This window comes from Phascolarctos cinereus, unplaced genomic scaffold (assembly GCF_003287225.1).
Source record: "Phascolarctos cinereus isolate Bilbo 61053 unplaced genomic scaffold, phaCin_HiC Scaffold_726;HRSCAF=1367, whole genome shotgun sequence".
Classification (NCBI taxonomy): Eukaryota; Metazoa; Chordata; class Mammalia; order Diprotodontia; family Phascolarctidae; genus Phascolarctos; species Phascolarctos cinereus.
In genome coordinates this window covers 405798394-406070315 of record NW_027556098.1, presented here as the reverse complement: position 1 = coordinate 406070315, position 271922 = coordinate 405798394, and the positions used below count along the sequence as shown (strand labels likewise).

At 50.2% G+C, this 271922-nt stretch overlaps 5 protein-coding genes and 1 long non-coding RNA gene across 19 annotated transcripts; 3 read left to right on the top strand and 3 right to left on the bottom strand.

The window, feature by feature from the left end:
- Positions 1-19101: 19101 nt before the first annotated feature.
- ISG15 (ISG15 ubiquitin like modifier) lies at positions 19102-23285 on the top strand. 2 transcript variants are annotated; one of them, XM_020976766.2, is made up of 3 exons: positions 19102-19188; positions 19389-19634; positions 22513-23285. In XM_020976766.2, the coding sequence occupies exons 2-3, from the start codon at positions 19632-19634 to the stop codon at positions 22990-22992; spliced, it is 483 nt and encodes a 160-aa protein (XP_020832425.1). In that variant the 5' UTR covers positions 19102-19188; positions 19389-19631; the 3' UTR covers positions 22993-23285. The 2 variants fall into 2 exon arrangements, with proteins under 2 accessions (XP_020832425.1, XP_020832416.1); XM_020976757.2 differs by having other exon boundaries at positions 19107-19188; positions 19295-19634.
- An 8066-nt stretch (positions 23286-31351) lies between these two features.
- Positions 31352-119709, top strand: AGRN (agrin). Of its 3 annotated transcripts, XM_020976709.2 has the most exons (37): positions 31352-31848; positions 35529-35790; positions 70420-70467; positions 89051-89257; positions 89555-89779; positions 91192-91416; positions 92086-92292; positions 95212-95433; positions 95723-95917; positions 96786-96986; positions 99236-99381; positions 99533-99638; positions 99779-99892; positions 100218-100382; positions 101175-101318; positions 102195-102319; positions 102572-102677; positions 102970-103443; positions 103878-104015; positions 104884-105011; positions 105662-105776; positions 106001-106120; positions 106525-106860; positions 107004-107196; positions 107828-108043; positions 108138-108367; positions 108474-108608; positions 109209-109305; positions 109497-109661; positions 109805-109916; positions 111554-111670; positions 111773-111965; positions 112317-112404; positions 114264-114296; positions 114609-114833; positions 116074-116177; positions 117277-119709. In XM_020976709.2, exons 1-37 carry the CDS (start codon positions 31543-31545, stop codon positions 117432-117434), a joined length of 6381 nt encoding a protein of 2126 aa, XP_020832368.1. In that variant the 5' UTR covers positions 31352-31542; the 3' UTR covers positions 117435-119709. The 3 variants fall into 3 exon arrangements, with proteins under 3 accessions (XP_020832368.1, XP_020832383.1, XP_078001913.1); XM_020976724.2 differs by lacking the exon at positions 114264-114296; XM_078145787.1 differs by lacking the exons at positions 31352-31848; positions 35529-35790; positions 114264-114296 and adding an exon at positions 67808-69349.
- Positions 119710-120741: 1032 nt separating this feature from the next.
- Positions 120742-126284, bottom strand: LOC110201189 (uncharacterized). Of its 5 annotated transcripts, none has more exons than XR_013482573.1 (2): positions 125820-126284; positions 120742-125653 (listed from the first exon to the last, which is right to left on the bottom strand). It is a non-coding gene; the product is annotated as an uncharacterized LOC110201189 (long non-coding RNA). The 5 variants fall into 5 exon arrangements; XR_013482574.1 differs by having other exon boundaries at positions 120742-125559; XR_013482575.1 differs by having other exon boundaries at positions 120742-125243.
- LOC110201173 (tyrosine-protein phosphatase non-receptor type 11-like) lies at positions 124878-164499 on the top strand. 3 transcript variants are annotated; one of them, XM_020976683.2, is made up of 16 exons: positions 124879-124997; positions 143131-143253; positions 146186-146380; positions 153854-154049; positions 154134-154253; positions 156143-156256; positions 156693-156789; positions 157224-157303; positions 158263-158418; positions 158512-158643; positions 159313-159467; positions 159575-159642; positions 162317-162468; positions 162649-162746; positions 163219-163319; positions 163445-164499. In XM_020976683.2, exons 1-15 carry the CDS (start codon positions 124984-124986, stop codon positions 163301-163303), a joined length of 1785 nt encoding a protein of 594 aa, XP_020832342.1. In that variant the 5' UTR covers positions 124879-124983; the 3' UTR covers positions 163304-163319; positions 163445-164499. The 3 variants fall into 3 exon arrangements, with proteins under 3 accessions (XP_078001912.1, XP_020832342.1, XP_020832346.1); XM_020976687.2 differs by lacking the exon at positions 124879-124997 and adding an exon at positions 134499-134601; XM_078145786.1 differs by lacking the exon at positions 143131-143253 and having other exon boundaries at positions 124878-124997.
- A 2845-nt stretch (positions 164500-167344) lies between these two features.
- RNF223 (ring finger protein 223) lies at positions 167345-181296 on the bottom strand. The gene is made up of 2 exons (XM_020972321.2): positions 180978-181296; positions 167345-168349 (listed from the first exon to the last, which is right to left on the bottom strand). The coding sequence occupies exon 2, from the start codon at positions 168338-168340 to the stop codon at positions 167597-167599; it is 744 nt and encodes a 247-aa protein (XP_020827980.1). The 5' UTR covers positions 168341-168349; positions 180978-181296; the 3' UTR covers positions 167345-167596.
- A 36376-nt stretch (positions 181297-217672) lies between these two features.
- Positions 217673-250064, bottom strand: CUNH1orf159 (chromosome unknown C1orf159 homolog). 5 transcript variants are annotated; one of them, XM_078145782.1, is made up of 9 exons: positions 249982-250064; positions 234613-234773; positions 231327-231483; positions 228644-228745; positions 228005-228070; positions 225464-225598; positions 222546-222571; positions 222386-222416; positions 217673-220466 (listed from the first exon to the last, which is right to left on the bottom strand). In XM_078145782.1, exons 2-9 carry the CDS (start codon positions 234637-234639, stop codon positions 220369-220371), a joined length of 642 nt encoding a protein of 213 aa, XP_078001908.1. In that variant the 5' UTR covers positions 234640-234773; positions 249982-250064; the 3' UTR covers positions 217673-220368. The 5 variants fall into 5 exon arrangements, with proteins under 5 accessions (XP_078001908.1, XP_078001909.1, XP_020832323.1 ...); XM_078145783.1 differs by having other exon boundaries at positions 225500-225598; positions 249982-250061; XM_020976664.2 differs by having other exon boundaries at positions 231408-231483; positions 249982-250059.
- Positions 250065-271922: the final 21858 nt, after the last annotated feature.

Genomic DNA, 271922 nt, shown 5'->3' with positions numbered 1-271922 from the left:
TGAAAAAATGCTCAAAATCACTATTGATTAGAGAAATGCAAATCAAAACAACTCTGAGGTACCACATGACACCTATCAGACTGGCCAATGTGACAAAACAGGAAAATGACAAATGTTGGAGAAGATGTGGGAAAATTGGAACACTAATGCATTGTTGGTGGAGTTGTGGAATGATCCAACCATTTTGGAGAACAATTTGGAAGTATGCCCAAAGGGCTATAAAAATGTGCATACCCTTTGACCCAGCAATAGCATGTCTAGGGCTATATCCCAAACAAATCATACAAATGGGAAAAGGACCCACATGTACAAAAATATTTATACCAGCTCTTTTTGTGGTGGCAAAGAATTGGAAATTGAGAGGATGTCCATCAGTGGAGAAATGGCTGAACAAGTTGTGGTATACGAATGTAATGGAACACTATTGTGCTATAAGAGATGATGAGCAGGCTGGCTTCAGAAAAACCTGGAAAGACTCGTATGGTCTGATGCTGAGTGAAGTGAGCAGAACCAGGAGAACGTTATACACAGTAACAGTCACGTTGTGTGATGACTAATATTGATAAACTTAACCTTTCCCAGCAATACAAGGATCAAAGACATCTCCAAAGGCCTCATGACGGAAAATGCCATCCACATTCAAAGAAAGAACTATGGAAGTTGAATGCAGATTGAAGCAGACTAGTTGCTAATTTTTTTCTTCTGTTGAGTTTCGTTTCCTCTTTCTGCTGGTTCCTCCTATTGGTTCTAATTCTTTCTTACAACATCACTAATGTGAAAATATGTTTAATAGGAATATGTATGGATAGCCTGTATCAGATTGTGCACTGTCTTGGTGGGGAAGAAGGCGGAGAAAAATTTAAAACTCAAAAGCATACAGAAGTGATTGTTGATAAATCAAAATAAATTAATTTAAAAAAAAAGGAGGGAGTGTTAACTGAGGGGCCAAGGGTCCTTGTCCCTCCCTGTGGGAGTCTGTCTTCTTCCCCTCTCCAGGAGCCAACCAGGGAGCTTGGGGTTACAGTGGCCAGAGCAGTGTGGAAGAAGTATGTCGGCTTATCAGACTGGACATTGTCCCTTCTTCCTGTTCTCCCTCCTGGCAAATTCAGGCTTGTCACCTTCACCATACTGAACAAAGTGCACCGTCATCTGCTGCCAGGGTGGCTGACTTCCAGGTAGGCTGGAAGCAACTGCCACTGGGAATCGGCAGTGTTTGGTGGCTGACGTTGCCTTGCGAAAGCTGTTGTGGTTCTGCCAAGGGCTTTTGGCTCACCAAGCAGCTGCTGAGACCTGTGTTCCTGTCTGCGCTCTGCCCAGGCACCATGGCAAGAGATCTGGGTCACGGAGAAAATCTGAGTAGCCAACTGGGGACGAACATGTGGAGAGCCCACTCTAGACTAGGGGGACATCCAGAGTGGCTTCTGAAAACCTCAGCTGCTCTTGAGAAGACAATCCTCCTCTTTATATAGCACTTTAAATAGTACCCTATTTGATCCTCACAACACTATTGTTACCCCCATTTTACAGATGAGAAAACTGAAGCCCAGAAAGGTTAAGCAAACTTGGGTTATTGGGCTCATACGTGTCTAAGGTAGGAGTTGAATTCAGGTTTTCCTGACTCCAGGTCTAGGGGATTTGTATGTACCACCACCTAGTGGCCTCAGAGTGGGAGTGCTTGACAGCCTCTAATTTTTTTCCCCCCATTAACCTACTTGATTAGATTTTTTTTACCATTACATCAAAGTCAACTTATACCCACTCCCTCTATGCATACCCTTTTAACATTGTGCAGTAACAGTACAGTTCTCAAGAGTTACAAGTGTGTCTCTTTGTAATCTTAGTTATGATGAACGAAATCTGTGGTCCTTGAAAAGTTGATTGTCTATTACAATTATTAATCCAGGTGATTGAGATCGAGCTAGGACATTTCCCAGACAATGGGGAAGGGGGGTTGTGGAGCTATGCATTGCTCTATTTTAATAATCTTTAACAGTTTGGCATTATACCCTAGACTCTTCGAGAACCCCGGGAGTGAGCAAAGCTGAATTGGGATGCTTGCACACCTAATAAACGCAAACCATTGCGTGCATTGCAAAAGGGTTTGGATGGTACCGTAGCTGTGGTGGCTGGAGCAGGGCGCCACCTGCTGTTCAGCATATGAACAGCATTACCACTCCCTGGATAGCTCATGGCCAGGTTTTCTCAGCTTGTTTCCCCTGGCTGACAGAAGGCAGGGCTGCCCCAGGCTTAGCTTTTAGTGTTACTGCAGGACTCACCTCCAGAGACCCCGAGGGGTCAAGGGCAAAGGCTGACCCCTGTGTCACTTTACTCGGGACTGTCTGCTTGGAGCAGCATTTGCGCACGGCTATAAAGGGACCCGAAAGGCTAACCCCCTCATTTTACAGAGCAGGAAGCAGACATCCAGGCGAGCTAGTGACTTGTCCTGGGTCACAGATGGTATTGTAGATTTAGAGCGAAGTCCCTTCATTTTGTAGAAGACATGGCGGCTCAGAGGATTCAAATGACTTGTCTCAGATTACATGGAGCAGTGGGTAAAGCACAGGGCCTGGAATGAGGAAGACCTGAGTTCAAATCCAGCCTGCAACACTTACTAGTCGTGTGACCCTGGGCGAGTCACTTCACCCCGTTTGCCTCAGTTTCCTCATCTGTAAAATGAGCTGCAGAAGGAAATGGCAAACCACTCCAGTAACTCTGCCAAGAAAACCCCCAATGGGGTCATGAAGAGTTGGAAAGGACTAGACAGCAACAACAAGGGAGATTTGCACTGAGGTCCAGTACCAGCATCATTCCGGCAGGCTTGACTGGAGCAGAGTGGCGTCCCTCATCTACTCTGAGTAGGCAGTTCCGCCTTCCAATGTGTACAGCTGGCCTTGGTCAGAGTCCTGGACAAGCTGACCAAGCATGGGGAATTCAGATGGGTGAGAGGGGCAGAGAACTGTGATTTAGAAACTGTAGGTGACCTCTGGAGGAAATAAAGCAGGCCCCTTGACCCAAGGCCCCCTGGATTCTGGCCTCTATCAATGCAACTCGACTGAACAAATCACTAGGTGATGGAGAAATCTCTTGGTCTAATTAATCAACAAAAAACAAAGCAAAAATATTCTTTTTTTTTTTTTAGGCAATTGGTGTTACGTGACTTGCCCAGGGTCGCACAGCTAGTAAGTGTCAAGTGTTTGGTCTGAAGCCAGATTTGAACTCAGGTCCTCCTGACTTCAGGGCTGGTGCTCTATCCACTGTGCCACCCAGCTGCCCCAAAATGAAAATATTCTGAAAATCCTTCTGCTGGCCTTCCTCCCCCTGCCATGATGGGGCCAGTGCCTGCAGCCCAGGGAGCCTAGGTCCTCTAGTCCCTGCTAAGGTCATACTCATCTCCTCTGACATTCAGAGGGGTGTGCTCTTAGGATCACATGTTTGGGGTGAGAAGGACCTTTACAGGTAATTTAACCAAGCCTTCTCACTTTACTGAGGACCAGAGACATAGAGATTTGCCCAAAGGTCATGCAGGTACTAAGGGACAGAGTTGAGATTTGAACCCAGATCCTTTGACTTCAAACTCAGGTCTTTTTTCACTTCATGATGAACTTGCCTTGCTTTTGTGGTCTGGGTTTCCACCCCAGAGGCATCTGGTGCAATGAATCACTCAGAGCCTGAGGGTTTAGATAAACAATCCCTTTAATAAAAACATCCACTGAGCCCCAGGTAGAAGGTGGTCCACAAGACAGTAAACCGGAAAGTAAAATCAGGTAGAAACCTCAGGCAAGGAAATTAAAAGCAGAAGGCAAAGAGGTTCCCTGTAGACCCTGGAGCTTCTCAGCCAGAGTTCTGGAACGGTTTCATTTCTTTCCTGCACAAAGGGTCCCCAGCTGGGTCCCGGATCAATCAGCTGGGGGCAAAGTTAACTCTGTCTGCCCCAGGTCTGCTCCCCGGCATCATGGCTCACAGCAGCTGGGTTGGTGTCCAGGGAATGTGGGCCTCCCCAGTTCCAATAACATCCCAGCCTACGATTCCCATGCACTGGTGGTTTGACCTGGAAAGATTCAAGCAGGTTTTAAGGAAAGGCATGCACATCCGGTCTGGTTTTCTGACTGGTGTACCTCAGAGGTTGCTTGGCCTCCTAGGACTGGTTTAAGGGGAGTGGGGATGTGTAGCCTGGGGAAGAGAAGGCTGGGGTTATGAGTGGGACAAGGTAGCGTGAATGTCTGGCTGTCAGCAGAGGAAGAATTGATCTGTTTGGCACCAGAGGAACTGAGGATCAGGACAGAACCAGGTGGAATTTACCAAGGAGTCAGTTTAGGTTTGATTTCATGAAAAGCTTCCTGACAATGAAGGCTGTGTGTCCTAAAACAGAATGGCTCCTCTTTCTCGGGAGGTAGTGAGCTCTCCCTCCCTGGTAGTGTTCAAGCAAAGGCTGGATAATCACCTACCAGGGATATTATTTCAGGGATTCCTGTTCCCGCCTGGCTGCCGAGGTCCCTTCTGACTCTGCGAGTCTGCGATTCTGTGTTTAGGGACTGGAGGCTGCCCAGACTGAGAAGTAAGAATGGCCCTTCTGGGCATTAGATGGGCCCCAGGGTCGTCAGAGCAGGGCTCTACTTAGAGGGCTGGCTTCCCTCTTTGAGTGACCTCTCCAGTCCAAGTGCATTGGCCAGAGCACTCAGGAGTTCCAATACCAGGGGAGGCCTGTGTTCAGTCAGGCCGGGCCAGGCTCTCCAATCCTTAGAGTTGAATGGAATATGTGTGACATGTGGTTTGGCTGGCCCAAGTAGAGGAAAGTGGGGAGAAGTGTCCCTCAGTTTCTCTGAGTTGGCAGTTCCTACTAGTAACCCCACCCAAGGCCTGCCAATGGACATGGCCCAGCCATGATCAGGGCCTTAAACAAGCTGTGTCTTTGTCTCTGGGACAAACCTTTCCCTCTGCTGACCAGTCATGGGGAATGCAATGGGTAAGGAGCGTAGAGAACTGAGTTACAAACTCCATGTGACCTTCGAGGAGGCAGGCTCCCTAATGGAATCTAGCCTCTGTCTACACAATTCAACTCATTTCATTGCAATTCAACTTAACAAGTATTTATTAATTGCCTACTATGTACAAGGTACTGTTAGGTGATACTATCATTACTGACATCACCAATAAGCCTTTATTAAGAACCTGCTGTATGTCAGGCAGAACAGGGAGAATAATCTGAAAGGCTCTGGAATATGGTAATGATAAGCTATAAGTTCAGAAGAATGAAGATGAAATATTGAGGGTTTCATTATCGGGGTTTGGTTTTTTATTTGCTCAACTGCGGGGTAGTTAATTAATTTAATTTTAAAAATTAATTTAAAAATTAAATTAATTTAAAAAATTAATTTAAAAATTTAAAAAAAGAATAGTACCTGCCTGCAATCAATTAAACAATGAACAAGCATTTATTAAATACCTAATCTATGTTAAGCACTGTGCTAGGAGCTGGAAATATAAAGATGAAAGTGAGATAAGCCCTACCCTCAAGATGCATATAGTCTAACTAGAGGAGACAATATGTACGTATATATACATAGGTGTGTATACACCTCCACACACACACACACACACACCTCCACACACACACACACACACACACACACACACACACACACAAATTGTTCCTGTTCTGCTGTCTTAATGCCCTTTGCTAAAAGTAAATGGAGATCAACTGGCTGATAGTAAGGAGCACACTGGTGGGGGCTCAGCATCTATAGTACCAGAAATGCCAGACCCTTAGTATTACCTTTAGAACCCTGAGGGGAGAATAGTAATCATTGCTCTCTGAGGACCCTAGCCAGCCAATGTCAGCGTAGGTTAAAAAAGTGAGCCCAGAAGGAGTGCTGTGTATAAAAATTAGCTAATTTTGTAGAGAAGGAATTAGCAGCTGGGGATATCACAAAAAGCTTCCTGTAGGAGATGGCTCTTGATCTGAGCTTATATTCAATTAGGGGGAAATAATAAGGACACTGGTAAGTACTGGTAGTACAAGGCGATTTTAGGATGAGGAGGGTGCTCAGGATTGAGGAGGGAGCAGGGGTGGGGAAGGCTTTTTGTTTGGGGGCAGGAGGGAGCACCTTAAAGGGCCTTGAATGAAGATAGGGACCATAGGAGGACAAAGTGAGTCCATGTGCCACAGCAGACATGCTATTGGATTTGGAGTGAGAGGGACCTGGCTGACAACTGACCTTCTTATAGCTTTTTAAGGTTTTCAGATTGATTTACAATCATGTTATATGAAACTCATACAACCCTGTAAGGTCCACACACAATAAGGTTATATTATAGGAAACTGAAGATCAGAAAGGTAAAGTGATTTAGCCACTGATTCGCAGGATGTCAGCTCTGAAACTGCCTGTGTGGTCTTGGACAAGTCATTTAGTTTTCCTGGGCCTCAGTTTCTCCCTCTGTAAAATGAGGTGACTAACCTAGATTCTAGGCCTCTGAGGTTCCTTCCAGTCATAAATCTGTGATCTTCTACGATCCTTCTATTTTAGGTATGCAGGACAAGCAGTATAAAGGCACAGAGACGAGACAGGAGACGGGAGACTGAATGCCAAGTCTAGGGAACAGCTCACGTGGGTCAGTTCAGCTGGAACATAGTGTGCGTGAAGGGGAAGAATGTGACATCAGGCTAGAAAGGCTGGCTCGGGCCAGACGGTGAGGAGTTTCCAGCGTCTGTGACTCAAATGAAGCAGCTCCTACCAAGGTCACCTTAGAATCTCCCTCTTCCATCTCTTCCTTCTCCTCTTTTTCCTCTTCTTCCTGCTCTTCCTCTTTTCTTCCTCCTCTTCCTCTTTTCTTCCTCCTTTTCCTCCATCTCTTCCTCTTCTTCCTTCTCCTCTTTTCCCTCTTCTTCCTGCTCTTCCTCTTTTCTTTCTCTTCTTCCTTCTCCTCTTCCTCTTCTTCCTTCTCCATCTCTTCCTTATTTTCCTCTTCCTCCTCCTCTTCCTCCTTCTCTTCCTCCTCTTCCTCTTGGCCTGATCTGGTGGTCTTTTCTCATATCCTATCTCCTTCCACCCCTCTGCTCTCCCTGAAGCCTGCTGACCCTTCCTCCTTCCTAGAATTCTCAGCGTCAGAATCTCTGTGCTCTGCTCAGAGGGTATCCTGTCTAACTCAGAGTGGAATAGGAATTTCCCTGGCAAATGAGCTTAGCTTCCTCCCTTCCCTCGAACTCTGGCCATGCTGGGCTTCTAGCTGCCTTTCCCCAAACTCTTGGGCTTTCTTGCCTCTGGGTCTTTGCTAGTGGATGGAGGCTGGACTTGGGGTCAGGACAGCCCAGATTCACATCCTGCCTTTGACACCAGCTGTGGGCCTATGGCCAATGTGAGAAATGATTCATCAATAACTAATTATTGTATTAGGCCCAAGGATTTTTCCCTTTTCTACTTCCCCATCCAGAAACCAACCGGTGTGGGAAATCTCCCTTAAAGATTTGCCCAGGCCAAGATCTGATCAGACAGTAAAAGACATTCTAAGTTTGGGCTAATGGGTGCATTCCTGCTCATTGTGTTTGTTCAGACAGGTCTGGAGAAGTGTTGATTCTCCCCTTTGTCAGGCAGGTGATATGGAAATTGATGTCTCTTTGACCAAAGAGACCCTCACTGCAATATAGTCCACCTTGTCACTGCAATATTCATTTTCTCATTAGTTATTAATCAGAGTTAATTGCCATCCTTGGGAACACCTGCTCTTCCAACAGCATATAAAATGTGAGTCCACCACCATGGTCTAAAAGAGAGGGCCAAAAGACCCTCCTTGTATTAATAAACATGTTGGCTTTATTAATAAAATGATTGACTTTTGCTTCCGGGAGCCAAGATGGCAGAGTAAAAAGGTAGTTGCTCTCACTCCCCCCATCAACCTCTGAAAACCCAGAAAATATCACCCCAGAAAAAAACCCTGGAACAACTTGAACTAGAGGAAAGATGGGGAGCAGCCGTGCAGCAGTCCAGTAAATGGGTCTCCCAGTGCTCAGCAAAAATAAGGGAAGCAGCACTACAAAGACCCCAGGTGGATAAGCACTCATCTGCAGCATTCATCTGAAAGGAGCTGAAGAAAGCAACCTAAAGTCTTCCTAAAGCCCCAGTCTTGCTGATTCCAACCCAACACCAGGTAAGCTGTCAGAACCCTATAGCCTCCAACTGTCAACTAGGAAGAAATCCTGAAGCCCAGGTGGTAGAGCAGGTAAACACCAACACCTGGACCTCCGAGTGCCTCAGTGAGGGCGGGAGGAACCAGTGGAAACCAGCTCAGAAAACCACCAGGTGCCTCAGCACTCTACCTCAAAGGAATCTCCCAGTGCATTAGCAGAAACGAGGGAGGCAGCATTTCAAAGGGCCCCAGGCAGATAAACATCCTGTATCACCCATCTAAAAGGAGCTGAAGAAAGCTAAAGTAAGGGAAAAGCAGGCAACCTAGAATTACCTGAAAGTTTCAGCCTTGCTGATTCCAGCCCAACACGAGGTAAGCTGCCAGAGCCCTACAGCCTCCAATTGCCAACATAAGAGGCCCCAGCACACAAAGCCAGTGACCAAGACCTAGGCTCCCAACACAAGAAGCTTGGATCAGTGCCCTCTGTTCCCCAGCAGGAGAGCTCAATCTCTTTAAAGGCCAGGGAATATTAATAAGATGATTAAATTACCCAGAAACCATGTCTCTCAAACATTTTATTGTTTTTAAATTTTGTTAGTTTATTTTGATTTATCAAAAATCACTTCCATATGCTTTTGAATTGAAAATTTTTCTCCCCCTTCCTCCCCCCCACCCTCCCCAAGATGGCACACAATCTGATATAGGCTTTACATTTACATTCCCATTAAACATATTTTCACATTAGTGAAGTTGTAAGTAAAAATTAAAACCAATAGGAGGAACCGTCAGAAAGATGAAACAAAACTCAACAGAAGGTAAAAATAAGTGATAGAGATTCAACTTCCATAGTTCTTTCTTTGGATGCGGACAGCATTTTCCATCCCGAGGCCTCTGGAGATGTCTTAGATCCTCGCAATGCTGAGAAGGGTTCAGTTTAACATTCTTAGTCATTGCATAACGTAGCTGTTATTGTGTACAAAGTCCTCTTGGTTCTGCTCACTTCACTCAGCATCAGACCGTATAAGTCTTTCCAGGTTTTTCTGAAGTCAGTCTGTTCATCATTTCTTATAGCACAATAGTATTCCATTACATTCATATCCCACAACTTGCTCAGCTATTCCCCAATGGATGGGCATCCTCTCAATTTCCAATTCTTTGCCACCTCTCAAACATTTTAAATGCCACACCAAGTAATGTTACCTCTCTAACCCTCAGTTTCCTCTTCTATAAAATGGACATAAAATTATCTAGGGTCTATACTTCACTGGGGTTATTCTATCTTGTTGTTTCTGTTTCTTTGCCCCTCCCAGAAATGTGGCTTTAAATACTTCGCAGTAGGTGGAACTCTTCTTTTTGTCAATGACCACCTTGGGTAATGGGGGGCAGCTAGGTGGCAACAACCTTGGATTTCTATGCCTGGCAGTGGAATCTTTGCATCAAGGGGTATGGATGTTTTAGCTACTTTATTTACATAATTCTAAATAGCTTTCCAGAACAGTTGCACTAATTCGCAATTCCACCAATAATGTATAAGTATGCCTGCCACTCCACACTCTCTCCAACATTGACTTTTCCCATTTTTTGTCATCTTTGCCAATTTGCTGGGGATGAAGTGAAACCTCAAGATTGTTTTGATTTGCATTTTTCCTTATTATTAATGATCTGTAGTCTTCTTTCATGTTATTATTCAGTCGTTTCAGTCACGTCCAACTCTTTGTGACCCCATTTAGGGTTTTCTTGGCAGAGATACTGGAGTGGCTTGCCATTTCTTTCTCCAGCTCATTTTACAGGAGAGGAAACTGAGCCAAACAGGATTAAGTGACTTGCCCAGGGTCACATAGGTAGGAAGTATCTGGATCAGGGTTTGAACTCAGGGAAGATGAGTCTTCCTAACTTCAGGTGCAGCACTCTGTTAACTATGGCGCCACCTAGTGGTTCTTCTGTCAGGTGGTTGTTAATTTGCAATTCTTTTGACCACTTCTCTGTTGGGAAATGGCTCCAACAGCTGCTGACCTCTCTTCTGACTCTCCGGTTCTGTGGCTCTGTTAGACTTTTCCAGGCTCATTTCAGAGATAATTCATTGTTAGGCACTTGGTCCACACTGGGTAATTAGGGAGCTGTTCCCTGGGCTCAGTGTTCTAGTTCCTGCTTGTGACTGCTCTCTGTGTGTCCTGAAATACCTGTCTCCTCACTTCTGGCCCTTAGAACTCTTGTTCTTGTAGTAGCTCTGTGAGGTAGGTGCTTAACTATCATTTATCTATCCATCCATCCATCTACCTGCAACTGTGTCTACCTCCTATTTATCTTCCTGTCTCTGTCACCACACACACATATATGGCAGGGATTACATATATATATATATATATATATATATATATATATATATATATATAATGTAGGTATGCCTATGTAATTACTAATTCGTTATTTTCTTTGAATAGGGAACTGCCAGCAAAGAAACTCTTTTCACCAATGAGGCTTAAAAAGTGGGCTAGATGAATGAACTTAACAAGTCCACAACAATACCAGTGTGTATATGGTGGAGAGGAGTTTGAATTTATGTCATTATTATTATCACAATTTTTACAGATGAGAAAACTGAGCCTTAGAGAGGTTAAGTTGCTTGCCTGGGATCACTGGCCTGGTGAGGGACAGGCATTTTGGAACCTAGTTGATGATCAGTCAGTCAGTCCATAAACACTTATTAAACACCTACTGCATACCAGGCACCGTACTAAGCACCTAATTGCCCAGTGTGGCCTGAGAGTCTAACAATGAATCATCTGAAATGAGCCTGGAAAAGTCTAACAGAGCCATAGAACTAGACAAAAGATGAAAGATAATCCTTGCTTTCAGCTAGCTCACGGTCTACTCTGATACTGTGGGAAAAGCCCTGAATTTGGAGCCAGCTGACTTCTGGACTCCCTCAACCATTCTATCCCTCAGTTTCCTCATCTGTAAAATGAAGGGGCTGGGCTTGATGGCCTCCAAAGTCCCTTCCAATTCTAAATTTAGGGTCTTCTGGACCCTAAACCCAGCACTGTCTGCACTAGGGCAGGTTAAGGACTGGGAAGCTCCTGGGCTTTTCCCTGGGAGATACCTTTTAGGAAGATGAGAGGTGATTAATTTCTTTTGTAGCTGTTTTCTAGGAAAGGGCTTCAGGAGGAACTCTGGGGTAAGGAAGCCCCATTTTTGTGATCCCAACCTCAGAGCCTTGGGTCCAGAGCTCAGCTCAGACTAAAATGTCAAGCTCAGGTCCCTGAGTGCTGAGCCCAGGTCTCAGCCCCATAGCCAGGGGTTCAGGCTAGACCAGATCAGATTTCAGAGTCCTAAGCCCTCAGCTCCCTTCCTTTCCTCCATTCATTCAACTATCCCATAGCATTTATGTATCAGGCAAATATGGATGAACCTCTCCTTTCCTTGTAATAGTCTCTATTGTCAATTACATCATATGGGGGAAAATTTCCCAGGAACCTCAGGCCAGCTCCTTGTCCCTGCCCTTCCCTCTCTCTGGCCTGTGTTTTGCATTGGTTTGACCTCAAAACAATATGAGCTTGCCAGCCTTCCCTATACCAAGCTAAGTAGTTAAGGGCTGATTTGGGAAGCCCATGGCTTCTGGAAGGAAGAGCTCGTCCACAACTCCTTTTTCCTCTCCAGCTGCTCTGCTCCCCTGGAGCTCCTGAGTTGAAATTTGAGACTTGGCCCCAAAATCCACGTATCCTCAGGACCCAATGCTATTAACTTTTAATGAAAAATCTTGTTCATTTTTCATTCGTTTTGCCTAAATCTGAAAGGTGTACGTTGAGAATCCCAATTAAAATTTTTTTTACTGTCCATTTAACACATTGTAACTTATATTGATTGCTGAAAGGGTTAATAGCTGCTGGCCAGGAGCCCAGAAGGGAAAGGGAACAGCTGGGAGGGGGAGGGAAGGTTGACAGTGCCCCTCCCCCCAGGTGGCTGGTACTTTTTCCCACGGATGTCTCAGGGACTCTCTAATCTTCCGTCTCCAGATGTTGCTTAGGTCAGCTGGTCTAGTAAGTCCTCCCCTTCCAGATTCAGTGTTTGAAATTCCCAGGCCTAGGAACAGGTGTCTTCCAACTCTCTTCCCTGCCTCCAATTCCCATAGGAAGCCAGTGGTGAGAAAGGAAGCTGGAGAAAGGAGGAGGGGGTCCTGGTTCATCAGGAAGAGATGTATTGGGCAGCTAGCCATATTGCTCTGGCGGGCTGGTTCAGAGGCTTGGTTCCCAGAACCTGGGTAATCTCTGTGCTGCTGGCATCAGGCCTCTGGGAATGCCAAGGAAGAGCTCACTAAAGAGCAGAGACTGTGGCCCCTAGATCCTTCCATGGCCTCCTCATATTCCACCCCCATCTCTGCTGCTGTCCCGGTCTTCCAATGTATTTCCCATTCTCACTTACAGCCATGATCTCCTCCTTTTTTTAGTTACGGAACCATCAATTTAGGGTTAGAAGGACCATTGGAAGTCACTTAGCTTAACTTCTTCATTTGACTTCATTTAACATGTAGTACTTCCTCTGGGTTGCTTCACCAACTTGCACTCATAAGTTTGCAGGCTGGATTCCCAAGGAGGCAACTATCCTCAGATTAATAATAATAGCTCTAGGGAGAATTCTGTGGTGCTACTGCTATAGCTCACAAGCCCCTGCTGGTATACTTTTTTAAAAAAATCAATTTAATCACTTCCATATGCTTTTGAGTTTAAGATTTTTCTCCCCCTCCCTCCCCACCACCCTCCCCAAGATGGTGCACACTCTGATATAGGCTATACATATATATTCTTATTAAACATATTTTCACATTAGTGATGTTGTAAGTAAGAATTAGAACCAATAGGAGGAACCACCAGGAAGGGGAAAGAAAACTCAACAGATGAAAAAAAAATGACAAATATGCTTCTATCTGCACTCAAACTCCATAGTTCTTTCTTTGGATGTGGATAGCATTTTCCATCATGAGGCCTTTGGAGATGTCTTAAATCCTTGTATTGCTGTGAAGGGTTAAGTTTATCAACATTAGTCATTGCACAATGTGGCTGTTATTGTCAGTATACTTCTTATGAAAAATTATGTCAGTAGACACAATTAATTCTTATCAAAGGCATTTAATCAAATTGTATAGCAAAAAGAAACTGGGGCTCAGGGAGCTGAAAAAATAATCCTAAAGAATCAGTTAAACCCACATGTACAAAAATATTCATAGCAGCTCTTTTTCTGGTGGCCAAGAATTGAAAATTGAAGGGATGCCCATCAATTGGGGAATGGCTAAACAAATTGTGGTATATGAATGTAATGGAATACTATTGTGCTAAAAGAAATGATGAACAGGCTGACTTCAGAAATACCTGGAAAGACTTGTATGGTCTGATGCTGAGTGAAATGAGCAAAACCAGGAGAACATTATACACAGTAATAGCCACACTGTGTGATGACTGACTTTGATAGACTTGGCTTTTCTCAGCAATGCAAGGATCTTAGGCAACTCCAAAAGACTCATGGTGCTATCCACCTCCAGAGAAAGAGCTATGGAGTCTGAATGCATATGGAAGCATACTATTTGCTCTCCTTTTCTTTTGTTGTTTTGTTTTGTTTCTTCATTCTTGTGGTTCCTCCCATCAGTTCTAATTCTTCTTTACATCATGACTAATGGGAACATATGCTCAATATGAGTGTATAAGTAGAGCCTATATCAGATTACATGCTGTTCTGGGGAAGGGGGAGGGGAGGGGGGAGAAAATTTAAAACTCAAAATTTTATGGAAGTGAATGTCGAAAACTAAAAATAAATAAATTATTTTTTAAAAAAGAATTAATCTAACTTTAGAAACCTCAGTGGCTTTCTATTGCCTCTAGGATAAAATATTAATTCCTCTGTTTGGCATTGAAAGTTCTTAATAATCTGTCTCCAGCCTATCCTTCCTTTGTTTAAAAATTGCATTAATATATGAACTGATGCAAAGTGAAGTGAGCAGAACCAGAAGGACATTGCACACAGTATCAGCAACATTGTATAAAGATCAACTGTGAATGACTTAGCCGTTCACAGCAATGCAACGTTCCAAGACAATTCCAAAGGACTCATGATGAAAAATGCTATCCATATCCAGAGAGAACTGATGAACTTTGAGTGCAGATTGAAGCAGATTTTCTTTCTTTCTTTCTTTCTTTCTTTCTTTCTTTCTTTCTTTCTTTCTTTCTTTCTTTCTTTCTTTCTTTCTTTCTTTCTTTCTTTCTTTCTTTCTTTCTTTCTTTCTTTCCTTCCTTCCTTCCTTCCCTCCCTCCCTCCCTCCCTCCCTCCCTCCCTTCCTTCCTTCCTTCCTTCCTTCCTTCCTTCCTTCCTTCCTTCTTTCTTTCTTTCTTCTTTCTTTCTTTCTTTCTTTCTTTCTTCTTCTTTCTTTCTTCTTTTTCTTTTTTCTTTTTCTTTCTTTCTTTCTTTCTTTCTTTCTTCTTCTTCTTTCTTCTTTCCCTTCCTTCCTTCCTTTTCCTTCCTCCTTCCTTCCTTCCTTCCTTCCTTCCTTCCTCTCTCTCTCTCTCTCTCTCTCTCTCCTCTCTCTCTCTCTCTCTCTCTCTCCTCTCTCTCTCTATGTCTTTCTTTCTTCTCTGTGTTTTCTTTTGTAACATCACTAATATGGAAACATTTTGTATGATTGCACATGTATAATCTTTATCAAATTGCTTGCCTTCTCAAGGAAGGGAGAGGGAAGGGAGGAAGGGAGAGAATGTGGAACTCAAAAATTTTAAAAATGAATGTTAAAAATTGTTTTCATATGTAATTGAGAAAGAATAAATTTTTAAAAGTTTCATAAAAATTGCATTGATCTTTTGATTTTACAACACTTTAATTTCAGAATATGTCCTGTATGCACTCTCCTACCCAGTGAGCCATCCCTCATGCAAAAGATTTTTTCAAAAGAAAGAGGAGGAGGGGCAGCTAGATGGAGCAGTGGATAGAGCTCTGGTCTTGGAGTCAGGAGGACCTGAGTTCAAATCCAGTCTCAGACACGTAACTCTTACTGGCTGTGTGACCCTGGGCAAGTCACTTAACCCTGATTGCCTCACAAAAAAAAAAGCCAAAAAAAAAAAGAAAGAAGAGGGGAGGAAGGAAGTAGCAAAAGCAATCAACCTATCAGTGTTGTCTGACAGGTAATGGGGAGTCACATCCCCCTAGTCCTCCATCTGGGCAAAGAATGGAACCAAGTGTATTTTTTCAATTTTTCTTCAAGGTGAACTATTTTGGTCATTGTAATTATATAACATCCCATTTTATTTTGTGTTTTGTTCTATTTACATGTATATTATGCAATTTATCTTTCCAAAATGACTGTACATCACTTGCTGTCAAGTACTTAAGCTAAATTGTCCTTCTTGTATTCTCAAAACTGGACTTACTATTTGCGCACAGTCTATCCTCTCCTTCAGGCCGCTAGGTGACGTGGGGTGCTGGGCCTGGAATCAGGACTTGCCTTCTGAGTTCAAATCTGGTCTCAGACATTTAATTTAATTTATTTAATATAATACATATTATATATATATTTTATAAATATATTCAATAAATTTAATAAATATATATTTAATAAATAATATGCATTTAATATAATTTAATTTAAACCTTGTTTGCCTCAGTTTTCTCATTTGTAAAATGAGAAATGGCAAACTACTCTGGTATCTTTGCCAAAAAAACCCCAAATGGGGTCATGAAGAGTCAGACACAGCTGAAACAACTGACTGAAGGGACCAATGACCCTGCTATTTAAACCTTGCCCAGTCCGGCTGTAGTATACTTTCTCAGTCTGATTTCACATGCTTCCTCTTTCCTATATCTTCAAGTTGGCCAGAATGACCTAATTGTTGTTCCAAGAATGGACCGTTCCATTTTCCATGTCCCTCATGTCTGAAGTGCTCTTTGTCTTTCTCTACCTTCCATTGAGGCTTAACTCCATTGCCAGCTTCCACAGGAAACCTTACTAGATTCCCTCATGATTGTCCTTCCTTCTCTTAGCCCAGGGAACCTTTGGCCTTGAGACCATATGTGGCCCTCTAGGTCCTCAAGTGAAGCCCTCAAGGTTTTAGAAGGCCATGTATGGCCTGCTAGCCTATGTTGTATTCTCCCAGTAGAGTGTAAGCTCCTTGTGGACAGAGACTGGGCCACTTTCATATTTGTATACCCAGTGCCGGATATATAGTAGGGGCTTAAAAATGATTATCGATTGCTTGATTGTATAACCTGTCTTCCAGAGATGTCTCTAAGACAGGGGCGGCTAAGTGGCGCAGTGGATAGAGCACTGGCCCTGAAGTCAGGAGGACCTGAGTTCAAATCTGGTCTCAGACCAAACACTTGACACTCACTAGCTGTGTGACCCTGGGCAAGTCACTTAACCCCAGTTGCCTGAAATAAAACAAAAGCAAACAAACAGAAATGTCTCTAAGACAGAGGAGGAGAAACAGATAGCTATGTTTCTGGTTGCACCAGAAAGCCACCGGTCCCTCTGGTTACCAGTGGTGTTGACAGAGATTTCAGCAGAGAATCCAGGTGGCCCCAGGAGGAGATGGATGGAATGGCTAACCAGGAGGTGAGTGGAGTAATGACCAGCAAACTGCCTTTGGTTCAGACGAGAGGACTGTGGAGTGACCAACTGAGCTGAACAGAAAGAAGTAGATAGGTGGTGGCCAGAGGAATAGGAAGCAGATTGGATAGAAACCTCAGACAGCTGGCTGGTGAGGTCCATAGAAACTAATCATGGCCCTCTTTACATTCTCCCTCATTGCCTGGGGAAGCCAGGAGTCTTGATTCCTAAAGCCTGTCCAAGCACACCTCACTTCTGATTTCCCCTTTAGCAGGTAGGAGATGGTACATGAGTGGGAAAGCCATTCAGCCCACAGCTGTAACCAGCATGGCTAACATTTGGAAGCCAGGTGCCTGTTGAAATTCATTTCAGTTTCCGTGTTACTTGAAGCAGCTATGAAAGGTCATCTACCGTGATTCTGGGGGAATTCTGTCAGTATGTGGTTAGAAACTGAGAGAGGGGAACTTAATTCAAAGGGAAAATAGATTTTTCCTAGGAGGGTAGTTGGAATGTGTACAGGTAAGAGAGAGAGTTTCTGGAAATTTAGTCATATTTGTATTATGCCTAGATTAAACCTAGAGGTTTAACCAGGAAAGGAAGTGACTAGCACCTTTCACCAAATACTAAGATAAACTCCAAATGGATACATGGCCTAGATATAAAAGGCCTTATTGCTGTTTAGTCATTTTCAGTTGTGTCTGATTCTCTGGACCCATTTGAGGTTTCCTTTTTCTTTCTTTCTTTCTTGGCAATTGGGATTAAGTGACTTGCCCAGGGTCACACAGCTAGTAAGTGTCAAGTGTTTGGTCTGAGGTCAGATTTGAACTCAGGTCCTCCTGACTTCAGGGCTGGTGCTCTATCTACTGCACCACCTATCTGCCTCTCCCCCATTTGAGGTTTTCTTGGCAAAGACACTGGAGGAGTTTGTTGTTTCCTTCTCCAGCTCATTTTACAGATGAGGAAACTGAGGCAAATTGGGTGAAGTGACTTGCCCAGGGTCACACAACTAGTAAGTGTCTGAGTTCACATTTGAACTCCTGAAGATGAATCTTCCTGACTCCAGGCCCAGAATGCTATCCACTATAGCACCACCTAGAGGCCCATATAGGAGCAACGAAGAAAGCACTTTTCAGATCTATAGATAGTGGAAGAATTCATGCCCCATCAGGTGACAGAGAGGATTATGGGAAAAAAATTAATAATTTTGATTATATAAAATTTAAAAGTTTATATGTAGATTAATCCAATGTAGTAAAAATTAGAGGGGAAACAGGTAATTGGGGAAAAATCTTTGCAGCAATTTTCTCTAATAAAGGTCTTATATCCAAAATATATTACGAACTGATCCAAATTTTTAAGACTAGGAACTATTTCCAAATAAAGGTCAAAAGATATGAAGATGGGGGGGGCAGCTAGGTAGCACAGTGGATAGAGCACCAGCCCTGGAGTCAGGAGGACCTGAGTTCAAATCCAGCCTCAGACACTTGACTTGAACTAGCTGTGTGACCCTGGGCAGATCACTTAACCCCACTGCCTAGCAACAAACACAAACAAAACAAAAAGACATGAAGATGTAGTTTTTCAGTTGAAGAAACCCAACCTGTCATCAACTCAGTGAAAACAAATGCTCAAAATCTGAGGATCAGAGAATTGTGACCTGCCCAGTGTCAGGCAGGTAGAAAGAGGCAGGGGTGAGATTTGAACTCAGGTCTTCAGACTCTAAATCCAGCTCTTAGATTCTGGAAGGGGCCTTCACTTTAAAGTTGAGGAACAGAAAAGTCAAAGTGAATTGCCTAAGGTCTCACAGGTAGTGGCTCACCTAGAGGGCAGCTAAGTGGCTTTGTGGCTAGAGTGCTGAGACTGGAGCCTGGAAGCCTTGAATTCAAAATCTGGCTTCAGACACAAATCACTTAACCTCTGTTTACCTCAGTTTCCTCATCTGTAAAATGGGAGTGATAATAGCCCCTAGCTCCCAGGGTTGTTTTGAGGATCAAATGAGATCATATTTGTAAATCATTTAGCACAGTGCAAGCACCATACAAATGTCAGCTATTATTGTTATTATTATTTAGAAGTCATAAACGTAGTCATAGCCATGGTAGCAAGGGGCAAAGCTGGTATTTGAACTTCTATAGATCCACAGATTCAGAGTTGAAAGGTACTTCAGAGGGCATCTAGAATGACTTCTCCATTTAGGTGCTTCATCCCAAGGCACATACGTAATAAACTGCAAAGTTAGGACGGCATGGGGCTTGGTAACACAGTGCTAAGCAAATGCTTTTTCCTTTATTCATTCATCATAGGTTTAGAGCAGGAAAAGACCTTGGGGGAGGGGTCAGCTTCGTCATTTCACAGATGAAGAAACTGAGGCAGTGACTTCCTGTCTGGGGTCACACGGTTAGTAGCAGCAAGCAAGATTGCATTTGAATCCAGTTCCTCTTTCTTCAAATGCCACAGGAGGGGCCATGTAGGGCAGACCAGATGAGGTAAGCTCAGGGAAGGAGGTCCAAAGGAGAATGTAGGCATTTAGGGGTGGGTGGGGATGGGGATCGCGCCTCACTAGCCCCAGTCAAATCTCCTTTCTTCTCGCAGCCCCGCTGGAAACCCTGTCTACGGGGAGAAGTCTGACAGATGGGGCACTTCAGTGATTTCCAGTCTTACAGCTGAGTTTTGTTTCTGCCTCTAGCCTGGCCACAGATCAGAAGGGAAAATGAAACTGAAGAAATGTTCTATCGGCAAAGTAGAGTTTCAGTTTCCAGAGCTGTGTGTTTCTGGATCTGCCCCTTGTGTTATGCTAAGCCGGTTGGGGCATATAAAAGGAGCCAGTCATAGGCTGTCACAGAGCGAGTGACAGAGCTGTGAGAGAGAAAGCAGCCCTGAAAGCCAGAGCGGAGCCTGAGCAAACCTACCTTGCCTAAGACCTGCAGCCATGGTAAGATGGGAGCCCCCGGGGTACATCATCCCTCTGGGCCTCAGTTTCCCTTGCCCCCCATTTTAAGTTGTTTTTTTCCCTTCTCCTCTACATTACTCCCCTTTCCTAATGTGCACCTCCTCCCTTCTTCTTCTTCTTCTTTTTTTTTTTTGGCTAGGAAATGGGGTTAAGTGACTTGCCCAGGGTCACACAGCTAGTAAGTGTTATGTGTCTGAGGCTGGATTTGAACTCAGGTCCTCCTGACTCCAAGGCCAGTACTCTATCCACTGTGCCACCCAGCTGCCCCTACACCTCCTCCCTTCTAACAGGAATCAACAGGTAGGCAAAATAAACTGAAGGGGCGACTGAGTTGAAGAGGTGTACCGCCTCCTTCCCCAGCTCTGATCTCCCTCCCAAGAGTAGGGAGGTATGCTATTTATTTTATTCCTCTCCTGTTCTTCAGGGACCAGAGGGTTCATTGCAATCCATCCAAGTCCACTGTCCTCTCAGCTATATTCTCCTTGCCGTTGTTAAAGTCTGCTTTCTCCATCTGTAGCACTTTGCCCAAGTCTTCCTATGCTTTCCTGAATTTGAATTTTGGCTTTCTCATCAATAAAATGGGGATAAGAATGCTTGACCCAGACTTCCACTTGCTGGAGTAAGACATTGATGATCTGAGGGACCTTGGGCATGAGCCTCAGTTTCTTCATCTGGAAAATGGAATTAGACTCAGTGACTTCTGACATCCCTTCTATATTTAAATCTATGCTTTCCAACACAAGCAGTGTTGAGGCTCCTATCCAGATTTTGAGCTGCAAGGGACTTTAGAAGTCAACCACCTTATATTATAGCAGAGGAAACTCAGATCCAGACAAATTCTTACTTATATAAAGTCACAGAGGTACTAAGTGGTAAGGATGGGATTAGAACTCAAGATTTTTGACTCCAAAGCTAGCATTTTCCACTGCTGAGGAGTATATGGACAGGCATTGAGATTGCTTCTCTCATTTTCTTTCTCTCCTCTTTTTTTCTCTCCCTCCCTCTTCTCTCCTGTCTCTTTCCTTCTCTCTCTCGACCTTTCTTCCTCTTCCTCTCTCTCCCCTCTCCTTCTCTCTCTCTCCCCTCTGCCTCCTCCCCCCTCTTCAATCTCTCTCTCCTCCCCCCCTCCTCTCTCTCCTCCTCTCTCTCTTCCCATCTCTCTCTACTCCCCCTCCTCTTCTCTTCACCCTCCCTCCTTTCCCTTCCACTCTCTCTCCTGTCTCTGTCTCTGTCCCTTCCTCCCCCCTACACAAAATAGGATAGAATAAGTTAGGCTTAGCTAGCCTGGGCTGAGCTGGGCTGGGCTAGGATTCCATACGACACAATACTGCAGGTTACTATTGAGTGCCCTCCCAGACCTTCGACCCACCTAGTACAACCCCTTTATTTTACAGATGAGGAAAGGGTGACCCGTAGACCTGAAGTAATTTTAGCAAAGGCACACAGCTAGAAAGGTCTGGAAGTGGGGTTTGAACCTTGAGCCCTTTACTCCAAAACCAGCGCTCTTTTGAGGGGCTGTCGCTGAGGTGCTCTGTGCACAATCCCATGCACCACTTCCCCTGCCAATGTACTGTTCCCGAACTCACCGAAGGGAGAGGGGCCAGATAACTACAAGGCAAGATGTGGCAGGGGTGTGTGTGTGTGTGTGTGTGTGTGTGTGTGTGTGTGTGTGTGAGAGAGAGAGAGAGAGAGACAGAGACAGAGACAGAGACAGAAAAACAGAGAGACAGAGACAGAGAGACAGAGAGACAGAAAGATAAAGAAAAAGAAATGGAGAAAGACAGAGAGAGAGACAAAGACAGAGACAGAAAGCAAAGACACACAGAGAGACAGAGATAGGCAGAGAGAAGAGACAGACAGAGAGACAGGCAGAGACAGAGACAGAAAGACACAAACACACACACAGAGACAGAGACAGAGAGAGAGATAAAGAGAAAGAGATAGAGAAAGACAGAGATAGAGAGAGAGACAGACACAGAGAGATAAAGAAAAAGAGATAAAGAGAGACAGAGAGAGAAATCTAAGGTTGCTATGATTAATTCTCAAGGTTGGGGAGCAGCCTGATAAGGACTAGGTGACTTGCAGAGAAGCCTCAGTCTCCACTTCTGTTCGCACTTATCCCCAGTATGTGACGAGGGGATCCCAGGGTTTTAGGTGTGGGGCTAGACCATCTAGCCAAATCTTCCTTTTCTTTGGCAGTTTTTTTTTTTTTGCGAGGCAATCGGGGTTAAGTGACTTGCCCAGGGTCTCACAGCTAGTAAATGTCAAGTGTCTGAGGCTGGATTTGAACTCAGGTCCTCCTGACTCCAAAGCCAGAGCTCTGTCCACTGTGCTACCTAGCTGCCCCTGAATCTCTCTGTTTCGCAGAGGAGGTGGCCAAAGCCTAGAAAGGGTAAGGACTCCATAATAAGAACAGTAGCTCCCACTTACAGAATATGTCAAGGTTTACAAAGTACTTTACAAATGTCATTTCATTTTATCCTCACAACAACCTTGGTAGGTAGGTGCTATTATGACCTCCAGGTTACAGATGTGGAAACTGAGGCTGAGTCTCCCCTCCTCCAAGATCACACAGCTAAATTAGCCACTGAGGCTGGATTTGAACTCAAGTCTTTTGGCCTCTCTACCCACTGCCGCACCCAGTTGCCTAAATCACTTGGGATCACCCAGGTAGTAAGTGACAAAGGCAGGAAACTTATGTTACCTGACTCCAAATTCAGTGTTCTTTCCAAAGGAACTGGACTACTTCCTAAGCTGTTTATCTTCTCTAAGTCTCAGTTTCCTCCTCTGTAAAAGGGACGTACCCCCTCACAGGGCTGGAAGTGCTTGAGTCTCAAATGTTATCTGGCATCTCTTGCAGAGCCTGTGTCTGAAGGTGAAGATGATCACTGGAATGGAACACACAGTGAAGGCAGAAGGCCACATCACTGTCATGGAGCTGAAGAAACTGATTGCCCAGAAGACCGGTGTGCAGGCATACCTACAGCGGCTGGCCACAAAAGACGGGGAGCTGCTGTTAAACAGGAAACTCCTCTCCCAGCACAAGTTGAAGACTGGAGATGTGCTCCTGCTGTTGGTGGAGCAAGACCAGTCCATGGACATCCTGGTGCGGAAGGATGTCCACGCCAACTCCTACCACATCCAGCTGAGCCAGACTGTGGCCGAGCTCAAGAAGATGGTGCAGGAGAAGGAGCGGGTCAGTGTGAACCAGTTCTGGCTCCAATTTGAGGGGAAGCCCATGGACGACAATGACCACTTGGGAGACTATGACCTCAGCCCCTTGTGCACCATCCAGATGAACCTGCGGCTTCGCGGAGGGGGTGGAGGGAAAGGATACTAGTATGGTATGGAAGAGAATGTTATGTGCGTGTTGAGGGGCCTTGTCATTCTCTTGGCTCTTTGACTTTTTTGACTTTCCTCTGGCTCTTGGGTTGGGTTGGGATGATAAAGTGTTGGGCCTTGAGATTTGGTTTGGTGCTCCCCTATTGACCTGCCCTTCCACACTCCCCTGGGTCTTGATTTCTTTCCTAGGTCCTGACCCTTGCCCTGGCAAACTCCCTGTCTTAATTGTCTGGATCCAACTGTCAATAATGAATGTCAATAAAGGAGCAAACCTGCCTCTTGTACTCCAAAGTCTGTTTTCCCCTCCTTTCTTCCCCTAGAAGGGAAGGGAGGTAGGGGGCTCATTTTTCCTTTCTAATCTTAAGGGGCACCAGGTCCCTCCCCAACAATGGCATTTAATTTAATAAACAGCTAGGGTTCTGTGATGTGAAAGACTTCAGTTGGGTAGCTGGGATATCTCTCAGCTCCCATTTATCTTAAATCCTTTTACCTCAAGGCATTTGCCTTCTATGGGAGGATATAACAGTTACGCATAAGTAAATAGAAGATAATCTGAGGAAGGAGAAAGCGCTAAGAGCCGGGGAGATGAGGAAAGGCTTCCCTGTAGGAGGCGGCACCTGACCTGGGACCTCAGGGAAGCTAGACACTGAGAGATAGAACTGAGGACGATATACAAAAAGAGGCAAAAGACTGCCTGCACTCGAGGAGCTTCCAATCTAATGGCAGAGACAAGAAGCAAATAAATACATACAAAGCAACCTACAGATGGGTTAAATAGGAGGTAATTAATAAGGGAGAGAGAGCTTGAGGAGAATAGTCTCAAGCTTCTCTATAAAATACAAGGCAAGATTCTCAGCTGAGAGAGCGAGGGGAAGGGAGCCATGGGAGGTTTGAGGAAGGATAAGTTTTGTTAGAGCAACTGCAGAAAGGGGGAGAGCTGATAAGGGAGGATGGCCCAGCGGCAGTGAGGGCTCCGTTGAGATTCTGGAACATAAATTTATACTGGACCCAGTCAGAATGGTTGTGGGATTTTCTTCATCTTTGTTTAGCAGTATGTGTGTAGGAGCAAAGGTGATGAATGTGGGAGTGACCCAAAGCCGAAGCTTGGCTGGGTGTAACTGGGGATATGAGAAAGGGGCTAGAGATTCAAGAGAGGAGGGCAGTGGAGAGTTGAACTGGTTCAAATAGGGGTGAAGATGGGGAGAAGAGGAGAGAGTGGTTAGCAGAGGGGAGATGGCCTGGGAGAGAATTGAGGGGTCCAGGGATTGGTGGTTACAGTGAGGATGAAAAGCAGGGTATTGAAAGGGAAGGCAGAAGGGAGAGATGAAAAGTCCAGAAATTATGGCCAGATAAGTGGATTTCCAAATTCTTGAACATGGAACTGGCGCATTTGTGGGTGATGGTAAGATCTAAGGTATGACCATCTTTGGGTGTGGCTGAATGGGGTGGAGGAGCGGCTCACCAGAAAAGAATAGATCGAGGAACTGAGGGGTCAGGGGGTTTGAAAGAGAGTCGGTATTACGTTGAGGTCCCCTGGCAGGAGGGCAAGAGTTGGGGAGAAGAGAAACATTGTGAGCCACATATTGGAGTCATTGAAGAAGGAAACAGAGAGTGATCTGGAGAAGGGGAGGGTGGAGACCACAGCTACCAGGATTTTAATTGGGTGGTATTGCTGAATAGCACAGACCTCAAACAAGAAGAATGATTGAGGCAGCAGGAGAACCTGGAAGTGGCCGTGGGGAGCCAGGGAATGGGAGCAAACCACTCCCAACCTATTCTGTTGATATCTTGCTTATACTTTTTTGGCTTCATGTCTTCTGCTCGTGGCATGGTGCCTAGCACACGGTAGGCACTCAGCAATTACGCCCTTTCATATAGGGGGATGTTGCCTAATTCTGGTCTGCTCTGGAGGCCCTTCCACACTCCCATTGCCCTCTTCTGGACATGGCCCAACAGGGCATGCCATCCTAAATGGATCCCAATGCTCCAGTTGAGATCTTACCAAGCGCACTATAGGACAGTGTTACCTCCTTCTTCTTGGATACTATGTCCCTCTTTGTGTATTGTAAGATTGTATTTTTCTTTGGCTACTCCATTACACTGTTATCTCATAAGCTGTGTGGTCCACTAAAATCCCCAGATCTTTTTCAGACAAACTAATGCTTAAACCAAGCCTCCTTCATCTTGGATACGAAACCTGAAGTCAGAGGACCTAGGTTGAATCCCAGCTCTGCTTTTATTTTTCTCTTGGTCTGGATTTTTTTCAATTTAAGAGTAGGGAAGGCAGCAAATTGGCAAAGTGGATAGAATATTGGCTCTGGAGTCAGGAGGACCTGAGTTCAAATCCAGCTTCAGAAACTTACTAGCTGTGTGACCCTGAGCAAGTCACTTAACCCCAATTGCCTCCAAAACAGAGTAGGGAGATGAAAAAATTCAGAATTAACAAGCAATAAACTCCATAATTTCTTCCCAGTATATAGGGAGAGATCAGTCTAGCACCGCCACCCATACCCCCACCTCAGAATCATCTGTTGGATTCCTCATCTCTCTGGCCCCTCCTCTCCTTGCTGTACCTTGAGGCCCAGCTCCTCACTGACACTGCTGATCAGTGGCTGTGAGGGCCTGGGTCCTGAGGACCAGAGTCTCCCTGTTTCCCCAAACTCTGTTCTTGGCAGGTAGCTGGCTGGCCCTGGACTCAGGAAGATCTGGGTTTGAGCCCTGCCTTTGACCCAAACTTGTCCCCTTGGACATGTTGAATCCTTTTAATTCTGCAGATAACTCCTTAAGACTACAGAGCTTGGACCAATAAAACTTGTTTAGCTCTGGTTTGTAAACATCGACTGAGAAACAGGCCCTGATTCCAGCAAACTTACATTCTCCTGGGTAATAAAACATGCACCCAGAAAAGAAAATTTAAAAACTACAAAATAATGTATAAAAATTGCATAGAGAAGGTCAAATAAAGGGTCTTCACCCACTAGAGGGAAAAGCAGAAAACATTTCCTGGATGGGATAGTATTTGATTTAGGCTTTGAAAATGAAGGTAAGAATTGAAGAACAAGTTAAGAGAAGGGAAAGCTTTTCCAGACATGGGGCACAGCTCAGCCAAAGGCTTTGGGGTGGGGAAGTTTAAGATTCATTACAGGAGGTTAGGAAGACAAATGTCCCAAAAGCCATTGTGCAGTTTTAACTTTTGAGAACACCTAGAATTAGGAAATAAAACCAAAAATGTTTAAGACCAGTTCTTAAAAGACAGGATTGATGCTTTGCTTGATAGGCAATGGGGAGCCAGTAAAGACTGTTGAGCTGAGGAGCTCCATGACCAGATATATATAGAAGCAGGGCTAATCTGGTAGGACTACAAAAGAGCAATTGGGGGTAGGGTGGGGGGATCATCGAGGTAGGAGGAGCATTAGGAGGCATGAAAGGTTGTCCTAGGGTGGACACCATGGGAACAGAGGGGAAGGGATGGATGTGGGGAAGGTAGAATGGACAGACAGGGGCCTTGTTAGTGACTTAGGAAATGTTTGTAACCTCATCTTTCTCCCTCTGGAGCCTGCAGCAAGAAGAGGAAATGTATCCAAACCTTGGGCAGCCAGGGAAGAGGCTGGTGGGGAGGTAGGGAGGCTGGCTGGTTTGGGTCCCTGCCCTCAGGCTATGAGCCTGAGGCCCACTGCCCACACGTAGCCTTCAGGCTATAGCATGCAACCCCAGTTCAAGAACCTGTGTCTGGACCGGTATGTTCAGGAGAGGCAGGGCTGCCTTGGAAACCTTGCCTGATTCCCCCCACCCCCAGCTCAGGGCTCTCTGCTGGAGCTCCTGGGAAGCTGATTATAGGGAGTCTTTCCTACCCACCCTATCACCATCCAGCAGCAGGCCCAAGGTCAGACAGGGTCTGTCCCACTCTTGGGCTCTTGCTTGGGGCTTGACTATCTTTGGTAAGACAGCCCAGGGTGTGTGTGTGTGTGTGTGTGTATGTGGGGATGTGTGTGTGTGTGTGTGTGTGTGTGTGTGTGTGTGTGTGTGCCCTACTTCCGGTCAGCTCTAAGATGGCAATGAAGACACCAAGGACCTACCTTGCCTTTCCCCACCCTCTATGGTGGGAGTGTACTCCTCCCAGAGCCCTAGGGCTCCCCTTTCCCCCAAGGCTCCTTCCCTGCAGAAAGCTTTCCATTTGTCTGACCTGAAAACCTGAGATCCGCGTGGAGAGTGGGGGCTGCCTTCTCTTTGCTTCTCTGGCTGCACTTGGGTAGGGGAGATCTGCATGAATGGAGGCAGAGCTAGCCACATGTGGTTTGGGAAGGGGAATCATTGACCCAGATATTTGTTGGGGAGTCTGGGGAGGGGTAGAGGGGAGCTGTGCCCCCTCTTCCCCCAGGGCAGGCACAGCTGGATCTCATCCTCTACCCTCATCTGCACGGTCAGCTCTTGGCTGAGGCTCAGACCTCTCTAGCTAATTATGAGGCCGGTGTGAGTGGGCAGAAGTGGGTGCCAGGCTGCAGGGGTGCTCTTAGGCTGGGCTAGGGGGTGAGGGACAGAGGGAGGGAGGGACCAAGGCACATGGGGCCCTAGAAAGGGATGAGTTTCTTGAGCCCCAAATTGAATCCCTGGTCCTTGGGACTGGGGGGACACACCTGACGCCTCATCTCGCCGCCTGCTTTTCTTACAGAAGGGAGAAAGGACTCTCAGAGACCCTGCTGAGGGTCTCCCTTCTCCTGCCCACCTTCCTGCTTCTCCTCTCCATCCCTTTTCCTTTCAAACCAATTTCCCAAATGAGTTGGGGCGGGGGAGGAGGGACTGTCTATGTGCGTGTGCTCGAGGGGAGCCAGCTCCTGAGTCAGCATCTGTAAGGACCAGAGGCAGAGGGTGGGGGGAGAAGATTCACGGATCTGAGTGAAGCCTGCAATGCAGTGTGGGGAGCCCAAGCTTTGGCTTGGGGGCTCTGCTCCTTCCACCCCCAGGGAGTCCAGGTGGGGCAGCTTGCACTGGTCCAAAGAGATAATACTCTTTCTGAGTCTGTTTCCACAACTTTGAGTTACATGAGCACCCCCCCCTCAGTTGAAATGGATTATCCTCCTCCAACCCCTCTTCATGGCTAGAGATAGTCCAGCGCAGGAGCTGTTATCGCCAGGCCACCATATCCTGACCCCTCGCCCCCTTGGGACACAGGGTCTCACAGTGCCCTAACCAGAAGGGTATGGCAGATGGAAGGCGGTGAATAGTTCAGGGAGAAGGCCTGAGCTACACTCAGGGGTAAGGATAATTTCTTCCTCCAGCCTAGACAGGTCTGCTCTAGGGACCCTAGTAGGCTGTGGGTGCTATACAGAACTCTGTGTGGACCCTTCTCTATGTGTGTGGGAGAAAACCCTGCATGGGGAGAGGCACTGGCTTCGTGCCCAAGCTTTTTCTACACAAAAAGCATCTGCCAAGCTGCCTGGGGTCCATTCCAGGGAGACTTCTAACTCCCCCCCCCCCCCCCCCCCCCGATCGATACAAACCTGGATTAATTGGGAGACAGAATCACTTAGTGGTATAATACGTTTTCTCAGAGTTACCTCTGCTGTCGCTGGCTGCTCTAGGGGGAGAAATATAGAAGAAAGAGGCCCCAGAGGGCTATGGGGGTGGGGAAGGAGGCAGTGGCTGCTGTGCCTGCCCCTGGAAAAATGGATGGGGTGGGGGTGGGACCAGGGCCAAGACTGGTCCCTGAAGGACAAGCGGGTGTAGGCTGGCCTCCGTGAAATAGCCAAGGGGAAGCCAGTTCCGAAGGAGCCGGGGCCAGCTTCAAGCTAGGGGTCGGAGACATACACCCAGGTATCTCTTCCCACACTACCCCTCCCCCTTCCTAACTCATCCCAACTCCCTGGAGTTTAGGACTATAGAGTCATTCTCCTAGGATCGCCGTTGGGGGGGGCACATCGGGGAGCAGTGGCTGTGGCCCTGGACTTGGGGTGGAATCCCCATTCAGTTCAAAGTCCTATGATTCCCCCCAGCCCTGGGAGGGTCAAGGTTATGGAAGCTACCCTCCCCATTACGCTGTCTGGTGGGATTGGGTATTGCTGGACCAGGTACACCTGAGATGGAGGGGCAGTGATGGTGGTGCTTAGCACACAGCTGGCCTTTTAGAAATGTTTATTGCCTGGTTGATTGGTGGCACGTTATTACTCTGTTCCTGCAGGCTCTCAGGCTGGGAGATTTGGGTCCATAGCCCGAGTGCTCATCTCGATTCGTCGGGCTGTCCAGTGCCCGAAGAACGCGGCAGGGACCAACTACCTGTCAGCAAGCCATAGCTGTGCGGAAGGGGATGTAGTGGGTGGATGGTTTTCTAGTTGGGGGGAGGGAAACCTGGGTTCTTGAGTTTGCAGAACACCTGCAGCTGCAAGGGCAGCAGGTGGCGCCCTTCCCCCTAGGTTGGGAGCCTCAGCCCTCCACCTGGCTCTAGTGGTCCCCGGTAGAGGAACCACACCATTCTTCCTCCACCCCTACCCCCCATTTTCCTAGCCCGCCCTCCCCCTGGCCTAACCGTTGACCTCAGGTAACAGCCATGGAAACAATCCCAGTCTGTGTCGGCCTAGACTAGAGGCCAGACTTCCAGAACCCAGGGGGCGGGGCTCGCCCCAGGTGTGAAGAGAAATTAAAGCGGAGGGAGGTCCCTGTCCCCTTCTGCTGGTTCCCTCTCCTTCCCTTGAGCTCTCCGCCCAAAGCCAGGGAGAGCTTTGTAACCGCGGGGGGTGTGTGGGGGGGCGGTGTTTCTCTATCCTTGAGGGCTTAGGCTACGTCCCCTTCTATCCATTCACTGCGCCCTCTTCACATCAGTGAATTCATTCCCAGGACTGCAATGAAAGGCATCTCTCTCGCAACAGAAACCTGCCTGGAATCCGTGCCCTCCTCCCCGCTTTCTCCTGGCCTCCCAGGCTTCCTTCAAGTCCCAACTAACATCCCACTGTCTTCAGGACAATCCCTCTGAATTCTAGTGCCTTCCCTCTGTGATCTAGAATCGGGTGATTTCCAATTTATCTCATATCTTTCTTGTTTGTGCAGAGCTGTTTGCATCTCGTCTCCCCGTTAGAGTGTGAGCTCCTTGAGAGAAGAGGCTGTTTTGCCTGCCTGCCTGCCTTCCTTCCTTCCTTCCTTCCTTCCTTCCTTCCTTCCTTCCTTCCTTCCTTCCTTCCTTCCTTCCTTCCTTCCTTCCTTCCTTCCTTCCTTTCTCTCTCTCTCTCTCTCTCTCTCTCTCTCTCTCTCTCTCTCTCTCTCTCTCTCTCTCCGGGAAACATATTAGGTGCCTAATAATTGCTGATTTCCTCACTTCCCAATGACAGATGCATTTCAGGCTCTTGATAACAGATGTGACCCCCCAATGCCAGAGATAGACACCTCTCCTTACACCCAGACACCAATCCGTAAGGTGGGACGAGGGCCGGGGCCACCAGTCACAAAGCACTGACAAACCTCTCGATGTCTCTCTACCCCGCTTTCACCGGGACTCCACTCACAGATACTCCTCCCCCCTTCGCCCAGGCCTGGACATCAATCAGTGGCTCCCCCTCTTCCAGGAGGGCGGTCAGTGGCCAAGGTCCCACACCTCGCAATAGTCTGGGCTTCTCCGAGGGGTGAAAGGGGCACGGGAGGAGGTGGGGACCGGAGTTTTTCGGCACGCCCCCACAGGGGCCAGGCTTGCACTCTGTTCCTCCCCCTCGATGCGGAGCTGAACTAGGAGTCAGGGAGGAGGAGGAGGAGGGCGCCGAAGGAAGCCCCCAGCCCTGCCCCCTCTCCCTCCCTTGGCAGTCCGGTCACGTCTCCTCCAGATTATCCATTAACCTGATTTCAGCTGCATTTCCTGGGCGGGGGGAGTATCTCCGCAGCCTGCAACCCGAGCAGCGCGGGAGGGCGCCTGGGGGAGGGGGCTGCGCGAATCCCCCTCTCTTCTCCTCCCCTCCTCTTCTCTCCTTTCCCCCTGTGAGGCGCAGCGAAGGCAGACGCCCAGGGGAAGCCCAGGGAGGCAGAGCCGGAGCCCCGCAGCCCGGGGTACGAGGGGAGTGGGAGGGCAGAAAGAGAGGACTAGCCAAGGACTGACTTGTGCGGCGCGCTCCGACAGCCGGAGGGGCCTTGTCCCTTTTTCCCGAAGGCCAGCTCCGGACGATCGCGGCCAGCAGCCCGGGCCGAGAGCGGACTCCTGGGGGCCGGCGTCGCTTTGTTCGCGGCCCGAGGCTGCGGCTGCGGCGTCTCGGGGTCCGAGAGCAGCGGAGCCCGGAGGGAGGCGGGCCGACGGGAGGGCCGGCAGGTTCCAGGAGGCAGGGAGGCCGGCCCAGGGGCGGGAGCTGGGCGGCCCGGCCCGCCCCCGTGCCCGCCCTCCCTCTCCCGATAGCTCGCTCGCCCTCTCGCTCCGGGGCTGCTGGGCTCCCTCTGCTCCCTTTCTCTCCCCTCGCTCCCTCTCGTCCTCTCTCGCGGCCGCCACCCGCGTCCTCCCCCCGGTAGGCGGCCACCGGCCTCTGCCCAGCTCAGGCCGGCCCTGCCCTGCCCGCCCGGTCCGGAGGGAGCCGGTGCGGGCGCGATGGCCGGGCAGAGGCAACTGCAGCGGCTGCGGCGGGGCGGCCTGCGCCCCCCTGCCCCGCCCCTGCCCCCGGCCGCGCCGGCCTCAGCTCCGCTGGCCCCGGCCCCGGCCCGACCGCCGCAGCCCGGGCGCCGTCTGCTACTGTTGCTGCTCGCCGCCCTGCTCGGGCTGGCCGCCGGCGCCGGGGGCGGGACATGTCCCGAGCGGGAGCTGGAGCGGCGCGAGGAGGAGGCCAACGTGGTCCTCACGGGCACCGTGGAGGAGATCCTGAACGTGGACCCTGTGCACCTCACCTACTCGTGCAAGGTGAGGCGGGCGGCCACCCTAGGGGACGGGAAGCGAGGCAAAGTTTGGATGACGCTCCCCATCTTGGGGACGCCGGCGATGAGGGCGGCGGGAACAAGTGCCGCGCCCCCCTGCCAGCCTGCTTGTCTGGCCGGGAGCCGGGCCCGGCCGGGGTGGCTCCGGGAGGTGGGGGAGGGGCCCGCTGTCCCGCCCGAGCCGCGGTCCGTAATTACCTATTTTTAGACTTAAACTGTGGGAGTCTGGGCCAGCTTACACCCTGCCCCCCTCCTCTGTCCCCCCCCACCCCACCCCCGCGGTCCGGCCGGGTGGGGGAAATACGAGTGTTCCTCCCAACAGTTTGGATTGGTACAGCCCCTCCCATTTTGAGGGGGATCTTGGGGCTGCAGCTTCCTGGGTCTCTAGGAGGGTCTTCAGCTCCGCCGCCCCCCTCACATTGGGAGATTGGGCCCCTAGTCCGTACTGTACGCTGACCATGAGGCGGGAGTGGGGAGTGGTTAGGAGAAAGGGGGGGTGTAACCTGCGAGCAAATGTGGGGTGTGTGTGTGTGTGTGTGTGTGTGTGTGAGAGAGAGAGAGAGAGAGAGAGAGAGAGAGAGAGAGAGAGAGAGAGAGAGAGAGAGAGAGAGAGAGAGAGAGAGAGAGAGAGAGAGAGAGAGAGAGAGAGAGACAGACAGACAGACAGAGAGAGGGAGAGAGAGAGAGAGAGAGTTTGCTCAGGTGACCCCCACTGAACTGTATGGTGCCTCCGGAGTCCCTGCCAAAGGTGTTGGAGGGCGGGGTGCTGGTGGTGGGGTAAGGCTGATCTGGACTTTGCAAAACCCTGCAGTAAGTATGTGTGAATGAGTATGTCTGAGGGGGAGGGGCCGGGATTCTGGGCTCTGTCCTTTTTTGGGAGGGGCTGCCCTAGTGGGCAGACAGGTCTTTGTCCCCCCCAACAAACAGTGTAACCCCAAGAGTTTGTGCTCAGGGGCACGGTGTCTGCGGGACAGGCAGCCTCCTTTGCTAACGGTAAAGCCCCTGACTGAGGAGAGATAGGCTGGGGTGTCCCTGGGATGGGGGCCCCTGCAATCTGCCCAGGGTCTCATCTCCTGTTTTTGAAGAATGGGGGGGTTGGTGCTTGTCCTCAGTTTCCCCCTTCCCTCTCCTGGCCCGACTCTCAATTCCCTAACTTCTAAGCTTTCCCTTCTCTTCCTGCCGCCCCAAACCTCTGGGGCACAAATACTGTTTCTCCTTCATCTGGACTGGAAAACACAGGACCTGCAAAAACATGCCTGACCCAGGCCTCCAGCTGGGATCCTCCCTCCTCCCCTCCCACCCCCCTTCCCTGTGCACACTCTTCAGAAGGGGAGGCTTCATGGAGAGACTCTGCCCCCAGGACTGTGAACGAGAAGGCAGTTTGCCAAGTCCCTGCAGGATTTCCCGACTTCCTCCTTGCCAGGGTCCTGGGTGTGGCCATGTGGGAGGGGGCCTAGAGTAGGCTCAGGGAGGCTGCTTCTCCTGCAGTGACTCCTTTCCCCTAACCTGGAGCCACCTCTGTGTGTGTGTGTGTGTGTGTGTGTGTGTGTGTGTGTGTGTGTGTGTGTGTGTGTGTGTGTGTAATTAGCACGGGGGCTCAGTAGTGGAGAGCTGGGGAGCCATGGTCACCGTGGGGGTGGTGCTGCTGTGGTGCCAGATAAAAATTACTATGTGGTGTCTGCCCCCCCCAACACCCTATTAGGCTCAGTCTCTCTTGGATTGGGAGGAGGGTGGTAAAGGAGCTAAGCTGGAAAGCCCAGGGGTGACCAGAGTTGGCCTGGCAGGCTTGATCTGTTGGAGGGCCCTGAACGACAGTGCTGGGTTCCATCCTTTGTTCCTGAGGGACACCCCCCTTTTCCCAGGGCCCTTCTGCCCTCCAACAGGGAATGTGTAATGTCTCCACTGCCAAAGGACCACTGAGCTGGCCTTAAGTCCAGAGGCCTGGGAAGGATAGGACAGATTCTTTCTGTTGCCTCCAGACTGGATGTGTCTATGGGTTTGTGGGTGGGCTCAGGGCTCTGTGGTTCTCTAGCACTTCCCAGGTGTCTCTCTTGGAGGCTGGGGGAAACGATGGAGGCTGGTTTCTGAAGTAGGTCCTCCCTTCGGTTGGGGGAAGGGCATAAGGGAGCTGTCTTGCCAGACGGGTTTGTCAAATCTAGTACCTTCGGGGCATGGAGTGGGAGGGGAGGGGCTGGGGCTACTGCCTGAACTTGAATCTGGTTCTGTGTGTCCTCAGGCACTTTTGGGTGAGCTGGGCCAGGCAAGACTGAAATATGGGAGGAGAGGAAAGAGGGGAGGCCTCCTGTCTGCCCCACCCTGCCATACTAGGAGGGTGAGAGCTGTGAGTAGGAGAGATGATAGGAAGACAGCCCTGAACATTGGGAGTCCATGCCTGAGGGCAGGAAGACGGGAAACATCCTGAGATGGAGCAGGTGGGGCCTGGGATGTGATGGTGCTGAGGCTTAAGTGAGACTTTTCCTGTGACCAGAAGGAGGCAAAAGGGCAGGGGTAAGGTCAGCTCAGGGCCAGTAACCTAGTGGAAGGTCATAGCATCATGAAATTAGAGCCAGAAGGTACCTTAGAGGCCATTTTACAGAGAGGAAACTGAGGCACAGAGCTGTGAAAAGTGACTCACCCAGGGGCGCACAGACAGTGAATGTCTGAGGCTGCCTTTGACCCCATGCTCTTCTTGCTCCAAGTCCATTACCCTATCCACCTATCCCATAGGCTCTGGAGTCTTGTGTCCTGCTGTTCTGAATTTCTTCCACAAACTGATCCCTGTGGAAGAGTGTGGGGGCTTGGATGTGGGCCTGGAAGCCTCATTACTGGGACCTGGGAAAGTCTTGAGTCAGGCCCCTGGCCAGATGGGAGCAGGAGTTATTGGGTCCAATGTCTGTTGCTATGGGAGAATAGAGCAGCCACACTTCAGCATGAGAAGTCGGGACCCTATTTAAGAGTAGGTGGTGTTGGCTATGTGCCCTGGCCCCCAAGCTGGGAGAGGCAGGAATCCAGGGAGGTGATGGAGTAGCCTGGGCCCAGGCTTCCACACTGGGAGGGAGAAGGGGGAGTGTCCTACGGAGTTTGAAGTATTTCAGTCTCTGGCCAGGCCTGAGATTATAGCTGGGCTGATGGGGAAGGCCCAATTTTTTAACACTGGGTGTATGTCTTTAGCATACACCATCGAGACCACTCTTGTCTGTTAAAAGGTTTCCTTCATTCAGGAAAGGGGTTGGGGATTGGAAGAGACCAAGGACTCAGTTCAGGTCCCAAATGGCAGAAATAACACTGAGGAAAAAAAGACTGTTCAGGGGCCACTTGTCTTCTGGGAAGTGCCTGGAGGTTCAGAGGTAGTGTAGACAGTAGACAGTTAGACTCAGAGCCAGAAAGTCCTGAGTTCAAATCCCACTTATGACATGTGAGCTGTATGACCATGCTTAAGTCTAAGGGACAGGGGTGAGGATCTTGTGCATTTCAGGCACGGCAGACAGCCTTTGCCCCAGAGCCCACAGAATACTGGGACATAACCCAGGGATCCAGGCTTCTGTCTTGGCCCCCGAAGTATGTGTGGAAGGGGAAGCTGCCTGATTTGGGAAGCTTAGGTGTCCTGTCTTCCAGCCCACTGGCTCCCTCTTCTGACTCACCCTTTCCCATTCATTCCCTCCCCAGGTTCGGGTCTGGCGATATCTTAAGGGCAAAGAAGTGGTTACCCATGAGATCCTGCTTGATGGTGGGAACAAAGTGGTGATTGGCGGCTTTGGAGATCCACTCATTTGTGACAACCAGGTGTCCACTGGGGACACCCGGATCTTCTTCGTGAACCCCGCCCCACGCTACCTGTGGCCAGCGCATAAGAACGAGCTGATGTTGAACTCCAGCCTCATGCGAATCACGCTGCGGAACCTGGAGGAGGTGGAGCACTGTGTGGGAGGTGAGCTTGGGCTGGGCCCCGGAGCCCTGCGGGCACCTCCTGTGAGGGCTGGGAAGGGCCTAGGTTGCCGCTGATGGGCTCTTGCTTCTTGCTGGAGGGAAGGGTTGGAGCCCACCAGGCGTCCTGTGGGTGTGGGTCATGAGGTTTGTCTTTCTTTATGCCACTCCCCCCCCCCCCCCCCCCCCCCCCCCCCCCCCCCGTCAAAAGTTCTGTCTGCTTTTCTGGCCTATTGAGAGATTTCTGGCCCTGACCTCAGCCTCCCTAGGCAGCCCCCACAGCCGGTGGCCTTGCTGACGCTCTGAATTCCTGGCCCAAGTCGAGGTCATAGGCCTGGGATGTTGTGACGTTGGCTAGCCATGCTATTCACCCTCTCTGGGGATCTCGGAGCGGAAGCGCTGTCCCCATGGGGCTGAGAATTCCCAAACTCTGTATCCTGCACTGCCCCGCCCTTTGGGGAGCTGGGGGGGAGGGGGCAGCTCGTGTCTGTCTGGCAGCTCTGAGGGCCAGGCTGGGTGTGAGTGGGGGTGGGGGGGGAATGGAGCTTGTTCCTGGGAGACCGGAGTGCTGGGACCAGGTAGGCAATGATGCTGCTTGAGCTGGGGGAGCCGTTCAGATGCAGGGTCAGCTTGCCTTCATAGACTGGGGGATTCTTCAGGGAAAATTGCTCAGAATGGACTCTGTCTAGTTTTTCCTTTTTTGAGCGGGGCAATTAAGGAGGGGGGAGTAGTTTGGAGGATGAGCGTAGCCTCCGGGAAGGGGGGAGCTTTCAAACACTATATAAATGTGAATGAATGAAAATCGCATCAGAATTAACACTGTTGTCCGGACTGTGAACCAGTTTCATAGATTTAGAACTGAAACGACCATAGACTCATTACAGAGACTTTTCCAAGGTCTCCCAGCTGGCAATTGGAGCTCTATACCCAGAACTCCCTATTGCTCTAGAACACTGCTTCTCTGAGGACCTGAGTTGGAATTCTGGCTCTGCTGCTTTCTACCTTTGTTATATAACCTTGGACAAATTTTTCTTACACTCTGAGCCTCAGTTTCCTCATCTAGGGAGTGGTGGGGGAGATGACTGGGGTCCTTTCCAGTTCTCCTAATGCCCTATACCAGTTTTGCCCTGGAAGGGATGAGTCTGGGATCCTGGAAAGTAGGATGGGGTCCCTCCCTGTGGTGAGATGTGTGGCTGCATGGCTATTCCCCCCATAATAACAAGAACTAACCTTTCCATAGGACTTTTACCCGGCACTTTAGATCTAGTTAACTGGATGGCTCAGTGGAGAGAGCCCTGGGCCTAGAGTCAGGAGGACCAGAGTTCAAATCCAGCCTCAGCCCTGTATACTAGCTCTGTGATCCTGGGTTATATAAACTATTTGTAAAGTCATCACGACGTAATTTGATGAGGGAATCATTAGCAGCTTAGGAAGTATTTGACCTGGGTTTTTATGAAACTAGGGGATGCCAAGAGGCAGAGGTGAGGAGAGAGTGTATTCCAGCTATGGGGGAAGCCAGTATGAAGGCCTGGAGGTGGGAGATGGGATGCCTTGTATGAGGAACCTCAAAAAGGCCAATTTGGCTGAAACATACAGTGCATGGAGGGGAGAAATACAGGTTGTAAAAGGCTTTGAATGCCAAACAGATGAATTTAAATTTTATCCTAGAAGCATAGGGGGCCACTAGAGTTTCCTGAGCAGGAGAGGGATCCGTGTCGGCAGCTGTGTGGTAAACCTTGAACTCTCCTCTCAGGGTACAATCCTGGGGTGAATGTGTTGAGCAGTGGGGGAGCCTGTCTTGTCTGTCCTTTGGAATAGGGAAAGGACTTGAGCCCTGAGGCCTGACCTCAAGCGGAGAGGTCTCAGAGTGGTCATCTTCCCTCCTCCTGAGGCCTTCCCCCCACTCCCTGCCCAGTGATAGGAAGCTTGGACCACCCACTCTGGGTGCAACATTGTGTAGTGGTGAGATTTCTGTACATGGGGCCTGGCTTCCATTCGTGGGTTGAAAACCTGGATTTTGAATCCAGTCTCAGACACGTACTAGCTGTGTGCTCTGGGCAAATCACCTTTCCTCCCTAGACTTCAATTTGTGTGGGCTGGGCCTGGAGTTAGGAAGGCCTGAGTTCAAATTCAGCCTCAGACACTTACTAGCTGTACGCTCTGGGCAAATCACTTTACCCTGTCTGCCTCAATTTCCCCATCTGTAAAATGAGCTGGAGAATGAAGTAGCAAACTGCTCCAGTATCTTTGCCAAGAAAACCCCAGACGGGGTCACGAAGAGTCAGACTTGACTGAAAGGATGGAACAGAAACAACAAAAAAGGAGGAGGCTGGACCTTGTGACCTCAAAGATCCCGTCTGTCACTCAGTCTGTGATCTTCGGCTTCTTCCTAGGGGCCCAGGACAGTACAGAGACAGCTGGCCCCTGGGCTGGGGACTTCACCAGGGAAATGGGATGGGGGCTAAGGGCTCAGAGACCGTGGGATTCGCTAGAGTCCCCCCTAGCCCTTGTCCCACGTCCTTCCCCTTTGGTCTGGGAAGGGATGTGCCCTCAGTGGGGGTGTGGGGAGGGGCTTCTTCTCCATGGGAGGGTGGGAGCTGTGGTTTCTCATTCCTTCCCTGCTTTGAACCATTTTGGGATGAGGGCCCTGGGGGAGGGGCCCCCCTGGAATCCACAGCCCAGAGCACAGCCCACCCGTCCCCTGCCTCTTACCCCTTGATCTTTTGACTTGCTCTCTTTCCTAGGGAGGAGCTTGGCTCCTGTCTGGGGGCATGGCCTCGAAATGCCCCAAGTAGAGAAGGGACTCCAGCCTGGGGCTTGGGGTGGGGGTTTTGTTTCTGCAACCAGACCCTTTGCCGTGCCCTGTCGAGGTGGGGTGGGGGTGAGGTTCACTTCTTTCCAGATGCCTGGCTGCAGAGGTCAGGACCAGAATACAGGCCTGACATCCTCTTTCCCTACAGTCTAAGTTTTCTCTCTGGTGGGAGAGGGCAGGCCAGCCCGCAGCTCCCCTGGCTTGGGCCACTTGGACTCTCCCGTGCCTTACCTCCTCATCATACCCATTTTCCTCATGTGGCCAACCTTCCTGTCTGGGAGGATGAAGGGCAGGAAGGAAAGGGAGTGGGTGATGTTGTGGCTAAGAGTGTGAGTGTCGGGGTTAGTCTGGGCCAGTGGATCAGGGGGGAAGCTAAGCATCCTCTCCAGTCTGTAGGCCTTCCCATCCATGGAGAAAGGAGGCATTCTTGGCTTCCCCAACCCATGAGTTTTTCTCAGCTACAGCCTCTGAGTCCAGCCCTGTGGGACAGAGAAGAAACGGTTCCCCTTCTCAGAGTGGGGGAGGCAGAGGAGGAATGGGTCCCTTGCTCACAGGGAGCTCTGTCACTGTATGAAAGCAGGCCCTGCCCGGAGGAGCTTACAATTGGTAGTAGACCTTCATCTTCTCTTCTGGGAGCTTACAGTTAGGGGCTGCTGTAGGACTTGAGAGAGTAGAGAGCTGCCCATATGGGTCCAGGAGAGCTTTCTGGCCTAGCCAGGCCAAGAATTATGGGGAAGATTAGGACAGGCTGTAGATTGGTGGGCATAAGGCAGGTTTTAGGGGTTAGTAGGGGAGAGACCAGCCTGGCCCGTGGGGGGCCTTTCCCTCCAAAGGTACAAAAGAGAATATTTTTGTATTCTGTAAGTCAATCAACAACCATTTATTGAATGCCTTACTAATTAATCCCACGATCTTTTCCACAAGGATGAAGCCCTCTCTCAATCCAGGTCAGTGTCCTCTCTTGAGAGTTGCCTAGAGCAGCGCTTGGAGGTTATGTGACTTGTCCAAAGTCATTCGGCCAGGGTGGATCAGAGGTGAGACTTGAACCCAGGTCTTTCTGGCTTCTAGGCTGGTTCTCCACACCATGCTACCTCTCGGATAAATAAATGAGTACACACAAAATAAGTTGAGAGTGTTCTTGAGTCTATCCCAGTTATTTAGGTCCATGAGTTCTTCCCCACAGATTGAGAAGGTCTTCGACTGTAACCCTCTTGAGGGCAGAATCCGATTGTTAATCACCTTTGGCTCTCTGGTGCCCAGGCTTCAGTCTCGTGTAGTTAGCAGGTGCTTGATAAATGTTGAAGTGGCTGGGGAAGTTGGCTCTGAAGGAGACCCCAGCCAGTGGAGTCTGGGCTTTATTCTTTCTGCACTTGGGAGCCATTTAAGGTTCTGGAGTAGAGGAGTGACTCAGTTGGCTCTCATGCCTTAGACTTTTGGTAGGTGGGTGAAGGGATGGGCTGGAGAGGGGAGAGACAGGAAGAATGGAGTCAAGACTTGCGATTAGCCTTGTGAGAAGAGATGAGAGGGTATAAAGGGCCAGATGGGGGAGGGGCTGTAGAAGCCGAATCCATGGAGTGATTGGATGTTGGGGGTGATGTAGAGGGAGGGAAGGGTCAAAGATCCCAGCCTCATAGGATTCTAGAGCTGGAAGGGATAGGAGAGCTTAGCTAGGATAAAACATCAGCTCTCCATCGAAGCTTTCCCCAATTCTGCCTCTCACTTCCCTTTTCACTCTTATATTTCATATTGCCTCCCTTTGTGAATTCTCCATTCCAATCAGACTGATCTGCTAGCTGGTCTGATCAGGACACTCCCTTTTCCCACCTCCACACCTTTGAACAGGTTGTCTCTCCCCTCTCCCTCCCTTCCCACCTTAGAAGATTCCTCCTCCTCTCCTCTGCCCCTTGGGATCCCCACGGTTTCTTCAAAATAGCACCCAGCTGCTTTGGGATCTCTGCCCCACTCTCCCCAACTGCTAATCACCCTCGGCCTTTGGATATACTTTGTTTTGTAAAGCCTCTGGGTTAGTGGCTAGAGAAGTGCCCTCAGAGTTATCAGTGAATGAATGAATGAATCACTGACCGGGTGCCAAGCAATAGGGCTACATATAGAAAAATCAAGATGCTTCTTGCTCTGACTGGGGGGAGAACCTAGAAAAGAAAGGTATCCTTTGGGGCAGATGGAAAGTCACCAAGGCCTAAGGGTGCCAGGCTTAGAGGTCTTCGGGGGACCTAGGCAGCTAAGATGGCGGTGCTAGGGGACCAAGGGCGTGGCGGCAAGGTGAGGCCTGCCCAAGCTCCTCTCCCATTTCTTCACTCACCAGTTCACCCATCTCATGGGTCCACAGTTGGAAGGGCCATTAGAGGCCCTCAGTGTCCAATGCCCCCATTTTAAAGAGGAGGAAAATGAGGCACAGAGACATCAAGTGAACTGCTTACTTGAAGGCCCGGTGGCCCTTCATCTCAACAGAGGGATAATGCAGCCTGCGTGAAGGGGGAAAGCAAGACGAGGGGCCACTCTGGTGGTGGCAGGTGCTCTGAGAGGGTGGCAATCTTTGGTAGTGCCTCCCTCTGCCAATGAAATCACAGACCTGGTCTAACCGATAGAAAAGTGTAGCTTAGTGGATAGCTAGCTGGCCTCGGAGGCAGAGAGACCTGGGTTCAAGTCTCGCCTCTGACCCATACTTGCTATGTGACCCTGTGGGGCAAATCACTTTATTTTGTATTGTTCCAAGCAATTCTTTAGATAAGTTGTACATGACTAGTATGAAAATATGTTTTGCATGACTGCACAGGTATAACCCATATCAAATTGCTTGCCTTCTCGATGACAAGGGAGGGAGGGAGAAATTTGGAACTCAAAATTAAATTAAAAAATGAATGTTAAAAACCTTTTGTATGTTATTGGAAAAAAAGAAAACATTTGAGGGGGAAAAAAAAGATCCTGAGTCAGATAGGAGGTGCTGACCTGCATTGGTAAATGGAGTTCCCAATATCCAGTAAAAATCACTGATCCAGTTAAAAAAAGATTTTTAAAAAAGACTTTCTTTTCACATCTGATTGGGTGTAGAATGGAAGCTCCCTGTAGCCAGGGAGCCAGGGCCTACCTATTGTTGCCTCCCCAGGCCTAGCCCATTTTAAGCACTTAAATGCTTATTGAATTAAGTCCCTCATTTTGCAGTTGAGAAGTACCTCGCTCAGTCTTGGGTATTTGGATGTGAATCTTTTCAGTCCTAAATCCAGATCATTGCCTTTGGCAGGACTTTGAACCTGTGTACTAGGGTGGGGGGATGTTAGTGGTAAATGGCGGTGAGGAGGGGGATAGGGAGGGCAGCTTTAAAGAGGAAGAGCCTGAGTTGGGATGGGACTTGTTGGGTTGGAGGCGCTGGCTGCTCGTGATCTATGTGGTACCCAGGAGGCAGCTGGAAACCAGAGGACTGAAGCTCTGGGGAGGGGCTGGGCCTGGAAGGAGGGATCTGGCAGTCATTACCTAAGGCTGAAACCCCGAATGAGAGTCAGCTTGACATAGTTGATAAGACTGAGAATCAGGGGGCAGCTAGGTGGTGCAGTGGATAGAGCACCGGCCCTGGAGTCGGGAGGACCTGAGTACAAATGTGGCCTCAGACATTTGAGACTAGCTGTGTAAAAGTCGCTTAACCCCGATAGCCTCAAAAAAGAAAAAAGACTTGAGAATCAGAAAGACTTGGGTTCAAATTTCCCCTCAGATACTTGCCAGTTATGTGACCCTAAGCAGGCTCATTTGACAGCTCTGTGCCTCAGTTTCCTCCTTTGTAAAATGAGGGTCTTGGACATCGATGGCCTCCAAGGTCCCTTCCAACTGTGTTCCTATGAGATGGATGAGCCAGTGAGTGGAATCAAAGCTTTGAATGGGAGGAGAAGATGAAGCAGGACTAGGCAGAATTACTTCTCAGCTCCAGCTGCCAAAGTCCAAAAGACCAGATGACTAATTAACCCTGAGTTTGGATGATGGCGCTGATGCAAGGTTGGGGCAAATGTCAGTGTGACTCAGTCACTGGGGTGGACAGTCCTTGTGGCCAGTGGCCAGAGTGTGTGCTGCTGGGGTGGGGTGCCCCTCGGGAGCATGCAAGAGCCCTGAATCGTGTTAGGGCTGCCCTACCCTCTGCTTGCCTTCCTCAGGTAGGCAAAAGCCAGCTTTCTCCTAGCCCTGAGACCTGAGTCATGCTAGGGCTGCCCTACCCTCTGCTTGCCTTCCTCAGGTAGGCAAAGGCCAGCTTTCTCCTAGACCGGCTGGCCTTTGAGGTTTATAGGCCAGGAGATTAATGGCTAACAGGGATCTTAGAGGTCATCTCATCTGACATCTTCATTTTACAGATGAGGAAATGGAGCTCTAGAGAACTGCAGTGACTTGCCCAAAGTCACATAGCTAGCTAGCTACTTTGCTGGGATTTGAACCCAGGTTCTCTGACTCCAAATCCCATGCCCTTGACACTGTACTAGGTTGCCTCTCTTGTTAGTTTATAGTAGAAAGGAAATCCCTATTGTCTAATTGCCAAGAGGTTGCCTTAGGCAGCCATAAAGTAGATAGTCCTGAGTCAGCAAGACCTGAGTTCAAATTTTACCTCTGACACTATGTCACCTTAGGCAAGTCATTTATGACTCTGTTTCCCATTTTGTAAAAGTGGGGATAAATAAAGGATCTGTTACAGGGTTGTTCTGAGAACCACATGAGATAATATATGTAATGTACTTTCAGACCTTAAAGGGCTGTATAACCCTCTTCGTATTCTCTCAGCACAGTAGGCTGATGCTTGTTAAGCTTGTCAAGTGTTGAGCAGCAGAATGCAAAGGTCACTGCTAGGGACCTCAGAGGCTAGTCCAACACCTTCATTTTACAGAGAAGCAAACTGAGTCAGAGGGAGATGAAGTGTCTCCAAGGTTACATAGGAAGGAAAAAAAATTTATTGAACACCTACTATGTGTCGGGCACTGTGCTCAGTGCTTCAGTAGTATCTCATTTGATCCTCACAACAACCTTGGGAGTAGGTGCTGTTATTATTTCCAATTTACAGATGAGGAAACTGAGGCAAACAAGTTCAGTGACTTGTTCAGGGTCACACAGTCTGAGGCTGGATTTGAACTTGGGTCTTGCTGACTCCAGGCCTAGTGCTCTATCCACTGCACCACCTAGCTGCCTTCTACATAGTAGTAAGCTCTGAGGTAAGATTTGAATCCAGGTTCCCTGAGTTTAGTACTAGTATTCTTTACACTGGCCCGCTGCTGTTCTCAGAGAACCTGGATTCAAATCGTGGTTCTTCCACTGATCCACCTGTGTGACCCTGGGCTAGTCTGGTTCTCAGTTTCCTTACCTATAGAAGGAGCTGTAGATCTGTGATCCTCTAAGTTACTTGACCTTGGTTTCTTCCTATATAAATTGAGAGGTCTGATGAGATGGTCTGGGAGGTCCTCCCCCAGCTCTGTGCTCCTCAGAAGTCTTCTATAAACATTTCCCAAACTCCCTCACTGAGCTCCATTAGGCCAGGGAGATAGAGGATCAAAAGCTCCTGTCCTCATTCTAGGGGAGATGGGGCTCTGAGCTGTCCCAAAGTCATCTTTTATTGGTTGGGAAAGATCTTACGTTCCTTTGGTGTGGCGGAGGGTGGGAGTGGGATTCTTGCCCAAACTTCAGGTTAGAGCCCAGAGACCCAAGCCAGAGAAGGTGACGAGTGTAGGACAAGCATGAGGCAGGGGGAGGAGCCCTGAGTTTTGAGTCAGGAGAGACATGGTTTCTGATTCCAGCCTTGTACCCTCTCCTCACTACCTTACTAACTGAATGACCTTGGCCCAGTCATTTACCATTTATTGGAAATGAGTCTCCCGATCAGAAAAAAAAAAGGGTAAGGTTGGAGTACATGACCACTGTGGCTCCTTCTAGCCCTGAATCTATGATTCTAAGATGGCCCAGCAGGGGATAGGGACTGGTTGGCTAGAGTTCTGTAAGGGGGAAGGAGAAGTAGGGAATCAGGAAAGCAGGACCCCTCCTGCCCACAATCACCGATCAACTGAGGGGTGTGTGTGTGTGTATGTGTGTGTGTGTATGTGTGTGTGTGTGTGTGTGTGTGTGTGTGTGTGTGTGTTTGGAGGGGGGGCAGGGAGGGGAGCGTGAGCAATAGAAGGTGTGAAGGCAATGTAGTGTCACAGCAAGAACCCTAGATAGGGAGTCATAGTGTCTGTATTTGAATCCAGACTTTGCTGCTTCCGAACTGTAGAACCTAGGACAAATCATTTCCCTGGGCCTCTGTTTCTCTACCTGTAAATGGGGTAGGAGTTGGACTCTGACCTGTCGGGTCTCTGAGCCCTAAATCTATGCTCCCTTCTTTCCTGTTCTGTCCCACTCATTCAAGGTAGAGCCTTTATCCATCTAAGGAAGATAATGAATTGTAGAATTTTGGAATTGTTTTAGTTCCATGGGTATTTATTAAGTTTCCTATTTATTAAGACAAAAGAGAAACAGGTCAAACCCTCAAGGAACTCACACTGTTTAAAAAAAAATCACCTTATTTTTATTGTCATTTCTTGTTCTATCACATGCACTTCCAAAATATCCCTCCCCTGTACCCAGTGAGTTGTCCTTCATAAGAAAGATCTTGAAAGGAAGAAGAAATAACCAGCTTAGCAAAAATCACCAATATATTGACCGTTTCTGACAGTACATGCAGTATTCCACACCCGTAGCCCCCCATTGTGAAGGGAGGCAGTGAAGGGAGAGGGGCACATTTTCTCAACTCTGACTGGGGCTGAGCTTGGTCATCATAATTGTATAGCACCAGGAGTTTTTTTTTTTTGGTAGGGGTTTCCATTTCTGTTGTAGGCGCCACATCTGTTGTCTGATTTTGCTTGCTTTGCTTCATAGAAGTCTTCTACTGCTCCTCTGAATTCTTCAGAGCCATCTTTTCTGACAGTATGGCAATATTCCATTCCATTCCTGTGCTCTACGTGGTTTAGCCTTTCTCTAGGTATTTGGTGGCTACCTTGTCACTGTTAGCACAGGATGTTACAAAAGTCACGAACCTGAAGACTATTAAGACTTTGGAACACTGTATTTGGTATATCTGGGACTTTTCTTTTCCCTTGCCTTTGTCTTTCTTGGGGTTACCTGCCTATTCGTGGCATTTCTGGGTCAAAGGGTATAGCATTTTTAGTCATTTGAGCATAATTCCAAGTTGCTTTCCAGAATGGTTAGATCAATTCACAACTCCACTAACAATGTCTCAGTGTGCCTTTCTTTCCCTAGCCCCATCAATATTGACTATCCCTTCTTGTCATCTTTGACAAGAGGTCCCAATTCCATTTTTCTAGTTGAGGAAACAAGTCCAGAGAGGGCATTTTTAACTTGTCACAGTTCAGTTAGTTGGTAGCTGCTGTGAAGCTGAGCCTGGGGGAAAAAATGGGTCCATCTTGCAAAGGGGACTTGGTGTCAGGAAATACTTCCTGGACATCAGAGCTGTCCTGAAGTGGATTGGGGAGGCAGTGGCTTCCCCCTAATTAGAGGCCCTCAGGCAGAAGCCGTTATTGGGGGCAGGCCTTCTTGTCTTATGAGGTCCCCTTCAGGGATCTGTGACCAGAATCCAGGCTCTTTGGACGGATCCTATCACCTGCCTTTCTCTGACTTGATGAGATGCTAATTAGCTCAAGGCAGAGGGAGGACTGGATTTGCTTCCTTTCTTCCCAGACAGAGTCCTCCGACTGTTCTTAGGGCCATAATGTTTAAAGCTGGAAGGTACGTGAGAGAGAGGGAGCGGTCTGCCCAGTTATATTCAGGGAAGGGAGAAGCAAAAACTCCAAGCCCTGATTATCGCAATTTCTCTGAGCTCTAACTTTTCTTTTTCTGAAGACTCCTCCTTTTAAAAAAAAAACCCTTTAATGTTTTCTAACATCTTGAAGGGGAATACTAACTAATAATTGACCTTTATACAGTATTTTACAACACCTAGTGTTCTCCAGGCATTATTCCCATTTTACAGATGAGGAAAGTGAGGTTCCGAGAAGTTAAATTCCTCTTCCCCAGAAGAGAGTGTAAACTCATTGAGGGATTGTTTTGTTCTTTATGCCTGACACACAATACATGTTTAATAAATGCTTATTGGATCAGATTGAAATGAATTTGTTTTTGCTTAAGGTCACATATAATGAACTCAGGTCTCTCTTAATTCCCAGGACAGTTGGGGATGGGGACAGGGCTTCCTGCAAGCTATTCCCCACCTCCCATCTCCTGAGCTCTGCTGGAATGGGGGATGGGGGGATGCTTCTGTTTTTCCTTCTCTGTTTTTGAAGAGGACCAGTGACGTCACTGGGTGACGTCTGGCCTTGCTTGTGAATTGGATTAAGTGAGACAGAGCTGCACAAAGTCGCCCACCTCACCCTCTCCTCCAGTCATCCATCAGAGTCTAGTGGCAGGGCAAAAGTCAAAATGACTGGCCATGGTGGGGGGGGAAGATGGGGTCCCAAAAGGGGAGGGGGAGCAGCCTGGGAATTATGCTTGGGGAGGGGGACTTGGTTTGTTCTTCTCTTTACGCCCCCCTCAAGCCCAGTACCGGTCACCTGGGTCTTGAGATCTCTAGCCTCTGGGCCTTTGCCTGGATCGCCTTCCCTTCTCACTGTCTCCTCTTCAAATCTGTTTCCTTCAAGGCTCAGATCAGAAGCTGCTTCCTACGGGAAGCCTTTCCTGATTGACCATCTGCCAGTCCCCTTTCCTCCCAGCAACCTTGTCTTTAAACATATCTGTTATGTTTATGATGAAATGCACGATTTCATGAACATGGGCATAGCCTGGTTCTCCTAATGCAGGCAGGCACTTTGTCCATGCCTCACAGTGTTGGGGAGTTGCCTAGGGCACCGAGAGGTTAAATCATTGAATCACAGGTTTAGAGTTGGAGGGGACCTTAGAGGTCTTGGAGTCAGACCCCCTTATTTTACAGAAGAGGAAACTGAGGCACAGAGCATGAAGTGGTCTCACAGCAGCAGGTTCGCTGGGGAGGGACCCCCAAGGTCAGCTGCTTGCTGGTTCCTCTCATGCTCTGGTCTCACAATGCGGGTGTAGGCACGACACTCCAGTGTCTGCCTCGGAATCCCTGCTGGGACTGAAGACTGGGAATCCCGGGCAAACACCTCTTTGTCCAGGAAGTTCCTGATAGAAATGTTGGTTAGCACATTGCTCCTCTGGACTGGTCAGGAGGGCCAGGCGCCCATTTCTTGATAATTCGTGGGCCTGTGGCTGAAAGCCTGTGGGGGAGGAGAGCGGAGAGGAGGGCCTAGGGGAGCCAGACCTGAGCAGGGCCGGAAAGCCTTTTCCCCAAGTCCCAGCCTCTGGGTTCCTCAGCTTCCCTCAGGCCTCCTGGATGCTTCAGGTGGAAAGGGGGTTGGGGAGAGAAGGTGGGGTGGGGCTTGACACCATCCCTTTTCTGTCCCCCTCAAGCCTTTCTCGAGGGCCACTGGGGAAGGCTCCTTCAGCCCAGGTTTGCCCACTGTAATCTCTCCTTCTCTGATCTCTGGGCCCATGGCCAGAGCCAACAGCATTCCGGGCATAGCTGGGACAGGTATGTCTCCTGGGAGCCCCCTGCCCCCCTGCCTCTGGCCAGCCAGCCACAATGGGGCCGGGGAGCCTGGAAGAGGAGGAGGGGGGAAAGTTCTTGCCTGAAGTATTCTCTCAGAGATAAGGGGGATTTGTGCCCCACCGGAGAGGGCTTGGCTCAGGGACTAGCTGCTGATGAAAGAGACTTCTCCATCCTCTTACTATTGTCCAGCCTTTCTTAGTTTTTCTTCCCCCTGAGGGGTTAGGCTGGGGTAAGGGGGGGGTGCTATTCAGGAATTTCCTGACTCTTTTTGGGTCCTCCTACCTCCTACTGGGAGCCTCCCATCCCTCTCCAGGGGCCGGGGTTTGCTGGTGCTTCCTACTTTTCCTGGGTGGTGGTGGCAGCCCAGAATGGGAAGGAGGAGGAAGAAGTATTCCCTCCCCCACCTGTACCTCAGTCCTGGCTCTGCCTTTTGGCTCTCACGGTGAGGTCTGGGCACTGCCCACCTGCCCGGGCCCAGGTGGCTTGGCTGGTCACTCCTGACTAGGTCGGACTCTGGCTTCCTGAGATACACAGTGAGGCAGTGCTGGGGGTTCTGACCTCTCTCCCCGGTGGCTGATCCCCAAGAGAAGGGGCCTGGGCTTTGGGGGTGCTATCTCAGACCCATGTTAACATTCTTCCCCACCCTCAATTATCCAGGGGCTGGGTATCCACGGGCAGAGCAGGGATTCTTAACCTGGCTTCCATGGACCGCAAATTACCCATTGATAGATTTCAGGGGGTCCATAAACTTATTTTAAAATATATTTTGATTTTTAATATTTTTAATTTTGATTTTATATTTTTTATATTTTGATAACTGCATCTTAATGTAATTGGTTTCCTTATTTTTATTTTCCTTTTATTTCCTTAGAATAAAACACTATTCTAAGAGGATGTCCATAGGCTTTTTTAGACTGATTGCCCAAGGGACCCAGGGCATAAAAAAGGGAAAGAAACTTTAGTGCAGATAACAGCATGCTGAATTGGGGGGGGGTGTCAAGAGACCTGGTTTGTAGTCTTCCACAGACATGTCTAGCTGTGTGACCCTGAGCAAGTCACCTCCCTCCAGATCTATGACGTTATGCTAAGTCTCTTTAAACCTCAGTTTCCTCCTCTGTAAAATGGGAGTAATAACACCTATGCCCCATAGACAAGTGGTGTCAAATTCAAATAGAAACAGATCCTTGCAGGCAGCAGATTGGCTCAGAAAACCACAAATTAGCATCGGCTCTATCGTATGGTATTTTTCTTTTCTTTTATTCCACATTTCCAAATTAGATTTTAATCTGGTTTGCTGAAGGGGGGAGGCTGGGAGTTTGACATCTCCCATGCCATTATTACTGTTGCCATCTTTCTCATTATCACACACCCTGGTACAGTAGAGAAAGCTGGCCTCTGAGGCCAGAAGATCTGGGTTCAAGTCCAGCCTTTGTCCCCTCCTGGCTGTGTGCCCCTGCCAGGTGTCCACGCATTTCTCAGAGATGACAGACCTATTTGAGGTGGAGGGAGTTTGCTCACAAGAAATCACTTTTCCAGTAATGATAGACATACCTCTCCCCCTCCAGCCCTGCAGAACCCCTGTGACATAAATGTTATGGACACAGTCTGGTCACCCATTTCTTGGGCGGGCCTTCTGGTTCGTGGTTGGGGTTTGGGGGAGCCAGGTCGTGGCTGGCCAATAGGAAAGTTACCAGCAGAGGGGTCTGGGTCACTCCATATGAGGGCCCTACTTCAGAGGAAGAAGTATTTCTTTCCTCTCAGGCCCAGGATCCTGGATCCAGGTCTGGAATGGACCTTCGAAGCCATCTATGCCAACCCCCTCATTTTTTACAGATGGGGAAACTGAGGCCTCTGAAGATAAAGTGATCTTGCCCAGAGTGGGCTCATTGCTGTAAAGCTGGAAGGGACAGTCTCTTCATTTTACAGGGTGAGGAAACTGAGGCCTAGGCCAGGTTGTGCCTTGCCCAGGGTCACACAGAAAGTTGGTGAAACAGCTGTGATTGGCACCTGACACCTCTAGAACGGGCAGATTCTCCCATCCCCATGCCCTTCATTCCGTCTTCTTCCTCTATCACCTGCAGGGGGGCTGGAGGCCACAAGGGCAATGATAGTCTTGGGGACTGGGTCCCAGTGTTAGCTCCCCGATCAATTTGGTTTATGGGGTAGCAGACCGAGTATTGAACTGAGCTCAGGGAGTCTTGGGTTCAGATTAGTGGCTCTCTGACTATACGCAGGTCACTTACCCCCTCTGGGCTTTAGCTTCCTCTTCTGAAAAGTGGGGAGAGAAGTATTTATGATGCCTTAGTATTGTTGTGAGCCCAAATGTCATCTGGGTGTTAGCCGCGGTTGTTTTCCACGTGAGGAGGAGGAATCTTGCTGGAATAGCTTTGGCTTGAGTTGCGGGGAGAGGGCCCAGGCTGGCCAGCTCCGTGGGGCTTGGCTCTGTCTCTTGGGCATGAGATTCCTTTGAGGTTTGCCTGGTCGGATGGGGTACTGGGAACTAGAGATGGAGGGGTGGGACCGAGCCAGGGGCATGGGTGCCAGGCAGAGGGAGCCTCTTCGTGGTGCCTGGCCCTTGGTGCCACGTGTCTCCTCTGCCTGTTCATCTGGCTGCCTGGGAAGTCACTGTTATAATAACAAGGCTAAGCCCTTGGCTAGGACACTGGCTCCAGGGGGTTCTGCCTGGGTGGCCGAGGCCTAGACTGTGGGCATTGGAGATTGGCGAAAGGCTGGGGCCTGGAGCTCGGGCGTGGGGACTCCTCCTTGGCAGGGGTCTGAGGAGGGGTTGGTCAGGTGGAGGCCTGTTCTAGGGGTGGAGGTGGGCTCGGGCTGGATCATTAGGCATCTGGAGGGTTGGCAGCTGCAAGACTCTGTTCAGCCCTCCCCACTTTTCTGGGTGGGATTGGGGGGAATGAGGCTTGGGTAGGGGGAAGAAGGAAACAATGGCTGGCCTAGGGATTGAGCCTCCCCATTGTCTCCTCAAGGGTGAAGGAGCCTGGCGCGGCTCAGATCCAGGGACCTGCTCGGGACTGGTCAGTGCTGTCCCCACACAGTATCTTGACCTTCCAGGGATGGGGAAGGGGGCTCATTCAGTCCTAAGCTGGGCAGGGTGGGGAAGAGGGTTCTGCCCCTCGGCCTGGCATGGGGTCTCCCTCTCACCCCACCCTTCTCCATTCAGACTGGGCCTGGTCTATTTGCTCCGTGGTGGGGGGAAGGGGGGGGCTTTTCTCTGTTTTCCCTGCCCCCTTTTCCTGCCCAGCCTCATTCATCCAGTGCTCTCCTAGGGGTGGGGTTGAGGTGGTAATTAAGATATTCCTGTCTGCCTCTCTGTTTGTCCTACTGACTCCCTCCTCCACACCCTGACCTGTCTCTGCTCTCCGATTTGGGTGTGGGGTGCCTTGGCCCCTCCTCTAAGCCTAGGCTTGGGGGTGGGAGGGTGGGCATGCAGGTCTGGGCTTGGCCAGGACATGTCTGGAATTTCCCATCAGTATGAGAAGTGGGGATGTGGGGGGTGTCTAACAGGTGGGTCCCTGTGGCTCAGAGGAGCTGATCTGTGTGTGTGGGGGGTAAGGCAGTATGTGGACTGTGGTCTCTGGCCACAGTGTGACCTTGAGAAGGGGAGGGTGGCCTGCCTTTGCCTGCCCTCGCCTGGCATGTTCGGACTCTTGCCATCCCCTTCCAACCCTGTCCCCTCTCCTCTGGGTTAGGACCTCCCTCCCATGGGGCTGCGGACCTGTGTGGCCAGGATCTGCTTCTGACTCCTCTTTCTCCCTTCCAGGTTCTGAGGTGGGGAGGGAGGACGGAGGTGCACCATGGAGCCATGGGATAGGCACAGCATGTGTGTGTGTGTGTGTGTGTGCATGTGTGTGTGTGTGTGTGTGTGTGTGTGTGTGTGAGATGTTGGTAATTCAGCTTGTTTTCTCTAAACCTCAGTGTCCTCATCTGTAAAATGGGGATAATAATAGTACTTACCTCACAGGTGGTTGTGAGGATCAAAAGAGATCTTGGACATAAATCCCTTTGTAAACCTCAACTTTCTTTAGAAACATGGATTGTTTGGAGATACCTGGGGATGGAGGGGGGCAGCCCGTTGCTTATGACCAGTCACCAGTGAGGACCCCCTCCCTAATTCCCCAGCTCCTACTGGCCTTGGCGGGGAGACTCCAGAGCCTCCCCTTTCCCTTCTCAGCTTGGGGGACAGAAGAGCTGAGAGGGTGTCTCCGCTCCCCTTCCCCTGGCAGGTCATGTTCTAATCTAATGGAAAGCACTCTTGGCTTTTTCCATATCTGTATCTGACCCATACAGCTACTGTTCTATGTGGTTTTCCTCCTGCCCCCCCAGGGAGGCCTGGCCCAGGAGCTCCCACACCCAAGCCACTCAATTTTCCCTTCCAAAAGGAAAAGAAAGAAAGAAAAAAAGAAAAGCTTGTTGGGAAAGTGGTCTTCCTGTTTGTCTACACTGGCCCTCAGAGTCTACACTGGTCCCCAATCATTGACCTTTGTGGAGCACTGTGTGCTTTGAGAAAAGTCCTTTTGCATCTGGTCTCTCAGTGAGCCTCGTACCAGTCCTGTGCGCTCTCTCGTTTTACAAAGGAAGACGGGGGATCTGAGGATGGTCACAGGAAGCATTAGTGGCAAAGCTGGCCAGGGCTGGAAGGGACATCAGAGGCCGTCTAGTGCAATCCTCTCATTTTACAGAGGAGGAAACTGAGGCTCAGAGGAGGTGAGATTTGCCGAAAGTCACAGTGGAGATGGGATGAGAGCCCTGGTGTCCTGACTCCTAGACCAGGGAGCCTTTTCCTATCCCTGTATAATAACCTGGATTTGGGCCGTGGGTTGCAGGACCATAGGGGTCAGTGGAGAATGGGGATGGGCGGAAGGGGTAGCGGGCAAAGGACCACTCGGAATGATTGGAGGGGGAGTGAACTCACTTTTCAGACATTCTCTCAGGGGACATCTGTCAAGGACACCTGGGTCCTCCACCCTAAACCTGGGGGTGGGCGTGGTTTGGGGGGAGAGCGGTCCCTATCCTGGGACTACTCCACTTTTGGTCCTACTCCCAGGTCTGGTCTGCTCTTGTCTCTCCTCCACCACCCCCTACACTGCAGAGCCCTGTGCCCAGACTGTCAATGAGCCCCCTTCCCCCTTCCCCTCCTGGTTGGCCAGGGAGCCCAGGGTCCATTGAAGGAGGCTGGGGGAGGGTAGGGGAGCAGCTCCTGTGGGGCCAGGGTTTGGGGGGAAGAAAGGGGCTTTGTGAGGCCGGCTGGGCTCCAGCAGGGAGAGTAACTCAGAGAGACCAGGGGAGTGGCCCCATCCCTGAGCACTGTGGAGAGGTTTGGGGGGGCAGGGGTCACTAGGGGTCTCTGCTTCCCCGTGGGGAGAAGGGCCCAGGGCAGCTTCTGGCTGGGCATACAAAGGAGAGAAGGGGTCATTCATGAAAGGGAAGGGGAGGACTCCTGAGTCCCTGATCTGAGCAATGGGGGGGCCTGGGAAGGAAAAACGGGGCTTGTTATCTTATCCACCCCCTGCCTCTGGCCAGCTCTCCCCTATCTCTGGAAAAGCAAGTCCAGACCCCCTTCCTGCCCCCACACACATTCCCACCCCTCCCGGGGGCTGATCTGCTTCCTGCCCAGATGGGAAATGCCCTCCCTGCTTCCCCCCAACCCCCCCATGGGAATCCAACCCTGCTCACTCTTCTCCCCCAACCCCACCCCCCCCAGCCCTGGAAAAACAGCTGCAGAGTCCAAGACTCCTCCCCCTTATCTGCTTTAGCCCTGGGATTCCTGGCCCCAGCCCCAGCCCCACATCAAAGGCTTTGTGAGCCTCATCCCCGCCCCCCCACCCAAACCAGGCAGTGAGGGAGTGAGCATCTTTGGAGCCCAGCCCTCCCCCATTCCCCAGCTCTGACTGTCACAGAAGGGACTTCAGAGGTCATTCCGTCCAACCCATACCTGACCCAGCAAGTAGTCATTCAGCCTATTGTCGGACCTCCCGTGAAATCCCATTCCACTTTTGGACAACTCTTACTAAATAAGAAGTTCTCTTTACATTAAGCTGACAGCTGCCTATGCCATGTCTATCCATTGCTTCAAACTCTGGGACCGCATAGAACAAGTCTAACCTGTGCTCTTCCTCCTCAGGTAGTCCTTCGAAAGCTTTTCTCCAGGTTAAGCCCCAGTATTCAATGGTATGGTCTCCAGTCCACTCATCTTCTGGGATATCCTGGCTGTGTTTTAGCTACAAATGTGGTCTGACTAGGGCAGAGGACAGTGGGAACTACCACATCCTTCATTCTGGGGCATGGTGTCTCCCAGTTTACTCACTGAGATCACTAATACCCCTAGGAATTTCCCCAGGAGCTGTTAACTCTATCTCCCCACGTGCCAGACAGTTAATTATTTGAACCCAGGTAATTTTCCTTGGGATCATAGATCTCACCTTCCTTTCTTTCCAGCTTTGTGCCCTCTGTAAATCTGATAGACATGCCATCTGTGTCTTCATCTAAGTCACTGGTAATAAAGTCAGGTAGCTCAGGCCCGTAGAACAGGTCCCCAGAGTATTAGACTATAGCCATTTGAGTTGAAATCAAGATCCTTTTGGGTGAAGTTATTTAAAGTCCCTCCCCCGCATTTAACTCTGCTCTCCTTTAATCCACACGCCTCCATCTTAACCATAAGTATCTCATGAGCCAAGGCATGTGGACTAGGCTTGTGGCGTTTTCCTGACTGGCCTGTCCTGTTGTTGCTCTTATTTATTGTTTGTTCCTCATTCTCGAAGAGGACCATGACATCAGACTTGCAAGTGAATTGGATTTAAGTGAGGCAGGGCTGGGCGGAGTCACCAGCCTCACTTTCTTCTCCGGAGCCACCTGAGTCCAGTGGCCAGATGTAGATCAGGATGACTGGAGATGGCCCCGGATGCAGTGGGAGACCTTGGCCTTTTAAAGTTAAGATCTTTAACAGGTCTCTGTTTGACTGAGACAATGCCCATTCAGTGGTTAAGGCTGGGTTATAGGACTAGTCAATCAGGAAAATGCCTTGTCAAAAGAGATGAGGTTAATCTGACATGATTCACTTTTTCTTCAATTCTTAGTGATCACTGCTTCCCTTTCTAAATGCTCAGATATCATCCCTTTAATAGTATATTTTAGAAGCTGGCCAGCAATCAAAGCCAAGCTAATCATTCTCTACCTCAATACAAGCCATCCATATCCCCATTTTTTTTTTGAAAATCAAGGCAACGATTGCTTGCCTGAGAGTTCCCAGAGAATGGGAGAGGTGCTCCAGGACTGCAAAGATCATGGCCAGTGGCTCCATCGGTGGCCACCAGCTCTTTCAGGGTAATTTGTCTTTAGCGGCTGAAGAATGTTATGAGCTCATTGTGGATTTTTGTTATCAGTCATGTTTACCTCTTCGTGGCCCCATTTGGGCTTTTCTTGGCAGAGATAATAGAGTGGTTTGCCATTTCCTTCTCCAGCTCATTTTACAGATGAGGAAACTGAGGCAAATAGGATTAAGTGACTTGCCCGGGGTCACATAGCTAATAAGTGTCTGAGGCTGGATTTGAACTCAGGTCTTCCCTGACTCCACACCCGGCCCTCTATCCACTGCACCACCTGGCTGTCCTGTGGGTAGCTTGGGTATTTACTCAACATCTTTTGCTGATTTGGGGTTTCAGCACCCTGTTAACTAATTTTGTTCCCTCTATGCAGTTCAGAAGATTGTTTCCCTTGATAGGGAAATTAAGGGCAAAATCCTCAATAATCACCATGATATCTCTGCCCCACTTCCCTCCCTCCCTGTTCCACCTTTAAGCCTCTTTGCCCTCTCTGGAGCAGCATTGCCAAAAATGCCCCCCCCCCTTTAACCTTCATCACCAATTTTTTTGCATCTTTGCTCCCCTGTTCTAGACTCTATTTTTATGGAACCACATTTCTTGTGTTCATCTAATGTGTGCGTGTCTAAAACAAAATCAGTGTTCATGGTTGAGGTCACTGTGCGTCCGCATCTGTCTCTTCTGGCAGCTTAGAGAGCTGGCCCGAACTTCACTCTTAGGCATTTCCTATTCATTTTGGGCTAATTGTTACCTCAGAGAATTTTGAGTCTCAGTAATCTACCTAGCCTTTCTCTAAACTCTTTGAAATCAGACTTAGGATCTTCATTTGTGGGAGAGAGAGAGAGAGAGAGAGAGAGAGAGAGAGAGAGAGAGAGAGAGAGAGAGAGAGAGAGAGAGTGTGTGTATGTGTGTGTGTGTGTGTGTGTGTGTGTGGTGTGTTTAGGGGGGTGCACTGGGGGAAGGTCCCTACTGAGCCTAGCTTGGGTTTTCGTTGTGATTTCTCACATTGGAAATGTTAAGATCCCCTCTGCCCTTCCCCAGAGACCAGGGCTGGGGCTACACAGAGGACCTTGGCACTGCCTGGGGACACAGGGCAGCTTTGGTCTGAATCTGCCTGGTGGCTCTGTGCCAGAAGAGAAGGCTTAGGGCGGACCAAAAGAGTGCATTTCTGAGGGGCTGGGAATCCTGGATATTAGGGAAAGGGGCTATGTGGTCTTTGTAGGGCCCTTCCCCTCCAACCTGGTTGACTGTTTAAGGGAGCAGGCCTACCTGGGCCTAGCTTGGGATGGGGAGGCATATTCAAGGTCAAGAGAACCTAGGTTTAATGGGGGGGGGAGGGATGATTTAGGTAGGGTGAGGCTCTTTGCGTAGAGGTCACTTCTTGACCTGTTCTCATAGTTCTGGACAAGGCTGATCTGAAATGGTTTTGGGTACCCACTCTGACTGGGGCTGGGGGGAGAGTGTTTAGGCCTGTGTGACTGGGTAGTTGTTAAGTCTCTGGACAGGGAAGGTCTGAGGCTGCCCTGTTCTCTTTCCCTCCACCCCCTTTCAAAGGGCCAGGACGCTGTTGACTTTAAATGCTTTAGACTTTTAGGAATTTATTCACTGAGGAGGGCCCAAGAGGTGGAGGGGCTGATCCTTCCAGCTCTTTGTGGCCTGTGAGCCAGAGTTCAGAGGTTCAAGTCGCTATGCCTGTTCCTCGGCCCCCCTCCCCCAGCTCCCTGGAAAGGCCCAAAGGGGGCTTAGGGGAACCTTTGACTAATGCCCTGTGTGCGGCATGAAGGGCCAGGGGGTAGGGAAAGGGGATGGGGGCCTCAGTGAATAGGGATGGTTCAGTCTGGGCAGGAGGAAGATGGAAGCTCATGGAGGGGGGCTCTGACGGGTAGGACAGGGCTCAATGAGAAGGCTGAGTCTGGGACAGGGGTGGGGATGCCCAGTGAGGACATGGGTAGAAACTGGCGTTTTCCCTCCCCCTCCCTTCAGGTCCTGGGGATTCTCAGAATTTCCTGAAGTTGGAACAAGGAAGGTGGGAGTGGGGGCTGGCTTCCTCTAGCTGTGCCCTGGGGCAGGGGAAGAAGGAAACATCCCCTGTGGAGGGGGCCCCTATTGCTAGTAGCAACAGTCTGTGGCCTAGCTCTGGGGTTGGTTTGGGGCTGGAGGGGAGTAGGAAGCATTCTCCCATCCCCAGCCTGGGCTGCAGCTGCAGTTCAGGGCCCCCAGAGTCCAGGGGCATATGGGCTGAGGTAGCCAAGAGGCAGGGGTGGGAAGAAGCTGGGCCTGGTTGAGAGCTCGGGGCCAGGTTCTGGGAGGTCCTGATCTTCAAGCCCTGGCCTAGTCCTGGGGGCTGCTTGGAGGATCAACTTCCTACCCTCGCCTCCAACACACTCCAGGCTCTGGTTTTCTGTCATATTTCTGTCATATTGCAGGCTGTGGTTCCAGGTCAGAGGTTCCCATGGGCATTTAGCGCTGAGCAGTGTGGTCTGGCAATGAGGCCTGGGCCTTAGACTGCGTTCGATTCCTGGCTTGGCCAGGCTATATGACTTTGGGCAAGTCATTACTCTGAGCCTCAGTTTCCTTCTCTGTAAAATAGGAATAATGATACCTTTTCTGCCTCCTAGAGCTGCTGTGGGAAGGGATCAAGAGGTCCGATGAGAGCCTGGGTGTCACTTAGTACTGCAGTAAACTGTAAAGGGCAGGGGCCCTACTAACTGTAAGGTGGTCCCAGCTGCTGAATTTGGACCAGTGTTTCCCACTGGGGTTTTCCTGTTGGTATTCTAGCTTGGAGCCTGGCATGGGGTGTGTGTGTGTGCGCGCGCACGCTCTGGGGATGGCTGGCTGAGAGTACGTGTCCTGGCTCTCTGGGAAGCGTCCCCAGCTTTGCTCCATATTCATGTTCCCCTGTCCAGGGTGTGGTGGGCCGGGGCAGGCCTGAGGAGGCCTCGTTGTTTCTACAAGTAGCTGGCGCCCCAGTCAGGTGAAGGTAAATGTGCAAGGGCCAAGAGGAAGCCCCTTTGGTCCAGCCTTTGCCTGGGGGAGGGGTCCCTGGGGGTTCGAGAAAGCTCACAAACTGGAGGTCATCCTGTCTAAGCCCCTCATTTGACAGAGGAGGAAACTGAGGCCCTGTCAGAGTCATAGCTACAAAATGTCTGGGGTGGGATTTGAACTCGGATCTCCCTGACCTCAAATGCTCCATCCCATCTGCTCCATCATGCTGCCTGTCCCTGAGGGACCCCTCAATCTTTGCCATAGGCGATTCTGGGTTCGAGGAAAGGAGGAGCACCTAGAGCCTGCCAGACATGAGAAGGTGTCCCGGGAGGCCCGGCAGGAGGAGCTGGGCACACTGCCTAGCCCCCTCCGTCCACATTCCAGAGAAATGACTTTAGAAGTGAGTGCTGTGTATCCAGCGCTGGCCACCTGGGTCCTGGGGAGGAGCGAGGGCTGAGTGCCACCCCCGCCCCGTGCTCTCCCCAGCCAGAGCCGGCAATTGGGTCTTGGACACCTTTGGAAGCACATGCTGGCAGTCCCTCCTCCTCCTCCCACTAGCCCTGGAGGCTCTCTGGGCCACGTCTGGAAGGAATAAGCCTTGAGCTGAGACATCTGGGTCCGTTAGTGGCTGCTGGTTTAAACCTTGGGAGGCAGGGAGGGAGGGAGAGGGCGGCCGGGCAGCGGCTGGCCCTGCTGGGCTGTGGACAGTGCTAGGCTGTCACCACGTGTAGCAACGCAGGCTGCTCTGCATTTCAGTAACCATAATGATAATAATCATAATAATAATACAGATCTGCACGTAGCATTTGAAGATATACAGAATTTCTTACCTAGCTGTGCTTGATTTCTATGTCTATGCTCTCGTCTGACCCTCGCAGCAACAACCTTGGCAGGTAGGTTGCTGTTATTATCCCCATTTTACAAATGGGAAAACTGAGGCTCAGGAAGGTCCAGATGGGGAAACGGAGACTTGGGGAGAGTCACCCATCTAATAGGGTCCAAAGTAGGGTTTGAAGCCAGGTCTTGTGTCCTGGGACTCCCCTGTCCCTAGACCATGGTGCGGGGGGGAGTGCCTGTGGCTTCTCTGATCTTCAGACATAATGACCAGGGGAGGTCTGGCTGCCCAGGGAGTGTCTGAGGGCTTGGCAATGGGGCAGAAGCTGCCTGGGTGAGACTGCTTTGGCATCCCTGCCTCTCCCTCGGCCCTTACCCTCTCACGGCTAGATCTTGCTTCCCAGAGAAGGTGAGACCTTGGCTTCCCCATCTTGAAACTCTCAATCCTTGGGGTGCCTCATGCTGGGGAGAGGAAGAGGAGGGAGAGGTGAACCTCCAGCAGAGCCCTATCCACCCCAGCTAAACAGCTCTGGGCCCCAGCTCCCCTCTGGGCCACCTACTGACCTCTGCCTTTCTCTTGGCCGTCCTGTTGTCAGGCCCAGCTGGGAGGAGGGAAGGTTAACTCGGGGCCTCAAGCAGAGGATGCTCTCTGGCACTGTGCCCGCCCCCCAATCCTGGGTCATTTATTCTATATCCTATCCTTCCCATCCCATCGCTTTGTATCTGAGACCCAGAAAGAAAGGAAGATAGCAGCCAAGCAGGATCCAGACCTTCTGGGGGACGACTGGGGAACCAGGTGGCCTTGTCAGCCTGGTCGGCTCTGGCTAGAACCAGAAATGGGTGGTGAGGAAGGGTGAGTGGACAAGGTGACCTGCGGGGCATGCACTGAGGAATCACATAGCGTGTATACAGAGGGACATGGATGCACACGTGAGCAGGCGGGCACATACATGTAAATAATCACACCGTGTGCATATAGACAGAGGTGGAGGTGCATGTGTGCCTGGGCCACTCGCCTCTGAATGGAGGTGGATGAGTGAGTCCCATCTGGAGACTGGGGTGGTGGCGGGGGTGGGGCGGGGGTCATGGGGGGGGTGCGCCTGTTCCAGGCCTGAGACACATTATCCTGGGGGGGGGTTGCATAGTCACAAATGTCCCTTTTCTTTTCTCTGCCCAGTCCTGGCCTGGGCCCAGAGGAGCTGTCCTGCCCATGAACCATCCATTGTCTTGTCCCCAGGCTCCTGGGAGCTGAGCCCAAGGGGCCCCAGGGAGGGGGGGACAGAGACAGCAATGGGGAGGGGCTGGAAGGCCAGGCCGTGGGAGGGGGCATGCAGTGGAGAGAGGCCTGCTGTCTGCTGGGGGGGGGTGCTTTCACCTCTGTTCAGTAACTAGGCTGTCTGGCAGGAGAATACTTGGGCCATTTCCCACCCCCCACTGGGCCTCAGTTTCCCCAGCTTTCAAATGGACTGTCAATCCTTGGTGCCTTCTAAGGGCCCCAGGCGCTGACAGAATCACAAATGATCTCAATTCTGAAGCCAGGGAAAGGAGGGTCTGGGGATCTCTCCCCCACCCCTCCCAACAGTCATTAACTAGGATCTCCCATGCTCCTCCTCCTCCTAACCCCCCTCCACCCCCTCTGTATGGAGATCTCCTGAGGACCCGGGCTTCCATTCTGAAGGCTGGCAGGGTAGTCCCATGGTTAGTGTCCAGGGCTCTGGATGGAGGAGGTAGGAGCTCTTCCCCCTTCCTGTTCTTCAGCAGGTACCTGTTTTCTCATCTGAGTAGTGGGCCCACCTTCAACCTTCCTATGGGTCTCTGGACCCAGCTTTAGGGGAGAAGGCCCCCGGGGATCTTGGCCTTAGCCTAGGTCTGGGGCTATGATACCCAGCACATGTAGGTGGGATGCCCACCCTAAGCCTGACAAAACAGATAGAATGATATATCTGAGGCCATCCAATCCATTCCTCCTCCCATGTTACAGATAAAGAAACTGAGGTAGAGTGAGAAAGAGTGACTTGTCCAGGGTCACTGAGGCAGCTGAACTGAAAACTCACTGCTGAGCCTCTTAGACTGGCCTGTCTGGACATCTGTAGTCCCTAACAGAGGCCTGGAGCTGAACCCAGCTGGGCAGGGGAAGGGAGAGGGGGAGGGGGTGTCACTGTTTGAGGTCCTTCTGCCTCCCCCCCACTGGGCTGTTCAAGAGGGAAGCCAGGCTCCTCCCCTGAGGGGCCCCCATCCCTTTCAGGGGGAGCTGAGCCCGTATTGTCCAGGGGGGGGGGGGGCTATCTGCATGAGAAAGGGCAGGGCTGGTTGCCATGGGCACTGGCCTGCAGGCAGAGACTGGGGGGGGGTCCCCTTGGTCTCCCGTCCTCCTTTAGGCTAGCCTTTTCCTTCCCTTCCCTCACATCCCACCCTGCCAGAATAGCGGCTGTGCGTTTGCACATGTGTGTAGTTTTGTGCTCACATATAGCAGGGGAGCATCCTGTGAGGTGATTGTGAAGGCCTGTGGCCCAGAAGCCCCCAAACCCCTGAGGGCCAGGCCACTATCTGAAGGAGGCAGACCTGAGGCAGAGGGAGGGGCTGAAGGGAGGTGCATTCTCAGAGTCCCCAAACAGCAGGGGTTTCTGAAGCTCCCCCTCTCCCTGGGACTCAACTTTCTTCTGGGCTTCGGGGAGGGAGGGGTGCTGCTGTTTTTGCGGCCTCAATGCCCCCTTTGTTTCTCCATTCTCAGCTGGGACTCCAGCCCTGGGGTAAGGGTGGTGAGGCTGAGCTCTCCGGGCCCCTCCCTGCCCCAAATGTGTAACTGCCAGCTTCAGCAGCTTCCAGCATCCCCCCATCCCTGAGGCGACTTCATATGTGACCCCACTGGACCTGTGCATACATGGGCAGAGTCTGGATAAAGGGTGAGGACGCTGGCGTGGACCTCACATTGCTGGGGACAAGGTAGAGAGGGGTCAGGGGCTCTGGGGGCCAAGTCCAGGCCCTGCCACTTAGCCAAGTGACCATGAGCTAGTCATTTCCTGCTTCAAGGACCATTAGTTTCCTCAGGGCTTGGATTAATTGCTCTTCAAGGCCCTTCCCAAGCTCCGTTCTCTGGTTCTTCCCAGGTTGGACATTCCATATTCTATGTTCTAGGTCCTGCTGGCTTAGACCTTGTGTTCTAAGGTACCCCCACCCCACTCTCAGGTCTGACATTCCATGTTTTAAGGCCCTTCCTAGCTCACACATTCTTTATTTTATGTTCTAGGTTCCTCCTAGCTCTCACATTCCTTGTTCTAAGTGCCCTCTGAGTACTGACCATCCATGTCCTGCTCTGACATTTTCTGTTCTAAGATCTCTCCTCACTTCGTGATTCTCTGTTCTAATTTCCAGGACCCTCCCAGCTCTGACATTTTCTGTTCTAAAGTCCCTCTCCCTTTCCAAGATTCCTTCCAGTCCTGATATTCTGTGTTCTGTGTTCAAAGGTCTCTCCTAGCCCCTGATATTCTGTGACACTTCCTAGCTGTGTGAAGCTGAGCAATTCAACTCAGTCTGTCTGCCTCAGTGTCCTTGATTGTAAAACGGGGATAATAACAGCACCTCAAATGAGATCCTATTTGCAAAGTGCTTACACAGTGAATGGCACATAGTAGGTGCTTAAAAGTTGTTTTTTCCTTCCCTCCCTCTCCCCAGCCCCTTTCTCCCTTCCAAAGACCCTCCCAGCCCTGTGTTCTATCTCCTAAGATCTGACATTCAGTGCCCCTCCCAGCGCAGTCTCTTTTCTGGGTTTTGGGGTTCCCCCCACATTCTGTGACCTCTTGTCCCTCCCAGCCAGTACATTCTCTATTCTAAGGTCCCCACCAGCTTATGTTTTAAAGTTCCTCCAACTCTCAAAGTCTGTGATTTTGCTTACCAGGGACCATCTCTTCCTTTTGCCATTGGCTTTTGGGAGGGAAGCCTGGAATGAAGGTTTGAATCCCTCCTCCTCATCCACTTCCTTGCTGTGTGACCCTGGGCCAAGTCCCTTCACCTCCCTGAGCCTGTTTCCTCATTTGTAAAATGAAGGCATTGGATTAAATGATTTCTAAGGTTCTTCTCACTCCAAAGCTCTCAGGCTATGATTTGTTTCCCCCCTCCCTCTCCTAAAGCTGCTGGAGCTTCTGGGTTAGAGCTATTATTGTCTAGTCTTCCTCCTTTCCTTCCCTGCCCAGCTCATCTCATCCTACCATAGAGTTACTCCCTTACTCATGTACCCGCCATAGCTCCCTTGACCCTCTGGCATCCTGCCCAAAGTCTTTGGGCTGCCATTCAAGGCCATTTCAATCTGACCCTACCCAGTCCCTCCATTTTATCTCATGGCACTCTTTCATATTGTGCGTGCACACACGCACACACACACACACACACACACACACACACACACACATACACACACACACAGCAGCTACATGGTGCAGTTTATAGAGTCAGGAAAACTTGAGTTCAAATCCAGCCCCAGATACTTAGTAGCTGTGTGACCTTGGGAAGTCACTTACCCTCTGTTTGTTTGCCTCAGTTTCCTGAAGTGTAAGATGAAGATAATCTAACTCCAAGTTATTGTGAGGATCAGATACTATTTATAAAGTGCTTGGCACAGTACCTTACATAGTAGGTACTAGATTCATGTTGTGGTAGTAGTAGTAGCAGCAGCAGCAGAGAATCCCCTTTGCCATCCCCAGCTTCCCTTCTCCAAAGATCCTTCTCTGACTGGCCCAACCTCCAGGGCAGGGATTAGCTACCCCACATAATTCCCCTTTCCATGACACTCTAGGGTTTGTCTGTATTCCCATTTTAAAGATGGAAAAGCTGAGGCTTAGAGAGATTTCAAATGACTGGCACAGTGTCACACAGTAGGAAACTGTCAGAGTCAGGATTTGAACCCAGGTCTCTGTTGACTCCACATTCAGACTCCTTTCCCACTCTACTACGCAGTCATTTAAATGTTTGTTGTCCTAGTGAAGAGCACAGGGCTGGGCCCACAGAGGATGCTCAGGAAATGTGGCCTTGATTGGCGAATACTAGACATCTGGCCTTCCTAGGGGGACAGTGCTCCTGCTGCCCCTCTGTGTGTTTCCCTCCCCCATTTGATTTGGGTCTGGGGAGAGGCAGGGGAAAGAATGCTGATTTTGAGCCAAAGGAGCTGGGTTCAAGTCTTGACTGCTACTATTTGTGTGAGCTTGGGTAGGTTACTCAGCCTTTCCGGGCCTCAGTGACCTCAAGAAGTCGCTGTCCGGCTCTCAAGTTATGATCCTGTGAATCAGACTGAGCCTGTATTTAAGGGCTAGTTCATTTCTCTTGCCCAGTAGGTTCAGTTCACTGCAAAGCCCTTTGTAATAAATTACCTCTGTGGAACTTGTCACTTGGAGAAGGTAGGATGGTAGTTAATCTTCCCATTTTTAGACCAAATTAATCCCATGTGTAGATGAGGAAAGGATGTTTGAGGTCCCACAGGCAGAATCTGAGCCCAAGCCTCCTGCCTGTACTCTCAGGGGCCAGGCCATACTGTTTCCTCTGTCACAAGATTAGGATGAGGCAGGGCCACCTGCTAGGCTGTGGCCACAGCCTAGCAGGTGGAGCTGGGCACAGAGGGGCCGGGGCTGCCAGTAACCTGAGCTCCCTGGAACTCAGCCTCCTCCCTCCCCCAGGGAATTCAGGGCTGAGGGCAGAGATTTCTGGGCGTTTAGCAAACCCAGTGACTGTTAGTGTTGAGTCTGGCTGGAGTTGCCTCTGAGGGGTGTGGGAGCCTGGGTAGCATAACAGTGAGGCCTTGGGAAGGGGTGCTCCCCCACCCCTTTCCCCTCCAGCCAAGGTTTCCATCCCATGTGATGCAGGCCATTTGGGGATCTCCGCCTTGCTGTTAGCCAGCTGCAGAATTTGAATGGGAGCTGACTCTCAGAGCCTCAGGCTGAGGAGGCCACACGAGGTCTCGGGGCTCGGAGCTTTGGAGGCCTGCTGTGGCACTGGGTTGGGTGGTCAGTGGCCTGGGGTCTTGGGAGAGAGGGATGTTGCAGAGACGCTTCCCCATAGGAGCAGCCCCTAGGGTGGTCCCCCCAGGACAACCCCCTCCCCTTGGCTATCCTTCCCACTGCCTAGGGCTTAGAGGTGAGGGGGCACTCAGGGCCCTTTTCTGGTGGCTGCCCCTGAGGTGGGAGAGGTTCCCAGGGTACCAAAGCCATTATCTCTGGCCTCCTCTAGACCTATGTGGTTCCCCCACCAGCCACTAGGGGCCACTGCTTCCCTGCAAGAAGAGCTGAGTGAATGAGGGAGGGAGGGAGATGAGTGAGCAGGGAGAGGAGGGTGTGGATGGAGAGACCTGGGTGCCACTGTAGACCCACCAGCCGGGTGGGGTACTGGCTCTGCCTTGGGTAGGGGCAGGCTGGTTTGTGCCCTCCATGGGCTAGGGGCGCCTCTGAAGACCTGTACCTCTTTTTGGGTGCAGTTTTCATAGAATCGGAGCTGGGAGGGGCTCCAGTGAACATCTCAAGATGTCCATCCCCTTTGTTTTACAGAATGGGAAACTGAGTCTCAGAGAAGGGAAGTGACTTGCCTTCAGCAAACTCTCTGACTCAAATCCTGGGCCCTCCTCTCTCCAAGGGCTAGAGTGGCTCACTTCCCCCCACCCCCTACCAAGATTGCCCCTCTCTCCTCCACTCCTCCAGGCTATGACCACCCCCACTTGGAGGATAGGGGCAGCAGAGAGGGTTGAGGTTAAAGGTATCCCTTCCTGATCCCCCCACATGTGCTAAATATGGTGGCGGAAAGGCATAGTATAATGTGACTGGCCTGCCTGGAGGGGCTGCCCCTTTTGGGGTCCAGAGGTGGCCAGTAGGGGGAAGGGTGGTCTTGAGGCAGACCTTGTGCTTTTCCCTTTTGTCCTCTGGAAGCTGACCTCCTTAATTTGCATATCATTAATTTGCATACTGCTTATTTACACGTTCTCTAAGTGAAGCCTGGGAGAGCTTCTTTGACTTGGGGTCTTGTTAGGTCTGGCAGACCTGGAATTGGAGAGGTTGGATATGCTGTCTGGGATCCTGCCTGGGAATTGCTGGGTGATTTTCTTTGCTCTTTCCCCTGCCTCCCACCCTCAGCCACTTGGGAATGGAGTCCAGGCTTCCCAATCACACATCAAACCCTTTGACACACTGACATAGACACTCGTGCATAGACACACTCAGATGACCTGACAGAGTGACATTCTTACACTAAGACACTCAGTCACCAACACACTCTTAGATGTGTTGACATCCTCAGACATAAAGACACTGACTCACATATTCAGTGACACAGACCCATTCTGCCATTAGACTTAGATACCCTGACCTGCTCCCACTAATATAGTTATAGCAAGACACTCAGCCCCACTGATGCACTCAGTCCTCCTGACACACTCACAATAAACCTTCAACCTGACACACTCAGCCCCAGTGACACACTCACACATAGACCCTCACCCTGACACATTCAGCCCCATTGACACAGCTGGACATATCTCTGTGTGCACACATGCCTAGACACAGAATTATACAGGGTTCACACTGACCTGCTGATTCTTCTGGACACACTCAGATCCCCTGACACCGCCACACCCACCTGCCCCACTCTTGCTCTGACATGTTCACATACCCAAAGACTGTTGATACTCTCCCCTTGACAGATGGATGCTTGAATGCCCTCTTCCACGGACACGCTCAGACACTTGCACACTCAGCTCTCTAGCTACCCTGATACTTGGTGACATTGACACATTCACAGCTCCCCCCACCCCCAGTGACACAGCCATGCACAGTGACAATCAGATGGGATGGCTGGACCTCTGATGCCCTCCAACCCAAGCACATTGCTGGGCAGGCTCATGGGCACACTTGAGCTTCAACCCAGACAAAGCTAGTGCTATATCCATACATACTGAGAAACAAACATACTCTAAGACTGGTTTACATGCATATGTGGATACATAGATGCTCAGACCCCACCCCCACATACATACACATACCCCAACATACTGATATACACAAATCTCTTGTCACAGACACGCCCTGACACAAGCAGACATGGATACGTGATAACAGAAGAAAAATAAGACATCACCCCCAAATACTCCTGCACCCACAAACCTAAGGAGAATAGGGGAGTGAGGGGCCAGACTCAGGCAAGGGTGCTCTCTGCCCGGCCCCCGCCCCCCACTCGGAGCGCATATAGATACGACTCCTTCCCCCCACCCCTTCCCCTAGTCTCCCCCAACATTGCTGACGCTGCCTCTCTGCTGGGGCCCCTCCCTGCCCTGGTCCCTGCTCCCACCTGGCCCCCCCAGCCCAATCCCATGCCTGTCCCCACCCCCCCAACGCTCCTGCTCCTTTTGTGTGATCCCCGCCCGCCCGCCCGCCCTGCCCTCCCTCACTGGCTCACTCCTTCTTGTTGCTTGCCTGCTCTTGCGGGCTGAGGGCTCCCCCAGGACGACGGGAGAGCTCCCCGGAGACACCTTCCTTTGTTTCTCTGCTCCCCCTCCCTCCTGCCGGCTGGCCTCTTTGGGGGCCCTCTTGCTCCCTCCTCTCCAGCTTCCTCGCCTGCTTTCGCTGCCGCCGCTCTCTGGCTCACTCTCTCTCCCGCTGGCTGCCTCTCTCTGCCGCCGCCGCCTCCCCCAGGCACTGAGGCTGGCAAGGAGGAGGCTGGGAGCTCGGAGCGGATGGCAGGAGGGAGCCCGGCTGTGCCGCTGCCTCTGCTGAAGCCGCCGAGCCTGCTGCTTTAGTCCCTTTCTTCTCTCTCAGTCCATCCCTGCTCCTTCCTGCCTGTCCGCCCGTCCGCTCCTCTCCTGCGGTGGGACGGGCCTCCAGCCGCAGCACCGTGGTCTTCTTCCCTGGCACCAGCTTCGTAGAGCAGCCCGTCTGTGGGGAGGGAGCCGGGGACCTGCCATCCAGAGAGGGGCTGGCACCAGCTGAACTGAAGAGAGCCATTGGGGGACCCCAGAGCTTGGCCCCTTGTGAGGAGGAAGGGGATCTGCTCCCTGAGGAACCTTCCCTTCCCCAAGTGAAGGCTGGCCAGGAGGGTTCCATCTGGGAGCCGGGGTCCCAGCAGCATGAGGAGGGGGGCCAGCCCCCAGGGGAGGAGCAGCCAGTGGCCCCAGCCTGGGCGGGGCAGGCGATGGGGCGTGGAGAGGCCCCAGGTGGGCTTGTCGCTGCGCTGGAGCCTTGGGGAGCTGCTGTGAGGGCCAGCAGGGGGGCCCAAGAGCGCCGGTGGAGAATCAGAGATGCCCGGCCACTGTGTTTCTAGAGGGCAGACGTGACCCTCCCTTCTCTGCCAGGGTCTCCCTTGGAGAACTGGGGGAGACTTTGGCTTTGGGAAGGATTCCCCCTTCCCCCACCTTTGGGATTATAATTAAGCCCAAGGAGGGGGACTGGGGGGGAGGCTTCAGGCTTGGGTTTCCTGCGTACTCTACCTGCTTCCCCAGCAAGTTGGGATTAGCGGGTGCAGTGTGCCTTCTGGACTCTTCCCCCTCCGAGAAGAAGGAAGAGTGATTGAAACCTGGAGTTGACTGACCCCTTTCCCCCACCAGCTCCTTCAGCCTTTGACTCTCTTGGGGGAGATGCTGGTGGATTTGTGATCCCCGCCCCTCCACACACCCTGCTCCTTCCCCCGTCCCTGACTGCAAGCAACTTCTTGGGAATTTCAAGATGGGGGGAGACAACTCCCCCCCTCTTCCGTTTGGGGCAGCTCAGGCTTTGGGCGTGACTCCCTCCCAGAGGGCCACTGCTGGGGTCAGGGCTGGCCCAGGGGCCCCCGGAGGGGGGCGTGGCTGCCGTGGCAGGGCCCAGGGCCAGGGCCATGACCGCCTGCCAGTACCCCGCGATGTCCTCAGCCTTGGATCGGGACCAGCTGTATCAGCACAAGGTGTCCCTGGTCGTCCGCTACTTCATGATTCCCTGTAACATCTGCCTCATTCTCCTGGCCACTTCCACGCTGGGCTTCGCTGTACTCCTCTTCCTCAACAACTGTAGGTGTCTCAGGCCCCACCCTTGGGTGTCCTGCCCCATCTGTCGCTTTGGCCCTGCCTCTGACCTCTGACCTGCTCCCCAGAAGGAACGGGGTGGGTGGGCGAGAGGAAACAAGAAATTGGCAGGGGAGCAGAGTGGATTGGTTTAGCTTTGGATGTGGGCATCAGAGGTGGTCAGCCTGCAGCGCAGGGTGCAAGCTTGATCTGTCCTGCCTGGATTCTTGGGTCCCTAGCAGACCTGTCCTCTTGTGGTCATCCTTCATGGCCCCAAGCCCTGGCCATGGGCTTGTGCCCCTTGCTCTCATGCAGAATAGAATCCCAGGCCTGGACTGTGACCCAGGGACCATCCTTTCCTCTGTGTAGCCTTTGGGATGGAGGAGTTGGCCCTCGACTGGAATGGTGGGACACCGGCGGCAGTCTCACAGAGGGGGTGGAGGATGTACCATCACTGCACATGGCGGGAGGGCTCACCACTTCCCTCATCTTCTCTCTGCTCCTGCTGAACTTGGTGGGGAGCGGGGAGAAGAAATGAGAGGTCTTGATGTAGGGCCAGGGGCAAAGAGCTTGGAGTGACAAAGACCCTAAAACCCTGCTCCTCCTAAGTAACTTCTCCTTGAGCTCCAGGGTGATTATGGCCCCATCCTCTTTTCTAGTCTTATTCATATCAAGATTTGGTTTTGTGGTCACTGGCCTGAGAGGAGGGGCTGGGTGCTCCTGGGTTCTAGCCATCCCTGTCCTCCACTGGGACCCCCATTCTGTGCTTCACCCTGCCCCTCTCTCTGGAGGGAAGGCTGGCTGTTTTACTGGGGCCCGAGATTTGGGAGAACTCAGACAGGTTTTGGTGCTGAATACTGCCCCTAGGTCTTGCTATCTGTGGATGGAGGGTTTCCCTGGTTGGGGTTGGGGCAAGAGTCTGAGGTGGCCTGAGTCTCCAGAAAGAGTAGGAGGTGAAGGGTTTAATTGATTGGTTAATTAGCCTGAGGGCCCAGAATATTGGCTGTGGGGGCATTAAGTGGCAGTAATTAGTGTACTCTTGAACCCTAACATCTGTATTTTTTCTCTATTTTCAGACAAACCTGGGAATCATTTCACGCAGCCGCCCCCGACACCTCCAGATGGTGAGTGTGGGGCCAGAGCCCTCTAGGGTCATTCACTGAGCAGTCGTGTGCAAGGGTCAACATCCAGATGGTTAGCCTCAATTGCTTGGACAGTTATGTTTAAAGTCTCGTCCCCAAGTGGTCACCTTCAGGGGTTGGTGGCTGGAGGGTCACAGTTAGGGGTCACTGTCTTCAAAGTTGGGACTGGACGGTTGCACTTTGAGGTCAGTCCCCAGGTGACCATGCTCAGTCTGGCTGACTGTGCTCAGAGGTCAGACATATAGCTACTCCCTTCTCCCTGGAGACATGGGTTCTGACCTGATCAGCCATGTCTCTCTCTCCTTAGCCCAGTAACCATTCTGTGTGTGTGTGTGTGTGTGTATGTATGTGTATGTATTCATGCATGTGCGTATGTATATGTGTGTGTGTGTGTGTGTGTGTGTGTGTACATATACACAGCCTACTTCTTTATGATGACCAGGGTCTTGCCCATCTTTGGGATGTCTTTGAAGCCTTGTTTGGGAGAAGAGAAGCATCTCTTTGCTGGGCAGGGAAGGGAGGCCAGGCAACTGGGGCTTCAGTGAGCAGCTGTCCAATGGTATAGGGTCAGAGGTCATGGTCTGGGCATTATAACCTAGTGTGAAGGGCTCTGGGATGGCCACCTGCTCAGGTTTGTGATATCTGGTCATCCCATGGGACCCCTGAGCAGCCTCAAATCACGGGGGGCCAGGGAGGACAAGCCAACTCCCAGCATTGGCTCAACTAATTAATTAATTAATTAATTAATGCTAGTTAATTGGATGATTGAAGCCAAGGGGGAGGGGATACTGGACAATGGGGGCAATGTCAGGCAGACATATATGTCTGAATTCCCTCTGGTCAGTGTGTGTGTGTGTGTGTGTGTGTGTGTGTGTGTGTGTGTGTGTGTGTGTGTGTAAGAGCTCAAGTACGGGGACACCCAGAGCCTCCTGGAGACCTTGAAGGAGACAAGTTTTAGATCCTGTCGGGTTCAGAGGCTGTGAGAAGGAGGAGGATGGAGCCAGAGAGATGCTATGTGCATTAGGCAGGGGGTTGGATGAGAAGATCTCTATGGTCCTGTCTAGTTCTGAAGTTCTCTGATTCTATCAGACCCCCAAGCAGATGAGAGGGAGGCCCTGGGGGTAGGGAGAGGAAGGGGACGGAGGCAGGGGGAAAGTCAAGGAGGAGAAGGAGGAGGGGGAGGGGAGGAAGAGGGGAAAAAGGAGGAAGGCAGGGGAGGAGAAGGCAGGCAGAAAGAGGAGGAAGATGGTGTGGCTGGGGAGGCCAGGGCCTTGGAAGGGGCTAGGGAGTCCCATTGGAGAAGTGAGTCAGCCCCAACCTTCCTCTGGGAAGCTACTTCTCAGAGCAGTTTAACGGTATTATGGGAAAAGTAGAAAAAAAGCATTGCCTCTGAAGTCAGCAGACCTGGGTTCAAATACTGCTTCTGTTTACTACCTGAGTGACTTTGGGCAAGTGACTTGCCCTCTCTGGGCTTCCATTTTCCCCTCTGTAAAGTGAGGGAGGGGAATTATTTAGCCTCTGAGGTTCCTTCCAGGAATAGCTTGATAGCCCTATTATCCCCTAAGCACAGGAAGGCCTGGTCAGTGGATGCTGTGACCCAGAGCATGAAGCCCTTTTGGGGGGGGGGGACAGAAGCTCTAGGGGGTCTTCTCATGTCAGGTCCTAGCCCAGGGAGCCTGCTGGAGCTGTCCTGGATTAAGGGGGAAGCCCCCAGTGGCCTCTGTGCAGGGATTCTAGAAATGGAGGAGGAGGATTGCCTGCATCTCATCCTGGAGCTCCTCTCCCTCCCCGTGTTCTGGAGCCTCATTAATTAGCACTAACCTCGTTAATTAGCATTCCTGCTGCTGTGGGTCCAGAAGCCAACCCAACAGCCGTCTCCTCCTATTGCAAACTTCTAGAGCAGAAACTCTGTGGGGACTAAGGGATGGGATCCCCATTGTCACTACTATGCTCCCTGCAGCTGCCTTCCCCTCTCCTCCATCATCTACCATCCTCCCTCCCATGGCCTCATGAATGACTCCCCTGCCCTGCCCAGTCCAGGCCCTGGGCCCCATCATCCTTCTTCCTGCAGGTTGGCCCTTCCCTTTGAGGAAGGAATCCATATGGGCCCGAGGGAGTATCCCAGACTCCTCTTGTCCTGTTCTCCATCTCTTCCTCCCTCCCCTCCCCTCCCCAAAATCCATCTGGTTGAGTGGGACCATTGTCCCTCCCACCTTCCTGGCTGTAATTGAGCTAATATGAGGCAGGGAAGAATGGAGACCTTTTAGGCTGATGGAGAGGGAGGCTCCAGCTGTTGAGGAGACAGATGTTCAGGGCTCTCCTGCCCTGAAGGCCTTGTTCCCCATCTTCAGCCCCGCCCAGGCCCTGACCTCTGCTCCCAGCTCTCTGCCTTGCCCATAGGGGAGTTGAGGGAGGCCCTCCCCACAATAGGAATGTGACTGGGGGTGAGGGCAAGTGGGGCAGGCTTGTCTGCCAAGTGTAACAAAATTCTAGGAGGAAGAGGCTGGGGTTTGGAGGTGAGAGAGTGTGGTGGGGGAAGCACAGGGTTTGGTGTCCTTTGAGGGCCTTGGCTTCACGTCCTATCTCTCTCCCTCACCGTGTGTGATTTTGGGTAAGTGAGTTGGCATCGGTTTCTTCGCTGGTGATTGCGGGGAGAGGGAGGTTAGTGCCAGCCAACCTCTCAGCTCCCTTCTAGCTTGGGCAGTGACCCCAGAACTCATGTAGTCCCACGCCTCCATTTTACAGATGAAGAAGCTGAGGCCAATAAAGGTGAAGTGACCTAGGGAGCATTGAGATCATAGATTTAGAGCTGGAAGTTCCTGGTCCTCTTGTCATAGGTGAAGAAACATTCTATGTTCCTTGTCTCCTCCAATAGAGTATAAGAAGCAGCATGGGAGTAGGGATTATTTTCATTGTCTGTATTTATGCCTTCAAGGCCTAGTGAGGTGTGTGGCCCATAATTGTGTTGTTTAGTCGTTTCAGTCCTGTCTGACTCTTCCTGACCCCATTTGGGGTCTTCTTGGCAGAGATACCACAGTGGTTTGCCATTTCCGTCTCCAGCTCATTTTACAGATGGGGAAACTGAGGCAAACAGAGTGAAGTGACTTGCCCAAGGTCACACAGCTAGGAAGTGTCTGTGGTCAGATTCAAACTCATGAAGATGAGTCTTCTTATGCCAGGCCAGGTATTCTATCCACTGTGCCATCTAACTGCCCTATGGTCCATAGTAGGATCTTAATAGATGCTTTTTGATTGATTAAAGAAACAGGCCCAGAGAAGATGAATGATTTGGTCGGGGTCACATAGAAGGTGGCTAGATCTAGGTGACCCTGTAGATAGGGCGCTGGACTCAGGAAGTTCTGAGTTCAAATCCAGCCTCAGATATTTACCAGTAAGTCACTTGCCCCCTGCCTCAGTTTCCCCATCTGTAAAACGGGGACAGTAATGGCACTTTCCCAGGCTTGTTGTGAGTCCCAAATGAGATAACTTGTTAAGTGCTTGGCAAACTGGAGTGCTCTATAAACATGAGCTGTTGCTGTTCTGAATTATTCAAACCTAAGCCCCCTCTGATTCCAAATTCAGGGCCCTTACCACTGTCCCACACTACCTCAGCAGGCCTGAGGTGAATGATGGGCAACTGTGTTCAGCTTCACTGCACAGGGGAGGGCAGGAGAAGGAGAAGAAGACAGAGGCCCTGCCCCAGGGGAATGTGAAGCCTGTCTAGGGAAACAGGATGCACCCACAAGGGACATTTAGAGAGTGATAGGAGAGGAGACAGCGTGTAATTAAGTGCCGCCATGAGCACAAGTGTTGGAGCTGCCCAGGGAAGCTGGGTATCAACCCAAAGGCTCCCAGTGGCCAGGCGAGGCTTCCTGGAGGAGGGGGCCCTGAGCTGAGCCTTGAATGATGGGAGTCTGGAGGACCCACTGCTCACATGGAGATAGCAAGGACCTTTGGTGCTCTGGAGGTTCCGGGGGGAATCTGGGGGTCTGAACTCAGGCCCATCTCCCCCACCCTATGTCTCCTCTGGTTTGCCGTGTGGCTTGCCAGTCCTCTCCGTGTTGTGCCTCTTGGGTGTATGTAGTGTGTGAATGTACAGATGGATTGTGTGTGATAGACTGGGGCGTGCCTCCTCTGGAGCAGAGACGCCCTGGGTCCTTTGGCTGCAGTTGGGTTGCCCTGGCCCTGCCCAGTGTAGCCAGCCCTGGCCTCTGGGGTTGCCTTTGAAGTCGGTTTCGGGTCTTCCCCCATGACCCTGGGAAGACTTTCTTGATCCACCCACCCTTTCTCGTCTTTAGAGGACGGAGCTGGGACTCCACTGACTGCTTAATTAATGATTTTAACTTAATTAGCCTGGGTGGTTTCCACTGACTAAGTGACCTATGGAAGGGAACATTGGGAGGGGGAAGGGACGGGAGCAGTTAGAGACTGTGTGCCTGCCTTTGACTTGACCATTCCAGCGGCTCCAGGGAGCTGTATGTGGGAGGAAGAAGGGAGGGAGGCCCCTGTGTGGGGTGCTGGGCTGTAATCCCGCCTCTCACAGCTACATGACTGCTGGCATCGGCCCCCCCCCCCCCCCCCCCCCGCCACTGTACTGAGAGTTCCCATGGATACTTCACTGGCCTGAGAAAGTACCTAATGCTTGTCCAATGAATGAATTAGTTCCCTTCTCTCTGACCCCCAATCCTTATTCATTGAGCCCTCATTCGTCCCCAATAAACCCTCATCCCTCCCTAAGAAGCTCCCATCCCTCTTTACTGAGCCTCTGTTCACCTTACTGAGACACATCCCTGTCAAGATGAGCCCCCATCAGCCTCTGAATCCCCGTCTCTCTCACTGAGCTCAGCCTATCCTTTCCACACTCAGCCTTTGTATCCCTCATTAAGTGAGCCCCCTTCTTCTAATGGAGTTCCCAGGGCCCCTCCTTGAACCCCTCCTCTCCCTCCATTAGCCCCAACCTCTCTGATCCCCACCACACCCTCTCTTCCTCCCCACCCCCACATAGGCACATCCAAAGACCTAAAAGCTGCTTTTTCAGGTTCTTCACCCCACCCTTCTTAATCACTGCCTTAGGAGGTAGTTGGGACTGGGGGCTTGGAAGATGCTATTGGGGGAGAAAAGAAAATCCTCCTTAGGGGATACAGTAGGGGCCAAGAGAGACACTCCAAAGGCAACGCAGATCATCCAGGCCCAGGTTGGGGAACTCTGCCCAAGTCACTACCCCAATCTGTGCCTTGGTTTCACCATGGGTTAAGGTGGCATTAGGTGTATGGGAGAGAGAGCCATGAGTAGATGAGGATGGGTCTGGTTTTGGGGCTAAGCCAGGAGCTCACTCTTGGAACTTCATGAGGCAGAGCAGATGCCCGTGCTTGCTCCCCATCCTTCCTAATGAAATTGTATTGGAGGAGCAGAGAGCAGGTTCCCAGGAAGAAATGGCAGGTTCCTAGAGAGGAGTCTGACAAGCAGGGGTGTGGGTGGGGGCTCCCTCCCCCAACCTCTTTCTCTTCTTTTCCCCCACCTCCACTGCCTTCCTCTCTCCTTTTTAAGCCTGTCAGTCTTCTAAAAAAATTATTGATATATCTTTTGTCCCTACATCACCCTCATTTTGCAATATATTCTTCCCCCACCCTCTCTCAGGCAGTCATCCCTTATGACAAAGAAAGAGAAAGAGGAAGAAGCTAACCATCCTCTCCTTTCCTCACAGACACCCAGTTTGCCATTATCTGCCGTGTTCTCCTTCCATTGTTGCCCACCTCTGCAAAGAAAGGGGTGGGGGGCTGTGTTATCAGTCCCGACTCCTGCTCTGAGTCAGGCTTGCTGGTCATTTAGAGCATGCTGTCTCTATTTTGTGGCTCTTTGTGTCCTCCCACTTACATTGTTGCAGTCTTTGTATAAATTGTTTCCTTCTTGACTCTGCTTGCTTCATCTTGTATCAGTTCATACACATCTTCCTAGCTTCTTTGTGTTCCTGGGAGTCATTCTTACAGCACAGTAGGATTTCACTGGGGCAGGTAGGTGGCGCCAGGCCTGGAGGCAGGAACACTCATCTTTTTGAGTTCAAATCTGGCCTCAGACGTTTACTAGCTGTGTGACCCTGGGCAAGTCACTTCACTTTGTTGGCCTCAGTTTCCTCCTCTACAAAATGAGCTAGAGAAGGAAATGGCAAACCACTCCAGTACCTTTGCTAAGAAAGTCCCAAACAGGGTCACAGAGTCGGATGCAATTGAAAATGACCTAACAACAACAGTGACAAAGATTCATTCCATTCAAATGGGCACCTGACTACTCATGTTCTATTGTTGTTATCTCCCCACTTAGGTCTGTGCTTTGTTACTCTGCTGGGAAGACCAGGGTGGGAGTGGGGCCCAGGCTGTACCTGTGGGGAGTTGACACCAAGAATAGTTCAGGCTGGTTTAGGAGACCTTGTGAGACACAGCGGGAAAGAGGCTTTGGAGTCAATTGCTGCCCTTGTTTTTTATGACCTGGGACACCTTGGGTCCATTGGCTGATCTGTAAAATGAGGGGAAGGGGTGAAATAGATGGCTGCCGAGGCCCCTTCTAGCTGTGAATCTATTACCCTGTCACACGACCCAGGACTAGGCCTCCCTTGCCAATTCTTGGGGGTGCTGGGAGGACTGTGGGGTACCGTTATCTGGGAAGGTTTCCTAGAAGAAGTAAGAGTTTGACTGGACCCCTGAAGGATGGCAGCAGGGGGTGGGACTTGAAAGGTAGCTTTTTCCCTCTTCTGTCCTGGGCAGCTTCCTGGTTGGACTAGACCAGAGCTGTTGCAGGAGGGGCTGTAGGCTGAGGAAAACCTGAGCTGGGGTCTGGGTGGCCCTAGGGGAGCTTCTCAGCCCTGCGATGAGTCTTCATCTGTACCCGACTATAGGAAGATGGTGACCCATGTGGCTCAAATATGAGGTATGGTTTTGTGGTCAGACTCCAGAGAGGGCTTTGGAGACTCATTCTGGGGCTTGATCTGGGAGAATGTTCTTTGCCTTAGACTTGGCAGCCCTGGAGATTTGTAGTCAGAGGACTTGGACTGAAATCCTGGGCCTGTGTGACCATGGGCAAGTCACTTAACCTCCTGGACCTCAGTTTCCTCATCTGTAAAATGAGGGGGTTGGTCCAGGTGGCTGAGGTCTGACTGGCTCTGAGATCCCTCCTAACTCTAGACCTGGATCCAATGATGCTGTGATTCCTTCTTGCCCTACCCAGGCAAATTCCTGCACTCCTTCTGGCTTTCTCTGTCCCATGGGGCTTGTGTGGGTGGTTCACTCTGGAAGGATCAGGAAACCGAGTTTCTCTGATTATTCCCCAAATGCCTGTCACTGATACCAGCTTTGCCCTTGGGCATGGTGTCTTGGTTCAACTAAGCGACTCTGACCAGTCCAATCCAATCCAATCCGACAAGCATGTATTAAGTGCCTGCTGGGTATGAGGGACTGTGTTAGGCACTGGGGAGACAAAGACAGGCTCATGGGGCTCCCCGCCCACCCCCAGCCACATGAATCCTTGATCCCTTTCCTTCCAGGCCCTCTGGAGCTGCTCCTTTAGGCATCCCCTCGCTCCCTAATTTTAAGTCTCCTATGATCTATACCAAATACCAAACAGGGTAGGGGCCATTCCTAAAAAACCCAATTCTTCACTCCCTTAAAAAATCTCTCACTTGACCCTACGATCTTTTCATCTTTTTCTGTCCCCTCTATATTTTTCCTCCCTTTCTCAGCCAAACACCTAGAAAAAGCCATCTGTTCTCACTGCTTGCACCTCCTGTCTCGCTTCTCAACCCCTGGTTGCTGACCTCATCCATCAACTGGAACTGACCTCTTCTAAGATCCCAGTGATCTCTTAATTGCCAGATCTGATGGCCTTTTACTCCTCATTCTTGACTTCTCTAGAGCAGCTGACATGGTTAGGCTTTCCTTCCTTCCAGACACTCTGTTCTCCCTGGGCTTTCAGGATCCTGTCTTCCCTTGGTTTTCCTGTCCAGTTCTGCTCCCCATGCTTGGGCGCATGCTTTGGGCTTGGGCCCTCTTTGCTCTCCATACAGTTTGTGTTGGTGATTTGATTGGCTGCCGCCAGTAGCGTCTCCCCCCCCCCCCCCGCTCCACTATGACCCTCAGATCGTTCTCTCTCCAGCCCCAGTCGCCTTCCTGAGTGCTGGACCTGCCTCGTCAACTTTTAGACCTGCATATCCCACACACGTCTCAAATATAGTATGTCCAAAACAGAACTCAAACCCACTCCTCCCTAACTTTTGCATTTCTCTGGAGGGACTGCCATCTTCACCCAAGTTAACAAGCTCAGAGTCACTCTACTCTGAAGAGCTTTGGGGAGAGGCCGCGAGCAAGTCCATGTTGTGTGTCGCATTGCCATTCAAACTCAGGACTTACCCTCCGGTCCACCATGCTGTGCTGCACATAGATGGCAGGTGAAGGAGAGCCCTCCCAGTTCCAGCCAGTGTGCAGCATTCCGTACTATCTAAGGTAGCCCTTAGGAGCCAGTATGGGTGGGGAGCGGGCAGTGAATGGGCCCCTCGCCAGCCCTAAATCTTGGAGCCCAGCTAGCCTGCCTGTGTCCCTCCCTATTCCCTGTGTCCAGCCCTCCTGGCTGTCATGGGGGGAGATAGGTAAGGCTAAGGTGTGCACTTCTGGGGGTCATCCATCCCCCCAACTGGGCCTTTGTATGGTCAGAAGGGCCTGGCAGGGAGGAGCAGGAAGGATTCTCCACTGGCTGCCCCTTCCCCATCCATTCTGGCTTTTAAGAGAAGATAGTAAGGAATGCTGCACACTGGATGGGACTGAGCTAGTGTGTAGGGCAACATGTTGGGCTTGGAGATAAGAAGACCTGCATACAAATCCTGCTTCAGATACCCCTTAGCCTTATGACCCTGGGCAAGTGCCTTTACCAGTTTGAGCCTCAGTTTCCTCCTCTGTTCAATGGGAGTAATAATAGTGCCCACCTCCCAGGGTGGTTGTGAGGGCCAAAGGAGATCACAGATATGTGTCCTCAGAGTGCTCTACATAAATTTGAGCTTGATGTGAATGCCAGATCACAGTACCCTCCCTTCTGGGGGGAGATGCTGTGGCCCACAGCTGCTGATGGAGTGCTCCCCTGCCATCTGGGGCCAGACACCAAGGTGGGGAGCAGGACTGAGGCCCCTGATCCCTGGCCTCCCATCCCAGCCACACCCCAATGTCCAGTCCCATGGACATCCATCACAGCCCCAGGCACACAAAGAGACAGACAGACATTTAGGGACTGTCACAGAGACGTTCACAAAGATATTATTGTGCACAGAGACCCAGTGAAACAGGGATGAGGTCATTGCTTAGATACGTTGACCCCCACAGAGAGGATCACACACAACCACATGGACTCACACAGGTGCCCACGCAGTGACACGGATGCCCACGCCCATCACACACAGGCTCCAAAGCAGCCACACCATCCCATTAACACACGCAGACACACTTAGAGACATACAAACACAGCACACAGTCACACTGCTGACACACCCACAGATGAGCACCCAGGATCCCACGCATGCACACACGCACATGCAGACACACACACATACATGCAGACACCCCACCCTTCTCCTTTGTCTGCAGGGCTGGAGATGGGGCATGGTGTGCCCAGCACTGCCTCCACCCCCTATCCCCTGCCCTCCCCAAGCTGGACAATGACTGGATCCTAGAGCATCTCTCCATCCCCCACCCTTTCTGTTAGGAAAATCATGAGAAAAGGTGGGGAGTGGAATATAGCGCTCTCACGGCCAGGCTATAAAAAGCAGCCCACACCGCCTCCAGCACCTCGAAGGAGGCTTCAGACGCTGTGAATGATGGAGTGAGGGAGTGAACAGTGAAGATTAGAAACGAGTGGGAAGCGGGGGGTGGGGGGGAAGGGGAGGGAGGGGGAGGGAGGGCAGGGAGTTGCTCCAGGGGACAGGTCATCCAGGGGACAGCCTTAGAGAGTTGGAAGGGACCTCAGAGGCTATACAGTCTAACCCTCCCATTTTACTTATGGGGAAACTGAGGCCCAGAAAATTAGAGTGTCTCATCCAAGATCACATAGGTAGTAGATGTCTGGAGCGGGATTTGAATCCAGGTCTTCTGACTCTTGGGGCAGCTAAGTGGCTGCCAGGCCTGAAGTCAGGAAGACTCATCTTCTGAGTTCAAATCAAGCCTCAGACACTTCCTAGCTGTGTGACCCTGGGCAAGTCACTTCACCCTGTTTGCATCAGTTTCCTCCTCTGTAAAGTGAGCCGGAGAAGGAAATGGCAAACCATCCCAGTATCTCTGCCAAGAAAACCCAGGTAGGGTCACAGAGAGTCAGATGTGACTGAACAACAACTCTGACTCTAGATCCCAAGTCCCTGATAGTGACCCCAGCCTGCATGACAGTGACTCTGGCCCAGAGATGATGATAAGGGAATGTGTCCCTGCGGTGATGATGGTACTGGAGATAATGATGATTTCCTCTTGTGCCTCTCAAGGAGTTTGAGGCGCACAAATAGCTCTCCTCTCACCAGACTGCTGAGAAGGGACATGCAGAGATGATTATACCCCATTTTATGGACGAGGAAACTGAGTCCCAGAGACAGAAAATGTCTTGCCCAGATCACATGACTAGTGCCAGAGCCAGGATTCGAATCCAAGTCACAGGGAACTTAGACATAACTGGAAGGGACCGTAGCGGCCATCTAGTCTTATCCCCCCCCTCATTTTACAGATGAGGGCACTGAGGCACGGAGTGGTGGAGGGACTTGCCCGGGGTAAGTGCCAGGGCCTGGACTTTCTCCATGTTCCTTGAGTCATGCTGGGATTTGGGAGTGACCAGTGCCCAAGACCACAGAACCTCAGAATGGGGCAAGGACTTCCGAGATCACTAGGTCCAGGGCCCTGGGCCCCTCACTCTCCCCTGAACTGCTTCATCCCAACTTCAGAGCTGCAATGGGGGGGCTGCAGTTGGAAGGCTTTGGGGCTGGGGGTGCATCTCTCCAGGCGTGGGTTGGGACCCCGTCCAAGGCTCAGGCTGGGGTGTATATATGTGTGTGTGTGTGTGTGTGTGTGTGTGTGTGTGTGTGTGTGTGTGTGTGTGTGTGTGTGTGTGTTGGGGGGAGGGGCGCCAAGGATTCTGAGCTGCATCCAGGACCTGGCCAGTTGCCATGGCAACCTCCATGGCTCATATCTGCATTTGTGGGAGGTTTCCCCCTCCTTTCTTTCCTCTTTTCCCCATTAAGAGCCTGAAAGGGCTGCGGGTGGGAGGGCAGCCCTGTTTCCATCCTGCCTTCCTAGGGGCATTCTCCTGATCGCCCAGGGGGCCCCAGGAACCGCCACAGTCACGGCGGCTGGGGTTCTCACGGCTGTGGTGGCTGCCATTCGTTACTTATTCATGATCGTGGTAGAAAATGAAACATTTATGAAGGCTCCAAACAGCTGCGGCCCCTAATGGAGTGCCCCCTCCCCTGGCCTTGGCCGCCTGGGAGCCTAGCAGCAGGTGGGTGAGTGGTCCCCGGCTTGCCCCGCCCTCGTGCTCTAAGTGATGATGTCTCCAGAGCCTCCCCTGGGAGGAAGCAGCTTGGGCCTGGGCTCAGGAGGCTCCCCAGTGAGAAGGCTGCTTCTTTCTGCCTCTGTCTGACAATTATCTATTAGGCTGGACACTTCCCCAGCTCTGTTTTGCCATCACAGGCCGAGAGACAGCTGGTAGCTCAGTGGATAGAGAGCTCAGCCTGGAGTCAGGAAGACCCGAGTTCAAATGTGGCCCTAAACACTTACTAGCTGTGTGACTCTGGGCAAGTCACTTAATCCTGTTTGCCTCAGTTTCTTCACCTGGAAGAGGAGGGGATTGGACTCAGTGACTTCTAAGGATCCTTTCAACCTTAAGTTTATAATCCTGTGACCCAGATTACTGCTGGCCTGAATAGTCAGTGTGGGGCTCAGAGTCAGGGGACCTGGGTTCCAATCATAGGATCAGAGATTTATAGCTGGAAGGAATAGGAGTTCAATTTCCTCAATTTATATGGCATGTAGAACTCCAGGGCTATAAAGGACCTTAGAGGTGATTTCCTTCTAACTTCCCATTTTACAGATGTGCAAACTGAGACCCCAGGAGATGAAGGAACTTACTGAAAGTCACACAGGTAGTAAATGGCAAAGGCAGGATTTGAACCCAGAACGCTGACTAAATCTCATGTCCTTTCCACTCCTCCGTTGCAAATGCTCCAGACTTAAATGCATTGTTGCAAATATTGAGTCTCATTTTGTGCTTGTGGAAAAGATGAGCAGATGTTGTCTAGCTAACAGGTAGGCTTTATCAGCCATAGAAGACACATTTACTACGATTGAATGGCCTGACCCAAAGAAGAGTCATTACTAGCCTGAATTCAATTTGGAGGTCTATAGTGGAGTGCCCCAGGGATCTATCCTTGGTTCCTTGCTGGTCATTGTTTTTATCAATAACTGTGATGGAGGCATAGATGACATACTTCTTTTTTTAAATTTAAATTTTTTTTTAATTTTTAGGCAGTTGGGGTTAAGTGACTTGCCCAGGGTCACACAGCTAGTAAATGTGAAGTGTTTAGATGACATACTTCTTAAATTTGTAGGCAACATGAAACTTGGAAACAGGATAGGTAGCTAATGCGAATGACAAATAGAGGCTCCAGAAAGATCTTGACAGGCTTGAAGGATGACTCCTGACTGATACTTAGACCTGTGAGGTCTTAGGTAAGAGTTTCCTCACCTACAAGATGATGGTTTTGGATGTAGTTTCTGATTTCTTGTCTCGTACTCCCCTCTTCAAGCAGCAGAACTGAAGATGAGATCCCAGCGCTGTTTCAGACAGGGTCCCAGTGACTGATCGAGGGAGGCTCTTCTCCCTGCTCTCTCTTCTTTGGGACTGAGCTCCCTGCCCCCTGGATCTCCTGGTGACTGGTAGATTCTCTTCACTCTGCCCCGTATTCTTCTGCCCATCTGAGTGACTTGGAACGGCCTGGAGTCTAGAGACCCCACTGGTTCATCCTGTGACTGACAGACTGAAGCCTTGGCTGGGACCCTGTCACCACCGGCTGTCCAGCCAAGCTAAGTCAGTAAGCATTTACTAAGGGCTTCCAAGGTGCCAGGCATCGTTCTGGGTTCTACAGAGGCAAATGCAGATGCAAACCTTTGCCCTTCCAGAGCTTCCTGGGAGGATGCAGCTTGCTAACTAGATACATTAACATAGGGGCAGCATGATGTTGGGCGTAGAATCCTGGCCTTGGAATTCAGAAACTCTGGGTTCTAATCCCTCCTCAGATTCTAACTCTCTGTATGACTTTGGAAAAATTGCTTCATCTCTCTGAGTCTTGATTTCATCCATAAGATGGGAATGATAATAGCACCTACCCACAGGGGTGTTATGAGAACCAAATGAGAGAATATTTATAAAATGCTTTGAAAACCTTAGAGCACTATGCAAATGTGATTTTTTAAAATGGGACTTGTTGGTAATTATTCTCTCTTTACGAAAGGAGATCTGCAACTTATCATCTCAGCTGGAGTAATGGACTAGCTCAGGGTCACACCACCTATGTGTGTCAGTGGCAGGACCTGAACCCTCATCTTCCTGGCCTTGAGAGTGGCTCACTATTGGCCATGCCATTCAATCTCCTGGGTGACCATTAGGTACATCAAAATGGGAGGCAGTGCCTCCAGAGAGCCAGCCTCAGGGTCGGGAAGTCCTGAGTTCAAGGTCTTTGTCTGACACATGGGTTGGGTAGCCATGAGTCAGTCACTCAAATGTCTCCACACAGCTCTCTCGGCTCTAAATTGCAGAACGGACGCTGACCTGTGGGGAGATGGGGTTTCTCCTGGGGGATTTCTGCACATCATTGAAATTACCCATTTGGCTCCCCCCTCCCCAAGTAATAATAGTAATAAATTATATTGTGAAGAAGAGGGAAGCAGAGCATGACGAGCGAGGGGATCAGATAAAGCTTCCTGCAGGGAGACAGTACGTGAGCTGAGCCCTGAGGAACGCTAGGCATTTCCCCGTTGCTAGGTCTTAATGACATTTTAATGAAGGACTCTTGATGGCTCTTGCTGCCCCCCCCACCCCCATTCATCCTTATGACGGACACATGAGGGCCAAATTTCTTCTTTGACATACCCGGCCAGCCTCTTCATTATATCCCCTGACCCTGGGTGGAGGGGGCCCTTTCTCCACCCCCTCCAAAAGAGTCATTGATAGAGGTGAATCCTATTCTCTCCTCTCATCCCTCTCTTCTTTCCTTCCTTCCCTCCCTCTCTTCCTCTGTAAAATGATTGTGGGATTGGAGGGACCCTCTACCCCCCCAAAAGGGGTTATTGATAGAGATAAACCCTACTCACCCTTTTCTTCCCTCCTTCCCATCCTTATCTCCCTTTTTCATCTCTCTCTTTCAGTTGGCGGACTGGAGAGAACCTTTCTTTATACTCTCTCTGAAAAGGAGTTATTGATGCCGATGGAAATGAACCCTGTTCCAGTGCTTTGACCTCTGTCTTTTCCTTTTCTTCTTCTTTCCTCCCTTTATTCCTTTCTGGCTTCCTCTCTCTCCTTCTCTCTCTGAGCTAGGCTGTCTTTCTTCCTTCCTGATTAAGAGTCATTGGGCTGGGCCCCCAGGGTGACACAGAGCCTCCTCCCTTTGCTTGTTTCACTGGACATGGGGCATTGGATGAGGGTGGAGGAGGAGACAGAAGATGTGTCTTGGGTTTACTTTGGTTGATGCTATTTTTTTCCTCCTGTTTTTTGGGGCTGCGGCTGGAACCCAGCATCGTCTCCTCCTGCCCCAGTTTCTAGCTGTTCCTTACATTCTCCTCACACGCTTTTCACACGCTCCTCACGACCTGCATGCATGTTACGCCCCCCCCCCCACCAAGGGAGCTAGTTTTAACAGCCTGATGCTGCTGGCTAGGCTGGGAGTGCCTAAGATGTGAGCCCAATCTCTCACCCTCTGTTTGGTGCACACCGGTACCTAGGAGCAGATGTCTGAGCTCTCCGTGGTCCTGACTTCTGGCCTCTAACACCATCTCTTTGTCCCACAAAAGAAATCTCCAGGCTTGAGCCAGGGCTGGGGTGGGGTGGGGTAGTGGTGGTAAGGGAAGGACTGTAGTGGGAGATAAACCATTCCCTTTGGCATTTAGCATTCTATTGCATCTCTCCTCTAATTCTTTATAGAACATGTCCCCGCATAGCCCCCAATGCAGTGTGGCATGGTGTCAACTGATCAATGAGCATTTATTTAAGCTCCTACTATATACCGGGCTCTGTGCTAGGCACTGAGGATCATAGCATAGTGGTTAAAGGGCTGCATTTGGAGTCAGGAAGATCTGGGTTCAAATTCTACCTCAGATACTTATCTCCTAACCCTGGATGAGTCACTAACCTTCTCTGGATTTCAGTTTCTTCCTCTGTAAAATGGACGTGATATCTTTAGCACTTCACAGGGTTGTTGTGGATAAAACACCATATTTAGTCAATCAGCAAGCATTTATTAAATACCTACTGTATGCCAGACACCATGTAGCACCTGCTAGGTGCTAAGCTTTGTGGATACAAAGAAAGGCAAAAACCCAGTCCTTTCAGAAGGAAGGCACAGCATGAAGTGGGGCTTTCCTGGAGCTGAGTCTTGAATGAATCCAGGGAAGCCAGGCGTGGAGGTGAGGAGGGAGAGCAGGCCTTCCAGGCATGAGGGGCATGTCACATGTGAAGAATGGCTAGGAGGCTGGATCACAGGAGGAGAGTAAGGTGTAAGAAGAGACTGGAAAGGTGGGAAGAGGCCAGGTTATGAAGGGCTTTAAAAGCCAAACAGGACTTTATATTTGTTCCTGGAGGCAATAGGGAGCCACAGGACTTTACAGAAAAGGGGTGGGAGGACACATAAAGATTAGTTATTCTTTTTAATCCATTTGGACATTGGACAAGCCCTTTTTTCTTCTGTCCCCTCACTTTAGGCTTGGGGGGTGGGTATGGTAGTAGTAGCAAAGGCAGAGCCAGATCCCCCTGCATGGCCCTTTGGACAGCAAGTGATTTAGGTTATTCAGGGGGTGGATTAAGCAGGGGACAAGACTCTTGGGACAATGGCAGATGGGAAGAGGCCAGTGGGGCAGGCAGGCAAGATATCCAGGAGCTGTTCCCTGGTGTCGGTTGGAAACCCAAGCTTCCCCCTCGGCTGGGCAGGCCCTCTCTCTAGGCCTGCAGCCTGATCCTCTCCATCCACCACAGCACCTACTTGGCCACTACTTACAGTCTGAAGCTTCTTCCCTTGGTTTTCCCATCATCTCTGACCCTGGGGCACATTGGTGGGGCAGGGCAAGGGAGGCAGAGCCATCTGGAGTCTGCTCATAGCCAACTGTGCCAGGTCCTAGACACAGAATTTTTTCTCCCTCTTTCTCAAGTAAGGTTATCCTGTGTGCCATCCTGCAACAGAGAGATGGGGGTCCCTTGCCGATGTAACAGTGTCTCCCCTTTCCCTTCCAGCAGCCCTGGACAAGCCTCTCTACCCAGTGCCTCTGGATTCCTGGTTTGAGGCTGGGGACTGGGCTGGGCTGGAGGAGGGTCTGAGGGTTAAAGACCAGCGATGGGGACGGAGTTAGGTTTTACTTCCAGGGTGGGGGGTGGGTAGGGAATGGAGCTGTGTGTGCAGAGATTTGCATTTGATTTCCCCCTCCTCCCCCAGGTAATTCTCTTGGCTCGTCAGATAAGTAACCATTTCAGTTCAGCAAGCCTTTGCCTCATGGCTTCGCCTCAAAGTTCCATCTATGTATGTCCTACATCCTGTATGTATCTATTTATGTACATGTCCCCTCCCCCATTAGAATGTAAGCTCTTGGAGGGCAAACACTGGTTTTGCTTTTTCTTTGTATCGTCAGAGCCTGGCGTATTATAATCTTGAGGTCCCTTTCCTCATCCCCCTTAATGCTGATGCCATCCCTCTGCTGATCTTCTCCATTGAGCCAGGATATTGTTCTTTGCGTGGTGTCTCCCCTGAGAGCAGGGACTGTCTTTCATGTTTCTTATATCCCCAGCACTCAGTGCAGTGCCCTGCATACAGTAAGCACTTAATAAATGCTTGCTGACTAATACATTCTTATCAATTGCCTACTGTGAGTAAGGTCCCCTGCTAGGTACCAGAGGCACAAAGACAAAACCAAACACAATTCCACTGGGGGAAGACTTAACATGTAAACAGATAAGTATATATGGGGAGGTGGGGGGGGCGGAACGCTCTGGCAACGGAGGGGCCCTGGAAAGGTCTTCTGTAGAAGTTAGTGCTTTGAGCTGTGCCTTGAAGGAAGCCAGGGATGCTGAGAGGCAAAGGTAAGGAAGGAGAACATTCCAGGAATGGAGGAGTGGGGCATTGCAGGGAGTTCCATTTGGCTGCATCGTGGTGCAGGAAGGATCCTAGCTCTGGAGGGGAAGGGACCTCTAAGGTCCCCAGTGTGGCCAGAGCAGGTGAAAATGTAAGTGGGAAATGTTTCACAAAATAAATAAAAACACAGTACAACATAGATAATGTTAATTTGTGGTTTTCTAAGTCAGTACATGGTGCCTGGGTATGTTTCTATTTGTGTGCTAGGTCAACTCTACCATTTTACGATGAGGAAACTGAGGCCAAGAAAGGGCGAGGGACTTGCCCAATATCATACAAGTAGAAGCAGTAGGGTCAGGATTTGAACCCAGGTCTTGTGACTCCAAAGGGGCAGTGCATTATGGAATACTCTCCGTCCACCCCTAACCCCTTCCCTTTCCTCCTCTTCTCCTTTCTCCTCCCAAAGCCCTCCAGGCTGATAGGCTGCTGGTCCTGCAGTGCTGGGAATATGGAAGGGGGGGGGGCACTGCTTGCTTTCTCGTCCCCCCCACCCCCATTCCCCTAAGTCTTTCACTTTTTATACTTCTTCTCCTTCCCCCCGCCTCGTGTCTGGAGTATAGTGGGTGGGACACCACAGGATCTGGGAAGGATGGGAGGCATTGAAGGACAGGCCAGCTCAGGAGCAGAGGGAGACGTGTGTGTGTATGTGAGTGTGCCCGTGTGTGTGCCTATATGTCAGGGGATTCACATGCATGTGTCTCTGCGTGTGGGTTCTTCAGGGCAGCCCCTCTAACTCTGTCTTGGAATCAGGTTGTTGGCCAATGTTGGGGGGGGTCACTCTGTCACTAATCAAGCTGAGTAGTTCCTGGCGTGTGGCTCCCACCAGCTGGCATGGCCTGGGCTCGGGCCGGCACCACAGGCCTCGGGAGATCTGGCCTGTCTGCTTCCCAGCTGTCTATACAGGGGGGCTGGAGGGAGCTGGGGGGGCGTGACCTGGGATTTCTCATGATTGTTTCATTAGATAAGAATGGAGCTCAGCGGGGTCCCTAAGTTGGTGGTGACCCGCTGAGTAGGAGGGTTGAAGAAAGCTCATGTATCTCACCAGTTGCCCCCATACTTGGCTCCAGGGGTGGCCCATGGCATGATATGGTCAGGGGGCAATTTAACTAAATCTCTTCTCCTGGGCTGACCCTTGATGACTTTTCTCCTACCCCCTTCATTCTCCTACAGCGTGCCGGGGTATGCTATGTGGCTTTGGGGCTGTGTGTGAGCAGAGTGCTGGCCGGGCCACATGCGTGTGCAAGAAGGGCCCATGCCCTACTGTGGTGGCCCCTGTGTGTGGATCTGATGCCTCCACCTACAGCAATGAGTGTGAGCTACAGAGGGCTCAGTGCAGCCAGCAGCGACGCATCCGCGTGGTCAGCCGGGGGCCCTGTGGTGAGTGAGCCAAGGACAGTGTGATGGGTGGGTGGGGGGAAGGGACAGACGTGGTCTTGCCCTGGGGCCTACCTTATCTTCCCCAGCTCCTGAGCTCTCCCTCTGTGTCCTCTCTTGTCCCTGGCTTCTGAGCTGCCCTGTGGGGCATTCTCTCTGCCCTCCCCTCTTCAGTGCCCTGTGATCCTCCCTGGCCCCGTCCTTTGACCGCTTGAGCTGTCCTTCAATGCCCACCGCACCTATTCGACTCCCAAGTCTCCCCTCAGTGCCTCCTTCACTCTCGTGCCTTCCTCTGCTCAGGCTCCCGGGACCCCTGCTCGGGGGTGACCTGCAGTTTCGGCAGCACCTGTACCCGCTCGGCAGATGGGCAGTCGGCCAAATGCATCTGCCCGTCCTCATGCAGCGGTGTCCCCGAGGGCATCGTCTGTGGTAGCGATGGGCGTGACTACCCCAGTGAGTGCCAGCTGCACCGCCTTGCCTGTGCCCGTCAGGAGAATATTGTCAAGAAGTTTGAAGGGCCCTGTGGTAAGGGTCTGGGGCCAGGGTATTGGGTGGGAGGGGTGGGCAGGAGACCTGCAATGTTCCCTAGAGTGAGCAGCCTTGTGTCTCCAACCCCCATCCCATCTAACAGTATGGTAGGGGGCCTGAGTCCAGGCTATTAGAGGAGGGAGAATGGACAAGGTGTTATGAAAAGAGAATTGACTCTGAAGCCAAAGGATCTGCATTCAAATCCCACCACTGATGTGGACCATTCATTTTTCCTCCTTGGGCTTCAGCTTCCTCCTCTCAAATGTCGGGGTTGGGCTCCCGGCCTCTGAGGCGTCTCCCATCTCTAAGCCACCTGGACATCTGGATCCATGGGGTGCTGCTAGAGAGGGGGAGAGGGCGCCCTCTTCTGGCCACAGTCCTGGCTGTATGTGTCTATGGGCGGAATGGGGTAGATGGGCTTAGAAGAAGGCCCCAGGTGTCAGTGGGGGAATCTTTGGAGAGGACGCTAGACTCCCACACTCTGGGCAGCTTGGGGAGGGGTCTGGAATACTGGAGTGGGAGTCAGAGGGCCTGGGTTTGAGTATCAGCCCAGCCACTGGCTACTTGTATGGCCTTGGACAAGTCAGTTAGCATGCATTTATTAAGTACCTACTGTATGCTAGGCACAGGGAAGTTCTGGGGATACAAAGAAAGGCAAAACCAGTCCCTGCTCTCAGAGAACTTACAGTCTAATGTGAAAGACAATGTGGAAACAACTCTGTGCAAGAAGGTGTATGTGTATATACATATACAAACATGCATACACATAGACATATGTGCACACGTACACACACACATCAGAGGGAAAGTACTAGGGGGTGGGGAGACCAGGAAGAGCTTCCTACAGAAGGTAGGATTGGCTAGACAAGTCACTTGACTCCTTTGGGCCTCAGTTTCCTCTTCTGTAAAAGGAATCTGGCATCAGGCACTTACTAGCTGTGTGACCTTGGGCAAGTCATTTCACCCTGTTTGCCTCAGTTTCCTCATCTGTAAAATCAGCTGGAGAAGAAAATGGCAAACCACTCTGGTATCTTTGCCATGAAAACCCCCAGTGGGGTCACAGAAAGTCATACATGACTGAAAAACACCTGAACAACAGCAGAGAGGAAGGGGCTGAGCTCTGATTTCAAAGGTCTTTTCTGGCTTTCCATATATGATGTTGTGGATTCAGCATATACAAGGAGGACCTGACTCAGAGAGTGGTGGGGAAGGCGTGGAATTTGCCTGAAGGCTCTGAGAAGGGGTAGATCAGCCCGAGGGAACTGGAGCCCCTGGCTCCGAGGACGTGTGACGGGCTCCTGTGGGGGCACTGGTGCTGGCAGTGGGCAGATTCAAGCCTCCCCCATGCTGGAGTCCTCCAGACTCGCCTCCCTGTGCCTAGCAGCTGAAACCTGCTCCTCTCTGCCTAGATCCATGCAAGGGCATTCTTAGTGACCTGAATCGTGTGTGCTGGGTGAACCCCCGCACCCGCCAGCCTGACATGCTACTACGACCCGAGAGCTGCCCACCCCGCCAGGAGCCAGTGTGTGGTGATGACGGCGTCACCTACGCCAACGATTGTGTCATGGGCCGTACCAGCGCCACCCTGGGCCTCGACATCCAGAAGCTGCGCTCTGGGCAGTGCCAGCCACAAGGTGGGCAGGAGGCTGGGTATGACCTAGTGGAAAATGGGTCTCTTCTGTGTCAGGCACTGAGCTGGGTGCTAGGAATCTTTTGTTAATTCTTTTATTTATTTTTAACATTCATTTTATTAAATCTCGAGTTTCAAATTTTCTCCCTCCCTCACTCATTGAGATGGCATCATAGATTAGACAGACGAAATTAAAAAGCCCTTCCTGTCCTCCAGGAGCTTACATTCTCCTGGTTGACAGGCCCCTTGTGCAGGGGCCCTGGGCTTGGCTAGCCTCACTTAGGGGACGCCCATGCCTGCAGGCCATCACTCTGTCCTGGAGAGCATTCTGGTCCCTTCTTGGACTTGTTCTCCCAAGGGAAGGCTGGGGCAGGAGCCCTGGGCATCTCCTCCAGCCAGATGGGGTCACGTACTGTTCCAAATCCCATCTCCCCCACAACCTCCTGCTGGGAGAGAGACACCATCCCACCTAGATAGACCACCACAGCTTGACAGCCTGGCATCTCAAAGTTCCTGGTAGCTTTGGCTGTTGTGGAGGATGAAGGGGTCACTCTCCCTGAGGCTGGTGTGGCAAAAGGGATGTGGAGCCCCTCCCAAATCCAAGTGCGCCCCCCCACCACTGCAGTGTCCTTGGGGGAAGCACTGACCGACCCCTCCCCCTCCTGTTTTTCAGACCAGTGCCCGGCCCCCTGCAAGTTTAATGCTGTGTGTCTGATCCGCCGTGGCCGTGCCCGCTGCTCCTGTGACCGAGTCACTTGCGACGGTGCCTACCGGCCTATCTGTGCGCACGGGGGCCACACGTACAGCAGCGACTGTGAGCGCCAGCGTGCCGAGTGTAGCCAACAGCGGGCTCTCCCTGTCAAGCACCAGGGGCCCTGTGGTAAGGCCAGCCTCCCAGCCTGCCTGTGCTTCGGGCCTGCTCCCGGCCCCGGGGTGCTCTCACTGCTTGCTCCCGTGACCAGCCAGCTCGTTTCTGTGTCTCTCCCGTGACGCTCCACAAATGCTTAGCTTGCCTCAGCTCCTACATCACATGCCATCCATATCCATGTGTCATGCTTTGAAGGAGCAGAGTCCAGACTTTTATCCAGCCTCCAGGTGGGGCCCCCCTCCTCCTTGCCCTTTCCCTCCTCCCTCTCTTCTTTCTCCTTGCCTCCTTTTCCCCACCATTCCCCTCAGTGCTGCCAGGAGACAGCGGGTGTTCCCAATGGCTCTGTAAGTAACAGGAGTCCTAGCAGCTGGTCCAGCTGTCTCAGGGGTGTTTGATAAGGGAGAAAAGTGGGGGGTGGGGAAGAGGGATAGGGGAAAGTGCCCTTGAGGTCTCTGATTTGCTTTGAGGGGAGGTGGATAGGTGCTGAGTTGGGGTAATAGCCAGGATGGTGTGCTCAAAGCCCCCAGCCCCTGGCCATTTATCTTGGCCCTGCCTAAACCTGCTTTCTTAGAACCATGCAGAAACCTCCTAGGCACCCTCTAGGCTCTTTCTCTGGGAATGAGCTGTGGCACCTTCAGTGCTGAAGCCCATGGTCTCACAGTGAGGGGAGAGGCCTTGAACCCTGGACCTCTCCCCCAGCATCCCCTCCCCCTGTCTCCCCAGCCCTCTTCTCTTCTCCTGAGGATCCCAAGAGAGAGGGAGTGAGAGTGATCCAGAGAGGGGCCACTGGTTCTGGGGTACACCCCAGGGCTAAGAAGGCACTAGGGAGGAGATAGGGTGGAGTGACCTGTCTCCTGGCTTTAGTGACCCTCCAACCCTCCTCCTGCTCTCTCCCAGTGTGAGCCCTGGGTAAAGGAGAGGGTGCCACTACATGTATAAAGACACACACATAGACACACACACACACACACACACACACACACACACACCACCACCACCACCACACCACCATTCCCCACAACCTCCCTATGTCCAGAAACAGAGCCAGGCTGGAGATTGGAGGAGCCTTGAAATGCCTTTGGAATGGAGTTTAGGGTGGGCCTTGGAGCTTATTGGGGGTGGGGCAGGATGGGCTCAGAGGAGGGGAGGGCCATTGGGGTCCTGGGGTGAGAGAGGGGGCCCTGCGAGCTGATTTCCCCCAGACAGGTCTGAGGGCTCCCTCTGTATGCGCATCTGTCTGTCCGTCTGTCCCTCCGTCTGTCTGGGATACTCTCGTCTGTCTTTCGTGCCTTTTCTTCTCTGGTCCTTTCCTCTTTGCTCTGCGTCTTGTGTCTTCCAGCCCTGCCTGTTGGGAGGACGGAGGCGCGCGAGCCGCCTTGGGGATCCCCCCCAACCCCACCGGGACCACCGGCAACCAGAGGTCGGCTTCTCTGGGGCGTCGGGGTGGGAAGGGGTACACCTCTCCCCGTGCCCTGCTTCCTTAGACCCGCCACTCCCCAAAGGATGGTGGCAAATACACCCCCCTTTCCCCTTTCCCAAATCTCTTCCATATTTTACATTCCTGGTCTGATTGAGAAGGAGCCTGTGATAGTCCGAAGGCTCCTGTTCTTGGAGTCAGGAGACCTGGGTTTTAAGGATTCTGGACTATGTGAACCTCTGAGGTTCTTTCCAGCTCAGTGTCCCAATTGCTATGGTTTGGAGCCTTCTATCCCCATCCCCACCTTTTGCTCTTGGGTTCTAGCCCCAGGCCTGGTCCAGTGTCCCAGCTTTGGATGAGGAGCCGGTCAGAGTAGAGGGCCTTGGTATCCCTCCTTCTTCCTCAGGGCTGGGCTGTGCTGGGGACCCTGAAAGCAATGGGGCCCCTCCCCCAAGATCCAGGGAGCTGGAGTGCCCAGGCCTGTAGCCAGGGCCACTGATGCTTACCTGAGGCCCCCCCTTGAGCTCGGCGAGGAGGCCTTGGAGCAGCAACAGACTTGTGGATGGCAGTTTGGGGTCTCCAGGGCAATGAGGCCCCTCTCCCCCGTCCTGTGTTTTTATGTTTGTCCCGTGTCCAGTGTCTGTCAGCTGAAGCCTGTGCCTTCTCATTGTCTCTCCCCCCACTTTCCCTTTCCCTCCTCTGATCCCACCCCCTCCCCAACCAAGCTTTTGGCTGGAGGAGGGTCATGGGCCGCTATAAGGAGGGTGGGGATGGCCCAAAACCTTGTAGGTTTGGAAGGCAGCGTGACATAGTAGATGGAGTGCTGCCTTCAAAGGCCACCTCAGACGGTCACTGGCCGGGTGACCCTGAGCAAAGCACTTTCCATCTCTGGTCTCAGTTTCCTCCTCTGTCCAACAAGGGGGATTGGGCTAGATGGCCTCCCAAGGCCCTTCCAACCCTAGATCTTGGGTCCTATGCCTGGGGTCATGTCTGGGTCTGCCCCCTCCCCAGCCATCCAACCCCAGGGCCACTGGAGAATCAGGGCCCTGTTTTCTCCGAAGGTCATTCCCCGGCACACCTGGAGTCCAGGCCTGCTCCCCTGAAGCCCTGGCCCAATGCTGGGAGCTCCAGGCAGGAGATGGAGTATAATAATCAGCCCAGAAAGGAGCCAGATTGGCTGGTGGCCCCAGAGACCTCAGCTTGGGCCCTGAGGTGTTGGTATGAGGGCCAACAAATGGCCTAGAATCTGTCTCAAAGTCACAGGGAGATGGCCTTTGGGTTCTGGCCCTCACCTTGTTTCTTTTTTGTGGTTGAGACTCATGGGAGGTGTTGCTGGTTTTTTTCACTCTGTGTGTGTGTGTGTGTGTGTGTGTGTGTTTGAAGGAACCTAACTCCCTTCCTTTATTTTCCCTCAAACTCTCCCCCTGCCAAAGGCTAGGCTCCCACCCCCCCCTTTCCTCTCTGATACCCCAGGATGGTTCTGATCCCCTCCCTCCATCTTCCTCTTCTTTCAGACCAAGGTCCCCCCAGCCCCTGCCTGGGTGTCGAGTGTCCTTTTGGGGCCACGTGTGTGGTGAGGAATTGGGAGGCTGTGTGTGAATGTCAGCAGGTATGTGCTGGCCTCTACGACCCCGTATGTGGCAGTGACGGTGTCACCTACGGAAGCCCCTGTGAGCTGGAGGCCACAGCCTGCGCCCTCAGGAAGGAGATCCTGGTCACCCGCAAGGGGCCCTGTGGTCAGTGATTCCAGGGGGCCTAGGGGAGTGATTGGGGGCCCTGTGATCAGTGATTCCAGGGGCCCTAGGGGAGTGCTTGGGGGCCCTGTGGTCAGTGATTCCAGGGGCCCTAGGGGAGTGATTGGGGGCCCTGTGGTCAGTGATTCCAGGATCCAGAAGGGATGGTGAAGGGGTGCCCTGTGACCAGTGAGGGGCTAATATGATCCATGAGGACATCTAACCCTGACATCGTTGGGACATCTGGAGTCTCACAGCGACGTCAGCTCTGCTTCTCCCACTCTCCCCCCAGGCCTGTGTGGGAAGTGCCAGTTTGGGGCCCTGTGCGAGGCGGAGACAGGCCGCTGTGTGTGCCCCACGGAGTGTGTGACTTCCACCCAGCCTGTGTGCGGCTCCGATGGGAACACATACGGCAGCGAGTGTGAACTCCACGTGCACGCGTGCACTCGCCAGATCAACCTCAGCGTGGCCTCCCCTGGACATTGCAGTGAGTGTCTGGGCCCCCTGCGGGAGTGCCCCTGCCTCATGAACTGACTTCAGAATACAATCCAAGGGAGTCAGGATTAGGTGGCAGGCTTTTCTGAAAAGGCTCTAGGGGTTTTAGTGGCCCACAAGCTTGGGGATTAGCAGTGTGTTGAGGCAGCCACAAAATCTGATCTTGGGCTGTCCTGGGAGAGCAGGGAAGTGACAGGACCCACTGTCCTTGGCCTTAGACCACATCTGGAGGATTGGGTTCAGGTCTAAGCACCATAGTTAAGAAGGTCATTAATAATCTGGAGGGAGTCTGGCCTTCAGTCCAGCCTGTGTGAGGATTGATGGAGGGATCTGCTGGGCTGTTAAGGCTCGGGATGGGTGTGGGGAAGGGCTGTCATGTAGGAGAGAGGTTATGTTAGTTCAGCTTGGCCCCACAGGGTGGGGAGGTGGGGCTATTCAAAGACCCCAGTAGGCTTGTTGGCAGGAGCTGTCCAAAAGGGGCCTGTGCTGCCTTGGGAGGTAGGGAGCTCTCCATCACGAAAGGTCTACAAGCCAAGGCTGAGTGAGACTCGATGGTCCCTGGGCATCTTCTGGCTATAAAGACTGTGCTTCCCCAGCAGACGACCTCAGCTCTGGCCTAGGCTGGCCCCTCACCCCAGTATCATCAAGGGCCCACCATTCCTCCCTTCTATATTGTGCCCCAGGCTCGCTTAATGCAGCCAGGCGGCTGAAGTCACTCAAAGCCAACTTAGGTGTCCTGGTCCCCAAGCTGCCGCCTCCCCCCACCCCTTCCCCCTGGGGCCCCCTCTCCTGCAGTCCAGAGCCAGCCTGGCAGATGTGGGGTGGGGGTGACCCACCCTTCCCTGTCCCTCTCTCTACAGAGACATGTGGGGAGACAGTATGTACCTTTGGGGCCGTGTGCTCCAATGGGCAGTGCGTGTGCCCCCGGTGTGAGCGGCCGCCCCCGAGCCCGGTCTGTGGTAGTGATGGAGTCACCTACGGCAGCAGCTGTGAGCTTCGAGAGGCTGCCTGCCAGCAGCAGAAGAAGATCCAGGAGGCCCGGCCCGGGCCCTGCGAGGACGGTAGGTGTGCCCAGAGCCACAGAACCCTTTCTGGTAGGAAAGAATTGTTTTGCTTTTCTTTGTATCCCTCGTGTTTATAGCACAGTACCTGGCACACAGCAGGTGCTTCATAAATGCTTGCTGACATGACTTGATAGCACATGTCTTCAATAGAAGAGAAGCCACTGCTTCCCCTCTCCCCCAACTGACTTTATTTTAGTTACTGGTGTTATTAAGTTTGGTAAGTAATTTACTAGAGATTAATTTTATAATTTTAATGACTGGCATCATTAAGTAGGTGCTTAATAAATGTTTGTTGACTTGGAACGCACATCTTCAATGGAAGACAAGCCACTGTTTCTCTCCCCAATTGAAGTTGTTTTAATTACTTATTTTTTAAAAATATATTTGTATTGACATCTTTTGTTTTTATATCACCTAGATTGTTCCCAAATTTCTTCCCCTTCCTCTTCCCAGTGAATCATCCTTCACCCCTTGTGATAAAGAATTTCAAAAAATTCAACAAAACTAATCAACATATCTGGGAAATCTAATGTTCCATGCCTGTGGACCCCCACCTCTGCTAAGGACTGAGGGAGCCGCATTCTCTGATCTCTTCTTTGGGCTCAAACTTGTTCTCTTTATCATTTTCCAACCTTCATTGGATTGGCTTGCAACGGCCATTCTTTCCATTTACGTTGCTGTCCTCCCTAAGGCAGCCACTGGGTATGTGGTCTTCTGGGCTGCACTTACTTCCCTCTGCATCAGTTCACGTGAGTCTTTCCGTGATTCTCGGCAGTCATCATTTCTTACAGCACAGTACTATTCCATCCCACTCATGGACCCCAGGCTGTCCAGCCATTCCTCAATCGGTGGGCGTCTTTGTTTCCAGTTCTTTGCTAGCAAAAAAAAATACAATTAAAGAAAATTCTGGCATGAATATCTTGGTGTAAATAGGAGCCTTTTTTATGGGGTACATGCTGGGCAGTGGAACCTCCAGGGCAATGGGTATGGACATTTTAGTTACAAAATTTTTTACTTCTCTTGTTTGTTTATACATAATTTATAATTCTAAGTATGTATAAAGTACTTTCCAAACCCCAAATCACTATAAATGCTAACTATTATCATTATTATTATTAATCTATTCTCCTTCCTCTCTACAGGGAGCAATCCCTTCTAAGGGGCATTTTAAAAAAATTTTTTTAGGCAATTGGGGTTAAGTGACTTGCCCAAGGTCACACAGCTAGTAAGTATCAAGTGTTTGGTCTGAGGCGGGATTTGAACTCAGGTCCTCCTGATTTCAGGGCTGCTGCTCTATCCACTGCACCACCTAGGTGCCGCCTAAGGAGGCATTTTTTAAAAAGAGAATTTTAAAAAAAGAGAGATTTAGCAAAATGGGGCAACCTGGGTGACGCAGCAAATGTGATGCTCCCCACCCATAGGTCCCCACCTCTGAAAAGAAGGGGTGGAAAGGCATCTTCTCATCTCCTTTTCAGGGACAGACTTATTAGGCTGAGATGGTGTTCAGGTTTCTTTTTGGCAATTATTTCCGTCGACATTACTGTAATCATCGCATCTCACTGTGTCTGCTTGCTTTGGTCTGCATCAGTTCATCAAAGTCTTCCAGCGCTCCCTGAAATCCTCTCCTTAGCTATTTTTGCCCATTCGTAGTCATTGATTTTCTTTCCCTCGCATTCTCTCCTCACTTAGAAGAAGAGAAAAACAAGCATAATCCTATAGCTAGCCTGGAGAGTCCTCCTGGATCATGAGGATTTGAGGGCTGCTCTGGGTTTTGTGCTGCTGGCCCCCGGCACCAAGACTTCTAGGTTATCCTATGACTCTAGACTTATTGTCCTCTCCCGGAAGGACCTGATGATGCTTATGGCCCTAGGGCCTGGCAGACCTACAGCTTTGCCCAGAGACTCCTCTTTGGGGAGGGGGCGTGGGGTGTTCTTCCTGTTGCAGGTGGCTCTCTACCCCCCCGGTTCTGAGTAGGTTTGGCACCAGGAGTAAGGAGGGAGAGGGAAGTCTATATTTCCCCCTGCCTCCTTGTTGTCTTCCAGCCTTGTCTGAGGTGACCAGCCTAGAGGGCTCCCTTGAGCTGGAATGACACACATCCTAGGTAACTGAGCCCCCACCAGCTCAGTAAGGACCACTTTAACGTCTTGTGCTTGTCTACACTGGTCAGCCTGGGGATGGGGAGCCTTGGGGAAGCAAGGCCTGGGACCTGGGCTTCTCACTGCATTGTCCCACCCTGTCTAATGCAGAATGTGGTTCTGGGGGCTCGGGCTCGGGTGAGGATGGTGACTGTGAGCAGGAGCGGTGCCGGCGACGGGGAGGCGTGTGGGATGAGGACGCTGAGGACGATCGATGTGTCTGTGACTTCAGCTGCCAGACAGTGTTACGCAGCCCGGTGAGGGTCCATCCTTGTCACGACCTCTCCCCTCCCTCCTCGCACCTCCCCAGCCTGGCCTGCATGGGGAGGGAAAGGAAGGGAGGGCTGTTTCCCAGCCCCTGGCCTCACAGGGGCCTGCCCTCCCTTTGCTCCTCCTCTTCCCACCCAGGTGTGTGGTTCTGATGGGGTCACCTATGGGAACGAGTGTGAGCTGAAGAAGGCGAGGTGTGAGAGTCGCCAGGAGCTGTATGTCACAGCCCAGGGGGCCTGCCGAGGTAGGGGGGCTGGGGGGCGAAGGGTGGAGGGAGCAAGGGCCGCTGAGAGTGTGGGGAGGGGGTGGCCGAGCACTTCCTGGGCACATGAATTTCACTCATCGGGGTCAGCCTTGTCAATTGACCCTGTCTCACTATCTTAGCCACGTCTACGATGGCCCCGCCCCCACCTGTCTTGCACTGCTCTCAGACCCCCTATGGCTGCTGTCTGGACAATGTTACCAGGGCCCAGGGCGTTGGCTTGGCCGGCTGTCCAAGTGAGTGCATGTGTGGACATGTGTTCTCCCTAGCCCAGGGGCAGGAGGTTTTCTTTTTTTGGGGGGGAGGGGGAGATGTTGTCCTTGTTTACAGATAGAGAAACTGAAACACTGGATCGAATCAGGGGTTTGAGTACCCAGGAAAAGCCCAGGCATGCCAATCCCCATCCCAAGACTTTGATCACCCAGGCAGAGCTGACCAGGGGTCAAGGGTGACTTTGGGGGCTCCAGAGTATCCGGCCGACCACAGATTGACCATGGGGGGCCCTGCCTGGACCAGCTTGGGGGGGGGGGGCTCAGGGTGACTTCTGGCTCTGGACTGCAGGCACCTGTCAGTGTAATGCGTACGGGTCCTATGGGGGAAGCTGTGACCCCACCTCAGGACAATGCTCCTGCCGCCCAGGGTTGGGGGGCCTCAAGTGTGATCGGTGCGAGCCAGGTTTCTGGAACTTCCGTGGCATCGTGACTGACGGCCGGAGTGGCTGCACCCGTGAGTGCCCGCGCGTGGGGGGCCTGGGCCAGGGGCCGGGGGCTGGCGGGCTGTCCCTAAGTTCCTTCTCTCCCCAGTGTTAGATGCAGGGTCAAGGCCAGTTTGTCTGCACCAAACCCCTCTCCTCCATCCGTCCCCATAGCACTGGGGGGGCCTGGTTAGCCTCCTGGGTGTCAATGAGGTCAGACAAAAGGGGTCAGGGTCTGTCTCCTCCATCCCTCGGGGTGTTAGGCTGAGTGGGCTGTTTCCCTGGGTGGAGACCCCAGGACAGCAATAGTCCTGGAGTTCAGATGAGAGGCCTTGAGAAGGTTACAGGTCCCAAGGTGGGGGGGGTATGAACCTGCATAGTTCTTCCAGCCTTGACACCTCACAATCACATGTGCACCACCCCCCCCAACAAAACATTCAACTCCACATGCAGTCAGTGGTCAGTTATCCACTTCTGGATTCTCCTTGAGCCATAGCAAACTCCTGGCCAGATGCTGATGTCAGCTTGAGCAGAGTGGAATTCAACCTGGCACAAAATCTAAAGGAAACTACGCACAGCATGAGCTGACATGGAGGTGGCTTTGGGGTTACTTACTTTTGGGGGGTTCTCTGCACCCCCTACATTCACCTGGCTCCTGGAAGGCCTGTGATATGGGACTTTGCAGCCACTGGGGAGTGGCCAGGAGGGTCGAGGCCAAAGACCAAGGCCTAGTGCAGCCTGTGTCCCTCCGCATGCCCTGGCTGCCACCAGGGGTCCCCACTGCCCACGTTCTAAGGCTCCTGGCTCCATCTCCCCTTTTCCAGCCTGTAACTGTGACCCTGGAGGCTCGGTAAGAGATGACTGTGAACAGATGACCGGCCTGTGCTCCTGCAAGGAGGGCATTACGGGAATGAAATGCAGCCAGTGCCCCCCCGGCAGCATCCTTGGCTCCTCGGGCTGTGAGAAAGGTGAGGGCCGAGCCCCCCAGACCAAGAGGGAAGCCTCATTCTGGGTGGGGCTCATCAGGGAAGGCTGGGGGACAGGAGTGGGGGTGGGATGGACTGAGACACAGTCCACTGGCCCAAAGCAAGGCTGTAGAGCCAGTGTGACCAGAGGGAAAGGGCAATGACCCTGGTTCTTATCCCAGCTCCGACTAGTCAGGGGTGTGCTGGTGAATGTTTAACAACCAGCTCTCCGGGGGTTGGAGTGTGCTCACGATACATTTTCTCAGTTTATCTTATTAACATTTTCTCCACTGCTTTTTTAAGTTTAGATAATAAATCAAACTCAAATTTGTAGCATTGGCCAATTTCCAAGGTGTGAGTGCCCACAGTGAACATTTAACCATCAGCTCTTGAGAGCCGGTTTGAGGTGTTTCCGGCACATCCCTGCCTCTAGTCCAGTCCAGTTTCCAAATGAGAGTCCCCTCTGTGACGTCTCTGGCAAGGAGTTGCCCAGCCTCTGTCAGGGTCATTGTGGCTGGGTTCATCTAACCCATTATGGTTAACCACAAAGCTCCCTTCAGACATCTCCTCGGGGCCTCCCAGCCACCCTACGAGGCAGCTCTTACTGTTTTACAGATGAGTAAGCTGAGGCTCAAGGCAAGTGACTTGCCCACGGTCACATTCATTGCATGGAATAAGCATTTATTAAGTGCCTACTGTATTCTAAGCACTGTGCTGGGACCAGAACAAGATGGCCCCTTGTTGGGGAATACAGTCAGGATTCTTTATGGCCTTCAATGTCCCGTCCCATTCTCGAGCTCTTGACCTTCTGATATTCCTCTTCCTGCCAGCCCCAGATGGTTGGCAGGGAGTGGAAGCTCACAGTGTCTTCACCCCTAGACCCCTTGGCTCCCAAGTCATGTGCCGAGCTGAGCTGTGTGTTTGGGTCATCCTGTGTGGAGGCTGGCGGCTCTGCTCACTGTGAGTGCCCGGCACCTGTATGTCCAGAGGACAGTATGATCAAGGTTAGTGACAGCGTTGTTGGGGGCTGGGGGTGGGCACCCAGGCTGGGCACCATGTGGGAAGGAAGATCGCGGGGCTAGGGTAGCGCCTCCCTCCATGCACCCTCTCAGGACAGGGCGGGAGCTGCCCCTCTGTTGCTGCACTGGCTTTGTTCCCACCTCCCTCCCTCTGCCCCTCCTTTCCTTCCTCCCACCTTTCTCCCCTTGCTGCCCTCTAGCGTGGCTGAGCCTTTTCTTCCTAACCCTTCCCCCCAGGTCTGTGGCTCAGATGGAGTGACCTATGGAGACCCGTGCCAGCTGAGGACCATCGCCTGTCGCCAGGGCCAGACAATCACTGTGCGGCATTTTGGGCAGTGCCATGGTGAGGGGGGTTCCCAGGGATGGATTGTCCATCCTTTGCCTCAGGCTGAGGTCCTCCTGGGCCAAGGGAGGCTGGTGTAAGCATCCCACTAAAGCAAAGACCCTGGTGACCTTCCTGACACATAGCCAGAGGTTCTTCCATAGATCTAACCTGCTGCATCCCCTCCCTCCTTCTCCTTCTCCCAGCCTTAGGTAAATGGCCTGCCCTTCTCCTCATCTTTGGCCCCACCTCCCTGGCCCATCACTTCCCCTGGAAGCCACCTTATGGGAACCTCCCCTCTTTTTCCTTTCAGAGCCCATCACCCATGGGAGCCCCCCTGCCCATCCTCCCACAGCCCCATCTGAGGAGGCCTCAGAAACTATCCTGCCCTCCCTCCTGAGGTTCACCAGTCAGGCCCCAGAGACCCCAGTGACCACAGAACCAGGGACTATGTGGCAGGGACAGGGTGCCCAGCCCACGCCCCGCAGCCATCCCGCCACTCGGCCTTCTGTGCCAGCCTGGACCACAGCAGGTGTCCGCCGGACCACAACACGGCCTGCTCCCGCACAGACCACCCCAAGCATCCACAGGACAACAGTACGGCCTTCCACTCCTACCTGGACCACGGCAGGCGTCCACAGGAGCACAGTGCGGCCCATCCTGACTGCCCCAGTAGCCCCCGCTGCCATCCCCACCTTGGCCTACTCTGAGTCGGGCAGTACCGACGACAGCAGCGGTGACGAGGAGCTCAGCGGTGACATGGAGGCCAGCGGGGTGGGATCTGCAGGTGCGCGAGCCAGTCACCTTCGACTGACCTGATCTGTTTTCTATTGGTTTGTTGATGAATTTCAGGGTAGGGATGGTTTCTTTTGGACAGAAGCATCTCACTCTGTGTCTGAGGTCGTAGTGGGCCCTTAAAAGTGGTGGTTCAGTGAATGGATGGATGAATAAAGGAATGAATTAGTAGGTTGATGCTAAGGAAGGAGGAGGCATGAGCCTTCTTCCCCTCAAGCCCCCGAGTCTGAGAGGGAGACTCAGCTGCTGCCCTGGACTCGTGGGGGAGACACAGCCCTGTCTCCGGGGAGCCCAATGGGACTGGGTAATGCAGAACGTGCCCTCAGAGCAACTGCTAGTCTGACCCTGGGGCCTCAAGGGTTCTCTGGACCTGTGCTGGGGCTGCCCACTCAGCTCTATCCCCCCCCAAATCCCTTCTGCCTGCAGGGATAGAGCTTCTGGAAGAGGGGGGTGTGGCGGCCCCCACTCCTCCTGTCGAGAGGGCTTCTTGTTACAACTTGCCCCTGGGCTGCTGCTCGGATGGAGAGACACCCGCCCTGGACGCCGAGGGCACCAACTGCCCAGGTATGCCGCCTTCCAAGGGCCCCGGGGGCTGGGCCCTAGAGGACGGGGCTGTGTTTGAGCAGGCTGGTCACCTCCGCCCCATTCTCTAGTGCTGTGCATTGCTAGGACCGTGAGGACCAGGAGGCCTCTGCTGCCCCGTACGGGATGCCTCTCCTCTGACTCTGAGCACCACCCCTTCCCCGTCAGCCCCCTGGTGCTGGACCTTGCACTCTATGTAGAATTCTGTTACGTACTTACGGACTGCCGAGTTGTCTTCCTCCGTTAGAGTGTAAGCTCTCTGAGGGCAGGCACCACTTTTGCCTCTGTGTATCCTCGGTGCTTAGCACAGTGCCTGGCATGTAGTAGGCACTTAATAAGTGCTTATCTAGTTTGGGCAACAACTCCTGGGGCAGGGGGCACCGCCTGGGGAAAAATATGCCCACTCACCTGTGTGCCAGGAGCCTCTGCCTGGATGGGCAGCCCTTGGGAGGTAGGCGTGTGTGCGGATTTCCTTTCTAGCTCTTGGCATGTGAGATGCGTGTGTGTGTGTGTGTGTGTGTGCGTGCACTTGTGCACACAGGTGTGTGTGTGTGTGAGATACACATGTGCGTGTGCCCACTACGTTCTGGCTAATGTTTCTCTCTTGTTACCTAGGCAGCCCTGGGGGCACCTGCTGTTGGGGCCACCGCCCACAGGAGGCTGTGTGGTAACTCTGGGCGCCCCTGCCAGCTCCCATTAACCTCCATAGCCCCATCTCACTAACAACCCGCCCGTCCTGCTCGCCTGCTCTCCTGGGGCCCGGGCCCCCAAGCCAGCACTGTACAGTGGCCAGTGAACTCGGGGGAGAGGGGCTCATTTTCTCCTTCTCTCCACCCCCCCAACCCCACAGCAACCAAGGTGTTCCAAGGAGTGCTAGTTTTGGAAGAGGTCGAGGGGCAGGAGTTATTCTATACTCCAGAGATGGCAGACCCCAAGTCAGAGCTCTTCGGGGAGACGGCCCGAAGCATTGAGAGCGTGGTATGTCTTCTGTCCCTGCCCCTCCACACACCCCCATGCAGAGTACTCACCAGACAGAACACCAGGGTGTAAGAGTATAAGTATTTATTAAGCACCTACTGGATACCAGGCTTTATATGTATTATCTTATTTTATCCAACCACCCTGAGAGGTAGGTGTTATTGTTACCCCCATTTTATAGATGAGGGAACTGGGGCAAATACAGGAGAAGTGACTTCCCCAGGGTCACACAGCTAATACAAGTCTGAGGCTGGATTTGCACTGGGGTCTTTTTGACTCCAGGCCTGGTGCTACCTAGCAGGAGGTTAGATTCAAGGATGCATTGACCAAGGGGCTGGGTGACCTCAGACCAGTGAAGCTGTAGACCTCCTCACCCTGCCCCCCCTCCCCAAGGAAATGAAGTATCATCTGATATGAGTGCAGCTAGTCCAGAGACAGGAGGATGGACTGAATGACCCCTGCAGACCTCTAGTTTCTCATTCTCCCTCACCTTTGTCCACGAGGGACACAGAATAGGATTCAGAGGCCTCCAGGATGGTCCCAGACCTTCATCCTGCCCTGCAAGGTCATAAGCCTGGCCAACTCTGGAGATAGGGGAGGACAGGGTCTCCCCTGAGCTCAGCGTCTGACTCCCTGTCCCCACCCCGCAGCTGGAGGGCCTGTTCCGGAATTCAGACGTCAAGAAGGACTTCCGGAGCGTCCGGATGAGGGACCTGGGCCCAGGTGGCTCTGTGCGCGCCATTGTGGATGCCCACTTTGACCCCTGTGAGTGAGGGGCCTGCCTGCCCCTGCATTCCCCCAGGCTTGGGGTGGGGTGCCCTGGATGATGGAGGAGCTTCTGGAGGCCTCCGGGACAAAAGGGCCTGTGTGGGAGCTTCTAACAACAACCCCCTTGTTTGGATCCTGGCTGGGGAGGGGGAGGTGGCAGCTGGGGTCAATGCTTCTTAAGTAGCTGCCTCGTCCCCCTTCCCCTCCTCTCTCCCTCCCAGCCACATCCTTCACGGCTCTTGATGTGGGCCGGGCCTTGCTGAAGCAGATCAGAGCATCTAAGAAGAGGGTCCTGGTAGTGAAACAGCCCCTTGGAGACCACGTCAAGTTCATGGACTTTGGTGAGTGCTGGCCTCACCCAGCCTGGCCTTCTGATCTGGGGGACCAGTCGGGCCTGTCGTCTGCTCCATTCATCTCAGGACTCGGAGGGCTGGGGACTCCCTCGTTACCTCCCCCCTTCCCTCCCACCCCTGTGAGCCTTGAGATGCCACTGCCCAGGGGACATGGGTGTCCTTTTGCTTCTGAGCCAAAGCCCAGCTGAGAGATGGCCCTGTGCTAAACAAGGCATTCTTTCTTAACTAACCGGGCTCCTTCACCCCCTCGGCCTGGAACCAGGGGTCAATTGCATTGAAGGAGCAGCAGAAGCCCCCTGGGGGTGGGAGGGATGTACCACTACCCCCAGCTGTGCTCAGCCCTTTTCTTCTGTCATACACCAGGCACTGATGGGTCCTTTCCTCTCTTGCAGACTGGCTCCCTGTGCTGTTCACCACGGCTACCACGACCACCACTGTGGCCACGGCTGAGGCCATGACCCCGGGCAGCCATCACACCTCTGCCGTGACTCCCCACACACTGTACCCAGGTCACCTGGGCCGGCCCCATGGCAGGACTCTGGCCCCACCAGTGACCCGTAGACCATCCACCACTATAGCCCTTCCCCCAGCCACTCCCCCTGTGACTCGGAGACCTCCCCGGCCCTGTGACTCCCACCCCTGCCTCCATGGAGGCACCTGTGAGGATAATGGGAAGGACTTCACCTGCAGCTGCCCAGCTGGCCGGGGTGGTGCCGTCTGTGAGAAAGGTTAGGGGGCCGCTGGGCGAGGAGCTGGCTGGAGTGCTCTGTGGGTCGTGGGGCGGGCATGGAGGCAGAGCCAGATCTGGCTGGGAAGGAGGGCAGAGGCCAGAGAGTCACCCCCCAGCACGCACTTTGTGCCCCTCCCCCAGCCGTGCAATATTTCGTGCCCGCCTTTGGGGGCAGATCCTACCTGGCCTTCCCCACACTCCGAGCCTACCACACCCTGCGTGTAGCCATGGAGTTCCGGGTGTCCGAGCCCCACGGGCTTCTCCTGTACAACGGTCAGAGCTCCGGGAAGGACTTCATTGCACTCACGCTGGTCAACGGCTTTGTGGAACTCAGGTGCAGGCCCCTGGATGCTTGGACAGCCCAGGCGCTGGTAGATGGATAAATGGATGGATGGGTGAATGCAGGCCTGGGGTCTGAGCTTGTGTGTGTGACTCTGTGACCCTGTGTGTGTGTGTGATGGTACACGTACGTGCACCGCAGACTGTGGGGGATAGTGTCCATGGGACTGTGAGAGCCACTGTGTACATGAGACGCAGGGTGTGTGTGTAGTGTGTGTGTGACTACCCCGTGGGGTGCTCACGTAGCATTATATAGCTTTGTGTCTTTGCATGTGCTCTGGAGTTATCTTGGCTACATGGGGAAGAGGTTTCATGGTAGAAGTGGGAAAGAGTGTCAGCAGACCAGGGTTCGAATTCTACCTTAGTCTTTTATTTCCTGGGTGTCACTTAATTTGAGCCAAATCACATGGATCCTTTCCAGGCCTCAGTTTCTGAATCTGTAAAATGGCTCTAAGACCCCCTCTGGCTCTATAAGCCCATCTGCTGTGGACTTCTGGGCCAGGTGTGGGTAAGGCAGGTGATGGACTTCTGAAGTAAGGGGCCTGGGATGGGAGGGGGTGCTGTGCACCTCAGAGTCAGGCTCACAACCTGAGCCCCTGCCCTGTGCTGCCTCATCCGCCCACCAGGTTTGACACAGGCTCCGGCGTGGGCATCGTCACTAGCAAGGTGCCCGTGGACCGTGGCCGGTGGCACCGGCTGGTGGTGACGAGGAACCGGCGCCACGGGGTGCTCTCTGTGGACGGGGAGCCCCATGTGTCCGGTGAGAGTCCCGGCGGCACCGATGGTCTCAACCTGGACACAGACCTGTTTGTGGGCGGCGTCCCCGAGGACCAGGCGTCCGTGTGAGTGGGGGCCGGGTGGGGCAGGGCGGCTGCGGGGGGCGCAGGGCCAGCTGGGCCCCGACACTGACCCTGCCCCGGCTCCTCCCGCTGCCAGAGTGTCAGAGCGCACATCAGCCAGGGCCGGTCTGAGGGGCTGCATCCGCCTCTTGGATGTGAACAACCAGAGGATCGGGCTGCGGGAGAAGGGCCCGGATGTTCTCTACGGCTCGGGGGTGGGCGAGTGCGGGGGCAACCCCTGCCTGCCCAACCCCTGCCACCATGGTGCCACCTGCCAGGCCCGAGAGGCTGACACGTTCCACTGCCAGTGTCCAAAGGGCCGAGAAGGTGAGGCCAGCAACGTGGGCAAGCGGGGTGGAGGCGGGACAGGGGGCTGGCTGAGAAAGGGCAGAGCCCAGGGATGGTGAAACCTGAATCTCCCTCCCAACCCCAGGCCCCACCTGTGCTGATGAGAGGAATCCCTGCCAGCCCAATCCTTGCCAAGGGGCAGCTACCTGCCGAGTGCTGCCCGAGGGAGGCGCCAAGTGTGAATGCCCCATGGGGCGAGGGGGCCGGTTCTGTCAGACAGGTGAGGCTGGGGGAGAGCAGGACGAGGGCAGCTTCGGTTAGGGGGTGCAGAGTCCAGGCCGCTTTCAGGGGATGCTGCGGATTGTGGCACTAACGGGCTTGCGTCAGGCTTCCTTGCGAGGGTTCGTGCCCCCGGCAGCCAGCATGGTGGCCGTTAAGAAATGCTCGTCAATGGATTCTGCGTCAGCATCCTAGGGCAGAAGCACAGGTGTCCCACCCTAGTTACGCTCTGGGACAGAGGCTCTAAAGCCGGCTGGTCCAACTATCTCATGTTACAAATAAGGAAACTGAGGCCCGGGTCTGTGGCAAAGTCAGGATCTGAGTCCAGGTCTTGGGGTTCTTAGACTAGAGCTGAAAGGGACTCAGAGGCCAGCTTACCCAGCTCCCTCCTCTTACAACTGAGGCTCGGAGAGGGGAAGAGAGTTAACCAAGGTCAAATGACTTGAACAAGGTCTGTGGCAAACAGACTCTTAGTTCTTGAGCTGGAAGGGACTGATGAAGAAACTTTGAGAGGGGTGGGAAGGAAGCCAGGACAGGTGCCGGACAAGCATGGAAGGCTCCTGCTATAAGCCTCCTGACTTTCCTCTCCCTCATTCTCCAGTCACAGAGCAAGATCCATCCAGACCCTTCCTTCCCACCTTCAACGGTTTTTCCTACCTGGAGCTGAAAGGCCTGCACACCTTCGGGGATGTTCGGGGGTGAGAGGGGCTGGGATCGAGAGTCAGGTCTAGGGGGACTGAGGGGGCGTGAAGCCCATGGTGTTCGGTGGGAGGGCACCTCTGGTCTGGCTCCTGGCTTTCCCTACAGGCCGGCTGAGGCCTAGGGGAGGACATCACGGTGAGGGCCCCAAGGCTGGGGGATGGGTGGGATGACTTCCCAACCACCACAGGGAGAAGATGGCCATGGAAGTGGTATTCCTGGCCCGGAGTCCTACTGGCGTCCTCTTCTACAACGGGCAGAAGACTGATGGCAAAGGTGACTTCGTGTCCCTGGCCCTGCATGGCGGGCATCTGGAGTATCGCTATGATCTGGGCAAGGGAGCCGCAGTCATCAGGTGACTGTCTAGGGCTGGGATTGCACCTGGCACCCGGGCCAGGCAGGGGAGACTGAGGTCTGGGTCAGGGCTGGCTGGACAAGGCTGAGAGAGCCCTGCACTGGGATAGCTGTTCTCCTACTGCCTCATCTCCCACCCACCAGGAGCAAGGAGCCCATCACCCTGAACAAATGGACCCGGGTCTCTCTGGAGCGGAACGGGAGGAAAGGGGCCATGTGGATCAATGATGGGGAACGAGTGCTAGGAGAGTCCCCAGTAAGTGAGCTGGCGAGAGGCTTAGAGTGAGCTGGTGGGACCCTTAGAATGGGGGGCTTCACTCCCACCCCTGACTATAGCACCTGGATAGGCCAGACCTCCTCCCCTGGGACTCTAGCTGGGGTCATGGGGTGGGGGGACAGACAGGTAACTGGTCTGGGGAAAGGGGGTGTTGGGACCCTGGAGCTTGGATGGAGTACCTGGGGGCAGGGGGGCTCTCCCCGTTCTTCTTCCTATAGCTCTACCACTCTTCCCCCATAGCAATCCTGAAAAGTTCTTATACTTCTGCTGCCCCACCTCCTGCAATGCCATGTCCCTCCTCTGCTTAGATCTCTAACTGTAGGGGAGGGCCTGTGGGATCTCCCTGCTTCCCCCTCCCCACTGCTGGCCACCATTGCCCCTTGGGACCCGCTGACATTATCCTACTGATCTGTTTTCTCTCTCTCCCTGTCTGTCTGTCCCAATCTCTGTCTGTCCGTCTTTGTCTTTGTCCTTTTCCCTCCTTGCTTCCCCCTTTCTCGCCTTCTCTCTGCATTGCCCCCCTCCGGATTTCAGAAATCCCGAAAGGTACAGATAAGTATTGCTTCTGTTTGCCCTGTCCTATAACCTGATATCATTCTAACCTGACCTATAGCCATCTGTGGACATATCCCTTCCTCAGTCCTCCTCCTTCCCCCAAATCCTCACTAGCCTGTAAGCTCCTGGAGGGCAGGGTTAGGCCATTGCCTCTGCCTTGAAGCTGCATCATGGTACAGAAGTGACTGTGGTCTTGATGCAGACTCAAGCTGGTCCTCACTGGCTAGTCTGGTCTGAGGCCCAGCTGGCCCAAGTTTGGAGAGGTTTGTTATCAGATTGGGGGTGGCAGGTGAATTTTTTGGCCCCAGAAACTTGAGAAGACCATCTACTAAGTGATTGATTGAGGGGCTGTAATCCTACATCAGTGGAGAGATTTTTCCAGACCGATGAAATCAAAGCAAGAAGCATCCCCAGCACTAGCTTGGGGTTGTGAGCACAGGAGACACTTAGATGCTGAATCCTGGCTGCCTCATAGAATGAACTGAACATTGAATTTGGGGACAGAGCCTAGGTTCAAATCATGTTTCTCCCACTTCACTATTTGCAAGCTCCTTGAGGGCTGGGATTCTTTTATTTTTGCGTTCCCAGTGCCTAGAACAGTGCCTGGCACATAGTAGGTGTTTCATAAATGCTTGCTTGCTTGACTGTCTTGACTGGTTGACCTCAAGGTCCCTTCCAGCTCTAAATCTGTACTCTGTGAATTGAATTGTTAATTTGGCTAGCTTCTTCCTGCCCCTTGTTGTTTTCCATTGCTCGCCTCCATCTTCACTCAGATCCAGTGTCTAGAATAGCTGCCTCCATGACCCTCCTCTGCCATTCCTGACTTCCTGCCCTGCATCTAGTGATACCCCATTGTCAGTCATTTCTGTGTGTTCTAATAAATCCTGGGTAAAGCCATTGTCTTTGGGGTTAGGGATGGCAATGTTAGTGGTTGGGGGAGGTGTCTTAAGTTTGTCCCCTAGGGTCTTTCAGACTCCAGGGAAGGCATGTGAGGTACAGTCTGAGCTCCCCACTTCTGACTCAGATTCTCATGGTTCCCTCCCCCTCCCTGCCCCACCCAGATGCCACACACTGTCCTCAACTTGAAGGAACCACTATATGTTGGAGGTGCTCCTGATTTCAGCAAACTGGCCCGTGCAGCTGCTGTCTCTGGAGGCTTTGATGGGGCCATCCAGACGGTAAGAGTTGGCCTAGGTGCAGGGAGGGGAGCATAGGCCTTTTCCCTCCCACAGCTCTGGCCAGGGGGAGCCACACCTCTCCCTTCCCTTCCCTGCCTCCAGGTCTCACTGAAGGGCCGTCAGCTGTTGACAAGAGACAATGTCCTGGATGCTGTTGAGATCTCCTCCTTCCCCGACCACCCCTGTACCCAGGCCTCGGGCCAGCCCTGCCTCAATGGGGGCTCCTGCTCTCCCCAGCAGGACACCTATGAGTGCCTGTGCCCGGGGGGCTTCTCGGGGGCCCACTGCGAGAAGGGTGAGGCCGGGGCTCGGTCAGGGGGTGGTTTGGAAGAGAAACCTGGCAAGACAGAGCTGTACCTCCTTGGCTTTCTTCCACTACAGTTAGATTGGTTCAAGTTAGACTCAGGAAAGAAAGGAAGTGAGGGTTAGAAGGGGAGGGAGCATGGTGCAGCAGCAAGTGAGCTGGCACTAGAGAACCTGGGTTCAAATCCCAACCTAACTTTTTCCTACCTGTGAGACCTTGAGCAAGAATTTCATGTTTCTGGGGACAATTTCTCCCAGTTAAAATGAGGGAGGTGGCTCCTAAGGTCCCTTCCAGCTCTAAACTGAGGTCTTAATGCCTTCCTCCTCGCCCCACCATACCCAGGGCTGATTGAGAAGTCGGCTGCTGACCTGGACTCCATCGCCTTTGATGGACGCACATTCATTGAGTATCACAATGCAGTGACAACCAGGTAATGCTTCCCCAGCTCTGGTAGTTTCCCTGTTCCCCCTAGCCTCCCTCTGGGCCCCTCGCCAGCTGCCTCCAGTACTCCCAGCAGCTTCTAAGAAGATTGGAAGGGAGACCACAGGTGGAAATGGGGGCCGCCATCAATGTCCCTGAACAGATTCCTCTCCTGCTCCTAGCCTGGGGTGGGGAGCAGTGTCTTTTTCTTTCCTGTTGTCCTTCCTACTTCAAGTGTGCCCCCATCTCCCTTCTTAACTAGCCTGGCCCTCTGCACTTTCTGTATGTCTCTGTTGTCTGTCCATCTTCTCTCCTCAATTGCCTGTCTGTGTCCTGCCTTCTCACTGTCCTTGTTTCTCTGTTTCCAAGCGAACTGACCAATGAGATCCCAGCGTAAGTAGCACAGTAGCCCCATCCTCCTCATTGGACATCTGCCATCCTCATTGATCATGCAGCCACCCTCTGGATCCCTCTCCCCCAACCCCCATCCTAATAGGTCAGCCAGCTTTAGGGGCTATCCATCCGTTCCCAGACTCCTTATCCTCAGAGGTCCTATAGGCCGACCCTCCTCCCTGGCCCCCACCAATCTTCCCAAGCCATTTAGCTTTCCTAGGGCTCCCCATCCTTATGCGCCCACTGGCCAACCTCCAGGTCCCTTGTCCCTAGCTACAGGTCACCTATCAAGCATCCCAATCTCACCATCCTCATGTGCTATCCAGCCATATCCAGGCCAGAGCACTGCCTCTCCGCCTTCACAGGCCATCCATCCATCCATACATACATACATATATTCCCTATCCCTAAAGTCCACTTATCCCTAGGGCAGGGGCCAGGGCTGGTGGGAGCAGAGAAGATGGCAGGAACTGAGGTCCAACGCTGGGGCCTAGAGCTATAATAGGGAAGATTTGGGTCAGATGTCAGGAAGAACTTTCCTGACTGTTAGGAGTCTCTGCCTCTCTCTTGAGCCTCCGTTTCCCTGTCTTCCCACATGTGTGAGGCTGGTACCAGTCCTCAGACCCAAGTGAGTCAGGCTGGCCTAGGTTAGTTTTCCTTTCTGGGAGATGGTGCCATCATTCTCCCAGTGATGAGGGCCTACTGTGTCTTACAATGCCCCTACGGACATTGTATGTGTACACCGGTAATTGGGGACATGTTTGTCTCTGTGTAGCACCAATGCGTGTTAGCATATGCTGTGTTTCCCCTACAAGCCATCCATCCCCTTGTCCTCCTGTCCTGTTTCATCCCACCTCTCCTCCTCCCTTGGGAGCTAAGAGGTGGACTTTGGCCCTGGGCTGGCACTGGGGCCGCTGGCTGCGTAGACATCTGCGTGCTCCCAGTGGCCTGGCCACAGATCGTCCCATTCCCCACAGGAAGCCCCTGTGTTCTGTCTAAAGGGGCTGCATTCCCATTATTAAGAACCTCCCAGTTCTCTGATTCAGGAAGAATTGGCAGGCCACTTCCTATGGGTTCCTCCAGGACCCTGGAGAGAGGGAAGGGAAGGCCTTGTGATCACTTCCCTGTGCCCAAGATAGATCCTGCTATGCCAGTGTTCCCCAGGTACTCCTGGAATAACCATTTACTGGGGCTCTCCCAAGGTAGGGGGCTGAGCTGAGCCACCTTTGGAGGGCCCAGCCCCCTTCAAGGAGGGCCTTCTATTCCCCAGGAAGGGAAGGACTAGTGTGCTCCTTCATCCCCGGAAGCACTGGGGAGGGAGCAGGGTTCAGCTGGCCAGCAGCTTCCTTCCCCCCTCACACCCCTGGGTTCCTTAGTCTCAGGGCCCCCTCAGCCTCGTCTCCCCAGACTCCTTGCCCTGCTCAGGCTGCCTCTCTCCCTGCTTACTGCTTCCCTCCCTCTCTTCTTGCTTCTAAGTCCTGATGGTCTGGACTCCGGGGTCCTTTCCAGGTGAGCGTGTGCCATGTGCCCAGGCCTGCGTGGCCTCCCTGCCTGCCTGCCTCCTTTAGCCTCTCAGTGTCTCTGTGTCTCTCATGTGTCTCTCAGCATCTGGGGCTCTGAGCTCCTTTGTCAGTGTCTCTGTCTCTCGGGCCCCTCTGTCAGTGTCTCAGTTCCTCTTGATCTTCCCTCCCCTCCATCTCTGTGTGTGCATGTCTAGACTTGCCGTGTAGATGCCCAAGGGGCAGCTGTGCCCTTCCTCGGTCCATCTGGGCTGTCGCTCCCATCCCCCCACCACAGCCTGTCCCATCCTCTTCCCCCCAGTGAGAAGGCCTTGCAAGAGAACCACTTTGAGCTGAGCCTGCGGACGGAGGCCATGCAGGGACTGGTGCTGTGGAGCGGCAAGGGCACAGAGCGGGCTGATTACATCGCGCTGGCCATTGTGAATGGCCGCCTGCAGATGACCTATGACCTGGGCTCCCAGCCCGTCGTGCTGCACTCCACGGTGCCTGTTAACACCAACCGCTGGCTGCGCGTCAAGGCCTCTAGGTCAGCAGGAGCTGGGGATGAGGGGGCTGGGAAGGAGGACAGCTGCGCAGGCCAAAGGCTGGCTGTCTCGGGCTTTGGCCCAGCTTGGCCCACTGGCCCTAGGGCTAATAATAGAGGTGAGAGCCGGGGCAGGAGGTACCGGCTGTGCCCAGACTTGCCTGTCCCAGATTCTAGGAATGGCCAGGAGGATGGGAGTGGGGGTGGCTTTGCAGGGGAGAATGCCCAGGCCTGCCCTGGGGACACAGTTTGGTTATTTACAGCGCAGGGTGGGCCAGGTCAGGCCAGAGCAGGGACAGCTGTAGGGGGTGTCTGAGATGCTTCAGCCAGTGGGCAGGCGGGTGGGCAGGTGGGAGGGTAGGCAGGCCTAGACAGCAGCCTGGCCCCCAACAGAAGCAGGAATCCTGGCCCTGGGTGCCCCTAGGGGAGAGAGGGCTGGCCCTGTCAGGCTCAGGCAGGGGCCGATGGAACTCTGGAAAGGGAATGGGCTACTGATGAGTGAAAGACTGAGGAGTAATGGGGGAGTGGGCCACATAAAGCCCCAACAGATGGGCACAGATTAGCACTGATTGAGCCTGCCCTGGGATAAGAGAGGAAGAGACCTGACCCCACTCTAAGGAGGGAGCCAAAACCTCCATGTAACCCACCCTCAGTTTAAATTTGTTAGACTGAGCATGGTACAACCCCATGCCCAAATGTACATGGACACACGGACACACACCACATACATGTACATATGTGTACATACACTAATCCTTAAGGCCTACACAGGTATAATTCTCCTCATGTACTATATACTAAGGTGCCTGTACACATGGGGACTGGTACACACACGTGTATTCAGAGATACACTCACACTGCAGACACCCTCAGGAATATCCATAGGTCCACACAGACACGTACTAACATGCAGGCACATATAGGCATGCCCACATTTGTGCCCTAGGACATGCTGCATGCATGAAAACACGTATGTATAACCACACAGAAACAGATAGGAGATGGATTTAACCCAAGAAAGCAGAGGATTCTTAGTACAAGTCAGGCAGGGCCCAGAGCAGCAAGACTAGTCAGACAGTAGCAATCTCAGTAGGCTACCTGGAGGAGGCGAAGTGGGAAAAAGGGCTGTGGCGTGTGCCTGGGAACCTCGTGTGTGTGTGTGTGTGTGTGTGTGTGTGTGTGTGTGTGTGTGTGTGTGTAAGGAGCTAATTCAATCTCCCTGCTCTCTCTCCCTCCCCCCCAGAGTACAAAGGGAAGGCTCCCTTCAGGTCGGCAATGAGGCCCCAGTGACAGGATCTTCCCCTCTGGGGGCCACGCAGTTGGACACAGATGGAGCTCTCTGGCTGGGTGAGCTACAGCTGAAAAGGGAAAGTCATTTCTTAGGAGGTCAATCTGCCCTAATCATAATAATAATAATAGGATTATATAATAATAATAATTAGGATTCCCTTCAGTCAATCAACAGACATTTCTTACTAACCCAGTGAGATTGGAGATGATGGGGTTCAGCTATTACCTCTGCTGGAGGAATTTAGCTCCATCTGGACGGGGGGTCCAGGATGGGTCAGACCCTCCAGGGACATGTGACATCTATAGCATTTCAGACAAATGTCCAGCTCTCTTCTCCATATACCAAGTCAGGGACAGTGAAGGAAGCAAGAGCAGCTAGAAATCCAAGAATCATTTCTGCTGGACTTGGAATTAGGAAGCCCTGGGTTCCATGCTCACTATCTGAGCCTCAGTTTCCTCATCTATGAAATGGACCTGTATTCCCTGCAGGTCTCAAGCAGACTAATTTTATGTTAAGCACTTTAAGACACTCAGGCCCCATAGAGACATGGGTTATGTTTGTGGCTTAGGAATGCATCACAGTCACATGTGACTTGGGCTGCTCCGAAGCCACTCTGCCCCTTAGGCTGAACATGGCTTTGTTTTCTTTAGATTTAAAATTTTTATTGATCTCTTTTATTCTTACATCTCCTTCATTTCTGGAAAAACAAAACAAAACAAAATGAAACAAAACATCCTCCTATATTTATCCTTCCCTTCTTCACTTCTGTTCCCATCTTGCCATCCCTTGTAACCAAAAGAAAAACAAAAGGGGAAAAATGTTTAACAAACCAACTAATGTGTCAGTTGAGTCTGGCAGTGTATGCCGTGTTCCATGCCCTTTCCCCCCTCCCTCACCTCTTCAAAGAAGGGAGGAAGGGTCATTTTCTCCTTCTTTAAGGTTTGTACAGATTAGCTTCTCTTTGTCTGTTCCCTCAACTCAGGCCACTCTTACAGCCACTTGCCTGACAGTGGGAAGGGTATATGGACTGAGGGGTGGGAGCAGGTTGGGAAGGCAGGGAAGGGGTGTGAGGGCATGGAGGGAGTCCCCCTGCCAGGAAGACAGTGCCTGCCTGGTTTGACTGACCTGCTTCTCTCACCCTGTTGTCTCACCCAGGGGGCCTGGAGAAGTTGACTGTGGCACACAGCCTACCCAAGGCATACAGCACGGGCTTTGTGGGCTGCTTGCGGGGAGTGGTGGTGGGCCAGAAGGAGCTGCACCTGGTTGAGGACGCCTTACATAAGCCTGCCCTGCGGCATTGCTCGGCCCCTTGATGCCCCTGTCCACCTCCAGCCCTGCCTCCTGCCAGTTGTTGTAATTATTTTCTATTTTTGTAAACTCATGGCTTTTTTTAATATATAATTTCCCCCTGCCTGCCTGTCAGGGGAGGGAGGAAATGCAGACCTTCCTCTATCCTCACCCCTGCTCCGATGAGAGCTATCTTCCACTGGCCTCCAGTTTGGGGAGGGTCCTGGCTCCAAAAGCCTGAGTCCCGGCCCTCTCTTTGGACATCTAGTGGGCCCCACCCCAGGGGCAGCCATACAAGGGCCTGGACCTGACAGACCACAGGCTTTTTCCCCAGGGGCTTTGGCCAGGCCCCAGTTGTCTCTTTCCCTGGGAGGACAAAGATGGATCAGCCTTGGCTGAGAGAAGGCCAGGCCAGAGGGACACAAGCTAGACTGGGTCCTCAGCCTCCACACCACCCCCCTCCCACCCTTTCATCAGTCTTTTTTGTTTGTAATTTATGTGTGTAAGAGTCTGACTTTATCTGTTATTTTTTAATGCACTGTTATCCTTTTTGCCAATCCCTACCTTATTCCCCTCTCCCGACAGTCTCTTGTGTACACACACACACACACACACACACACACACACACACACACACACACACACACACACACACACACACACACGCCAATACTCCCTCAGGAGATCGCTGCCTCTGTTCAGATGGCCTGAAGTTCAGTGCCTGGGGCACGCTTCACCAAGGCTGTGTGGAAACAGTGTCTGCCATTGCCTCATTGCCTGACTTTGCTCCTCAGAAGCCAGACAGCATGAGTGAGCTCTGAGGGTCTTATTTCAGGCTTTATTTTGGGGGAGATGAGAGGCAGAGGAGAATGGTTTCTGCCCTCTCTGCTACTGGGCCCAGCCTCCAGTCTCCCTTACCCTGGTGGACATCCATGGCTCTGGCCCCAGACCTCTCAGGCCTGCTCGGTGCCAATACTGTGACTTAGAATTGATCTTATTTGTTGGGCCCAAAGAGCCTTTGGGGCTCTCTTCCGACACTTCTCAGCCTGGCTTGGATCCCCCATGCTCCGGGGGATGGGAACCAATCCACTCTCCTCCTGCCTGGTTGTTGCATTCGAATGTGAGTGGATGGACCTCACTCCTGCAGAGAGGAGAGGGACCAAATGCTGTTGGGCCTTGCTCTCTCAGCCAAAGGAAGATCATTTTGATGTCCCCAATTCTTCACACACCAGCTGCCTGCACTTCCTGATTGTGACTCTGCACTCGGGCTTCCAAACATGGTCTTTCTCTCACATCAGAAACACCTCAGGCAGTGGTCCCTAGGGCCCATTTTTTGAACTTGAAGAGAATGGGTGTGGCCTATGGCTTTTACAGGAGTAATTATGGTGACTTTGGGAAGAAAGGACATCTGGGAGTTGGACTTTTATTCCTTCCCCACCCTCATTTTTCAGCACTCGAGTTGGGGGGGCATGGAAGTCTCAGAGGGAGCCGAGTGTAAGTGGCTCTTAAAGCTGTCTTTCAGAAAGGATGATTTATCCATGGGGGTGGTGGAGTGAGGGGCAGGGGGAGGGGAACAGTTTTCAAATCCGTTCCTTATCCCTGGGCGCTAGAGCCTAGGGTGTGCCCTATCTCAAAGCTGGAGCCCCTTCATTTTGTCCCTTTCCCCAGCACTACTGCCGTAGGGGAGAACAGAGGGGGTGGGGTAGGGGTGGGGCAGCCTCCCATAAGAAAGAGGGAGAGAGGCATTGAAGTAGGGGAGGGTGGATGATACACTGGATGGGGCTGCACCTTATAAGTAAGAAAATATGGCCATGGCTTTCTCTCCTCCCTGGAGGTGGTCTTGGTATCCCACAAGTTGGGAAAAACATTGGACCCCGGGAAACTTCCCCAGTTACTGGGAGGGGAGAAGGGTGGTGGTGTTTGCTGGGATCAGAAACGCCTTAAAATGCAACATTTGTGTCCTTGTTTCCCTGTGCCCTCTCCCCATTCCCATCCCCCCCCCCAGCTGGGCACAGTCCCCTTGGTAGCCAGGACTCAAGACTGGGCCTGGTGGACACTTAATTTTCTGTTTGTAAGAGAAGCCAGGAGGCCTGTTGGGGGTTAGGGAGAGGGGCTGGGACCTCGCCATGCCACACCATACCTCTCCATGCCACACCAAGGTAGGCCTCGCCCCACTCTCTTCTGTTTTGGGCAGTGGCCTCCAGGCCTCCCCACCCCCACTCAGCATGATGTAACCATTACTAACTTTATGTGTGTCTTTTGTCAGTCGCCATGAAATAAAGTTTGAAAACTTGAAAATGAGTTTTTGTGTCTCATGAGATTATGAGGGAAAGGGGCAGGGCCAGTCCCACCTAGACCAGGCTAGAGACCACTAAGAGTGTCCAGCTATTCTCAACCCACCTCTGTAAGGTATGCACACAGGTCTATGTAACTGGCCATTGCAGGGTTTGGACCAAGGATCCTATTAGGCTCAGAGGGACTATGCAGGTTTTGAGTTCCCCTTTCGACAAAGAAGAGGGGCAGCTAGGTGGTACAGTGGATAGAACTCCAGCCTTGGAGTCAGGAGGACCTGAGTTCAAATCTAGCCTCAGACACTTGACACTTACTAGCTGTGTGACCCTGGGCAAGTCACTTAACCCCAATTACCTCACCAAAAAAAAAAAGGACAAGGAAGGGGATTATGGGGTATTCAGGGAGGACTAATACCTCTGATGTGAGGGGTTATGGAGCCCTTTTCGGGGCTGCTCATCCACCTGTCACCCAACCCTCACCTGGGGCTGCAAGAAGCTGTGGCATGTGCAGTAGTCACACCTTGGTATTGATGTCACCTGCCCAGGGTAACCCAGTTATGTGTCTGAGACAAAATTTCAACCCAAATCTTCCTAATTTTGAGTATACTGCCTGAGGACACAGTTTGTCAGCTACCCCATGCTGTTTCTCTCTATGGTCCTTCAGTGCCCTCAATGCCCACACCTGTGTTGGGCTACTTTGGCTCTTCTGAGTCAGGGTGAGAGGAAGGACCCACCCAGAGCATTCTGGGAAATGGCAGTGTGGTTCTGGTGCTAGAGCTGGTGTAGGCTGAACATATCCCAGCTCCAAGGAGGCTGGAGATCAAGGCTTATGGGGGGCTGTTCTGAGAAGATTTCATGAAGGTGGTGAGGCTGGAGCTGGCTCTTCCCTTTAGGATGGATGGTAGTTGGGGCATTTTTAATGTGCATGAGGTGAGGCATGACAACTGTGGGGATATCACTAGAGGGGAATATTGGAAGATAAGTCATGGATAGGGAGGGACCAAATTTCAAGGGAGGCATTGAATGATAGATGGAATTTGGATTTGGTGTACTATTAATCAAAAAGCATTTATTAATTGCCCACTCTATGCCTGACATTGGAAATGGGTACCGGAACTTGTGATTCCATAGATTGAAGGAACAGGTGAAGATATTAATGCAAGTCAGCACAGAGCCCAGCCTAGAGCATTGAGAAGTTAAATGAGGTCTTTGTCTTCAAGCTTGGCTTTCTAGTCTTGTCTCTGCCATGCTGCCCAGAGGGTTCTGAAGATACAAAGATTAAAAAATGATATTGCTTGCTTTCAAGGTGTTTACATCCTATTACTATGTTGTAAGCTTCCCGAGTACCAATAATGGAAAGGTGTGTAGTACTTTAAAATTTAGAAAGCATTTTCCGTACATTGTCTCATCTGATCCCCAAAGGAACGGTGACTGTACCATAGGGCAGCTAGGAGGCACAGTGATTTGGAGTCAGAAAGGCTCATCTTAGCGAGTTCAAATGTGACCTCAAAAACTGTGTGACCCTGTGTAAGTCACTTAACCCTGTTTGCCTCAGTTCTGTCATCTGTAAAAATGAGCTGGAGAAGGAAATGGCGAATCAATTCAGCATCTTTGCCAAGAAAACCCCCAGTGGGGTCACAAAGAGTCAGACGTGCCTGAAAGGACTGAACAATAAGAAACAATGAAATCTCATCTGATCCCCAAAAGAGCAGTGATTGTGCCTTAGTCCTGGATCCCTCATAATAGATAGGTGATGGTAGACTGGGCATGTTTAGCCTGGAGAGGGACGCCTTGAAGCTGCCTTCAAATATTTGAAGGACTGAGGGCTGGAAGACAGATTGGCCTCATTTTGCTTAGGCCCACAGGGGAGAAGTTACAAGGAGGCAAATTTGCCTTAATAGAAGGAAAAACTTGGCAGCAATTAGAACTATCTTAGAGTGGAATGGATTTCCTCAGGGGACCAGTGGGAGGTCCCATTCATTGGGTAAGTTAGGACTTACCTGATGATTGGATTTTTTGCTCAGGTCTGGGTCCCATCAGATGGCCACTGAGATCCCTTCCCACTCGAAAATTTGGTAATTCTCTGAATGTTTAATGAATGGGTGGTAGGGAACAAGAAGTTGTGAAAGATTCTTAAACATGAGCGTCTGGTGCCCTGATGAAAGCAAGGAATTAATTTGGAGCCTTGTGCAGGATCAGAAAGAACTGATGGGGTCATTTTGGGCCTCCATAGGGAGGGATTCAGGGCAGCCCATCCCTAGCTTCCCAGGTTGTGAGGCGGGGGGTGGACTAGTTTGGAGAGAGAACCTTTAGCCCAGAAGCTGGAGGCGGGGGAGGGGTGAGATGGCCTCTCTAGGGAGCTTCACCTTGAAAGACCTTTCAAGCTACCCTCATCCCACACGTTCTGTGTGTCTGTCTAGTCAAACTCCTTGTTCCTGAGAAGGGCAGTCCTGGGGGCTTTGGGAAAGGTGATATTTCCTTTTGTCTGCTTAGTGAGTTCCTCCTGGCCAAATTAACAGAATCCCAACCCCCCTCTCCTTCCCAAGGGCTTGTGACTGATGTCATCGTCATGGGTCAAACTGGGCAGAATGGGCCCACACAGAGGGGACTCCTACGAGCCTCATTTTTTCTCTCATGGCCCCACCAGTCTGGGCGGTGTCCAAATTCTTCCCACTCCCACGACAACTCCTACCCATCCTGGGACTGAAGTTTTGGCTGCCACCCCTCTCTTTGGCCCCCACTCTGCCCCTTCCCAGTCACTCTACCATTTACCCAGCCCCCTCCACTGCCTGCCCTCCACTAAGGAGCTGATGCCCGGAAAGACTTCTGAGGTTCTTGGAAGGGAAACATGGATAAGGAAGAATTATTCCCTAGGGTAGGGGATGGAGTTCCATTATCTATCTGTATGTAATGCTTCTCCAGAGTGCTCAGGCTCCATGGGGGGAGGGGTGACTCCAAGGCTCCAAGCCTGGGCTCTCCCCACCCCCAAGGCAAGTTTGTAGTCTACTGGTAACTCCCCATTAGCCACTGGAGTTCTTCTGACTTCACTGGGCATCCTCTTTGAACAACGCTGTCTTTGGTGGCCATTATCTTTAAGTGATGTTACCAGCATTGGACATTACCCTCATGGGGCATTATCCTCCACGGACATTGTCCTTGAATGACATTAACTTCATTGTACATTATCCTCTATGGACGTTGTTCCCCTTCACTGAGCATTATGCCTGAGGGACAATCCTCAAAAGGTCATTGTCCTCACTGTGCATTCTTAAAGGATATTGCCCTTCCTCTGCCTGTCTTCCTTGACCATCATGCTTGAGAGATATTATTCTTATGTAGGAGTGAGAGAGAGGGGAATAGGCAAGAGGGGAGGGGGCTCCTTTAACCTTTTCCACCCCAATTATGCTCATAAAAATTCTGCACACAAGTAACCCACCAGATGTTTCCCTGTGAAACAGAATGTAAGCTTCTGGAGGGTAGGGACTGTGCCATTATTTTTTAATCTTTGTGTCATCCTCCAGGCCCAGCTCAGTGCATTGAGTATGTTTAATTGAATATTGAATGAATGTCTCCCTACCCCCACCATCCATGTTGCACTTACCAGTACCAGTTTTTTTTTTATGGGATAGGTATAAATGGCAGGCCTGAAAAATCATTTCCTTTCCCAAGCACCTCAGGATGGCTCTCCACCCAACTTCTGCCTCAAGACCCTGTCCCCCACAGGCCAAAGTTTCCATCTGTTGAAATCCACCCATTCTCCAAGATCTAGCTTGAATGGATGTCACCTTCTCTGGGTCCATCAGTCAGTCTATGAACATTTATTAAGTGCTAGGTACTGTACTAAGCAGAGCCTGAAGTGTCCTCACCCTTCTCTGCACCTCTCTTATGTTCGCTATTCGATCCCACCGTGAACTGTGCCATTTGTAGGTGGACCTTCTACCCTGCTGCTCAATTGAAGCCACAGCCTGTATCTTTCAGACTGAGCCCGCTGAAATATAATCTTATGGAATCCACAGGGAATGAAGGGGGCCCGACCTGGGAAGATAACGGACAGTCATCTAGACATTTATCTTTTTTATATTTTCTATTCTGTTGTGACTGTTTTTCAGCTGGTAACACACCAGGGCTAGATCGTAGGGCAGATGATGACACTTAGAAACTGTCTCCCCCTTCCAAGGACAGATGGGCAACTAGCTCCGGGTCTAGTTGAGGGTCTCTCATCTCTGTACTCACCTTCCGTGACCCTTATTGGAGGCCAAGCTGGAGATAGCTCTGGCTAGGACCGCGTTGGGGAGGGAGAACAACCTTGTCCCGCACCTGTGTGAGAAGCCGGCTGCCTGGGGGCCTAACCCCATGCCTGGGGGTATATTTAGTAAATGATCAGGCTGAGGGAGTTATTAATAGCTGGAAAGGGAGGGCTGCCAGGGGGAGGGGAGGCATTCTCTGGCAGGGGCTGGGGGAGGCTCAAGGCTGGGCACCTGCATCCTCATCTCCCTTGCCTCGGGTTAGAGTGGACATCCATCTGGTGGGCTGTGTGCGTTTGTGTGTGGGTAAGTGGGGGTGGCCCACATAGCTGTCTTCTCCGTCCACTGCGGCAGCACCAAGCCCGGGCCCACGGGGAAGCCAGTCTGACCAGGCTTCCGGGGAGCAGGGGGTAGGGCACCAGCCTCATCCACAGACCTTCCCAGCCTCCCGACCTAAATCCAGGGAAGAATGTAGGAGAGGAAGAAGAGGCAACTGTTCCCAGGACCTCCTCTTTCCGGAGAAATCAGCCCCGAAACTGCTTGAGCTGAGGCTGTGCGAGCGGAGAAACTGAGTCAGAATTTCAAAAAAGAAAGTGCACAAAAGCTGCTTTTTTCTTTCTAGCGAAGTGCACTTGGGAAACATGACCGAGCCTGTGGACCGCTCAGCGGAGCCAGGCTGGACACCGCTCTTAGAGGCGGCTCCCTTCCACTTTTTAGGAAACCAGATTGGGGTGGTGCGGCTCCTTTAAGGGCCGCGGACTCGATAACTACGGACCGGGCTCTGGAGCCGGGGGAAGTGTGGCCCTCGGTGGGAGGGAGGGACCTCCCGCGGCGGCCACGTGGTTCCAGAGCCCATATAAGGTTAAAGGAGGCGGAGATTCCTGGAGAAAAAAGGCGTGACACGGCCATATGCGGCCCAGAGGGGGCGGGGCCTGGTGGCCGGCCGGGGCGGGGCCGAGGCGGGCAGGGCTGTGGCCCGGCCGCGACTGTCCACAGAGCGTGTAAGGGGCGCCTAAACCGGGGTCCCGGGTGGTAGAGACATGACTTCCCGCAGGTGAGCTCCTAGCCCCGACCTTCCCTTGTCTTGGCCTGGCTGGGTCCCCACTGGCCCGAGCCCGCGGAGGGTGGGTTGGGGCCGCGATACGAATCATTAAAGGTGGTGCCTTCGGGGCGGGAAGGGGGCCCCCAAGGATCTCGATCTGTCCGCCGAGACCGACTGGTCTCCAGCCGCGAAACGAGCTGCTGCTGGTGAGCGTTCCTGGCTGCGGCTGGACTGGTCCTGCGAGCCTCGATTTGTCGGCTTTGGGAAATGGGCCGGCGCGGAGATTTTGTCTCCTTCTTTCCCCTCACCTCCACCCTCTTGCTACCGTGGGCGCCTTTGTGGGTGGGTGAGGGGGCGGAGAGGCCGGGAGCGGACTCCCCTGGGGCTCTGGAGGAGCGGCCGCTCTAGTGAGGGAAGGGGGTGTCTACATTGCGCTCGGTCTACACTCACTTCGGGTTCTGCTTCTTCGCCCTCGTTCCCCCATTCGGGCTTGGCCCCTTTGGGGGCTGCCCCAGTCCCCAGGACTCCTGGGTTCCCGGCCCGCCAAGGTTCCCAGGGCGGTCTGACTCACCGCCTGTCAGAAAGGAAACACTCCGGTTTCCTTGAGCTGAGTAGCCCTGGGCGGGCCGGTCCGCCCTCGCGTAGCCGAGGCTGCTGCCTCAGCGGAGCTGGGATTTGGGAGATGCACCCAACCCGCACACTTAGCAAAAGGAGCGCAGAGACCCCTTGGTCAGTACCCTCCACCCCACACCCAGCTGATGAGATAGCCTCGCCCTGCTTCCCACACCCCTCCCCACCCCTCTCTCCCTCCAGTCCCCTGAGGCACTGACTCACCTCCTCAGGGCTGGCCTCAGGGACCCTCGATCTCCTTAGTGCGTCTTCCTCCTGAAACTGAATTACTGGTCCTTAGAGGATGCTTGAGCCCAGGGCAGCAGCAGGAAACCCTCATATCTACGCTGTGTGACCGGGGCCCTCCAACCCCTGGAGGTAGGGGTGGGGGGAGGGCTAACCAGGAAGCTGGAGTCCGCAGGCAACCCGCCCCTTCCCCCTCCCCCCCAATGGGCTCCTCCCACTGCCTTGCTCAGGGCCAGACCATTACCTAGTCCCTAGGTGAACAGTGCTTTGGCCAAGGGCACTCACATCCAGGGGGTGGAGTTCCTACTGCCCCCTGTTTTAGTCACCATGCTGCCCCTCTCCTGGACCCTGTTGGGGACTTAGTGGTGCCCACGGGCACTGCCCAGGTGCTTTGGGAGCCAGTCAGTCCCCTCCTCAGTCCATCAGAACTCAGATCTCAGCGCCAATCCCTGAGCGACCAAAGTTGCTCAGTCATTAGAAGTCTTCAAGACTTTTCCTTCTTTTGGATCCAGAGAAGCTTCCCTAGGGCTGTTTGGTGAGGAGTGGGAGGAGGGGAGTTCTTCCCTGCTATGGAGCAACAACATTAGGATCTGAGCTAAGAGTCAAGCTCCATCTCTTGAGCTCTCACCAGATCCCAGGCCTCACAGAGGACCAGGATGGCCCTGCCTCCCTCCACATCCCTTTAACAAGGATTGGGTCTCTGAACCCTTCTTCCCAAGTGGGAATGGAATCATTTGTTCCATTAAGAGTTGTTTGATCCTAGAGGTAGTTGTGAAGGGACCTCTGTGTGTGTGTGTGTGTGTGTGTGTGTGTGTGAGTGTGTGTGTGTGAGAGAGAGAGAGAGAGAGAGAGAGCATGCTTGGGAATATCTCCCACAGACTGTAGAATTTAGGCACCCTATCGATTCCATAGTCCAACCCCCCTCATTTACAGATAAAGTGAGGTTATCTGACTTGACTTCAGGGAAAATCATTTGCCCAAAGTCAGGCAGGTGGTAAATGGCAGGGCAGGTGTTTGAACTGAGGTCCTCTGATGCCAATGGATGACCAAGCATTTATTAAACTCTTGCTGTGTGCCAATCACTGTTCTAAACTCTAAAGATACAAAGAAAAGCACAAAGTTCCTGCTCTCAGGGAGCTTACAGTCTAATGGAGAAGAAAATGGGCATATAACTAGGTACATAGGCGATGCAGCCAGAGGTGAAGGGGGGGGCTTTAGCTGTTGGGGGTCTGGGAAAGGCCTCTCAAAGAAAGTAGTGAGTGACCCAGTGCTCTTTGAACTGTTCCATGGTGTCCTTCTCAGCTTCTGATCTAGGACTGAGTTCCAGAATGGGGAGGAGAATTGAGCTCCCTGGTGAACGGAGAGCCTGTGCCCCACCCCCACCCCCTTGAGATACTGTCTCTCATCCTGTCCCTTCACGTCCTATATCCTACACGGCTCAGTGGTTAGTATAGGAAGTGTGGTAAGGGGAATTCTGGGTCCCTTTCTTAGCTCCCACCTCAATCCGTTCTCCCTGGTTGGGGGTGGAGGTTGGAGGCTTGGACTAGAGGCGTGCCTCCCCTTTCCTACCTACCAAGTTCTCCTGGCTTGAGGTGGGGGTGGGTGGGAATGAAAGCAACAGGAAATGGGGGAGGACAGGACAGATGTTGAGCCCAGGCCGATGCTTCCTGTCTGAGGCGGGAGGGAAGAAGGAAACTCTCGCAGGAAGTGCCCAGTTCCTGCTGTTTCTGCCTGGGTTCTTACTCTGGAGGTGGGAGGGTGAGAATGAGGGCTACGTGTCCCCCTGGCAGCTCTGTGTTAGGGAAAACATCTCCTGCCCTCCAACACTGTCTTTTAAAAGGCTCCTAGGAATCAATCTCGAGCTAGTTCCTCTTGTCCAAGCCCTTCATTTGACAGATGGGGAAACTGAGGTACAGAAGGGTTAATGTCACTTGCCTAAGGTCTCACAAAATACAGCAGGACTGGGATTCCAACCAGTTTCTCTGCCTCCAAATCTAGTGCTCTCTGTACTACACCCAAGAGCTCTCACAGCCATAGTTTGGTCATAGTTTGACTATCTTGCTTCCCAGTAGACTGAGCATTGGACTTGGTGTCTAGAAAACTGGGTTTGAATCCCTCCTCAGATACTTTCTAGCTGTGTGACCCTGGACAAATCACTTTACCTTGTTCAGCCTCAGTTTTCTCATCTGTAAAATGGGGACAATAATCACCTGTCATCTTTGCCTCCCAGGACTGGGGTGGGAAATCACATGAGAGTATCATTATTATTATTAATAATAACTAGCATTTATATAGCACCTACTATGTGTTAGACACTCTGTTAAGGGCATTACGAATATTACTCATTTGGTCCTCACAATAATCCTGGGTGGTAGGTGCTATTATTTCCCTCATTTTACAGTTGAAGAAACAGAGGCAGGCAGACAAGAAGTGACTGGATCAAGGTCATACAACTTGTAAGTGTCCAAGGCTAGATTTGAACTCAGATCTTCTTAACTTCAGGCCAGACACTCTCTCCACTATATGTAAAAGTGTTGGAAAACCTTAAAATACCATAAAAAGGTGAGCTCTGGGGCTGTAGAATAGCCCTCTGATTCTTGGAGCCAAAAAACCCATGCTCACAACTTACCTCTGCCCTTTGAGTGACTGGGTGACCTTGGGTAAATCACTTCACTTTTGGGGCCTCAGTTTCCTCACCTGTAAAATGGGAGTTTGGGCCAGACAACTCTTGAAGTCCCTTCCACCTTTGAATCTAAGACCTGAGATATTCCCTTGTAATACCGCTATTTCCTCTTCCTGAAGCAGCCTTCTAGGATGAACCACCCCTGCTGGGTGGTTCCCCCATGTCAGAGGCAGGAGATATGTGGAATGACTTGGTCCCATACTAACCACCCACTGGGGTGGTCAGGGATGGGGCATCGGAGGGCCAGGAAGCCTTTCCCCAGCCCACTTAATTCCAGTGTTAATTATCTGGCTTCTGGTATGGTCTGTTTGTACATTAGATTTAAAGTTCCTTGAGGGTAGACACTGTCTTTGGTCCTTTTTCCATATCCTCAGCTCTTGGCACAATGCCTGGCACACAGTAGGTGCTTAATGAGTGCTCATTGATGGACAGGTCACCCCACTGTGAAGCCTGCTCCCAGTGGTCTGGGCTGTGATCTGTGACACAACACTCTTGGGAACACAGAGAGGCATAAGGGGAGGAGAAGAGAAGGGTGTTTCATTCATACCACAGTAGTAGAATCAGTGAGGCTAGCCCCCAAAGGGCAGGATTGTCAGCTTCAGTGACCTTCAGGGCCTGAGAACAATGCTCAGAAGGGCTTCTAGACAGTTCCCTGGGCAGGAGCTACTGAAGTCCTTGGACCTGGGAAGGGGCATTTGCAGGTTCTCATGAGGAGAACTGGGAGTCCTCCCAATGTGCAACATTTGGGGACAGGCCCTAAGGATGTCCAGTGGCCAGGCCCATCTTTTAGCCTGGCCAGGGCTTTTGCTCTAGTTCTGAACCTTCCCCTTTTCCCCCATCGCCCATGGAAATCCCCAGGTCTGGGAGGGTACAGAGAAAGAGAGGCCTGGCATCAGCCTTCAGGCTGAATCATAGGTCTTAGAGCTAAAAGTGATTTTAGCTATCATCTGTTCCAGTCTCTCATTTGACACTTAAGGAAACTGAGGCCCCAAGAGGGGAAGGGACTTTCCTATGGTCAGATGCTAAGTAAGTGACTTGGTGAGGATCTGAATCCAGATTCTATGACACCAGACCAGCAATCTCTGGGATCACACCACACCCATCTTCTCCTCTGGTCTTGGAAGAGGGAACTCAGCTCAATATGCAATGGGGGTGGGTGGGAAGCTTACAGCGAGGAGGGAAGGGCCTTGTCCATTGTCAGGAGAATTATTGCTGCATGGGAAGCTTGGCTCTTGTCTCCGTACCCCTCCCCCACAAAAAGTTCCCAGCAGGGAGATGGTTTGTTATAATGAAAAGATTACTAGGTTTGTAGTCGGAGACCCTAGATTCAGATTTTAGCTCAGCTGGTTGCTATTGCCAATGAGACCTTGGGTAAATCACTTCCCCTCTTTGTGCCTTAGTTTCATATGTAAAATAGGAATTGGTCTGTCCTCAAATCCCTGAAGGAGACTGGGTAAGAAAGCAAATCACTACCCTGGGCCAGTCCCCCACTCTGTGAACTTTCTCTGCACCTCACTCTCCCCACCTGTAAAATGGAGACAATGCTTCTCAGATTTGAAACTAGAGGAGTGGATGAGGGCTGGGCTGACTTCGCCCTGGCATAACTGTAACCAGGACAGGGTGACCGGGGCTCTGCCACAGGGTGCCAAATTTAGAGAGTGCTGACAGCCTTTTCTGTTTTTTCTGTGGAGAGAGGTGAGCTCTCTCCTCTCCCCGTCAACCTTTCCAGCAGTGGCCTTGAACCAATATTCAGGGACTTTGTGTTTCCCTACCACCGGGCTGTATCCCATCCCTCTCCCAATGGAAGGTTAACTCAGACTCACTCTTTGGTGGTTTTTGCCCCCAAATCAAATTTGCTAAGTACAGCCCTGCCTCTTGGTATCTTTGACCTTGTGAATGTGGGAAGCCCAGTGATTATGGTCCACAATTTCACCCCCTCAGCATTTATTTAACACTTACTATGTTCAGGGGACAAAACCAATTTAAACAGTCTCTACTTGCAGTGAGTTTGAATTGTGGGATATTGCCGGATGATGGGGCAGGTGTCTTAATGACGTCATAGCACTAGCAGCTTTCAGTGTCCCTCCAACATGCTTGTGAAGCAATGGCATGGGTATTATTTCCTCTGCTTTAGAGATCACACATCCGGAGTTGGAAGGGCTTCAGAGGGCACTGGTTCAACCTCCTCACTGGGCAAATGAGGAAACTGAGGCCTAGGAGGTGACATGACCTGCCCAAAGTAATAGGAGTGTAGAGTTAGAGCTGGGAGGAGCCTCAGAGATCATCTAGCCCAGACTTTACAGACTTGGGGTCTGTGATAGACCTGACTGCAGATGGGGTCTTATTGGCAACATCCTCCCCTCCACTTTGGGTAGATCTTTATACCTACCTTGCGGGCAATCCCATTGTGCTCCCCTCTCCCATGCAGGGACAGCGCTAGCTGTGCCATCCCCCCTCCCCCACCCCAAGCTCCAGGTGTCCCAGGCATAGCAACTGAAATCCTTAGAGTGCCAGCTCCTTGGATGCCCCCCCCCCAAATTCCTCATGAAGTGTGAAGGCAGAAATAGCTTCTGTGTCCTTGCCCAGGGCTAAAAGTGACTCTGTCCCAGTGCCCAGGGCTCCCAATATAACCCTGATGTTCTTAATTCTGCTCCTGCTCTTGGATCATGGTTGGGGGGGAGGGGGGAGGAAGCCTCGTGTGGGGACAGGGCTTTGGCCAGCGTCATTGCCAGGTATTGGATGAGAGCCTAGTCAGAGAGAGTACCCCCTGCCCTCAGCCTCCAGTGTCTCCTCTGCCCTACCTCTTCCTTACCCTGCAATCAGGCAGCCTTAGAAGTCACCTCAGTGATGCCCCTGTCTCTACAGAGCCCTGAACCCGATCTATTCCCTCAAGACCAGGCTGAGGAGTCTCCTCTTAAAAATATTCCACATAGGGTATGGCAGGATGGAAAATGACCCAAATTTTCAGGAAGAGGTACTTGGTTTAAATTCTGCCTTGGCTACATCCTAGTTGTGTGACCTTGGACAAATCATTCTACTTCTGTGAGCAGAGCCAAGGATTGGGAGGGGATTGGAGGACCAGAATAGAGGGTCATCTGTAGCCTGCCTCTCCCACCCTCAACCCCCAAGAAGTCAAAAACCAGATTCTCTGGGAAATGGATTGCCCCCATTTCTTGGTAGAATGGAGCATATAGTGTCCTGTGGGTGACAATCCCTCCTCATCACCCTTAACCAGCTCAGTTGAATTTTCTACAGGTTTACAAATTCCTAGTTACTGCTCCATCTCTGAGTCTCATCTCTAAAATGAGACTAGATGCCCCAAAGGTCCTCAGCTGTAACTCATAGGATCTCATGACTGCCTTTACCATGCCTCACCTGTCCAATTCTACCTGAGCCTTGGCCTCCAGCTTTTCCATCTGTAATGATCTCTCTCTCTCTCTCTCTCTCTCTCTCTCTCTCTCTCTCTCTCCTCTCTCTCTCTCTCTCTCTCTCTCTCTCTCTCTCTCTCTCTCTCTCTCTCTCTCTCTCTCTCTCTCTCTCTCTCTCTCTCTCTCTCTCTCTCTCTCTGTCTCCTTCTCTTTCTCCATCTCTGTCTCTTTCTCCCTGTTGGACCACGGGTTGGCCTCTGAGAGCTCCCGCAGCTTTGATCATCAGCAGCTTTGTTGGCTTGGATGGAAATGCTGCTTACTGCGATGTAGCTCCTCGGCCCCTATCAAGGGGATGCAGACTCCTCTTGTCCTGGTAGCTGGGCTGCTGTGCCACAGACTCACACAGACCCTGCTTGGACTAGGGCTGAAGTGCCTGGGGATGGTGGGACTTGAGGGCTGAGAGGAGAGGAGGGCAAGGAAGCAGGGGCCAGAGCCCTTGGATGCTAGGCCGGCTGTTCCTGCTGCTCTGTGTTTGTGTTTGTGTCTCTCCATCTTTGTTTCAGTGCACAGAATACTAGGGCTTGGAGTTAGGAAGACCTGAGTTCAAATTTTATCTCAGACACTCCCTAGCAATGACTCTGGGCAAGTCATTTAATTTCTGTCTGTCTCAATTTTCTCAACTGTAAAATGGGGATAACTATAGCATCTGCCTCCCTGAGTTGTTGTGGGGATGAAATGAGAATATTTGTAAAGTGCTTATTAGCACACACTGGCTGGCAGAAAGTAGGTATGTGCTTAAGAAATACTTATTCCCTTCCCTTCCCTTCTTTCCTCTATGTGTGTTTCTCTGTGTATCTGTCTCTGTCTCTCCCTTTCTCCCTCCTGTCTCTATGTCTCCCTGTCTTTCTCTCTCCCTCTCTCCCCCTTTCTCTCTGTCTCTCCCCTTCCCATACTCTATCTCTGTCTGTCTTTGTCTCTCTGCCTGTCTCTCTCCCCCATCCTCTGTCTCTTTCCTCTCTCTCCACTCAGTGTCTCTTTCTCTCCTTCTCTCTCCTTTCCCTTTCTCTCCTTCTTTCTCTTTCTCTTCTTCTTCATCTCTCTCTTATCTTTCCCCACTCAGTGTCTTTTTTTCTCTTCTCTCTGTCTGTCTCTCCCTCTTTCTCTATCTTTTTTCTTTACCTTTCTCTTTTCTCTTCTCTTCTTTTCTTCTCTCCTCTCTCTCTTCTACCCTTTGTCTCTGTCTGCCTTTCTCTCCCTCTCTCTGTTTCATTCTCCCTCTCTCCCTCTCTCTCTTATTCTCTCTCTCTCTCCCACCCTGTGTCTTTCTGTCTTTCTCTTTCTCCCTATCTCCTCCCTCTGTGTTTCCTTTTCCCTCTCTCTCTCTCTGTTTCCCTTTTTTTCCCCCCTCTCACCACTTTCTCTCTCTCCCTGTCTCTCTCCCCCCTGGCCCTTTTCTCTTTCTATGTCTTTCTCCTGTGCTCCCCACTCTGTATCTTTTTCTCCCCCTCTCCTCCCTCTGTGTCTCTCCCTCTCTCTCTTTCTCTCTCTGTTTCCTTTTCTTTCTCCCTCCCCCCTCTCTACCACTTTCTCTCTCTTTGTCTCTCTCTCTTTCTTTCTCCTGGGCTCCCCACTCTGTATCTCTTTCTCCCTGTTTCTGTTTGTCTCTCCCTTTCTCTCTCTATGTCTCCCTCTCCCTACCCCCTCTCTTACCCTAAGAGGAATAGCCTGAGACTGCAGCAGGATGGACTTGGGTCAGACCTAGAGAAGGACTTCCTGACAGGAGCAGAGTGCTAAAATAAGCAGCTGAGGTACTTCTTGTGAGTCTCCAGGGTAGGAGGAGCTTAGGGAGAGCCCCACTCTGCCTGTACAGGGTGAAATGCAGCTCTATCTTTGGGCAGGGCTTAGGGAGGCAATGCCATAGAATTCAAAGTGGTGACTCTGGAGTCAAAAGGCCTGGGTTCAAATCCTGGTTCTCCCACTTAATATCTAGATGACTTTGGGTAAGTCATATTCCTCATTTGTGAAATGGAGGCATTGGACTGGATGGTCTCTGAGGGCCTTCCTAGCTCCATAAGCCTAAGATGCTAAGGAGCCCAGAAGGCTTCTCCCAGTCCCCTCCCCAACCCTGGCCCTGTCCTAACCCAGAGCTAGTGCCTGCCTCAGCTCTCTGGGCCTTGGCTTTAGCTCAGCACCTTGGGAAGCTGTGTCTGGTCTTTCCCAAGACTGCCTGAGCTGCTCACTCAGAACCCAGCTGTTGGGACTCTGTGATAACCATTGCTATACCTTTTGGTTCAGAATGACAGCCTCCTCGCTGCCGGCACATCCTCCTCCTCCCTCCCCCTTGCCATGTCCTGAGCCTGGAAGAAAGATGGTTTGGGCTGGGCCTTGGTGTCCTGGGTCCCTTTGGCACAGCTCCCTGGAGCTGCCCTCCAGACAGACCTCAGGCCCCAGCTGTCCCTCCTCCCTCAGAAGCTCGGGCCTGTCCCCTTGGCCCCGGCCGTGCCCCTATCAGGCTGCCACACGCCCAGCCAGAGCTCAGCCAAGTCCCCGATTAGGGCGCCCACTCCCCGCCCCCTTCCCCCCCTCCCCCGGCTTCTGCTCCCTCGGTGTCCTGTGGTTTGTGGACTAACGTCTTGGTCTGCCTTGGAGCTGGACGGGCAGGCGGACGGAGGTCTCTGGCTGTGTCTCTGAGGCCCAGGGCCATGGTGAGGTAGGGAGAGCTCCGGGACATGGGGGTGTGAGGGACACTCTGCTCCCTGGGCCACCAGCTCAGCCGTGGCACCTGCTGGCCCATTCCTGGGCTCTCCAGTGTGCCTGGAAGGCACTTAGTTCCTGGGGCCCTTCTTGTCCCTGGTTTCCTTCAGGCCAGTGGTTGACCCTAGGTTGAGGGGGATGCCATTGGACTTTCCCACTGAGGTTGTCCTCTCTGCCAAGGTGGGGTCAGGGAAGTCCTCCATGGGCAGCCAGGTTCCTTTTCTCTTCTGGTAAATCCTGGGTTGGGGGTAGCAGGGGTAGAAACTCCGGGGAAGATCCAGAGATGGGCTATGTTTCTTTGACTTGGAGGTGGGAGGAGGAGTAATCTGGTCTGGGCATTGGCCTGGCAGCATCCTAGCTCAGGAACTCTGTCGAGGGTGTGGCTGGTGTGACCATTGCTGTGAGCTGAGGGTGGAAGGGTAGAGGGTCTTTATGACAAGCACAAATTGATTTGGGGGCCTTTGGCACAGATGTTCTGGTATCTCACCATCACCAGTATCATTGGGCATCACCACCAAGGGGTCCCAGGTCTCTTGTGCCTGGGGTCTCCAGAGACTTCCAGAGTAGGATAGTGGTGGATGCGAGGGGCTTGATTTCTCTTGTGTGGGTACATGAGGGGACTCTCTGTCTGAGGAAGTGAAGTCCACAGGAGCCTTTTGCTCGGGGTGACTGGTGTGGGGTTAATTGCAGGCTGGCTCTCCCTGGGGGAAGCCTGAAGCCTAACATTCTAGGGGTGAGAGCTTCCTTTCCTTTCAGAGCTTGAAGCCACACTTTGACCCCCTTCTGACTGGCACCTCCTGCTGGGTGACTTTCCACATTCCCTAGAATGGTGTGGCTATTCTCACTCTCTCAGATACATATCCCTCTCATTTATCCACAGGGACATTGGACTGACCCAGTAACTTAGACTGTGTCCAAGTCCGAACTGCCCAGCCATCTACTAAGATGGTTAATGCTGAAAGTATCTGAGAGTACATAGATTTAGAGTTAGAAAGGACCTTTGAGGTCATCTAGTAAGGTGCCCTTATTGTACAGAAGAGGAAACTGAGGCCAGAGAGGTCATAAAGATAATAACAGCTAGCACTTTACAAATGTTGTTTTATTTGAGCCTCATAAAAACCTTGGTTGTTATTATAATCTTATTTATATACAATCTTATTGTCTGAATTTCACAGATGAGGAAATTGAGGCAAGCAGAGAGGAGATGCCTTGCCTAGGGTCACACAGCTAGTATAAGTGTCTGAGGCTGGATTTGAACTCGGGTCTTCCTGACTCTAAGTTTGGTGCTCTATCCCCTATGCTGATTAGCTGGGATTTGAACCTGGGGCCTCTTGACTCTCTGTCCAATGCTCTTTCCATTGTATGATGCTGCCAGGGAGGAGGCTTTGAAACCATCCAGAGAAATGAGGGTTCCCTCTTGGGCCCTCCTGCCTTGGACCTTGAGTGTCACTAGTGGATAAAGACCTAATTGTGGAAGGGAGGAGTTTCTAGTCCCCAGGAACACACAAACCTTTCTGAGGTCTATCTTGTGTTATTTCAGGCAGCTCATGTCATGCTGTGGGAAAAGCATAAGCTTTGGAGTCTCAGGGCCCGGGTTTGAATCCTCGCTCTAGCACCTACTCTCTGTGACCTTGAGCAAATCACTTTCCTTGGCTGGGTCTGTTTCTCATCTGTGAAATGGGGTTGAACTAGATGACCTAAGATCCCTCCCAGCTCAAAATCTATGTTCTTAGGCTTTCTTGATATCACCCCAGCCCCCAGGCATGGGGCAAGAGCCCCAGAGAAGACACTTAGGACTCATGAAATCCTAAATCTAGAGTTTGAAGGAATCTTAGGGACCCCCTTGAATAACCCCCTCATTTGACAAATGAGGAAACTGAGACCCAGGAGGTCAAGGACACAGAGGTAGTGAGGATGGGTTGGGATTGGAACCTAGGTCCCTTAGTGAAAGGGTTGGACAGAATCTCTAGAACCTAGACCTTCAGTGAGGCAGGGAGAATGTGATTCGTTGGAAAGAGAGTCCAATTCAGAGGCAGAGGGTCTGGATTCAAATTCTGGTTCTGCCAGTCAGATGGCCTGTGAGGTCCCTTCCCGCTCAAGTGCCATGTGCTGGACATTTTAGGGGTGAGAGTGGGCTCAGAGCTCAGAATCCCTTTGGCCTCCCAGACTGACCTGTGAGCCTTCCCTCCTTCCTTCCATCCTCTAGAGGTGAAGATGCCCCAGGAGTCTGTGGGCACATTGCCCAGAGATTTGGGGAACCCCAGACCCAGGGTGGAGCAGCCCTGTCAATCCTGCCTTGTCCCCGAGCTCTCTGATGGAGTGGGAAGGATGGGGGCCATCTCAGGAAGAGCTGGGGCTCTGGGACCTGGCGGGGGTGGGGACCCTGAAATGCCCAGAGGCCATTTGATGGAGCCTGAGTCACTCTCAGAGCTGTGTATCTTGGGTTCATCTCCTGGGGTGGGGGTGGGCACTGCCCAGGGACCCTGAGCTGTTGGGTTATGACTCATTTCCTGGGGGCGATGAGACCAGGAGGGGCTGTGTGGCTGGTCTCACTTCCCTAATGTCAGTCTGCTGGTCCTGCCAGGGGGTAGGGGTAGGGTGACCCAACCTGGCTTTAGGAAAGCAGCTGGCCTTCTGCTCTGACTGTCCCCAGCCCCATTCCCACCCCGCACCCAGATCTATCCACCCCTTTGCCAGGGAGATGGGAATAGCACTGTAGCTGTCCCCTCCTGGACAATGTCACCCCTCATTCCCATAAAGGCCAGGGTGTGCCCATAGCATTGTCTTCACCAGGGCTACCATTCTGGGAGCTGCGCTGGGCACAGACACACCACCATATTGCCATTTCTCCAGGGTGCCTCTGAGGCCAGATGGGAGGGCAGGATGTAGGCCCCCACATCTAGGGCCGGAAGGGGCCAACTCCCTTTTTAATAGATGAGAAAACTAAGGCCCAGGTACACTAAATGGTTTAGGTATTAGGATAAAGAGCTGGAAGGGGCCTTAAAGACCCTCTGGTCCAATCCCCTCATTTTACAGAAGATGAAACTGAGGCCCAGGGAAATAAAGAGACTTACCCAAGGTCACATGTATGAGAACATAGGTCTTGAGCTGAAAGGGGCCCCAGAGGTCCTTTAGTCCAAACTGAAGTGAGGCCCAGAGATGGTGAACAGTTATTCTCAAGGTCACACAAGTAAGCATCAGAACCAGCATTTGAATCCAGGTCCACTAACTCCGAATTCAACACCCTTTCCACTGTACCAGGAAGCGCTCCCCAATACTTAACTCCCGAAACAATATAAAGACAGCCAGCTTTGGATGGCAGAAAGGCTGGCCTTGAATCTGCTGTTTTTAGTAAGGCCTCATTTTATCAGGAGGAGAAATGGGCCCAGGGCAGGGCAAGGGACGCACAGTCAGAGCATGCGTGTGCATGCACACACACACACACACACACACACACACACACACACACACACACACACATATATACCCCAAGCACACATGGAATTTCCCTGCTCCAGGACAGACTGGTGTGACTAGGTCAGGGACAGATGCCTCTGGTTTTCCCCAGCCCAGCCTGAGGTCATCGCCAAAGGTCTCTACTCCTTCCAGATCAGGTCTCTCAGTGCCTTTGTGTCCTGGCCTGGGAGGCAGGAAGGGAGACACAGTGAAACTTATTCTGGGCCAGGCTGGCCACAAATTTTACAGGGACTTGGGGTCCAATCTGGCCCCTTGGGGAGATTTCCTCTTTGATAAGGCCTGGGCCACTCCTGAGAGTGAGGTGCTCAGAAGGGGGTGATGGAAAATCTGAATATAAGTTACCAAAGGAAAAAACAACCTGGCTGGCCCCCCTTCCCCCAAACCGCAGTTCTGGCCCAGCTCCCTCCCCCACACCCCGACTCCAGGCCTGAGCCAGGGCCCTCACTCAGTTGCTCACTCACCTGACAGCCCTTCAGCTCAGCATTTTCCACAGTAGAGGCGGATGCTGGGCAGGGTGGGAGCCTCAATGACAAATGGAAACAGCTCTCCCCCTCCTGTGTCTCTCTGTCTCCATCCCTATGTCTGTCTCTGCCTGCCTGTCTCCTCTCTTCCCTTGAAACCTCTCTCTCTCTGTCTCCCCATTTGTCCCTAGGGCTTTTATCTATTACCAAGTGGTATCCATTCTTCCCCTAGTCTAGAATATGTTTTGAATCTATCCATCCTGTCCACTCTCACATCCCCTACCTCACTCCAGGCACTTAACTTCTTCTGGACTATTGGGACAGCCTCCAAACTGAGCTCCCCAGCTCCAGTCTCTCCCTTTGCCAAACCATCCCGCCTAGGTGGCTAGCATCAGTCAGTCAGTCAGCAAACGTTTTTTAAGGCATTACCATGTGCCTGATGCTACAGTAATCTGTCTAAAGAACTGCTGTCCTATTCAAAAGCCTTATATGGCTCCCCATTGCTTGTAGCGTAAAATCCAAACTCTTCAGCTTGGTGTTCAAGGCTCCCCAGGGGCTGATCTTCACCTGCCTCTCCAGCCTTCTCCTTCCTTGCTCCCCTTTACCTATTCTAATGTGCCTTCCAGAGCATGCTGCCATTTCTTTAGGAGATCCTGGAAAAAAGTTTAATGCTCCTGAAGAGGGCTGTGGGCTTAGAGTTAGGAAGAAATGCGTTCCCAGCTCACCTTAGATTCTCATAATCTATGTGACCCTGGGCAAGCCATTCTGATTTATTGGCCTCAGTTTGTAAAATGAGGGGTCTGTGCAGGTCCTTTGGCTTTAAGTCTACGACCCCTCAAAGCTATTAAGTACCTACTATGTGCTAGGCACTGGGGGTACAAAGACAGCAGGAAAATATCCCTGCCCTCAAGGAGCTGACATGTTACTGGGGCAGTGGTGTTTCTACTAAGAAAAGCTAGTTTGGGGCTTTGTTTTATTCAAGGGAACTTGGCTGAGGTTGAGGGAGCTAGGAAAGGGAGGAAGCTTCCTTTTGCCCTGGCCTTTGTGATAGGGACTCCTGCCTAGGATGTCTGTCTGTCTGTCTGTCTTCTCCCTCCCCTCCGCCTCTCTCTCTTTTCCTCCATCTCGGTCTCTCCCTTTCACCCTCTCTCTTTCGCTGTTTCCCTCCCTCTCTTCTCCCCCTCTCCTTCCCATTTCCCTCTCCTTTCTCTCTGTGTGTCTCTTTTCTCTCTGTCTCTGTCTTTGTCTTTCCCTCTCTCTCCCTCACGTCTTCCCTTCTCCTTTCCTTCTATGTCTCTATCATCTATCTCCGTTTGACATTCTATGTTTCTGTCTTTTACCTCTCACCTCTGTCTCTCTCTGTCTCTGTCTCTCTGTCTCTCTGTCTCTCTGTCTCTCTCTCTCTCTCTCTCTCTCTCTCTCTCTCTCTCTCTCTCCTCTCTTTCTCTCTCTCTCTCCTCCCACCTTCCTCTGGATTTGAAGTCAGAAGACTTGGGTTTAAACCCTACCTCTGATGTTTATTACCTGTGTGACCATAGATAAGTCACATCACCCCCCTCCCCCAGGCCTTAGTTTCCTCATTTGGAAAATGGGGCCATTGGCATAGATGGCCTGTTAGGTCCCTTTTGGCTTGAGATCTGTGATCCAATGACTTCCCTGGACCTCAGTTTCCTCATCTGTAAAATGAGGCAGTTGGCCCAGGTGACCTCAGTGGTCCCTTCCAGGGATTTCTGATCCCTGGTCATCCTATTCCTTTGCACCCCCCTCCCCCCCAGCCTCTAAGGTGGGGCAGGGGCCCCAGAGCTAGTAGGGAGGGGGCTGGTAAGGCCCATCCTTCCCTGTTTTTAGTGGAAGAGCCAGGCCATTCCAACCTGAGCTAAGACTTCTGTGACCCCCATCATTCCCTGAAAAGAGAGGGCTCGTAGGACCGAAGCCCAGTCCAGGTCCCAGCTTCAGCTCCAGCAGATTCATTCTCAAGGCTTCGTTTTGTTGGGCTGTTCCCTTTGCAATGCTGTGCCCAGGCAGGCAGGTGGGCAGATCATAAGATTGTCAGTTTTGAGCTGAAAAGGATCTTGGAGATCATTAAGGCTTCCCCCCTCCTTTGGAGAGAGGTCAAGCTAGAACCCAGCCTTGCCCCTCAAGACCCTTGCACCAGCCCCACCCCCCCCACGCTTAGTAGTTTCCTTGGTGGATTGCAGAGGAAGGGCCGCTGGGTTTGGAATCCAAGGACCTGGGCTTGGATCTCGGCCCTTTGGTCTACCACCTGTGTGACCCTGTCACTATTTCCCCAAGTCTCAGTTTCCCTCACCTGTAAAAGAGGGTTGGACTTAATGGCTTCTGGGGTCCTTTTCATCTCTAAATCTGTGTGAGATACCTGGGTCTCTCAGTATGTAGAGCACTTGCCTTAGAGGCTGGAAGACTTGAGTTCAAACCCTGCTTAATAGCGGTGTGACCCTGGGCAAATCAATTTCTGTCAGCCTCAGTTTCCTGTGTAAAAATAATAATAGCACTTACCTAACAGGACTATTGTGAGGCTCAAACGAGATAATCATGTATCACTTTGCAAACCTTAGTGCCATATAAATTATTATTGATCAGACTTGATGGTCTCCAATCTTCTGTCTGGCTTTTAATCGTGGGGTGTGGGGACTACATGACCATGTATATTTCCTTGCCTGGAAGACATTCCATGAGTCTCTAAAATGCAGAGGGCCATGTTTATTTCCCCTCATCTTAGACCCAAACAGATCCTCGGAGTTCTTGTGTGCTGGAGGTTCTTCTGAATTACTCGGTTTGCATTGAGGTTACAGTGTTTCAATTGCCAGTTAATTGGGGGTCATATGTTACAGCATTGTAACAACAGACCTGGGCAGCATGAGGGCTGTGGGGGAGGTGAGCAAATCCATCAAGAACACTTGTTAATTACCTATTGTGAGCTAGGCACTATACTGAGTGTGGGAGTTACAAAGTAAAAAAACTGAGTGACTCCTTGCCCTCAGGCAGCTGACATCCTTTTGAGGCAGGCAACGTGTAACAGCCTATAGAAAACAACTGCATGGTAATTTCTTGGGGGGGGGATGAAGGAGACATTACTTTGGGGAGGGCATTGGGAAGGCTTTATATAGGAGGTAGTATTTGAGCTGAGCTAAAGATTGTAAAGAAAGCATGGGAAGTGAGGTACTGCCAGTGTGTGGAGAGAGGAGAAGGAGCGGTCACATGTGAAGAACCTGAAAGAAGGAGCCTTTGGCTACACCATAGTGCATTTGAAGTGGAATGATGTGAAATAAAATGGGAAATGTAGGTTGGTCAGGTTGTGACCAAGAAGACAGAGAAGCATTTGCATTTGATCCTGAAACTAATAGGGAGTCATTGGAGAGTTAGTAGTGAGCACTTGGACCGATGAAAATGGAGGATGAATTGGAATGGAGATGGACTGGATCAGTGAGGAGGCTATTGCAAAAGTCCATTCCCCACTAGTGTTCCCTAAGTGCTGGGGGTGGAGCTCATAAGACGTTGTACTTTTTCTAGCTAGCTGTCAAAGTTTACCTTTTCCTGGGAAAGATGGGAAATCACCACTGAGTAACAGGTATCTTCTCCAGTCAGGTTTCTACCACATCCCTCACTTTCTACTCCAACTGGGGTATATACTCCCCACCAGGTCCTGTCTGAGAGGGCTCAGGGAAAGATTTCTGAAAGCAGGGGTTCTTAAACTGGGATCAGTGAACTTTTTCTGAAAAATATTTTGATTTCTATTTCAATATGATTGGCTTCCTTTGTAAGCCTATGTATTTGGTGGATTTAAAAACATGATTCTGAGAAGGGATCCATAGGTTTCTCCAGATTGCCTATGGGGTCCATGGTTCAACAAAAGTAAAATATTCCTGTCCAAAAGGGACCCTGCTCTGGGGGCAGCCAGGCTGAAATCAAATCTCTTTGCTTGTAGCCTATGGGACCAGAAGTTTCCCCCCCACTTCAGCTTTTCTCCCAATCAGCCTCCCACTGGGGACACTGGCAGGAGGGAATATACATAGTTTTGGAGCAAAACAAGGGGCCTCATTCTCCAGATGTATTTATTGAGGGGTATGGTAATGGGGAAAGTAAGTCAGCATCCAGATGCATGGGGGGGGTAGCATGGGACTCTCAGGCCCTAGTGTGTGTTTGGGTATGTGGAGGGAGGGCAGTATCCAGGCACATGCTGGGGGATATGGGGGGGTTTAATTCCCAATATATGTTGGGGGGTAATGAGGGAGTCAGTGAGTGTCCAGATATGTATTGGGGGATATGGAGAGGGGCTTTAATTCCCAATGTATTTTGGGAGCAATGAGGAGGTCATTGAGTATTCAGGTGTGTATTGGGGGGACTTGGGGGACTCATCCAGTTCCCTGTATGTGTTGGGGGTAATGGGAGGCCAATCAGGACCAGATTCCCCAAATGCTGGGCTTGTGGTCCATGGCCATCTTATTTGCTAGAAGAACAGGGCACCTGCTGTCTTGTTGGAGTCCATGCTGGCCAGTGCTGATTGTGTGCCCCATCTCTTACTTCCTCAGGTGGTTTCACCCCAACATCAGTGGGCTGGAGGCTGAGAAGCTCCTTCTCACCCGAGGCGTACATGGCAGCTTTCTGGCCCGGCCAAGCAAAAGCAACCCTGGTGACTTTACCCTTTCAGTCAGGTAGGGATGCTTGGGACCCTCTGGGAGTGGAAGTGGGAGTGTGGGAGCAAGGGGTGTGAGCTTCTCTTTTTCATTTGGGGGGAGGGCTAGGATTCTAAGGTGAAAGAGGCACTGGGTCCAGATTGGGAGGTGGGGGGTAGGAATCATTCAATCCAGGGGCCGTGTGGTCTGGCCCTTCTTTCCCTCTGGCAAAGGTCAAAGCCAAGGTTAATGACAGACTATTCCACCCACCCCCAACTCCCACTTCTTCAGCTGTAGACAGATGTGCGTGCTGATAGAGGCTTGTGACTCCTGGAGTATCCAAATATTTATATGTGTGTCCAGGAGATGTAGCCAGAGCCTTGGAGTAGGGGATGCGTGGGAGAAGATACTTCTCTGTACCAAGGTCACTGAAGAAGGATCTGACCAGCCCTAGGAAACCTGAACACCCTTAGGCCTGGAGGCCACACCAAGCCACGAAGCCTGGGATTCTTCCTGGTTGTTCTGGGGTCATTGGCTATGATACCTTATTAGATGGGGGCCCTAAGGCCTGAGAAAAGGACCCCCCCAAAAACTTCCTGGATCCTTGTAGAGGAGAGAGGAGGGATAGTGTATATGGGGACATCTGTTCTTGAGCCAGACTGCTCAGCATCTGGGAGAGGCTTGATCTCTCCCCATCCCTAGATTCCCATGTCCCTCCCCTGTCTCCCTCTGGACATGAAGAGTGTCTTTGTGGTTGTGAGGGTCAGGAGCAGCAATCAGTCTTGATATGTAGGGAATGACCCTCCTCCCCTTAAATCAATGAGAGTGGTTGCACAAAGGGCACTAGATCTTTCTAGTCTGGTCTCCCCTCCCACAAACACCTCTTCTCTTCTGCGGTCTCCTCCTCTAAGAATCCCTGAAGCCCCTCCCCCCAGTTCAGACGACCCCCTTCCCCTTCCTCTTTTGGGAGGGATTACTTTAGGATATCCAGAGTTCTGGCTTCTAGCCAGGTCCCTAGAGTCAGTCCTGGGGCGAGGGGGTGGTAAGGGGGGAGATAGGCCTATATCTGGAGGTGAGGGGGGCCCTTCCCCCTTCCTCATCTCCATTTTCTCTGGTCTTGAGTTTCTCTGTATCCCTCTCCCCTCTATGGCCCATGTTCTTTGTGTGTGTCTGTGAGCTGGGGGGGGAGGGAATAAAGGGGGGAAGGCCTGGTCCAGTCTGGCCTCCCTCAGGGCTCTGGTGTATCAATGGCCTCAATTGTCTGGCTGCTGCGTCCATTGGGAGGGGGTTGAAGTTTAGGGGAGGAGTGGTCTTCTTGAACAAGTGTATTGTGTGGAGGGAGGAGGAGGGGAAGAGAGCATAGGAAATTAGAGAGGAGCACCCTGGGATTTCCCACCCAAGAAAGTGGGAGTTACCTGAGTCCCACAAGCTGGATGGGGGCATGGCGGGGAGGCATTTGGGGTGAGGTGGGGGGGGTTGAATAAGGCATCAGAACAATTTCCAAGTCTTTTCAGAGATCTCCACTGAGGATAGGATAGCAAGAAATTAGACATCAAAATGAGCTTCCCTCAGCTTGGGGTCTGAGACTTGGGAAATGATAGCTGACATTAATATAGAGCTTTAAGATTTACAAAGCACTTTATGTACTATCTTATTTGATGATCATATTAGCCCTGTAAGGAAGTGGCTGTTTTTATCCCCATTTTACAGATGAGGAGACTGAAGAGCACAGAAAGTGACTTATCCAAGGTCACACAGCTAGTAAAGTCCTGAAGCAGCATTTGAACCCAGGTTGTCTTCTTGACTCCAAGTCCAGCCCTCTATCCTGATACCCCTCTGGAAGAGGAGAGAATGAGGAAGGCTCTCAGAACAAACTTCCTAGTGATATTAGACGGCCAAGGGAAATGGGGCTCCCTAGTGGCAAAATGGATGGAGCATTGGACTTGGAATCAGGAAGACCTGAATTCAAATTCTGCCCCAGACACTTATTTGCTGTGTGACCCTGGACAACGAATTTTACCTCTCTGTGCCTCAGTTTCATTATCTCTAAAAAGAGGGAATTAGACGTAATGACCTTGTGATTCCAGCTCTAAATCTAAGATTCTATGACCTTTTCTGCTGGCAGTCTTTCTAAGAGGCTTAGGTACAGCTGCTTTGATTCTCATCCTGAGGCAGGAGGACCACTGCCTGGGCCCTCTAGATTTCTTCTCCTCTATGATTAAACAAGAGCCCTTTTCTGTACAGTTAGTCAGTCAACAAACATTTATTAAGTGCCTACTATGTGCCAAGCACTGGGGATACGAAGAAAGACAAAAATCAATCAGTAAATATTTATTAAGCACCTACTATATGCCTGACATTGTACTAAGTGCTGGGGATGAAAAAAAGAGGCTAAAGACAGTTTCTGCCCTCAGGGAGCTTACAATCTAATGGGGGAGACAACATGCAAACCACTACGTACAAACAAGGTTCTCTATGAGATAAATAGGAGATGGGCAGCTAGGTGTCGCAGTGGATAGAGCTCCTGCCTTGGGGTCAGGAGGACCTGAGTTCAAATCCAGCCTCAGACACATAACACTTACTAGCTGTGTGACCCTGGGCAAGTCACTTAACCCCATTGCCTTACCAAAAAAAGCCCAAAAAACAAAAAACAGAAACACCAAGATAAATATGAGATAATTAACTGAGGGAAGACACTAGAATGAAGTGGGATTGGGAACAGCTTCCTGGAGAGGCTGGAATTTTAGCTGAGACTTGAAGAAAGCCAGGGAGGCCAGAAGGTGGAGGATGAGAAGGGAGAGCATTCCAGGCGTGGGGCACAGCCAGAGAAAATGCATGGAGGTGGGAGATGCAGTATCTTGTGTGAGGACCAGCCCGGAGGATGTACATTGGTCCCCAGTCCATGCTAGGGGTGGCCTCCCACCCCAGGCTCTCCTTCTACAGGCCTTAACTGTGACCTTGCTCTCTGCAGGCGAAATGAGGAGGTGACCCACATTAAAATCCAGAACTCGGGGGATTACTATGACCTCTATGGGGGTGAGAAGTTTGCCACACTGGCTGAGCTGGTGCAATACTACACAGAACAGCACGGCCTGCTGCGGGAGAAGAATGGGGACGTCATTGAGCTCAGATACCCCCTCAACTGCCAGGACCCAACATCTGAGAGGTGAGCTTCAAATGCCTGGCATGACATTCAAGGACCCTCTCTCTCCCCAGCTTCATGCCTGGAGAGAGACTCACAGAGGGGCTGTCTAGGGCTGCTTTCTAACTTATCTCAAGGATGATGATGATGATGATGATGATGATGAGGACAATGGCTTCAGGAAAAGTCCTATCCCTGACCCACACTGGTAATGTTGAGTGACCCTGGACAAACCATTTAATCTCTTAGTGCCGTAGGTGACTCTCTATGGCCAATCTAAGTTACACACTAGTTACTGATATGCATCAGTGAAGGGAATTTCCACACTGAGAGTTCCCCATTCCCTGTGATGGGAATCACAGGTCCAGACCCCCCCCCCAAAAAAAAATGTCCAAAAGAAGAGTTGGTACTTGTCTAGTGCTTTCTGTTTACAAAGCATTCTTGTATATTGCATTTCAGTAGCTCTATGAGGGGAGTACTGCAGGCTATCTTTATTTTGCAGGTAAGAAAACTAAGGCTCAGAAAGATGAATTGGCTTGTTTAGGGCAATCTGATTACTAAGGCAGGATGAGAGGCAGGATCTGAATCCAGATCTCTTCTGACTACAAACCTAGAGTTCTTTGGACTACACTAGGTTGGGTAGCTGTCCATGGTTATGTAGCAAGAAAGATTGAAGTTAATCTGAGCAGGGAGAGTCAGGTGTCTGCCTCCCCCACCTGCAGTGGGCTGCCTCAGCCCCAAAGGGGGCAGTTCAGACTCCTTGGCACTGTGCTCTCTACATACCCACCCACAGTTGGGGATTTAGCCCTGCCTGGAGGCTTCATGGACAGAATGGATGGAAAGCTTTCTAGAAACAAGTCACTTGTGTTGGAATGAAGAACTGGTTTGGGGGTGGGGGGCACTCCTTTCCAGTTCCTCTCCTTATAGCTATTAATTGGCTATGCCCTGCAGTGACCCCTCCCCCCTCTGGGATCCTTTGGTACCATCCTCTTCGCCACCCCCCACCCCAGACACATACATATACACATGCCAATCAGAAGGGGAGGCCCAGGCAAGGGAAACAGAGAGAGAGAGAGAGAGAGAGAGAGAGAGAGAGAGAGAGAGAGAGAGAGAGAGGCTCTCTGGCCAAATCTCACTTCCTCCAGCTGAACCCCCTTTCCCCTTCCCCCCCCCCACCAGGGCCTTCCCCTGCTGCTGTGGTGACCAGTTATAAATAATAGTTCATGTTTCTATAATGCTTTCTAGTTTATAGGCCTATGAGCTAGGTAACACAAATAGCATTATTATTTTTATATTAATACATAATCTTGTGGGTATGGGAACCCCCACCCAAATAAACCTTTAAGTGAAAATTTAGGGAGTTGCCCCCAGCTCAGTGGGGCTAAGGACCTTACCTTACCCAGAGCCAGCCTGCTAGTAAGTATCAGAGCAGGAGATTTGAACTCAAGACTATTCCATCCACTATACCACACTGCCTCTCATCCCCATTTTACAGATGAAGAAGATTCAGAGACCAAATGACTCGCCCATTGGTCAAACAGATGGGAAGTATCATTGGGGTTCGAATTCAGGTCTCAACTTATTTGTCTAGTGTTCTTTCTGGGCTACTGGAGAGCCTCTGTAACCCTCCTTGGGGCTCAACCCCATTCTTCCTTTATGTGAGGGCAAATAGTAGGGGGTGGGGGGGAGGAGCATCCCAGTAAGATCAAGAAGATTGAGTTCTTTTGCCCAACTCTGCCCTGGTTTCTCTAGTCCAGAGTCATTGTGGAGAAGTGAGAAGGACCCAGCAGACCTGGAGGTTAGTTCCATTCCTACCATGGCTTCTGAGCGTCCTTGGGCAAATCTCTTTCTCTCTGGATCTCAACTCCATGGTCTCTAAAGTGCTGGCCAACTCAGACAGTATATGATTCTAGGTAACAGCAGCCAGGCAGGGGAGGATGGAGTGCATATATTCTCCCCATGGTCCACTCTTTCCATGGTACAGGCAGAGTTAGTTACTGCTATTACAGACTCTGAGTGGTTATTCTTTATCTCCCTCGTATCCCTGTTAAAGCGTCTTCCTACCTCCTTCTGGAGACAATGACTTTCTTAATGTGGTTATTCAGTGAGGGACAGCATCCAAAACCAGGGATGTGATGGGCATCCAGTCTTCTGGCCCGGGCAGATGCATCTGGGGGAGGATAAGGTTTAGTCTTGGCAGGCAAGACATTTTGGGAAGGGCATTGATAAGCTGGAGTGAGGAGAGGTGTGTGTGTGTGTGTGTGTGTGTGTGTGTGTGTGTGTGTGTGTGGACATGAACACACTGTACTAAAGGGCTGCCCTGGGTAACAGGGATTTTGCTTGTACTACTTGGCCCCAGAACACAAAACTAGGAGCAGGGAAAGTACAGAGAAGCAGCATTAGACATAACTGAAAGGCAAATGGGCTGCCATGGGAGATGCTAGGCTCCTTGAAACTGGAGGGCTTCAAACTAAGTTTCAGATCCAGTCCCGGGTTACCCCTACCACCCACTTTCTCTGTTCCTGCTCACATATTGGTGAATCACTTCCAAGTTAGTCCCATATGTGTGGTGCCCGGTCCACTACAAATACATGTTCCTGTGTTCCCGCTGGGCCCACAATTTTATTCTTCCTTATTGGGTCTCTGTCTCTCTCTGTTTCTCTGTCTCTCTCCTCTCCTTCCTTCTCTCCCCTCCTCCTTCTCTTTCTCCTTCCTTCCCCTCCTCCTCCTCCCCCTCTTCTTCTTCTTCTTCTTCTTCTTCTTCTTCTTCTTCTTCTTCCTCCTCCTCCTCCTCCTCCTCCTCCTCCCCCTTCTTCTTCTTCTTCTTCTTCTACTTCTTCTTCCTTCTCCTTCCCCTCCTCCTCCTCCTCCCCCTTCTTCTTCTTCTTCTACTTCTTCTTCCTCCTCCTCCTCCTGCTCCTGCTCCTCCTCCTCCTCCTCCTCCTTCTTCTTCTTCTTCTTCTTCTTCTACTTCTTCTTCCTTCTCCTTCCCCTCCTCCTCCTCCTCCCCTTCTTCTTCTTCTTCTTCTTCTTCTTCTTCTTCTTCTTCTTCTTCTTCTTCTTCTTCTTCTTCTTCCTGTTCCTCCTCCTCCTTCTTCTTCTCTGTCCCTCTCCACTCACAATAGTAGCTGTTCCAAACCTTCTCTTCTCAAGCTGATTATATCAACTCTTCTCCTTAGTACAGAGAGGGCTTTGCCTCTTAACTTTACTGAGATAATAAAGACCATCCATCATGACCTTCCTTTTCTCCCCAGTTCTGTACTTCCAAACCCCTCTACATCATCTACCACTCTTCCTTTGCTGTCTGACAAAGAAGTGGCCCTTCTCCTTGCAAGGCCATCCCCTTTACTTGTTGCCTTGATCTCTTCCCCTTCTGTATCCTCCGCCAGTTTACCTCCTCAAGAGTTCCTCTGCCTCTCATCTTTAATCTCTCCTTATCTACTGGCTCCTTCCCTGTTGCTTACAAACACACCCAGATCTCCTCCTTCCTTAAAACAACAACAAATCCCCTCACAATCCCCCCACTATTTCCTCAGTCTCCTCTCCTATATTGCTCCTCCAATTCTCAGCCAAACTAGAAAAAGCCAATTGATTTCCTCCCTTTTCTGTCCCTCTCAAGCCCCTTGGAATCTGGCTTCTGTCCCAACCACTCACTCAGTTGAACTGTTCTCTCCAATGTAGCCAGCAATCTCTTGCTGCCCCCCCCCCCATCCCGTATGCTTTTCTCAGCCCGCATCTGATAACTCCTCTGCCACTTTTGACACTGGGCCGCCTTTCTCCTGGACCCTCTTGCTCCTGTTGGCATTTGTTTCATCACAAACTGGTTCTCCTTCCCATATGACTGTGTGGAGCTTCTCAGGCTGAATGCCTTGCCTGTGTTGAGCCCTTATCTGTGGGTGTCTCCCAAGGTTATGTCCTGGGCCCACTTCTCTTTTTTTTTCTCCTTAACCTCTCTTAATGATTTTATCCCATCCTGTGGTTTAATTATCTTGGCACAGATGACTCCCAACTCTAAGTCATTTCTGAGCTCCATTCTGGCATCACAGACTGCCCACTGAGCATCTCCAGCTGCATGGCCCACTCTCTTCTTAAACTCAGGATGTCCCAAGTAGGACTCCTCTTCCGTGATTCACACTTGCCTGTCTCACTGAGCTCACTGCCTACTGTCTTTGACTCTTTCTTCTCCCTGACCCTCAGGTATTATTACTCCACATCACACATGCCCTGATAACGTTTCTGGCATCCCACCTTTTTACCGCTTATATGGCCCATGCCCCAACTTGGCTCCTCTGTCCCTCTCCCGTTTGCCTCCACATTAGTCTCCTGGCCTGCAGTCTCTCTTTCTCCTTCCCTACCCCAACTCATCTACACAGCTGCTAGAATCATCTCCCTAATGCACATCCGCCAGCTCACAGCCTTCAAGGGCGGCTTCTTGCCTCTGGGATAAAGCAGACTCCTGGCGTGCTCTCGACAGCCCACCACAGTCTGGCCTCAGCCAACCTTTCCAGACTTAGTTCTCATTACCCCTCTTCATACATTCAGTGTTCCCGCCAAGCTGGACTACTAACTGTTCCTGAAACCTAGCACAGTCTGTCCCAGGATGGACCAGAAGGCCTCTGCGAGCCCCTCCGAGCCAGAACCAAAGGAAAGAACCTGGAACCCTGTACATGTAGAAGGAGGGATGGGGGTGCTGGGCTTGGAATCAGAAGGCCTAGCTGAGACACTGACTGACCGTGTGGGCTGTGGGCACGGCAGATAGATCGCCAGGCTCAGGAGGTGGGAAAACTTGGGTATTACTCTTCCACAGAGTCACACTTAATAGCTGTGGGAACTTGGGCAAAAGCCACTTAACTTCTCAGAGCCTCAGTCTCCCCACCTGTAAAATAGGGATAATAATAGTGCCAACTTCACAGGGTTGTCAGGAGAAGATGAGATGCTATGTGACAGGTATGCTACGTGTTTATGAGTGTGAGCTATTATTAGCATTATCACCAAATCATAATTATTGAGTGTATGACTTTAAGGAAGTGGGCCTCAGCTACAATGAGGGGGAGGTTCTGAGCAGTCCTGGGGATGGGTAAGAAGCGGAGAGAGACAGGATGGCACAGGCTGATGGTAGTGGTGATAATAAGGGGCTGGGCAGCATGGGTAAGAGTGCCACGCAGCGAAAAGTGTCTGAGTTAGGGCCAAACTGTGTCCCTCCTTACCCCTAGAGAACTCCCAAAGAGACATCCCTAACTGCCCTCCCCATCCGAGCTCTGCCCATTTCTGCAGAACAGGGAGAGGTCGCCACCTAGTGGCCAGTGAGGGGCTTGCAGGGAACTGTCTCCTTGACCCACCCCACAATATGTTCTATGTCAATATGGGCTCCTCCAGCCCAGCTCTGTCCCTACTAGAAGCCCAATCACTTTAGGTCATTGGATCATGGATGGAGAGCTAGAAGAGACGTCAGAAATCATATAGTTAAACCTTCTTATTATACAGATGAAGCAAGTTAGACGCAGGGGCAACCTTCCCGGGTCTTATTCTATTATCCCATGAAATATGAAAAGTAAGACAGTCCCTGCCTACAAGTGACTTGCCCACAGTCACACAGCTAGTCTGTCAATAAACATCTATTAAGCACCTACTATGTGCCAGGCACTGTGCACATACACATACAAAAAAAAAAGGCAAAAGCTAGTCCTTGGGGCAGCTAGATGGTACAGTGGATAGCGCACTTGTCCTGGATTCAGAAAGACCTGAGTTCAAATCTGGCCTCAGTCCCTTGACACTCACTAGCTGTGTGACACTGGGCAAGTCACTTAACCCCATTGCCTCGCTCAAAAAAAAAGCTAGTTACTGCCTTCAGGGAGTTCACAATCTAATAGAGGAGACAGCATGCAAATAACTACATACAAACAGACTATAGACAGGCTGAATGGGAGGAAGGTGCTAGATTTAAGGGGGATTGGGAAAGGCTTCCTGGACAAGATGGGGTTTGAGCTGAGACTTGAAGGAGGCCCCAAGGCAGATTAGGAGGGAGAACATTCCAGGCTTGGAAGGGAAGAAGGCAGGATTTGAACTTGGGTCCTCTGATGCTATAGCTAGTCTTTTAAACACTGCCCAGGTCTCCTGTGTCGGGTGCTGAGGGGGAGGCAGAGCTTCCAGCAATAAGCAGGTGACGTTGGCCCACAGTCCTCTGCCCTGGTCAGACACCATGGGTTCAATCTTGGATGCCACAGTCCAGAAAAGGCATTGAGGGGGCAGCAAGGTGGCCCAGTGGTACAGCACTGGCCCTGGAGTTAGGAAGACCTGAGTTCAAATCTGGCCTCAGACACTTACTAGTTGTGTGACCCGGGGCAAGTCATTTAACCCCAATTCTCCCCTCCCCCCAAAAAAAGATTTTTTTAAGAAAAAAGAAAAGACATTGAGAAGCTGGAGAGTGTCTGAAGGAGAGTGGCCAGGATGGCAGAGGACCTCGATGAATGAGAAAGTATCGTATCTGTGATAGGCTTGGGGAATAGAAGGCCTACTGTTCCAGAGTGGTTCTGGAGTTCAGAGGGTCTGGGTTTCAATTCTACTTCTGACACTTGCTATCTGTGTGACCTTAGACAAGTCATTTAAGCATTTTGGGCCTCAGTTTCCTCATCTGTAAAACAAGATGACCTCTGAGCTCCCTTCCAGCCCTTACTTATGGTCCTATGAAATAGAAAAAGGGAGATAGTCCTGCCTACAAGGGGCTTACCATCTAATAAGATGAGACAATCTGTATAGGACAGGGGCAGCCAGAGAAGGGAGTGTTGGCCTGGGGAGTCCCAGGGATATCGAGTTGATCCATAGGGCAGCTGGCTGCCAAGCCCTTTCTGGAGTAGATGGTAGAGTTGATTTGATTACTGAAATATAAATGGGGGGGGGATGAATGTATCAGTAGGGCAGATGGCGAGGTGTCTGAGGGAACTGGATGCAAAGCATGGTCCGGGGCTGGCGTGATGCTCTGTGTTTGGTGAGCTCATTCCCACCTGGCTGCTCAGCCTGGGGTGACAGTGCTTGAGGGAGGATGCCATGGCGGGTCTGAGCCTCTCAAGGGCTGGTGGGTAGAAGAGTCTTCTTCCATTTGGCCCCAGAGGGATTGGGAGCAGTGGGGGGAAGGGTCCAAGAGGTCAGGAAAAGCATCTGTGGCCATTTGAGTTGTCCCAAAATGGAGGGGGCTGCCTCCAGAGCTGGTGAGCTCCTCTGCTGCAAAGGCTGGATTGTCACTTGTCGAGGAAGTTAGAGAAGGGATTCCTTTGTGGGTATGAGGGGACTACTGAGGTTCCACCCAACTCTTCAGATTCTGTGATTTCAGTCATGAGGAGGAGCTCTGGGTCCTGCCTTGAGAAGGCTCCCAGATTAACCCTGGATCTTGGTATATCTGTCTGGGTGCAGCCCTTGACCTGACTTGGCCTGGGCAAATCCCATCATTGTCCTGAGCTGAACAGAGCCCTTACCTGTCCCACCGTCTCCATCCCCTACCAGGTGGTACCATGGACACCTCTTCGGCAAGGAGGCTGAGAAGCTGCTGACAGAGAAGGGCAAACCTGGGAGCTTCTTAGTACGAGAGAGTCAGAGCAAGCCCGGGGACTTTGTGCTGTCTGTCCTCACCCAGGAGCTGGACAAGCTAGAAGGTGGTGACCGCCGGCCCCGGGTCACCCACGTCATGATCCGCTTCCAGGTGTGGCTTCTGGCTGTGGTGGGGCAGGGCAAGCGGCAGGGGGAGGTACGGGGGGGGGCTCCCACTCACACATCTCCTCCCCAGGTGGATGGCAAGTACGACGTGGGCGGAGGCGAGCGGTTTGACACCCTGACGGACCTCGTGGAGCACTATAAGAAGAACCCCATGGTGGAGAAATCAGGGGCTGTTGTGCATCTCAAACAGGTACTGCTGGTCCCATCAAGCCTCAGGACCTTCAGGTCTTAGAGGTCGCCTCTGCCATCAAGGGTAGGGGATCTGATCTTCCCCAACAAGGGTGAGGAAAGGCCCTCAGAGCGAAGGGCCAGGGATGCTGGCTCTTGTTTTCTCCATCAGTCAAGTGAAGGGGTGTTTGAGGTGACCCCTGAGGTGTTTTCTGCTCCAAGATTTAGGGTCCCTGTATTTAGCCTAGAGAAGAAAAAAACTTATTTGGGGGAGAGGGGGATTACAGTTGTTCTAGTATTTGGCTGCAGCAGATAGAGTGCTAGGCCTGGAGTCAGGAAGACCCGAGTTCAAATGTGGACTTAGATGTGTCCTAGCTGTGTGACCCTGGACAAGTCATTTCACCCTGTCTGCCTCAGTGTCCTCATCTGTAAAATAAGCTGGAGAAGGAAATGGCAAACTGCTCTAGCATCTATGCCAAGAAAACCCCAAATGGGGTCACAAAGGGTTGGGCACAACTGAAATGATTGAATAACAACAAAGTCTTTGGCTGTCCCAGGATCTCAGAATGGTAGCATGGCAGGGACCTCTGAGGTCATCTAATCTAACCTATTCATCCCCACTCCAACATACCTATTGAGTGGCCATCCAGCCTTTTCTAGCACGTGAAAGATGGATTAACCCCATTCTGCTTGGCCTCAGCAGGCAGAGCTAGGAGCCATGGGGGGAAGCTCCAGAGAGGTGGATACAGGCTGGTTGTCAGAGAAAACTTCCCAGCAATGAGAGCTGTCCCAGTGTGCAATGGGCTTCCTGGGTGGATAGCAGGCTCCCTCTGGTTTGAGAGATCCACATAGAGCCTGGGTAACCATGTGCTGGGGATAGGGGCAGCTGGGGGGGGTGGCAGCTGGGGGGGAGGTGGAAGCTGGGGGGGGTGGCGGCGATTGTTTCTTTTTCTGGTATGGGGTAGAGTAGTTGGCCTCTGGAGTCCCTTGGAGCCACGGCAATCAATAAGCACTTATTAGGCACCTCCTATATGTGAGGCATTGCAGATACAAGACAAACCCCAATCATCCCTGCCCTCAAGGAGCTTACATTCTAATAAAAAGAAACTCTTGGAGAGGGTCAGAAAGTTCCAGGACGCTTGGATAGCCAAGCTACAGGACTGGTAGAATAGCGGTAATCAGTTTAGTTTAGTTTAATGAACATTTGCTATGTGGCTACTATGTAACTGGCATCATCCTGGGTGCTAGGAATAGAAAGACAAAAAAAAGAACAGGGCCTTCCCTCAAAGAGCATACATTCTCCTGGAAGGAGACAGTGTGCGAACAGATCGATAAATGAGGTCATCTGAGGAGGAAGAGAATGCTAAGGACTGGGGGGAATCCAGGAAGGCTTCCTGTAGGAGGTGGCAGCTGAGCCCCGGAGGAATCAGGGACTTCTCAGAGGTGGAGAGGAGGATCTAGGTTAAGCAATGGTATGCTGAGTTAAGAGAACAGCCAGTAGGTCTATTTGTCTGGAACCTAGAGTATGTGAAGGGGAGCCATGTGAAATGAGCCTGTGAAGATGGATGGTGACTGGATTGAGGGGGCTTTAAACATCAGGCTTGAGCAGGTTACTTTTCATCATGGAGGCAATGGGGAGCCATCAAAGGCTTTGGAGTGCAGAGTGACGTGGTCAGATCTGTGCTTTAGCAATATTTGTTTGGCTGCTAAGTGGAGGATAGATGAGACAGTCAGGGGGATACTGGAAGCCTAGAACCATTGCAGTTGAACAGAAAACGTCCAAGTTTCTCTGAACGAGCCTTTACAACAGCCTCCATGGACACAGTGCTGGGGAAGAGAGGATCAGAAGAGCTAGGAACAGGGGAAGCAGAGGGCTGGCCAAGCTGACCCTGACCCCGTTCTTCTTGCTAGCCATTCAACGCCACCAGGATAAATGCTGCTAACATTGAGAACCGGGTCCGAGAGCTCAACAAGACGGCAGACCAGAGTGAGAAGGCCAAGCAGGGATTCTGGGAGGAGTTCGAGGTAAGGGCAGAAGATCTGGTTGCTGCCTCTAATCTTGGTCCCTAAAGCCCCCAGACCCAGCACCAGGGAGCTGATGTGTCTGGGGTCTTGTCTTGGCTCTGTTCTTGCCTGACATTATGACTTTGACTATGTAACTGAGTCTTCCCAGGCCTTGAAGAAAAAGGGGATAAGAATGATCTTGATCTGAGATGGAGTATGAGAACGGAGAGGAAGAGGTTTGGGATCTGGGGGCAGGGTAGGGTTAGGTTTAGCTATGGAGTTGGGGCTGAGGCTGGGCTGAGTTCTAGGGTTAGTGCCAAGGCTGAGCTGTAGGGCTGCTGTCAGTTCTGGGGTCAAAGCTGAAATGTGGGATTGGGGCTAAGGCTGAGCTGTAAGGCAGGGGATGGGACCAAGGCTGAGCTGTGGGGCTGAGCCAGGGTGGGTCTTATCTTCCTAGATGCTGCAGCAGCAGGAATGTAAACTTTTGTACCCCCGGAAGGAGGGGCAGCGCCCTGAAAACAAAGCCAAAAACCGCTACAAGAACATTCTCCCCTGTGAGGACCTCAGGGTGGGGGCCCGGGGGTGGGAGAGAGCCCACTGGCCTGCCCTTTCTAGTCCTGGATTTCTTTCCCCCTTCCCTCCCTCCAGTGGGTAGTTCTTTGAACCTTTCATGCCCTGTGCTGACTCCATCACTCCCCCTCCCCAATATACTCACCTACCTGCACACACAGACATGTCTGAATACACCCAAGTGTTCTTCAGGTATTCACATCCCTCCTTTCTCTACCACAGCTCCCTCTGTTCTTCAGCCCCAGACAGGTCAAACACTGGCAAAGGAGCATGAGGAGGGAGGGAGACCAGGGTACCCGGTGTCCTGGCATCGTGTCCTGGTGCCTCAGCCTGTGGCTCTGGGGGTCCTGGGCACCCCTTCCCCCAACTCCCAACCCTTCCTGCTTGTCTCTCCCTTTTCTCTCACTACCCGCTGCAGTCGACACTACCCGCGTTACCCTGAGAGATGTGGATGGGAGTGTGCCAGGTGCTGACTACATCAATGCCAACTACATTAAGGTGTGTATGTGTGTGTGTGCATGCAGGTGTGGCCATGTACACAGCTTTTGGTATAATCACGTGTGTCTAGTGAAAAGAACATTAACTTTGGAGTCAGAGGCCTGGCTCAGCTACTTATTCATTTTGTGACTTTTGACCTCTCTGGGTGTCAGTTTTCTCATCTGTAAAATGGGTAGACAGTGTGGGAGGGTCTGCCAAGAAAATCTCTCTAAGGGACTCTTCAGCTTATGTGCTTGTGACCTTGTTTATACAAAGGAATCCGTGTGTAGAGAGAACGGTGTGATGTGGAGGAAACTGGATTTGGAGTCTAACGGCCGGGGTCTGAATCCCAGCTCTGCAACTTACTTGCTGTGTGACCTTGGACAAGTCACATTCATTGCTCCGTGCCTCAGTTTCCCCTTCTGTAAAATAAGGGTTTGGACCAGATGGCCTCCAAGGCACTTCCCAGTTCCGAGTTTGGTGACCCTTACAGCTAGCTCCAGGGGAACTGGGGGGCTCAGGCTGTGGCCTGCTTTCCCTGCTGGTGTCTTAGAACAAGGGTCAAGCAGCGGTGGCTGGACACCTTCCATCCTCTGGGCTTTGGGATTCATTATCGAGAGCCCCATTTACCTCAAAATTCCCTTCCTGGGCAAAGCCCCAAACTTGGGACTTCCTACCTAGGTTACCTGATTGTAATCTGCAAGTGATCTGCCTCTTTGCAGATGTCTATTGTCTCCTGAAGGTTAAATTCATTTTTTGCCCCAGGCCATCTCCAGCCAGGCACTTGGATCTAGAAGAAAGCCTCATTGAGCTCCTGCTGGGTCATCCCGGCTCCAAGGCTCTGCTCTCCTCTTTGCCCATCTCCATCAGAACTGTGTAGGAGGCAGAGGAGATGCAGGCTGAGGGGGCTGCTGCAGAGAGGGCCCGTGTTTGTGACCGTGACCGTGACTGCTAAGCATCCCACCGGTCCTCTCTTTCAGAGCATCCCTGAGGATGGGCAGAGCCAGGAACCTGCGAAGGTATACATAGCCACCCAGGGCTGCCTGCAGACCACAGTCAATGACTTCTGGGCCATGGTGTACCAGGAGAACACGCATGTCATCGTCATGACAACAAAGGAGATGGAGCGAGGACGAGTGAGGGGGCTGGCTTTGGTGGACGTGGGGGTGGTGGGGTCACATTCCCCAGCAGGGCCAGGCCTCACTGTCTCCCTCCCTCCAACCTCCCAGAACAAGTGTTTCCGCTACTGGCCAGATCAGCACTGTATGAAGGACTACGGCTTTGTGCGTGTGCGCCATGTAGCAGAGAGGGAGGCTCAAGGCTACTATGTGCGGGAGCTGGAGATGGGGCGCACAGACAGGGTGAGCCTCTGGAGGGCAGCGTGGGTGGGAGGGTGAGTGTGATATTGGGGGCTGGGGGAGAGGACATGGAGATAGTGTTCTCTGCCACGGTTTGGGAGGGGGCTTAGGGGCCAGGAGCCAGACAGCAAGGTGGCAGTGCCCACCTGGGAGACAAAAGTGGAGGGGTGACAGTTGGGAGGAGGCATTGGGGGTGGGGGAAGGGAGCATCTCATCCCTCATCTCATCCATTATCTCGTCAGCTTTTCAATTTAGTTTGAATTAACAAATGTTGATTTCTATGTGCGGCACGGTGCTGGGGGATGGGGAGTGGGGAAAGGGAACATACACAGAGTCAAAATAGTTCCTGCCCTCAAGAAGCTTACATTCTAGAAAGAGCTGGGAGGTCAGAGGATCTGGATTCCACATCTAACACTTACTACCCTTATCAGTCACTCACCAGAGAGCCAATAATCAAAATTATTAAGGGTTTCTTACTAGGGGCCAGGTATCCCCCAGATCTGGGGATCCAAGAAAGACAAATGACCTTGGGCAAGTCAATTAACTTTTGGCATCAGTTTCTTCAACTGTGAAATGAGGGGCTTGGGTTAGAAAACCCATACATAGATACATAAATGCAAAATGATGGAGTCAGGAGTCTCAGATGCTCTCCCTCCCTTTGCCCTGGCCCAGGAGGAGCAGCCAAGGAAGGTAACACATTACCAGTACTTCAGCTGGCCAGACCATGGGGTCCCCATGGAGCCTGGTGGTGTTCTTAGCTTCCTGGACCAGGTGAACCAGGCTCAGAGCAGCGTCCCAGGCTCTGGTCCCATTGTCGTGCACTGCAGGTATTTCTGCTGCTGGGGAAGGGGTGGCTGCAGGGATTGGTGGGAGTGGGGGGAGGGGAAAGAGATCACCAGCAAGCCCCTCTGGGGTGACTCGATTTTGTCCCTAGTGCTGGCATTGGACGCACGGGCACCATCATCGTGATTGACATCCTGGTGGACACCATTCGCAGGCAGGGTATGGCTGCTCCCCAGTTCCTAAGACTCTCACCTTCCCTTCAGGTTTCAAGCTTCATGGAAGTCCATCAGCATTTACTAAGCTCCTACTGTTTGTCCAACCCTTGTGCTGGGCTCTGGGAGGGAGAGACACAGTTTAGATAAGACAAGATCCCTGCCTTCCCTGGGCCTGCAGTCTAGTGGGGTACATGACACGAACACAGATAAACACACAAGACTTCAAAATAAGCATGTCAAGGGTGAAGCCAAGGAGATCATGGGGGCTGCCTGGAGAAGGTGGCATTTGAATCAGGCTTTCAAAGATGAGCAGGGATTTTCACAAGAATATTCCAGGCATGGGGAGCCTCTGAACAAATGCACAGAAGTGGGAGATTGCAAGTGTGTTCAGGGAACAGAGAGAAATTTGGGTTGATTGGAGCTAGGTAGAGTGGTTTCAGGCTGTGGAAGGCTTTGAATGCTAGGCTAAGGAATTCGAACTTTTGTGACTGAGGAGTGGCATGACCATATTAGTCCTTGAGAGAGGTACTTGTGTTCTACCCACTGAGCCTCCTGGCTGTGTTGACTGAAGAGACATTGAAAAATCTTTCGCAGTCATCCCCAGAAAAGTGCTAGCTTGGGTCTGAATGAGTTTGCCAAGGGAAAGAAGGTGGATAGAGCTAACAAGAGATCCTTGGGGAACAGCCATGTTACAGGGTTGGGAGAAGATGAGGCAGTGAAGGAGACAGGAGAACCAGAGGTCAGAGGGGAACAGGGAGAATCTCCAAAGTCAGTGGAGGGGAGGGTAGACTTTAATAAAGTCTGATGTTATAGTTGTTTTCCAGTCATGTGCAACTCTCTATAATCCTACTTAGGATTTTCTTGGCAGAGATACTGAGGGGTTTGCCATTTCCTTCTCCAGTTCATTTCACAGATGAGGAAACTGAGGCAAATAAAGTGATGTGACTTGCCCAGGGTCACACAGCTATTAAGTGTCCGAGGCTGGGTTTGAACTACTGAAGATGAGTCTTCCTGACTCCAACCCAGGCACTCTCTTGCACTATGGCGCCACCTAGCTGCCCAAGAAAGTCTGATCTATTGTGTCAATTACTGTAGGAAGGTCCAGGTGGATGAAGACTGAGAAAAGGCTATTGAACTTGGTACAAGAGGTCATTTATGACCTCTGAGGGGTCATCCAATTGTGAGGGAGTGGTAGAGACAGAAGCCAGAGTGGCTTGAAGAGAGAATGGGTAGTAAGGAAGTGGAGACATCATGTGTAGACAGCTTTTTCTAGTTTAATTGGATGAGGAGGGGAGAGATGGAACAGAAAAAGACCAGGAGAAAGATCACTGCTTCTGGAGTGTACATGACGTGGGTTCAAATCCCATATCTGGCCCTTCCTACCTGTGTCAATCGTTAAGCATTTATTAAGCATTTACTATGTGCCACGAGCTGGGGATACATTAAAGAGCAACAATGAAGATTCTGCATGACTTTGGATAAGCCACTTAATTTCTGGGGCCTCAGTTTCTCCAACTATAAAATAACGGGGTGCACTTGATGGCCTCAGAAGTCCCTTCCTGGATGAACTGACAGCTTAGGAAGATTAGGGGAAGCATTTTTAGAAATGACAGAACCTTAGAGTTGAAAGGTGCTTCAGAGGTCACCTGGGGAAAACCTCACCTGTGCCTTTTCCCCTTTACCCTGTCTCTGGAAGAGGTCAGCTGGCCTCTCCTTGAAGATCTTTCATCAGAAGAAACAAAACAAAACAAAACAAAAAATTAATTTTAAAAAAAGAGATCTCATCAAGGGAAGCCTATCCACTTCTGGATAGCTTCAGCTGTTATAGCCAGTCCTTCCTTACTCTGGGCTGAAATCCACTGTTTGTGCAACTTTGACCTTTTGAGCAACCAGAGGATGTAGTGGATAGAGAGAGTGCTGGGCCAGGAGTCAGGAAGACCTGAGTTCAAATCCAGCTTCAGTCATTTACTAGCTGTGTGACCCTGGGCAAGGCAGTTGACTATTGCCAGCCTCAGTTTCTTCATTTGTAAAATAGGGACAGTAATACCACCTACCTCATAGAATTGTTGTGAAGATCAAATGAGATATTTTTGAAGCACTTAGCATAGTGCCTGGCATATAGTAGGTGCTATATAAATGCTTATTCCCTTCCCCTGGTCTTGCCTTCTGGGCCCAAGAAGAAAAAGGCTCATCCTTCTTCCCACAGGTCAACCTATGAAGTGCTTAAAGAGAGACTGGGGAGACGTGAAAGTGTTTGTGGGTGAGATGAAGAGGGACCAATGTTGAGGGACAGATTGAAGAGAGCTCAGAGAATGAGAAGGATGGGGATGGGATCAGGGGGCAGGGAAGATTCGCTTGTTTGCAGTAGGAGCGCTAGCTGGCTTATCTTCCGTGCCTGTAGGGAGGAGAGAGGGACGGACGATGCTGAGGATGTCTGAGAAATGGACAAGGCAGGGCTAGGGGACTTTCTGTTGGATTTCAATCTTCTCATCAAAGCAGGGTGTTGGGATGTGCCTGCTGGGCCCCAGACACTGCTTACCTCCAGCTCCTGGGACTCCTGTATTCCTGCCGCGTGAACTGCATGCCTCCTCTGCCTCTCCCCACCCCCTATCTAGGGCTGCACTCTGTGTCCCTAGACCCCATGTCCGAGAAGTTAATGTCTCTTCTTGTCCCCCCAGGGCTGGACTGTGATATTGACATCCCCAGGACCATCCAGCGGGTACGACAGCAGCGCTCTGGGATGGTGCAGACTGAAGCCCAGTATAAGTTTGTCTATATGGCCGTGCAGAGGCATATTGAAGGGGAGCAGTGGAGGCTGCAGGAGGAGCAGGTGAACCAGACCTCCCCTCCCAGACCTGTCCCCCATGCCCTTTGACCCCCTGTGCCCCATCCTGGATAAACCTGCCTCCCATTGCCACCCACTGGATTCAGTCTCCTCTCCCCATTCCAGTTCCTTTCCCTGCCCTTGGTACCCCCCTTCCCATACTGACCTCTGCCCCCCATCTTGCAGCGCAATAGGCGGAAGGAGCGGGAATATCTAAACATTCGCTCCCAGCCCTCGGACCCCTCCAGAAGCAAAGGGCTGTCACCCTCCAGGGCACAGTCTGTGTGAGTGGGTGGGGGAAGGTGGAGGATGGTGGGGGAGGGAGGGACACCTGAGGGGAATACAGGGGTGAGACATGGTGGGGAATAGGGTGGAATGATGGGGACTTCAGCAGTGGATGGTGTGTTTTGGGGCCCAGCTTACTCGTGGGGGCACTAGAGAGGGATCCCAGAGACTTGCCCTTCCGGCACCTCCCCCAGCATTAGACAAGGTTCCCACTAGGGGGCAGCAGATGACCATGGGCCCTACTGGGTAGCTCTGGGCTTCTAAGTGAGCCCATCCCCAACCCCCAAGAACTAAGCATCTCTTGGGGAGACTTGATAGGGGTTGGTTAGTAGGAACACAAAAAATAGACTTAGGAAAATAGACTTAGTGGTTTGGGTGGGGGCTGAAAGGGGTGGCTGCTAGCCTCCATTCAGATCTGTCCAGAAGCATCTCCCTACCTTGGGTCTGAGGCCCAACTTTCTTCCCCACCAGGGTGAGCGAGGATTCTGCCTGCATCTATGAAAACCTGAATGTTAGGGCCCCCTCAGTATCTGGACTAAGCAACATGGGAAGATAAGGCTGAGGTCTCACAGGTACTCCATGGGAGAGGGGTGGAGCTTGGGGTTAGTGATGCCAACCTAGGTGAGGCACTGGAGTGGGGGGGAATGGCTCTTCTGCTCTGGGTATAGACCTTATGCCCTCCCCTCCCTTTCCCCAGGGCTGGTCATGTTCACATCTGTCCATCTATCTGTCCATCCTCTCCTCCTGCTGAAGCAAAGTCCTCTGAGCAGTGACTGCAGCCTGTAGCAGGAAGTCATCTGGGAGGCAAGGGGAAGAGCATTAACTGTGCTCCCCTTGCTCTGGCAACACCAGACTGGCTACAGGCTTTTCTTGGTTGGGGGGGGGGTTTAAAAAGAAAAAAATGGAATTTTTTTGGAGGGGGGTTGTTTTGTAAAAAAAAATATGTTAGAGTGATTTCTAGGGACAAGATCTTTTCAAGAAGATATATTCTGGAGGGGCTGGGATCCCCCTTTCTCAGACCATACTCTCCCCCATCCCTTTCCTTGTGAGATCAAGCTAGGCTGGGGCCTAGGGAGGGAAGGGCCAGCCCCATCCTCCCTGTTTGTTTCAGCAGCTGAACCCTGTACCAGGAAGAAGCAGGAACAGCTCAGGGGAAAACTACCCTTCTGACTGACAGGGGTGGGGTGGGGTAGGGTGTGTGTGTGTGTGTGTGTGTGTGTGTGTGTGTGTTCACATGGAGGGGGTCTGTTTGGATCTTCTGGTGTGTGTTTCTTTGTGTAACTGAATGTGTATGACACTGAACCTTTGAATGTGTAATATGGGTTTGATAGGTGTGCACTGTTTGCCGTGTGTCTGTGACTGCGTGTGGGGAGTGTGTGTGTGTGTATCTGTGTGAGTCACTTAGCCAACAAGCATTTATTAAATGCTTACTGTGTACCAGGCTCTCTACTAAGCACCATGGATACAGAGAAAGGCAAAAACACTTGTCTCTGTGGTCAAGGAACTCACAGTCTAAGGGGGGGAGGCAGTCTGCAAAACTGAGTGCGGCTGAATCCAAATCTGAGTGGCTGTCCATATGATTCTGCATGTTCCAGAGTGTGTGTGAATCTGGGAGAGGGGCCTCCCTCCCCCTCCCCTCCTCTGGGACCTCTGACTCCTCCTAGGCTTCGCCAGGAGTGGTCCCACCTTGGCCCCAGCATACAATCGGCCCCTTAAGACTCTGTTTCTAGTAAATGCTGGACCTTCTCACAACGTTGTCTTTGAGCATTTGTTTTTCCTGTGTCTGGGTGTGGGGGAGGGGGAATGTGAGTTGGCCTTGGTGCTCTAAAGGTTCCAGCCCTGCCCTCACCCCTCCCCCAGCATCAGGCAGCTTCATGGAGGAAGTTGACTGTCTTGGGAGGTAAGAGGTAAGGTGGATGTGAGGACTCAGGAACCTGCACCTCCCTGGCCCTCCCAGTCTGCCCGGGTGACTGGGTGATGGGACTGCATTCAACACCCCCACTCCTGAGGATGGGGAGAGGACGCGTGGATGCCGACTGCATCTTGTCTGGGCACCAGTTTTATTTGTCTTGCAGAGGATAGGTTATGGGGTCTGAAGATGGGATAGCCCCATTGGAGGGGTGTGGGGTAGAAGACAATACGCACGATAGTTTCTTGTAGGGTGGGGGGAATGAGAGGGGAAGAAGGTCCCACAGCCCACCTCACATCCCCCATGCCCTTTGTGTGCTTATTTCTGCCTTAGCCTATTCAGGTGGGAGTGTCCTCCCAAGTCCTCAGAGGTGCCTGGAGGCAACCATGACTCAGGGTAATCCTGGATGCAGCGTTCAAGGCCTCTCTTTAGTGGCTTGTCCATCCTCCCTACACAGTTCTCCCCTCCCCATGAAACCTGGATCCTGGAAACTGCCTCCTCTCTTGGGGTGTTGAGGAAGGATCAGCCTTCTGGTGGGAGGGCTTGCTGACCCCTTTTTGGGGCTGCGTATCCACCTCTAGTGTCCTCCTTCACCCAACTGTCACCTGTGGCTCCAAGAAGCTATGCACACAGCAGCCATACCCCAGGAAAACCATTTTGGCGGACAGGCTAAACCAGGTTGAGGGTAACTGAGGGGCCTCAAACCCATTGGTGAGCTAGGGGGATGTCTACACCAAGTATGAGAAGACTTCCCCTGGAGGAATGGTCAGGTAAGAACAGTTTGTTCCAAGGGTCATGAAGGTAGCTGAAGGAGACACTGTGGAGTGCCCAGAGCTTGGTCAGACATCTGAAGACACCGCTGAATCCTAGGCCATCACCATCCATCTTCATCAGTCATCCTGACTTTTGGCCTGCCACTGGACTTTGATGATTCAGGAAAGGAGAGTGAGGCAGAGTCAGCCTCGCCTAAATCCAATTCGCAAGCAAGTCATCACCCATGATGTCGTTGGTCCTTTTGGAAAGAAGGACAATGCTTCCTCTCCTGCCTCTCTGGCCACCCCTGTCTTCTGTCCTTGTTCTTTTTCCTCCTCCCACCTTCTAAGTGCTTATAAGTGTGTCTATCCCCTCAGAAGTCACTGACTCTCCTCTCTTTGCTCTCCCCCTTAATAGGAGCTTGTTGGATTGGATAAATTTAATCCATCCCTCTCCCCACACCAGCACCCACTTTCACTATCACTTCCATACAAAGAACTCCCAGATCTCTGCTTCTGGTCTGTTTCTCCAGTCCATCATTGCCAATGGCTGCTTGACACATAGCTGCTTGGACCGTCTGCCAGCATCTCCATCTTGACATGTTTGAAACAGAGCACTCCTTCTTCCCTAAGTCCACCTCTCCTCCTATTCATTCATTTAACACACATTTATTAAGGACTCCCTCTGTGTGTGCATGTGTGTATGTATTTTAATGAGATCTGTGAAGAACTCCCCTTTATCAGCTCAGGGCAAGTCACATAACCTCTATCTGCCCCAGTTCCCTCATCTGTGAAATGGGAAGAATAATAGGGCCTATTTCCCTCTCAGGGTTGTTGGGAGGATCAAATGCAGATAAAATGTTTCGCAAACTTCCAAGTGAAAATGCTAATGAAAAGGTTGGACGTGGCTTTGATCCTTGTAGTCTGGATCAAGTGACTTGACCACGGTCACACAGCCCGAATGCATCAGAGGTCGGGCTTGGACCCAGGTCTCCCCGACATGGAAGCCACTCTGTCCATGGTACCGCTCTGTCCTCTCACTTAAATGCTTGTTAGACCTGAAGAAAGGGGATCGTTGAAGAGCACAAGGCTACTCCTACTCCCACCTTCTCTGGGCCTGGGTTCTACCTGGGATGAATCTAGAAATCCCCAGAGGCTGAAGTTGAGGTTTGATTTTTTTTTCCCACAGAGGCACAGATACAAAATTATTTATTTCTTTATCCAACAAACAGCAATTAACAAAGGAGGGGGGCAAATATTGCTCCTTGGTTCCTGCCTGCTCCCCGATCACAGGTCAGTCATGGATCTGTGGGAAGTACTGAAGAATTGAAAGTTTGCCAGTTAATGCCCAAGATCTGCTCAGACCAGTGGAATGATGGGGGGGGGGATTAGAGAGGTCAGCAAAGTCTGGCTCAGTGCCCCCACCTGAAGACAAATTCTACTAGTGGGGGAAGAGGGTTTAAGGTCAGAGTCAGACCAGGGAAGTAGGGGAGGGTGATTCTTGAGGAGGGGCAATAAGTATTGGGCAGGAAGGGCTAAAGAGCAGGATGGGGTCCAGGGGAGGAGAGGGACCAGCCCTGCCCATCCTGGGGAACCCCTAGGGAGAGGATGGTGTGGAAGATACCAGAGCCTCAGGTGTGAAATGTCCACATAAAAATAAAAATAAAATACACACAAGCTATAGAAAATTGCATTATCACTGTCCCAGGGGGCACTCACTTTGCCCCCCCATCCTCGCCCACCCCGCCCTCCCCTTCCCACCTAGTTCTTTTTCACATTTTAATGAAGGATCCAGTAGAAATTCTAGAGCTCTAGGCCAGGAGCCAGCAGAATTGGGGTCAAATCCCAGCTCTGTCCCTGGCTCAGTTTGTGGCCTTGGACAAGTCATTTTCTTCGTAAAGTAAAAGAGTTAGAGTAGGTGCCCAGTAAGGTCCCTTCCAGCTCTGATGGGTCTGTGAATCTAGGATAGCTCAATTAAGTATTATCTCCTCATTTCACACCCCCCTCCATGCCCCCCAAACAATCAGGTCCTTGAGAGTCAGTCCCACGGTAGAGTCTGGACGTAGGACCTCGGAAGGCTGAGAAGGCTAGGTAGGGGGAGGTCCAGCAGCCAGGTTGTCAGTCAGGCTAGCCTGGGGTCCAGGCCAGATTATTGCACTCAGAGGAGGTGGGGGTGGGGCTATCCTGATTAATTATCATTCAAAGGTGAAGCGGAGGGGGTGGACTGGTGAATTATCGAGGAAGGGGGACTGTTCGTGAAGCAGCGAAGGTTGCCAGTCTTGAGGACGCACTGAACGGGCCACAGGACGAAACAGAAGAGGATTATCAGCAGCACGCTGATGAGGACGATTCTTTTCCAGTCACTGCAGTAGGAACATCTGGCCAGGATCCCTCTGCGTCGAGGTGGGATGGGGGACGGGAGATTGACAGTATCTGGCTTGCTCATGCCCACATCCACACAGATGCAAGTCGGAGGCTCGGACGTGCTGGGAGGCAAGGGGGGCCTGTAGCAGAGTTTGCTCCCGTCCATCCAGACCGGCTCCTCCTTCCGCAGATGCGGGGCCAGTGACGCCAGCAGCTCCTGGTCAGTGCGCAAGGCCGGGGCGCCGGTCAGCGGCACAGGTGTGGGCTGGCGGCAGAGCGGGCAGGGTATCGTGTCGTCCGACTCCCCAGCAGGCTGGGCTGCCATGAGGCGAGCCAGACACTCCAGGCAGAAGACGTGAGTGCAAGAGAGGACCTTCGGCGTCTTAAAGACATTATCATATCCCGTAAAGCAGATGGAGCATTCCAGCGGGGACGATACCTTCTCTGATCCGTCCTCAGGGGAGCCTGGGGCTGGAGGGGACATGGGCATCATGGGCGTCACCACAGTGGGGCTGCTCAGGCCTGGTGGGGGCACCCCAGTGTGCCATACTTGCTCGGTGGATGACATGCTTCCCGTCTGGGGGACAAAGCAGAGACTGAGTCAGAGACCAGAGAGGCCCTCCCTTCTCCCATCCCATCTCGAATTCTCAGAGTCCTCAGAGAAGAAAGGCCAACCCCAGTTCTGCCCTCTGTCCCCTCCGTTCTAGGACATCCTGTTTCATACCTAACTCAAGTCATTCCTGCCACGATCTGAATCCAGCCACTGCCCTCCATTTGGTCTAGATGAGATCACCCTCCTTGGAGTATAACTGAGTTCAGCATTGAACACTTCGTGTTCAACCAAAAAAAAAGTCTCAAAGATTTTATACACACACCTAACAGATATCTATTATTTCCTCTAATCTTCACAACAACCCTGTGATTGAGGCATTGTTTTTATCTCATTTTACTGATGAAGATATTGGGGCCCATTAGGGTTAAACTAGTGTTAGTGCTAGGATTTGAATACATGTCCTTCTGAGTCCAGGACTAACATGTTATTAGTTGTGCCAGGCTGCCTCCAAGGACTGGAATTCTGGCTGGATTCAAACCTAAGTCTTATTGATGCCAAGTTCAAAAAGAAGGATATTGTTTAACTGAAATTCTCAGTCTGTTCAGTCATGTCCCACTCTCTGTGTGATCCCATCTAGGGTTTTCTGTTTCCTCCTCCAACTCATTTTGCAGATGAGGAAACTGAGGTAAGCAGGGTTGAGTGACTTGCCCAGGGTCACACAGCTAGCAAATATCCAAGGCTGGATCGCTCTATCCACTGCACTACCTAGCTGCCCCAATCTCAGTTTAGCCCTGTGGAAGTAAAAAGAGAAGGTCGTCTAAGTCTCTTGCTAACCACCCTTACTCTGGGCTTCTTTTTCCCTTAGCAAGGCTAAACTGTCTTTCTCCGAAGGCTAAGCTCTGTGTGTGTGTGTCTGTGTGTATATTAGGGGAGGGTGGCTACAGAACCCTTCCCTCCCAAGCAGTGCCTGGGGTTTTCAGCTTGATCATTTATGAGGGGCTGGCTGAATGGAGGGAGGGAGGGAAAGCTGGGCCAGAGTCCAAATCCTGCTTTGTCCCCCTGTATCCAGGGATGTTTTGGGAAAATGAAGGGGAGCCATGGGGACCATCATGATTAAGGTGTAAGAAATTTTTATTAGAGCTTTTTGGGGCAGTTGGGGAGAGACAAGTTAAATGAAGAGACAAGAAGGCCTTGTTTCCTTAAGTTTGTGTATGTGTATGTGTGTGTGTGTGTGTGTGTGTGTGTGTGTGTGTGTGTGTGTGTTGGAGGGGGGAGAGTTGTCACCTCTTATTCACCACATCTTCATTTACAGCCTGGGGCCCTGCCCAGGCTGCAGAGCTAACAATGACCTTGGCCAAAGGAAAGGGAAAGAGGGTAGCTGGGAGGACGAGATACAGTTCTCAGGGAGCCCCTGGGCTGGGAGACATGAACCTGGACCCTCACAAGTCAACCTGTCCCAAGCTAACCCTATTATCTGCCCCACTCACCCTCCCTGTCAGGCTCCCTAGCTCTGTGGATGATGCTGCCATCCCTCTGGGTACCCAGGTTCACAACCTAGAAGCTTTCCCCCCTTACTCCCTGCCTCCTGTCCCATCCAGTCAGTGGCCACGTCTTGTCAATTCCATTTCTGCTTCTCTTCTGTCTGTCCCTTTCTCTCCACTCACAGGGGCCACCAATCTCATCACCCCTCACTCAGATTATTGTATTCAACATATGTGGGTTAAACCTCCCATGTGCAAAGCAAGATGCTCGGTGCACACAGATCCCCTTAGTCTGGGCTTTCCCTACTCTGATCCAACCTCACCCTCTACCTCATCAACTCCCAAATTAATCACTGAGAGACATCTGGAGTTAGAGTTAACTAGAGTGACCCTGGGCAAATCAGCAGACCTGTTTGAGACGGTTTCATTGACTGTTAAAGGAGAGAGACAGTGTGTCACAGCGGATAGAGGGCCAATCCTGGGCTCAGGGAGATCTGGGTTCCAATCTCACCTATGATACCAATATTGGTCTGTGTGCCCCTGGGCACATTATTTAACCTCCCAGTACTCCACGAGGGTATAGGGAGTTTCTCATGTCAGTGAAAGCAGACCCAGTCCCTAGCCCTAATAGCACTTCCCAGAGCTGATTCGCAGAATCAGATTTATTAACATATGCAAAGTGCTCTGTAAACGTTAGAGGCTCTGGAAACCTCAGCTCTCCTCCCCTCCCTCTTCCAATCCTGAGCTTTGGTTTCCCAGTGGATAAGCATCCTGGGAGTGGGGGATGGGGGGGTGAGACGCAGAATGAGGCCCCTCCCCCTCCCAAACACCTCCTGAGGTTTCAGCTCAATCAGCTCTGAGGAGCTGCCTGAGTGTGGGGAGGGAGGGAAATCTGGGCCAGAGTCCAAAAGCCTGGACCATATCATTCCCTTGCTCAGAAAACTTCACTGGCTCCCTATGCCTGTAGGCAAAAAACCAGAAACTTCTTCACCTGGGTTTTGAGGTTCTCGGCTGCACGGCTCTAACCTCATTTCAAATTACTCCCTGACAAGATAAATCAATCAGGTTGTGGATGCGGTGTCAGAAGACCCAGACTTCAGTCCCACTTCTGACACTCACCAGTTGCATGTGGCCTTGGGAAATCGCTGCCCTGCTCTCAGCTTCAGTTTCTCCATCTGTAAAATGGGCATGATATCCCCGCCACTCCCAGTTCTCACGGTCCTTGAGAGACTAATGAGAGCACATATTAAAAGTGCTAGAGAAATGTCAGTCCTTGTGATGACGGGATAATGATCGTGACTCTTCCATAAGAACCTGACCATGCCTGGAATGCCCCTCCTTCCTCATTTCAATTCCCTTCCTTCCAGATTCAGCTCAGACACCATCTCTTTCTCCAGGAAGCCATCCCTGATCTGCCACCCGAACCTGGCTGAAAATGCCTGCCCCCTCCTCCAACTGTCCTGGAGCACTTTGGGTTTCTCCTCTGCCCCCTGCCTTATCTACTCATTGACATCCCTGCCTCATTATCCCCAGGAGAAAGTAAGCCCCTTGAGGGCAGGGGTTGTATAGCTTGCTTAATCCAGCATGGCAGGAGCCTTGAACTTAGCAGAAGCTAATAAATGCTTGGTTCATTAGAGGTAATGAGAGGGTCCAGAGTGACAGGGATGTGGAGGCAGGAGGACTTGGAGATTGCCAAATCCTTCACTCTCGTCCTCTCCCTTGAGCCTCCCAACTCCCCTGTGAACTGGGGATGACACGCCAAGAATATTCTGTCCTGGCAGTCCCTGCCTCTGCTCTGAGAGCCGAGCTAAAGGATCTTGACTTTAGAAAGGACCCCAGGGGCCACCGAGTACAAGCCCCCAGGACTAGTGATGTTCAAAGATTCGTCCAAGGTCGTGAGGGTGATTGAGTATCAGAAAGGAGATTAGAACTCAGATCCCCTGACTCCTTTTTCCCATTGACCACTGTCTTCCTATTTTAAAGATGAAAAAAGTGAGAGTCATCCATAGAATGTGACTTGCCCAGGCTCATGCAGCTCACAGGTGGCAGTGTCTGGATTTGAACTCAGGACAGCACCCATTCCATTCTGCTGGTCTGGCTCCAGGCTTGTCCTACTGAAATCTTTGAGATGAGGCTGGATGACCGTTCTTGTAGAGGACCTAACCCAGTGAGAGTGCTCTATAGACCTTACAATGCTATAAAAATGTGAGCCATTAGTAGCAGTAAGGATTTTGAGGGGTGGGGTGAGGCTTGGACTGGGCAGCTGCTGAGATCTCTCCCAGCTCTGACAGAATGAGAGCCTATAATTGGGGCCCAGAGCACCCCTGTTGAAATCCTTGTCATTCTGTGACTTTGGACAAGTCACTTCTCTTGGGACCTCAGTTTCCCTATCTGTAAAATGAAATAAGACAAAGTTGTTGTTCAGTCATGTCCCACTCTTCTTGACCCCATTGGGGTTGTCTTGGCAGAGATACTGGAGTGGTTTGTCATTTCCTCCTCCAGCGCATTTTTACAGATGAGGAAACTGAGGCAAACAGGGTGAAGTGACTTGCCCAGAGTCACACAGCTAGTATGTATCTGAGGCTGGATTTAAACTCAGGTCCTTCTGACTGCAGACCCAGGGCTCTATCCAAAATAAGGCAAAGGATTAGACTAATTGACCCATAAGGGCTCTTACCTCGGGATGTCCTCTAAATCTCATCTAACCTCTCCCTTCTACAAAAAGCCTTTCCCAATTCCTCTTAATCCAAGTGCCTTCCAGATGGGGGGGGCGGTTATCTCCAATTTATCCAGTTATATCATTTGATCGCAGTTGTTAACAAATTGTCCTCTCTATCAGACTGTAAGCTCCCTGAGGGCAGACACTGTCTTTTGCCTTTTTTTTTGTATCCCCAACACTTGGCATAGTTTCCAGCACACAGTAGGAGCATAATAAATGTTTATTGACTGGCTGGACTGGACATAAGAACTTTGCCAGCTCCTAGTGAGCCTCCCTTGGCCCCTGGGCTGAGCTGAGGGCTGTCAGGACCCAGCCAGACTAGCCCTGACACCCAGGTTGTCCCCATCACCAATACCCTTCTCCTCAAGGGTCAGAACCTGTTTGGACCTCACTTGGTGACAGAGTCATCAGGGCCAACAAATATTTATTCCTCACTGGGGCGGGTTCCAGAAAGGGACAGTCACACCTGTGGCCATGCCCTGGCTGCCAGTGACTGTGGGAATGCAGCAGGGAGGGGGCAGGCTCTATGCTGGATACCTGAGGTTTTGGCTCACCACAACCCAAGAATTGCAGGCCCGTGACTCATCCGCAACACGAGATCTGGGAATGACCACACATGACCTGTCATTTGACTAACTGTGTGCCTCACATAGTGGAATGAGGAGCAGGTTCAAGTCCTGACTCAGCGTCGTACCTGCTGGGCCATCTCACACAAGTCCCCACCCCTCTCTGGCCTTCCGTCTCCTCCTTTCTGAAAAGAAGGGGTGAGACCACACAGTTTCTGAGCCCCCTTCCAGCTTTCACATTCTCTAAGTCTCTAACATCCCATGAGACAAAAGAAGGCACCCAGACAAGCTCCGCCTTGAATAAATGTGCCTACTGTTTGAAGTCCTCAATGGGATTCTTAATTGGAGAGTCAATCGTTTGCTTCCCCCGGGGAATTTTCTCTGGCTGTCTTTCCCTCCCTCCTTTTCTCTGTCTATTGACCGCCCTGGCTTTCTTTAAATCTAGGTGGATCCAGGAAGACTCATCTTCCTGAGTTGAAATCCAGCCTCAGACGCTTACTGTCTGTGTGACCTTGGGCAAGTCACTTTACTCTATATGCTCCCTCATCTGTAAAATGAGCAAGAAAAGGAAATGGTGAACCACTCCAGTATCTTTGTCAAGAAAATCCCAATGGGGTCACAGAGAGTTGGACATGACTGGACTACAACGAAATCCTACCTGCTACAGAAAGCCTTCCCCAGCCCCTCTTCATTCCAGGGCCTTCCTCTTATTACTTATTTCCCATTTATCCTGTACAGAGATTGCTTTGTATTTATTTGTCTCCTCCATTAGACTGTAAGCTCCCAGAGGGCAGGGATTATCTTTGTCTTTCTTTGTATCCTGGGCACATAGTAAGTGCTTAAAATAATGCCTGTTGATCTGAATTGTGATTTTATCATGTGTGTGTGTTTGCTTTTTTGGGGGGAGAGTGGCACACACCTCCAAAATGAAGTTTGAAGCCAATGGGGAAATCTGATTTAAAATACAAATATTTCTTTTTTTTTTTTTTTTTGGTTGGGCAGTGGGGGTTAAGTGACTTGCCCAGGGTCACACAGCTAGTAAGTGTTATGTGTTTGAGGCCAGATTTGAACTCAGGTCCTCCTGAACCCAGGGCTGGTGCTCTATCCACTATGCCACCTAGCTGCCCCCCCCAATATTTCTTTTACAGAAGCAAGTGGATAGCAAAAGCCTTCATTTGAAGTCAGAGGCCCTAGGCCCACTATTTGGCCTTGGGAAAATCCCAGCATCTATCTGACCCAACTGCCCTTCTGTAGACATGAAGGCTGGATCAAATCCAGTGCAACCTCCAGTTTGGCATCTGAGGATCTGGGTTCAAAATTGCCCTTTGCTGCTTATTGTCTATGTGACCTTGGCGGAGTAATTTCAGCTCTCTGGGCTTCAGTTTCTTTAACTGCAAAATGAGAGGGTTGGATTTAGGGGCCTCAGGAGTCCCTTTGCGCACTCGACTTAGCATCCTGTGATCTTGTCTGAGGGCATTTCTATGGAACAAACTGAAGGTGATGGGTAGACTGGACTCTTGAGAAGGGGCCATCTGTAACCACAGCACTTGCTCTTGGGGGGTGGGAGGGTGGGATGGACATTTGTTGCTGCAGATTGGAGGACTGATTTCACACAATTTCCTCTTCCCCATCTCTGTGTTCCAGCCATGCTACTCCATTTGCTGTTCTCGGTCTACACAGCATTCTCTCTCCCACCTCCCTGTCTTTGCATGGGCTGTGCCTATGCCTGGTGTGTGCTCCCCCCTTCAAGTCCTCCTGCTAGGACCCCTGGATTCCTTCGAAATTCGGTTCAGGGACCTCCTCCTTCCTGATTTGTCTCAGGCATTAGCACTTTCTCCCAGCTCCTAAGTTACTTTGTATGCATGTTAGAACGGAAAGAGTGCTACAAATTGGGTTCAAATCTAACCTTTATCTCTGTGTCAATTTGGGAGTCATTTAATTTCTCTGGGCCTCAGTTTCCCTACCTGTCAAGTGAGGGGATTGCGCATGAAAGCTTCAAAGTTCCTCTCCAGCTCTAACTCTGTGATTCTTTGTAGTAAATTGGAAATTCCTTGAGGGCAGGAGTTGTTTTATGTTTGTCTCTGGCCCAAGGTAGGTACTTAAATGTTCAGGGGAGTACATTGAACTGAACTGAGGTATCACCTGAGGGGCAAGCAGAGCCACAAACCTCAGAGCTTCAATAAGGCCAGAAGCCAGGCTGGGGTTTACCACCTGGAGAAGCCCTAGGGGGTGCCACAGTACACAGAGCACTGGACCTAGAGGCAGGAAGACCAGAGTCCAAATCCAGCCTCAAGCACTTACTAGCTATTTTGCCGCTGTCTGCCTCAGTTTCCCCATCTGTAAAATGGGGATAAAAATAGTCCCTCGCTCCCAGAGTGCTTGTGAGGATTACCCGAGGTAATATTTGTAAAGAGCTCCATAAATTTGTTGTTGAATCATTTCAGTTGCTTCCAACTCTTCATGACCACATTTGGGATTTTCTTGGCAAATGGTTTGCATCTCCTTCTCCAGCTCATTTTACAGATAAGGAAACTGAGGCAAACAGAGTTAAGTTAATTGCCCAGGTTCCCAAAGCCAGTAAGTGTCTGAGGCTGGATTTGAACTCAGATCTTCCTGAACCCTGGCCCAGTGGTGCTCTATCCACTGGGCCACCTAGCTGCCTGCTTTATAAATGCTGGCCATTTTAGGTATTTTGCTTTTCATGCCCACCGCTGAGACATGACTGTAATGCTTATATGGAAACCCATGACCTCACTTATAGGGGTGAGGCTTCTGCAGAGAAAAAGTACTAGCTTTGTGGGAAGGAGAGGTCTGGGTTCAAGTCTCAGTTCTGACGTGCCTGAGCCTCAGTTTCCTCATCTGCAGGGCAGCGTAGAAGGTGTTTTGCAGGACACAGAGCATTTTGGAAGGGCTGTTGGGAATATGAAAAGCAGCTGTGGGCCTGCTCCCTGACTGGAAATGCACACAGACACCTTCCTCTCCCGCTTTCTTCAGCTCCTAGGCTGGCTCTTGGCCTTCTGTGCATTGGGGTGGGGTGGGGGGGTTTGGGCAGGGTAAGGGCAGGTTTTACAAGGTCTGGGATTTTCTGAAAGGCACATTTCCTGTCTCCTGGCAAAGCAACTGACCCAGCCTGATGTTCCTGTCGGACACAGAACGCAGAGATCTCAAAGCCAACCTTTGTAATACCAGACTGACGATCCTGGGGCAAGAAATCATCTCTTCCACCTGGAGGCTTTGGGGAGGCCTTCCTCCCACTCCTTAGACCTAGCACCCCTGCTTCCTTCCTTGCCCGCCAGGTGCTACATTCTCCAGGGGCAGGAAGGTGCCTCCCAGCCTCAGCCTGCCCCTCTTTCCTGCCCCTGCACTCAAGCAAACACAAGTATGCAAGTGTGCATACTCACAAACGCACAATTCACAGCTTTAAGGTTTGCAAAGAGCTTTCTCACAATAACTAGAGGTAGAATTATTGTCATTTTACAAATAAGGAAACTGAGGCACAGAGCGGTGAATAATAATAACAATAGCTAGCATTTATGGATGGCTTTAAGGGTTACAAAGCACTTCACAAATGTTAACTCATTTGAACCTTGCAACCTTGGGAGGAAGGTGCTATTAGTACTCTTTTTTTTTATTAAATTTTTTTTTTAATTTTTAGGCAATTGGGGTTAAGTGACTTGCCCAGGGTCACACAGCTAGTAAGTGTCAAGTACTTGGCCTGAGGCCAGATTTGAACTCAGGTCCTCCTGATTTCAGGGCCAGTGCTCTATCCACTGTGCCACCTAGTCGCCTCTATTAGTACCCTTATTTTGCAGATGAGGAAATTAAGGAAGGTCGAAGTTAAGTGACTTGTCCAGAGTACCACAACTACCAAGTGTCTGAGGTGGGATTTGAACTCAGATCTTCGTGACTCTGGGCCTGGCACTCTGTCCGCTGTGCCACTTAGCTAAACAGCCTCATTGATGGGCTCAGAGTCACACAGCATCCCCATTTCTAAAACAGGCCAGCTCTTCTGGAGTGTGAGGCAGCCAGGGATGGTAGCAAAGAACCCTAAACTTGCAGCTAGAGAATTGACGCTCAAAGCCCATCTCTGTTGCAGACAGCCTGTGTGACCTTTGGTGATTCACAACCTCTCTGGACCATATTTTCTTATTTGTAAAAGGAAAGAGTTAGATTAGATAAACTCTGAAGCTAGAGGGCAGCTAGGGGGTGCCATCCTGCATAGAACACTGGGCCTATGAGTTCAAATCCAGCCTCAGATACTTACTAGCTGTGTGACCGTGGGCAAGTCACTTCACCCTGTTTGCCTCAGTTTCCTCATCTGTAAAATGAGCTGGAGAAGGAAATGGCAAACTACTCCAGTATCTCTGCCAAGAAAACCCCCAGTTGGGTTACAGAGAACCAGACATGACTGAAATGACTGAACGACAATAAAAAACAACCTATGGGATTTGAACCCACAGCCTGGGAGCTGCTCTCTTGTCACCAGAAGACCAGTTGGATGGCTATTGGCCCACAGTGCCACCTGCAGGGTTAAAGGTGGAAAGAGTCTGGCGGTTCCCTCCTCTGGCTCAGGCTAAGGTCCCCAGCATGAAGGGGGACTCTTCCTTTCCCTACTCCTTTCCCCTCGCCCAGTCTCCTAGAGACTAACCTCCTTCCTCCCTGATGTGTGATGGCCCGGCTGGGGCCAAGATGAATGGAAGAGTCTAGCTGGGGATCGTGGGGCTGTGGACAAGACCCTGATAAGTCAGGGTTGAGGTGGGGACCATGTGGGAAGGGAGCACAGCTCAGGTGACCTGTATCACTGATAATTGTGGGATTGGCAGAACTTGGGGGCAGTGGGACATCCCCTATCTCAGCTCTTCTTGTCCTTTCTCGTCCCCTTCCCCATCCCCCTGCTGTCACAGGTCAGCCAGATAAGTGCCCAGTGTTCCTGGCTCTGTCCTCCCTTCCCAAACTTTCTCTTATAAGAAAGTCAGACCCTGGGCTTCCTCCAGTCTGAGCCTGATTCCTTGGACAATGTAAGGCTTTGAGTGACATTTGGAACATGTGTAGATGGGAAAAGGGTGTATTTGGGTTACTTTTAGTTGGAGAGCGAGGGATGGGAACTATTCCTTATTGGTCGCTCTGGAATCACCCTCTAGGCAGACTGGATGTCTGCCTCTTGGTGGAATCTGGCTTCACCTTTACCCTCTCTGTCCTCCCGCTCCCTCCACCCCCCCCCCCCCCGTCAGCATCTCGGTTTCTTTGCCTACTACCCCAAAGCAGAGGGTGCCACTAGTGGGAGAAAACCCTCTCTAGTTTCCACGGCAGCCCAGCGGGGGCCTGCAGCCCTGGAGATGGGAGCAGATCACGTGTGGCTCTCCCCACCTCAAGAGGGGCTCATCCTGTCTCTTCCCAGCTTTATGGGCAGCCACCATGTGGCCATTAGCAAGTCTGCCCAGCCCTAGTGACTCTGGTTAAACAAGTTTCCCCAGAAGCAGGCTGCGGGTTTGAGGGGTGGGTGGGAGGGATGGCTGTGGCCCCTCAGGGAGGATTCTCCCAGCCCTAACCACCTCTCCGCACCCTGCTCCCTTCCTCCCCGTCTCTGCCTAACATATCTAGTGAACTATCTACAGGGAAAAGTAGCAGCTAGCTTAGTCAGGATTCTGGCTGGCTGAGACAGTGTCACAGTGTCACCTGCCTGCTGCCGACGCACAGTCACCTCTGGCAGGGGGAGCAGGGGAATCCCGGCTTCTAAAGGTGACAGTCAAGGTTCCAAATTGCTCAGCTCCAGCCCTATTCCTGGATGCACCACCACACTCTGGACTTTCCAGAATGTGGGCCAAAGAAATATCCCAGAAAGGGCTGCTAAGTTCACCAAACCAGACAGGAAAAATGATCCTCCCACGACAGCCTTCCCAAATAGCTGTCACACAAGGGAGAGTGTGATAGGGGCAAAGGGGACTTCAGACAAGGTGGATAGAGCCCTGGCCCTGGATGGAGTCAGGAACACCTGAGTTCCAATCCTGCCTCAGACGCTGGCTGTGTGATCCTGGACAAGTCAATTACCCCCTCTGTCTGTTTCCTCATCTATAAAATAAGAGGGTTATAAGATCCAGAGAAAGAACTATGGAGTTTGAATGCAGATCAAAGCATACTATTTGCTATTTTTTTTCTTCTGTTGTGTTTTGTTTCCTCTTTCTAGTGGTTCCTCCTATTGGTTCTAATTCTTACTTAAGACATCACTAATGTAAAAATAGGTTTAACAGGAATGTATATGTATAGCCTACATCAGATTGCGCACTGTCTTAAGGAGGGACGTGGGGAGGGAGGGGGAGAAAAATTTAAAACTCAAAAGCTTATGGAAGTGATTGTTGATAAATCAAAATAAATTAATTTTAAAAAATTAGAGGGTTATAAAGTCTTTCTTGGCTCTAAATCAATGATCCTTAGATCCCATGAATTCAACCAGAAAATGAGCAGAATGAGCAGTGACTGAAGAGCCAGAAGACCTGGGTTCAAATCCTGCTTATTCCCTGGGTGACCTTGGGCAAATCATTTCTCTGAACCTTAGTTTCCTCATCTGTAAAATGGGGATAATAATAGCACTCACCTCCCAGGGCTCAAATGAGATAATGTTATTAAACTACTTTGTAAACCATAAAGTGCTGGATAAATTCCAGTTATTATTATTATTAAATACAACAAAAATCCATTTCTCTAGTTCAGAGGTCTTCCTTTTTTTTTTTTTTGATATCGTGGACCCCTTGGACAGTCTGGATAACACTTCTCAGGATAACACTTTTAAATGAATAAAATAAAATACATAGGATGCCAAAGGAAGCCAACTCTATCAAAATAAAGCAATTATTTTTTCCCGTCCAAGTTCCCAAACCCCCTAAAATCTACCCACAGATGCCTTGGAAATCCATAGACCCTAGTTACAGTGCCTTAAATATTTTCCTTTAAATAATTCTCCCTTTCCCTTCTGCCCCCAGCCAGCTCATGCAATTACTCTCTGTGCCTAGTTCCCAGGAAGCTCAGACCCAGGCAGGGTCTTGAGGCTGACTTCCTAGGGTCGCACAGCTGGCCAGTATTGGAGGCAGGTTTCAAACCCTGGTTCTAGATACATCCATCATTCCTGCCATGAGATCATGCTCCATGTCTTCAAATATCTCTAGGCACTATGCTGATCAATAAAATAAAAATTCATTTAAAAGCACCATCCCTAATTTGTAGTCACTTTTGGTCCTCATGTGGGGGTCCCTGGTATTTTTGACATTAAATAGAAGTCCTCATACTCCCCCTGGCCTGAAGCAGAGCCTGGTCTCTGCTCCCTTCCAAACTAGTCCAGTCCAGGATGCCTGGCATTCCATGGGGCACTAAGCATTTGGCACCTGCCAAAATTGGCCCCAGGGGATGAGGAGGGAAGGGATGTGGGGAGAATGAGTCTCCCCCGCATGTGACTTGCTGTCACCAGGTCACTTCAGGGTGACTGTGTGTAAGTCATCAGCCAGGATACCGATTTTGCATTAGAGATGCCCTGGAGGCCTGACTGCCTACAATGCCACCTGGCCAGGCCTGGGGATAGACAGTCCTGGGTGGGTGAGAGGGAGACTAGAAGCCTACTTTCCCACCCTTCTTGCCACCTCTGAGGGCTTGTTTGTAAGGGAGTTTCATTAACTATACTCTGGACTGGAGGTCACTCACTCACTCATTCACCCATGGGAGAGGTTCCCAAGCCCAGTTAGCCCCTGACACTGCTGGGGGGTGGGGTAGGGGTAGGACATCACTGGACCCACCCATCCCCCAAGTCCTTCTCTGGCCAGTGGCCAAGAGGCAGCTCCAAGCCCTTCACAGCAGCAGAAAGCAGAGCTAGGAGCCCTAGCTCTGGTGGGCAGACTTACCTGGGCTTCCAGGTCAGTGGGAAGTGGTCATACTCTTCTGGGCACTGCTCTGCCAGCTAAGGCCCAGCTTGGCCCTCAGGGCCAAGGGGTGGGGTGGTGACTTGGGAATCAACTCCCGAGTCTTCTTGTGGGGACTTTTTCTGGCTCCTTTGTAAGTTGTCAAACCTGTGACTGATCCCTCTTCTTCCTACTCTGGGTAGCCCAGGTATCTTTTGCTCTGCTGGCAGGAAAAAATTGTGGCATCAAAGTCTACAGTAACCAGTGGAGTTCCCCAGGGCTTCGGCGTCTGGTCTGCCCAATGACCAAGTGGAAAGGTGTGTTCCCTCTCCCTAGAAGTACTCATTCCCTGCTGAGGTGCTATTTATGGTCTCTGGGTGAGTGGCCCCACCCACCTGCTCAGTCTGGAGGTGAGGCTCTGATTGGTTGCCAGGCTAGCAGGTGTGTGCCCAGTGCCTCTGCCAGCAAGGAGGAACCAGCTCAGAAGCCAGGTGTGTGGATGCAGGGGGATTCTCCCTCTGTCCTGATTGGGGGTGAAGGTGGGGCTGAGTACTGCTGGCCATCAGCACTCTGGGACTCCCTCTGGCAAGAAGGAATCTCTCTTCCTGGGGAAAAGAAAGTCCCCTTAATGCAAGGTTTCTCCTGGGAGGGACTCTGGGAGAGAAATCACTCCCAGACCCTCAGGGAAACTAGTCACTCCCAGGTACACACACACTCTAGGGCAAGGTTGGGTGGGATGTCTCCTTGGGAGTGTGCTCACTTCCCTCACTTCACTCACTTCAGGGGTCTTCCCCTGCCAGTCCAGGGTCTCCCCAGGCCAGGAATATTTACATTTGCTGACAGCATCTCTCCAGCTAGGGCAACAGCAGGTGTCCCCATCTCCTGATACTCCTCTGCCAGGGACCCCCCGCTCACTTTCTTCCCGGAAAACCTCTAGAGGCCAGTTTCTTTCTTTCCCAGCTTGTTGGACATCTCAGCCCAGCTTTGTCTGATGAAAGCTAGGTGATGAGGCTGAAGGTCAAAGGCCTGTGAGTTAGGGATTGTTTCTTGTGTCTCAGTCTCATTGTCTAGAGGTGGGAGAAGACAAAATACTTTCTTCTTTCTGGAAAGAAGTCTTTCCTCTCCAAGGGTGGAGAATTATTCAGTGTCTGTGGGAGGTGTGTCCTCTTTTGCTGGAGGCCTGGGAGGAGGTGATCTTTATCTGAGTGGATATGGGAGCAGGTTAGAGGATTGAGGGTGACCTCTGTCTCTGGGGATGACCTCTGTCCCACAACCTAGTGGTAATATATTTCCCTTTAGGACTTGGTTGGTAGGGATGGGAAGGGGGTAGAGAGAAAAACCTAGGGTTGATCTGTCTCCCTGTCACTAAGACTAGCCTTTTCCAGTTGTCTCTGAAGGCCTGGGGGAAAGCCTTTCTAAGGGACAGGGAGTGACCTCTTTCCCTAGGTATGATCTCTTTTTCAGGACTTGGAGGTCTCTTATTAGGCAGAAGTCCTCTCTGCCTGGGAAAGTCTCCTCTTCCTGGGGGTCTGGGGAAAGACTTTTTTCTTGGGATGTTTGGTGTTATCTTCTAGGGATGGAGGAAATTTCTCCCTGACAGTTTAGGACTGACCTCCTTGCCTAGGGGATGGGGGAGGGGGCAGGCAAGCTCGATTTGAGAGTCTGGGTCTGAGTATGACCTCTTTCTTGGAGATAAAGGGGTGATTTCTTAGGAAGAATATCTCCCCCTGGAAGCGTGATATGTGTGAGCACTCGGTGACATTTCTCCTTGTGGGTGACTGACCTCTTTCAGAACCTAAAGGTATGTGTGACGTTTTTTCTCTGAGTCATTGAAAGGGTCCTCTGTAACTGAGACCTTCCTTCCTGACATTTTTGGGGATGGTGTTCTATCTCCCTGGGGCCCTGGGAGTAACCTTTTCTAGAAGTCCCAGGACTAGTTTCTTTCCCTGGGGAGGTGGGAGTGGGGTGGGGCTGGGGCTGATGTCTATCCTTAGGTATAACTTCTCTCCTGGAGTCTGTGGGTGTCCTCTTTCATGAGGAGTGACCTTTCTTCTTTAGAGGCACTTCTTAAAACTGAGAAGTCGTGGAACAATCTCTTTCCCTAGTGAGTCAGTCAAGGAACACTCCTACTTTATTATTTTATTTATTTATTTATTTTAGGCAATTAGTTAAGTGACTTGCCCAGGGTCACACAGCTAGTAGTGTCAAGTGTTTGGTCTGAGGCTAGATTTGAACTCAGGTCCTCCCAACTTCAGGGCCAGTGCTCTATCCACTGCACCACCTAGCTGCCCCCAAAGGAACATCTCTTAAGCCTCTGCTGTGTGTCAGGCACTGAGGATACAAAAAGAGGTGAAATATAGATCTTGTCCTTTAGAACCTCAAAATCCAATGGAGGAGACAACCAATTGAGGTGGTTTGGGGGCGTTGCTGTTTGCCTTCATTCTAGAAGAAGACCAATGACATCACGAGGGTGATGACTTGGGTGTGAATTGGATTTAAATGAGGCAGAGCTGTGCTTGGGGTGGAGAAAAGGGGGTGGGGGGGCAGAACTGGGCTTATCAGCTGTCTTCAAATATTTGAAGGTCTGTTGTATGAAAGAAGGATTATAATTGCTCTCCTTGGCCCTAGAGATCGACCAGGAATAAAGAGTGGCTTGATAGAAGGAAGCCCTTTCTGACTTGGAGAGCTGTCCAGAAGGGGAATGGGCTGCTCAGGGAGGTGGTGAGTTCCCTTTCCTTGGGGGTCTTAGTTGTTGGGGATGTTGGTGGGAACTCTTTGTGTGTGGGGTGGATTAGATGGTCACTAAGGTCCCTTCTGACTGCCCACAACCATGACATTTTGGGGGTGTGTGTGGAAGGATGGCATTCCCACCTCGTCAGAATTCACAGAGCCTTGATGCCCCAACCCCGGTGCCCTCCATGTGGTGAGCCCTCATTGATGTTCAGAAACATTTCCAAAGACTTGGTCACCCAAGTTTAGAACCTCTTGGGCAAGTCACCTCCTCAGATGAGGAGGCTGGACTGAATGATTAATCAATCAGCCAGCATTTTTAAGCACCTACTGCGTGCCTGAGAAAAGGCAAACTGACCTAGGTCAGAAATAGAGTTGGTCAAAGCTGCTCCGAGGTAGGACTGGTCAGTGAGTGAGGGACTCTTGTATTTCTAGCCTGGACAAGGTGGAGAGACATAGTTTAAAAAAGAAAACAAAACTTAACCCTGAGAGCCTCAGAAGAAGAAGAAGAAGAAGAAGAAGAAGAAGAAGAAGAAGAAGAAGAAGAAGAAGAAGAAGAAGAAGAAGAAGAAAACAAAACAAAGCCACACACAACAAATAGAATAAATAGATTGAAAATAAACACACAAATGTTAGATCCAAGGTTGTCTGGGAGGGAGGGTCTGGCACTTGGGGGACATCAAGAAAGGCTTCAAGCAGAAAGTGCTGCTTCAGGAAGGGTGGGACTCTATGAGGCAGAGGTAAGGAGGGAGGGTATTCCAGGCATGGAGGATGGTCAGTGCAAAGGTAGGGAGGCAGGAAATGGAAGGTCATAGGTGAGAAGGAGAGAGAGACTGCCAGCCAATTGGGCTCTACAGGGTGGGAAGGGAGAGAGCTATGTAATTAATGCCTGGAAAGGTACATAGGAGCCAGGTTGCAGAGGGCTTTAATAAGCAAACTGAGGAGTTTATATTTGATCATAGAGACTGAAGGGAGCCATTGGAGTAAGAAGGGGAAGCAGGAAGGCCAGGTAGGAGGCTATTGCAATAGTTCAGGTGAGGATGTCTGGAAATGGCAAGATTGGGCAATCGATGGACTATGTGGAAAGTGAGACAGAGGAAGGCATTGAGGACAACTGGAAGGGTGGAGATGTCTGGGACAGAAATAAGCAGGTTTGGAAGAGGGGAGAGCCTGGGGAAAAGATAATGAGTTCAGCTTTAGACTCGTGGAGTTTGAGATGCCGAGGGGACCTGCAGCTTGAAATGTCCAATAGACGGTGATGTGGGACCAGTGCTCAAGAGAGACACCAGGACTGGGTAGATCAATCAGGAGTCAGCTACACAGAGATGGTAATTAAGCCCGTGGGAGCTTTTGAGGGCGCCAGATAGAGATTTCTAAAGTCCTTTCCAGATAAAAATCCTATGGTTCCGTGATCTTGAGAATACAAAGCAGGGGAGTCTGGAGACAGAGGGAGCTCAGGTAAAGGAGGGTATGCAGGGAAGAGAGAAGGAAGGGAGGGGCCCTGCGCAGTCACTTCTCATGTTTTCTCTCCCAGTGGGAGTCAGTCTGGCTCCCAGGGCTTCAAGTTATAGAGTGATGGAGAGGGGGCATCGCACCTGGTCACCCCCTCTTTCCCTAAGAATGTGTTTTCTAGGTCTGTCCAGGGAGGAAATAGTCACTGACTCCCTTGTCCCTCTCCTGTGCAGTGGAAGGAGTCTTGCTCTTGTTGTTCATTCAAAATAAATTAGCTAAAAAAAAAAAGGCTTTGGCTCTAGCTCCGTGTGATCCTGAGAAAATCATTTCCTGTCTCTAGGCTTCAATTTCCTAGGACGAAGAACTTAGACTAGGGTATTGCTAAGAGCTCTTTTAGCCAGAGAAGGGTCTTCTCTGTCCCAAGGTCCCCCCTGATTCTGACATTCTGTGCTCTAAGGGATCTCTTACCCTTGGCTTTCTGTGTTTGTTGTTCAATTGTTTCAGGCGTGTCTGACTTTGTGACCCCACGTAGGGTTTTCTTGGCAAGGATACTGGAGTGGTTTGCATTTCCTTCTCCAGCTCATTTTACAGATGAAGAAACTGAGGCAAATAAGATTTAGTGACTTGCCCAGGTTTATACAGCCAGTAAGTGTCTGAGGCTGGATTTGAACTCAGGTCTTCCTGAATCCTGGCCTAGTGCTCTGTCCACTGGGCCACCGAGCTGCCCCAGCTGTAGGGTTCTGTTCATTACCTAATGAACTGATCTCCATCTTTGCCTCTTTAGTAATCCAGGGCTCTAGCCTCAGCTCCCGTTATATTTTGACTCATTCTTTTCTAGGGGGAGAGGTGATAAGTGGACCACTTTTCACAGGCTGGGACCCAGACACTGCTGGCATCCCAGCCGGAGTGTGCATCACCTTCACAAAGCTCTCCTCTCTTCCCCTCACAGTCAGTGGGTACGGGGGTAGTTGACTTTCCTGACAATCAGTGCTCAGGGATACCCCATCTCATCTAATGGTGTCTTCTGATACTAGGGGGTCTCACCAATCTTGGAGCCAGATTGGGTCATGTACCTGGAGGTGGAGGATGAGAGTGAGAACTGAGATCAAAGGCTGAAGGGAAAAGATCTAATTCTCATGTCCTTTCTCTCTGTGGCTCTTTCCTCTCCCACATTCATCTTTCCTGTGTCTTTCTGTCATGAAGGGAGAGGCTGTCTCCCCTCATAACCCTGTCCTCTTGTGACTCTGTCCCTCCCTAGCTTTCCCCCCAATATTCTGTTTCCAAATAACTCTGCTCCACCCCACAGCCCTGACTGTCCATGGGTCTGTTCCCTTCAGGCTCTGTCCCTTCCATGACTCTATCCTCTTGTGACTCTGTGCCCTGGCTCTGTCACTCTCTCTCCATAGCCATCTCAGGCATTCACGGGGCAGCCAGGGTTGGCTCTGCTCCACAGAGTATGTTCAGGGAGTTAGACCAAAGCCTCCATGGTTAGTCACCCCCTTGTCCATGGCTGGGTGTGTGACTGGGAATGTATCACAAACAGGAGGCAGAAGTGGCAGCTGGGAATGGGAAGGGAGGGGACACTGATTTCTTCAAGAACAGGGAAGGTGGGGCTAAGTTGGGGCTGTCTGTGAGTGAAAAGGCAAGGAGAGTGTCTGGGAGTTGGAAAGCAAGAGGCCCGAGGAAGACTGTGGGAGCCCACTAGTGACCAATCACTCAGCATCATCAGGCACAGGGCTGCCTTGGGTGGGGGAGTAGGCATGGGGCAGTTTGCATACCCAAGGGGCCACTGCTAAGACCTGAGGAAGTACAAACTCAGTGTCTTCCAACATCATGTCTAGAGGACAGCAGTGAGGAGAAGATATCTGCCAACAGGCTTGTAGATCTAGACCTGAAAGAGGCCCCAAGGGTCATCTAGTCTAGCCCCCCATTTCACAGATGAAGAAACTGAGGCTCGGAGAAGGGAAATACCTTGCCCCATATCTCCTAGGTAGGAGTAAATGGACAGTTCAGTTAAGTGGTATGTGTACACATGTCTACTTAGGTGTAGGTCTGGCAGTTTTACAGGTGGGAGGAGTAACCTTTAATCTCTCTACAACTAACTAAATATATGTTTAGGTTTTCTTAGTACTTGTACTTTGAACTAATTCAAGTGAAGGTATGAAGGCTTAGTGAGGAGATGGAGGCTTGGAGGGAAAGGAGAAATGGAGGCTCAGTGAGGTGGAAGGGGAGGCACAAGACAGGAGATAGGGAATAGTGGGGGGGAATGGGGCTCAAGGAGTGCCATGAGAGCTCAGTAATGCATCTCCATCTGTTTGGTGCCTGAATTACCTATTCATCCTTCAACCAGACTCCCCTCATCTTGGCTCCCCAGAAATGACCCCTATTAAGTGGAGGTGGCAGCTGAATCTGTGGCCTGAAGTCAAAGTGGGAGGTTGGCAGCATATCACAGTTTACCCTTAGTCATAAGATTTACCCTTCTTTCTAAGGACAGAGGAAGCTTCAGAGGTCACAGAGGACCCCAAAATGTACTCTTCAGTCATGCCTAAAGCTGACAAGGAAATCAAGCTGTTGATGGTTGGGGTGGGGAGTAGCAGGGAAGCTGATACATGTGTATTCTGTGTGAGGTATGCGTACCCACTGTGCTCCTTAAGGGCAGAATCTGTGCTATTTTTGTCTTTGTATCAACAGTACCCACAGTACTGTGTGTCTAGCATACAGAAGGTGCTTAATAAAAGCTTATTTACTGATGGATTAAAGCAAGACTTGGGAGCTGGGGCTAGTATGGTGGGATTGGGCCAAGGGCAATAGTAACTGGATTCAGGGACACTGAGACCTCATCCTGGTTGGCTGGGATTTCACTTGAATTCAATTCAGCTGAATTCGTCAAATATCTATCAAGCACCTGGTCCAAATATAAAGTAATTTCAAGAGGGAAAGAGAACATAGGGTGTGTGTGTGTGTGTGTGTGTGTGTACAGCTGTCCAGACATGAGAGAGCCCTTGGGCAGAAGCATGAAAGTGGATGATGGCGTCACCCACAGGGACCAGACAGCTAGAAAGCCAATCTGACTAGAACAGGGAATTCTGTGAAGGGAAGAAACAGAAGGTTCTAGAAATTCAGTGGGAGCCAGATTGTGGAGGGCTTTTAATGTCAACCTGAGGATTTTGTGTTTTAGTACCTAGAGGCAATAGGGAACCACAGGTGACTTTGGAGTAAGAGTCCATAACGTGGTCAGATCACTGCTTTTATGAATGACAATGTGGCTTTTCTGTGGGGGATAAAGGAGAAAGATTGATATTATTGGGAAGTGATGAGCAAGGAGCAGCTAGGTGGCACAGGAGACAGAGCACCGAGTTCAAATCCAGCCTCAGATACCTACTAGCTGTGTGACCCTGGGCAAGTCACTTAACTCTGCCTTAAAAGAAAAGGAAAGTATGGGGGCAACTAGATGGCCCAGTGGATAGAGCACCAGCCTTGAAATCAGGAGGACCTGAGTTCAAATCCAGCCTCAGATCAGACACTTGATACTTAATAGCTGTATGACCCTGGGCAAGTCATTTAACCCCATTGCCTAACAAAAAAAAGAAAGAAAGAAAAGAGAAGTGATGAGTAGCTGAACTAGGGTGATGGTCACAAAATCACAGAGCTGTAAGGGATCACCATTTAGTCCAACCTATATTGTAAAGGAGTCCTCACCATAACATACCCAGGGGGAGCTCGCTACCACTTGAGGCAACTTCCACTTTGGGACAGCTCCTATGGGTAGGAAGGTTGCCCTAATATCAAGCTTATACTGGCTCCCCATTACTTCCAGCTCTACCCTGAAGGGGCCAAGCTTGGTCCTTCTTCCATATAACAGCCCTGTGGTCATGGGAATGGAGAGGAGGGTAGGGATGCAAGAGACACTGTAGAGGTAAGATCTCCAAGACCTGATAGCAGCCTCCCCCTTCCTCTAATTTTAGGATTGAAAGTGAAAGGATCATGGGAATGGGGAGGTAGATAGAGCTAGCCAGCAGCTAGCTATATATATATATATATATATATATATATATATAGAGAGAGAGAGAGAGAGAGAGAGAGAGAGAGAGAGAGAGAGAGAGAGAGAGAGATGAACAGATGGATAGCTGGATGGATGAATGGATGGATGGATGGATGGATGGATGGATGAATAAGTAGATGACTAATTAGCAAATGGATGGATAGCTGGATGGATAGATGGATGGATATAGATACAGATATTGATAAAGATATTCTAAAGCTGTACTCACTTTTCCCATGGAGGCTGTGTGTCTTTGTGGGAGAGTATACCCCAGGTTTATGGGGGCAATATTTCTTAGTAAATGCCTTTGCTTTGAGATAATTATGTCCACTGGCTGACTGTTAATGGGAAACCCACTATGGTGGCGGTGATGGGGCTCATGAATTTTAAGAGCATGGACCCACAGGGTATCCTAGAACTTAGGGTTAGTAACTTTGCTGGAGTACTTAAGTATTGAGTACAAGTGTGGGTTGGAGGGCATACCTCAGAGGGAGTGCTACACAAATATAACCCTCTCTTTTCCTCTACCCATTGAGCTGTCCTTTGTAACAAAAAATAAAAATGAGAGAAATAAAAGCAATTCAGCAAAACCAACCAAGAATATGCATCACTTGAGCCTGGCCACCAATGCAATGATCCATATTTATAGCTCCCCCCAACACTGTGCTGGGCCCCCTCATTCAATGGAGACCCTGGAGCCCATGGCCCTTCCCTTCAGTCAGAAGGCCAATCAGAGGGGAAGAGGGCTCCAAACCACTACTGCTACCTTGACCACTGTCTTCCCTCAGATCATGATGGGGAAATCCCAGGTTCCGAAACCCAAGAGCCTTAGGAATAGCAAGCTTTCAGCTCAGTGCCCTCAGCCGCCATCCCAGGAAGCACCCCAAGTGGAGAGAGATGTACCCTAGCCACTGCTCCTGCACACAGCTGTGGCACACCTAGAAAGGAAAGTTCTTGCCGCTAAAGCCTTTGGTCCCGTCAAATGGTTCAGCCTCAGTGGTTTATCGTTAGGAATGACATTAAAGAGAGACATCACCATCTGATTTGTAGCCACATCCTAAAGACCAGGGCACCTTCCCATCTGACTTGAAGCTGAAGTCTTGCAAATATGTTGTCTCTCCCATTAGAATATGAGCTCTCCGAGAGCATGACCTGGCTTACTTTTCTATTTGTGTCCTTAGCACTTTGCACAGAGTGAACCCTTAATAAATGCCTTCTTTTGCTCATTCATTCATGACTCATAACAACAATAAAGTAGGAATCATAGATATTTTTTATCACCCCTCATTTACAGATAAGCAAACTGAACCTTGGAGAGATTTAATGGCTTGTCCACATAGCTGTTAAGTATTAGGCTTGAGATTTGAATCTATTTCTTCCTGACTCCAAATTTATCATACTTCCCTCTACTAATTTGGGAAATTTGTGAATGGAAAAGGAGGTGGGCTTGCCACATGTCAATAGTGAAGGTTAAGAGACAGACAGAGCCTAGGGCTGCTCTGGTATCTGTGAGCTGCCAGAAGATCTTAGGGAAATCCCCTAGTCCATTGGATAGATTCCCTATGAGATATCTATAGGAAAAAATGGACAGGAATTGTGTAGACTGAGAAAAAATGGACAGGCTGTAAATTAAGCTGGTTGCCAAATACCCACATCGAGTTGAACAAGAGTTGCAATGGAAGAAGGTAATGAAAAGGACTAGATGGCATATTGTGTTTTGGGGAATTATATTTCCCAGAAGCCTGTGAGCTACTTGGGCAGGTCTTAGCATGTCCAGTTTTTGTGGTCATTGTCGATTTTCTTTTAAGGATGATATCAATTTCCCTGGGGGTGGGGGCAGGGGAGCAGAACAAGAACTGAGTGTCTAAGATACCGGACCAAGTGCTAACAAAGGGGCCTGAGACTGTGCCTGGAAAAGCATGACCAAAGAGAAGGGGGGGGGAGGCAACAACTGAAGGCTGGACAGAGAGTTACGCTCTAGTCTGGGAAGTGGACAAATAAGTGAGCAGGGGACCTGAGCGACACAGAGCCTCCTGTACCTGCCCTGGGGAGTTGCTGATACTTTTCCTATCCTGATGCACTGGACGAGAAAAGATTACACGAGAAACCAGGGTAGGGGTGGGGAACCTGAGGCCTCAAGGCCACCCTTGGCCCTCTAGGTCCTTAAGTGGGGCCCTTCATTTGGACCAGGGCAAAGGGCTGCACTTGAAGACCTTCATTTGGCTTCAGTCAAAGGGCCACACTTGAGACCTTTGTTTGGATTGGGTCAAAGGATGGCACTTGAGGACCTAGAGGGCCACACGTGGCCTTGAGACCATAGGTTCCCCAACCCTGAACTAGTGCTTCTCCAAGAGATGTGTAGGGTATGGGTGGGCCAGGATGAAGGAAGAGAAAATTTAATGCCTGACTTAATTCCCTGTTATTGATTGTATTCTGTTTTGTCTAATGCCTTTCCTTTGGTTTAACAGGCATTGGATATCACTTAATAAAAGAAACATCTGTGATGGGTAATGAGTAGGTATAAGGAGGTGAGAAGCCAGAGACTAGCTGAGAAAAGCTCATAGGGCTCTACAGAACCATTTTCTTGGTAATGCCAAATGACTGCAAATGACGAACTATCACAATATCTGAAAAATCAAACCTGTGCTTGAAATGTCCCTATCATGGCAGCCTCATAGAATTCCAAGCTTTCTTCAAGGCTCAGCTTAAATACTACCCCCTCCAGGAAGCCTACCCTAATCTCCCCCTCCATATCCCAATTGCTGGTGCCCACTTTCCAGAAACGATTTTGTATGTGGTTTAATTTTAATTTAATTTTCTACATACGAGAGGCTCAAAAACTTTGGGAGGCTCTCAATTGCTTCCAGGATAAAATAGCAACTCCTCAGCACGATAGCCAAGGTTTTTCCCACTCTGGCTCTAAGCTCACTTTCCAGACTGATGTCACATTATTTCCTTTATTATCCTTTGTATTTCAGCCAGACTGGGAACCTAGATGTTCCCATAACTTGACATTCCACTTCCTATCTCTGCTAGCCATGCCTGGAATAGATGCCCTTCTCACCTTTGCCCCTCAGAATCCTCTTCCTTCAAGGGTCAGCGTGGCTGCCACCTCTTCCACTAAGACTTCTGTGATCTCCTCAGTTGTTACTCCTCCGATGATTTTGGGTAATCCCAAAGAAAACCACATGCCATCCATCCGAGATGTTGCAGAGATATGGAAGGGCTGAAAGCCATACAGACTTGGTGGCTAGAGAATCCAGATATCTGGTTTCCATGACCCTGAAGGAATTTCTTCCCAGGCTTAAGGAAGAGGAGGAGAAGCTGACTTGATCTCCATGGTTCTGCTGAGCCCTGTGAACATAAAGAATGAATGAATGAATGAATATGTCTTTATGACGTATGCTTCATTTCAGGAATATCACAAGAGACAAGTAGAAACTTGAGGGTAAGGGATTGGAACTAGGGGGAAGAGATCAGAGCAAGACAGAGTTATGGTCACATGTGCTTGGCGAGAGTGAGTGAAATCTAGCCTACTCACTCCTCTTCCCCACCTTCGCCCAGAACCCGGTGCTGGGTAGATTTCCACCCAAGATTTAAATACCAATCCCTTTTCCTTCATTCTCTCAGGCCAGCTGGAAGGAAGAAAGGGGAGGAAAGAAATGTTCAAACCCTTCGAGGCTACTTTAGCCTGCAATTAGGAGCACTGGTTTTTTAATGTCTGTTTCATGACGTTACTTGATTCTGCTAATAAATTACATTACTATTAAAGATGACTGATCAAATCTTGTGACTTAAAGTGGTTGAGATCGAAGGGAGCTCATGGGGGAAAGGAGGGCTCCAATTAATTAGACAGAGAGCATTTTGCTTTTTTGAGAAACTTCTGAGTGTCTTCCAGAGCACATGCACTAGACTGCCTTTGAACCCGGAGAGAAAGCAAAAGATGAACGAGCTTTTGGGGGCCGTGTGTGCTCGATTCCAGTTGCATTTTTAACATTGTTTCTATTCTTGCACTGGTGGACACCCTTGCATAGCCTATGCCCTGCTTCCCTAGTATTTATTGTACACACTTTGTGTTCCTGTTGTCCCGACCCTTAGCCCAGTAGAATCAAGGCTGTAGCTGGGGAGGGACCAGCTTGTCCTTTTACCTTTGTCTCAGTCTGAGCCCAGCAATGTGCCCTGGCACAGAAGGAAGAAGGGACTTCATAAATTTTTGTCCGATGGGATTACATCAAACCTAACACAATTCAAACACTGCTTATCTTTAGAAGTCACAGCTACCAGGAAAGAAAAGGAAAATCAAAAGAAAGAGATGAAAAGAAGGTGTAGAGAGATAAAACGTCCTCTTTGATCCAGGGATATCGCCTCAGGGAGACTGAGGAGGAGGAAAGGAGGAGGGCTTGGGGATGAGGCATGAAATTCAATTGATTTCTAATTTCAGAGTTCAATAATCCTCTTGAAATCTGCCCAAGCACTTGGGGCTGAGACCAGTCAACGTCCATGATCCCCTCTTTCCTCAGCTGGGCTTCCCCCAGCCCAGGACCTGCAGCAGCCCTGACCCAGTGGAGTCCTTGGAAGATGCCCAGCACTCTCCTGAGCTCCTGACCCTGCAGCCTCCAGGAGAGGCAGGGCTGTGCCCAGGGAAGTTGCCTGCCTGCCTGGTCTGACTCTGGCTGGTCTGCCCTCAGCTGCCAGCACCTGGTCTGCTCTGGTAGAAGCACTGGGGCCGGAGGCAGGGTTTGGGCCTAGCTCTGATACTTATCTGGGCACACACTCTGGCCTTTCTCCTGGGTTTGGAAATCTTTGTTGGGTGGAAGGTGTGGCACTAAGGTTGAAGCAGAAGGGGGAGAGGAGAGGCCTTGAGGGCTTGGGAGGGGGAGGGGAGGGGAGGGTTGGCTCCATGAGCAAAACTTAGTATCACAGATTTCAATCTGGAAGGGACCTAGAGGCCACTTTGCCCTACCCTCTCATTTTCTGAAGCCAGAAGGGCAGATGGTCCACAGATGTGTCTTTGTTACCCACCCACACAGCTGAAGGGTGGATGAGACCTGAGGCTACAGTGGACACTAGGCAGGTGCTTGGGTGAGTTAACGGTGATAATCATAGTGCACATTAATCTATTTCTTACTCTGTGCCAGCAGGCACAGTCCTAAGTACTTTACAAATATTATCTCGTCTGAGACTCACAACAACCCTGAGAAGTAGATGTTATTATTATCCTCATTTTACAAATGAAGAAACTGAGGCAGGAAGAGGCTGAGTGAACAGAAACCAGGGCTGCAAGAAGCTGAGTGAGGGCCAGGAGTAATGTCCAAGCAGCCACTCCAGGCTGAGGTACAAGAAAAGATGAGGGACGTCACAGCAAAGACAGGACTAATTCATCTTAAACATAGATTCTATGAGGTTTATTTCTGTCTAGGTGGCACCACGGTGCACAGAGCACCAGTCCTGGAGTCAGAAAAACCAGAGTTTAAATCCAGCCTCAGACACTTACTAGCTGTGTGACCCTGGGCAAGTCACTTCACTCTGTTTACCTCAGTTTCCTCATCTGTGAAATGAGCTAAAGAAGGAAATGGCAAACCATTCAGGTATCTCTGCCAAGAAAACCCCAGATGGGGTCAGAAAGAGTTCAATACAACAGAAGAAGAAGAAGAAGAAGAAGAAGAAGAAGAAGAAGAAGAAGAAGAAGAAGAAGAAGAAGAAGAAGAAGAAGAAGAAGAAGAAGAAGAAGAAGAAGAAGAAAAGGAGAAGGGGAAGAAGAAAAGGAGAAGGGGAAGAAGAAAAGGAGAGGGGAAGAAGAAGAGGAGGGGGAGGAGGAGAAGAAGAAGAAGAAGGAGAAGAAAAGGAAAAGGAAGAAGAGAAGAAGAAAAGGAAAAGAAGAAGAGGAAAAGGAGAAGGAGAAGAAAAGGAAAAGGAGGAGGAGGAGAAGCAGAAGAAGGAGGAGGAGGAGGAGAAGAAAGAGAAGGAGAAGAAGGAGGAGAAGAAGAAGGAGGAGGAGGAGGAGGTGAAGAAAGAGAAGGAGTAGAAGGAGAAGGAGAAGAAGGAGAAGGAGAAGAAGGAGAAAATGATAACAATTCTTTCCTCTGGGTATGGGAAGCATGAGTGTTCTTGATTTTAGAGTTGTGATCTGTTCAGAAAAGGATATGTGTTTCCCAGGAAGGAAACTCAATGGTCTCCATAGGACTGTGGAACAAAACCACATTTTAGTGGGTTAAAAAAAAAGAAGGTGGTGAATAAAGACACAGTGCACCCCAAAAGCTCATTAGGAGGGTCTGACCAGGGTGGGATTCAAAGAGAGGTGGGGGTCGGGGAAAGAGCTGGATTTAGAGTCAGGGGCTTTGGGTTCCACTTGCTATCCGTGTGACCTTGGGCAAGTAATTTCCCTTCTCTGGCTCTCAGTTTCCCCATCCATAAAATAAGGAATGTCATTGGTTCTCTGAGAACAAAAGAACAAGAAAATAAGGGTGTTGGCGTACATGGCCTCTGAGGTCCCTTCCGGCTCAGAGCTTGACCTATGGACAGAAGGCAGGAATTCACAGAAGAAACGAGGTCTTTCTAGAAGGTGCTGCTGCTTGGGAAGCCCCAGGTTCAGTCATCCCTAGACGGTCCAATCACCTGCACTGGCTCCCTTCCCAAAGTGGCTGGAAGAGGGAGGAGCTTTCAGGAAAGTCACCCGGGACAAGCTGTGGGGAGGACAATGGGTCACAGGCTGAAGGGCTGGGAGAGGCAGAATCCCTGTGGCCAGGCAAAGGATGAGCCATCTGTGTTCAGCCAGCCATAGCCCTCTGCCTCACTGGTGGGCCTGTCCCCCACAAAAGGTCTGGCCAGGCTGTGGGGTGCTGGCAGCCCTCCTGCTCCCTTATGCTCAAACCCAGCTCCTTAATTTTCCTGAGTTATCCATCCCTGATTTTAGGGTTTGGGCCCATTAGATATCACTGGTGTCTCATCCCCTAACCTTCATCTCCTCTAACTCGTTTGCACATAATTACTTCTGACCTCCCCCATTAGGCGGTGAACTCGAAGGCAGGGATTGGTTTTCGCCTTCTTCTTTTTTTTTTTTTTTGGTATCCCCAGCTCTTGGCCAAGTGCCTGGCACTTAGCAGGTGCTTAATAAATGTTGATTGACAGTTTCCAACCAGGTACTCAGGGAGGGATTTCTCCTACATAAAGAAAGGACGAGAGGATACCCAATGTAAACTGGTAGGAATAGTTCCTTCTGCCCAGTTGGACAGAGAGAGCTCTGAGTGCCTTTCCCCTAAAGGATATGGGGCCACATGCATTAAATGCGCCCAGCTCTTGGGGGCTGCTGACTTTATGGGAGATGAGCCAGGTGGGTAACAGCAGGGTGAAGAAAAGACCAAGTGCCCTCTCTACCTGAGGAAGGCATCCAGGCTCGGCACAGACCCCTCGACAGCTTCCCTAGTTATTCACAGGAGGGGTTGGGGCTGGAATTTTAGGGTTTAGACCAAGAAGGGACCTTAAAGGACATTTGATTCAATCCCATCATCCTTTTTTCATTCATCTATTTATTTTTTGAGGCCAACGGAGTTTAAGTGACTTGCCCAGTGTCTGAGGCCAGATTTGAACTCAGGTCTTCCTGACTCCAGGCCCGGGGCTCTATCCACTTTGCCACCTAGATATCCCTCCCAACATCAAAATTGTTAGTTTTAAAATAGATGTTATTGATATCACTATTTTTTACATTGCAGTAACTTCTGGAAGTACCTTTCTCTTCTCTCTTGAATCCTCCCTGTATTCCTCAAAAATCCCCAATGTGAAGACCTCATCTAACAGTGTATGCACCATTTGACTTTAGTAGGTCCCCACCTCTCTGTGAAGAGGAGGATGGTATAATTTAGTATCTGTTTCTCTGCGACCATTTCTCAAGCCTGTCGCCCCTCATTTTACAGATGAGGTAACCTGAGGCTATAGTGTGTGAGCATTCAAAGCCAGCTGACTCCCAATCCAGGAGTCTTCCCACTATTTTACCACTTCCCAGGTAGCCTAGGGCACCTGGGCCTTGTGCTGGAGGATCTGGAAGACATCCCTACTAGGAGGGGAGGGGCAGGGCTAGGGAGGAAGCCCAGCCTGCTCTGAATCACAGATGGACAATGGGACCTCTGTGGGCAGCACTCCCCCCACCCCCGTTTGACTTTGGGGAGAACCGTTCACACAGTGCTGCCTCTGACCTCCTCTTTCCACCATGACTTCCTGTAGAGACTGCTAGGAGAGGATGAGAGTGTCTGTGATTTCTGAGCTCTGGATATGTGGGGTTGGGATGCCTGGTTGGGCAGGCAGGCAGAGAAACAGAGGGGAATGAAATGAGCAGAAATCCAGGATTGCAGCAAAGAACAGAGTCCTCTCAGCCTGGGACTTCCCCTCCTTCCTCCTCTGCCTCCCATCTAACCTCTCCCACTTCCTAACAGCCCAGGCAGGGCAAAGTTCTAAGAACTGTCTGAGACAGATTTGCTCCCACTGGGTTGGAACCCCAGAACCCCAACAGAGCTAGAAGCCATAGCCCACAAAGGAAACTGCCTGCTCCCTGGGAAGGCTCAGTTAGCTGATCCGATCCTGGCTGGCCCTGGCCTCTCTTGTTCCTGTCTGAATGGAGCTGGGTTGGCAGAAAGGTTATGGAGGAAAAACAGAACAAAACTCTGTCCAATATAAATCAATCCACTTCAGTTTAATGATTCATAGAGCTAGATAGAAAGATTAAAAATTTTTTTAAGGCTTTCTAGGGGCTGAGCACTCTGCTTGGTGCCGGGCATACAAGGATGAAACCAGAAATAAGGGGAGTTTCCATTCTGCTGAGGGGAAACACTTGGACAGAATACATAGAATAGATTCAAAGTCACTTGCGTGGGGGCTGGTGGGCACACTGTGCTAACAACTGCAAAGCAGGATGTAAGTCCTGATCTGGCCTTTGTAGAAAGCTCAGGATTCTAGGAGATGAGGAGGTGAGGAGGGAAAACATTTCATGGAAGGGGCCCTGCCTGTGCAAAGTGGGAGGTGTAGCCTCCTGTAGCGGGAACAGCAAGCAGATCAGTTTCCCTGAATTGTAAAGTGTAGGGAGGGGAACAATACAAACAAGGAAGGAAATAAGCATTTATTAAGCACCTACTACATGTCAGGCACTGTGCTAAGGTCTTTATAAATATTATACCATTTGATCCTCACACCAACCCTGGGAGTTAGGTGCTATTATTACCCCCATTTTACAGTGGGAGAAACTGAGGCAGATAGCTGTTTAGTGATTTGCCCAGGGCCACCCAGCTAGTGTCTGAGATTGGATTTGAACTCAGGGCTTCCTGATTCCCGTTCTGTTCACTATTGGTGCCCCATAGCTGCCCAGCATGGATTCCAGCTTAGAGACCAACTTCCTCATTTTATTCATGAGGAAGATGAGAGTCAGTCCAAAATCTAGTCCAAGATCACCTAGGTAGTAGATGCCAGAGCCAGGATCAGAAAGGGGCTATCTGCAGTGGGTAGTGGGCCTCTCATCAATGGAGGAATTTAAGAAGAGCCAGATGGCTGGGGCAGCTAGGTGGTACAATGGATAGAGCACCGGCCCTGGAGTCGGGAGGACCGGAGTTCAAATCTGGCCTCAGACACATAACACTTACTAGCTGTGTGACTCTGGGCAAGTCACTTAACCCCATTGCCCAGCCAAAAAAAAAAAGAAAAAAGAAGAGGCAGATGGCCACTGTGGAAGAATGTTATAGATGAAATTCCTGCTCATGTTCTGAGTGGACCAGATGGCCTGGGCCTCAGCTCTGAAATTCAGCAATCTGCCTCCAGAAGGGGCTTGTGTCGGATTGGAGGGAGGGCAGCTCTTGTAAAGGCCTTTGGGGCAGCACAGCAGGTTCCCTGAAGCAGGACCGCAGAAGTCTGGATCCTTTCCATTCTGACCTACTTCCTCCTCCACCAGGGACAATTCTAAGAAGGAACTTAATCTTTTCTCGTTGACTTTCAGCCAGAGTACCAACTCCCTAATCACTTGTCTCAGCTCGTAAGAAGAGATAAAACTATAGGTCTCTCAACTTTTGTTGGAGAGGTGGGGGGCTATGGGTAAGGAAGTGGCAGTTTGGGGGCACAGAGGTGGAGTGAAAGAGGGGCAGGACTCTTGTGGGGCAGGGAGTGCTGGAAGAAGATGGCAGAACTAGGCAAGGGTTGGGGATCGGTATGGCAATGCGACAGGAGAGGAGTATGCAGCAGACAGCTCATAAAGGCTCTTCTATGGGGGAGTGGACTGTTAAAATTTCAGCGTTAGTATTTACAACTCAGAAATCAGCAAGGGCTTGGTTACTGTTTGGTTGATTGTTCAGACTCAAGAAAATGATGGAATAAATGTTATGATACATATTAGACTTTGAAGTGTGTAGAATAAATCAAAGGATAGGAAGAAACAATTCTCAAAAGAATTGCAAAGTGTTCATAACCACATGAAAGAATGATCCAGATCACTAACAATAAGAGAAATGCAAACTGAAACAGCCGAGGTTTCACCTCACACCCTGCAAACTGGCAAAGATGACGCAAAATGGTGACAATGCTGGAGGGGTTGTGGAATGATAGGCACACTGATACATTGTTGGTGGAGCTGTGAAATGATACAACCATTTCGGAAACCAATTTGGAATGATGCAAATCAAGGGACTAAAATATAACTTAGAACTAAAGACTCCATTTACTGGGCTTATACCCCAAGAAAGCCATTGATAAGAAGAAAGTTTCCACATACACCAAATTATTTTTGGCTGCACTTTTTCTGATGGTAAAGAAATGGAAACAAAGTAGCTGCTCATTGATTAGGGAAAGGCCAAACAAATTGTGGTACATGAGTGTAATAGAACTTTTCTGTCCTAGAAGCAATCATGTGTGTATGGAGAAACATGGAAAGATCAACATGAACTGATGCATGAAGTCAGCAGAGCTGGGAGAACAATATAAACAGTGACTACAATAAAGTAAGTGGAAAGAACACCCCACACTGAAAAATCAAAAGGGTATCAAATTCAAACATAATTGGAATGAAGAGAGAGGGTGCCCTCAATCTGCCCCTGGATAGGGGTGGGAGGTCCACAGGTGGGAACATATTCCACACGCTTTGGGGCTTTTTCTTTTTTCTTTGCCTTTAAAAAGTACTATTTATACATGAACTGATGCAAAGTGAAATGAACAGAACCAGGAGAACATTGTACACAGTAATAGCAACATTGTATAAAGATCAGCTGTGAATGACTTTGCTATTCTCAGTGATACAATGATGGAAGACGATTCTGAAGGACTTATGATGAAAACTGCTATCCATTCTCAGAGAGTCTGAACGCAGATCAAAGCACATTTTTTCTTTATTTTTCTTGCTGCTGTTGTTGTTTTGGTCTCTGCTTTCTTCCACAACATGACTGATACGGAAATATGTTTTGTGTAACTGCACATGTATAACCTATAGCACTTTATTTGTCATCTCAGTGTGGGAGGGAGGGGAGGGAGAGAATTTGGAACTCAAAAAATTTTTTAAAAATGAATGTTAAAAATTGTTTTTACATGTAATTAGGAAAAATAAAATATTAAATTAAATAAAATTCTGAACTTAAAAAATATTATTGGTAATATGGGGTAGCTCTCTGGGAGGGAGGGGGGAAGGGATAGTGAGGAAAACCACGATCATGATGATGCAAAAAAAAAGACATCAATAAAAACTTATTTTTTTAAAAAGTGTGCCATATGTACATATTTCCCCACTAGGATCCAGTTGTTAAACATTTACCAACACGCCTCTGGGTGGGGACTGCTGCCTTGCAAGGCAGGACTCACAGAAGACCAGGTGAATGTGCAAGTTGGGGGCAGGGAGGTCAGTACCTGGGGCAGCCTGGTCCTCCTGTCCCAGGGTCATAGGGCTGGTTAGGGAACACCCTCTTCTCCTTCTCCTTTTCCCTCCTCCCCACTTTCCCCTCTTCTGGACCTGGTTACCTCCAGAGAGCATGCCCAGCTCCTTGGTCTGTGCCCCCAGCCTACAGGTCAGAGTGACTCCCTTATTATACCTGTAACAGTTGTGTTTCTTTACACAACTAAGTAAATACAAAGTGAATGCAGGGTGATTGGGGTGGGGGGGGAAGCACTAGCAGTTGGAGGGATCAAGAAAGGCCTCATGGAGGAGGTGGTATTGGGGCAGTGCCTTAAAGGAAGTAGGCTTTTTAAGAGATGAAGGTTGTTCCGGGCATGAGGTTCAGCAAAGCAGGAGAAGGGAAGGCAGGTGGAGAGCAGGAAACAGCGGGGAAGCCATTGTGCCTGGAATGGACAGCACCCGAGGGGGAACAGATGTGAAATCAGACTAGAAAGGTAGGCAGGAGGCCAATTGGGAAGGGTTCTCAATGGAGCCGGGCTCATCCAGGGCCCATGGCTGCTAAGTTCACGTGTGCACACAGCCAGACACACACACATGCACACAGACACACACATGCACACACTTAGACACACATGCACACATATACATGCAAACAGAGACACAGGTGCACACATTTAGATATACAGGCATGTGCATACACACAGATACACACACAGACACATGCTCACACGTGTGCATGCACATGCATACATAGACACATACAGACAGACAGACATGCATGCACAGAGACACACAGACACAGACCGCCCACACAGCACACACAGAGACACACACATGTGCACAAGTGCACGTACATGCACACCCCCCCCAGAGCAGACCATTTATCCACTGCCCACATCACCCATGCCACTTCCCTTTTCCCCTTTCTACAGCTGGGCTCACTCTCCCCTTTGTTTGTCTTATCCGAACAAACAGGCAGTAGAAATATCGGCCTTTCGAAATGCAGGGAAGGTGGCCGAGCAATTCCAGATCTTAAATTCTATTATAAAGCAGCAATCATCAAAACTGTTTGGTACTGGCTAAGAAATAGGGAGGTGGATCAGTGGAACAGGTTAAACATGCAAAACACAGTCGTCAATGACTCTAGTAATCTATTATTTGATAAACCCAAAGACCCCAGCTTCTGGGATAAGAACCCACTCTTTGAAAAAAACTGCTGGGAAAATTGGAAAAGAGTATGGCAGAAACTAGGCATAGACCCAAATCTCACACCATATACCAAAATAAAGTCAAAATGGGTTCAAGACTTAGATATAAAGGCTGATACCATAAGTAAACTGGGAGAACAAGCAATAGTTTACCTATCAGATCTATGGAGAACAGAAGAATTCATGACCAAACAGGAGATAGAGAACATTATGAAATGCAAAATGGATCACTTTGATTACATTAAATTGAAAAGTTTTTGCACAAACAAAACCAATGCAGCTAAGATTAGAAGGAAGGTAGAAAATTGGGAAAGAATTTTTACAACCAGTTTCTCTGATAAAGGCCTCATTTTTAAATATATAGAGAATTAAGACAAATTTATAAGAACACAAACCATTCCCCCAACTGGTAAATGGTCAAAGGATATGAACAGGCAGTTCTCAGATGAAGAAATTAAAGCCACCTATAGTCATATGAAAAAATGCTCTAAATCATTATTGATTAGAGAAATGCAAATCAAAACAACTCTGAGGTACCACATCACACCTATCAGATTGGCCAACATGACAAAACAGGAAAATAATAAATGTTGGAGAGGATGTGGGAAAATTGGAACTCTAATACATTGTTGGTGGAGTTGTGAAATGATTCAACCATTTTGGAGAACAATTTGGAACTATACCCAAAGGGCTACAAAAATGTGCATACCCTTTGATCCAGCAATAGCACTTCTAGGGCTATATCCCAAAGAGATCAAACAAATGCGAAAAGGACCCACATGTACAAAAATATTCATAGCAGCTCTTTTTGTGGTGACAAAGAATTGGAAATTGAGAGGATGCCCATCAACTGGGGAATGGCTGAGCAAGTTGTGGTATGTGAATGTAATGGAACACTATTGTGTTATAAGAAACGATGAACAACCTGGAAAGACTTGTGTGAACTGATGCTGAGTGAAGTGAGCAGAACCGAGAGAACGTTGTACACAATAACAGCCACGTTGTGCCATGACTAATATTGATAAACTGAACCCTTCTCAGCATTACAAGGATCTAAGACATCTCCAGAGGCCTCGGGATGGAAAATGCTGTCCACATCCAAAGAAAGAACTATGGAAATCTAATCGCTATCACTTATTTTTACCTTCTGTTTAGTTTTGGTTCCTCTTTCTGATGGCTCCTCCTATTGGTTTTAATTTTTACTTACAACTTCACTAATGTGAAAATACGTTTAATGGGCATGTAAATGTAAAGCCTATATCAGATTGTGTGCCATCTTGGGGAGGGTGGGGGGGAGGAAGGGGGAGAAAAATTTCAATTCAAAAGCATATGAAAATGATTGTTGATAAATCAAAATAAATTAATAAAATTAAAAAAAAATATCGGCCTTTCCCTACCTTTCATTTGCCTGGGCTCCCCTCAAGTCTCTTGGCTCTCAGGAGAAAGCACTGTGAAAGTACCTGGGAGCTCCCAGAAATCTAAGTGAAGGCCAGGAAAAGAAGAGCTTCTATCTATTTTTTAAAATATTCTCCTTCTTCCTCAATCAATTACTGGCGTATCAGCCTAGGGGCAGGATGCAAGGGGGTTTGGGGCACTCAGTCCCGGGCAGGGTTGAAACAGACTTTCTGCATTTAGTCCAAAGAGAAAAGCATTCCTTTTTGACTGCCAGGCTTGGTTTATCAACAATATATCGGAGAATCTACCCTCCTTGAACAAAGCCCTAACTAAGGCTGGGCAACTGGGGTGTTGTCCCAGGGCACCACATTTAGAAGGTACTGATAGGACTCTGGCCATGCAGAAACAATGGAGTTTAGCACATACTGAACATGAATAATTAGTTTAGACTTTTCTCTGCTGTTAGTCTGTTCACTTCCCTCTCAGTACCTTACACAGAGGCATACCTAGGAGAGGCAATCAGAATCCCAAATTCCCTGTTTCCATCTCAGCACTTAGCAGGCATCTTAGGCAGCACAATGGATAGAGTGCTGGGCCTGGAGTCAGGAAAACCTGAGTTCAAATCTGGCCTCAGACACTTATTAGCTGTGTGACCCTGGGCAAGTCACTTCACCGTGTTTGCCTCAGTTCTTCATGTGTAAAATGAGCTGGAGAAGGAAATGGCAAATCACTTCCGTATCTTTGCCAAGAAAACCCCAAATGGGATCACGAAGAATAGGAAATAACTGAAATGACTGAACAGCACAAAAATGCCCATCCCTTAGGACAGTGCCTGAGTCATAGTGGTACTTAACAAAAGATTGTGGAATGGATGAATATCTGGAATGCTCAGAATTCCTGGATCTCTCTGGATCTGGAGCTAAAAACAGCAAAGGACTAAAACATGATGTGGAAAAGCAAAAAAAAAAAAAAGAAAGCCTTGCTATTCTTTGGTGCTGTGAATAATAAGGACCATACAGGTCCAACAAGAGAAGGGAATATCGACTCTGTATTGGTACTTAGCGCTTTTCCCCTCGGAGAATGAGGGACATCTATTTAAGATGGGAGAATCTCCTTATCCTAGGGAGGTGGGGCTCACTCGAGAAGGCAGGGGATCGTTTATGAGTACTGATACAAGTCCTGTGCATTTTTAGTTAGGTTAAATTAAGCCTGTCCTATATTTGATGTTATGTTAGCCAGAGTGCTTTCAGAGGACCTGACAGCCTTTTTGTTGTGAAAACCTAGAGAAGGGCTAAAATCTGAATTCCCCTCAGGTTAAACCCTCAGTAAGAATAAGATAAACCAAATGCTAAAATTCTCAGGAAGGTCTTGGAAAGGAGCATGATGCAAAGAGAATCTGATTATTGAGCAGCCCACAAAATGAAACCTGTGACCCAGATCACTGGGCTTCTGTGTAACACGTTCAATTGGCATCGAGGGTAGTGGGGGGATGTTTAGTCTTAAAAAGAGAAGGTTTGGGGGGTGGGGCTGGGCATGACAGCTGTCTTCAAGTATTTGAAGGGTTGCCTTGTGGAAGAAAGATTCGATTTGTTCTTTTTGGTCTCAGAGCAGTGTGGAGGAGTTGTTGAGAGACAGGTTTAGGCTCAATGTAAGGGAAAACTTTGGAACAATTAGAGCCTCCAAAAATGGACCTTAGGAATGAGATAGTGAATTCTCTCTCCATTGAGGTTTTCAGGTGAGGGAAGGCAGGATGATCACTTGATGGGGATGTCACAGGGGGATTTTTCTATCGGGTTCAATCTGTATTAGTTGACTCCTGGGGTCCCTTCCCATTCTGAGGTTCTGTGATTTCCCTTTTATTCCTGTTACATTTCTCTTATTATATTCAGCCCATTGTGATAGCCTGCTGAGATCTTTATGGATTCTGACTGCCATCCCAACATGGTTGCTATCTTTCTCAGTTCTGTGGAGATGACACAATCATCTTCAATGATTTCATCTGAGTCATTGAGCAAACGTTAATGACACAGAACCAACGACAGATCCCAGAGACACTCCACTAGAGACCTCCCTGATAAAAATGACACCAACTACTTTTTTTAAAATAATCTGATTGTTCAAATAGTTCTAAATCAACTTTATCATATTATAATAAATCTATCTATATAAGCTAGCCCACACCTCCCTGTCTTGTCCAGAAGAAGAGCATGAGGGATTTGGTCAGATGCCTTGTTTAAATGCAGATACACTACAAATACAGCATTTTTCTCATCTTCTAACCTAGTAACTGTCAAAAAAGGAAGTGGGGTTCATCTAGCATGATTTGTTTTCAGTGAGTATATGCCAGCTCTGAGGGGTCACTGCTTCCCTTTCAAAATGCTGAAAAAGCATCCCTTTAATTCTATATATCTTTGATAATTTCATGGAGAATCAAAGACGATGTCACAATTTGCAAACTCTAATCTCATCCCTTTTTAAAAAATTAGGACATTTGCTGGACTTCGGGCATGCTGCATGTTTTCCATTCTTCACAACCTTACAAAAATCACTGATGGTTTTAAGCAATCACATTCACCAGTTCTTCCAGTACCCTTGGAAGTCTTCCATCCAGGTCTATGGCTTGGACTGAGGGCAGTGAGGTGTTCTCTTACCATCTCCTAATTTAGGAGGAGGAGCTAGGTGACAGAAGGCCAGGCCAGGAAGTAAGGCAGGAAGACTCATCTTCCTGAGTTTAAATCTGGCCTCAGATACTTACTAGCTGGGTGACCCTGGGTAAGTCACTTCACCCTATTTACCTCAGTTTTCTCATCTGTAAAATGAGATGGAAAAGGAAATGACAAACCACTCCATTATCTCTGCCAAGGAAACCCCAAATGGGGTCACGAAGAATTGGATGTGACTGAAAAATGACTATAGAAAATTGATCTTGCATTTCAAATTCCTGTTAATGATTTTCTTCTATATTTATCAGGCCAAAGAGAATTCTTGGTAGAAAAAAAAGAAGTAAATTAAGATTTGTGTAGTTTTAGGGGTAGCTAGGTGATGCAGTGGATAGAACACCAGCCCTGGAATCAAGAGGATCTGAGTTCAAATCTGGCCTCAGACACATAACACTTACTAGCTGTGTGACTCTGGGCAAGTCATTTAACCCCATTGCCTAGCCAAAAAAACCCAAAAAGCCCAAAACAAAAACAAAAAAAGATTTGAGTAGTTTTGCCTTCTCTCTAACATTTGCTCTCCTTGTCCAGTCTACTCTGAGGAGCATCCTCATCATCAACCCAGCTAAACAAAGCCATTTAAGATTTTTAAAATGTTATTAATTTCTTTTGATTTATCAACAATCACTTCCATATGCTTTTGAGTTTCAAATTTTTCTCCCCCTTCCTCCTTACCTCCCTCCCCAAGATGGCGCTCAATCTGATATAGGCTATACATTTACATTCCCATTAAACATATTTTCACATTAGTGATGTTGTAAGTAAAAATTAGAACCAATAGGAGGAACCATTAGAAAGAGGAAACAAAACTCAACAGAAGAGAAAAAAATAGCAATTCAACGTCCATAGTTCTTTCTTTGGATGTGGATGGCATTTTCCATCACGAGGCCTCTGGAGATGTCTTAGATCCTTGTAATGCTGAGAAGGGTTCAGTTTAACAATATTAGTCATCACACAATGTGGCTGTTACTGTGCACAATGTTCTCCTGGTTCTGCTCACTTCACTCAGCATCAGACCATACAAGTCTTTCCAGGTTCTGAAGTCAGCCTGTTCATCATTTCTTATAGCACAATAGTATTCCATCACATTCACATATCACAACTTGCTCAGCCATTCCCCAATGGATGGGCATCCTCTCAATTTCCAATTCTTTGCCACCACAGAAAGAGCTGCCATAAATATTTTTGTACATGTGGGTCCTTTTCCCATTTGTATGATCTCTTTGGTAAACAAAGTCATTTTTAGTTGTCTTCTTGGAAGCCCCTTGAGGGCAGAGGCTGTTTTGTCTTTGTCTCCCCAGCACCTGACACATAGTAGGGACTGAATGTCGGGCTGTTGAGTCACTTTTTTTCAGTCTTGTCAGACTCTCGGTGACTCCATTTGGGACTGAATAAATACTTTCTGAATTGAATTGAATGACCACCTTCTGTTTATTCTAATGATGGTGATGATAATAATAATAATAGTGATAGTGTTAGCAGAGCACTTTAAGGTTTGCCAAGCACTTAACAATCTTATCTCCTTTTATCAGTTGATACTGACCTTTGATGCAACCAATACAATTCTTATAAAATGTGTGTCCCTTTGGTATTCATGCTATTCATCTGTTATCTGCCCCGGCTTCCATATTTGCTGTTGTGGAGTCCTTACAGCTGTGTCTGACTCTCTGTGACCCCATTTGGGATTTGTTTTTTTTGCTAGGCAATGGGGTCAAGTGACTTAGCTAGTAAGTGTCAAGTGTCTGAGGCCGCATTTGAACTCGGATCCTCCTGACCCCAAGGCTGGAGCTTTATCTACTGTGCCACCTAGCTGCACACCTCCCTCTCCCCCCGCTTTGGGATTTTCTTGGCAAAGTTACTGGAGTGGTTTGCCATTTCCTTCTGCAGCTGATTTTACAAATGAGGAAACTGAGGCAAACAGGGTTCAGTGACTTGCCCAGGGTCACACAGCTCATGTCTGAGGCCAGATTTGAACTCAGGAAGATGCTCAGTGCTCTATCTACTGCACCACCTAGCTGCCCCTATCTCCCATGTACCTTATCTTGTTTTTGTTTTTTTGTTTTTTTGGCTAGAATGGGGTTAAGTGACTTGCCCAGGGTCACACAGCTAGTAAGTGTTATGTGTCTGAGGCTGGATTTGAACTCAGGTCCTCCTGAATCCAGGGCCGGTGCTCTATCCACTGTGCCACCTAGCTGCCCCCCATGTACCTTATCTTAAAATGGTTCTTGAGCTCACTGTGCATCCCCATAGTTCTCAAGGAAAAAAATCTCTCCCTTTTATAATATCACAGAGCTAGAAGGGGCTATTTAGGTCAACCTGTTCCTAAACAAAAATCTCCTCTATGATATAATATAATAATAACAGTAACAATAATAACAAGCATTTATATAGTACTTTAAGTTTTGCGAAGTACTTTGCAAATATTATACCATTTTATCCTCACGACAACCCTGTGAGATAGGTGCTATCGCTACCCTCAGTATACAGATGAGGAAACTGAGGCAGACAGAACTTAAAGTGACTTGGCCAGGGTCACACAGCTAGGAAAGTGTCTTTCCTGACTTCAAGTCCAGTGCTCTATCTACTGTCTCATCCTAACCCGCATATGGTCGGCACGGCACTTGGTACACTGCCTGGCACATAGTAAGTACTTAATGAATGCTAGTAGACTAGTTTACTGCTTATACAGCCTTTGCATCAAAACTTCCAATAAGGGGAAACCTACGTTCCATTCATTCATTCCTCTTTTCAACAAGTATTTATGAAGTACCTACTGAAAATGACCTCTCTACTGATATTCTTATATGACAACTGCTACTTTCAATGGGAAACATTGAAATATGGTACAAAAATGGCTGCTTTTGGAGTCAGAAGACCTGGGTTCAAATCCCCCTTCTGATGCTTACTACCTGTGTGACCTTGGAGAAGTCACTTCATTTCCCTGGGTTTCAGTTTTCTCAGTTGTAAGATGGATTAGGTGGATGAGGTTTCTTCCGGATGTAGACTTAGACTCTCACAGCATCTACCCTGGCAGATAGTGTAGTTTTCTTTCTCTACTCCTTTTCAGTTTATGTATTTTTGATCAAACTTACAAAACTGAAAGCAAATATATTTTCATGGACTGTTGTTAGGTGGACTCTATCCTTAGCTAAGACTACTGATATTGTTATTGTGCTGTTTCAGTTGTGTCTGACTTTCCATGACCTCAGTTGGGGATTTTTTTTGTTTTAGGCAGTTGGGGTTAAGTGACTTGTCCAGGGTCACACAGCTAGTAAGCATCAAGTGTTTGGTCTGAGGCCAGATTTGAACTCAGGTCCTCCTGACTTCAGGGTGGGGATTTTCTTGGCAGAGATACTGGAGTGGCTTATCCTTCTCCAGCTCATTTTACAAATAAGGAAACTGAGGCAAACAGGGCTAAGCAACTTGCCCAGGGTCACACAGCTAGGAAGTGTCTGAGGTCAGAATCGAACTCAAGAAAGTGAGTCTTCCTGATTACAAGCCCAGTCTCTATCCACTGAGTCCCCTAGCTGCTCCAGTTAAGACTATTATTCCTATATTATAAAGGCTGATGTAGAACTCCAAATCCCATGCTCTGACACTGTCAGCTTAGTTTACTTCTTTAGGTTTTCTCATCTGCAAAACGATGTGATGATCTCCAAAGTTCTGCCTAGCTCTAAATCTGTGATCCCATGCTATCTTTTCTTCAGAATCTACCGCCTTCCAAAAGCAGTAGTGAAAAAAGTGTACTTGTGGTCATAAAGTCTTTGGGTTCTTAGCAGAATGTCACAATCTCTAGCAATGCTCTCCAGTTTTCTTCTGACAGCACCATTTATCTGGACACGAATCACCAGGCTTTGGGTCACTGAGCCTGACCAGTCTTGGCAGAGTCTTCCTCAGGTCCCCAGGAGATTTCCTAGGCACACAAAAATAAAAGTCTCCCTATCATCAATGTCAGTTTGACAGATACCTCCTTAGCAGGACACCTCCTAAGTCACTGACTGACATCAGTACCTTGTATGTGTCTTCCTAAGGCAATTGCAGAAAAACTTTAGTCATGTGAAATTTGGGAAGCACTGTCAATTGAGGTAAAAAAAAAATTGAGGGAAAAACTCATTTGGCCCTGTGATTTTACTGGTGTTGGGAATGCCCAGTGAAGAAATATTCCCTACCAATGTAGAGCAGTAGGTTTCAAAAGTTATGTGGGGCAATGAGAGGTTGAAGGGACTTGCCCAGGACCACACAGCTAGGCTGACAGAGGAAACACTTGAATCCAGAAATTTCTGACTCCCAGCCCAGCTCTCTATCTACTATGCCAAATTATTTCTATTGGAAAAAGTAATCAAACCAAAATGTGGATTTATACTGCTATCTATCATCCATTCATATCTATCTATCTATCTATCTATCTATCTATCTATCTATCTATCTATCTATCTATCTGTCTGTCTGTCTATCCATCCATGTATTCTATCATCCTTCTCTCCATCATTCATCTATTCTATCTATCTATTTATCTATCTATCTATCTATCTATCTATCTATCTATCTATCTATCTATCTCTATCCATCTATCCATCCATCTATTCTGTTATTCATCTATCTACCTACCTACCTTTAATCCATCTATTTATCTATCTCTATCCATTCATCCATCTATCATGCACTAATCTATTCTCTTATCTTTCTATCTCTCATCCATCCATCTGTCCATCCATCCATCCATCCATTTAGTCTGTCATCTATCCATCGATCCATCCATCCATATATTTCTAGGTAGCCATCCATTCATCCATTCATCTATATATCTCCATCTGTCATCCATCCATCCACCTATTATCCATTTATCCACCTCCTTTATATGGGTCAGAGGTCTCATGCTAGGTCCTGGACAGGAGGGTAAACAAAGACACTCTGAATTTGGCAGATATGAGTTCAAGGGGGCTCCCAGTTGAGGGACCCTTTCAATGAAGAGTGCCTTCCTTCATGTCAGATGACTTTGAAGAGTGCTTTGGCCAGGGAAGGCAACAATTGCCACCTGGGCTATAAGAAGAAACAGAAGGGAAAGCAGCAAAAATGGAAGGCTAGAGGCTGCTGTAAAAAGCTGATGATCATAATAAGTGGAATTGAGCTGAACTGAAGAACTGAATTGATATATCCATCCACAGACTTTGCCTGCCTGTGTCATCATCCTGCCTTGGCCAAAAGACTCCAAGGACAGAGAACCCAGTTGCATTTAAGGCAGCCTATTCCCCTTATGGATAGTTCTCATTGTTATCAAGTTCTTACTTATCTCAAGGTTAAATCTGCATCTTTGTACCTCTCCCTACCCTCTTTGGCTCCTGGTTCTGCCTTCTGTGGTCAAGCAGTACAAAGCCACCTCCTCCTTCACATGACATTCCTTCAAATACTTGAAGACAGTGATCATGTGACCCCTGAGTCTTTTCTCTGAGCAGATATGCCCATATGTTATCTTGCCTTTGTCCTCCTCCTCTGATACCCTCCAGTTGATCAACATCTTTCTCAAACCACTGTGCCCAGACCTGAGCTCTGGATACTCCAGATGTGGCTTGATGAAGCTAAAATGCTGTGGGACTGTCCCCTCCCCGTTGCTAGAAGTGATGTCTCTCTTAAAGTAGATCAAAATTGAATTTTGTCTTTCTTAAAGCAGACCAAAACCCATTGTGTGATTGACTCACATTGAGTAGCTGACTAAACTCCTCTGATCTTTTTCATAATAACTGCTATCTATCCACACCTCCTCCTTCTTATACTTGTGAAGTTGGGTTTTGGTGCCCAAGTGAAAGATTCAACATTGATCTCCATTGGATTTCATGCCATTTGATTCAGCTCTTCAAGAAGGGAGGGAAAGGACTTTAGCCCATTCAAATCCCATTGGTTCCTTGCTCTGACAATCACTGTTTTAGCTAGTCCACTCAACCTTCAAGGTTCTGACCTCTGATGTTGGCAGGTCCCTTCTATTCTGAACATTTTTTAGGGCAACCTTCCAAGCCCCCTTTGAGCTCAGCATCTATGTGCCCATGAGCGTGGTTTGTGGACTTGGCTTTTTGTGCTGAAGCTGTGCCCCAGACAATGGGCACCAGTGCCCATCCCTTGGCAGTTGTTCTAGGGAAAGCCTGGAGCAGCTTCTTGCAGTTGCAGGCTGGGAAGCCTCTCCCACCATCTTGTCTCTTCCAGCCTGCTCATGCTATGTGGTCGGGCATGACTGTGCACCCCATAATGATTCATAGACTTTCAGGGCCAAATCTTTTTTCAGTTGGGTCAGGAAAAGTAGAACTTGGCTCCCAATTACCTGAGCTTATTGTCAGTCCAATTAATTTTCTAGGCTACTGTTAATGCTTTTTGATGGTACTTCTCCTCATCAATGCCATACAAGCCTGAGAGATAGGGATACAGAGAGCAAGATAGAGAGAGGCAGAGACAAAGAGAGAGAGGAGGGAGGGAAAGGGAGAGGGAGAAAGGAATGGAGATGGAGGGATGGAAGGAAAGGAAGGCAGAGAGGGAGAAAGGGATAGAGAAAGAGAGAGAAAGGAGAGTGAGAGAAAGGGAGAGGGAGATGGACAGAGATGGGGGAATGGAGGGAGAGAGAAAGAGAGAAGGGGAGGAGCAAGGAGAGAAAGAGATTGAGAAGAGTGAAAGAAAGGGAGAGATAGGAAAAGAAGGAGATGGAGAGAGGAAAAGTTATAGGGGAAGGAGATATAGAGAGAAAGAGGGAGATGGAGAGAAAGAGAAAGGATGGAGGGAGAGGGAAATAGAGTGAAAGAGAAAGAAAGCAATAAGGAGGGAGATGGAGAGAGGGGGAGGTGTGGAGGGAGAGAGGAGAGAAGGAAAAGGAGAGGGATAGGAAAAGGAGATAGAAGGGAAGGGGGAGGGAGATAGGGAGAGAGAAACAAAGAGAGATGGAGAGAGAGAGAGAGAGAGAGAGAGAGAGAGAGAGAGAGAGAGAGAGAGAGAGAGAGAGAGAGAGAGAGAGAGAGAATAAGTGAGTCCATCTGCTAGCTAAGCCTGCTGAGCTAAATCCTTCTCTGAGGTAATAGCTGCAGGTCCATGGAAAGTAGATTGGTTTGGGAGCCAAAGCTACCGCTAAGGCATTGTTCCCTGCCTTGCCAAGATCTAACTGATGCCCATTCCAAAAGTAATTTGGCTTTGAAGTGTGTGGAGCAGTCTGAATGATGCAGAGTGACTCACAAGGCTGGGGATGAGAAGTTGGGGAGAGTTTGACAGTAGAATTCGAACACTAGACTTGGAGTCAGAGGATCAGGATTCTGCCACTGGCCCCTTGGCTCACCTTGGGCACATGACTTCTTCCCTCTAGACTTCAGTCTGTGACATGAAAGCGATGGTTAAGTGACCTCTGAAGTCCCTTCTTTTTAACTCTCCAATCTGAACATGCTGATGTGAACGGCCTCTCCCTGTTCTTGGAGTAGATGGCAGATGGGGGGGAGGGGATGAGGACCTGGGCACCTCCTCCCTCCAGGGCTGCTCATGACTTCACTGTAGGATGGAGCCTCATGGAGTGGTTGCCATGGATTTGATCCTGTCACCAGCTCAGCTTGGTGACTTCCTGGAAGGAGGAGGAAGGGGAATTGGCACAGCAATGAGGAGGAGGAGAGGGAGAGATGTTTGATGTCAAATCCTTTGGCAGCATGGACCAGTAGTACCCCAGGAGCTGTGAGCAAGAAACAAGGCTGAAAGGCTCTTGCCCACTTGCTCACCCTAGGGGCTCCTGCCCCAGACCACTGCTTATGCAACATTCATCCGCTGAGCAGATCATTGCTTAAGAATTCACATTGTGGAGGGAGTGGATGGCTAGAGGCTCAAGAGACCATTCAGAGCACCCTAGTGGTGTTCGGTATGGTGGGGAGGGGGGAAGAGAGGAAGAGTGCTACCTTCTACATTGTCCTTGAATGAATGGTCTTTCTAGCAGAAGCTGGCTCCATGACTGTGCTTGTAATAGCCATATGGTACCTGGTGGCAGATAGCCACCTCCCTGCCCAGCCTCCCAGGACAAACTTTCCAAAATGATCTGCATTTCAAAGATCTCCGAAGGTGTTAGAGCTTGGAGGGATGCTACTCCCCACCCCCAACCCACACATTTCCCATCTAGAAGCTTATTAGTTGTGGTTCTATCTCTTATTAATAATCCCCAGAAAATAAAATAAGTGGTTTTCTATATATGATACTCATGGATTTTTCATATACTGTTCTCACATCCCAGAACCACAACCAGGCTGGAGCAAGCAGGATGCCGGCTCAAGTTGCCCTGGAAATGAGAGGGCCCTCCCCCAATCTTGTGAGGGTGGGTGACCATCAGAGGTTGGATGGCCCCTTTTCAGGCACAGAATAGGATTCCTTTTGTGTCTGGGGTAAATGAGATAGCTTCTGGAATTTCTTCTAGCTCTCTAATTCAGTGATTCCAAGTTTTGGGGTGGGGAAATGTCTACACAGATTTGGTTTCTACAAAATAAATTGCTTTAGTGTCTACAAAGGAAGCTATAAGTAGTGGGAGAACCCTGGTTTCTCTTGTTCCCTTCTGCCCCATGTCCACAAGTCCAGAGGACAAGGCTGCATTTTCTAAGGTTGGTGAAGCAAACCAAAGTGTTTGCAAATTCAGAAACTATATGCTGGGGGAAGGTCATTATACACTGTGCCTGAGGGATGGCTAAAGGGAGCAGAGGAGATGTGGCAGAGGGCTGCCACCTCTGGCCTCAGGAAAGATTCCACTTTACATTTTCCATGGTGTGTACATCTCCCTATTGTCTGCTCCTGGCTTCCAGGGAGAGCTGACCATCAGGAGTGCTGGGAAGAGCCATCCTCCAATGGGACACAGACTGGGGCATGTGCTGCTGCTCAGACCCAGGCAGATCTCCCTCAGAGAATTCATTTCTGTTAGAAGTTAGAAGGGGCTTAGTCGCCACCTTGGCTGACCTAAAGCTGCATAATTCCCTTCTAGTGAATATCTAACAAGGGGTCATATTGGTGCTGCTCCTAAACCTCTAACAAGGGGTATCCCATCGATAGCGCAATGGAAAGAATGCTGCAAATGGGGTCAAAGGGCATGAGTTGAAAGGTCTCCTCTGCCATTTATGACCTGTGTGGTCTTGATCATGTTTTTTTTTCCCTCCCTGAGCCTGTTTCCTCCTCTATAAAGGGAAGGGATTGGATTACATGGTCTCTGAGGTCCCTTCCAGCTCTAGAGCTATGACCCTAGGCTATCTCACTCTCCTTTAGGATGGAAAGATCCCAGCATCTTGAAGACGGCACTCTAGCATACTAAAAGTTACAGTGAGCCAGATGCTTCCTTGTGTTTCTCTCAAGTCAATGACCATCCAGTGTCACATTCTCTAGGGGGACTAGGGTGGAAGGGCTAAGTGCCCAGAGCATCCTGTACCATTGTGAGGCTCATGCATCATTGCCCCTCTACAACCTACTGGAGGACCTTCCAGGGTAGTAGTGGCTGAAAAGCTCATTTCCCTCTGGCTGACATGGGGCTAGACCTCTTTGAAATTTAGCTTGGCTGGTCCTCCTATCACAGCTTTACAACCTGTTGCTGGACCCCTTTCCTGCTTGGCCTGACCAGGCAGCAGACCTTGTGCTCTACAATACGCCTGATGAGTAGCTGCCCCGCCTCTGCTTGGAGCCTTTCCAATGATGGGGAACTCATCACCTCTCGGGGAGATCCATTCCACTTTTCCCTTTTGGGGATGGATGTCTAAGCCCATAAGGTTGGCTCACTAGACTCTTTCCCAGAAGTCCTAGTTGCTTCCTGAGTTCTGTTACTATGGTGACCTGTAGCTGAAGCATTCCAGTTCTCTGGATAGTTGTACTAATGTCTCCTGACCTTCCTCAACTTGCTTTTGGGGAAGGCTTTCTTTGGGGAACGATCTGTCATAAAGAGAGAGGGTTTGGGCTCCTCCTCTTTGTCTCAAATCTTCTACCAAAGGGATGGAAAGACCTGAAGTCTTGATTTTCTTAGTTAGGATTTCAGCAAGTCAATGCAGATCTTCAGAGTTGCTTCTGCAGCGGCTACCTGGCCTCCTCAGCTCAAAGACCTCCAGGTCAGGGGCGGGTGGTGGACTGAGGCTTGGGAAAGAACTCAATTTGGAAAGGCCAAGGTCACCCAGAGCACCCCAGGCCATCTCATCACCAGTCATCCTGACTTTTGTCCTTCCACTGGACCCCAATGACTCTAGAAGAGAATGAGGCTGGTGACTTTGCACAGCTCTGCCTCACTTCAATCCAATTCATGCATGAGGCAAGACCTCACCCTGTGATGTCATTGGCCTTCTTCAAAAACAAAGGACAAACAAGAACAAAGGCAGATTCTGCCCTTGGGATCTCTCAAATTGTTGGGAAGCCTTCCGTGGCCCCAAGTCTGAAAAGGCCTCTCTGCATCTCCTACACGTGCCTGCTGGCCATGTCTGCTGGGGCCTCGCTGAACGAGGCCAATCCCTCTCTCACTGGATCAGACAAAACCTTCTAGTGGTTCATCCTGACAGATCGCCTGGCGCTTCCAAGGGCACTTGATATCCATTTACATCCTTGGGCTGAGCTCCTGCTCCAAAGCCATCTCGGCCTCAAGATTAAGGCTTGGCTGTGACAGAAGACATTGGGGGTGGGGTGTCTCTTTATTGGTTTCCTTGTTGTAGGAGATGAGATGCCTCCGTGTCCTTATTAGGGACCCTTCTTTCCTCCCCAAAGCTCCCAGGTACTCCCTCTGCCCTATCCCCCAACTCGTGTGAAGAAGAAACCCTGGCAACATCTTCAGCTGCCTATCTCCCACTATCCTCACCTGCAGGTATCAACAGGTTTCCCTCCTACCTCTTCCCAAGCCAGATGGTCTCCAAGGCCCTTTCCAGCTTTCAATCTTATCACTTAGTCCCCTATGTGCCCCCCTTCCCCTGTTCCACTGAGGTCCTGGGAGGGGATTCAGCCCTCTGTCCTTGTCTCCCAAGCAGCTAGGAGAGGATGCAGCTCCCCTGCCCCCAGCTGCTCTGGGGCTGCCATGACAAGCCACCCCACTTGCTAACAGCCTCACGGATCTCTCTGCACTTCTGAAGCTCGGATCTCTCTGCACTTCTGAAGCTCGGGGCCTGAAGTGGATGCCTGGGGCTGGGCTGCAGGATGGCATCCATTCAGCTTCTGACCGTTTCATCTTCTATTCAGAAATAGAAGAGATGTGCAAAACACCCCAGGGGCAGGAGGAAGGGAGCTCACAAGAGGGCTTTCTTTCCCCATAGTTGAAAGGGAAGACAAGAACGATACATCCATCTTCGGCTCCTGGATCATCCTGCTGAGCTCATCTTTCAGGAAATGAGCATTTATTAAAGTTGGCAATAGAAAAAGGTACAAAACATCATGTTGAGCATTACGGCACAAAGGGACAAGGATGAAGCCTCCGGTGGCCAAAGGGCACAGGGGCCCATGGGATTAGAACTGCCCAGGTATCAGCCAGCTGCTTGGGGAGGTGAGCGAGGGGCAAAGATCTTGGGCATGACCTTACAACCCTGGTGCCTCCCCTCCTAATATGGTGTGTAGGACCTGGACCAGGGCCGTGGCAGTGGTGGCCAGAGGAACACTGTTGGGGGGGAGTTTTAGACACTGGCAATATTGGCAGTTATTTACAACCCCAGCAGTAACCCAGGCAATCTCAGCATTGATACAGGTTGCATAGGTCATGTCTTCATGCTTTCTTTTTTTGGCTAGGCAATGGGGTTAAGTAACCTACCAGGGTCACACAGTTGGTAAGTGCTATGTGTCTGAGGCCACATTTGAACTCAGGTCCCCCTGAATCCAGGGCTGGTGCTCTATCCACTGCACCACCTAGCTGCCCCTGTCCTCATGCTTTCTGGCGATGGTGGGGACCCTCCATCTAGCCATCAGACCCCACTCCACAAACATGGGACCAAAAACGACAAGACCGTAGCTCTGTGAAGGGATTCTCCTCTGTGCTCATTGGCTCAAAGTCACTTATGGCCTGGTCTCACTCTCTATGCAAGGCTCTGTGAATCTCCTTCGGGCTGGAAGCAACCTCTATCTGGTCCTTGTTGGAAGAGCTAGCGCATTTAGGTGTGGCACACATTACAGTTCAAGTCCTGACCTTGCCGCTGATCAGCCTGGCGAGCGTGGATTAAGTCAGACCCCCTGTGCCTCAGATTCTTTCTCTAAAAGCAAGGGGTTCCCAGCTCAGTGGTCAGCTCTATCAGTCACTATAAATGGGAGAAGAACAAAATGCTCATGGTGTAACCAGGGGGAATTGGGGCCCCAACTGAGCTGGGAAGATGGCAGCAAAGGAAGAGAGTGGGGATGGGGGAACCCCAGCTACTCCTTGCCCTCTGCTTGGACAAAGATTCTCAAAGGATTCTGATAGCACTGATTGTGTGCTCTGTCTTCACGGGGAATACAGATCCCATTTACAAAAGGAACTAAAGATGGAAACTCAGATCGGTTTTTACAAAAACCATCTTAGGAGCAATGTTGCTACAATACGTCTATTCTTTGAACTACAGGGGTCCCTAAATAGCTGGCTGCCTCCCCTCCCCCAGGTTGGAGCAGGAAGCTGCTTTTCCCTTCAAGGCCTCTTAGGAGCCCTGGCTGGCCACCTGCTCCCTCTCAGCTTCTATACCACCTGGCAGGGAGAGGCCTGGGTGTTGGCTTCTTCCTGGGGGCTTCTTGGTACGGCTGCTAATTCAAATCATGTCCAGGTACATGCCACTGCTTGTTAGGAGGCTGTTAGTGGAAAGCGCCTCTTTTTCCCTCTTCCCTTGACCTTTCTCTGTGGCCCAGATGCTGTTATGTGGCCAGACCCCATCTTGGACTGGGGAGGGCTGGGCTAAGGGTCATTCTGCCTAGTCAAATGCGCATTCTAAGCCAAAATTAATGAGCTACCTTTTTTTTCTCTTTCTTTTTAGGCAATTGGGGTTAAGTGACTTGCCCAGGGTCACACAGCTAGTAAGTGTCAAGTGTTTGGTCTGAGGCCAGATTTGAACTCAGGTCCTCCTGACTTCGGGGCCAGTGTTCTGTCCACTGCGCCATCTAGCTGCCCCCCAAGCCAAAATTAAATCAAAAGGGGCACTGGGTCTGGCTTCTTCACCCTCCTGAAGAACCAACAAGCCTGAGCCCTGGCTGGCAGCTGATGGGAGATAAGGTGGTATCTAGGCGGCCTCATCTGGAAGCAAAACAGAATGCAGCTATTTCAGGTCTGCATTGCAAACAGGACGCCGTCTGTGGACCAGACAGCAGGGTCAGTGCTCCGTGAGCTTGTGCTTTGCTGCAGCAGATAGAAGGCCCACCTCAGGAGCAAGCCAGACAGCGGCCTGCCTAGAGCAGGATTGGCCGGGGGGAGGGGGGGGCAAAGGAAAAACCTTCCCTGAAGGGCCAATGGGTCCCACTTTCTCTGGCTTAGGGGAGCAGGAAATGCACAGCTACCCTACCTAACAAGGATGGGCTGGCTGGGGCATCTACACAGAGAAGATGCCAAAGACCCCCAAAAAGTGTATTGGTAAACTCTGGACTTGCGTAGGGGAGGGTCTTCCCAAATGGCCTGCTCTGAGGAGCTGGTGCGGTGTAAGATTCAACCCCTTTTCTTGGAGCCAGGCTGACCACTCCTCAGAATAGGCAAGGGGCCCTCATGGCACCTGTTCCATCCTGGAGATGGGAGGAAATGACTTTCTTGTCAAGGCAAGCTAAGCTGTCTGTAGCTTTTTAACAGGATATCTGTTGCTAAGAGACAGATCAAAAACCCAGATGAGAGGAAGATCTAAAAGGCGCACCAATGAGGTCACAAGGCTCCTTCTCGCCACAGTCGCCACCTCCGTCTCCTGCTGTCTCTTTTGTGCTCGATTTGGCTCAGACCCGTTTGACACAGGACTCGGGCCCGCAGGAGCCTCAGCTTCCGCGTATAGCTTTTCCTGGCCCTTCAGCGGGCACAGAGACGTCTCTGCAATTGTTCATGGACAAAGTTCTGGGGCAAACCCCTTGATGGTTAGACGTTGCTGACCCGAGTCTCGACGGAGGAGATCATGGTGGGTGTGGTGGGTCTTGGCAGTGACCGATCCCGTCGGACATAGCGTGGCTTCCGGACTGAAACAGATATCATAAAACTGGGGTTATACTAAGGACGATCCTACCAGCAGCACCCAAGCCTGGTGACAGCCAGGGACGTTCTGGACCTCAGCTTTGCACAGACATTTTGAGGAGTAGGAAGGGAAGGATGATGGGAAGGGAAGGAAGACAGGGATTGAGGAAGGGGGTGATGAAGGGATGAAGGAGGTTAAGAGGGAAGGAAAGAAAGAGAGAGCGGGAGGACAAGAGGAGGAGAAGACAAGGAAGGTCAGAAGAAGGGAGGGAGGAAGAGAAGGATAAAAGGGAAGGGAAGAAGAGAGGGAAGCCAAGAAGAGAAAAGGGCGGGGCAGCTAGGTGGCGCAGTGGATAGAGCTCTGGCCCTGGAGTCAGGAGGACCTGAGTTCAAATCTGGCCTCAGACACTTGACACTTACTAGCTGTGTGACCCTGGGCAAGTCACTTAACCCCATTGCCTAGCCAAAAAGCAAAATAAAAAAAAAAAGAAGAGAAAAGGGGAAGAAGGAAAGAAAGGATTGGAATAAAAGGGAGACCTGGGAAGGCTGCAGCTCCTTCCTGGTCCTAAAGCACACCACACAACTCATTCCCCCGAAGGTCTGCTTTGTAGAATGAGTGGTTTGTGAGGACTTACTGTGTGCCTGCCATTGCACTGAGGTTACAACCCCTCCTCTCAAGGAGTTACATTTGACTGAAGGGGACAACATATCAAGCTAAAGTCCATGCACTTTTGGGGGCAGGTGGGCACGAAGCAAGAACTTGGGGGAGACTTGTGTGAGCTGAGCCTTGAAAAAGGCCAGCTGGGACTCCACGTGTAGATACGGGAAGGGAGGGGGGCAGTTAGCGAGGAGCAAGCATGCGTATAAAGAAGAGTGCTGTAAAACTCAAGTCTACAAAGATGGGCTAACGTCAACTTGAGAGGCTTTTCCTATAACAAAGGCTCAAAGCTCCTCTGGGTTTTAAAAGACCAAATGGTGACTGGCTTTATTTTCCCGTCCAACCGGACACCAGGTTGTTCCCATCTATGGCACGCTGTTTCTCCATCAGTGCACTACCCACAGGCAGTTACCCAGGCCTAGGATAACCTGCCTCTCCACCTGATTAACATCCTGCAGGGTGCAGGACGTGCCCCTCCCCCCAGGGCAGACCTCCCATCCTCTGGCCTCTGCCCTTCTTCCATCTCTGGCCCCAGGTCTGGGACCAGTACCTCACACAGAGCGGGCCTGACTAGATGTTTGCAGAGCTGAGGGAGACTGAATGACCCACTAATCTGGACACCTCTCAGACAGTCCAGAAAAGAGCAGGGCCCTTTATCTGAGGGCTTGGTTCTTGGGTGGGGTCCAAAAGGGGGCTGACAAGCCCCTACCTCGAGGCAAAAAAACTTTCCCTCATATTTGGCAACAAAACTGGGCCCACACTGGAGGAAGGGTGGAGTGCAAGCTCCCTGTGGGCAGCACCTTTTTAACCACTTTTGGGCCTTGCCCAAAGGGACACTTAAGAGATCCTCACTAAATTGAATGAAGGTGGTCCCCGTGGTCAGGGATCAGAGAATCAGCTGCCTCCCCGGCCAGCGAATCCCATCCCCTCATTTTACAGATGAGGAAATGAGGCCTAGCAAGGGGAAGGGATCAGGTTGGAAGCACAGAACCTGGGGCTGAGGCAGAATTTGAACCCAGAACCTCTCAAAGCCAGCCCCTCCCCTTTTAGGGAAATTCATTGGCACTGTGTTCAAGTGTGACCCAGAACCCATCATTGTGTTGCTTCATAGATGGGGGCCCTTGTCCTCAGGGTCCAGACCTACATAGGACATATGACCTGGGCTCCTTAACGTGTTCTAGAGGCCTCGATTTGCAAATGGAAGGAACATTTACAGGAACAAATTACTGGACATAAAAATGGTTCCATTGTGGAAATCAAACTTACCCGAAGAATTTGGAGGCGGTATCATGGCAGCCTTTGGGAGGGAAAAAGGAGAAAGTGAATACATCACATTTCCAACAGCCCAGCTCTGTGGGAGAACCCAGCTAAAAGGGGAAGAGGATCCCCTTTGTCAGGGGTGTTCTGGGGAGGGAGTATTACTTACAGTTTCTCCAGGCTGTAGGACAGACGCTAAGGGGAAAAGAAAACACACCATTACACAGAGAGAGGACATGGGTGGAGGCCGGACCCAGGGCTAGCATCATGGACCCAGCCAGACTAACATCTGAGCACCCTGAGGACCTAGATTCGGATCCCAGCTCTGCCACTCCTATCTGTGTGACCTTGGACAAGTCCCTTCCCCCTGGGCTGGATAAGACGACTTTTGACATCCTGACCAAACTACAGAGAGGACCCTGCAGTTTTCCCACATGGCCACTCTGTGTGCCTCCAGTTAGGGCTTCGATGAGCAAATGAAGGTATCTCATCCCCTCCTGGTGGCATTGGTGGTCCTTCCCTGCCCATTTCCACCTCCTGACATCTCACTGAGATGCCAAGGCCAGGGCTGCCTCTTCCATGAAGCCTCCCCTGATTCCTACTCTTTGTTCCCAGCTGGTCTGCCCTATAGTGAAGAGCATTTCCTCAAGTCAGGAACCCCACCCCCCAGCCCTGCAACCTCTCTACACCCTCTGGGCCTGCCATGCCAGCTGCCCTCCGCCCGCTTACTGACTTTCAAAGGAGAGAGAAGCTGGCAGTCTATACTCTTTCCAATTTATTCTGACATTAGGAAAAACCCAAAGCAAACAAAGATGCAAGCCGTGATCCACTCTCTGCTGCCTCAGGTAAATCAGGTTTTCTTTTCTGAGTGACATGGGAATTGGTGCAGCAGGAAAGGGCCTTGGGCCAGCCACCTTCTCTGGGCTGGTCACCCAGACAAAAGGCACCGCCCTGGACTGGATCTTCAGTTAGCTCATCATGCCCCTAGAAACCACAGCCAAGGCCTTTCTTTCCCATCTTGCCCTCCCCTTCTTCGAGGCGGCCACATGGAGGGGAGAGAAGCTGGCCCCAGCCCAAACTGAGCTTCTGGTCTGGTGGCCAAGTCCCCCTCCACTCTGCCGCTTCTGATAGGCCATAGCAGGCACAGGCAAGCACTGCCAGGAGCAGCCCTGGGCATTCTTGGCCAAGCTGGGCAGGTGAGGAGCTCCGTGCCACAGCTACGATGCCACCAGTAGGAAAGGACGCACCCAATGAGGAAAGCAGGCAGAGGCCAGGCTGACGCCTTGAGGTCCAGGAAGGTTCCTTTGGCATGGGAAGGCGGTCCTGGCTCTTGGGCCCCCAGAAGATCAGGAGGGGGCCTGGGGGTCATGGAGGGGAAGGGTAAGGCACCGGCTGACCAAAAATTCCCTGGGCAGCAAACAGCAGCCTATCTCGGGATCTTAGCACCAGCTCCACTGACTCCCAGGGCTGAAAGAGCCTGCTCCCCTTCTGTAAAATGATGGGGGGAGGGCTCACGGGATAAAAGGGTCACAGCTCCACTGTGGGAGGTCAGCAAGCCCAGCCCCCACATTTTACAGCAGAGGAAAAGGAAGACAAATGGCTTGTCTAAGGCCACAGGGCTATTGTCTGAGGCAGGACCATCCACCAGGCTATCCAATCAGCACCACTGATTCCATGGTAAGGTGGAAAGTGCTTGAGCAGTGCCTCAGAAACCATCCTTTGGGGCTCAGAGATAGCAACAGGATGAAATTAAAGACAGGCCCCTCCTCCCCCAAAAAAGGACTGAATGTTGGTGCTTCCGGCCTGCCCCTGTCCCCACACTCTAAGGCAGAGCGTCCAAAAGGCAAAGAGTCAGGGGAAACCCCCAGAGGCAGGCAGCACCCTCGGCCTGGCTGTCCCACCAGTGATAGAACGCAGGGAGTGGTGTGCGTAACAGTGCACAGGGTGGTGGCTGTCAAGAGTACATCATAAGGGCCTTCGTCCAGGCTGCTGTCACATGCCATAGGGTCCCCGAACATGGGCCACTGGGGCAACACTCTTCTGTCATCAGTCTCAAGGCAAGGGGGTCACAGATTTGGAGCGGCACTTTCCAGATAAGGAAACTGAGGCACAGAGAGTGGATGACTTGCCTAAGGTAACGCAGAGCCAGTGGCACAGCCATAGGATCTGAACCCAGGTCTTCCCTCACCAAATTCGCCTCCTGACCAAAGATGCACATATTCAATCCCTGTGGGTCCTTGCAGATGAGTCTGGAAGGTCTCTGCTGTCAGAAAATGGAAAGGATGTAACCCAACGGCACTCTTGTTTTTACCTTGTCAGGGAAACCTTGAGCCAAATTTCTTGCCCTGATGTTCTCATGTGCTCCACCCGCCTCTTCCATTTCTCCAACACAGATGGTCTCAGTTCTGTTAAATCCTTAACCGTCTCCCAGGGTTGTGAGTGGGCGGCAAAGAAAGCTTCAATGTGCTGCGCTGGGCGGCCCGCTGAGTGCCCCAGTCCTGGCGCCCAGGGGGGCTCTCCTGTCCCTTCCCATCACGTCATCCTTCCTCTCCCTTCTTAATGTCTGTGGGTGGCCCTCATTTGAAGACAAGAGACAATGCAGCCTTCCTGCTCCACCACAGAGCCCCGCAGAGACCGGGAGCAAGGGACAAAAATCACTTTTCCCTAGAGACCATCCGATTTTCTGAGGCTGGTTGTGTCAGTGTCATCATTCCCATTTCTCAGATGAGGAGAATGGGGCTCAGAGAGGTCACCCAACTTGCCCAGGGTCACACAGCTCCATCAGAGGTGAGATCTGAGCTAACTCCAAACCCCACCACACCCAATCAGCTTGGTTCCGGCTCTCCAGAATGCATGCACATAAGAACAAAAGGCCAAGCTCTTTCCATTAGCTAAGAAGTCTCCTGGCCCATGCCGGGGCAGTGTCTGGTCTCCTCGAATGGGCCCACCTCCTCCCACTGGCTTCCCTAAAGCAGGCCCTTCCTGGGAGCTGGGGCATGCTGGGGTGACCCAGATGGCACCTCCTAGAGTGAAGAGGAGGCCCAGGGCTTCAGCCAAGCAGTAAGCAAAGGGGCAAGACGGAGGTACCTTTGTTCCTTCTGTAGAAGAAATGGGGGAGCTTACTGGAGCGTTTGAAGTAGAAGAACAAAGCGACGGAGAGGATGAGGCAGGAGCTAATGAAGAAGGTGCCCAAGAAGAGGGAGACGGCCACCTGGGGGCCCCCTGGAATCCAAAGCAGATGGGTGGTTATGGGGGAGCATCTCCCTACCATCTCTGCTCTGCTCTCTGCCGATGGCCAGGGCACCAGGCCCTCAGAGTTGATGAACCTCCTGTCACAAAGCTGCCCATGAGTCCCTGGCCCAGATAAGGATGTCACATGGGTTGAGCACCATCTGGGGCCTTTAGGAGGCTCTTGTGGGAGGAGGAGATGCCCTCATCCTCCCCACCAAGGAGGTCACTCTGGGTACGGTGCCAAGGGTGAAGTAGGAAAGCTGGGATTAGGGCCACGCCTCTCATTAACCTGCCAGACTTATCACTCCATGCTGCGTGGCTGAGAAATACTTAGGAGCCCTATGGCTCTTATGGCTGGGTTGGGGCAAGAACTTTCTTCCTGAACTAGGGCAAGGAGGAAAGAGAGAGAGGAGATAGAGGAGAGGGAGAGGGAGAGGGAGAGAAAAAGAGAGAGAAAAGGAGAGAGGGGGAGAGAGACAGATAGAGGGAGAGAGAGAGAGAGAGAGAGAGAGAGAGAGAGAGAGAGAGAGAGAGAGAGAGAGAGACAGAGGATGGAGAGAGAGAAGGAGGAGAGAGAGAAGGGGGAGAGAGAAAGAGAGAGAGGGGAGAGAGAGAGAGAGAGAGAGAGAGAGAGAGAGAGAGAGAGAGAGAGAGAGAGAGAGAGAGGGGGGGAGGGAGGGAGGGAGGGAGGACGTGTTCAATCTTTAACTAGTGACTAGTCAAATAGAAAAATCCTAGCAAGACAGAGGAGGGTTCCAGAAAGTTAATGGGACTATCAGGGAATGATGGGGCCTGTGGCTTTTTTATGTGCTTGCCTCGGGAGGTGAGTTTATAAGTGAGGATGGAATCACACAGTGATGCTCAGGTTATTTTTAGAGGCTGGGGAAATGACAAAATCCCAAGGAGAAAGGCAAATGCGCCTGGGCTCGGGTTTTTGCCATACATGGAAAGCGACATCTCTCTAACCAGAGTTGTGTGGGCTCTATTTAATTTTCTGTTTCTGACTATCTGTGTTACTGGGCATGAGCTGCGGGTGGCATGTGGTGGCTCCAGGATATTTGTAGGAGCTGATTCAAATAGCCAGGCATTTCTTTTTTAACCGCATGCTTTTCAAACCCAAACCCAGCCCTGAAATTGCTCATGCCTCTGCTGGGGATCAGCACTGGCGTGCTCGATTTCATGGTGGTCGCTTTGGTCTGATGCTGCCAGGAGGCGACCCGGACGTAGGGACCCCTGTGTGGGCATGCCTCGGCCCACTTCTGGATGGGAGAAGACAAGCCCAACTCCAACCGTCCTCGAGAGACTGGTGCGGAGACCTGGCCTTTCCCAGAACCAAACCAGGACACCTGCTGGACGTCACCTGCCTGTCAACTTCCCCAGTGCCCATCACTCCAGGGAGGAAAGACTGGGTTGCAAATCAGAAAACCAGCCTGGGCTTCTAGGTCTCATCACACGTCAGGACACCCCGCAGTTTTCACCAAAAGGAATGGCCAGAAGGCTCCTGGGCCCGATGTCCACGCCTCTCGAAGGTTTAGTGGGGTTGCCTCGATTGACGGCCGAGTGGCTGCAGCAGTTTGGGACTCTAGAGGGCTGGGCCTTGTCGTGTATATCTTGATTAAGGCCTGGGGCAGGGGCAGTCACAGGGGCAGGGTGGCCTGCCTTGTTAGCTCACTTGCTTTCAATGACTATCCCAATGAGAAAGCTCGATTGCTCTAATGAGCAGCCTTCACCCTGGGGACCTGGCTGGACAGTTACGGTGGGCAGCCCCTTCCCCTCATTGCTCTTTGCAAACAATCCCAGGCTGAAGCTTCTATTTTTTGGGAAACTGGAGAGAAGAGTGAATCTGAGCCCTGCAGGGATTCTTCCTTCTGTGCCTGGGCTGGCATTGGCCCTGAGACATTGCCACTGTGGAATGGAAGGGGTGAATGAAGGAAACTCCACTGGCTTTGACAGAAACAGGGGAATTTGTAGATAGCAGGGCTTCAATTAATTAGTAATTTCACAGAAGGAAGTTGGCCACAGGCTAGTGGGGAGGGGGCGGGGCAGAGGGAAGGGCCCAGCCCAGAGGATCTGCCATGAAATTGTGCCTTCCACCCCCAAATCGAAACCTGACATCTTTAATCAGCTCCCACACCAACTAATGCCTAGAAACTAAGTCTTCTTGTTGGTGGGAAATGCCCCGATCTGGCTGGGGTTTGGAATTCTTCTTCTGTTTGTGGGATCTGCCATCTGAAGACTTAGTTGGGAGGAGTGTAAGTGATCACAAAAGGACACACAGCTGACGGCAGACCCCTGCTCAGGGGACCTCTGTGGCAGGCTCTGGGACGGGGAAGGGCACCCTCTTGGGGCAGCAGCTTCCTAACAAATCTCTCTGCTCAAACGAGCAGAATGACTTACCCAGGTTCTGGAGAAGGGGTGCCACTGTAGTTCTGTAGGATGTGAAATTAATTTCTTTGTTGCCAACTAAGGGTGAAAAAAAAATGTCCGTCAGCCTCATTATTTTGTAAAATAGGCTCTCGCCTGGTACATGGTGGCTTTCACAGCATACTGCTATGGAAGGACGGGGATAATGAGGCCAGGAGGCAGGGTGGGTTTCATTTCTGTCACTGAGGAGCAAGGAGCTAGGAGTATTCTGGGGTCTCAGAGGAAGACAATGAGCCAGTTTCTTTAAGGAAGACCGAGGCCGGGAGGGATGCATTGTCACCGTTGGGGAGGGAGCTTTTAGGAAGACAGTTGGAAGGGAACCAGACACCTTCATGGCGACTGGGTGACACCCGATTTCTACAGGAAGATAGCTGAATGGACTCCAACTTGTTGGTAAGGGAAGAAAGGTGAGGTCCATGATCACCCTCTGCTGGCCAGTGTGAGACCTGCAGCCCAGAGATGGTGGTGGGGAGGGTCCTCAAAAGCATCATGGGAGCTCACCCTCCTGGGGCTGTGGCCTCCCCCTGCCAGTGAGGGAAATGTCCTTTGCAGCGCCCCCATAACTGAACCAAACACACCCACCAGGCCAAAGCCCACGGGGAAGAGACTCACGGTTTCTACACTCCATCACGTAAGGCCCGGTAATGGGAAGGCTTTCATTTCTGCACCGAATGCAGCTGCTGGTCCCATCCTCATTCCAGTGCCGGTAGCAGCCTGGGCAGGGCGAAGGGAGGAAGGGCCCATGAGCAAGTGAGAGGGCCGGGATTCCCTTCGGGATGCTATTTTCGTCACTTGAACTTAATTAGCTTCCAAATTATTTTGGGATGTCCCGCTGAAGGTTGGAAGGAATGACTTCCTCGTTTGGTCAAATGGAAAACCTGAAAGGGCTGTGTGTGTGTGTGTGTGTGTGTGTGTGTGTGTGTGTGTGTGTGCGCGCGTGCGCACATGTGTCTCTGTGTGTGTGCTCCAGCGCTTGGCAGGAGTGGGCCTAGGGATGAAGGGCCAGCCAGGCCCTGATTGGTTCTCCTCTAATTTGGCTAACAGTTCTCACTTCAACTTGGGAGACCAAAAAGTCTCTGAGGTCAAAATCCTCAAACTTCATGTGACCCTGATCCAAGCCAGGATGCAGGTTCTCTGCATTCTTCTGAGGCCCAGAATCCCAAAATCGCACTGGGTCCCACATCCTCCCATGAAACAGCCCCCAAGGCCCGTGGGTGCCTCCTCTGTAATGTACACTAAAGCTCTCCCTTCCTGACAATTTCCACAGACAGATTCTCAAAGTGTCTCAAAAAGGGGCTGGGATCTTCTTGATTCAGGAGTTCCCTCCAACAATGCTGATAACAGCTGTCGGTTCTGTGGGACTTTTCTCCATGTCCTCCCCTACACTGGGCCCAAGGGATCTCCCCAGCATGCTGGAGGCCCTCCTCACTGCCAGCCTCGGGTTGTCCTCCCCTGGGTGAACACCATCTTTTTTTCCAGCCTCCATTCCCTTGACATCTTTTGCACCGGTGACCCTCCATCGCCCCTCCTTGTATAGGTGTTGGTTGGACCTAAGATGGCACTTGGAAGTTTGCAAAGACTTTCACATGGTCTCACTTGAGCCTTGCAAATACCCTATGAGGTGGGGGCCACAGGTACAACTAGATCTATTGCTCAGAGAGGTTAGGAGTGGATGGACACAGAGCTAATAAATGTCAGAGAATACATTTGAACCCAGGTCTCCAACCCCAGCACTCGATCCATCAGCCTGGGCTGCTACCCCATCTGTGAACCAAGCCTTACCCCTTGCCGCCTCATGCCCCAATTCTCGCTCTCCCCACTGTCAGGCCGTGCTGCAGCCAGAACTTCCCCCACCATCCCATTTGCTCCCAGCCCCACCTGGGCTCCCCACTGCTTGTGGTCCAAGGGCCAAGGCCTCCACGGCCCATCACCTCCTTCCCTCTGCCACCTCTCACTGACAATTCTACCCAGACACACTGGTCTTTGCACTGCTCCCTGGGTGTACAACATCCCCCCTTCCTGGGCCTCATCAGGGCTCCACTCTCCTCAGGTACTTCCTTCAAGGTTCCCCTGGGTGCTTGGGGCCTTTCTCTACTGCCCCAGGCCCTGATGATCACACCCTCTTCTCTAATTGACTACAGCCCCAGAAATCATTCATTTGGCCCTAAAATACACCACCGTGGGTTAGCTATTCATCTTTTCTCAGGTATAACCTGTCTTCCATTCTAGATCACAAACTCTTTGAAGGCCAGGCCCACGCCCTCTAGCTGCCGGCTCTCTTAGAGTGAAAAGAATGCCCTGTATGGGGCTCCAGAAATATTGGCCGCTAATGAATGCCAAGGGCCTTTTGCTCATCTGGGGAAGGAAGGCAGCCCCCTTTGTGCTCTCCCCAGTAAATCACACCTGACATTTCATCTCAACACAAACCGGCCCATTCTAAGGGCCAGGCATGTCTACAGCTGAGCACTTCAAACACCACTCAGAGTGCCACAGATGCCTCTTCTGCAGGACAGGAAGCCCCCTCCCCCCCATTTGTCCCAGGTAATTGATGCTCAAAGCTGCTGCTAACCACACCGAAGGACAGACAGGCTTCCCAGGGATTTCCAGGGCACAGGACTCAGTCACCTCAGCCCAAGAACCTGGAGTCTACCTCAGTGGTGGAGGCTTTGGGTGCATGTGTGTGTGTGTGTGTGTGTGTGTGTGTAACATGGGCCCTCCAACAGCTTTATGTAATGGCTTCCGCCTCCTTCTCCCAAGGGGTCTTCTGGTCATTATAAGTTTTTCCCCTGGCAGCTGACATTGGGGAGAGTTGGTAAAAGAGGGGCTTGAGCATTGAGGGCCCATCCAGTGGGATTGGAGGACACCAGGAGTGAGGGCTGACGATTGCTTTGGTCATAGGATATCATACATTACATGAGTAAATTCAGAATTCCCCTTTCTGTTGCTGGAGCTGCGAGGGGCTCTTTGGCCATGAGCCTCGTCTAGATCTATAATTTACACTTGCTGTCAGAGTTCAGCTCACTTCACACATCTTCACATGAAATGGGGCCTACACAGCAATTCTATAGCTGATGGATGGCTCCAGGACCCTCGAGGGGTGCTCCCCGGGATAAGGGGATAGATGAAGCTCCATGGAAGTCCATCATACTACGTGCCAGGTCTGTGAGTAGCCTGGAGGGGCAGGGCTTGGTGTTTCCCAGCTGGCCCTGGATTTGGATATTGGGGGATCGAAGGGCATGACATGGACTCTTACTACTCCCACTTGCCAAAGGGGCCAGTCCCACTTAGCCACTACCTTGGAAAGAAGAATGCCATGCTCGCCCTGAGCCTTGGGTCTTCTTGTGGGGGCCCTGGCAGCCTGAGCTCTTTGCTTTACCTGAAGCACACTGGTCTGTGCCTGGGCAGCTAACGTTGACATCCATCACTTCCATGCAACACTCTGGCTGTGGGACCTAAAAAGGACAGACAGCCTCGTCAGCTGACACCTCCCATTACTCACTCCAGCCTCTCTGGGTCAGAGGGAAGCATCCAAGACAGAAGCTTTCCTAAAGGTGCAATGAGGGTCCTCAGTCAAATCCCCAGCAGTCAGAACAATAACTCGGTTTCTCCTCCTTCTCTGGGCTGTCCAGTGTGCCCAACAATGACTTCCCCAAACCCATCCTCAGAAGCCTCCCCAGGCAGAGGGATTCATTCCCAAAGAGGTGACATCTAGTTGAGGCTGCCCCCGGGGACAAATAGATCCCAAAGGAGGACAAAGGGGAAGAGAAAGAACGGCACTTCCAGAGGGTCTGAAGTCAGGCTGCCCCAGGCGCTAAGTGCCCCATGATGGATTTCAGTTAGTGCCAAAATCTCAAAGAAAATGAGAAAGGAAAGAACCCCAAGGCTAACCATTCCCATAAGGGAGCTGTATGTGCACGTGTGGCAGCTATGGGCCTGAGAGTGTCCAATGTAGTTTCTAGAGGTCCAGACCAGGCCACAGACCTCTTCTCTCAGGTAGGATGGGTCACCAGAACATCCTAACAATGGCTCAAACTTCTCTAGAGCCCCAAGGCTTTCAAAGGGCTGGACAACTTTGACCTCATTCAACTGCCCTGGAGAGACTGGTGTTAGCATCGGCCCAGTTGGTAACAAGATCTACCAGGAAAAGCTGTTGCCTCCTCAGCCAAACCCCATACAACTGATTATTGCTTCCCCAAGGCCAGACTATGCTGGTGAGTCCGGACCAGTGCCCTATTTACTTACCAAACTGTGGCTTTTAAAAGAAATTCTTAGAATTGCAGACGTCACACTTCAGAGCCGCCTCCAAATGAGTGCTCAGAGGAAAAAAATCCTGGCATTTTCCTCCAAGATGCCAAGGGTGACAATCAGACACAATGAAAGTTAGATATTAACTGATTACACCCCATTTAGCTAGTCAGAGGAAAAACTGGTTTCTCGAAGGCCCACTGGGGCAAAGCTTGTCAGCGATCAGGTCTCCCTGAAGCCCTCAGACCACAGAGAACTGGAATATTTGGGAAAGTGACCCTATTCAGCTCCCTGATCTTCCCCTTTCCTCTCATGAGGTGCCTCAAAATACGGGGCTTCTGCCACAGCTGAGCAGGAGGAGGAGACACAAAGTGGGATGGATCAGGTGTGAAGCCTCAGGAAATGAGAGGTTGACGCTGAGGCCCCAAGATGCCTGTTCAAGGTTGTCCTTGATTCCTGCGGGCTCATGGAGTGGGAGTCCAGAGCAGGAGTGGGGAACCTTCAGCCTTGAGACCACATGGGGCCTTTTAGGACCTTAAGCCTTTTGACTGCAGCTTCCCCACCCTTGATCCAGGCTTAGGAACACACATTTATGTCCTGCTTTCCATCTGCCAGAGATTTATTTTTGCTTTTTACAAATATCTCATTAGAGCTGGAAGGGCCCTCAGAAGCCACCTCGTCCAAGCTCCTCATTTACAGAGGGGGAAACTGAGGCATAATGACTTGCCTTAGAGAATGCAGGAAAGTAAAAGGTTGTAGCTGAAGCTAGAAATCCAATTGGGCTCCATCCTTGTTTTATAAAAGTCTCCACCTTAAATCAGATGTGGCCTATACAAGATATGTGCCTACTTTAAGGAGGTCTATCTTCAAAAGTCTGACTGTAGAGACTGGAATCCCTTTTGGTTAATAGAAAGCAAAAAACTTGGGGACACTAATAGTATGTCCCCCCCAGTGATCTCTCAAGGGCTCCTAGCATATTGCTAAGAGTAACACTGCCCTGTTTATCAGAGAAGAAAAATGTTTAGGGAAACAACTCCAACTACAAAAATTAAGTTTAAAAGAAAGAAAAAGAAACAATGATTCTACCGCCTCATTGGGGGATAATGAGAAGAACTCTAGCTGCTAACTGAGCAAATGACTAATGGCCAGCCAGATAAGGAACCAGGGCCCCCTTTGTGCTGAGTCACTGGGAGGGGGAGTTGGGACAGCAAACACATATCATTCACTGGACACATGATGGGAAGGCTCGAGCTTCGAGGGGTAGGGCAAGAAAAACCGGGGGAAAAGCCACTGGATAAGGGGCAAACAGGGAGCCCAGACCGAATCACAGGCGTCAAGTCAGCCCTTCACTCTCTGAGGTGGGCTGTGAACGTTCAGTCCCAGGGTGAGGTTGCCTCTGATGAGTCTTTGAAACTCAGAAATGGGTGGAAAGGCACTCTGTAATTACGGGGGCTGCTGTTGTTGCCTCCAACCTTCTTAGTGATTAAAAAAAACCAAACCAAACCACCACCAAAAAAAAATAAATAAAACAACACCAACTTACCAAAGGCAGATTGGGGGGTGAAGGAGGGGGGCAGAGCTCCCACAAGTGAGAGGAAGCCGCCTGCCTGCCCAAGAAAGCTTCAGTGACTGCCCTAGCCAGCAATCCTCCAAAGCGAGGCCTTGCTGGGGGCCACAGGGAGACCAGCCCAAAGGCTTCAGAGCTGGTTTTACAACTCTGTTAGGACAGGCTGCTTCCTGTTCCTCTGGATGTACTCCTTGGCAGGAAGCTTCATCCCCTTTCTGGGTGTGGTAGAGATCTCCAAGAGGTCCTGGCTGTGAAAGCCTTCTAGGGAAGAGAGCTTGGCCACTTCAGAAGAGGAAAAGGGGGGGGGGGTGTCTGGCCCTAGTGGATGGAAAGGAATGGAAGCCAAGCTCTGTGGCCTCTGAGGTAGGCCCTGCTGGGCCCTGGTGACTCCATTTACCTAGCTCCAGAACGCCTTACTGTTTGGAGGTCTCTCAGCTCCTCCAATGACAAGCCTCCCCTAAATCACACACATCTACTATCCTTAAACACAGGCCGATGGGAGGGGAAGGCCTGGCCCCCACTGGGGCCACCTTGGGATGTGAGACTAGGAGATACCTGCTGCACCTTCTTGGGATTTGCTGACCACTTCAGCCCAAAGCCTAGTCAGCAGGATAACAAGGGACTACCATGCCCGGGGAATGCAAAATATCTGAAAAAAACAACAGTCTCTTGGGCCCCGCCCCTTCAAAGCATCTTCCCAGAATCCCATTGCACTAGACACTCCTCTGGCTTTGGATAGAACTGTTCCAAGACTGGGGAGACGTCTTACCTGATCTAGGGCAGAAACGGAAGACATTCAGAAGCCTGGACCAGCTGCATGTAGAGGGTGGCTTCCTGGCAATGGCAGACCTGTGGTTGCTAGGCAACGAGGAGTCTTATCAGTCCTGGGCTCCCCACTGAGCCAGGCCCAGACTAGGCCACACCCAGCATCTACAAATCAATTGGGATTAGGAATCAGCCTAGGCCAAAGCAGCCTCTCACACCAGGAGCAGTGAGGCCACCCCACCCACCAAAAGGGCAAAACCTTTACAGAGACCACAGAGGGGACCTGAAGTCTGAGACAGATGACAACCTGTGGGGCTGTGTACAAATCACTTCACTTCCCCAGCCTCAGTTTCCTCATCTGTAAAATGACCTCGAGGGGGCCCTTTTTGGAGCTAGTGCTATGAACGCAGCAGGGGTCCTCTTGTCACATTTCTGGCAGAAATAACTCAGTAAGCATGGAGCCTCTGGGAGCATTTATTTCTAGCCAAAGAAAGTAGATTTTTTTGAGCTGAGACTGGATTTCAGAAAGGAAATCCACTCTTCTGCTTTGGATGGGCCAGATGTGTTCACAAAGAGCAGCCTTTGGGTCATGAAGGTGATTTCCAGATGTGGCTGGCTTCCCACGGAGGATGAGGTTTATCCAAGCAGCAGCAACAGGAGGCCCCATCACCATCCCCACCCTTCTGGCTCCCCATCTTCATTAATTTCAGAACAAAGACAGGTCACTGCAAGAACTATCCCTGAAAGGGCACAGGGCAGACAAGCAGCTTGTGCAGCCGGCAGCGATAACTGGATGGCTACAGGAAGCAGCAGCTGAGCCATTACTAATGTGGATGGGCTGTAACTTCATCAATGTGGCTATCCCTCCACCAAGGCAGATCTTAACCCCTCTGCGTCTTTGTTATCACCTCGGCAGTGACAGAGGCCAAAAGATAGCCCGGTTGGGGGGCAGGCCCTGACCTGCAGGGAGGACTCTCTGGCCTGCTGCTTCCAAAAGCTTCCCTTAAGCTCCAGCTGTGCCAGGCACTGTGGAGCCAAAGAAAGGCAAAAGACAGTCCCTGCCCTCAGGGAGCTTACCATGTAATGGGGGAGACAACATGCAAACAACAGCACACAAACAAGTCATGGGCAGGAAAAATGAAAAGGAAAAAAGGAATTAAGAGGGGCTGAGGAAGGCTTCCTCTAGAAGGGGGAAAACTGGCTGGGGCTCAAAGGAAGCGGGGGAGGCCAGGAGATAGAAATGGGGGGAAAGGAGGTGGAGGGGAGCTCCACGTATGGGGGAGGGGCGGTGGAGGAGGGGGGAAGGGAGCTGGAGGGGAGCTCCAGGTATGGGGGAGGGGAGGTGGAGAGAGGTGGAGGGGAGGTGGAGAAAGGAGGAAGGGAGCTGGAGGGGGGCTCCAGGTATGGGGGAGGGGAGGGAGCTGGAGAGGGGCTCCAGATATGGGGGAGGGGAGGTGGAGAGAGGAAGGAGCTGGAGGGGAGCTCCAGGTATGGGGGAGGGGAGGTGGAGAGAGGAGGAAGGGAGCTGGAGGGGGGCTCCAGGTATGGGGGAGGGAGCACTCCAGGAATGGGGGTGTCCCAGCCAGAAAATGCCTAGAGTGAGGAGATGGAATGTCCCGTTTGTGGCACATCTCGGAGGCCAGCGTCACTGGACTGAAGAGGAGGGCATGTTGGGCAGTGAGGTGAAATAAGCCTAAAAAGGGAGGGCTCTGAATGTCAAATCAAGCCTTTTGTATTTGATCCTGGAGGCAACAGGGAGCCACTGGAGTTTATTGAGTGAGAGCAGGACATTGCCCTTTAGGAAAAACCCTTTGGTGGCTGAATGGAGGGAGACTCGAGGCTGGCAGACCTCTGAAATAGTCCAGGTGGGGGTGATGAGGGCCTGCACGAGGGTGGGGGAAGTGTCAGCAAAGAGAAGAGGGTGTACTGGAGAGATGTCACAAAGGTAAAGTTGACGGGCCCTGGCACCAGCTTGGACATGGGGGGGGAGGTGTAGAGGATAAGGAGTGCCCACGAGGTCTGCACGGCTGCTGTCCTGGCTGGAAGGGCCTCCCCCAGCCTTCGAGAAGTCAGGGTCCCCTCTCTGCCATAAGGTATCACATCTATAGATGAAGGTCACGCAGCAGCACCAGCTATGTCCCCCTAGAGACTCCCTGAGGGTTCTCAGAGTAAGGTCTCCAATGGCTCAGCCAGACTTACAGATCTTTCCCTGGTGCCTGCCCAAGAGGCGCCCACGAGCTTGGGAGGATGGGGACCTCCAGGCTTTCAGGCGAGGACCTCACTGGCTACAGGTGGCGTGCAAAGGGGAGTGAGCTGCATTTGTAATTTGACTGGTTGTAGCCTGCATTAATAAGGAATTCGGGCCCCTTTGGCCATCCTAGAGCCTTATAATACACGCACTCAGATGTGGTGAGCACTGATTGCAAGGGGTTCAGAGGAGGAATATGTAGGAGCCCCCATGGCAGGATGCACGCATTTATGAAGCACCTACTATGTGCCAGGCATTCTACACATATCCTCTCATTTGCTCCTCACAACAATCCTGGGAGTTACTATCACCGTCTCTATTACTGTCACTATTACTAGCTAAAGAAACTAAGTTGCTATTATATGACATTAACATTATATATAAAACATAGTAACTAAGTTACTTTTACCGCCTCTTTCATAGCTAAGGAAACCGAGGCAGCCTTGCCTTAAGTGCCTCTGCGCCTGAGGGTCACACAGCTAGGAAGTGTTTGAGGCTGGCCCTCCCCACTACACCAGCTTGTGGCCTCTAAATGGATTAGAATTCTGCAGGGGAAAGAGGGCCAGAAAGGATGGGCAGCTTGCCAGGAAGGAAATTCTAAAGAGGGAAAGAGAAACATTTCAAAGGAGAAAAAATGAGAGTGCTCTGAAGAGACCAACTTGGCTGCACGGAGGAGCTCACCAGGCAGCTGACTGACTGACTTAGATTTTAAAGCTCCACACACATAGCTGGCCCATCCTCTCTAGCCAGCCCTGGCCCACGCCTTGCTTCCCAGGCCATCAGGCTGCCAGGCCTGTGATTGCCTAGCCCTTGGCCCCTTCTGCCTCGGGCTCTGTCCCCACACCCACACTCCCACTGCTGTGGAGTCTGCCCCAGGGATCCAGACACTTTCCCAGGACCCCCTTTCCTGGTCACGGCTCCCTTCTGGGAGGGAAGCTCCTGGAGGGCGGGGGCCATCTCAGTTTTATATCTGTATTCCCAGTGTTTCGCACAGTGACTGGAGTAAAGGAAGTGCCCGTGCATGCCTGCCCTCTCCCCTTTCTTCCCTCCATCCCTTCCCATAAGCAGGCACTTACTCCCTGAACCCAGTAGCCTTACATTTTATAAACCAGTCAATCAACAGGTATTTATTAAGCACCTACTACGTGCCAGGCATCATGCTGAATGCTGAGAAATACAAACAGTGGCAAAAGTAGTTTGGAAATATGGCAATTTTTTTTTGTTTACAAAATGCTAAACTAAACAGATAAGATGACATGATATGATATAATATAACATGAAGACCTTTCCCCAGAAAGCACAAAAGGGTGGAAGGTGCATTGGCTTCAGCATCAGGAGAGGTTACAAAGAAAAAGGCAGGCTGCATCTGAGACCAGAGGCCCTGGACTCAAATCCCGGTTCTTCCCCTTACTCCTGGCATGACTCCAGGCTGACCTGTCAGGGTCTCAAGTTTCCTTGCTGATAAAATGAGGGGGTTGGATGACAAGATTTCTAAGGTCCCTGCCAGACCGGTGGTGCTTCAGTGGTTAGAGCACTGGGTCTGGAGTCAGGAAGACTCACTCCCTGTGCTCAAATCTGGCCTCAGACACTTGCTAGTGTGTGACCCTGGGCAAGTCACTTAACCCAGTTTGCCTCAGTTTCCTCACCTGTAAAATGAGCTGGAGAAGGAAAAGGCAAACGACTCCGGTATCTTTGCCCAAAAAACCCCAAATGGGCTCAGTAAGAGTCAGAAATTACTAAACAACAAAATTCCAGCTCTCACTCTCCATCTATAATCCACTGGGGAAAAGCAAACAGCCCAGAAGACAGAGTGTGAGACAAAGCCCAGGGCTTCCTCTGGGGGACACCTTGGGGGAGGGGGAGGGCTGGCTAGGCATGGCTTAACATACTTAGGTGCCCCTCCTTCCTCAAGTGGCTCTCCAAAGGTTAAGCACTTAATTACTCCCCTTTGGGACTGATTCTCCAGGCAAAGACTCCTGGCCTCCAAGCTGCAGCGACTCCCATTCTGCTAGGACCTTTCCTGGCTTGGGGAGGATCCCAGAGTCCTTTCCTCTGTGGTCACCAGGATGGCTCCAGGGTCCTGAGGGAGCTAAGCTGGTTTATGGACTAGAGATTTTCATTAGCAGTGGATGCAAGGCTGCCATTTCTAGAACACATTAGCTGGTGTGAACAAAGGCCTGGTGAATTCCAGAGAACATGCATAAACATTTGCAGCTGGACAATCAAAGGCATTTGAGCATTTTGTGCTGATCAACTCAAATCAAATCTCTATCTTGAAGACTGTCTTACTGAAATGTTAAAAGATGAGCCTCATCGTTCAGCCAAAATCTCTCCATTCCACAAACATTTGCTGAATGCCTGACACGGAAAAGGTCCTCTACCAGGCACTAGGGAGAATACAGTAATAATGGCCAGTGCTTATCCAGGGCTTTGGAGGGTCAGCTTACATGTTATCACAACCCTGTGAATTAGGTGCTAATATTATTCCCATTTTATAAATAAGGAAACTGTAGCTGAGAAGTTAGGGCTGCTAAGTGGCAGCTAGGTTAGCGCACCAGACTGAACTCAGGATCAGAGTGAGTTCAAATCTGACCTCAGACCTGTGTGACCCTGGGCAAGTCACTTCACCCTGTCTGCCTCAGTTTCCTCATCTGTAAAATGAGCTGGAGAAGGCAATGATAAACCACTCCAGCGTCTCTGCCAGGAAAACCCCAAATGGGGGTCACGGAGGAGTCCGATATGACTGAATACTGCAGCTGAGAAGTTAAGGGACTAGCCTAGGGTTACAGCCAGCATACCTCAGCCCCCAAGAGGCCCAACAATGAGAGGGAGGCCCAACCCTCTGGCCCGGGGTGGGATGCGGGGGCCCTCCAGTTTCAAGAACTAAAATCAAATGGATTAGCCTAAAGGCTTTTAAGCACTTGTGTGTGAGGCACCTGGAGACAAGGCAACGACCCTTGAACAAAGCCCCAAACCCAAGCCACCAGAGCTGACCTCAAAGAGCTTCCTTCCTCTCTAGAAGAATAGATTCCAGGTACTGCACTGTGAAACCACCTCCTGTACTGCACTGCTGACCGTTTGCATACTTTCCCTTCCTGGACCTTAACAAATGTATTTCTATTACTCTCCCTCCACAGCTATTTTACCTTTATTCAATTAATATTTAAAGCAAACAGCCTTGCAGATATTTTTGGGTTATACAATGATCTTCAAAAGATCTAATGAACAAACAGATACCCAATGAGAACAAAACGTGCTATGCCCCAGCTACTTTTGACTATACTCCCCCTCCCCCAAAATGAACTTTCCAGCTGCCATACATACCTTTGCTCAGGCCCAGGGTGGGGAATCAAGGCCATGTGGCCCTCTATATATCTTCAAGTGCGGCCCTTTGACTCAAAGACCTAGAGGTCAAAAGTTCCCCAGCTTTGACTCAGGTCCTCCCCATCTCTGGCTGCTGAGTTTCTACCACCCTGAATACATATCATAGGAGCATAGCTCTAGAGCAGGAAGGGACCCCCAAAAGACATCAAATCCACCCTCCTAATTTTTTAAGTGATTTGCCTAGGGTCACACAGCTAGGACATATCTGAGGCCAAATTTGAACTCAGGTCTTCCTGACTCCAGGGCTAGTGCTCTATGGTGCCACTTAGGCCCTGCCCCTCCCTCCCTCCCCCCAATTTATAGATGAGAAACTTGAGGCCCTCAGAGAAGTCACTTGCCCAACCTGGAGCCTCAGCTTCTAGGGTTCTTTCCATTGTACCAGTGCCAACTTCTCAAACCCAAGTCAAATGTCCTTTTCTTCCTCCATGAAGCCCTCCCTGGTTCCGCTCAGACCTCCCTCTAATGGCCTGGTCCTGCTATATGCCATGGCACAGAGCAGCAGTTCTAATTACCGAGGACCCAACGAACTTCTGTTCCTGTTGGCATTACCTAGCGATACCCACCACAGCAGAAGTTAAAACTGCTACTTTAAAAGATGTACTTACCAATTAGTTTAAGAACAATAATAACCCCATTACATGTTAACATAAATAATTTTATCTTCCAAAAAGAAAAAATTGTGAGAACAGTGGCACTGTTTTCAGACCTCTAGCTGGATTCGCCTATCTCCTCCTGCATTCAGTTGCTGGGATATGTTATTTCAGCTGATGTACATGAAGAAAACCCGGCCTCACAGATCTATAGTTGGGAAAGGGAGATGTAACTTAAGGCCAGAAGGCCCAGATCCACCAACTGATACAAAAACTTACTTTTCTGAAATGAAAAAGATCATTCTATTACCTCTATTTTCTTTGCCTTCTGGACTAAAAAAGTGCAACGAATGATTGCTCAAGGTTGATCCTTCAAGGGAGCCTTAAATCCTGTCCAGTGTGAATAGACCAGTAATGTCTTAGTATTATTATGAAAACAGTTTTGAAATTGAGGATCCTCTGAACTGGCCTTGGAGTCTGCCAGTCTCTGGAACACACTTGGAGAATGCTGTTAGAATGGACTGAGCTGAGTGCCTGGCTTTGAGTCACTGGGGTTTCAAGCTAGCCTCCCATAGCAGCTGTATGACCTCTTCTAAAACCACTTAAATTCCATGTAACTCAGGAAAATCCCTACAACTTCTTTACTAAATAACAGATGGGGTTGGGCAGCTAGGGGGCACCATTGTGGACAGAGTCCTGTGCCTGGAGTTAGGAAGACTCATCCTCCTGAGTTCAAATCCAGCCACATATACTTACTAGCTGTGTGACCCTGGGCAAGTCACCAAAACCTCAGTTCCTCATCTGTAAAATGAGCTGGACAAGGAAATGGCAAACCACTCCAGTATCTCTGCCAAGAAAACCTCAAATGAGGCCACAAAGAATTAGACACCACTGAAAAACAACTGACCACCACCACCACTAGACGGGGGTGCACTATGCCTTAGTGGAGGGAATTCCCCTTGATGATAATGAGGCAGGTCGTACAGCTCAGAGTGCTGGACATGTAGTCAGAAGACCTGGCGATAAATCCCACCACTGATGCTGGCTGTTTGTGAGACCATGGGTGAGTCTCTTTCTGATCACCCCCTAAGACTAATCCACCAAATCAGAGAAGGCTTGCTTGTGACTGGAGGGGTTCCCACACTGAAGAAGCCACAGCTTTGTGACTCACAACTGTGTGTGGAATCACAGCTAGCTGTTTTTGCCTTGGAAGCTCCATGGAGGCAAAGACTGGATCTAGAAGATCGGATTCCGAGCTAGTGCTGAATTCCACACCCAAGTGTGTGCTCAATGTTTGCTGACTGGCTGATTGATTTCCCTGTTTTTGTTAGAAGAGATGGTTTTCCCTCGAGAGCTATTGCTATAAGGTCTCTGAGAATGTTACAGGATATTGATGGGTACATTTCTGAGGGGTTGTGGAGGTAGGGGAAAAGTCAGGTTAACAACTATTCTCATACCAAAACTGTGTGTAAACATGTAAACAATTTCAAGTCAGAAAAAAGAAAACTGAATTCTTTCTGAATGACACTGTGTGACCGTTGCTTCAGTCCCGTCTAAAAGAAGGTTTTCCATCCTGCCTTTGATGGTCTTCGGCAAGGGGTCAGGACAGATGCCTGATCACAGCTGCTAATGACTGAGCTGGCCCCTCGTGCAGGGCTGACAATTGTCCCACCTGCTTCTGCATTCTATTCCTATGAATTGATCTTTCTCTGTCTCTCCAGACTACCAGAAGAGTTTCTATTTTCGGTCTGAATCAACGTTGGGGAGACTGACCTCAGCCAGCGGCTTTAATGCTCGCCGAAGAGGGGCGAGCCACAGAGATCTCTTGACACCAGCTGTCAACTCAAGGCTGATGTCGGTTAATTTCACAGCAAGTGGAAAGCAGCCAAAATGGAAGGGGGGGCGGGAGTGTAAATGTCGAGCTCATTATTTGCCAGGAAATCACAAACACCTGCCTTCCAAATGAAAAATACCACCCAATGTTTTGATAGAAAATAAATGCTGAAAACCACTGGCCTAGATATCAACTAAGCATTCTGGACTGTCAGAGTCTGAGGCAGACCTCCAAAGAGAATTTAATTAAATGATGCTGTTGATTTCCTGTGCAGGGTGAATTGATAGCTTGTGAAAGGTGCAGCAGACAACCTTGGGTATTCAAGCACCGTTTCTGCTGAGGAATACCATAAGGTCAGGTCAGACAGCAAGAAGCAAAGATCCTGATGCTTCTTGAATATTTTGAGCAGCAGCACAAGATGCCATGGCAGTCCTGAAGTTAATTAAGTGATGCCTGACATAGCAAAGCCAACAAGGGGAGAATGAAAAGAGTGGGCTGGGGGGGGGGAGGAACTGCTCTGTGGGCTGCAGGGGGAGGTGAGGAAAGTCAGGGGCTCCATGGAGAAAGGCAAATGGTGACCAGGCAGTGGCACTGGAATCTTACTGGGTTTGCTCTAAGAGGGGATGATGATGGGGGTACCGAAAAGCAGGAGAAAACCTACGGACACTGATGCAGAATCAGGAAAGCAATCTACCCAGGGATGACGGCCACATAAATGGAAAGAGCAGGAAAAGATACCAGGGCCTTATGTAATTAGTATGAACAAATCCAGGGGAAAGTTCTTCCCTTCTCTCTTGTCACTGCAGAGAACGGCGAGGCATACACTGTCCAACATAGTCAATGTCTTCGTTAGTTCTGCTGAACTGCCTCCCCCCCCTCCTTTTTAAAAACCCTTTTGTTACAAGGGAAGACTCACTGCTCTGGGGAGGAGGGAAGGATGTAGAAATGAAAGTGATTTATCAACAAAAGGAACAGACACTGGATAAACTTCTGTGCCCACAGGGATGTCCCACATTCTGGGAAGGAAGCAGTGCTCTCTGTTGGAGGGGAAGTTAACCTTTGGGATAGCCCAGCTCCTTGACTATTTCAGCCCTGATCTGAGGAATTCACTTTCCCCATGTTCCCTATCGGAATCATGACTCCCTCGGGTTTCTGGAGCACTCCATAGTTTTTATAAAGCACTATCTTGATAGAGTAGAACAGATAGAGTGCTAGACCTAGAGTCTAGGAAGACCTGAGTTCAGACCTAGCCCAAGACATTTATTAACTGTGTGACCGTGGGCAAATCACTTAACCTCTGTTGCCTCAGTTTCTTCATCTATAAAATAATGACAATAATAGCACCCCCCCCAAAATAAAGCACTATCTTCACAAGGGAGGAAATAAGCATTTATGAAGGGCCTACTATGTGCTAAGCACTTTACCAATAATTATCTCATTTGATCCTCATGACAACCTTGGAAGGTGCTGTTTTCATCCCAGTTTTACAGTTGAGGAAACTGAGGGAGAGGTGGAATGACTTGCCTGGCATCACATAGCTAGTCCATGTCTGAGGCCGAATTTGAACTTAGGTTTTCCTGACTCCAGGCCTAGGCCTGTGCCATCCACCTGCCTCTTAACAAACACAAAAGATCCATAGAGTGAGCCATGTGATTCCCATTTCCAGATGAGGAAACTGAGGCCGAGAAGTTAAGTGACTGGCTCAGGATCACATAATTTACAAGTGTCAGAAACTGGATTTGAATCTAGGCTTCTCCAGACACCAAATCAAGTGCTTTGGCAGCTCTGCCACGCAGCCTGGCACATTGCCAACGTGTCTGTCATTCCTAATGCAGGTAAGGCTGGCACCCAGTGCCAATGGGTTGAACGATGACTCCTATCTTAGGAATGTTAGCAAAGCCACTGAAGGGGAAACCCATTTTGTCATTCTCAGCCTCACAGGAGGAGGGGCTGTTGTGGCCAAGGCAGGCTGGCTCGCCAGCAGGATATTCCCCAAATGCTGGTGGTCCTTCCTGGGAAGTGCATCTCCATGTCCAATGTTCTCTTGTTTCAGTCATGTCTGATCTCCACGACCCCATTAGAGGTTTCGTGGGGGAGATAATGGAGTGGTTTGCCATTTCCTTCTCCAGCTCATTTTACAGATGAGGAAATGGAGACTAACAGGTTAAAGTGACTTGCCCAAGGTCACACAGCCAGTGAGTGTCTGAGGCCAGATTTGAACTCAGGCCCTCCTAACTCTAGGCCTGGTGCTCTGTCCACTGAGCCACCTGGCTGCCCAGCACCCCAGCTTTAGATTATATACTTCCACTGAAGCAGTGATTATAGACTTCCTGTTTAGAGGGAAGACGTGCTCCTTGCAATTCATGCTTTTAAAGTAAACGCTGAACATTTCATAGCCGGAAATAAGTCGTAAAATACTTCAGAGGATAAAAATCCTTTCTGCTTGATAATACCCTTGGGTTTTTACTGCCAATGAGCCTAATGAGGGCTTGGGGGAAGTTCAAGGAAGTTCAATGAGCATTTATCAACCCCCTACTAAGCACACAGTCTGGTGCTAGGGATAAAGACCCAGTAGCAGGAGCTCAGGCTCTCACAGTGGGAATAAGACAGACTCTGCCTCCCCACATCCACCCACAGAGGCAGGCTGAAAAGGGTCTGGTCAGACTCTGTAAAGGACAAAATGGATGAAGGAAGACCAGGGAGGAGGCTTTTCAGACAGTCTGGGAGGGAGGGAATGGGGGCAGAACTAGGGTGGGGCAGTGGGAGGGAATAAAAAAAGAGATGGGGTGGTGGTAAATGGTGCTCGACTTGGCAAAACCATCCCACACTCTAACACCCTCTTTTTATTCATCTAACTGAAGGTCTTAACGAACAACAGTTTGACCATTTGGGACAACGGTGCCCAAGGCACCTAAGGGCAGCGGGTGGAGGTTTTTAGGGTGACCTTTCATTGGGATGAACTGCACCAGAGCCCTTTCTCCTGGGGGTGAGAACTGCTGAGGCGGCACAGAATCCCGTTCATCCAGTTTCAAGCCATTTAAACTTTTGTTAATGATCATGACTGAAATTTAGAGAGCACGTTTAAAGTTTGCAAAAAACATGCATGTGTATGTCAGATCTCTATCCATCTATCCCTTTCTTCTTTCCTTTTCATCCTTTCTGTTTCCTTTCTTCCTTTTATCTTTCCTCTCTATTCATCCATCATTTCATTTGATCTTCACAACACCCAGTAGGGTGTTGTACACCAGGGGTGTTGAACCTGAGCCTCCAGGCCACACTTGAGGACCTAGAGGGCCACATGTGGCCTCGGGGCTGCAGGTTCCCCAACCCTGGCACATACATCACCCTCATTTTGCAGAGGGGGAAACTGAGGCCCAGAGAAGTGACTTGCCCCGGTCACTGAGCTAGCAAGAGTCAGGGGCTAGATTCAAAGGCAAGTCTTCCTGACTGAGGCAGTGTGGCACAGTGGAGAGGGCACTGGACCCAGAGCCAGGAAGACCTGGGTTCAAATCCTGCCTCAGATACTTAGTAGCTCTACAACTCTGGTTACGTCTCTCAACCCTGTCTGGACCTCAGTTTCCTCGTCTGTAAGATGAAGGAGTTGGACTCGATGGCTTCTAGGGTCCTTTCCAGCTCTATGCCCATGATCCTCTGCTTCCCAGTCCTGTAATCTACCCACAATGCCATGCTGTGCTATTACTTGGGCAGTTTAATAGCATTTCCTCAAAGGAAGTTACCAGTATCTATTTCTACAAAGAAAAGTCTTCAGTTTTCGAGGCCTTTCTCTTTCTCCCTGAGCCAGCCTCAAAGGCAAAGACCTCTAGAAGCTCAGAAGCCAAGAGGCTGTTTACATCAGGATTTTCTCAGACTGCGGCCAGCTCCCCAGCTCTCTGTTTGGAGAGCTGGCCTCTGCTATTTACTATCTGGGTGGCTGCAGGCAAGTTAGGCCTCCCCCTTCTCATCTGTAAAGTGAGGGGGTTGGGCTACATCAACAGTCTTCACCCTGGGGTTCATGGAAATTTGGGGGGATGGGAAAAATACAACTCTACATCACTAAGCTTTGGTTTCCTTTGTAATCCCTATGGATTTTATTTCCTGTACTGGAGAACACTATTCTGAGAAGGGGTCGGTACAAAGCATCACCACACTGCTGGGGGGAGGGGCTCAAGTGGGGGCGTTCCATGGCACCAAGGTCAGGAACCTCTGCACTTGCTGGTCTGAGGGCCTTTCTATCCCTGACATCCTATGAGCCTGGTGCCCGGAATGAGGTGCATTCGTGTGGTTACAGAGATAAACCTCAACTGGGCATCTGTTTGGGGACTGTTTTTGGGTAGAGCGCTGGCTGTGGAGGGCAGTGGGTAAAGGAGAAGAGAAGGGGTCCTTTTGGTGTGTGGAGGAGAAAGAGCAGGCAGGAGACCTGGACTTTCTTCCCTGAACTAGACACTCCCTCTTCCCCTCCATGCCCTTAAGATAACCATCACCCTGACCTGGACAGCAGGCGTTTCCTTCTCACCTTTGCTCAGTATCCTTATCTACCTGGAAACCTTCCCTGGTGCCTCATCCTGCCCCATCCCCATCTGCCAATTTGTTAGTGAGCTCTCTGTCTCTTTCTCTTTCATCTCTCTCCTCTCATTTATCTCTCTGTCTCTCTCTCTCCCTTCATCTTTCTCTCTTTTTCTATCATCTTTCTTTTTCTCTTCCCTCATTTCTCTTTCCCTGACTTCCCTCATCTTTCTATCTTTCTGTCTCTTTCTCCCCTCATCTCTTTCTGTCTCTTTTTCTCTTCCTGCACCTGTCTCTTTCTCTTCCTTCCCTCATTTCTGTCTTTTTCTCTCTCCCTTCATTTCTCTCTTTCTCTCTCCCCCCTCTTCTGTTTCACCTCCATTTTCCCTATCTGTTCCTTTATTGTGCCCCACCAGAAGAAAGGAAGCCTTCTGAGGACCAGGACTGCTTTGGTCTGGGTCTTGGGCCATAGCCCCTAGAGCTGAACTCAGTGCCTTGCACATCCTGGGCACCTATTAAAAGTTTGTGGATTTAAACGGAAGGAAGGAAAGCATGTGCTTTCTGAGGGGTGTCTGGAGAATATGCAGTAAAACAACCCTGAGTGACTGGCCAGATGGCAGGCGAAGGAGCCCTACTCTCGGGTCACCCAGGGGCAGGCCGAGTAGGAGGCGGCAAACCCAGCCTGAGCAGAGGGAAGAGCAGTAGCTGATGAAGGGCTGGGTTGGTGCTGTCAGCCCCTTCCAGAAGCTCTGAAGGCTGGGTAAGGAGGCGATCCCAGCCAGGTGGAAGGACACCCAGGGCTATTCAAGTCTCCCCCACACAAGGGAATTCTGGGAAAGACAAGGCCCTTTTGATATGAATCTAAGTGAAAGACTTCAAACTACAAGAGGTGTGTGGGTTTGCATCTTGACCGCGACCTTCATTCCCAGTGTGACCCTGGGAAAGGCAACCTCCCTGGCTTCTTTCCTCATCTAAATAAACTGGGGGGGGGGCAGCTAGATGCCGCAGTGGATAGAGCACCGGCCCTGGATTCAGGAGGACCTGAGTTCAAATGTGGCCTCAGACACATAACACATACTAGCTGTGTGACCCTGGGCAAGTCACTTAACCCCATTGCCTAGCCAAAATAAAAATAAAATAAAATAAAATGAAGGGGCTGTACTGGTTTCCCTTTCCTGTTCTTAATGGAGGTTGCTGTTCAGTCACTTTTTTTCTGATCATGGCTGACTCTGGGGTTTTCTTGGCAAAGATACTGGAATGGTTTGCCCATTGCCTTCTCCAGCTCACTTTACAAGGAAACCGAGGCAAACAGGGTGAAGTGACTTGCCCAGGGTCACACAGCTAGCTAGTGAGTGTCTGAGGCCAGATTTGAACTCGGGAAGAGGAGTCTTCCTGACTCCAGGCACTCTATCACTGCACAGGGCAGGGGTTTGAGTAATAAGAGTTGGAGGGGTACTTAGTGACCCCTCTATGACATATCTAAGAAGTGCTTGGTCTTCCTACCTTTCAAGACCTCCAGCTATAGAGACCCCAGGACCTCCCAAAGCAGTCCATTCCACTTCTAGAGAATTCTCCCAGTTAGGAGGCTTTCAACTTCTACCAGCTGCTCCTAAAGTTTTGCTCTGAGGCCAAACAGATCAAGGCTGCTCCCTCTTCCACAGGACAGTCAGTGAAATATTTGCTAACAGCTCTCACAGGACCTGAGCTCTAGAGCTGGCAGGGCCCTCAGAGGCCATTTGGTCTAACTTCCTCGTTTTACAGATGAGGAAGCTGAGGCCCAGGGGAGTTAAGGGGTTCTCCTCAGGTCACACAAATACTAAAGTCAGAGTGCTCCAACACATCCCCTACATCTCTTGTTTGTATATAGTACTTTGCAACTATGGCTGAACCCCTTGAGAGCAGAGACTGTTTTTGTCTTTCTCTGTATCCCCTGCACTTAGCATAGTGCCTGGCACATAGCAGGTGCTTAAGAAATGCTTATTAACTGACAAACAGGGGAATGGGGGGGGGGAAGGGGGAGAAAATATGAAAAATCAGAAGATCCCAGATGTTGAAGAATTGGAAGGGCTCTCAGAAGTCGAGTGCAATTATCTCAATTTTTAGGGGATGCCCATAGAGTGAAGTGACTTGCCCAAGGGGTCTCACTCAGGATTTGGGGAGGGAAAACTAATAGAGATTATACAGGAGGGAGAAGGTGAAAGGGAGGAGGGGGTTATTCTTTGGAGGGTGAGGAGGGAGGGCAGAATGTACAGGAAAGGGGACAGGAAGGAGACTGAAAGCGCATTGGACAGGTAGAAGGGGAGCTGGGGGGAAAGGTGGGGAGATGGGCAAAGAAGGGGAAAGGGAGAGGAGAACAGAAAGGGAGGGAGGGGAAGAGATGGAGCAGAAGAGAGGGGAAGGAGAGGAGAGGAAGAGAGGGGAGAGAGGAGGAAAGGGGGGAAGGGAAATGGTAGGATAGGACAGGGGAGGAGGGGGAATGAGGGAACAGGGCGGGAGGAAGGGAAGTGAGGGGAGAGGGCGGGGGGCAAGGGAGGGGAAGGGGCAGAAGGCGTGGACGGGGCAACGGGGGAGGGAGGGGAAGGGGCAAAGGAAAAAGTAAGAGGGAGGGAGGAGGAGGAAGGAAGAGGCAGGGAGGAGGAGGAAGGAAGAGGCAGAGGAGGGGGATGGGGGGGCAGAGTGAGGATAAAGGGATGGAGATGGAGGATGGGTAAGAGTAAGACCCTTCCCCCCTACCCCGCACAGTCCGCAGGAACTGCTCCCGCACCCGGCACCCCGCTCCTGCCTCCCCCCCCTCGGATCTCTTTCTCAACTCACCAGCCCCGCCGCCTCCTCCGCCTTGGATGCCTCCACTCGCGGCCAGGCTCCTCTTCGTGCCCCCCGCCCTCGGCCCCGCGTTCCCGCCGCCCCTTGGGACTTGTAGTTCCGCTACCGCCAAACCGGCGCACGACTGCGGAGCGCGACGCCAGAGTTAACTACATCTCCCAACGGTCCCCGCGCCTTCCTGGGAGTCCTCCCGCCCAGGTAAGACAGGTCCGTTGTTGCCTTCGGGACCCGGACGTTCGGGAGGCATTGAGAGGCGCACGCTAGAAACTTTGGGAAATGTAGTTTCTTTGTCCCATGGACCCGTACAGACCGGCCTAGTGCATGGGAGGCTGGACTACGTTTCGCAGCAGGCCTCGCACGACAGCCATGTTTGGTGTTGCTAGGAGATAAAGAAGCCCTAGGGAGGGGCGGGGCTGTAACCAAGGATGAAGGCGGGGCACCACGAGGGGCCTGGAAACCTCCCAACAATCTGACTTCTCAGCTCGTCTTGACCCACTATCTGTAGTGCATGTTAACTGGACCTGGTTGCCCCTGTTTTGCAGACTTGGGGTGGAGATCGGTCACGCAGTCAATACGCATTTATTAAGCACTTACTACATGCCTGGCACTATGATAAGCTTTTTCACAACAGGCTGTGTGACCTTGGGCAAGTCCCTTAACCTAGATAGGCCCTGAGAGATTCAAACTCTTGAAGGGCAGATTCTAAAGGCTTTTTTAAAATCTCTGTAACCCCAGGGCTTTGCCTATTATGTAAGTTATGTAAATGATTCAGTGACCCTGTCCTCAGGGCTGTTGCCAGCTGAAGACACTCCATAACCTGACTGTAGGCATTTTCACTACCTGTCCCTCATGCCTGGAATCCTCTCCTTCCTCACCTCTACCTTCTGGCTTCCCAGGCTTCCTTCAAGTCTCAGCTAAAATCTCATCTTCATTTCCTGATCTCCCTAATGTTCATGCCTTCCCTCTATTGATTCTTTCCAATCTCTCCTGTCTATGTCGTGTTTGTATATCTTTGTTTTGCATGTTGCCTCTCCTGTTAGATTGTGAAGTCCTCTAAGGTCAAGGACTGTCTTTTGCTTTCCTTTGCATTTCCAGTGTTTAACATAGTGCCTAGCATATAGTAGGCACTTAATAAATGTTTATTGACTCACTGTCCTAGACTGCTTGGGCCTCTTCTCAGAATCATGCTTTTAAAGGCACAAAATAATACACATGGGATTAAGAAAAAAACCAGTTATATTGAAAATCAGTTATCCAAATATTAGGGGGGAAACCAAGTTCATTGACCTTGGGTCCAGGTGGACCATCAGATGACCAAGGTCTTCTTTTCTCCCCATTAGAATGTTGGGGCAGCTAGGTGATGCGGTAGCATATAAAGGGCCTGGCCTGGAGTCAGGAAGATTCACCTTCAAGAGTTCAAATCTGGCCTCAGCTACTTACTAGCTGTGTTGACTTTTCCTCATCTGTAAAATGAACTGGAGAAGGAAATGGCAAGCCATTCCAATATCTTTGCCAAACAACAAAACCCCAAATGGGTGCATAAAGAGTCAAAAATCACCAAACTACCACAACAGTAAAGACTTGAGGGCAGTATTTGTATTTCTAGCACTTAGCACAGTACCTGGCACATAGTGGGGAACCCTTTGTAAAATGCTTGTTGACTTAAGCCATAGCAATCTTTTTTTTTTTTTTGGTTAGGCAATGGGGTTAAGTGATTTGCCCAAAGTCACACAGCTAGTAAGTGTCTGAGGTTAGATTTGAAATCAGGTCTTCCTCACTTCAGAGCTGGTACTCTATCTGCTATACCTGCCCCTTAAAATGGTATTTGGAAATTTGACCTTTTTTTTTTTGCAAAGCAATTGGGGTTAAGTGACTTGCCCACAGTCACACAGCTAGTAAGTATTACGTGTTTGAGGCCGGAAATGAACGCAGGTCCCCTTGAATCCAGGGCCCGTTCTCTATCCACTGTGCCACCTAGCTACCCCAAGTCTTAGCAATCTATCATCCTTTCCAGCTGGGTTCACCTCTAGAAAACACATTTGAAATCCTGTGGTCTGTTGGGCATCAAATTTTAGAAGGATATTGACAAGCTGTTGAATTGAATCAGTCAATAAAAATTTATTAAGTGCCACTATGTGTTAAATGCTGGAAAAGAGAAGGCTTGGAGGGAAAATATATTTGAAGGGCTATTTTTCTGTCCAGAGAGATTCACTTTGTTGTATTTGGCCCCAGGGGTCAGAGTGGAGAACAATGGGGCCATGTCCACTCCTAACTTGGTAGTGGGTGCCTCCCCTCTGGGTGTCTTCCAACAAAGACTGGAGGACCACTGGAGAGGATTTCCTAGAGGGGATTTCTTTTCGGGTATGGATCACACTAGACCCTCTGAGGTCCCTACCCACTCTGAGAATCTAAAAGACAGCAAAGAAGTCAGGAGATTAAAGGGAGCTTGGTTGGACTCTCCTGCCTTTTTCTAGCAATATAGACCAAGGCTGGTGGGTCATTCTTGCTTGTCTTTGAGAGAAGTACCACACAGCTGTGCCTTCCCTTATGTAATAGTTGGAGAAGTCCCTCTAAGAGAATCAGCATGGCACATTAGAAAGAAGGTAATGGGTATTGGGGGGCAGCTAAGTGGTGCAGTGGATAGAGTACCGGCCCTGGATTCAGGAGTACCTGAGTTCAAATCTGGCCTCAAACACGTAACACTTACTAGCTGTGTGACCCTGTGCAAGTCACTTAACCCCATTGCCTAATCAAAAAAAGAAAAAAGGTATTAGGAGACCTACCTTGGAATCCCCATCCTGATACAATCAGAATCCTAGTCTAACTGCCACCTGAGGGCTGTTGCAGAAAGGGATACTGTTGCAAAGTCATTTTGTCAATAAGATACAGTAGCAGCCCCAGGTAGAGACAATGCTGTTATTGTAACTTCTTCGGGCCTCACACATCACAGTAAGGCGGGCCTCCAGGGGGTGGGTGAGTCACTCAATCCCATTTTAACCAACTCAACAGAACCTGTCCCCTTCCTACTTTCCAGTCTTCTTATATGCCTTACTCCCTTCCACTCACTCCAGGGTCCAGTTACACTGACCTACTTATTATCCCTTATCCACAACATGGATATTGTCCACTCCAGTGGCCATGCCTTTGCACTGGCTGTTCTCCATGCCTGGAACGCCCTCCCTTCTCACCTCTGCTTAGAATCCCTGATTTCCTTCAAGACTCACCTCAAACAGAACCTTCTTCAGGAGCCATTTCTTGGTCCCCTCAGCTACTGGTGCTTTCCCCTCTAAGGTTACCTTTCCTCCACCCTGTGGGTATCTTGTAGGTGCCTAGTTAGGTTTCCCCCATTAGAAAGTAAGCTCATTGAGGGCAGCTACTGTTGCACTCTTGTCAGACATCCCCATTGCTTGGCATCTGGCCTGGCACAGAGTTGCTCATTGATTGGTTGATAGATGTTTCCGGCACCAAGCCTGCAGACAAGAGTAAGGCTGCCCTGCTCTCAAAGAACTTTTTACATGTTAATGGTGAAGATAGTATGTGCCAATAACAGTACACATGAGGCATATACACACAAAGTATAAACTAGCCTTGGAAGGAAAGGCATCAGTGGCTGGATAGGGGGGTGGCGGTGGGAGATGCAGTGAAAGCAATAAACCTTCCCTCTCACAAGCACTGCCTTGATATAAAAGAGGACACCTTACTTGGGCAGTCTATTGTGTTAGAAAAAAGCATTCAAGTTGGAGAGGCCCACGTGCAAATTTGGGCTCTGCTGTGTGACCTTGGGCAAGTCACTTACACTTTCTAGGTCTCAGTTTCCCAGAATCCTAGAATTTACTAAGGAGGGGACCTCTGTGTTCATCTGGTCCATACCCCATAGCCACTCTAATAGCTCAAAAGTGGCCATCTGGTGCCTGCTTGGAGATCTCCAGTGAGGGAGGAAGCCGGTGACTCTCAAATCCATTCCATTCTTGGACAGTTCCAATAGGAAGTTCTAGCCTGAATCAGTCTTTGTTCAATTTCTGCCCAATGTTTCTGGGTTTGTCCTCTAGAGCCAGACATCGTTGGCTTAATTCCTCTTCCACGGGGGCAGCTTTTAAAACACTTGAAGGCAGATACCATCTTCTACACTCAGTCTTCTCTGCTCCAGGCTCAACACCCTCAATTCCTTCAACCCATCCTTGGATGGTATGGGCTCAGGGCAGCTGGTGATACAGTGGATGGTGCATTGAGCCTGGAGTCAGGAAGACCCGAGTTCAAATGTGACCTCAGACACCTGCTTAGGGGGAAGCTGTTCAACCTCTGTCTGTCTCAGTTTCCTTTTTTGTTGTTATTTGTCCTTCATTCTTGAAAAGGACCAGGACATTGGGAAGATGATGCCACAACATGCAAATGAATTGGATTACAGTGAAGGAGGGCTGTGCAAAGTCACCAGCCTCCCTTTCTCCTCCAGAGCCATCTGGGTCCAGTGGCAAGATATAGATCAGGACAACTGGAGATGGCCCTAAGTGCAGTGAGAGACCTTGGCCTTTGTAAGCTAAGGTCTTTCCAAGTCCTCACTTTGACTGGGCAACACCCATTCAGTGATAATGGGCATGGTAATGACTTGTGAGGATCAAATGAGATATTTGTAAAAAAGCATTTAGCATAGTGTTCGGGCACATAGTACTTACTATACAAATGCTCATTCCCTCCGGCCCTTCAAGGCTTGTCACCATCTTGATTGCCCTCCCCTGTCCCCTGGGAGCCCTCTGTGTTATGGATATCCCTCTTAACCTGTGGTCCCCAGATCTGAACTCAATGTCCTAGACTAGGCTGCACTTGGGCAGAGTACACAAGGACTTTTGTGTCCTCACTTATGAACTGAGAAGGTTGAATGAGATGGTCCTTCAGGCCTTCTCCAGCTCTGGAACATGAGTTCCTGCTTTGTAACAAGTCCAACATTAGCTCCTTCAGGGCAGGGACTGGTTTTCATCTTTGTTTTTGTATCCCCAGACATTATCACAGTGCCTTCCATGTAGGAGACATTTAACACACACTTGCTGAATTGTAAAATTGTAATTAGGGTATAGTGTTGCCTAAGTGCATAAGTAGAGGCAGCATAATATAGAGAGGCTGCTTTGTGTGATGGGAAGGAGACTGGGTTTGGGGTCCAAGGACCTGAGTTGCCTGGAGCTCACCATTAAACCTTGGATAAGTCATTGGCTCTCACTGGGCCTTAGTCTCATTATCCAGTCTGGATTAGATGGTTGCTAACGTGGGTGCAGCTCTGAATCCTATGACATCAGGCTGTCAGGACCTGAGGCAGGACCTGTGGGGAAATGGTCCCCTTCACATCTCTTTAATCCTTCCTTCAAGCTTAAGCACTCACTTAGCTCCCTCCTCTGGGAGTGGGTCTTGGCAGCATCCAGCTCTGTGGGTTCTGTGGCTGGTGTAATGTAAGCAAAGCTGCCTGTGACAGCCTCTCATTTAATACCCTGTCAAGACCATCAAAGTCCGCCGAGATAACTAGCTCTTAGCTGCCAGCACGGAGCATTTCCGGACTGTGAGAGACAGGCGCATTGTAGCTTCTTGCTCACAGGGAAAATCATTTCTATTGTTCTCTCTGAGAGGGAGAGTACAAATTGGGAGGCGCTATTTGGTACAATGGATAGACTTGGCTTTGAGGTTAGAAGATCTTGGTTCAAATCTCACCCCTTATGCTTATCACTCCTCAGACCTGGAACCTCTTGCTTAACCTCAGTTTTCTCATCTGCAAAATCATGGGGTTGGCTTCTTCTTCTTCTTGTTTGGTCATATTTCAGTCATGTCTGATGCTTTGTGACCCTGTTTGGGATTATCTTGGCATAGATACTGGAGTGGTTGGCCATTTCCTTCTCCAGCTCATTTTACAGGTGAAGAAACTGAGGCATGACCTCCAAAGCCCATTAGCTATGATGGATAACCTCTAAGGTTCCTTTTTAGCCCAATATTTATGACTTGTGTTCAGGCTTCTATATTTCGCTGTTCATTTAAAAAATATTTCAAAAAATCTAAAATTTCAATACGTGCAAGTATTATGCTAGGTGTTCAAGATACAAAGACCCAAGTAAAATATTCCTTAGTCAATTAGGTGGATAAAGTGCTGACCCTGGAGTCAGGAGAACCTGAACTCAAATTCAACTGTTGTGTGACCTTGGGCAAGACACTTCACCCTGTTTGCCTCAGTTTCCTCATCTGTAAATGAGCTGGAGAAGGAAATGGCAAACTACTTCAGTATCTCTGCCAAGAAAACTCCACTTGGGGTCATGCAGAGTCAGACATGACTGAAATAAATCAACAACAACAACAAAACATTCCTTGTCCTCAAAGACTGCACGTTCTGCTGGGCATATGACATGTATACAGACAAGTAAAAACAAAATGGAGCCATGTCAGGGCATTCTCAGATGAATTTGAGGAGCTGACTAGGACACAAGCTTAGCACAGCCCTTGCTATAGGAAAGCTGCTTAATAAATACTTGTGTGTGATGTGTGACTTGACATGAACCCTTATTTAGAGTCTTTGAGGCTATGGACATGCCTACTGTCACCTTGTTAAGAGGACCAAAAGTCAGTTGCCAGTTGAGTCTCAGTCACTGAGCGGCCCCAAGATGAATGGGTTGACCAGATCTGACCTCCCAAGAAGACAGATCCTTCTTGGAGTCATGTCTCTGAGTGGGCTATAAAAGACAGCCAACAGACCACTCTTGGGTATCTCTTGTACCTTTGCTCTGGAGGCTAGATCAGAGTGCTACAGAGCAGACTTCATGGGTGTGAGTGTGCGTATATGTACACATGCACATGTGAGCACAGAAACCTTGTACATGCATGGAGGAGGGGGAATAAGCCAAAGAGAGAGTGACCTTTTGGGGTCAGCCCCTGAGATTGGACTCAGTCTGTGGGAACCCAGAGCTTAGGGCTACATCAAGTCATTTGGGAGTTGTGAGACACTAGTGACCGGGTGAAGGGGGTTAAGGAAAAGTCTTGTGTAGGATGGAGCACCTGGATGGCGCTTCCAGTGGAACTTGGGATTCCATGAGGTGGCAGTGATGAGGGAGGATAGTCAGGAGCTAGCCTACGCAAAGGTTTGGGCAGCACAAGACAGATCCAGGAGGCGATGCCACCTGGCCTGGCATTCTGTAGAAAATGAATCTGGGAATGGGCTTTCTTCACGTGCAGCCTCATTAATTTCTCTTCCTGTGTGGCATGCAGAGTAGACCAGGCACAGGTCCAGTGGGACTTGTTTCGGCCCTTTATGGCATGACTGAACATAGTGGAAAACATTACCCAACAGAATTCTCTTCTTTCCCACTGCAGGGAAACTGAATTTAGCACAACATTAATACCAGGGGAGTGCAGAGAGGAGAATTTTTTACCACTAAAAATCTGTGTATTGTAAGAGGCTGATTAAGGAAGTTCCACTCCTCTTCCTCCAATCAATTTGAGGAGCTGACAGAGGTGGGCCTTTTGTCTGGAGCCTTTGATTTATCTGTATCAGTCCCTCCTAGAGGGTAGACTTGCTCGTTGGCACCTTGCTAAGATGACAAAAGATAGCTCCTCATTGAGTCTCTGTGATCAGGGCTGCCTGTAGATGAATGGGTTGGCTCAGAACAAGAGTGGAGAACCTTCAGCCTCGAGGCCACATGTGGCCCTCTAGGTCCTCGAGTCCTGAATTCAAACTTCACAGAACAAAAGTTTAGGAAGCTTGGCTCCATTTTTGATGGGTCACCATCTGTGCTGGCCCCTAAAAGAGAGCAGATGGCCATGCCCAGCTCCCTTTTGGTTTCTTTTTGCCTTTTTTTTCCCCAGTGAAAGCATGGCACCTATTATGTCTCCATTGCAAATTTCCCTTCCTATCTCTCCCTCACCCTTCAACCTCCAGAGCCATTTTTGGCAGTCTTGGACTAAAAGTGGATAGGAGCAGCATCTGCTCAGCCAAGCCCAGTAGCCCAAGGAGAGTTCACCTTCTGTCTGTCTTTTGCCCTTATTGGGTACAGATCAGAGACCAGAGACTTAAAGGTGGACTTTTCTGGCCCAGCAGATGGTGGTAGCCATGGCTGTGGTATAGTGCCCTGGTGAAGCCCATTGGAGCTACATGTGTTCATCCATGGGGCCCAAGTGGGGAGCTTATAGACAAGGTCATTTCTGAACCTTCTTCTCCTAGCCAGGGGAAGGGGATTTGCTGAGCAGTGTGATGATCCCAGAGTCTAGCCTTCCAGCCAGAGAAGGGAGATTTCTTGGGCAGTGCAGAAGCCTTGGGGGTTGCTTTGTGAGTAACTGAAAGTTTGAAAATATAGTGAGTAGGTCTTCCATTCAAAGAAGGGGTATTTCCTGAACAGCATGCCGCTTGGAGAGAGAAGAGGCTCACCTTCATGGCCTTGTAGTCAGAGATCAAATAAGGGACTAGCATCATGGAATGAAAGAGCAAATTGCTTTGACTCTGATATTAGAGTGAATTATTCACACAAGGCAGGTCTGGTAAGAAGGGGGTTGCCTGTTTAGTAGCTCCTAAGTATATTTTCCTTAGGTGAGGAGTTTGAATTATGGGTGGCACCATGATTCTGGGGTAGGGAAGAGACTATGAAGGAAACTTTTGTGGGAGAGGGGGTTCACCAACATGTCAGAGTGATGCTCTTTTGGTAACCCAAAATTTATTTCTTTCCTAAGGAGAGTCCAACCATAGGGTGCTGTGGAGTCATCATAGGATGTTAGTACTCTGTGGAAAAGGGCCATCTATCAGAGACAGAAGAGATTTATGCTGATTATTTATGGGTCTTTTTACTTATTTACTATATTTGTTTACGGGTTCTTGCAAGTCCTTCACATTTTCTGCTTTTTCTGTGTGGTAAAATAAAGGCTGTCCTATGTCTAATAGCACTGTTACCTTTAGTGCTTGTATGTGAGTTGGGGACTCTGTTATGACATGTGAGATAAAACTTGTAAAGTGCTTTGCAAACCTTAAAATGCTATGTAAATTATTATTATTATTATTATTATAAGTCTAAACATGACATATAAGGTCTATTTGGAAATTTCTCAAATCAAATAATTAATGGGGGCATAATCAGTGCATTTATCATTGAGGATAGCCCTCAAAATCGGATCTTATCTATGTGAATATACAGGTTTTTGTTGTTGTACCATTGTTTCAGTCACGTCCACTCTTTGTGACCCCATTTGGGGTTTTCTTGGCAAAGATACTAGAGTGGTTTGCCATTTCCTTCTCCAGTTCATTTTTACAGGTGAGGAAACTGAGGCAGAGTGAAGTAACTTGTCAAGGGTCATACGGCTAGTAAATGTCTGAGGCCAGATTTGAACTCACGTAGATGAGTCTTCCTGACTCCAGGCCCAGAGCTCTATCTACTTATACAGCTTAGTTGCTCCCCCCAGGTTACATAATGTATAAAAATCTGCATTAAAAAGTATCCTCTGCCCCCTCAGAAGGCTGCCTACCTTCTCTAACCCTAGTCTTGGCTCTGATGGTTAGGAGCTTTTGTGGTGTGCATAATCCCAGGGTAATTCACCAGAGGCTGCCATGTTTTTGAGTGTTGTTGATAGAAAGTCTTGAAATCACAATCGACGAGACAGTAAACGTTTCCAGCTGTGAGAAAACTGATGTTGAGTGGCCCTGAGTGGCCCTGATCTGGGAATGTGAAGAACAGATAGCGCATTTGTCAAGAGCGTGCATCTTGAGAGTGCTGACATACATAAGGACTCTTGAAAGAGTGATTACGCACAGGAGGATTAATTTCTTTTTCAACTGAGGATTGTATAAAGCAACATATTCAAGAAGACAATCCTCATACGTGCACTGTAACATTTGAGTGTTATGTGAGGCATGGGTAAGACTGTAGAACCCTGTGGGAGAGCTAGGGATTCACCAGGCTACCAGTGTGTCGCCAGCAAAGAACTCTGTTGGAGGACTTGGGTTCAAATCCCACCTCTGACACTTACTGCTTGTTTGACTTCCGGCATGCCACTTAACCTCTCTGGGCCTCACTTTCCCTTACCTGTAAAATGATGGAGTTGGACAAGATGGCCTTCAAGGTTCTAAATGTAGGCTCTTATGATCCTAGCTCTATGAATTCTCCCATGAGTTCACTCAGTATGTTGGGAGATTCCCTCTAGATGTCTTCACATCAAGTGGGTACCAAGGGGCATATGGACTGTCCATCTATTATTCTTGATTTTTATCAAATGACCAGCTCAGTTCCCTTCCTAGTCAGAACCCTCTCTCTGCCTGTCTCTTTCTCTGTCTCTCTGTCTCTGTTTCTCTGCCTCTGTCTCTCCCTGTTTCGTTGTCTCTCTGTCTCTCATTTTCTTTTATGCTACTTCCCTCTGTCTCTCTGTCTCTCTCTAAGTTTCTTTTATACTACTTCTCCTAGAGGGTATTTTTGTAGGTCTCCCACAGGGTGCAGCTACACAGTCCCTCCCAGACTTTCAGTACCATCCTGTGTTTGGACCCCTCCTGGCAGGCAAACACACTTTGGGATTGCTGGCTACGTAAATCCCTTCCCACCAGGCCTATAGAGTCTGAATAACTCGTAACAATCCTGGGGAACAAAGTCAGGGTTTTCAGCTCCCCCATGTCCTGGTGTTACTCTTCCTCTAAGAGCAGAATCCATGTGGATGATCCTCTTCTGTCTCTGAAAGGCAGAACTCTCTCTACAAAAGAAGTTCTTATCCTGGGTCCCATGATCTTTAAAATAAAATAGTATTATCTGGATAAATGTATTTTAATTTAATAATTGGTTTCTTTTGTAATACTAAATTAATCTTATGCATTGAAAAACACGATTCTGTAGAGCACCGGCCCTGGAGTCAGGAAAATCTGAATTCAAATCTGGCCTCAGACACATAACACTCACTAGCTGTGTGACCCTGGGCAAGTCACTTAGCCCTAATTGCCTCACCACTAGCAACAATAACAGCAAAAACCAAACAAATGTGATTCTGAGAAAGTGTCAGAAAAAAGGTAAAGAATCCTTGGTCTGAGAGGTCAGATCTCTGAACTTAATGGTTAGTTTCAAGGCAACCCCAAAGACTCCAGAAGAAATCTCCCATGTCTTCAAGAAAATTAGATTCTAAGATAATGCTGCCTTGGAAGGCAGAATCATAGAATAGTTGGTGATGCAGATAGGGTGCTGAGGCTGGAGTCAGGAAGACCTGAATTCAAATCCCATTTCAGACACTAACTGTGTGACCCTGGGCAGGTCACTTAACCTCTATTTGCCTCAGTTTCCTTTTTAAAAAAAATTTTTTTTAAGGCAATTGGGGTTAAGTGATTTGCCTAGGGTCACACAGCTAGTAAATGGCAAGTGTTTGGTCTGAGGCCGGATTTGAACTCAGGTCCTCCTGACTTCAGGGCCAGTCCTCCAACCACTGTGCCATCTAGCTTCCCCCTCCTTTTTTTTGTTTTTTTGTAAAATGGGAATAATAATAGTACCCACCTCCCAGGATGGTTGTCAGAATCAAGTAAGATAACGTTTGTGAAGGGCTAGCTATTTTATTATTCTTAGAAGTGGCTAGAACCTCAGAAGTCATCTACCTCTACCCCTTCAAGTTACAGTTGGGCATGTTCTAGTGAGCACTCCCTTTCAAAATGTAATAGACCAGATCAGGGGTGGGGAGCCTGCGCCTCGAGGCTGGACCGGTTGGGCACTGAAGGCCATCCTCAAATTCTATGCTTCTGCCATTCTTTGAGCCTGATACATTTATGATCAAGCAGCTCTCCTGGCCATCCCCCGCCACTCCCTTTACCAATAAAAGAGGGTATTAGAAAGTAGCCTACACAGCCTTGGAGAGCGAGGGGTGGATAAGAAAAATTGCCCTGCCGTATGTAGTACTGGGGAGCTGGATTTATTTGTCTCTGGTGAAAATTCTCCCAAGAAAGAAACAGGAAGCCTGGAGTTGGTGCAACAGGATTTCCTGCCAAGGTCTTGGAGCAACTACAGGGTCCACAGAGTTGGCTGGTTCTCCATAAGAGGTTGTCATGGGTGAAGAGTTTAAGCCGTTTTTCCTGGATTTGATGATTGCTCAGACCCCTACACGTGGCTAGGCCTGTGATCTCATTGGTTTCAGACAGTTAGGTGGTGCAGCAGATAGAGCACTGTGCCTGCAATCAGGAAGATCTGAGTTCCAATCCAGCCACAGAGACTAGCTGTGTGACCCTGGGCAAATCACTTAACCCTGTTTGCCTCAGTTTCCTCAACTGTAAAATGGGAATAAAAAGAGCCCCTAACCCCTCAGAGTTGTTCTAAGGCTCCAATGAGATAATAATTGTAAAGCACTTAGCACAGTGACTGGCACATAGCAGCTGCTGTCATTTCATTGTTGTTCAGTTATGTCTGACTCTTCACGATCCCATTTGGGATAGAGATATGGGAGTCATTCCCTTCTGTAGCTCATTTTTTAAAAAGCGTGTTTCAGTCTGTATTAAAACAATAACAGTTCTGCCTCTGGAGGCAGACAATATGCATCATCATGAGTCTGTTGGAACTGTCTTGGATCATTGTATTGCTGAGAATAACCAAGTCATTCACAGTTCTTCATCATTACAATATTGCAGTTTCCTGGTTCTGCTCACTTCACTCAGCATCAGACCATACAAGTCTTTCCAGGTTTTTCTGAAGTCAGCCTGTTCATCATTTCTCATAGCACAATAGTATTCCATTACATTCATATACCATAACTTGTTCAGCCATTCCCTAATTGATGAGCATCCCCATAATTTCCAATTCTTTGTCACCACAAAAAAGCTGCTATAAATATTTTTGTACAAACAGAGTCCTTTTCCCTTTTTTTGCATGTCTTTTCTCTGGCTCATTTTACAGATAAAGAAACTGAGCCCAACAGGGTTAAATGGTTTGCCCAGGATCACACAGCTAGTAAGTGAGGCTAAATTTGAACTCAGGAACTTCAGATCCAGCATTCTATGCACTATGGTGCCACCTAGCTGCCCCGTAGTAGGTGTTTTAGGGTTATTAGCTATTTAGGTAAGGAACTCCTGGTGAGGTAACTCTCTCCACCAATGCAGATTAGCACCTGCAATTGAGAGGTTAATCAACTTGCCCAGGGGCCCCCTACTGATATACATCAATGGTAGGACCTGAACCCAGCTCTTCCTGACTCCAAAGCCAGCTCTCTATCCATAATCCCATAGTGCTTCTATCATCCTAAGTCATCTGTTCTAACATTCGATGTTCAGAGGCTCTAGCTCTAAATCCTATGAGAGAACATACATTTCTTGAATGCAAGATTTATTTCAATTTGTTCTTTATACCCCAGCACCTGGCATCATGCCTGATACATAAAAGGCACTTAATAAATGCTTGTTAATTGAGATGGTGGGAATGCAAGGTAAGTAAATGTAATATATAAATATAAATATGTATAAATAATACACATCTTCCCTAAATAGGGCTTTTAACTTTTCTTGCCAATCTGTTAAAATAATGGCCAACATTATTTAGCAAAGTTTTTTTTAAATAGGCAATTGGGGTTAAGTGACTTGCCCAGGGTCACACAGCTAGTAAGTGTCAAGTCTTTGGTCTGAGGCCAGATTGGAACTCGGGTCCTCCTGACTTCAGGCCTAGCTGCCCCTTAGCAAAGCTTTTTTAAAAAAAAATGTATTCTGTCATTTGAATCTCACAACAACCTTAGGAGATGAATGCTATTGATTTTATTTTCCCCATTTTACAGATGAGGAAACTGAGGCACAGAAAGTTTATGTGGACTTCTCCAAGGTCTCACATAGTATCTCAGACAGTATAATAATAATAATTATGATGACGATTATGATAGTTGGCATTTTCATAGGGCTTTCAAGTTGTCAAAGGTTCTTCCAATCTGATTGAGAGAAATCTGCAGTATTATTGTAATAAGGAATGCATCACAGCGAGTTTTGCTTTGTAGGCGCTGAGGACTGTGGCTTTTGCTGCTTGACTCTCACATCAGGTACGAAAGGAACAAATCCACCACTGTCTCTAGCCTAGGGTTTTCCCAGCAAGAGAGGAAAGCGAAAATGATATCCAAGGTATCACCACCATCGGGCATGCAACGGCTAGTTTATTCCCACAGAGAAAAAGGAATGCTGAGCAACAAGGAATCACTGAATGATTAGATCAGAATCTTGAATTTATCATTACTAATACAACGAGCTGGGAAGCTACTACTTAAGTCTCCTTGGAATACGTTTGCAAGGTAATAAACCATCTGAGCTTTCACTTCTGAGCTGGCGGTCCAGTTAAACGCCAAGCAGCATCTTCCTTCAGAGGCATTTCTCTCCTTGTTGCAAGGTTGCCCCATAGGTTTTCTGGGACTGTTGTATATTCCCAAGGTTGATGATAAAAGGAAACTGAAAAGGAGAGACTGGCATCCAGGAGCCCTCAGGACAAGCCTAGCTGTTGAGTCCACATTACACATGGGTTGTGGGGACCTAGGAGGTCCCAGCTCTGCCTTAGGACTATTCCCTTGCCTTCCTGCCTCCCCCCACTCCCAAGTGCACGCTGCTATAGTTTGCTCTCAAGCAGTTCCATAAGATCTGCCTCTTCTAGCAGGTGTGGCATTGTGGGGCATCTGGTGTTCAGGCTTAGTAACTAAGGGAGGGAGGGACTCATCCAGCGATGAGTCAGTCATACACAGCCAGGAAGCAAGCAGAGGATATCTAGGCATGATCGGAGAGGTGGTAAAGTCCATGCACTTGGCTGGCATGCCTAATGAGATTCATGCCATAAAAGGGAATGCTATTACACACGTATCACCTCATTTTCATCCTCATAACAACCCTGTGAGGTAGGTGCTATTATTATAATACCCATTTTACAGATGAGGACAATGAAGCTCAGTGAGGTAAGTGACTTGTCCAGTGTCACTTGACTTTTCTACCATCCCCCTCGCCCCCTTTCACCTTTGTTTTGTGTTTTTTCTTCCTCCATTAGATTGTAAACTCTTTGAGAACAGGGGTTATCTTTCTTTTTGTTAGTCATATCCCTAGAGCTCACCACAGTGCCTGGCACCTAGTAAGCACTTCATAAATGTTTATTGACTAAGAGTCGCACAGCTAGTAAGTATCTGAGGATAGACTCAAACTTAGGACTTCCTGGTCTATCTATTGTATCATTCTGCCCTCCCATCTTGAGTTTTGGTGTTTGAGGAGAAATAGTTTGAATTAAAGGAGGATGTTGGAGGAAGTAGCTGAAGACACTGGAGAGGACTTAAAGAAGTGGCTAGGCCTGGGTTTGATGGCTTTTGTTTGTTTAATTCATCTTAACCCAGACAGCATAACTCTCTGATTCCTTTTCTTCGATATAGGACGCAGCTCTAATAATACCCACACTGATCAAGCATGATAAATGACCGCAATCACTCCTGCCAATTTTGGAGGGCTCACCCATGGAACAGAGAGGGAGATTTTCTCGAGGCAGCTGTACACAAGTGGAAATGAAAAGAGAGGAGGAATAAAAGAGGATATGTGTCTATTTTTGTGAGAGCTTTTTCCTGAGGTAGAATGACCTGACCTGGGAGTTCCGAAAGACACAAGAAATGCAGGAGGAAGATGTCATGATCTGAGTATGATTGCTACTGACGGGGAAGAAAGGTGGCGGTAGGGAAAAGACTTTGGGCCAGACAAGACCCTGGACTAACCACCAACAGCTGAGGCAGCTTTAGTTAAGTGGAAATTTGGTAGTCTGGGAAAAAGCAAAGTCTTCTTTTTCGGGAGGTGGGGTGGTGCAGGGATAATCTCTGAGTCCATCAGGCTCGGGTGCCATGGGCTGCCTCTGCCTAGACATGGCCCCTTCTCCCGACTACCAGGCCCACCTTATGATGTTCTGGAATCTTTCGTCGCAGTGATCTAGAGCTCTATACTGTACCTAAAACATATAAGGGGTAGCCTAATCCTCAAACATAGAATAGGGAGCATCCTTTATGATCATACACTTTTAGGTACAAGTAAGAGACTGATACTGTAACTACAGTTTATGTAGTTGTCCTAACTGGCTACCCTACCCACCTTAGCCTGAAGTTCCTCTAGGCACAGTCAGGGTTTAAAATGTACAATAATTCACATACAATAATAATAGCAATAGCTAACCTTTATATAGTGTTATGTGTCAGGCATTGTGCTAAGTGCTTTACAATTACTATCTCATTTAATCCACACAATGACCCTAGGAGGTAGGTGTTATTATTATTATCCCCATTTTGCAGATGAGGAAACTGAGGCAAAAAAAGGTTAAGTGACTTGCCCAGGGTCACATAGCTAGTAAGTCTCTGAGGCTTGATTTGAACTTGAGTCTTCCTGACTCTAGGTCCAGGGCTGTATCCATTGAGCTACCTAGCTGTCTGCCAGTATTTCATCAAGTTTTTCCCCAAATTTTTCTCATTTTGCTCCTACCCTGAACTCTGGGGAAAATCTCCAAAAATTCGCCCAATGCCTCACTTCCCATGAAGATTACTTCCCTACTTTCTATAGCTCAAAAGGAAGCAACATCCATGTGTACGTCATAGAATAGAATACCTTTGCTATCATTAAGTGGAATTAAAGGATGCTTTTTGAGCATGGTAGAAAGAGCTCTGGGTTGGGAATCAGAGGACCTAAGTTTGAATCCTGAATCTCCCACTTACTGTCTGTGTGCCTTTGAGTCAGTTACTCTGGGCCTCAGTTTCCTCATTTGTAAAATGAGAGAGCTTTGGAGTAGATGGCCTTTGAGATCCCTTCCAGGTCCAAACCTAAGATCCCAAGGTAATGAAATTCAGAGGATCGGCTCAGTGCTCAGGTAAAGGGAGGGCTGTCCTCACACCTGCTAGTAGCCATTTTGTTTCTAACTAAATTCACGCTTGGCTTTTCCCAAGGGAACTGGATCTGGGAGTATCCCTGAGGGGTTGGAGTAGCTTTCTAAGGCTATTGGCTTGAGCCCCCATTGGTGTGTTTTCACCAATATCATACCACTGATGAACTCCCCACTATCCATCCAGCCAGTTAACAACAGTTAGCTCTTTAAAGTGCTATTTACTGAAAAGATCACAAAATCAAAGTATAAGAACAAGCCCCTGAATGGAAGCACACTCCGCCCTCTCCTATCTTTGTCCCTGTGGAGAGTGAGCTCAGACTTAAAGCATTTCCTCCACCATGTTTACTTCTGAATTGGGCATGACTGATGGACAAGTTGATCCCTCACTTATAAGACAGGGCGTCCTTGTTACCGGGGTGATGCATTGCTGAGCTGGGTCAAGCTGGCTCATTCCCAGACTCAGCCACTGGATATTTGGTGGTTCTTCTGATCTCACAAAACCCTGTACCCACAGAAAGAAGATGCAAACAGGAGGTGACCTCATCCCAGCCACAGGCCTGCCTAGGAGGCCATGGGCTCACAGAGCAGCCAGCAGCCAATCAAAAAACCCTTTATCTACCATGTAGTAACAACAAGAAACAATCTTGGAATACTTGTGCATGCCACGAAGTAGAGATCCAGGACCCACCACTCCACGTCATTGCATCCTCCAGAAGTGGGCTCATCAAACTTGCCAAGAACTAGGCACTCCTTGGCCAGTCCTCTGTTACATGGAAAATAAGGGGATTGAACTCCCTTCTAATTCCCTACATATGATCTCATGCTGCCCTGTCTGTGCCTTTCTCTTTGGCATGGCCCCCTGGCATACCTATGAGAATTCAGTATTCTGGCCTGGATGTTTTTAAAAGCCCTACTCAGTGCTATCATTAAATACAGGTCTGCTACATCACAGCTCCAGGTACTTCTATTCTTTTGAAAAATTCATTTATTCATCTGTTTATTTGTAGCATTCATTTTTTGGAAACATTTGAGTTACAAATTCTCTCCTCTCTTGCCCCTCCCCCATACATCGAGAAGACAAATAATATATGAAATCAGTTACACATGTGAAGTCTTGCAAAGCATATTATTATTAGCCATGTTGCAAAAATGAAAACAAAATAAAAAAATAAAGCAAGAAAAGCAAGAAACATAAAGAAAGTGAAAAAAATCTTCAGTCTGCAGAGTTCATCAGTTCCTTCCCTGGAGATGACATTTTTCACCATGGATCCTTTAGAATTGTCTTGAATCATTGTCTTGATCGGAATAGCGAAGTCATTCACAACTGATCACTGTACAATGTGGCTGTTACTGTGTACAACGATCTCCTGGTTCTGCTCATTTCCCTCTGCATCAGTTCATATAAATCTTTTCAGGTTTTTTTGAGAGCATTCTGCTTGTCATTTCTTATAGCACAGTAGTATTCCATCACAATCATATATGACAGCCTGTTCAGCCATTTCCCAGTTGATGGACAAATCCTGAATTTCCAATTCTTTGCCACCGGAAAAAGAGCTGCTATAAATATTTTTGTACGTGTAGGTTCTTTTCCCTTTTCTTTGATCTCTTTGAGATACAGACCTAGTAATGCTATTGCTGGGTCAAAGGGTATGCACAGTTTTATAGTCTTTTGGGTGACATTCTAATTTGTTCTCCAGAATGGTTGGACCAGTTCACAACTCCACCAACAGTGTATTAGTGTCCTTATTTTTCCACATCCCCCCTAGCATGTGTCATTTTTCTTTTCTGACATGTTAATCAATCTAATAGATGTTAAGATGGTACCTCAGAGTTGTTTTAATGTGCATTACTCTGGACAATAGTGATTTAGAATATTTTTTCATATGACTACAAATGGCTTTGATTTCTTCCTCTGAAAACTACCTGATCATACCTTTTGACCATTTATCAACTGGGGGATGCCTCTTATTTTATAAATTTAGCTCAGTTTCCTATATATTTGAGAAATGAAGCCTTTATCAGAGAAATTTGCTGTAAAATCCCACCTTCCCCCATTTCTTGCTTTCTTTCTAAGTTTGACTATTAGTTTTGTTTGTGTAAAACCTTTTAAATTTCATGTAATCAAAATTATCCAGTTTACCTCTGGTGATGCTCTCGGTCTCTTTTTTGGTCATAAACTCTTCCCTTATCCATAGATAGTTGCTTCTTTTCCATCTCCTGTTTCGGTTCCCCACTATACCTAGGTCTGTGTTCCAATCAGCGGGACTTTTATGAAAGATTCAGCCCTTCATGCAGCCAGGGTGGTGGTTTTACTGCAGCTGAATTTCCATTCTGAAGACTTCCAGGTTTACATTGTCTTCCCCCAGGCCTCACTAACCAATCCCTGTCCAGGACACCAGAAATGGGAAACCTAGCAGTCACACCTGAATCTAATTCTACCCTCTTTCCTATAAAATCTCTGGCTTTTGGGTGAACACAGTGATACTGAATGCGGGCTTCCAGCCCCTCAGGGGAAGGCCACGCCTTAGCCAGGCCTAGAGGAATGATCACAGGACCATAGTTTTAAAGTTGGAAGGGACCTTAGAGGCTGAACCTAGCCCCCTCATTTTAAAGAGGATGGGGCAGATGGACAATCTCAGAGAAATTGTCACTTGCCTAGATCACATAGCTAGTAAGAGTCAGTGGCAAGATTTGAACCCAGGCCTTTTTTACTTCATGTTCAGCTCTCTACCCAGTATTCAATGCAGTCACTCATGGCTTATTGAGGAATCTTCTTCCTTTTGTGACTTGAAAATAATCCCCACCAGAGGCCCAATTACCTGATGTATCTTTGTCCCTGCAGTGATGAAGCCCTGTTTTCCTCTTCCCTTCTTCTTTCTCCTTGGCGTCTCTTAGGTGCCAAGACTTTCCTTGCATGAATTAGACCACTCCCATAATAAAGGTTTATTGCTATGACCAACTCTGGCTGGTCCGCCATCTTCGTGAAATCCTGCAGGGCTCAAAGCGTTCGCAACAGACTCAGATGGGAGCAGCCTCAGGGTAAGTGTAATGTTCAGCTGGCTGTTTACATGAGGAGGGCGGGTGTAGACTGGGTGTATGTCTGGGTAGGAGGATGTGTAATGAGAAGCTATTCACCCATGCTAACTTTGATCTTTATTGAGATTAGTTTTGATTTTGACAGAGAAGAGACTTAGTGACAAGAAATTACTTTTAAAGGCTTTTGGAGGGTTATTTCACAGAATCCCAGAATATAAGAATTACACTACCTGTGCGACCGTGGGCAACTCCACTTCCCTGCCTCAGTTTCCTCATCTGTAAAATAAAGGAGCTAGACCATCTGGGCTCTGAGGTCCCTTCCAGTTCTAGGGGTATGGTCCTCTAGGGCTAGGGTCATGAGCCAAGCTGGGTGACTTTGGGCAAGTCACTTAATTTCTTTAGGCTTCTGCTTTCTCCCTCTGTCAAGTGAGAGCTGGACTCTGAGGACCCTTTCAGCCCAAAATCTATGCTCCTATGACCCATCAGTACAACCCGTAACAGAATGGAATCCCTACCACAGTGCACCCAACAATGCCCACCCAGCAGCTTTCCTTTGGGATATGCAGTATTAAGAGCACGAAGGGTGCTTGCTCATCAGGTTTAAAACTCAATTAAAAATTCAATGGAAACAAAAATTGTAAATTGGGGGAATGGGGTAGTTTTCTTATTAGGATCATAGATTTAGAGCTGGAAGGGACCTCAGAGGCTGTCTAGTTTAATCTCTATTTTACAGATGAGGAAACTGATGCCCAGAGAGGTGAAATTGGAAAATGTTGCTCCTTTTGACAATCAAATCCAGGATTCAATTTCTAAGGCTCAGAATGGCTAGTCAGGCCCCGGAGTCAATCAGGCCATCAAATACAGTTTCACAGTCCAGAGTGTCCTAGAAATGAAGAGCTCACATTCTCATCAAGGTCTGGCGGTGGGAAGATGGGGAGAGGGGGAGGGGATGTCAGCTGTTGTTCGGATCTGATGCCAAACATGACTGGAGAAAACAATAGAAGGGACCAAATACTTCATAAATATGCTATCTATCCATCTGTCTGTCTATCTAGATATCTTGTCTGTCCTTTTCATCCCTCTATTTTTCCATCCTGTCTGTCTGGCTGTGTACTCATCCATCCATCCATCCATCTGTCCATCCATCTACCTAAATATCTCCATCCATCCATCCATCCATCCGTCTGTCCATCTATCTGTCTGTCCATCTGTCTGTCTGTCTATCCATCTATCTATCTGACTTCTCTATCTATCTATCTATCTATCTATCTATCTATCTATCTATCATTTCTCTCTCTCTCTCTCTCTCTCTCTCTCTCTCTCTCTCTCTCTCTCTCTCTCTCTCTCTCTTTCTCTCTCTCCTTCCCTTCACAATGCAGAGATTGGAATGGGAATGACAGAGTACATGGATGACAACTTTAATGCTCTATTTATGAGGCTGTTTCTGGAACATTGTCTCATATAGGAGGGCATATTTGAAAACTAGACCTATCTGTATTCCCATCATGAATCTCTTTAGGAGGGCCACACATTTTTAACACAGTATGTATAAAATTCTCTTTACTAATTTTGGGTCATCATCTATTCAAATGCTCAGCCTGAGCCTTCATCAATATGTCTCCATGCCATAGGGATAGGGTGTTGGACCTGGGATTTTGCTCCATTGTGAGGAGACTCTAGTTACCAATGCAGACCAGTGCCTTCACTGTACCTTGCTATCTTAGAGAGCTGCCAAGAGCACTGATGTGTTACATGACCTGCCCAGGGTCGTACAACCATTATGTGATAGAAGCAAAAATTGAAACCAAGTCTTTCTGACTCTAAAGCTGGCCTTCAATCTGCTGAACCACTCTGTCTCTATGCCATACCATGCCAAAATGAAACATGATTTTAAAAGCAGAAGCCATGAAATTGAAACAATTACAAAGTTAATAACCAGCTGAGGTATGTAGTAAACATTTCCTGTAACCATGCACAAATGGTTTCCATATCTCTTGGGAAAGTCCCAATTGACTTCTCATCTAATATCATTCCCTGAAGTTCAGCATCTGAAGGCAGTCTGCTTCCTCCACGTGGCACTCCAAA

What these genes read in the sequence shown, in the direction of transcription:
- AGRN (XM_020976709.2), top strand. Translation starts at nt 31,543, where the DNA reads ATGGCCGGGCAGAGGCAACTGCAGCGGCTGCGGCGGGGCGGCCTGCGC. An exon ending in GGTCAGCCGGGGGCCCTGTG is followed by an intron (nt 89,258 to 89,554) that starts GTGAGTGAGCCA and finishes TCCTCTGCTCAG; the next exon opens with GCTCCCGGGACCCCTGCTCG. An exon ending in CAGCGGGGTGGGATCTGCAG is followed by an intron (nt 103,444 to 103,877) that starts GTGCGCGAGCCA and finishes TTCTGCCTGCAG; the next exon opens with GGATAGAGCTTCTGGAAGAG.
- LOC110201173 (XM_020976683.2), top strand. An exon ending in AGGAGATGGAGCGAGGACGA is followed by an intron (nt 158,419 to 158,511) that starts GTGAGGGGGCTG and finishes CCAACCTCCCAG; the next exon opens with AACAAGTGTTTCCGCTACTG. An exon ending in GGACACCATTCGCAGGCAGG is followed by an intron (nt 159,643 to 162,316) that starts GTATGGCTGCTC and finishes TTGTCCCCCCAG; the next exon opens with GGCTGGACTGTGATATTGAC.
- RNF223 (XM_020972321.2), bottom strand. Translation starts at nt 168,340, where the DNA reads ATGTCATCCACCGAGCAAGTATGGCACACTGGGGTGCCCCCACCAGGC.
- CUNH1orf159 (XM_078145782.1), bottom strand. Translation starts at nt 234,639, where the DNA reads ATGTCTTCCGTTTCTGCCCTAGATCAG. An exon ending in TCCTACAGCCTGGAGAAACT is followed by an intron (nt 222,417 to 222,545) that starts GTAAGTAATACT and finishes TCCCTCCCAAAG; the next exon opens with GCTGCCATGATACCGCCTCC. An exon ending in ACCGCCTCCAAATTCTTCGG is followed by an intron (nt 220,467 to 222,385) that starts GTAAGTTTGATT and finishes TATCTGTTTCAG; the next exon opens with TCCGGAAGCCACGCTATGTC.